Source organism: Oreochromis aureus, linkage group 8 (genome assembly GCF_013358895.1).
Source record: "Oreochromis aureus strain Israel breed Guangdong linkage group 8, ZZ_aureus, whole genome shotgun sequence".
Lineage (NCBI taxonomy): Eukaryota > Metazoa > Chordata > Actinopteri > Cichliformes > Cichlidae > Oreochromis > Oreochromis aureus.
Genome location: NC_052949.1, coordinates 14,752,416 through 15,038,890, shown reverse-complemented (window position 1 = coordinate 15,038,890; position 286,475 = coordinate 14,752,416). Strand labels below are relative to the sequence as shown.

General features: G+C 40.2%; 14 protein-coding genes, 1 long non-coding RNA gene and 4 other non-coding genes across 33 annotated transcripts in view; 10 read left to right on the top strand and 9 right to left on the bottom strand.

Annotated features, from left to right (window-relative positions):
* LOC116329837 (cystine/glutamate transporter-like) overlaps nt 1-9,368 on the top strand; it is a 13,548-nt gene extending 4,180 nt beyond the window's left edge. Inside the window, exons 3-13 of the mRNA XM_031751935.2 lie at nt 958-1,084; nt 1,163-1,278; nt 3,903-4,028; nt 6,160-6,259; nt 6,426-6,470; nt 6,562-6,685; nt 6,772-6,875; nt 6,953-7,049; nt 7,341-7,490; nt 7,604-7,781; nt 8,802-9,368. Coding sequence (XP_031607795.1) covers nt 958-1,084; nt 1,163-1,278; nt 3,903-4,028; nt 6,160-6,259; nt 6,426-6,470; nt 6,562-6,685; nt 6,772-6,875; nt 6,953-7,049; nt 7,341-7,490; nt 7,604-7,781; nt 8,802-8,866 — 1,232 coding nt within the window. The 3' untranslated portion in view covers nt 8,867-9,368. The remainder of the gene's footprint in view (nt 1-957; nt 1,085-1,162; nt 1,279-3,902; nt 4,029-6,159; nt 6,260-6,425; nt 6,471-6,561; nt 6,686-6,771; nt 6,876-6,952; nt 7,050-7,340; nt 7,491-7,603; nt 7,782-8,801) is intronic.
* A 668-nt stretch (nt 9,369-10,036) lies between these two features.
* Nucleotides 10,037-52,825, top strand: afap1l2 (actin filament associated protein 1-like 2). Of its 3 annotated transcripts, none has more exons than XM_039616331.1 (20): nt 10,037-10,210; nt 23,224-23,352; nt 27,565-27,621; nt 33,072-33,163; nt 41,804-41,915; nt 43,834-43,917; nt 44,369-44,580; nt 45,354-45,533; nt 45,627-45,713; nt 45,805-45,889; nt 46,004-46,108; nt 47,914-48,125; nt 49,393-49,538; nt 50,220-50,331; nt 50,446-50,700; nt 50,795-51,092; nt 51,432-51,605; nt 51,682-51,869; nt 51,997-52,200; nt 52,296-52,825. In XM_039616331.1, the coding sequence occupies exons 1-20, from the start codon at nt 10,195-10,197 to the stop codon at nt 52,320-52,322; spliced, it is 2,775 nt and encodes a 924-aa protein (XP_039472265.1). In that variant the 5' UTR covers nt 10,037-10,194; the 3' UTR covers nt 52,323-52,825. The 3 variants fall into 3 exon arrangements, with proteins under 3 accessions (XP_039472265.1, XP_039472264.1, XP_039472266.1); XM_039616330.1 differs by having other exon boundaries at nt 27,565-27,627; XM_039616332.1 differs by lacking the exon at nt 43,834-43,917 and having other exon boundaries at nt 27,565-27,627.
* On the bottom strand, nt 33,180-41,796 carry LOC116329823 (kelch repeat and BTB domain-containing protein 13). Its single transcript, XM_039616334.1, has one exon. The coding sequence runs from the start codon at nt 35,591-35,593 to the stop codon at nt 34,076-34,078; it is 1,518 nt and encodes a 505-aa protein (XP_039472268.1). The 5' UTR covers nt 35,594-41,796; the 3' UTR covers nt 33,180-34,075.
* A 380-nt stretch (nt 52,826-53,205) lies between the features above and the next one.
* Nucleotides 53,206-69,704, bottom strand: vwa2 (von Willebrand factor A domain containing 2). Of its 3 annotated transcripts, XM_031751943.2 has the most exons (15): nt 69,475-69,704; nt 64,581-64,642; nt 63,453-63,657; nt 61,580-61,654; nt 59,865-59,998; nt 59,675-59,784; nt 57,325-57,522; nt 57,094-57,227; nt 56,804-56,933; nt 55,722-55,777; nt 55,531-55,638; nt 54,855-55,436; nt 54,170-54,721; nt 53,850-53,972; nt 53,206-53,608 (listed from the first exon to the last, which is right to left on the bottom strand). In XM_031751943.2, coding segments are annotated over exons 4-15 (2,259 nt in total). In that variant the 5' UTR covers nt 61,581-61,654; nt 63,453-63,657; nt 64,581-64,642; nt 69,475-69,704; the 3' UTR covers nt 53,206-53,477. The 3 variants fall into 3 exon arrangements, with proteins under 3 accessions (XP_031607803.1, XP_039472267.1, XP_031607802.1); XM_039616333.1 differs by lacking the exon at nt 63,453-63,657 and having other exon boundaries at nt 69,425-69,704; XM_031751942.2 differs by lacking the exon at nt 63,453-63,657.
* A 157-nt stretch (nt 69,705-69,861) lies between these two features.
* Nucleotides 69,862-83,635, bottom strand: tdrd1 (tudor domain containing 1). 2 transcript variants are annotated; one of them, XM_039616329.1, is made up of 26 exons: nt 83,596-83,635; nt 80,698-80,865; nt 80,537-80,574; nt 79,387-79,447; nt 79,090-79,204; nt 78,872-78,938; nt 78,660-78,740; nt 78,380-78,559; nt 78,135-78,278; nt 77,884-78,049; nt 77,376-77,459; nt 77,109-77,285; nt 76,912-77,019; nt 76,321-76,491; nt 75,809-76,051; nt 75,377-75,496; nt 74,654-74,761; nt 74,231-74,398; nt 73,630-73,935; nt 73,433-73,549; nt 73,160-73,285; nt 71,483-71,650; nt 70,993-71,397; nt 70,726-70,791; nt 70,544-70,587; nt 69,862-70,393 (listed from the first exon to the last, which is right to left on the bottom strand). In XM_039616329.1, the coding sequence occupies exons 1-26, from the start codon at nt 83,618-83,620 to the stop codon at nt 70,322-70,324; spliced, it is 3,528 nt and encodes a 1,175-aa protein (XP_039472263.1). In that variant the 5' UTR covers nt 83,621-83,635; the 3' UTR covers nt 69,862-70,321. The 2 variants fall into 2 exon arrangements, with proteins under 2 accessions (XP_039472263.1, XP_031607800.1); XM_031751940.2 differs by lacking the exon at nt 83,596-83,635 and adding an exon at nt 81,125-81,246.
* A 69-nt stretch (nt 83,636-83,704) lies between these two features.
* Nucleotides 83,705-111,723, top strand: ccdc186 (coiled-coil domain-containing protein 186). 2 transcript variants are annotated; one of them, XM_031751919.2, is made up of 16 exons: nt 83,705-83,843; nt 85,313-86,303; nt 86,624-86,750; nt 88,274-88,402; nt 91,100-91,312; nt 91,688-91,807; nt 92,534-92,638; nt 93,299-93,397; nt 96,363-96,449; nt 96,534-96,676; nt 97,610-97,865; nt 98,283-98,472; nt 100,119-100,199; nt 100,467-100,695; nt 105,990-106,209; nt 108,829-111,723. In XM_031751919.2, the coding sequence occupies exons 2-16, from the start codon at nt 85,366-85,368 to the stop codon at nt 108,910-108,912; spliced, it is 3,021 nt and encodes a 1,006-aa protein (XP_031607779.1). In that variant the 5' UTR covers nt 83,705-83,843; nt 85,313-85,365; the 3' UTR covers nt 108,913-111,723. The 2 variants fall into 2 exon arrangements, with proteins under 2 accessions (XP_031607779.1, XP_031607778.1); XM_031751918.2 differs by having other exon boundaries at nt 100,119-100,217.
* Nucleotides 111,724-121,827: 10,104 nt separating this feature from the next.
* On the bottom strand, nt 121,828-124,967 carry adrb1 (adrenoceptor beta 1). Its single transcript, XM_031751959.2, has one exon. The coding sequence runs from the start codon at nt 123,917-123,919 to the stop codon at nt 122,726-122,728; it is 1,194 nt and encodes a 397-aa protein (XP_031607819.1). The 5' UTR covers nt 123,920-124,967; the 3' UTR covers nt 121,828-122,725.
* A 4,754-nt stretch (nt 124,968-129,721) lies between these two features.
* On the bottom strand, nt 129,722-151,006 carry nhlrc2 (NHL repeat containing 2). The gene is made up of 12 exons (XM_031751929.2): nt 150,756-151,006; nt 148,345-148,497; nt 144,738-144,787; nt 142,260-142,665; nt 141,501-141,622; nt 141,280-141,409; nt 138,834-138,927; nt 138,291-138,522; nt 135,555-135,677; nt 135,109-135,318; nt 134,672-134,885; nt 129,722-131,942 (listed from the first exon to the last, which is right to left on the bottom strand). Exons 1-12 carry the CDS (start codon nt 150,916-150,918, stop codon nt 131,680-131,682), a joined length of 2,160 nt encoding a protein of 719 aa, XP_031607789.1. The 5' UTR covers nt 150,919-151,006; the 3' UTR covers nt 129,722-131,679.
* Nucleotides 151,007-151,194: 188 nt separating this feature from the next.
* dclre1a (DNA cross-link repair 1A (PSO2 homolog, S. cerevisiae)) lies at nt 151,195-160,338 on the top strand. The gene is made up of 9 exons (XM_031751946.2): nt 151,195-151,876; nt 152,547-153,908; nt 154,001-154,134; nt 155,487-155,605; nt 156,316-156,459; nt 156,615-156,760; nt 157,634-157,788; nt 158,584-158,725; nt 159,787-160,338. Exons 1-9 carry the CDS (start codon nt 151,450-151,452, stop codon nt 159,951-159,953), a joined length of 2,796 nt encoding a protein of 931 aa, XP_031607806.1. The 5' UTR covers nt 151,195-151,449; the 3' UTR covers nt 159,954-160,338.
* A 1,268-nt stretch (nt 160,339-161,606) lies between these two features.
* Nucleotides 161,607-172,457, bottom strand: LOC116329852 (pleckstrin homology domain-containing family S member 1). Of its 3 annotated transcripts, none has more exons than XM_039616045.1 (19): nt 172,307-172,457; nt 171,237-171,419; nt 170,887-170,930; nt 170,480-170,595; nt 170,269-170,387; nt 169,931-170,065; nt 169,128-169,203; nt 168,997-169,026; nt 168,485-168,538; nt 168,172-168,243; nt 167,982-168,053; nt 167,674-167,720; nt 167,525-167,575; nt 167,296-167,424; nt 165,492-165,593; nt 164,502-164,579; nt 164,296-164,388; nt 162,952-163,087; nt 161,607-162,830 (listed from the first exon to the last, which is right to left on the bottom strand). In XM_039616045.1, exons 3-19 carry the CDS (start codon nt 170,903-170,905, stop codon nt 162,744-162,746), a joined length of 1,416 nt encoding a protein of 471 aa, XP_039471979.1. In that variant the 5' UTR covers nt 170,906-170,930; nt 171,237-171,419; nt 172,307-172,457; the 3' UTR covers nt 161,607-162,743. The 3 variants fall into 3 exon arrangements, with proteins under 3 accessions (XP_039471979.1, XP_031607817.1, XP_039471980.1); XM_031751957.2 differs by having other exon boundaries at nt 170,480-170,577; XM_039616046.1 differs by lacking the exon at nt 172,307-172,457 and having other exon boundaries at nt 171,237-171,532.
* Nucleotides 172,458-180,058: 7,601 nt separating this feature from the next.
* Nucleotides 180,059-190,261, bottom strand: casp7 (caspase 7, apoptosis-related cysteine peptidase). 3 transcript variants are annotated; one of them, XM_031751900.2, is made up of 7 exons: nt 190,133-190,261; nt 189,627-189,748; nt 186,027-186,178; nt 185,808-185,936; nt 183,650-183,825; nt 183,253-183,391; nt 180,059-183,101 (listed from the first exon to the last, which is right to left on the bottom strand). In XM_031751900.2, exons 1-7 carry the CDS (start codon nt 190,259-190,261, stop codon nt 182,875-182,877), a joined length of 1,074 nt encoding a protein of 357 aa, XP_031607760.2. In that variant the 3' UTR covers nt 180,059-182,874. The 3 variants fall into 3 exon arrangements, with proteins under 3 accessions (XP_031607760.2, XP_031607762.2, XP_031607761.2); XM_031751902.2 differs by having other exon boundaries at nt 186,027-186,175; XM_031751901.2 differs by having other exon boundaries at nt 189,627-189,745.
* A 2,045-nt stretch (nt 190,262-192,306) lies between these two features.
* On the top strand, nt 192,307-212,748 carry LOC116329850 (nebulin-related anchoring protein). Of its 2 annotated transcripts, XM_031751955.2 has the most exons (43): nt 192,307-192,644; nt 193,029-193,123; nt 193,357-193,444; nt 194,609-194,713; nt 195,036-195,134; nt 195,277-195,384; nt 195,526-195,630; nt 195,747-195,854; nt 195,954-196,061; nt 196,145-196,252; nt 196,955-197,071; nt 198,447-198,551; nt 198,696-198,803; nt 198,983-199,087; nt 199,240-199,338; nt 199,420-199,524; nt 199,661-199,768; nt 199,884-199,991; nt 200,091-200,288; nt 200,383-200,487; nt 200,578-200,676; nt 200,762-200,866; nt 201,891-201,998; nt 202,135-202,292; nt 202,941-203,094; nt 203,188-203,292; nt 205,828-205,926; nt 206,030-206,134; nt 206,244-206,351; nt 206,490-206,603; nt 206,694-206,891; nt 207,346-207,450; nt 207,708-207,806; nt 207,994-208,098; nt 208,189-208,296; nt 208,478-208,789; nt 208,879-208,983; nt 209,144-209,242; nt 209,379-209,483; nt 209,598-209,705; nt 209,861-210,172; nt 210,860-211,015; nt 211,143-212,748. In XM_031751955.2, the coding sequence occupies exons 1-43, from the start codon at nt 192,579-192,581 to the stop codon at nt 211,425-211,427; spliced, it is 5,400 nt and encodes a 1,799-aa protein (XP_031607815.1). In that variant the 5' UTR covers nt 192,307-192,578; the 3' UTR covers nt 211,428-212,748. The 2 variants fall into 2 exon arrangements, with proteins under 2 accessions (XP_031607815.1, XP_031607814.1); XM_031751954.2 differs by lacking the exon at nt 194,609-194,713.
* trnac-gca lies at nt 203,799-203,870 on the top strand. Its single transcript has one exon. It is a non-coding gene; the product is annotated as a tRNA-Cys (tRNA).
* trnac-gca lies at nt 204,044-204,115 on the top strand. Its single transcript has one exon. It is a non-coding gene; the product is annotated as a tRNA-Cys (tRNA).
* trnac-gca lies at nt 204,439-204,510 on the top strand. The gene has a single exon. It is a non-coding gene; the product is annotated as a tRNA-Cys (tRNA).
* Nucleotides 205,175-205,246, top strand: trnac-gca. Its single transcript has one exon. It is a non-coding gene; the product is annotated as a tRNA-Cys (tRNA).
* Nucleotides 212,749-215,101: 2,353 nt separating the features above from the next.
* LOC116329800 (dynamin binding protein) lies at nt 215,102-265,938 on the bottom strand. Of its 4 annotated transcripts, none has more exons than XM_031751889.2 (17): nt 265,617-265,938; nt 249,237-249,391; nt 247,897-248,019; nt 242,909-245,083; nt 222,602-222,813; nt 222,339-222,438; nt 221,867-222,014; nt 220,467-220,484; nt 219,244-219,443; nt 218,935-219,065; nt 218,729-218,833; nt 218,412-218,540; nt 217,986-218,321; nt 217,312-217,503; nt 217,017-217,215; nt 216,263-216,930; nt 215,102-216,087 (listed from the first exon to the last, which is right to left on the bottom strand). In XM_031751889.2, exons 2-17 carry the CDS (start codon nt 249,379-249,381, stop codon nt 215,902-215,904), a joined length of 5,067 nt encoding a protein of 1,688 aa, XP_031607749.1. In that variant the 5' UTR covers nt 249,382-249,391; nt 265,617-265,938; the 3' UTR covers nt 215,102-215,901. The 4 variants fall into 4 exon arrangements, with proteins under 4 accessions (XP_031607749.1, XP_031607750.1, XP_039472242.1 ...); XM_031751890.2 differs by having other exon boundaries at nt 217,989-218,321; XM_039616308.1 differs by lacking the exon at nt 220,467-220,484.
* On the top strand, nt 247,144-248,519 carry LOC120441417. Its single transcript, XR_005614060.1, has 3 exons — nt 247,144-247,240; nt 247,969-248,046; nt 248,141-248,519. It is a non-coding gene; the product is annotated as an uncharacterized LOC120441417 (long non-coding RNA).
* A 6,573-nt stretch (nt 265,939-272,511) lies between the features above and the next one.
* cpn1 (carboxypeptidase N, polypeptide 1) lies at nt 272,512-285,791 on the bottom strand. Its single transcript, XM_031751887.2, has 9 exons — nt 285,371-285,791; nt 283,561-283,757; nt 281,817-281,972; nt 277,562-277,738; nt 277,336-277,447; nt 275,189-275,328; nt 274,055-274,154; nt 273,068-273,186; nt 272,512-272,949 (listed from the first exon to the last, which is right to left on the bottom strand). The coding sequence occupies exons 1-9, from the start codon at nt 285,603-285,605 to the stop codon at nt 272,839-272,841; spliced, it is 1,347 nt and encodes a 448-aa protein (XP_031607747.1). The 5' UTR covers nt 285,606-285,791; the 3' UTR covers nt 272,512-272,838.
* Nucleotides 285,792-286,475: the final 684 nt, after the last annotated feature.

Sequence of the window (286,475 nt, the reverse complement as noted above, 5' to 3'; positions counted from 1 at the left end):
AATTAATAATTTAGAGGTCTGCGGAATACTTAGTCATTATAAAAGTTTATTTATTAATAAATATTATTAATTAATTATTATTTATTAATTATTTATATATCTATCCATCCATCGGACAGGTCGCCAGTCTGTCATAGCGCTAACACATAGAGACAGACAACTATCGGGGGCAACTGTGTTTCAGGGGGTTGGGAAGCTCATCTTGTAACCAGAAGGTTGCCGGTTCGATCCTCTGCTCTGTCTGTCTTGGTCCTGTCTTGTGTCCTTGGGCAAGACACTTCACCTACCTCCTACTGGTGTTGGCCAGAGGGGCCGATGGCGCAGCCTCGCTTCTGTCAGTCTGCCCCAGGGCAGCTGTGGCTACAACTGTAGCTTGCCTCCACCAGTGTGTAAATGTGAGAGTGAATGAATAGTGGAATTGTAAAGCGCTTTCAGGGTCTCAAAAAGTGCTATATAAAATGCAGTCCATTATTATTCACACCTATGGGCAATTTAGATTTACTAGTTAACCTAACCCCACTAGCTGCATGTCTTTGGAGTGTGGGAGGAAGCCGGAGTACCTATGGAGAACCCACACAAATACAGGGAGAACATGCAAACTCCACACAGAAAGACCCTGGCCTGATGGTGGAATTGAACTCAGGACCTTCTTGCTGTGAGACAACAGTACTAACCACCGTGCAGCCCCATTTTATATATCTGAATATATAAAAATCTTTATTTATTTAAATGTAAATATTTAATAACATATGTAAATATTAAATGTAATAGGGTTCCTCCATGTATACATTTGTCTAATAACCACAAAATCTGATTTGAGCCCAAGATGATGATCAAATTCTTTTGAGGTTTTGTCAGAAAGGCCTTTGATTGTCAAATCACAATCAAAACTCTTATGATCAAATGCTGTATTGGTGGTTTGGAAACATTTCATGTGCTTATTTTCTGTTCTTCCAGGGGCAATGTGCTATGCTGAACTAGGCACCACTTTTACAAAATCAGGGTGTCACTTCACGTATCTGTTGGAGACATTAGGACCCCTTCCTGCTTTCCTCCGACTCTGGGTTGAGTTCTTATTCATCAGGTAAGTTGTTTTTCGTGAGGTCCTAGAGTTATAAAATAGAGTCAGCGCTTAATCACTGAAAATATTTTTAATCTCCAGACCAGCTGCGACTTCCCTTGTGTCCTTGGCCTTCGGTCGTTATGCGGTGGAGCCATTCTTTGCACCATGTGCTGTTCCGCCAATGCTAATCAAACTTGTGAGCATCCTTGGCGTGAGTGAGTGGTTTTCAGTTCTCAGCATTGTGCGAAAGTCTTGAGTCTACCTTGATTTCTTTATGTTTTGCTTCCAAATAGCCAGACTGTCTTGTAATAATTTTTACCTAATTTCTTTAGTTGACTCTATGAAACACAGAAAAGATAACAGGGCAAGAAATTGTATTTTTGCACTAACAAAGTGATTCCTAAAGTGTTATTAGCCAAAAGCTTCTCAGCATGGTGTGCAGTGTTTCCTTAAAAATGTTGAGGAAATGGGAAAAGTGGTTAAAAAAATCAGGAGCAGATGAACAAAATCCAATGAACATGTCCTTAAGTTATAGGAAAAGTCCGGCAAAGACTGAGGTATGGATCTAGGCCTTCAGGTAATCCATCTAAAATTCACAGAAGCTTTATTAGAAATGGTCTAAGTGGAAGAGTGTCTGTTACGAAGCCACTGAAGTATACTATATTACAACTAGAGATGGCACGATACCACTTTTTTATGTCCGATACCGATACCGATATCATAAATTTGGATATCAGCCGATACCGATATGAATCCGATATTGTGTTTTTTAATCAATAAAACTGTTTTTTTTAATATCTTGCTGCATTTTGTATAAGTTCATACTCAAGTTTAAATAAACAACAACACTAAAGCTATTCTGTTATACCTGTGTGTAAAAAATACACTGCACCCAAAATATTTCATAGTTCAGCAACACTGATCAATCTAATAAACCTTACCTAACTTAAAACCTAACTTAAACCTACTCCATCCTCCCTATTCTGGTATTTTAAAGAGTACTTAGCAGAAATATTAAGCAACCTAACTAATAGGGTTGCAAACTCCCAGCAAAAAAAAAAAAAAAAAAATAGGGAACCACCCCCACCCTCCACCTCATGATGCTTAATCGATGTAATCAACTTTAATTTGATGCAGGGTGAAAAAAATGCACAGAAACAAATTATTTTTCAAGAATAATTAAATAGATTCAAAATCTTTCTTCTACAGAATTGCAGAATTCACAGACGGTACTTTCCCAAAGGAAAAAGTACTATAGCTTACTAGGGTATATAGACTTAACAGTTACTATATATAGTAATGGACTTCTATACATTTTACATCAGATTAAAACTTTGGGTGTAAGATTCAGATAATTATTTATTAAAAGCTACATATTTTAAATGAGAATAAGAAAGAAAAGTATGTCTTTGTGCCCCCTTTTCCCTGTTCATGCCCTATCGGCCCCCCTGGCTGCACTTTGCTAGATCCGCCCCTGCACAATTACCAGCCGTCAGCTGCGTAGAAAAGGATCCTGGTGTAGAAAGTAATATTAAATAAATTCTAACAACAGCTTATCAAGCTTAAACGTGCTGCTGTTGTTCAGCCGCTGGTTTCCTCTTTCTGGCGCGAAGTGGGCCAAAAACAAAGAAGAGAGACGGACTCGCAACAGAAAAGCCGATCAGCTGATCATTAAGCAGTTTCACGATTGAAGTAGCGGCAGGAGAGGGAGAGAGAGGCAGTCGCTCCATATATCGGTTGTTAAGCTTAACGTGGGAACGCTTTACAAACATTCAGAGATGAACTTACACACTTGCTTTACTTCTCTCTGGGATAACTTCCTCGGAGATGAAATGCTGGTTTGGTAGCGAGGCTACAAATACACACAGCCGCTCTATCACGTGAGGCATACTGCTGCAACGTGCTACGGTTATGAGCCGAGTTACGCCGTGTTGCAAGTTTTGTGAGATGCTTTTTTTGATATTTAATGGATCGGAGTACATTTTTTATTTTTCGCCGATATCCGATCCAGTAATTTAGGTCAGTATCGGACTGATACCGATACGTAATATCGGATCGGTCCATCTCTAATTACAACTAGCTGAAAGTCTGGTTTCATGGAATATTGTTTTGTTCAAATCATTGAGGTTCAACAGTGAGTGTCTAAACCAGCTGTAAAACACAGTGGAGGCGCTGTCATGGTTTGGGGCTTGATTTCATGCTGTGATTTTGGGGATCTTGTCAAAATTCCTGGAATTCTGAACACACAAAAGTAGCGCCTGACTTTTATAATCCTTTCAATATCAGCTGGAAAGTATCTGACTGGGAATATTTTCATTTTTCAGCTTGAAATGATCTCAAATACACTGCCAATGCAGTAAAAGTATATGTGAATAGAAAAGCACACAATGGAAAACTATCAGTCATGGACTCAGATCAGAGCTCAGATCTGAACTTGACAAAAATCAGCTTGACAGAGGAAAGAAAAGGAGACAGCCAACATGTAAAGAAGATCTTTGAATGTCCTTCAAGAAGCCTGGAGAAGTAGGGAGTTCAAGAATAAAGGTCAGAGTACTAAATCTTTAAAGCTCATTTGAATTATAAAAACAGGTTTCTGCAATTTTGTACAAAATTGTTTTGCCTGTATACTTCCAAACAGAAGACATATTTCCATGCGTGCTTACAGACATTTTATTCATTCATCTATTTCCCATTTTCCTAGCAAAATATAAAGAGATGAAGAATGACTCAACAACTTTGCACAGTCCTGTATTTGTCTGTATTTTTTTTTTTTCATGTTTGTATTATACAAAACCACAGTAGTTTATTTTGCCAGTTGTTTATCTTTGTGTCTCTGTAGCATTTCTTGTGGCAGTCAACTGCTGGAGTGTGCGCATGGCATCTCACATCCAGGTCTCTTTGACTTTCATTAAGATGTTTGCTCTGGTCCTCATCATCATCCCCGGTGTCATTGCTTTGGTCAAAGGTGGGAACACGTAACTGTAAAGATCCACCCAAAAAAGAAAATAAAAAAATACTTTATCATATTTGGAAAGTTAATATACAACACAACAAGGCAACTTCTAAAAAAAAGTAGGGAAGCTGTATAAAATATAAATAACAACAGAATGCAATAATTTGCAAATCAAATTAGACTGTGGTGAAATTTTTCAAAAATGTTGGGCAACAAAAAACTGAAAAAAGTAAGAAGTACTAAAAAGAACCAGCTTCAGGAACTAATTAGGTTAACTAGCAACAAATGAGTAACATGACTGGATATAAGAAGAGCATTTTAGAGAGCCAGAGTTTCTCAGAAGTAGAAATGTGCAGAGGTTCACTAATCTGCAAAAAACTTCAGAATAATGTAACATTCTTGCACAGTGGTAAAACATGGCCTTGGCCCAAATTTTTGTTCAATTCAAAACAAGCCAATACTTTTCTTAGATTGGGATTTTCTCAGTTTGATCATTCAATATATTTTCCATGTTCAGTTGTGCACAAAATATGAGTTAAAATATAAGATTTGTAAATTCTTGCATTGTTTTTTGTACATTTTTACACAGCAACCCAAATTTTGCAGAATTGATTTTGTACTACTACTACTACCACTAATAATGATAATAATAATGATAATAATAATAATAACAATAATATCCATCCATCCATCCATCCATCTTCATCCGCTTTATCCGAGGCCGGGTCGCGGGGGCAGCAGCCTAAGCAGAGAAGCCCAGACCTCCCTCTCCCCAGCCACCTCCTCCAGCTTATCCGGGGAACACCAATGCGTTCCCAGGCCAGCCGAGAAATATAATCTCTCCAGCGTGTCCTGGGTCTGCCCGGGGCCTCCTCCCGGTGGGACATGCCCGAACACCTCACCCAGGAGGCGCCCAGGAGGCATCCTTGTCAGATGCCCGAACCACCTCAACTGGCTCCTTTCGATGTGGAGGAGCAGCGGCTCTACTCTGAGCCCCTCCCGGATGGCCGAACTTCTCACCCTATCTCTAAGGGAGAGGCCAGCCACCCTTCGGAGGAAGCTCGTTTCTGCCGCTTGTATCCGCGATCTCGTTCTTTCGGTCACTACCCACAGCTCGTGGCCATAGGTGAGGGTAGGGACGAGATCGATCGGTAAATTGAGAGCTTGCGTTTACACTCAGCTCCCTCTTCACCACGACGGACCGGTGCAGCGTCCGCATCACTGCAGCCACAGCACCAATCCGTCTGTCGATCTCCGGCTCCCTTCTCCCATCACTCGCGAACAAGACCCCGAGATACTTGAACTCCTCCACTTGGGGCAGGAACTCATCCCCGACCCGGAGTGGGCACTCCACCTTTTCCGGCTGAGAACCATGGCCTCAGATTTGGAGGTGCTGATCCTCATTCCCGCTGCTTCACACTCGGCTGCGAACCGTTCCAGTGCGAGCTGGAGGCCTTCACCTGATGAAGCCAACAGAACCACATCATCCATAAAAAGCAGAGATGAGATTCTGAGGCCACCGAGCGAAAGCCCTCCGCCACTTGGCTGCACCTAGAAATCCTGTCCATAAAATTATGAACAGAACCGGTGACAAAGGGCAGCCCTGGCGGAGCCCATCACCCACCGGGAAGCGAGTCCGACTTATTGCGGCAATGCGAACCAAACTCTTGCAACGGTTGTATAGGGATCGAATGGCCCGTAGCAATGGGCCAGAAACCCCATACTCCCGCAACACCTCCCACAGGACACCCCGAGGGACACGGTCGAATGCCTTCTCCAAGTCCACAAAACACATGTAGACTGGTTGGGCAAACTCCCATGCACCCTCGAGTATCCTTGAGAGGATAAAGAGCTGGTCCAGTGTTCCGCGACCAGGACGAAAACCGCATTGTTCCTCCTGTATCCGAGGTTTGACTAGCGGACGAACTCTCCTTTCCAGCACCCTGGCATAGACTTTCCCAGGGAGGCTGAGGAGTGTGATCCCCCTGTAGTTGGAACACACCCTCCGGTCTCCCTTCTTAAAGATAACAATAATAATAACAATAATAATAATAATAATAATAATAATAATAATAATAATAATGATAATAATAATGCATTCAGTTTGTTGTCACTATCTCTTTCTGTATCATCCTTTTTGCAGGAAAGACTGAAAACTTCCAGAATGGTTTTGAGTTTGAATCATTAACATTAGACAGGCTGCCACTCGCCATCTATAATGCCCTATATGCCTACAGTGGATGGTAAGCAAACATATTATATCAGGAGAACTGCTACAAATACAAATGATTTTAGCATGTTTTTTTTTACCATAATTTATACAAAACTATTTTGCGTAGATTTGTACAGTCCATTAAATCATACTGTTACAAACATCAGATGCCTGTGTCTTTCCTTATTTTTCTTTAGGTTTTATTTGAACTTTGTCACAGAAGAGGTCAAAAATCCAAACAGGTAGATTGCATGTGACATCTCTTCATTTTTTTTTCTCAGACCAATTTGGCTGCAGCTCTTATATCACTCTGTCTGTATCCTGTTTTAACAGAAACATCCCACTGGCAATAATCTTGTCTATGGTGACCGCGACAGTCTTATATGTGCTTGTTAATGTGGCCTACTACGCTATGTTGGCTCCCACTGAGCTGCTGCTGTCTGATGCTGTGGCTGCGGTACATCACATTCTGTACTGTATTAAAAAAGAAAAATCAGAGCGATGCGTGTACAGAGTTTGTCTGATGAGCTTTCTGTCCCCCAGACATTCGCCACCTGTGCTCTTCGGGGATTGGATTCTGTAATTCCAATACTCGTGGCCTTATCTTGCCTCGCAACACTTAATGGTGGCATCTTTGTGTCACCAAGGTATTCTGACCTCGTAAAACATGATTACTGCCATCTTTTCTGTGGCTTTGAATTCATGTGAGTGCTCTGTTTTGCAGGATGCTTTTCGTTGGAGCCAGAGAGGGCTACTGGCCACAGATCTTTTCCACAATCCATATCCGCAGACACACACCTTTACCTGCTTTGCTGTTAATGGTAAAGGGCTGTCCACACATTATAAACCAGTCATCTGCATAAATAAATAGTAAAACGCTTTGAAAATAAAGTACAGAAGACAAAGTGTTGGTAAAAAACTCTCAAAGTAGAATCTTTCATTTCAACCAAGAATAAGTCCTAATATTTTATCGTGAATATTTTATTAAATATATTTAAACTGTATATTTAATTCACCTTAAAAAGATATGACATGATTCTTGATTCTGTGTATTTAATCACTGTGTGTGTAACAGTGACATAAGAGTTACACTGTTTTCTGTGTGTCTCCAGTACCCACTGATGGTGATCATGTTAATCAGTGGAGATATTTCCCAGCTCATTAGCCTTACCTCCTTTTCTGATTGGTTCTTCATTGCCTTGGCAACCTTGGGGATGCTCATCCATCGATATCGCTTCCCCCTCCACCCTAGACCTTTTAAGGTTAGCATATTGTACTGAATTGCAAAGTCTTTTTGTCTTACTACATGTTAAACTGAACAATTTATTGGTTTGTTTGTTTATTTATTTGCTGTATTGTGGTTATTAATATTAAGGTGCTGTTGGTCATCCCAGTCACCTTCACAGTGGTGTCTTTCTTCATTGTGAGTCTCTCTCTTTACTCGGACCCTTGGAACACAGGATGTAGTTGTCTCCTTACATTGTCTGGGGTTCCAGTTTACTACATGACAGTCTACCACTTTTGCTTGCCCCCCACATGGAGGCGCATCTTCAGTAAGTCCCATAACTGCAAAGCATTTTAAGTCCTAGTCCATCCATACTGTTACAGATTCAAAGCATCATGTCTGAGTCTCTCACAGAAACATGTGGTTGTTGTGAAAACACTGCGTCACTGCAGTCTTGCCTTAAAATGTATTATCCAGATTATTATGATGGGGAAGTCTAGCACAAATTTGCGTGTGAAATCTAGGTAGTTTTCCATCAGCTGGAAGTGAAATCATGCAATATGCATACTCATTTTGTTACAAAACATCCCTATGAATGAGGAAGTTAACGACTGAAATCAGCTCCTTGCAGATCATGGACACTTTTATTTATAGTAGTGCTGAAACTTCTATACTCCTATCACTATCTTACAAAGACCCTTAAGTTCAATATAAGAGGTGTAAGCAATAATAATAGAACAATAGTTTAATTATTTATTTATTTTATTTTGAAAATACGGTGACCACAATGTGGATAATATGGGAACCACAAAGTTTTCCAGTTTTTATTAAAGATTTGATTTATTAAGGGAAAAATGTTATTCAACAAAGACGAATGGGCCAAAATTCCTCCACAGCGATGTAAAACACTCATTGTCAGTTATCGCAAAGTCTTGATTGCAGTTCTTGCTCCTAAGGGTGGTACAACCAGTTATTAGGTTTAAAGGGCAACTACTTTTTCACACGAGGAAGGTTTGGATAACATTGTTGCCGTAATAAACAAAATGATCATTTAAAGACTGCATTTTGGATTGATTGGTGTTATCTTTGTCCAAGATTATACTTTTTTTTTTTTGAAGAAACATGTGAAACATGTAAGTGTGATAAAAAAAAATAAATAGAAGAAATCAGGAAGTGATACAAATACATCTTCACAGCACTGTATGTGAAACACGAACCTTGGGTTATTATTAAGTCATCAGACTCTGAGCTGGGTCAGACCATTCTTTAGGAAGACAGAAAGATATACATCTTAAGAAAGAGAGGACTTCTTGACTGGTGTGTAATACTGTTTCTCCGATATTCCCAGATTATTGCAGCAAGCAGCTGCAGATCCTTCTTGAAGTGGCTCAACAGCAAGTCAAGACATGCTGAAGACCATCCAGATATCCTGCTTTCTACTTATATACTTCCTGGATAGCATCTTAACAGGTTCTAAAAACTTTCAATGCAGTTAAATAGCATTATATTAAAGCATTTTTTGGTATAGCAAAGGGAGAAATTAAACAAAAAGCAAATCCTCTGGTTGAGGAATTTTAGTTAGAACACTGAAAGTGGTAGTTTTTCCTCAAGGTGACTCCTGATGGGCTCCTGAAGCTGGCAAGATCTGTAGGAGCCATAAAACATTGTTCTATCCGAAGGCTGTGTTTTATTCCTGTCATATTTCCTTTAGATCTTTTTTTTTTTAAAGAACTTTTGGTTATTTCATGTTTTTCTTTTGTTGTCACTGAATATTTTGTTTTACTGTTTTACATAATGTTTTACTTTTTAACCTCCCTTTTTTGTTTATTTTTTAAATAAATCTTGCTTTTTTCTCTCTTCTGTATTCACCTACATATTCATATTCTGTGTCTGCATTGAATAAACACTATATGTTCACGTCTTAAAATACCAGAGTGCGTGTCGTGCGTTTTAATCATCTTCTGGAGCATGATCTGCTACTCCGCTTGACATTCCTCCCATACTTCCACCCGGTCACGGTTCTCCCACGGGGATTCTCGATTGTTTAGGCAGAGAACTTCACTTTTCTGCTGCAGGAGAGAACGAGAGAGCTGGAAGGCGACAGGAACTTACTTTCATGTGAGTGCTTATTAGCAGTCAAGGATGCCAATCCAAGATTTGGTAAACAGCACTTTCTCCCTATCTGGATTGGGAGGATTTCTGGTGTTTACCTGGGGATCGGTTATGTTAGGGCAAAAACATAATCAACTGACATGACTGACAGGGTTCCTCTCTTTGGCAATAGCCTTTTATTCGACCCAAGATAGCCAACTGAAGCACAGCAGAGAAGCAGATAAAATGAGCTTCTGGATAAGCAGACTTCCCTTTCGTGTCCACTTTAGCGCACGCATTTAAATGCCCTTAAAGACAGCTTATTTCCCCAGTGTGTCACTGAAAATCTACGGGCGTGGATGTTTGAGTGACACCTGGATGAGGGTATTGAAGCAGCGACTTAGTCTCTGTCTGGATGCTGCAAACTTGGAGGTGGAGGAGGTGTGGCAAAAAAGAGAGATGAGGAACAAGAGGAGAGCGCTGTTGTTCCGTCACAACTCAGCGTGTCCGGCTCAGTCAGTGTATTGTTGAAAACGGGAGGGTCGGGCTACATTCCGCAGAAGTTGCAGAAGTAGTGCCATCATTGAGGAACTTGGCCGCAAAGTTTCGTTGGGATTGATTCGTTTTATGAGAGCTGAAGGGGCGAGCGAATGGAGAAGCACAAAGGTAAGATGAGAGGTTTTGTGTCAAGAACATGAGAAAGGGCTGCTGGCTTCTCGGGTGGGATTGCTGACAGTGCTTTCTTGTGAACTATCTCTTTATGAATATATTTTAAAACAGTTGTAATAAAAAGGGGTACTGTGCAACACGCAGGGTAGACAAAAACTGGCTTGCGGTGAATAATTACTCGTGAATTTTACTGCTGTGACTTTATATACTTTCGAAATGAAAGATTAAGAAAAGCATCTTCAGATAAAAGTTGTTTCGGTTGTGCTTGTTCTGTTCTGCTGTGCTGTGCTGGAATAACACACTGTTTTTAACATGTGGATCATTTAACTGTCGGTCACCTGCCACTCATTAAGGATGTAACCAAAATAACCCGGGACATGAAGATGGCTTTTCCACGACCATTCAAAGTTGAGTTCCATAAATTGTTTACACCGTGGCTTCTGATGAATTCCATTAGCTGCAACATCGTTCTCACAGCATTCCTCAAATTCCTGTGGTTATTTGCTCGCGAGGGGATGAGCAAGGTCGTTTTAATGCTTCCTGATTTACACAATCAGAGTTTAAAATAAAGTAAGGTGAATCTCACCTTGCTTGCCTAACTGCAAAAGAAAATAAACATCGCTCTTTGGACCTCTGCACTGCTGAGAGGAGTTACTGTCCGACTCCTGCTGGAGTAGAAACAATGGCAACTAGTCAAAAAAGTCTTGCTCCCACATTCCCGTTTCCCAGCTGACTGGTGAGCCCAGGCTGCTAACTCCCACAGCCCATCAGAGTACACAGTCAGTGTTTCAAGCAGCCACTTACAGAGGTGTTTTATGCTTATGTGCATTTTTCACCCACTGTGGAGAATACCAGCCAAGGTTTTTGATTGATCATTTTTTTCTTTTCTTTTTACATATCCCTTATGTTTGTTTTTGTCTTAGCTGAACACAGATATATCTGGAAATGTTTTCATTGGGCTCAAAGGAATTTTCCTCTCTTTTGTTACTCGCCCTTCCTCCCAAGATTATGAAAGATTAATTGACAATGACAAAAACATCAATAATATAATAACACGTAATAACATGTAATAACATCCGTCGCCCTCATGTAACAAACATTGATGTTGTCATGTTTTAGGACCGATGATATTACAGCGATCGTCCACCAGGGGAGCCACGTTGCTCACTTCACCGCCTGTTGTGTGTGTGTCAGTGGTTTTAAAAGTAGTAAGAAGTGAGAATTGCACCACTTTCATTTGATGCCTATCAGGTAGTCCTGATAGGGGATAAAGGTGTTTAAAATGCCAATGATTGGATGAATTATGAGTCAGCAATGAAGGGGAGGCAGAGGCAACAGACTTGCAGTGGGGATGTAATTGATTAGAGAAGGGCAGAATTGGGAGGGTAAGAAACAGGCTGCAGAGAATGAGTCGGTGTGTTCAGGCTGAAAAAAGGAAAAAAAGCTGGACTGTACTTCTTTTGGCAGCGCACTAGGACACTGAATTAGATACTAACAGCCACAGGCAACCATTGGAGGGGGTACAGTAAAGGGAAACCTGGGAAAATTCAGGGAGGCTGATGACAAGGAAAGGTATTATTTAGTATTCTGGAAATGTTTCGTGCTTCTGAAATCTGACTCGTGCCGGTTTTCTTCCAGAGAAGCAGCCCAGCAGCTCATGCCACTGATTCTCACACCTTGTGCCAGAGATGAGGATCGAATTAGTTCAGCCACCTGGAGCTTTGTTTGGTTTCCATGACCTCTGGGCTGTCGTGAGACATATTTGAGAATCGATTATTACAAAAGAGAACGCACACTTCTGCAGCTCAGCCAAGAGACGATTAGAGCCCTTTTTACTCAGCCATTGGCCCACAGCTCGCTTTGCCCTGCACCTAATTAAAGCCCACATGCTGGTGTTTTAGCCCACAAAATATTAAATAATCAGAGCGGTCGAAATAGTTATACAGTCTTTTTTTTTCACAGATTACTTACTGGTACCAGATGTCTTCTTAACTGTGTCTTGATCAGCTGATAAATGGATGAAGTCCTTATACACTCTCATATTTTCATAGCATTGGCTTGACATAGAAATTATACATTAATAATATACAAGTGGAACTATAGAAATAAATAAAGTGTAATTCCACTAAATGTTCCCATAATGGGAATAGAAGCATATGTTTATTTTCATCTAAGATCCTTTCCAGTATTTATTATCTTCATTTCCTTGTCAATCAACGGCTTCCACCTAATGCCCTTGTTTATTTAGCCTTCCATGCTAATATGGAGCCCAGCAATTTATGCATAAAGCTATATGCTACATATGCCCCTTTCAGTTCTTCACAGCTGCGTTTCACCCGTAAAGGCGACGGCTTCTTTTCTCGCCTCAGCCGTCAGTCTTCTTCTCCAGCAGTGATCTGCCTCTGTGACCAGTTCCAAAAGGATATGCAAGACAAATGGAGGCAGGCTGAAAGATGTGCTTGTGGACATTGTTGGTTTAGAAGATTATGCAGAAGACTCACAGTATGAGTCTGAGGAGTGGTGGAGCATAGTTTTCAAAAGTTTTAAAAGTTTGCAGTAAAACAAGAATATGCTGCTGTGAGAGTGAAGTAATGTTTAGGTGAAATTAGTGGAGCGCCCTCTACAAGCTGGAGCAAAGGCACCCCTGAAGTCACAGGTAGCTGTAGGATTTGAACCCACAGCACAGTCGCATTAGTGTTCAAACAGGTGCAATGTTTAGTCAAGAAAACCCCCATTTACCAAATCTCATGAGAACCCATTAATATCGTTTGTGGTCATTTTGCTCAATTCAACAACGAGTCCTTGTATAACACTGGAGTGACCAAATCTAATGTATTTTTAACCATTAAGTATTTGTGTGCTGTGTGTGGCTGCAGTGAAAGACGCCGTGCACAAACCACTAAATGCCAAAAAGCTATTTTCACTTTTCTTAATCTGTGTATGCCAGTAATGGCATCATAAATTACACACTTTTTATTACAGCGCCACAAATCCCAACATTTTCCACTTATTTAAAAAGCGCAAAATGCCAAACCTTGAAAACTTCAAGTTCAAAATCCCTTAATTTATCAAATGAAAGGAAGGGATGGAGTTGGAAATAAATCAAATTCATTCACCTTAATTCACATATTATTTTTTGAAGTGTTTGACAAATCCAAAAGGCGCTGATCCCCTCCTAAATGTCTTTTTAAGTAAGTATCTCCATATTAGCATGCTCTTCAGTCTGTCAGCACAGATCATGCCAATCAATTTAAGGTGCTTTTCAGCGCAGCTTAACAATATGAAACTGTCAGTGGGTCTAGTGGGTTTGACCTGCTATCAGCTCAGCAGTAGCTTGCTTAGATGTAGACCATTAGACCTGGCATGGGGTCTCCTGGTTCACTCGTATGTGTGTCATGGGATGAACTTGCCAACGGGGAGTGAGTGAAGTGTGGGTAATTCAGGAAGCTGGATGAGGCTATAAAAATGATGAAAAGAAAGGCGGTCTTCCTGTTCTGTGTGAGTTTGGCTCTTTTTGCCCTCCGGCTCACACTCTCGCTCATTTTCAACACATCAAACGTGTCTTTGTTTTATGGATCCAGCTCTGGATCAACCTGTACTTTGTTTGCTTCTCACCAGGTACACTTTTGTTGGAGAAGGTACACTTGTAATCACACACTCATATGCACAGTCTCTCCACGAAGGCCTTCTTGGCAGCCTTTCTGTGGTATATTTAACTAAGCGGAGAAACTTTAATGTGGCTGGACTGAGGCTGGGAATTGCAGCGCCTATTCTGTCACTTTTTTTTGCATCGTCAAGTCAAGAAGTCTGAAACATTCTTAAAGCTTTGTTTTTTTTGCTGAATGTATCAGTTTAGCACTCCTCAGTTAAAAGCCACACAAAGTGATATGCATGCACACATCACACATGAGAATGAGAGTGTGAAGAAAGCATTTGAGGGGAAGCAGTGAGGGGGTTTGAGTGAAGGATGAAGGCGGGGGGGTGGATTAAGAAGGGGACGTGGAACCTCACTGAGCCTCCTCTGCCTTATGGCCCAGGGGCTGACAGATATTTCATCTCTGTGTGTGTTTGTGAGAAAGGCCAAAGGCAAGGAGAAAGTTTGTTTTGGAGCAAGTCTTATGGTACAAAGTTAATGTAATTTCTGGCTGCCTGCAGAATGTAATTCTAGGCTGAATTTAGCCTATTTGCTAGGTATTTGTTAATTAGCTAGCTATGCTGTGGCCCGTCTACTGTTGCATGCTTAGCAAGGAGAGGGAGACAGCAGTGTCTGGGCGGATTTATCTTTAGGTTTGCACTTGAAGCAACCCCTTCAATGGATCCACTGTTGATTAAATCATGATTAGAGCAGCTTAGAAGATGGTGTTTTGAATCATTAGTCTCTGTTTATATTATAATTTCTGAGCATTATTAAAATTCCAGCACATTAAAAATGTCAAATTAAGCCAACAACTCAGACACTAAGCTTCAGCGATGAGCCAGATTTCTGCATCGTTTTTATTTTCACCCCGAATCTCATGCATACGCAGCCTCGCAGACACAAATCTGCAACATCACATCTTTAACCCAACGAGTCGACTCTTCAGCTTTGGCGTTTATCTGCACTGTCTACTGTAACCTGCATTGAATCCTAATCAAGACAAAGTTGTGTAAGTAGAGCAGGGCCCCCTTTCTAAAATCAACAAAGATTTACTTGGGCTTTTAGAGGCCATTAGCATGCTTCAGCAGTGAAAAACTGCCCGATTTCTCCAAGGGCTCAGATGTAAGCCTCAATATAACTGAGATGGCACAGATCTAAAGAAAGACCGCCAAAAAAAAAAGAAAAGAAAAGAGCGTAAAGAAAGTTGAAGCGTGATTCGAATAAAGGCAAGATTCAATAGTTGGGGCAGAGGGAAGATGAAAGAGGAGACACTTGAAAAAGAAAGTGGAATAACTCTTGATAAGTGGCTTCTTTATAACTTCTGTCTTCAGTACTTGCATCCTTATAGTTTAACACCTCAATGGGAGGGTCAGCATGGAGAGTTTGCACTTGTGAGGGTTGTGCTCATTCTTCTTCAGCTCGGACTCTTAGGTTGCCGTGCCGTACCCACTCTCTTTTACCTTCTTAATTTTATGGCACTGGACCTCCCGTTTCTTTGCAGGCTGTTCCTTGTTCCCTCTTCATGCTGTTATTTTTGTCCTCCAAAACGAAAGGAAAAAATACCAAAACAAATAGTTCTCCATTGTGAGCAGCCATGACTTCAGGTTTTCGTTTCTATCAAAGACATGGGAGCTGATTTCACTGATCAGTTCCTGTTTTTTTTAGAGAGAGGTGTGTGTGTAGGGTAACAATATGCTGCAGTGTTCAAACCAATCGACTATTTGGGCTCTTGGCTATAATAAGACCACTGAACGCTCTCAAGCCTCACTTGTATCAGCTCCTCTGCAAAACTCCTCTCAACCTCTATCACCTTATCAGACAGGGAGACTGCTGCAGATTATTTTTGGACCACTTTAAATTGAACGTTTGTTTGTTTGTATTTTGTATCGCTGAAGAAAACTGTCTCATAGAAATTGTGATGATGAACAGCCAAACAGAGAATTTTTGAACAAAATGCAGTCGAATCCAAATTATTTTAATACAGATATGTGTAGCAAAATGTGTTGAGCCTGACGACCAAAACATGTCGCTACAAGACTAGCTTGTAGTGACAAGGCTTGGTATGAATAGGCTTGTTTTTTTTGTATTTTGCTTTCATCTCATTCACTACTTTGACAAACAGGTCCTTGGACCTGAAAGTGCTCCTGTAATCAGTCCTTCTGGGTAGTTAGCTTTGCATTACACAGAATTAAAACCCACAACTACTGGTCTCCATGGCCTTGCCGTGGAATGAGCAGTGACGGAAGTGACTAGGATGTGAGAAAACAAAAAACCCCACATCTCAGTGGTGAACAGTGTTACATGCTAACGTAGGAACTTGTAATCACTGGTGATCTTCACTATTCCTTTGTGTGATCTTATTATATTGTGGCTATATGTAGGCGCAAATACTTTTTGTGTTCTTTCAGCATCCTGCTTTTAGCTATGTGGTCCAGATAAAACACTGATAACAATATTTGCTCTCAGAGGTGAGGTTTCTTCTTTGCACATTGTCTTTATGCTGAAATTCAAAGACATTTTGGCATGATGGTACGCTGCATAGACCTGCGATGGCTTGCTTTTAACCTGGGAATACTTAACGCATCTATTTTATGGGACAAGGTGATAGCTAAGAGTGAATAAAAGGTTGTAAGTTCCAAAAATCCATTTATTTATCATGTGCTAGTCCATTAGGCATCTCAGGGAGGACTACTAAGGCTGTAAGATATCACCAGTCATAATTTTGTGTCTCAGGTTGGCACTGATTTGATACAACTTTCCATTTCTCTCTTTGTCCTTCAGCGTTGCTATCAGACATTTACAGCCCCCTTTTTTTTTTCTGAAGTCATCAAGTCGACTCCTTTTTTCTCTTCTGTGGTTTCTATGGAAATAACACCAAAACACAGCTTGGATTAATCCAGCCATGTCGGTCGCAGGCTCTGTCCAACAGCTGAACCCAGCATGTTTCATATAGAAAAAAACCTGCACCTGCCAATTTGGATGAAACACCAATCAAATTGTTGTTTGATCCTTTATTCATCAGTGAATTATCTGCCGCTCTCACCAAAGAAAGAGCAGCCTGGAACAAATCAATCACACGCAGCTCTTTGGGGGGTTTTTTGTGGTTTTTTCCAGTCGTGCACATTTTTCGCCTGATACAAATCCGCTCTGCTTCAGTCGTTTTTTCGTGTCTACTGGAGCAGAAGCACTTTTAAGTGTGTGACAGGGCGAAAAGCACATTACAATCCAAACATTTTTACTGTGACTTTGGCCGCTGGTTCCAATTCTCCTTCTTGCCACCACTTCCCTTTTGGGAGTCGTAGCTCTGCAAGTGTCAGTCACAAGGCTAAACAGATCACAGAGCCGGCGCTTGGTGTCATTTCATGCAAATTCGTTTTTACTAGATTTTTCCAAAGAGTGAGCCCTCTAAAATGGATTTATGTAAGTTTATAAGCTCTTTTTCATATCTGTAATATTTAATCATATATTCATGTTTCTCAAGGCTTGACCTTCTTTGCTGTGTGTGTTTACCAACTCATAGAGATCAAGTCTTGATTGGTTGATTGATTTGTGATGAGATGTTGTGCATAGTTGGTTGTGTTTGCTGAAGTAGGCTTTAACTGTTTCCTCTAACATGGCGGATCAGCTGAAATTGCCACTTAACCTCAATTTTGATTGGTGATTATTGAGTCATAAATAAGTTTTATTATAGGAAAAATACCTGCTGAGGAAGAGAAAGAGAAAAAGAAAGACAAAGCCATTTAAGGCATTGTGTCTATTACTATTATTTAATTATGTAAGATGAATCATGCTGTAGGGATCGTTCATTCCAGTAACAAACAAGAAATCACTGTTTGGCTTACTGAACTTGTTGAACATGGATTTATTTATTTTGTCATCAGTTTTAGATTGGAAGCTATCTCTGGTGTTTTGTGTGACATGTCATTAGTAGAGTGCTTAGTGTGAGTGTGAATCATAAAATATGTCGGGAGAAACGGTCACACCTGCTGTGGTGAGAGTCTTTTTCCTGCTAAATACATTGTGATCTTAAAAACAAATCAGATAAACAAGATACACCTCTGGATTCCGAATCTAATGGTATGGTAAATGGATGAGTCAACGCTGAGTGAGATGGATATAGACTCATGTGGAAAAAAGAAAGTGCACCCTCTTTCACTTCTAAGGTTTTATGCATCAGAACATTCTGTAGTCTAGTAAATACAAACTCAAATGAAAAACAACACATGACATATTCCACTGTTGAACTTGAGCCCTTTTCTGTATGATGCTATCAGTTTCTCACATCTTGAGGAGGAATGTGGCCCACTCTTCTTTCCAGCATTGCTTCAGTTCATTAAAGTTTGCACGTATTTGCTGATGCACACCTCACTTATGATCCTGCCACATTTTAACTGGGCCAGGGTAGCCTTTAGCGGGCCATTGCACTTCCATGTTGCATTATGTCATTCGAGCCCAGTTGTAGCTGTTGGATAGATGGCCTCACATATACAGAGGAGTTCACTGTTAACTCAGTGACTGCAAGGTGGGTGCAAAGGTAGGTCCTGTGGGTGCAAAACAAGCTCATCGCACCTCCACCACAGTGTTCGTCAGCTGATATGAGGTGTTTGTGCTGAAATGCTTGGTCTGTTGCAACCGTGCAAATATAAACCGTACTTGTTCAGCTTAGACTGAAGAAGTCACCGGGATGAGCGATGAAACGTTTCTCCCACTGAACACGCTACATCCAGATAAACAGAATCAACATTCTGGTGCCTACTTGTTCAGTCTTCTTCTAATTGCACTGTTATGAACTTTATCCTGCTGACTGAGAGTGAGTTTGGGGTTTTTTCTAGTTCCTTTGAACATATCTTGGTCTGACCTTGGACTGAGTTTGCTGGGATGTCCAATCCTGCGGATGGTAGATGGACTGGTTTTTATGTAGTGCTTTTCTTCTCTACCTGAGCATTCAAAGCTACACAACACTTATATACAAAGTTATCCATTCACAGCAATTCATAAAACATCTTTTTTCCTATGCTTAGTGCATTCTGTCTAATGTTCAGACAGATTCACACTCCAAAGGAAGCATTGGAGAGCAACTTTGGATTAACATCTTGCCCAAGGATACTTTGGCATGCAGCAAGGAGCAAACAGCTCCAGCCACCAACCTTCCGATAACCTGCTCTGCCTCTGCTTATATAGCAATGCTCAAACTTCCATTAATCAAATGATCAATTAATCAAGTGCATTTAGCACTCTAGCAGGCTGCTACTGACCCTACTGCTGTGCCTTCCTGTGGATGCAGCAAAGGTGCAGTTATTTTTCACACATGGTGTAGTTTGTTTGTTTTTTCACAACTGTACTTGAGTTAAACAGGTGCATAAATGAACAGATATAAGGAAAGATCTTCACAGTCAGAATCTGTTATATAAAAGTCCAATAGCACATTTTAGACTCGAGAAAAGCAAAGCGAGCACATCTGCAACTATTTTCAACATCTGCACCACATCCCAAAAATATGACTGTGATTCAGAGACTAAAGGAAGTGTCCCAAACAGACCTTTACCAGCAGCTCCAAGCTGAACAAGCTTGCACTGAAACGGCCTCGGTTGCATCATCAATTTGAAGCAAAAATGATAATTTCGCATTTCGACTTGTTTATGTTTTCTTTAACTCTCCGCCACTGTTGATATTATTCACCGCTGATCAAAGTCATCATAAACATGCTTGAAAGCAGCACAAATATTGCATCAGTGGAGCCCAGGATATTTCCTGGAGCATAAATTGGTATGCTAAGAGTTGTTTTAAAAGTAGGGCAGATGGGAGGGAGATGATGTACAGATGAAAAGAAACTTTTAAACGGGGCCAGTTTGATTTGGATACGAGAAAAAGAGAGGAGAAAACACACATTTAAAAAAAAGAAAAGATGGCAAAAGAATGTTTGAACACATGTGACTGTTCAACATTCAAGCAAAATGCCGACCTCTCCTCTGGATTGGAGTCTTGTTTGAAGCACTCATTACTCTTCAGCATACTGTAGGTCCCTCTTGCTGTTTTGAGACCACACTTGAAGGCAAGGCCAATTAGATTCTTGTCAAATTACATTAGCGCAGCATATTTTCTAAGCCTAATCCTCTAAGCGTATGTGAAAAATGCATCAACAACTCGATTTAGCCTCAAAGCAGCTAAAATGAGATTCCACGTGTGCTTTGTTAATTTAAGAAAATTAAATGCGGTCTGTCAGAGTTGATGCAGGTCCTCAAGCTTCCTCAATCTGCCAGACTTCTGAAATAAAAAGTCCTTTTTCAGTGAAACTTAAGCTTGTGCTTTTTGTCTATGTCTAACAAGCTAAACTAATGTTTTAAGTAGTTTTTCCCGAGTAGAGACACCATACTGTCTCAGTGTTTTGTTTGTTTATCTTTAGTTAAACTTTGTGAAACCTGCCTAACCAGAAGACGAAAGGTTAAGACCAGTTCACAGTGGCTGTCTAAAAGAAAAAAAACATACGCATAACTGCACATACAACCAAATGATTCATATTTTTGGATGGCTCTTTAAAAAAGGAAGATATTTTCAGTTAATATTTGCTTTAAAATAAAAACCCTTCTTGCGATTGCAGGAAACCTTTTATGAAGCTTTACAGTCACCGCAAATAGATACTTATTTGCCTGACAATGCGCAAGCGTAGTGTGGGAGAAGTCAAACAAAAAAATGGTCATGTACTGTGTTCATAACTCAAATATGGAAGTCCAAAATCAGGCAGGGGGAAGAGAAAATCCAAGATCACATCGCGTAGGTGTTTGGAAAGTTTTAATTCAAGCCAAGCAAGTTCATTCTTATGTACCCTGTTTACTCTGTTTTAACTGCAGCAGTTACAAATCACTGTAGTAGTAGTATTCCTCTCTGATTCAGATTCCTTTTGGCCATTCTGCAGAAGTGAATTGTTTATACTGTGGAGGCTGCGGACCCTAACTGGAGGTTTAGTGGGCGTCTGGCCAACCCAAAACCCACAGAGACAGGCTGCTGCAGACCTCCCTGTCCTGTCAGCTGACTTTGTTTCCCAGGGTCCCCAATCCAAAAGGCCATCTGAGTCAATCTTTGCAAACACACAAGAAGAAGGAGCAGGAAAAATGTTTAGATTCATATTGAGCAGGCATACATCAGTAGCTAAACACTGAGAATTGTAATGACTGTGGTTTAAATCATTTTGCTAATGCTTTGAGACAAAGAGCAGTGTATGTGTGCGTCTATATGTGTCCAATACAGTGATGTTTTCCATGGTGCCTCTCAGCAGAAGTTGACTCAGCTTGAGTTAGAGTCATCAAAAAACAACCTAGCGTGCTGTAGCTTTTGGAAAGCTTGTTGCCGTTTCCGAAAGGCAAAACTTACCCGGGCCTGATACCTTATGCTGCAAAATGTTCCCCCCTTTTTCAAAAGTTTAGCGATGTGTGGGAGAGTAGCAAACAGAGCAGAGGGAATGATTGCACTCGCTAGATTGCTGACACATACCGCTCAGTAATCAGTTTGAGCCGGAAGGAGCCATTAAAAAATGAGAGCCGACAGTTTTAATAGACAATAAACAACAAAAAAGGCAGCTTACTGTCATTTTATGTGGGGCAGAGTTGAGGTTTTAAGTGGGGTCAGATGATTTTGACACAATATTGGTGGTTTTGTTTTCGTTTTTTCTTACCAGTTTTTCATTTACAGCAGTGTGTATCTGTTAATGTAGGGGCCAGTCTTAATGAAAACAAATGTATTTCAGTTGGAATGATGTTTCTCACCTGCAACACACACACTCACACACACATATATATATGTATATAGAGATAGAGATATAAATACTGTATTTTAACACATGACCCTGCTGAACGGTATTAGATGTGAGTGAAATTGTATATTAAATGATGAATGTAAGGTCATCTTCAAGTGTAAAATTAATACCAAGGAAAGTCACAGTGGTCCTGTGTGAGATTAGAACTGTTCTTCTGCCACTTCCTGCCTACTGAGGCACATTTTGTTTCTCTTTCAGTTTGGAGAAGTACTGTTTATGTCCACGAACAGGAAAGAATAGATTCAGTTTCATGACAATTTTACAGTCTGCCCTTGGGTATCAGGCAGGAGTGCCAACTTGAAAACTCAGTTTCCATTTTTAGTCACATTATGTCCACTTGAATGGATTCCTGAGGAAGAAGATTTGATTTTCCCTAACCAGTCACGATACCCATGTATCAACTTGAATCTTATCTCATTTTAAGAGTGGAGCAGTGCAAAGTAAAAACAGCTCAGTGTGTTTGTCCATTATTATTTAGGACCCATGCCTCAGGAGTGCTAAATATCTCTGCCATGTAGAGGTGGGCGGATTGATTCAAATATCGATGGTATCGATACCAATTGGTATCAGACTGATACTAGCAGAATAGGATCTATACTTTGGAAATTCAAACAGCGGATGATTTTGATGGTGTGCTACAATCATACATCAGAATATGCTCCTACTTAATAAAGCTATATGTGCTTGCAATTCATGTAAAATGGATTAATTAATCATTTTTTAGAAAATTAACAGAAAATATGCAGTTCTTCAAAAGAAATGTCAGGAATAATTACGCATCCCTATCCCCCAACCACCACTACCTGCTCCATCTTCTCCTTAAAAAAGGTCTTTCTTCTTTATTTCCTCCCCCGTCTCTTCTCTTGAAGTGCTCACACACTGAGGCCCACTGTAGCAAGGGGCTTATTCATGAGGCCAAGAGACAGTGAAGGAAAACACAAAGAGCTCCCCACACAGCAGAGAGGGCTCTGAGCTCAGCGCTGACCCCTGAAGGATGTGTGTGGGCTGCACCCAGACACACTGGCCCCGCCGACACCAGCCTACGCTCCTCCCTACTCTGAGCTTGACCTTTAGCTAAACTCCCAAAACAACCTCAAACGGACTTGCAACTGTCAATAACAGCTCGATGAGAGGAATGAGAATAAGAAATGAAGTCTGAGTGGTTATCAGCTGTTGCCAGTGAAAAACCTCAGAGGAGTCTCTCCCATGCAAAATGCTGGCAACCAGCAAACAAGTTGAGGAACAAAAGGAAGTCAGTGGGAAAGGAATAGCTGCTAAACTAAGAACTGAAATCAGTGTTAAAAGACAAATCCCTAAGTTGAACAAGTTCTCTGCCATAAATTAAAGCATAATATTCTGATAATGGCTGTCTGGAAAGATTACAGGCTTTGCTATCCCTCATGACTCTTGCTTTTCTTGATGATGGGAACTTTGACAGTCCTGGTCTTAAGCCATTGTCTTAATGCTTCTAAATATTTCTTTGCCAAGAAAAGTGTAATAAAATTTAAAGGAATTTTTATACCCCTGTAAATCTGAGCCCCTCTTGTCTGTCTGTGCTTCCAGTGCTGGACCAGCTCCTGATGGAGCTCCACCGCTTCTTGGTCATCTTGGACAAGGAGACGCTGAGTGGGAACGCCACCGTCCAGAAGGGTTTGCTGTCTGATCTCCTCCAGTCCTACAGGGCTTCGACTGGTAAGAGCACTGTTTCAGAAACAGTGGACCATTATTCACCCGTCTTTTCAAAGTACAGTTGATATACACTCACCAGCGACTTCATTAGGTACACAATTTCTACTTGTTAATGGCAATATCTAATCAGCCAATCACACGGCTGCAGCTCAGTGCATTCAGGCTTGTAGACATGGTCAAGGCAACCAGCTACAGTTTTTTTAAAAACTGTCCTACTTGCTTAGAGTTTAACTTATATGTGCCAGACAAACGGTAATAATAAAATAACATCTGTCTATATTCTAACATCTCGGCCCAAACAACTTCAAACTTAAAGCAGATGAAGACAGAAATACAAATCTGAAACCGCATGACCAAATTCTCACTTCATATTTATTCAGAAACTGATTTTCATGGATATTTTATGGGGAAATTTTAAATCAGTTTGATATGTTTGATTAAAAAAATAACAAATAAAGAAGTGAAAGCGTGCAAACAAGTCATAGACCTACAGTTACTGAACTACAATATAATAACTTCCTTAGGAAAATTTCATGAGAGGAAGAGAAAATTATTCTGCCCAGTATGTAATTGAGAGGTTAGATACACTGTGAAGTCTAAATAACCACAGAATTAGCTGAGTCACAGCAAACTGCAGAGTAGAATTACTGCAAACATGTTACTGTTAACATTTGAAGTGAGAAATGACCTAAACAAGTCTAACAGTGGTTACATTTAGTCATGTTTAACACTACCATGAGCAACTGTAGATGTGCAGTGTTGGTAAAAATAAAGTTCTAAAATTAGGTCAAACTCTAGATGAACTTAAATCATCATATATATTACACTGTGTCATTATCTTTAACAAAAACTAAGCCAAAATACATTAAAACAGCTAAGCACAGCCTAACTGCTTTGATAGGAATTAAGTAGCAGCAAGGTGTTGTTAACAAACGCACTTTAATTAACTGATTATCTGCAAGTGTGAGCACTTTTATCAAGTTTTGGCATTTTAGTGGTCGGACCCCAAGGTAATAAAATTCTACAAAAAACTCAAGAAACTTTACAGACCTCAGTTAGCATGGTTAATGTTAAAGTTTGTGACAGTACAATTAGAAAAAGACTGTACAAGTATGGCTTTTTTGGAAGAGTTGCCAAGAGAAAGCCTCTTCTCTCTAAAAAGATCATGACAGCATGGCTTTGGTTTGCAAAGCTGCATCTGAACAAACCACAAGACTTCTGAAACAATGTCCTTTAGACAGACAAGACCAAAGTGAATATGTTTGGCTATTGTGCACAGCGCCACGGGTGGAAAAATCAAAGCATATCAGCACAAACGCCTAGTGTCAAGGTCATCATTACCAAGTGTCAAGCACGGTGGTGGACGTTAATGATTCAGGTTGGTTTTCCAGCCATAGGACCCGTGAACCTTGTATCACTGGGTCAACCATGAGCTCCGTACACCAAAGTATTCTAGAGTCCAATGCGAGGCCATCTGTATGACCAGCTTGCCTGAAATTGGATCATGCAATAGAAAAATTATTCCAAGGACAAGAGTAAATCTACAACAGAATGACTGAAAAAGAAAAGAATCAAAGTGTTGCAATGATGCAGTCAAAGTAAGAGAGCTGTGCATAAATGAATGCCTGGAAACCTCAATGAAGTGAACCAGTGTTTTAAAGAAGAGTAGTTCAAAATTCCTCTTTAATGATGTGAAAGACTGATAAGCATGTCATTATTGGTGGTTCTACAACATATTAAATTATGGGATGTGCTTAGTTTTTCACACACTGCTTCAGCAATTTGGTTTAGTTTTTCTTATAATAAATAAATAATGACACACTGTGATGTGTCATGTTTTATTATTCATCTGAGATTATATTTTGCTAATTTTAAGACCTGATGTTAGGGTCTAGATTTTATGTGAAAACTTGATAGAGGGTGTACGTTCTTTGTACCATAAGTGTGTGAAAGGAAATTAATAAAAAGTATGAAAGGTTCACTTTAAAGTTGCTGTGGAAGTGCTTCTAGTTAGCCTATTAGTATGCATACATCCACTTACAACAATGTCGCAGTGTTTTGTTTTGTTTTTTGGTGCATTATTAGGTTTTTCATTTTTTTAAAAAGAAGTTAATTTCAGTAGAATAATTTGTCACAAACCTTTAAGCTGTTCTCTTGATGTTTGCATCTAAAGCTGTAACACTGGTTGATGGTTAACCACAAATGTTTAAATTCATTCAAAAGCTGCATAGACCAGCTGGCAGTTAATCTGCCATCCAACAAAGCATCTTATGTAACATGTGGTCATTCCCTGCATTTCCCACACTAAAGTGAAACTGGCCTAGGAGAAGTTATTAAACCACCTACTCTGGTTTTATTTTGTTATTTTAAGCTCTTACTAACCTTTCATAATTATATCCCTGCAAGCTTTGCAAAAACATCGCTTTATCACAATTTTGGTAGCTAAAGCCACATTGTGCCTGCGGGATTGCACTTTTTTTTTACTACATTCCTGCTTCTGTTACGAAATTATTTGCTTCATGCATTTTTTTTAATTTTCAGTTTATAAGCAAGCTAAAAAAACTGGAGTCTTGTACAGCTTGTTAACTTTTCAAACAGCTTCAGATGAGTTTATTTTTCTTGCAACTGCTGGTGGGTTGATGTGATTCATGGTGCTCTATGCCAGCTACTTAATCTTTGAAGCAACTAATTAATGACATGCTACCGCTACCTCAAAAATAGTTTAACGCAAAGATGATAATGACTTTTTGTTTGTTTGTTTGTTGAGATGACCCGATTCTTTGCAGTTTTTGTCATTTGCTGTCACCCTCTCACTTCTGGATTTTAAAAGTCAACTCTCTTTCGCCCTGTTTTTCTCAGAGAGCTCTCACACTGTTCACTAACACACACCAGCAGTCAAGCTTTTCCATGTTCAGGTCTTGGACTCGTCTCTCTGTACTTCCTCTTCTGGCTCCAAGCTGTATCATTTTTCCGAAGCTGCATTTATCCTCTGGGGATGCTCACTTCCTCTGAGCAGCAATTTATAAATAGCATTTCAACTTTGTTCCCCGAAAATCTGTTTTCACTGTACAGGCAAAACATCATTTTATGCTGCTGCTGTTTGGTTTCACCTCATGATATCTATTTCAAAGGAGAACCCCTTCTCCGCAGTATCACCCAAGGTCTGAGTTTTGTTTGATTTCCTCTCGGGGTAATCTAAGTCAGCTAAAATATTTAATTCCAGTGAAAAACTGTGCTGCAGCTCCGGAACAAATTCCCATAACAGGTTACAGTAACCAACTGGAGCCTTTGCAGCCACAACCTCTGTGTTTATTGTTCAAGAAAAGGCCTTCGTTCAGACTGTTTATGTGGCAATGTTATGTCCTCACCAGTTTGTAATTACTCCACCATGTTGAGAGTGACATGACTCCAGCTGTAGTCCTTTCCTCGCTGACTCTAACATTGATGTATGTCAGAAGGTTTCATCATCTCCACTTTTTGCCTGAAGAGTTGAGTGCAAGTGAAGTCAAGTTCATCCTTTAGTTCCTTAGTCTGGTTATGATCAGCTCCTCTAACCATGCAAAAGAAACAGAAACTGGATCACTTTTAGAGTCAAATGGAAAGTTTTTGTGAATGCATGATTGTTATGAACAGGTGGATTAAGTTCAAGAGTTGCCTTGTATATTAAAAAGCAATGTAAAACTTCCACTACAAACGTGACACAGTGCTGTATCTGTGCAGGCAGGGAGTTCTCTGACTAATGCCCGATGAATGCTTGCCACGGTAGGAGTGGGTGTGAATAGTGGTCCTATCTGTGTGCACAATGGACTACTTGTTTGGGTGAAGTTTCCCTTTATCCTGGACTTCTTTTTGACAAGCACGATGGAAGTTTGTTTTGCACCAAGGTGGAATCAGATTTTCCCATCAGCTGTCTCAAGGGAAAGCAAAATATGCATTCTTTCCGTGTTATTGTTTACAGTTAAGTCACACTGTGAATATATTCGACCAAATCAAAAAAAATCAACTTTGGGAATTCAAAGCAAGCGTTAAACAGTAAAAAAACCCAAAAATACCTGTGCATAAGCTCATATTTTCTTGACATTTAAGTTCGTTGTTTTGTAAGGTATGCTTAAATTCAAGAAAGGTGTTTGTGGTGGCTAACCACAGAGCAAAAACATCTATGCCAAAGTGCACTGCTCTCAGCAGTTAATCACCTTTTGCTGTCTCTGTTTACAGGTGCTGATGAGGAGTATATCTACATGAACAAAGTTGTTCCTGGAAAAGAAAAAAATGGTAAAGGTGTGAGTTTTAAATGTTGCTCTTTCAACTTTGAAAATTACTTTGTGGTTCTTGTATGTATGTAAGTATAGCTTTGAAATTGTATAATAAGAAATGCAAATGTAAATGTTTGATGGCAGATTGAATGAAAACGTGTAAACTGTTAAGCGCACTGAAGCACCGGCTTGTTCCACTTTCCAGCTTGTACATTGAAACTCAGTTGTTGAGGTGTACATTTTCTCGTTGGGCATAAATGAATCAACACTTTCCTAAAATATATTAAAGCAGATATTCAATCCCATTTTGCCTTGGCCACATCTGTCCATAATGTATTTTATACGAACAATAAAATAGGCAATGGTGTTTTTAGTCTCCAATTATGCTAGCCGTCATCAACTCTTTCACTAGAGGGCATTTCTGTCTTTACAGTGAAATAGTTTTCAAATAATGCCTTTAAATGAATTTGATATTCAGCAGCTATGAATTGTTGATGAAATTGCTCATATCACTGTTCAGACTGATCTGCTTATTAGCTCCATAATTTTTTAATGACTTCATAGTCTTACCAGGCTGTTTGGCTTACTTTACCATATTGTATTACAAAATTCTGTACGTAGTGAACCAGGAAAGTGAAAGAATAATATAACAATAATATGAGTTAATAGATAACAAATGAGTTAAATAAATTTTGGTTGATAAAAACTGTTATGTCCACTCAAATATCTTGATAAATTATGTACAATGTAAATCTCTTGTGCTCTCGATTTCTGGTTTGTTCAATTAAGCACTGTGCAAACTGGATTATGGAACAAGCTGATCCTTCACTTCACTGCACTGAATTGTAATCCACAATGCAAAATTTTTATGTCATTAAGGCATCGTCAGCTGTCAAAAAACAACTGCATACATTTGGATTAGCACAAGAAAACACCCACAAATTACTCATTTTACAACTTCAGCAACAGCAAACTAATTATATTTCATACACAGACTCTTTGTGCTGAATTGTCTCGTATACGCCTAAAAAATACAGGCTTCAAACAATAATGTTTAAAGATGTTATTCTGCTGAAAATTAGGGCTAATGAACAAAGTTTTATAACAATGTTTGAGTCAAGCCCAACTGATTAAGACAAATGTCCCATACAAAACTGAACTCTTTTATACATTTTGTGCTCAATAATCCCAATAATTATTAGTGACTGCTGACTTTTCCAGCAGGTTCTTTTTTTAAAATTAATATACTAACAGGTGTAAAAATCTATTTGACATAAAGCTCAGTACTTTGAAAAAAGAACGAATATCAATTCTCATAATTGGTGGCATCTATTTCAGTTTATCTTATTCTTTGTTTTCCGACCACATAACTGCCAAACTTGCCCACCATTCAGTGGCATTACATCAGCTGCACACGGTGTTGCATGCCAGTAAAAACCAAAGAACTGCTGACTAAGATGGTAAACTAGGTAGATTTTTTTGCATGCCAACAAATTTAGATCAAGGCAAATTTTGCAACCTCACAGAGTTGAATGTCTTGTAGTTAGCACGGTATTACTGCTATTTTGTTTAAGCATTGAAGAGTCACATTTCCTTATCATTCTTTAGGTTTCATCCATCTATTCATGGATTATTCCATGAATAGATGGATCTATCCATTCTCTTCCGCTTATTTTTTATCAGGATAAACAACAGAACAGGCTGCCAATCTAAACATAATAGTTTTCTGGCAAAAGCTCATCATGTCTGTATTATACATCATTAGTGTAGCTAATATTCATGTTGCTTACTAATTGCCAACTCTAGTTACATAATCCTGTTATGATGACTTAATTTCAGAGTTAATTTTTCTGAATGTCTGAATGTTTTATACATAAATATCGTGAAATTATATGAAACAAGGAAAACAGCTTTTTTTTCTTTCCTTTTTTTTAAAGGGCTTTTAGTGTAATTTTGCGTTTATCCATGAAGGTCAGATAGCCCATAGTTGTTACACTATTTCCATCTCATGCTCAATTTACTTTCAAGTGAACAGCAGACATGATAAGCCGCTGCAAGCTGTGGCCCCTTCAGCTCCCTAGCACTCGCCCACCATTTCCTGTCTGTTTCTTCGCAGAGCCTCAACATCTGAGACTGACCTGTTTTGTTTGGACAGTGATAAAGAATGTGGTTTGAATGAGCACTAGAGTTAACACATATTTTCAGCAGCGATGCTTGCAAAGCCACAAGCTGTCTACCACAGAAACTCATGTGAAGGGGGGGACTTAAATACACTCGGAGTGAACTTTCTTTGTTTGTTAAAATAGGATGGGCTACAATATTTATTTATTTACCTTTTCTTTTAATGTAAAGCATTGCTCATAAAACGACAGGCAGCCTGGTTCAATTATCTTACGTGTATGTAATAGTACATGTGCAGCCTGTGGTAATGCAGTGCTTTTACTGCAGTTCATATTAGCATGTTTCTATTCTTGTAATGATACAAAAAGGTATAGAGCAAAGGTACAGACAGGGAATTTTTATTAACACATTTATGAACTGTAGTTGGCGTAAGGATGTCCTTTTAAGGTCACGTTTGAGACCAAAAAAATATAAGACACTGAAGAAAATGTTAAAGACAAAATTGCTGTGCCACTCTGTCACGCTCATTAGGCCTCATATTAATATTCAAATATACCCCCCCCCCCCCAATTCACAAAAACAGTTGCCTTAAGATGGTTTATATGGTAAGGTAAAAAAATATTATAAAAAATATAATATTTATTTATTTATAATATTTATCTTTTTTTATAAAATATTATAAAAAAGATAAATGCATGAATCAAAATGAAGGCCTACTGCTATCATCCTAAATGGTTTAGGTTAGCATGACAAGACAAATTAAAAAAAGACAAAATCTGACTTAATGCTTGACACCACAAGTGGCCATACCATTGTTAGTATTTTAACATTTGGGAGAGTTTGGTTAAAGACAGTGTAGAGGTTTGTTATCATACTCTAAATGATGTTATCACTCCGTATCTGCATGCTAATTGCTAGCATAGCTAACATAGCCAACACTCTTTCTAGCATGCCACTTCAGAGGCAAAAAATTAACTCATGCCCCACATCCTACCATTTTTATCAATAATTAACTTTATTAAAGGATCTATTTTGAATCTTACACAAATAATGGGTAACATGATAGCATCAGCAAACTCTTGCATGTTTATTTTTCACTTGCATCAGCTCACAGTTTTGGAACCTCTGGATTAGCTTAACAGAACATGGCTTTCATCATGAACAGACAAGCATCCTAAATTTGCACTTTCAAAGCCCAGTTATGAACAGGTTGACTGCAAAGTTTGAAAAGCTGTTTCTGTCTTACAGTAAGAGTGTCTCTCATAAATGATGCCTATTCTCTCCTACCTAGCAGAGATTTCTGAAATAGTAAAAATGAAAAATGGTTCTCAGAAGAATTTTTTTAAGGACGTGTTCACTTTACAGTGGCTTGCAAAAGTATTCGGCCCCCTTGAACTTTTCCACATTTTGTCACATTACAGCCACAAACATGAATCAATTTTATTGGAATTCCACGTGGAAGACCAATACAAAGTGGTGTACACGTGAGAAGTGGAACGAAAATCATACATGATTCCAAACATTTGTTACAAATAAATAACTGCAAAGTGGGGTGTGCGTAATTATTCAGCCCCCTGAGTCAATACTTTGTAGAACCACCTTTTGCTGCAATTACAGCTGCCAGTCTTTTAGGGTATGTCTCTACCAGCTTTGCACATCTACAGACTGAAATCCTTGCCCATTCTTCTTTGCAAAACAGCTCCAGCTCAGTCAGATTAGATGGACAGCGTTTGTGAACAGCAGTCAGATCTTGCCACAGATTCTCGAATGGATTTAGATCTGGACTTTGACTGGGCCATTCTAACACATGGATATGTTTTGTTTAAACCATTGCATTGTTGCCCTGGCTTTATGTTTAGGGTCGTTGTCCTCCTGGAAGGTGAACTTCTGCCCCAGTCTCAAGTCTTTTGCAGAGTCCAAGAGGTTTTCTTCCAAGATTGCCCTGTATTTGGCTCCATCCATCTTCCCATCAACTCTGACCAGCTTCCCTGTCCCTGCTGAAGAGAAGCACCCCCAGAGCATGATGCTGCCACCACCATATTTGACAGTGGGGATGGTGTGTTCAGAGTGATGTGCGGTGTTAGTTTTCCGCCACACATAGCGTTTTGCATTTTGGTCTCATCTGAGCAGAGCACCTTCTTCCACATGTTTGCTGTGTCCCCCACATGGCTTGTGGCAAACTGCAAACGGGACTTCTTATGGTTTGCTGTTAACAATGGCTTTCTTCTTGCCACTCTTCCATAAAGGCCAACTTTGTGCAGTGCACGACTAATAGTTGTCCTATGGACAGATTCCCCCACCTGAGCTGTAGATCTCTGCAGCTCGTCCAGAGTCACCATGGGCCTCTTGGCTGCATTTCTGATCAGCGCTCTCCTTGTTCGGCCTGTGAGTTTAGGTGGACGGCCTTGTCTTGGTAGGTTTACAGTTGTGCCATACTCCTTCCATTTCTGAATGATCGCTTGAACAGTGCTCCGTGGGATGTTCAAGGCTTAGGAAATCTTTTTGTAGCCTAAGCCTGCTTTAAATTTCTCAATAACTTTATCCCTGACCTGTCTGGTGTCTAAATCCAATCGAGGATCTGTGGCAAGATCTGACAACTGCTGTTCACAAACGCTGTCCATCTAATCTGACTGAGCTGGAGCTGTTTTGCAAAGAAGAATGGGCAAGAATTTCAGTCTCTAGATGTGCAAAGCTGGTAGAGACATACCCTAAAAGACTGGCAGCTGTAATTGCAGCAAAAGGTGGTTCTACAAAGTATTGACTCAGGGGGCTGAATAATTACACACACCCCACTTTGCAGTTATTTATTTGTAACAAATGTTTGGAATCATGTATGATTTTCGTTCCACTTCTCACGTGTACACCACTTTGTATTGGTCTTTCATGTGGAATTCCAATAAAATTGATTCATGTTTGTGGCTGTAATGTGACAAAATGTGGAAAAGTTCAAGGGGGCCGAATACTTTTGCAAGCCACTGTATAAAAATATATATATATATAAAATTTAAGTCCAGTAAAACCTCCAATTCATTGATGCTGCTTCTTAGTTTTCTTGGATGTGTGGAAGTGTGGTCTTATTTACTTTGCAGATTGATTATTTATACCAAGGTTACACACCGAATTATATTATGTGGTTACTATGATTTAACAAAAAAGATTATATCATTGTGTTAGTTGGGGATACCATTGCATTAATATTTAACCGAGATAGCTGGATATATGGAATTTATACTTGCGAGATGACAGCTATTTATTTATCCTGAAATGTTCTGGTATGCTATGGAAATAAATTTAAGTGCAAAATGCCTGGTATATACTAACCTTCCACTCTCTGTTTGTGTTACCAAGATGACAGATTAGATGCCCTGCTCAATGGAAAAGCAGCAAAACGTGTCCCCGTCCCACAAAAGAACCTTCCCGACCTGCCACCCCCCAGAACAGTAAGTGTTGACCAGTTCCTTTCCATAACTGGAGTAACAGAAGAATGATGCAGAATGATTTGGCTTAAAAAAAACACAGATATTTGGGTCTCTGCCACTGTGGTTGTGGGAATGTTAATAGCATTGACCCGAGTCAGTGGCTGAAGTAATATAGTAGATGGAACAAATCGGTGGTGATCAAGATATCCTACTGTATACCAAAGAAGCCAGAAGACAAATTCCAAATTGATATGTAACCGATAGCAGTTTGGTCTTGTGTTACAGTATGTGCACTGCTATCACTAAGAAGCGTAGTGCTAAAAACAGTACTGTAACTTACAGTAAAAAGTACTGTAAGTTAATGGGTTGTTGTCAGATATTGAAACCCAGCTGCAGCAGTTTAGATATAATGACACAAATAACGTCTGTGGTCATGCAAGCCAAAATCATTTCCCTCCACCGAGGCTTGCAAGCCGAGGCTTCGTGAAATGTGTTCTCCCACAGAAGCAGGTATTTAACAACCCATGGGGCAACAAGACTGGAGAGGTGATTGTTCAGGAGTGTGTGAGAGGGAACTACACTGTGTTTTATGTTGACTAGGAGACCGGTGGCTTCTGAATTGGCCCAGTGTGACTTCAGGAAAAAGGTTTAGAACATCCCGTCAGTGCCTTTGAACTTTACACACACTCACACATGCACACACACATGCACAGTGGCCTCCCCTACTATAAACTGCAGTAGCAGCTGTTGTTAATCAGTGCAAGTGCTTGTTAGCATGTGTGTGAGAGTGCATGTGAATTGAATGCATTGAAATAAAGTCAATTTTTGTCCATTTGAAGCCTCCAGAATTATTTAGCAGCAGTATTTTCTAGGACTTATTTTGTCATTTAAAAACTCAAAAAAATCGCTTTACTTTTCAGTTGCACAATAATTTCACAAGTGCTGTATAGCTTCCAGATATGCCTCAGACAGGTCTGACAGAGGCATTTCTCCTTCCTTGCCTTCTGCATCCAGCTGTGGTATAACTGGCCCCGTCTTGGGAAGCCTGAGTAAACATGTCCACAGTGAACCACTCTTTGGAAATCCGTTCATCTGCTTACGGGGCTTCCATCCATTTTCAGTGATGGTATACACAAGAGTTAACATGTGTTTCACTGTGAACGCAGAATCCCCCCTGATCATTGCGGTAAACAGAGCTCCCTTGCTGTTGATGTAATGCCCATGCATAGCTGTCCACTGGCCTGTTGTGATATTATAACAGTCCATTAGACAGCGAAGAAAGTCGTCACAAGGCCCATTGCGCATCACATACAAATTGTCCTTGTGAGCTACCATACAGTGGCCATAGCTCTGAGGTCTGATCAGTGTGGTAGCAAGCTTCCACTCATCATTCACAGGTACGTATTCATAGATGTCTGTGGTGTCTGGTGGCTTCCAGAAGCAAATAAATATCCGTCGTCTAGCGACAGCACAAGCTGCAGATGCTACGGGTCGTGGTGCATGCTGTATAAATGTCCACTCTCCTTTTACAACATCATACGTCTCTGCTGTGGAAATTATCTTCTTTTGGGACTCTCCACCAATGGCGTAGAGCTGACCTTCATGCCCAAGAAGGGTAAAATTATATCTGGGTTGCTGGGGACCTGGGAGAGTAGTCCAAAGTCCTGAATCGGGGTTGTAGCAGAAGCTCCTGTCCACTGTGTCCTTACTGTAACCAAAAACCCCCCCAACGATATATAAGCGATTGTCAACCACTGCTATGCCAGCCATGGAGGTGCTGCAAGCAGTTGGTAGGTCTGTCAGATGCTTCCACTGGCCCTCTTTTTCGTCGAGGTAGCAAACAACCCTGAAGGAGTCTTGCAGCAGCTCCAGTGAAGGAGAATGGGTCCCCATAGCAATAAAAGAAGAAGGGGACAAAGTTTGAGAGTATTGCAGCAGCTCCTCAGGGATTGAACTTTCTGCTTCATCCTTGAGATCATCAAAGGCGTCACAAAGAAAGAGTGCAGCATTGTGAAACAGTGCATGCACCCCAAATACGGAGGCTGTATGGTAAAGCAGAAGGCAGTTGTCTGAATCTATAATGTCACAAAGATGCTGGACCAAATGGTCAACCTGTAGAAAAGCAGCACACTCGACCGCTTCGACAAGCTCATCTGGTTCACTGATGGTGGGATTCTCTCCCCTGCAGACTGCAAGGGCAATGAGGAAACCTCTTGCGTGCACTCCTCCTTTCAGGTAGAGCTCATCTTGCTGACTTTCTTTCATCCCAGAGTGAAAAAGAGCACAGAAATAGTCGCTGTACTTAAGGAGAAAAGCCCGCTCCACAGTGAACCAACTGTCCTCCACCCTCACTCTCAGCCAGCCTGCATGGCACTCTCTGTTCTCCAGATCAAGGGTCGCATTCTCGGCATGAGTATCCCGGTTGATTCCCAGGCCTTCGGGCATTTCCATGGTCTCTTAAACCAGGATTTCTGTTCTTCCTAAGACGGCTTCTTAAGTAATTATTTTGTGTGTGACTCGAGTGTGGAATAGCCATTTTTTCCCTCGAGCTGCATGGTAAATAAAGATTTGTGTGAGCTCCATTGCGTCCTGTCTGCATGGTCTTAAAATAGAGATGGACTATAGATAGCAGCTGTGCCACTTGCAAGCGTCAGGCAGGGAAAGGAAAACTGTTGACATGCACTGTAGCGGTAATGTGGCTGCCGGCAACTGGTCATTATCATAACCGCAATAAGACTGGCTAGCATAAAGTAAGTATTTACTGAATTATTCATGATTACGTTATCCCTTTAAATCCAGCTTGGTTTAAAATGGCTATTTAAATGTTACACATGAAGATCCATTTGCAGTTATACATTTTAAGTAGGTAACTTGAAAAGGTTTAAGTTTGCAAAAAAGGGGCTGGTATCAAAAATATAAAGGTTTTAGAAAAGGTCAAAGTTTTCCCAAGAAGGCAAAATAACAGGAAAACAAATAGTTTGTGTCATGTGAAATCTTTGTTCTTGCATTTTACCTTCTGCCATGTAGATAACTTATAGTCTCTTTTCTTTCTTTTTTCACTCATGAAATTTTTAATGTCATAATTTCTAAATGAAAAAAGTTACTATGTAACAAGTAACAGAGGCAAAGGATCAGGGATTTTTCCTGAACTCTGTTCTGTGAAAACCAAACTGATCATTTTTATCACCACCTTTTACATTGAGCTCCCAGCAGGCTTTCAGATACACTGTGTGTGTGTGTGTGTGTGTGTGTGTGTGTGTGTGTGTGTGTGTGTGTGTGTGTGTGTGTGTGTGTGTGTGTGTGTGTGTGTGTGTGTGTGTGTGTGTGTGTGTGTGTGTGTGTGTTTTCACTGCACCGAATTCTTGGCATGGGAACCAGGGATTTTCCATGTTCCTCTGACTGTTCGTTTTTTGGGCTCTCTTTTCCCACTCTTTACTCAAAGCCCCTCCACCACACTCCGCCACCCTCTCTCCTTGCTTTGTTATTTATCCTCAGACTCCTCATTTCTTCCCTTCTAGTCGATGTTTCTGTGGTGAAGAAGTGTGTTTGTGCGTGAAAGAAGTGAAAGGAAGGGGCTAAAGTGACTATTAAAGAGACAGAAGAATAGCAAAGTCTTCTGGGAGAATGGATACACACACCTGGCATGTCCCTGATGCTTTTTCATCAGTGCAACACCTCCCTGGAATGGCCTACTATGCTTCTCTTCAGGCTTGGCTCAGACAACAAGCCAATTTAGTATTTTTGGAGTTGAGGAAATGTAAAAAGAAAAAGAAAAAAGATAGAGATAAGAGTGGGTGGGCAGTCTGGGGTGGCTTACTGCGGTTCCTCTGGAATGCCTGACTTTTTGTTTTAATTAATAGCAGATGCTTAACTCTTGACTACTTTTTTTTAAACTCTGGAGAAGTTTACACTCTTGCAGTGAGAGAGTGAGAGAAAAGTGAGAGACAGAATAATAACTTTCTCAGGAAATTCCTGTTAACTGCTTTTGTATATAACTATTATTAAGGCTTAGACCAGGCTTGTCTCTAACTCTCTTGACTTGTTATTTGCAGTATATATGGGGTAATGTGAGGTTATGAAACCATGAGCTCTATGTAAAAACGGACATAGCCACAATGTTGTCACCCATTGGATTGAGTTTGTCATTTTGGCCGTGGTCATCTTGAATACTTTAAATCAGGGCATCACAAGCGAGGGGTGGGTCTAAGTGTTGAGGACACTGAAAGCACATCGATTATTGTCTGTTGACTCTAAACATAACATCCATCCACCATCAATTTTCTTATCTGGGTTCAAGTCTCAGGGCACACACTCTGTGCCAAGACCTTCCCCTCCCCACACCAGCCAAGAGATGTAATCTCTCCAGTGTATCTTGGATCTGCTACAGGGCCTCCTCCCAGCAGGACATGCTCAGACGACCTCACCTACAAGGTATCTGGGGGGCATCGTAGTCATATGTCCAAGCCTCTTCATCTGGTTCCTTTTGATGTGGAGGAGTAGTGGCCAGGCTCTGAATCCCTCTCAATTTACAAAGTTCCCCACTGTATCTCTAAGGGAGAATACAGCCACCCTTTGGAGGAAGCTCATATCTGATGCTACTATCCATGATTCAGTTCTTTCAGGCACTACCCAGAGCTCACAGCCATAGGTGAAGGTCGGAAGATCAATGCTTCCCTTAGCACTCTCTTAATCACAAAAAAATGGTACAGCGTTCACATCGCTGCCAAAACTTAAAATCAGTTTGTGCGCCATCCTTTTTCTGACCATGGCCTCAGATTTGGAGGTGCTAATTCTCATTCCTATAGTTTCATACTCAGCAGCAAGTTTTTCTTGAGGTCACCACTTGATCATCTGCAAAAAAAGCAGAGACATGATCCTGAGACCACCAAATCAGACACTCTCTGCCACTTGGGTAATTGGCTGGGGGTAAATGTAACATTAATGTACAATTGATTTCTTTACAGTTAACTAATTTTTGAAGCCCCCTGTTGGCAATTAGGATAAATGGTGGTTTACATGACTTAATTTTAGTTTTACCTCCATCATTTTCTACAACCTAAATTATAAAGTTATAATAATTTTACACAAAAATGTGTAGACCAAAAATAAACGAGTAAGAAGGAGGGCCTTTTTAACGCCAAACATGCCATTGATGTAACTCCTGTTATTAAAAATAACAATGGTCAACAGACACCCTAGTAATGCCAATACCTTATCTCAGTGGTTATCACTGTTGCCTCATAGTAGAGTGTTTAAACCAAGAGTACAACTTCTGCCGTTGCTGATTTGCTTCAGTACTTCCTGCTATCAAAAAAACATGGTAGGTTTTTTCTGCTTATCACCTAACTGGAAACAAACACACACACACACACACACACACACACACACACACACACACACACACACACACACACACACTGACAGTTTCACTTATGAATTAAAGAAAGTTCAGAAGAATATGTGGGCACAAGTGAGCCAATATACCTGTAACAGCATCAGTTATTATCGGCATCAGCTACCTGTGTGTTCAAATAGACTTTATATATTTTGGTCATTTTCGATAGCAAGTCTTATGACATACTGACAGTCGCATTTGCTGATGCTTGTATAATGACACATCTTAAATAGCTCCATGATGTATAAGGGATGTTACCCTCCCTAAACTTCCATGATAACATTTCTGCCAACACTTTGCTTAGTGGCTGCTTTCCTCCATGTTCAGGCATGCAGGCTAATCACACAAGTGAGTCTTCATCACTGTGACTGCTCGTGGACCGTGACATGACGCCAGTTATTATAACATCTGCTATGGATTACTGAAAATGTCTTAGCTCACTGAAGTGATATGGTGGGAAAAGCTCACTAACATGGAATTCCCTGTTTACTGGGAGTTGCTGCGCCTGTCACTGACAGCCCACATCAGAAATAATGATTTTGTGATTTTTACACAAACAGACAAATATGGCTGTGTTTTTAATTTTTGTTGTTCTGTTTCTAAGCTGAACCAGTAAATCACTCTGGTATCTGAAGACCCACCACAGGTTTGTGACCGCTAAACACAATTTATCACTGCTTTCTCTCTAATTTGTTTCTATATATTTTAAGCGTTGCTGATTTGGGGCAACTAAAAGTACCATTCAAACTCTCATCTTATGGTATATTGAGTTTTTCTGTATACTATACAGAGCAGCTGAAAGACTGCAAACTTTCAGATAATGTTAAAGCTGTACAATAAGTAAATATAATCAGAATAAGCAGAATACTTTAAAGTATACTAATTTCAATAAGTAGAAGTGAAAGTGAAAGAATTCAAACAGTGGTGGGGAGGGGAAACAGTTTGCATTAAGAAAACACTTTTTATGATTCAGCTCAAACCGTACTAAGAATGTACCGTGTGGGCTGGATAATATTCAGGTGAATAATCCTAATTGCAATGCGTGGGATATATGTCATTATTTAACTTCCTTTAACTTCACTGCCTCAGAAAAATAACCCTTATGTGGAAGTCTGACTCCAGTATCTCTCAGTTTATCTGAGATAAGAAAAAGAATACATAGATTGCATCTTCACTGGCAGCTACTGAAGTTTTTAAGCGGGCAAGTCATTTTATTTCCAGATTGCACCAAGACCAAACTTGCATATCTGCCATCTTCTGATTGCCACCATAGATACTTCATAGGATTATGTCGCAAGTTCAGGGTATTGAGGCTGTTTTCCAGTGATGAAATTCTTCCTTCATGGAAGGTCATTCCCCCACACATGCATGAGTCCAAAGATTTAAGGTTGTTCAAAGTGTGAAAAATAAACACCTGATTAATTAATATGGTCTTCAAATTACCTGCATTCTTGAATGTTGACAGCTTTTTCCACAAGACTGAGTTTTAAAAAGAGGTACAACACACTGTTTCAGAGCATCTCCTAAAAGATCCTGATTAGTAATGCTTGTTTTATACTACCATGGTTATGTCTGGTTACATAGCTGTTTGCCTACATAGCCTGGGGAGAAGTTTTGAACACAAATGCAAAAGCAATGCAAATGTGTTCCCATGTTCTCCTCCAAAAAAACCAAACGACACATCGTTCGACCGTGCGGAGGTTGAATGCTGAATGGTTGACAAGTGGGCCAGAATGGGTCGAGGGTGCAGAAGTTGGAAAAACATTAAAGTTCAAAAATAAAATATTGAAAACATAGACATGCGCTGCAGTGGACGCTGTTCCTTATTTTCAAAGCTCGGTTTCACAAAACCACAGATTGGTTGAACCACATACTTTGGACACGTGTGACAGCAGATGCTCTGTGCAGGTAGATGGACTGTATATAGTCTACCAATGCACTGCCAAAAGAGAAGCAAGTTCAGCCCATAAGACAAACTTTCTGCCTTTCTGCACCACTCTACATTTAACCAGTTGTTATAACTTTGGCTCCACACTGTGTCTATCATCCTGTCTCCCTCACCTCACCCCCAACATGGGGCAGCACATTGCTGCCCCTCTGAGCCTCCCAGGTTCTTCTGGAGATTTCTTCCTGTTAAAAGGGAGTTTTTCCTTTCCACTCTTGCCAGAGTGCTTGCTCACAGAGAGTTTTCTCTTTATTATTCTAGGGTCTTTACTTGATAGTATAAAGCACCTGGAGGCCATAAAAATGGAGTAGAATAGAATAGAATCTTCTGCTAGATTAGTGTACTATTTAACTTCTAACTACTATATGTCTACTAATGTGTCTAACCACACAATGTCATTGATTGGTTTGTGGATTTAGATTTAATAAGCCTTTAAAATCTTTTTTTGTGTGTGATTTTTTGTGTCAATCACAAAGTAGAAATAGCCTAAATTGTTATCAAGAGTCAAGATGTTTATTGTCACTTTGCTTTTCCATCTTCCTGGAGAGCGTTACCAGTAGCTACCAGTAGAGTGCTATGATTGTCCTGCTTTGATTCAAGCTTTATTTACCCAAAGAAAAGTGATACAGAGAGAGTGAGGCTCAGTTGTAACAGTGTAAATATTCAGGAGCCATTACGCTGCACAAGCAACATCTGTCTAATCTATCGAGCAAAATCCTGAGCTTCATTAAAAAAAAAAAAAGCTAAATATAAAAAACAAAAAAACAAAAACACAACTGAAGACAGATGTGTCTGTTTTGGTTTTGATTTTAGTCAAGCATTAAGTGTTGGGGAGACAGTCTTTACCACACAGGAGACAGAAGTGAAGCCAGACTGCTGACTGATTTCAGGAAAGCCACACACACACACATATATACCCACACACACATTCCCACACACACAAATGTACGATACCCTTCTCTACTTCCTTGCTCACACAAACACACCCTCTTCCCTAAAGGCAAACGTGCTAGTAGTTACAAGGTCTAGCCTCCCAGGTCAGAGGAGGTTTGGTTACACGAGGAATTCCCTAGTTATTCCTGAAGTGACAGCTGGAATTAACCACATGCTCAGCCTGTGGGAATAACACACGTCGATGTGTGTGTGTGTGCATGTGTATGCGCGTGTGTTCAGGGCACTTAATTACCACTGGTCTAGAAACTATAATGACAGTAGGTTTGGGGGTGACGTTAAATGAACAAAAAAGCACAGACATTTACAATCCCACACTTCTCTTTTTTTGGTACTTTTCTCGTTTTTGACTCCCTCATCTTTCTGTCAGGGTGTGGTGTGTCGGGAGCCGTTCCCTTTGCCTCCAGTACCAGCTCCAGCCTGTGCAGACGCTTCAGAGAGTTACTATGAAGAGGCTCAACCCTATGAGGAAACTGTCAATGGTAAGAACTGTGTTCAAAGTTAGATGTATCATCTATTGCACAGCCCCAGGTGATGAATTCATACCTTATTCATCATCAAAGTTACCCAGTGCTCTTGCTGTATACTACTGCAAAGAACATCAGTATTATCTTTAAAGCAGCCTTCCTATTTGAAGCAATTCTTCGTGTTTGTGTGAGTGTGTGCCACAAAATATTTGAGACTGCTTCTTGTGTATTTTCATAATTCTGACGCTGTTAAATTGAATTTTACAATCACTTCTTTTAAATTAGGACCATTTCCATTTAGATATATTTTTGTTGTTTCAGTTCAATCCAGCTAAACTATGTAAGTTACAGACATTTCAGACCTGCTGTGCCTTTTTCTTAGCTTAACATTTTAGCTTGAGCTGTAAAATAAAGCTACGAGAGTTACCTAGGTACTGGAACAAATAACTGAGTAAGTGGTTTCATTCAAGGCCAGCACCACAATTATAAGAAACCAGTCTGTATTACCAGTTTTGCGCAACAGCAGCATTTCACAGCTCTGTGGGAAAGAATTAAGTAACAATTGTTTGAATGTAACACAAGTCAGCTTTTTATTCAGTACTGGAAGCTTTTTCTTCAGAATTGTTACTAAACACATTTTTACCACAGCTGCAAAGAATATTCTGTCCTGTTTGGCCTGTGGTTGTTTGTTATTAGTCATACTGTATAATCATCACCGAGGTAAGCAACAAGCAATCATTTGAATTATTTGCAAGTGATTTGATACATCATGATATAAGCTCAGTGGCCATTTCATTAGGTACACCTGTTCAATTTCTTGTTAATAAAAATATCTAACCAGCCAATACCACACAATATTTCTGCAGATAGTGTCAACCACTTAGACATGGTCAGAATGGGGGTGAAAGGCGGTTTAAGTGAATATCAGTGATAGCATGGTTGTTCCAGAAACTGCTGATCTACTGCTGATTTCCCCACACAGTTTTCTCTAGGGTTTACAGAGAATCATCTAAAAAAGAGAAAATATCCAGTAAGCAGGAGTTCTCTGTCCAAAAATGCTTAACTAAGGTCAGAGTAGACTGGCGAGACTGTTTTTAGATGATAGGAAGGCAACAGTAAACATCCACTTGTTATGGCCAAGGCATGCAGAAGAGCATCTCTTGGGTTACAGCAGCAGAAGACCACACCAGGTCTCACTCCTGTCATATATTAATGAAAACTGCTACACTTCGGACTTGATTGTTGCCAAAATTGGACAAAAGAAGATTGGAAATGGTGATGGTGGGTTCAGAATTTGGCACAAACAACATGAAAGTAGACCCATCCTTCCAGCTGGTGGTGGTGGCATAATGGTGTGGGGCCTGTTTTCTTGCCACACTTTGGACCCCTTAGTACCAACTGACCATAATTTAACCACAGCCTTCTGAGTATTGTTGCTCACCGTGTCCATCCCTTCATGACAACAGTGTAGCCATCTTCTGATTACTGCTTCCAGCTGGATAACACACCATCTCACAAGGCTCAGATAATCTGATTTCTGGAACACGACAATGAGTTCTTTGTACTCAAGTAGAGTCCTCAGTCACCAGAGCTCAAGAGATTTAAATCACGGATATACAGCCGACAAATCAGCAGCAACTGTGTGATGTTATCATGTCAATATGGACAAAAACCTCAGAGGAATGTTTCCAGCACCTTGTTGAATCTATGCCACAAAGACTTAAGGCAGCTTTGAAGAAAAATTGAAGTGGCCCGTGAATGTATTTGAAAAAGTAAACATATGTGAATAGGCCAAAGAGAATGCAATAATGAATATGTACAAGATTTATTTATTTTTTTAATCTTTTTTATGATTATTATTCAAAGGCATTATGTTCTGTCCAACCTCCCCTATGTTGCTTTTCTTCCTCCTGTTTCCTTTGATATTATATAGATCTGGACTGTTTTGGCCATCGCTCAGGGCCCTGGATACGAGAGTACAGCTCTGACAGTGTGGTCTATGCTGTTATCACCAGGGGTAGCTAGGACTTGTTTGTCTGTCTGTGTGGCATGAATGCAGCCGACTGCATAAATCCAAAATTCAAATTGGGAAGCCAGCATGTCCCCAAAGTGCTCGTTGTCCAGTTTTATCAGCGCAGTGCATGTAAGGAAAGAGTTTCATCATCAATCAGCCTCATGCTATTAATTTCCCGAGTTTATTATTTTCCCTTTCATCATAACTTTGTTTCATCATTTTCCTGTCTGCTTACCATCAGTACTGAAAATGTGTGTTTGTGCAATGCTTTAGGAAATCCTCCTCCATTCAAGAAAGTCACAAAGGTCCAAAAAACAGAGATTAACTTTATTTTTCATTCACTCTCATCGCACAGATTTTGCTTCTCCTAATCCTTGCTTTCGACACCTTGTCATTTTTCATCCCTTGTAGCCCATGCAGTGTCGTAATCTTTAGCTTTGCTTGCCCTTCCTAGATGATGGAGAGGCGGTAAGCAGCTCATACGAGTCCTACGATGAGGAGGAAGTGACCAGAGAGAAGTCGTCATCAGCTCAGCACCAGTGGCCATCAGCAGAGGCGTCTATTGAGCTGATGAAAGATGCTCACATCTGTGCTTTCCTGTGGAGGAAGAAATGGCTTGGCCAGTGGGCCAAACAGCTTTGCGTTATCAAAGACCATCGTCTGCTGGTGGGTAAACGACTGTATTAACGCTGCAGTGAGGTTTTGTGTTATGATATTACGTGTTATGATTGTGTTGTGATACATACAAGAAAAAAAATCTAAACCAAATTAGCCCATATATTAAAAATAATAGGGCGGTGTATAATCCCTGTAATATTTTGTATGCTAGAAAACCGGTGTGGAGGCTTTACTTTTGAACTGTTCAACTGACAGCTGCCAGAGATTCTTAATAGCAAGCGCTGAACAAACAGCTGTCAAGAAATAGATCAGTGACAACGCATATGCAACTTCCTCTGAAACTGACTTGCTATATTTTTATATTTTTCTTGGTATTAAAAGACAAATGCATGAAAACTTGCCTGCTATGTTTGCCTAAGTGTTCCCCCAGTTGCTCGTCTAGCAATCTAGAGGGTAATTACCTGTGAACACTTTTTTTAACAGGCTATCTAAAGCATGGAGCTTGCACGAGTGGCTGTTTTCACTTTCTTAAAATGTCTGCTGTAAACAATTTATTCTAATATGATTCAAATCAATAAACACATTCAGAAATTTACCCAATTTCTACTTTGCTGTTAGATAGGTAGGTAATGGTTTATGGTTGAGAACACTGCCTAGTAACTACACAAATCTGCTGATTATTTTAAACACTAATTGGTTGATAACATTTACTATTTAACTTTTAGCTTGTTTTGGTCAGTGTGCAGCTAAAATTAAAGGACGGTAATTCATTTTTAACGACGCCCTTCACTAAGCTTGCATGTTGATTCTGCCTCTCTCAGTGCTATAAAAGCTCCAAGGAGCAGACACCTCTGCTGGATGTGAGTCTGCTGGGCTGCAGTGTTGTTTACAAAGAGAAGCAGTTAAAGAGGAAAGAGCACAGGCTGAAGATTATTCCAGTGGGTGGGGAGACCATTGTCCTGGGCTTGCAGAGCAAAGAACAGACTGAGCAGTGGCTGAAGGTAACACATTCACAGTAGCTTGCTTTCGAGATCATTGGATGGTTATTTATTGGTTCGCAATATCAAAATGAGGACATCTTGTTTTTGCTCCAGGTTATTCAAGAGATCAGTCCCAAGCCAGCTGATAGCTGTGACCCCCAACACACTGTGTCTGACTCCCCGAGGCTTATTTGTACTAAGGTACACTGATCTGTTGTGATCAGACATCATGTTTTTGATGAGACTTTTGATAAGATTTCAAAATGACTAAACTATAGCCGTGAACCCACAGGGAGAGCTGAGTGAGAGATACTCTGTGGCTTCAGAGAGCGGCAGCAGCACAGACAGCCATGCTGAAACGCCAGAAAGCAAAGATGGTAAGCTACTCTGTGGGGTTTTAGCTTTTATCTGCTGTGCTCCACATGTTCAAGGAGAGGGTGTAAAAAGAAAAAATAGTCAATTTGTCGTCCTTCTCCTCCTCGTTTCCACAGTGAAGAAAAAATATGGCGCAGGTTTAATGTTCAGCAACCTGATGAACATCGGCAAGAAAAAACCCTCCGCACTCGAGAGCCCAGAGAAATGTGTCGACACCTCAGGTTCGCAAAAATCTACTTTACTTCAAAGGTCAAAGTTTGTTGCTTTTAATTGCAGGATGGCATTTGTACTGGCATGAGAGGTCTAATGAAGGTCTAAGGCAAGGGAGTCAAACATAAGGCCCAGGGGCCAGAATCGGCCCAGTAAAGTCTGGCCAACTGGATGCCTTTTTGAAAATGTGAAGGAGGGCATAAATTATTGGGCTTTTAAATGTATTTTTATCAGGTTTTGCAGCTTTACCTGCTAAAAAAGACCTTCCTCATAGCCATTCATGCTACATCAAAGTAATTAAGTAAGAAATTACAATTACAATTAAATAACAGAAAAGTTCCTGTTTTGTCAAAGTTGACTATAAAAATGTAAAAAAAAAAATAAAAAGGGCATTTTCTGTGAATTAACAGAAACTCTCTAGTCCATTTATTTTTAAAATTTACACTCAAAGAGTCATGCTGAACAGTTTCTTTCGTTTACTCCAGCAGCAGTTCTTTATTATGTGAAAAAAACTACGACCTATTGTTGAAATTACACTTCTTTTTTCTTTTATTTGGATATCTCAGTGATTAAAAGTGTAGTTAAATTTCTGCACACTGACAGAAAGGGGAGTTTCAGTGGTCCAGCCCACTCAGGATCAAAGTGAGTCATAAATGACTTGTAACATAAAATGAGCTTGACATCCCTGGTCAAAGGTAAATATGTCGTAGTGGTAACATTTGTTACCCTTTCAATAATTCCATTTATATCTCATGATAAATGTCAGATGAATACAACCACAACGACAAAGACATTACAGTTGGAGACATTCCAGACACTTGTGATTGAATTGCATGACAGATTTTGCCCCTTGTAGTAATTTACACATTCGCCTAACAAGCAGAAGATCACCAGTTTTCCAGGAGGAGACACAAATCCCTTTGTGTTTGTGTCAGGAAGGACAGCTGATGTAAAAACTCAAAGTATCAAACATGTGGCGCTGCCCGCTGTGAATAAGGAAGCAGAGAAAAGTAGTTTTTTAGTGTCTCTAAGTAATTTTATTATAGTCCTCACTAAAAGCTACCTGTTGATGCGCCCACCTTCATTTTCTTGGTGTTTAACTAAAGAAAACTAGCATGACACCAAGTCATACACATATCCACAATATCCATAATATTTTCAAATGAACACTCACTGCATCATCAGATAAGTAAGTCCTACATTTGCTAGTACACCAAGTAAATAAAACTGGAGATATGACACTCCCCTGTGGGCTCCTGGTGGTAATAATAGCACCATGCACTTTAACACCGTGGACTCAACCCACCTCATGATTGGGCTGGCATAAACATAGCACCTGCATATCATTTTGGTTGGTCCAGATAACAGTAGATTGTATGCAAGACATACAAAAGAGCATCGTCTCTGTTTCTCCTCTGTGTTATATGCAAATTAAAGCAGATCCAGTTTGTTTTGAACCTCACTGTGAACATGGTCTAATGATGTTCTGTCAAAACTCCTCATTGTAATATACTGGATGATAATCATTTAGTCCATAATGATATGCATCCTCTATGGCAGACTGTTGGTTTTCAGCAACAAACAAGATTATATGACAGCAATTTGTAAGCACTGGTTTAAGTAACAACCAGTATGAATTGTGAGGTTTATCACATCAAGCAAACATAGATTTCTTTCACTCAAGTGGAATTACCTTAAAGCCACGCAGTGTAAACTTCTGAGACTTCAGTACTTGTTTTCTTTGCACAGCATTACTTTCTAAGAGAAGTAAAAAAAGAAACTTCTTATTTATGTTTTCTCCTCCATCTTCTTTCAGGCTACCTCAATGTACTGGTGAACAGTCAGTGGCGGACCTGCTGGTGTCTTATAAAGAATGGACAGCTGTGGTTTTACCAAGACAAGGGCAAGAACAAAGTAACCCAACCTGCTGTGACTCTAGAGGGCTGCAATGTTTTGCCTGACCCCAGCCCAGAGCACCTATACTCCTTTCGGATTGACATGGATGGCACACAGATGGCAACTCTAGAGGTAGAGTACCAGTTTATGTTCTCTACATTTAAATGTTTGTAGGGGGGTTAGATTGCTGAGAAAATGCTGGAGGCTTTGTTACCACGCAGAATGACAATTGTTTGCACTGGGTGGAAACCCAACCACGCGGGTTTCAGTTAGTCAGGAGTGGAACAGTGGTGTGCTGCAAGCTCAAAGCGTTACTTAACCAAAGCTTATTGAAAATAGACCATGATATCGCATGTATACGCATCATGTTTCCTGTCTGCAGCTCATGCTTGCCTCAGATGAGAGCTTACTTTGGGCTTACTGCGTAGCTCTAAGCGGTGGGCTCAAATGTCTGGCGGGATTTAAATGTGTGGAAAAAAGCAAATACTGAGTCAGCAAAATGAGAAAAGATGCACAGCTGCTTCTTGGAACCCTCAACACAAACATGTCCTCATCTGAAACTCACTTTCTGCTGACATCAGACAGCGTATGTAATATATGTGCGCACACAAGGGTGGTCTGGGAGCTTGAGTGGGTGTGGGTGCATGTGTACATATGTGAGTGTGCGTCTTTGTGTGAAGGGTGTGGACGTACTGGGCTTTTGGGGGACTAATGCTACACCCTTTTTCATTAAGCTTCCAGTACCACCCAGCTGCAGTGCGTGTTTGGTCATAGGCAATGGAATTCAGTGTTTAGTCTTGAGGGATGTGTTCTATTTTTTTCCTTCTTGTCATAAGGTTTTGTTTGCTTGTTTGTCCTTTTATTTTGCCGTCTTCACGTATTCACCCAGCTTCAACATTAGAACTATTTTAATTCAAATAAATATGTGACATCAAACCACTATGCAGTAGTGTAACAGTTAAGCTTCTAATTAGACGAGCTGTTTGAATCTCCCAAAATAATAAAAGGCAGGAAACACATCGTGTCATATCAGGTTGTTTTACGTGCTTCAATCTCACTGCGTACTCAATGCACTGACTTAGTTGTATGTGTTGTGTGGTGCAGCAGTTACTTATTTAATAGACAATTCTTAAGAAGCAGTTTTAACTGATCCAAAATACTACATCCGAGAAACAGCTCTTTCCTCTTATGTTTTTCTAGTTAAGTCTAACAGCTCAGCTTGTACGGGTCATTTCTTAAAGTTTAGTTCAGAGAACCGCTGCTTGGAAATGGTGCTGTAGCAATCGTTTCATTAATTAAAAATGGCATCCAAATTAAACTCTGAGGATTTAAAAACATGATGTTGCAAGTGCATGGTTTGCAGTGAATGCTTGTCCTTTTCTTTTCCATCCCCTCCCAGGCTAAGACATCAGCAGATATGGGTCACTGGCTGGGACTCTTGCTGTCACAGACGGGAAGTAAAACAGATCCAGAGGAGTTGACATACGACTACGTCAATGCTGAGAGGATCTCCACTATTGTCAATGCTGCAAGGACTTCTTTATAGTAAGTTAATCGCTTTTGTTCGCCTCAATATGCAGATTTCCAGCTCCATATCTTATTCTTGGACTTTAGTAGAGCGGTTCTGCGTCATTCACAGTTTGAAATAATCCTCATTTATCATGCATTGATCTTTAGTCCAACTTCGCTTTAAATGGACCGGTGCTTAAATGCCGCATTTCTAGTCTATTTGAGCACTCAAAGCACTTTCTTACTACAAGAGTCATTCACCCATTCACACACATGTGCTTTATTCTATGCCAAATCACCTTTAATCTAACATTTCACACACTCACACGTCCATGGATGCATCAAGGGAAACTTATATTCCCCGAGGACGACATGCAGAATAGAGGAGCCAGAGGTCAAACCACCAACCTTCTGATTGGTAGACGGCTTGCTCTATCTTTCAAGCCACAGCCACCCCTTTAAAACTGCCTTTCTTCTGATTGGTCAGTCCTCACAAACAATACGTTTGAGCTACAGCTGCTGTGTTCACAGCCAGAACAGTGTCTCAGATGACCAAAATAATAACATCCCCTCTCTTTGACATCATCCAGATCCAAGAGTATATAAAGCTGTCTAAATGTCGGTGTTTTAAGCAGTCTGAAGTCTGAGCTTTTGGAGAGGACTACCGCTGCACAAGGTTAAACTGGGACTTCTATTTGTTATTGTGTGTCTCTCTAGCTTGATGCAGAGGAGGTATTCAGAGCCAAACACCTACATAGACACCCTACCTTCTATTTCTCACAACTCTGATGATCTGTACGATGATGTGGCCTCTATACCTGACCCAGAGGTACGCTGTCACGAAACCTGATGCAATGTTTGGAGATTTTAACTTTCAGTTTAATATTGACTCAGTCATCTGGCCACAAGCCATCTCCTAATTTCCTCCGCTCGTGTCATACAGGATGCTGAGGAGAATAGCCAGACAAACTGCGAGGGCAACAATCTCCAGAAAGATAATGAAACATGCTCACAAGACAATGCCAAGAGCCCACAGGGTACAGAACAAGACTCTGAAAACAGGATTTACCTAGACCTTGTCCCTGTGCGCTCTTTCCTTCATACATCCTCTGGAGGAAAACTTTCCCCTAAAGAAGCTTCGAGACATTCCCTAATACCAGCAGATGACCAGAAGGACTCCTCTTCTCAAGTTAAAGAGGTAGGAAATTAGAGTTTGTTGACAACCTCAAACCTTTCTCTAGAAAATATTTTTTACTTTCTACATTAATAATTTGCACATCATTTGGTTGCAGGGGACGTCGACTAACAATACTGAGCCAGATTCAATGCCCGCATTAAATGGGACAAACTTAGCCTCTGCTACCAGCAAACCAGAACAAGAACGAGCCCAGACTCCCACTCCATCACAGCCACAAACTCAACCAGTCAAGACCTCAACCCAGAGCCAAGAGACCACTAAGAAGACTAGCCTGGGAATCACACAGGCCTTCAATTCCTTTGGTGGACAAATCCACAAGAGTCCAACATCTCACACTGCTGCTGCGCGTCCTCACAGCCCACAACCTGCAAGGCCCAAGGCACATACCATAGGTCAGGGCAAATGGGGCAATGGGTTTGCTGAGTTCTGTATATAAAAAAAAAAGATATAGCAAGCATGCTCTTCATTTTAATATCACCACACTCACCTTTTTACAGATATATTCAACAACTTTTCATCATGAAACAGATATGTTAGAGTACAAGTGAAGCTCTTATTACTTTCCTTGACACCTGCTTCCTATTCTGTACTATTACATAACCATGGCTCCCTCTAGTGACAGCCTGCATCTTCTACAGTTGAAAGCACAGCTTAAGATCTGAGCAAGTTTGGGGTTTTTTACGGTTATTAAATCTCTATGTCCTCTAAAATTATAAATGCTTAATTACCAGGATGCCCCGGTGCAGTTGAGATAAAGCTGGGCAAGAACCGCACAGAGGCAGACATGCGGCGTTACATTGACGAGCGCGATCGTCTGGAGAAAGAGAGGGAGGAGGTGAAAATCAGTCTGGCAAACCTCAAGAAAGAGAAGAGGGAAATCAAAGAGGAGCTCAGCACCTGCCAAGGTATACATGCAGTGTCTGTGTTACTCAAAGATTTGCACTGATCACATGGGGACTGACAGCAGTTTGTTGTCCTCAGATCCCAAGCAGCAGGCCTCATTGGAAGCCCGTCTGAAGCAGAAGGAGGAGGCGTGCCGAGAGGCAGAGCAGCACAGGGTGGAGGTGGAGCTACAGTTGGTAGAAGTGAAGGAAAGTCTGAAGAAAGTGGAGTCAGGGCCCTTCACACTGGGAACCACACTGGACAGCAGCCTCCAGGACACGCCGATGGTTAGTGTGCTGGCTGTCTTTCTATACACCTCAGAATCCATCTGCTAAATGTTTTCTGTGTTTTTCAAATCAGTGCATGATGCTTGAAATGTGAACCTTAACCATCTCGCTGCTATTTTACCCTCAGCCTAAGGCATCAACGATAGGCTCTCCCCAGGTATCATCATCATCGTCGTTGTCATCATCATTATTGTCACCGTCATCTTCTTCCCAACCCTCCAGCAGCAACGTTAACACAGATTCAGTTTCCCCGGTCAATTCTGCGTCTGCTCTTAAAGGCAGACCCACCTCCATGATGACCACAAAAGGCAACGTCCTACAGAAAGCTAAGGTGTGATTCTTATTTACACAGAGAGCATCAATGTCAATATCTTATCTTGAAAGACATATTATAATTGGTAGGTCTATTTCTTTTTATATTCATAGGAATGGGAAAAGAAATCAACAACCTAAGAGGAAATCTTCATTGACCTCTGAAATTCAGAAGTTTATGTTGGTCTAGTCGCCCGTCGCCACATTCTGACCCACCGAATGAGCAGACATTTTAATCAAGAACCTCCCTTCCCTTGGCCCTTCAACCAAACCATCACTTTGTCAAGACTATGATGAGCCACAGAGGCACACGCCGTGTTCTTGGATACCACTGGATTTAATCTTAAATTCAATGACTTTTAAAGTTTGTTTCTATTTGCAAAGGGAGGAAAGTGATGAAGTAGCATTTTGGCCAGTGTAAGAAATGCATTAATGCTACGTTGAAACGTTGAAATTAAAAACCACTGAAGTACGAGACAGAGGCCCCCTAACTAAATCAGCCACTCTGTACACAGATTGTAGCTTGGTTCATATATGCTGGTAGCCAAGATGTAAATATATTTACACCATTATTCAGCCTTTGGGCTTGTATTGCTAGCTAAAAATGCACTTTTTATTCAAATAAAAATATACTGACAAAAATATGGGTTGATTTGGGTTTTTTTAAATAAAAGTGTCTCATTTCGCTATAACATGAATGGGGAAATATTTTTGTTTCCTTCCTTTAGTTTCAGATACCTTCCCATCAATTCATTCAAAATTTACCGGCCATCTTCTCTTGAAATCCTCAATTATTTCACCCCTCATTGGAATATAACTACCTTTTGTATGTTTAAATTTAACAATATGAATGTACTTTTTTCTTCCAAATGAACCTCGACCAGCTTAGTGGATTTGCGTGTAAAAATAAGGAGCGTAATATTAAAAATGGAAACGGAGGGAGTGGGAGGACCTTCTTTTTGGTTATGTAAAGAAATAAAGTTGTGACTATTATGCATTAAAAATATTAGAATCCTGACACTGATTAATAATATAAAAGTTTATATCCTTTAAATACAAGAGAACTGTGTTGAGACATTTGCACAACAGTGACAACAGTAATAACATACAAATGGATACAGCAGTACAGATGCATACAAAGCACTTGCTGACACTGTGTGCAACTGTAAACACTGAAGCAAAAAAAACAAAGCAACATTAGATTTCCCTTTGCTCCATTGTGTGCCCCCAAACATCCTCGGTTCTTAAGTGTTCATATGTTCAGTGTATACTTTGTGTTTATAAGTGCAGGGCATGTCAGGGAGTATGTCTCCGACGGTGTAGTTTGTAGCGATGCAGAAGCTCCTGGTGGTCCTTCCTCTCCCTGCTCTTCCTCCTCAGGCCAGCAGGTCTTGGAAGATCCCCTCTGGATGAAGACCTGCTGCTTCCTACAAACAAACCACACAACAAGTCATGACTTGTAACCAATTCTGTCCATTTATATTTACTGCTTAATTTCTGAGTTTTTAATATGGGATCAAATGCTATATCAGGATATCAATATCTAAATCAGCTTGTCTTTGGAAAATTTGTTTTTGCACTTGAGTTTTGTAGAAGGGACACTGACGAAGCTATGAAAAGTATAAATTAAAGATATAAGGAAAGAAAACTTTCTTGAATGTCACTGACTTCTTTCACAGTGCGGCCCCTCATAGCCTTGGCACTGGCAGCGAAAGCTCCCTTCTGACAAGATGCAGACCCCATTATTCATACATGGGTTAGGCTTGCACAGGTTTACAGGTTTCTTCACCTCTGAAAGGAAGGAATCAGCACAAAGCAGCCAATTATTTTTCATGTTAAGTTTAAAATCTTGCATCTCTGAAAAGGCTAAGTGAAGGAAAAAGAAGAAAAACTGTGTTTGCAGATCAGTTTCACAACAGTTCCTTATCAACAGAAAAAGAAAACAGTTTAGGAGGTTTGGTAAAAGACAAGTTCCCCTGCATCGTTACCTGAACACAGCATCTGCACCAGTACATCCTCAAAGTACTTGAGATCCTCATAAGACGGCACTGAGATCATGTGCTCCTCTGCACCGGCAATCTGCATCAGCCTCTCCCTCTGGACATCTCCGATACCAACCACAAGCACTGAGACTCCATTGTCTCTTATCTTTTGAGCCGGTACGACAGCATCATCCCCACCGGTGCCGTCCGTCACCACTACTACAGCCTTGTTCACTCCGGGTCGTGCGCCATTAGCTATGGTGAGAACATTAGAGTGGATGTGCAGCAACGCCCCACCCGTCGAAGCCACTCCACCCACGTACTTGGCGTCACCTACAGCCTGAATGATGGAAGAACCAGTTTCATACGTGTCCAGCTTGAAGACAGTGGTGGCTCTCCTACTGTACGCCACAAGGGCCACTTGAGCCACGTCACGGTTGATGTCGAACTGGACGGTGACACTGCGCACAAAGTCCTGCAAGGTGGCAAAGTTATCACGGCCCACACCACTTGAAGCATCCAGGGCAAACACCAGATCTACAGCTTGACCCAGACAACCTGGAAAAGAAAAGAAAAAAAAAGAATATGGATAGCTAATTTGATTTTTTTGTGTGCAATCCTTTCAGTAGTATCTGACCTAATGGTGGTATTAATGTTCCAACATATTAAGCACATCTATCAGATCAAGTACCTTGCGTATCCACGCTGCAGATCTTGGCCCTCAGCTCAGGGATCTTGGAAGCGAGCCTATCAGGTGATGAGTAGGTGAGGGTCCTCTGCGGATTTCCTGTGATGTTATTCAGCTGCTCCTTTAAGCTGTCGGGTCCCACTGCTATCAGGAAGATCTCTCTGTCTCGTGCATATTTAGACGGCTCAACCACCTCGTCTGCGGCAGGCGTGGCAGTGAGCAGCACCACCACACGGGGAAGGTCATCCGCGACATCGGCAAAGACCGGCGCGCTCATAAAGCCGTGGCGGATAACATAGCGGAGGGCCTGCCCTGTGTTTGTTTCACCACCAATTAGCTGAAGTGAGTACACAGCCTTAAGAAGACTCCTCAGGTCTCCTTTGAACTTGCCGACCTGGGCCTCGACTCGTGGTTCCCTGCCAAACACCGCCAAGCCGACCTTGCTGGGGCTGTTAGAGCCAATCACAGTCTGCAGGAAGCGCTTTAAGAAGGACTTGAGGCGGAGAAAGCCTTCCAAGGTGAGTGTGGCAGAGCCCTCCAGCAGGAAGAGCAGGTCTACAGAGCAGTCCAGCAATAATGCAGGAGCTAAGAAGGAATGGATGGTTTGGTTAGTTTGCTCTCTACAGTGTAAGATCAGACATAGCCTTAGCATGTAGTCAGCAGCTTTGAGTGTACTGACCACAGTGTGGGTCTCCTCCGTAGCCAGGAGGACACACGCAGTGGTAGCCCTCTGAACCTTCTGATACACATGTTCCACCATTCAGGCATGGCTGAGAATCACAGGGATCTACAGCGGAGAGAGAGATGAAGAACGTGAGCTGCAGATACCGCATCTCAGAGAAGTCAAAAGCGGCAGGAAGAGGTTGTTACCCGGACAAATTGTTCTATGGCAGACTGTCTGGTATCTCTTATAAACCTTGTTGTACCTGTAAAACACAAAATTCAAAATATTTTGTTAGCATTTAAAACAGTTGCTTCTAGATAGTGTGATGTAGGTAAGTTCCTGACCCCCATAAGCCATTCTGTGATTTTCCCTATTAGGTAACAGAAACACATTCCCTGAGCCCCACCTATCAATTAATAAACTAATTAATATAATAAGTGGCCAGAGGCATTTTAGATCTCAGTTGGATCTGCCATTCATGCGAATTGCTAGCACTCATCTCGACAGTTTCAGGTACTAGAAACAGCACACACCTTACATCTTTTCTGTGCTTTTTGAAAAAAAATTGTTTTACCTTGAGTGTAATGGTCTAGTTCCACTTGCCTCGGGCCATTTTGCTGTGGTAAAGTTGCAATGTTGTGTGAAATTAATTTTGTCAAAGGCCATTTTAATTTTGCCTGGGAGGGTCTGAAAGAATTACACTGCTGTAGCTTGTTTTTTATTAACAGCCTCACACTGACACAGCACATTAACAGATGGGAGTTACCCTGTTCCACTGCTGTCTTGTGGCTCATTGAGCAATGAGGGGGGGAAAAACACTGTTACACACTTAGATCCAATGCATCGTCCAAAACAGATCATATTAGGAAACTACAGTGCTGTGCAAAGGTCCTGAGCCACCCCATGATCGTGTTGTCTCTACACAGACAACTTAGCATGCTGTACAGTTTCAGGTTAAAGAATTGTTAAAGAATTTGAGAAATCTGGATAAATAGGACCAAAAGAAGTAGCAACACATCTAAAAAAAATAAAGCAGATGAGCCGTGTCTCAAAGTCACATCGTTAAGAAATAGGAAAAGAAAACTGAGCAAAGACATGACACAAACCTTTCTTGTCTATAAGAGTTCAGGCCGTGTTTTTGTGTTTTTCCATTTATGCACATGTTAAAATAAACCACTGCACCAACATTCCTAGCAAAGTATAAAGAAATGAGAAGAAGCTCAAGACTTTTGCACAGTACTGTATACTGCAGCTGCAACATTTGAAAGTAAAACCTTTAAACACTTGCCTGTAGTAGGGACAGAGAGATGTGTATGGGGAATAGCCTTTGGAACCTTTCCAACACATGTAGTTCCCCTGCAGCTCTTTAACTGTCTCCAATGTCTTCCTCTCACAGGGAAATGTCTCCATCCGACAGCCTGGAGAACAGGGTTGAGACAGGGGTTAGGAGGAGACTGGACACTGAGCAATGAGGGACAAGAAAAAAGGGGGTAGTGCAGCACAAAACAAGGATGTTAGACAAAGGGATTCCCATTTACTAAATAAAAAGCATGAATTGTTGTCAGTGTAAAGTCCAACCTGCAGGTGTGGCGTTGCAGAAAGAGAGCGTGCTCAGTGTTGTGTACAGGCCATTGACACCATCATGGAAATGCTCGGCGAGGAAAACGTGGCTCTCTGTTGGCTCACTGGCTAAAGCGTGAAGCTCCTCCCATCTGAAAACATATAGAGATGGCTTAGTATATAAAGAAATGTGCACATACCTTAATGAATTATTATAGGGAAAGTTTATTGTGGAGCTGTCAAACATACTTGGGGTAGCGCAAGCCCACAGCAAACAAAACCACGCCTGTGTCTTTGAGCTGAGCAGCCGCCAGCACCGAGTTGCCCTGAGATCTCCCATCTGACATCAGGATGACGATGCGAGGCACACTGGAAGAGTTACGGCCGCCTGGGAAACCCTTCCTGAGGATGTACTTCAGAGCCAGGCCTGTCTGGGTGCTGCCTCCTCTGTGGGTAGAGAATCGAAAAGCGAAATAGCAGGATTTCTGTGTTTTTGTTTGAAAAATACTGAGGAGTTAGAGCACATGTACTATACTGCAGCAGATGTCAGGAAGGTCAATAAACTGCTGCATATCACAGCCAAAGTAAACAAAAGCTTACATTTGGATGGATTTCTCTTTAAGTTCTTGGACTCTAAATGTATGTTGGCTACGTTTCATCACCCCAGGCCTCGTGACACAAGTTTAAATCATTTTCGGTTTTGTTTTTGTTTAACATAAATGTCCATCCTTTCATTTTCAAAGTGTAAACACTGAGAAAAAGATCCTTTCCAGGTGATAGAGGACAGATCTGGTGAAACAAACGCTACAAGTGGCTTACTCGCCAATCTAACCTCCTTAGCACAGATCTGTGTGAGCATATACTCCACAAAAATCTTCAAAATATTGAAACTTAGGAAACTTGTGCTTCTTTGAACTGCAATAATCTCAAACAACAATGTGAACAAAAACACATCTGCATTTAAAGCTGCTTTCTGCACATTTGATTTGGCAGCATTTTATGCCAGATGCCCTTTCTGGTGAAACACCGACACAGATTTGTGCCACCAGCTGGACTTGAACCAGCAACCTTTTGCTTGCCAAGTAAATGTGTTAAGCACTTAACTACATGACTTTTACTGGTAATAATCAGAGGTTAAAGTGGGCTGGAGCAATTAGTTTCAAAGCAAAGCACTGCTCAGCCACTGAAACGTTTGACTGAAATTTTCATTTTAATTTTAGATGTAATGTCCTAATTCAGAGTTTCTGAGAGATTGGATCTATTATGATGATTAGCTGAACTGGCCGAATGGAATATAACAATTTCGTGTCATTAAAGGTTGCATGAAAATACGGGCAATTTATTGCAGTTTTCAGAACCAGAATAAAGTTTACAGTGATGCGCTATATTGGAGTGATCAGTTTACTGTAATTAGGTTACATCAAAGGTAACAGATAATACTTTTTTTTGCTACTTTAATCACTGTTAATGATGATAATAACACAATAAATCCAATAAAAATGCATAAGCACTAAAATATCTAATGTTACCTTAAGTTAAACTTCCCTTATATCTGGAGTTCTCTAACATTTCCAAAGTTGCTATAACATTTCTACTGATGTTGAGTCTGTCGCTACATTAATTCAATTTGTGGTAATGTGACTGGTTATAGGTTTCAATTCTATGTACCCACTTCAAACCAGCTGGTGGGTCAAAATGTTACTTCCACATTGTGAACAACACACACACAAACACACACACACCTGGTCAAATTACCATCCTCTTCCTCGGTTTATGCACTTATCCAATATCCAGTGACCACCTGTGGAGGGCCTCTAATCTGAAATTAATTTGTTTTCCTTTTCAGGGAGCATTTGGTGCTACTTAGCCACATGTGTGGATGTGTACGTGTTTTGCTGTCAGCATAGTTTAAGGGATTTGTAAAATATAAGATGAGGACAAGAAAATGTTGCCAGTCTGGATATGTTCGACCTAATTCTATCACCTTTTTTGTTCATTTACTCCTGGATTTTTTTTTCTTAAACATGACAGTCTGGTTTTAAAAACGTAGAAAAAGGCATGCCTCCAACAGGGACATACCTTTTTGTTAGCACAGGGTCTTTTTTTCAGCCGTCAAAATAGATGAACTACTGAATCTTCTGTGGCAAATATAACAAACACATACAGTTTTGTAATCTCAGTCTGCACTAACAGCATCTTGCACTTCCAGGCCGGTTGATAACAATGGAAAAGCTAGAGGAAAAAATAAAGAGGACGCCTGCCAATGTAGGCTCTCTGTTTTCCAAATCAAAGAAAGCTGTGAGCCACAAATGTTTTGACTCCATCCTTAGAAGTGCTGCTTGCTAATTAAAATCTTAAAATAATGTTGGCCTGCTTCTCCAGTGAGCGCAGATGATTTAAAACAGTTAATTTCATAATGGATGTCAAAGAGAACCTGTTTAGACCACAGGAACTCTCATTTTCCACATTTCTTTCAAGCTTTCATTTATGTCCCGGATCCTTCGTAGTTATAACTCATTAATATACAAAACCAACCTTAAGTTAATATCTTGAGTTCACATATTGAACTACTCGTGCTCAGATGGCAGGAGAGACACACCTGAAAGAAATGCTCTTTATCTGCTTCTTCAGCTCCTGCTTGGTGGAGTATGAGTCCAGGGAAAACTCAAGCCGAGGAGTCGAGCCAAACTGAATTAAACCAACTCGCACCTGCACAGGGAGAAATTACAAGAGCACTGACTGACAGGATGCGAAGACGGCGAGAGACAGAGACAGAGATCAACGCAAACCTTATCTGGTCCAATGTCTAGTGCTTGACAGAGTTTGATCGCATAGTGTTTGGACCTCTCGAAGCTGCCTTTCCCGACGCTGTAGGAACCATCCATGAGGAAGAGAATATCCATGGCTGCTGAGCACTGCATCACTTCCCATTAAAGCAAACACACACAGAATAATTCACACAGGGGGTACAGACAAAGATGGGTCAATAGGTCCAAACCCATTCACTAGCTTCACCACATTCCTGTATTATATTGGTTTTCCTCGCTGGGTATCAAATGGACCGTTGCAGACAAAAATAGTATCTAGACATAATAAGAGAAAACAAACTCTGCATGCCAAAGCTCATTTTATTTTCTTATATTTTCCCTTTCGCACATTAAACTACTACCAAGTAAAAAGCTTTCTCTCTCTTTCATACACGTTTGTACTTGCTGGGTGCATAAGCTGTCATGTGAGTATTCAGCTGATTATGAAAAGAGCCATTAGGGGCACATTATACGTGCAGCGTGTGCCATCTGTCTGTCATTTGAGTCATCTGCTTATAGAAAAGTCACATCCACCACTGACACAGACCACCAACTTCTAAGTATTTCTGTCTCACAATTTGTTATCCATTTCTGATTTAGGATCTCTGGCTCATTTACTGTGTGCCGCTCAGCTGACTTACATCCAATTACAGGCATGCAGGTTGACAGCATGGCCTAGCATGTCACAACACTTCCCACCACCTACACTCATGTGAAAAAGAACGTTTTTAAGCACACCCCGTGATTCAGTAGATTGTAAAACTACTTTTAGCAGCAGTAACTAGAAGTGATTGTTTTCTAAGACTTTATCCATCTTTGATGTCACTGTGGAAGTATTTTGGCTCATTGTTGTTCACAGTGTTGCTCCGGTTCATTAAAATTTGCTTATCTGCTTATTCACAGCTTGAGGGTTTGTCTGGGCCACTTAAGTGTCTTGATTCTCTTGTTTTTAGCCATTCTGTTGTAGATTCTGCTGTTCTATTGATCTTTATCCTGCTGCATGACCCAATTTGGACCAAGCATTACCTGTTGGACAGATGGCCTCACATCTGACTGAATACTTCAAGCCATTGACTCATGGTTGAGTCAATGACTACAAGGTACCCTGGTCTTGTAGCTGCAAAACAATCCTAAATCATCACATCTCCACCTCTGAGTTTGACATGTGGCAAGAGATGTTTGTGGATTGTGCATTATGACCAAACATCTCCACTTTGGTCTCATCTGTCTAAACGACATTGTTCCACAGTTTTTCTGGTTTGTTAAGATGCAAACCTAAGCTGTGCTGTCATGTTCTTATTAGTGACAGGCACCTTTTATCTAGCAACCCTTCCAAAAAAAACATACTTGTTGTGTCTTTTTGTAATTGTGATATCATGAACTTTAACATTTAACATGCTAACTGAGGCCTGTAGAACGTGAGATCGAGTTCTCTGGTTTTATACCGTTTCTAAGAGGATTGCACAGTCAGATCTTGGGTTGAATTTGCTGGGCATCAACTTTGTGGCATTGTGTTAACACACACCTGAATGCTCCAAACCTCAGAACTGTCAAAACTGCTGCTTTTACAGAGTTGATCGCTGATGATCAAAAAGTGAAGTGCCTGGCTGCTACTTACCTATGGAAGCAGTGAGGGCGTGCTTCGTTTTCCACATGACTGTACATTTTATGCGTTAACCATTTTGTAAGGTACTCACTTTCTCCTGCAGAGTTGATTTTCACAATGTTCTCAAGGCTGGTTTGAATCTCCTGCACAGAGGTGCCCTGCTGAACTAGCAGGCACCAACAACACAGAGAGCAGTCAGATATTTATTCAGTCTTTATTTATACACCTACAGTCACAGTAAATTTACATATGAAGCACTAACCTACGACAGAGAGGCCAAAATAACTTGGAATAAATTAGAAATAGCTGAAACGTGGCTTATTACACATTTAACTGATTATCTAAATGTCTCTAGACTACTGTAATCTAAAAAAACACATTCAAGCTTTAAACATTTAGGGTCCAGATCTCCACAAGGTTTCAAATACTTATAAATCCGAGGGTTCGCAAATTATCATTGCAATTTTAATTTGTTTATATCTTAGTTTTAGTTGGATCCCCACCAGCTCACATTAATAGTTACAATTTTTCATCAGTTTCAGACTCACAAAATACTTCATATAAAAAACCATGCTCTGACCTGTGGACCATTACTCTTCACGTTAACTTTATTTATTATCATTGTTCAGACACATCCTATAGAGCCGTGAGAAAAGTAAAATAACCAATAAATTGGATGCCTTCCCTAAAGCCAATATAGACTCCCACATGACCCCGACTCTAACGGATAATTGAGTATTTCAAGCTAATGTGAGCAGACAAGTGAAGAAAACCATTCTTTCGCTCCATTCAGTCAAAGGACGCTCCTCTATTCAGGCACACGTACGGCTCAGAGGAGAGCAAGGACATGTTTTCGTGTGAACATGGCTTTTTGTCCGACAGAGGCATTTGTTCGGCACAGAGAAGGGAGCACTTGAGTGATTTTACAAACGTGCGTTGCCACACTGAACAGATTCCACACTCTGAAGACCAGAGTGCTTCTTTTCAGTCAGAAAGAAAGTGTCAGTTTGTCCTCCGTCAGCGTCGCCGTAATGCTTCAGGCTGTCCGTGTCATGCTGATTTAGTGCCTGCACATCAGCTAAAACAGGTGATAAAAAGTCAAAAGAGCCAAACGATAAAGCGCAACCGAAAACATCAAAGAAAGGTTGCATGTACAAAAGTTTGATGGGATTATTTAGTGCCGACATTGGCTTTGTCCTCATATTTTGCACTCATATTTCTGTCACTGGTGTTGTCCGGTGAGAGGCGAGGAGAAAAATACTGGCTGACATTGATTTTTTTTTTCTCTTAAACATGATTTTTTGGGCCTCTTTGACTTTGTTAGATTGACAAAGGAAAGAATAGACAGGAGGATAGTAATCCACTACTGCTCCAGTCTGCATTACAAAAGTATCCTTGGGCAAGACACTGAACTCCAAGTTACTTTCCGATATATAAATGTGTGTAAATGTTAGATAGAAAGAACTTGTATGAATCCGGCATGTTGTATAAAGCACTTTGAATGCTCAAGAAGGGCATGAACTAGTTTGCAGAGAATACTGTTCTTCCAGAGGAAAGAAGGGAACCAGCTTAAGTCAGGGTGTCAAGACTTTCGCAAACTCACCGCTAACCTTGACTGCTTTTTATTATTTTTGACAACCTTTGTTTAAATTTGATTTCTTTGCAGGCTACCACAGATGATTAATGGTGAAATGCAACATGCATTTAGCAAAAGACATGTCAGTGGTTGTAAAAAAATAAAGGGAAAGTATGCAACATATAAATAATAAAACCAATTCAATTTTTTATTGTTACATTTTGAGCACAACTAAAACTCCGAAGTGGTAATAATATCTTTTTTAAAGCTCATGACTTTATTTCTTCTGAGAGAATTTTTTTTTTCTTCAACCATTCATTCATAGGAGCAAAGGCCTTCATCGGGTCATGAAACATTAAGCACAACACTAATAATTAAAGAAACCTACCACCTGCAGCCCAGACCTCTGCTCTCCGACCTCTTCACAATCCTGACCCTTTCAGCTGCCTCGAATTCCAACAACGCTGCAGCCCCAAAGCACTCCTGACAGTGGACGTTTAGGTTCTTGGCAAGCAGCATTTTCACGGTCAGTGTGGGGCCCACAGTGCTCTGAACAAAACATCTATCTGTTCAGCCAAGCGACTCTAGGATATCTTTAATGTGTGTGAAAGAAGATTTAGCAGAAAAATCAGGAACAAGATAATAAATGTAAACCCTGCAGCTGAAGGGTTGATGTCAATTGGCATCAATCCCACTACAGTCTGGGAGATAAACACAATATCTCCCTGAAATCAGAAAAATAACTAGGATTAGCCTGCCCATATCTGTGGAATTCAATTTGACAGGCTGGATTACATGGATATCTTGCACTGAAACATGTTATCTGTGTTGTCAGCGTGTCGCCTCTTGACAGGGTAAGACAGTCTAGTGTGCTCAAGTTCAAAGTCTTAAAATGACTTATAATAAATAGTTAGGATGGGGCTAAAGCTGTCATTTTTGAAAACAATTCAAGGGTTATATTGCCCCACAACTCCTACCTCTTCCCTCAGGCACATACCGATAGACTCTGGTCCACGGGAACAATGCTACGGAAGAGATGCAAAGCTTGCCTCGCAAAACAAGCAGCATGTCAAGCACACACAGGCAGGAAAGCACTTTGATGCGAAGAATTCTTCAGTGGTCGAGACTTGACAGGTTAAAGCTGTAAAATGTCTCGTAAAGAATCTCAGGTGGTCTAGAGGCGCTTCAGTGATTCACCACACATTTTCCATCAAGCAGGGCATAAACTTGGGCCTTAAATGTTCTCACAAGCACCAACACAATGAACATTTTCAACACTATATTTACAAGGACATTAAACTTTTCCCGAGCAAAAACAACCATAACCATCAGTACATACCTAATATTAGCATTTATTTCCAGTACTAACCCTGACACAGCGATGTATCCACTGACTTTTATTTACAAAGCATCCATAATGCGCAAGCAGATATTCCAAAATAGTACTTAAAACACTCCTCCCACTAATGGCTCTGAGGCACAGAAGGCAAAACAGTAATAAAATCAATAAACCGACCTTGAAGAAGCAGCACAGTTAAGAGGGAGGAGAGGCAGATATGACGGTTCATCCTGGGACGCCTGGAACAACAACAAAAGGGACACTTAAACAGAATGCAAAGTAAAAACACTAAAATGCACATATATCTGTTTTTTGTTTTTTGAAAGCCTTCTGTTATTCTCAAGGTGAAATAAACTTTAGCAATATAATCCATCAGACAGGCAAAACGTCAGGGATAAACATTGGCAGAGGAGCCAGAAATTGTGAGAAAGTTTTTTTGTGAGCCGTTTTTGTGTTAACAGGAAACCACTTAAGCCATGACACAATTCAGGAAATGTGTTATAGTGTCAGCCAAGGGACATGAGGACAAGTCTGTGTAACCCTACCAAGTAAAAATGAAAAAGACATTAGCAACAGGGCACAACTACATTCGATCAGGGGTGCCAGGGGGTAAGTAACCCAGGACTGACTGCACTGTTAGCATATTTTCATAGCTAAGTGTAGCTAAGTGGTTGAACTTTGGCCTTTCAAAGAGAACTGAATAAAGGGAGAGTAGATTAGAGCCAGTGTCCATAGAGAAAAACCAGGGTGGTTGTACAAACTCTTAAAATATCTTCATACTATGCCTTAATAATTTTTCCTCAAACCTGATTCTGGGATCTACCTTTACTCTCATCAAGTTCACCATTCTCAGTGTGGGAATGACCTTAAACGTCCAGTCGTAATTTAGGAGAATTTAGAAGCTCTGTTTTAGTATTATTACCCTGGGAAAAGTGGCCTAACAGCATAATGTTGCCCTCAGGCAACAAACCACTAAATTCTATTTTGGTTATTAAATTAAAACAAAATCTAATACACTTCTTCAGATATTCATGTACATGCCCAGATTATTTTATTTAGTTATTTCAACTAGATTTTTTTTTAACAGCAATATTAGTCCTGGCAGTAGCCTGCACTTTCAAGTCAAGGTCAAACCCTCTTCTACTCCTCATTTTGATGAACACTGGTGCATCTTGTGTCATCAAATTTAAAAAAAAAACAAACAAAAAAATACTAGTTTTAATTATTTTATTACTAAGACTAATTTTACAGTGTAATAATCCAAAAAGTATGTGCCATTTTGAGAGACAGGACAGGACAACTGAGCATCGTTTAAAAGCCACAGGCTACCGCATTATTGTTGCTGACCATGTCAATCCCCTTAAGACCACAGTGTCCCCATGTCACAAAGCTCAGATCAAACTGGATCCTTGAATATAGCAATACTCAATACACATAACTGTACTCAACTGGCCTCCAGAGTCACCAGCTCTTAATTCAGAAAAGAAACTGTGGGATGTGGTGGAACGAGAGATTCACATCTTGGATATACAGCTAACAAATGTGAAGCAACTGCATCATGCAATTGCTGCACTGGTCTAAGCCAGTACCAGCCAGGTGTACCTAATAAACTGGCCAGTGAACGGAATTTACTTAACAAAGGTGTCTTGATACCAGCATGTATACATATAAGTGTTTTGTCTGGGTTAAAAAGAAACCAATACGTTCCAAATGAAGCTCTTCAAGCAGGATGTAAACTACTTTGGATGTGTGTGTGGTGAGGAATTCCAACAGGAATGTGTGTAAGACACGAGCTATGTAAATATGTGTGTGTTTGAGAGTGTAATCCATGTTTACCACAGTGTTCACTCAGGAGCTGGGATACTAGAATATGGCTTACCCTTACAAAAGCAAGTCAGATGCTTCAGCACTGCTGACATAGCCCCACGGCTATTATGATTTGATTACACATGCCAACTGTTAAGCGAGCACACAACCTGACCTCAGGTTAGCCGCACCATTACAATGACGGTCACATGTTGTCACTGTTTGATACACATACAATGTTAAGGGGGATGCATATAAAGTCTAATTAACTCTGGGTGCTGATAAGCAGGGCTAAAATATCCTTCCTGTGTCTGAAAAGACTGTGTGTGGTCCAATAGGTATGCATATTATAGAGACTAATATCTCCCTAGAAAGTAACCTTATACAGGCATTCCTTTCTTATGGGGACAAAACACAACACTCCTTTAAGGTGGCCTTTAAGGTAAAGACTGCTTTAAGATTAGCAAAAGGTTAGGGGTTATGCACATGGCAGTTCTAATTAATGTTAGAGCACATTTCCACAAGTCAGTGTAAGTTAATGTTATATCCAATGAAATCATGGTTACATTATTGTGTCTGGACTTGCTCCAACAAATGTTCACTATGCTTGTGGGATCTGACATTTTTGTGGGGACCAAAATGCTGGACCCCAAAAGTTTACATAGCTGGCCGAAGGTTAATACTTGACTTTAGGTATTCAGTAATGACATCTATGGTTAGGGTAAGGGGGCGTGGTATGTACTGTGTAAGTGACAGGTCCCCACAAAGATAGCCGTACTAAAATATGTGTATCTGTGTATAGGTAGACCAGAGAAACCCTTTGCACAGGTAAAGCTGTATTTCTGAGACAGGGATGTGATTGTGTGCAGGATGGAGCCCCTCTTTAAGAGGAGTCTGTGTGTCTGTGATACAGATCTGCAGAGCTGACATGATGTGGCTGTCTGAGAAGGCCCGTGCTGATAAACATCAAGAAAAGGCTATTGATGCTCATTTTGTGCACTTGCTGGTACGTCTTGCTGACAACAGATTTCATTACTTCCACGGGGGTGCAGCTTAGAGCGCCCATGCTTGCACAGGGAAGCAGCCGACCATGCCGGCATATAAAAGACACTTTTACAGTAAACATGTGTGTAGTGCGCACACCTGTCTCAAAATTGGCTTCTTCTTCACAAGCATTCCTGCGGGTCCCTCCACCCTCCCCGAGTCTGTCTGCCAGTGAACAGCTTCTCAGCTGTCTGCACTGGAATAGTGGTTCCAGCTAAATGGGCAAAACCGCACAGATCAGCCTGTCAGGGGAGGGAAATGCTAATTAAAGTGCTACACTCTCCTAACCTAATGTTTTTCATATTTCTTATGTGAATGGGATGATTAACCCATAAAATATTAGCTCTCAATTTTAATGGTAAAATAATGGAGGAAGAGGAAGGGCCAAGTCAAGCTTTCCCACCAAACTGTATGCTTGGTGGGAAAGTGCCTTCATGCTGTATAATTAGAAAGGAGCACTAGTTTTTGAACAAGCTTCATACAAACGGCAGAGATCTTGTAACCTGTACTTGGGAGTGAGCGTGTTACTTTAAGAAACATCCTGACAGTGCAAATCATTTTAGGGTGACTCACCTGAAACAGCTGCTTTAAAAACAGCAGAGAGCAAATGTGAAAAACTGTGCAGCACGGCAGCTGATTAAAAGCCACAAAATGCTTTGGTATGTACCCACTGCAGTGATGTGTTGCTCTAACAAGTCGGAAACCACACACAGACAGACAGAGGATGCAGTCTCTCAGTTAATCAAGCTAAATAAGATTATTGCTTAGAATATTTTGCAGCAAATCCAGTTTGTGCAAATAAGAACTCATTTTATCTTTTTATGTTGTGTGTCATTGAGTTTATTGATACACACACTGACCAGCCAGATCATTAGGTACACCTTGCCAGTTTCTGCCCCTAGCTTACTTTGTGGCATAGATTCCAAGGTGCCATAAGCATTCCCTAAGAGATTTTGGCCCATACTGGCATTTTAGCATCACACAGTTGCTGCAGATTTGTTGGATACATATCTCTCATTCCTCCACATCCCAAAGGTGTTCTACAGGATAGCGATCTGGTCACTGTGAGAAACCAGTTTGAGTGATTTGAGCTTTGTCATCCTGCTAGAAGAAGCCATCAGAAGATGGGTACACTGGGGCCATAAAGCGATACACATGGTCAACAACAGGTAGGTTGCTGCATTTAAATGATGCTCAGTTTGTACTTAGGGACCCAAAGTGTATCAAGAAAATATCCCCAACAGCAGTTTGAACCTATAACACAAGGCAGGAAGGACCCATGCTTTCATATTGTTTAAATGCTGACCTTTCCACAGCAAAAATTGAGACTTATCAATCGAGACAACATTTTTCCAATCTTCTTTCGTCCAATTGTTATGACCATGTGCAAATATTGGCCTTAGATTCCTTTTTTAAAGAAGCAATACCCAGTGTGATCTTCTGCTGCTGTTGCCCAAGAGATGCTCTTCTGCATAGCTAGGTTTTTACAACTAGTTATTTACTGTAGTCTTCCTATCATTTCAAAGCATTTTATTGCCTCCATCTCCTTCAAGATTTATTATAGTGCATACCTTTGCTATAACAAGTGGTTATCTGAGTTACTGTTGCCTTCGGGTAAGCTTGAAACAGTCGAGCACCATTGTGCAGGTTAAATGTCAGGTGATCAACAGGTTCTGGTGCTGGGTTTGGACCTTCAGCAGGCTGCTTTGACCACTTCTACGTGTCGAAATACACCGAGCTGCTTCTGTGTGATTGGCTCATTAGATATTCGTGTTGGGGGGAATTAAGGTGCACCTTACAAATTTACCGGTGAATATATTCTAATGCCTGGGATAAAACGTCGCTAAATTATTAGCATTATTTAACGGTAGCAGAGTTTTACAGCGGTGGGTTTAATGTGTTTAATTTTTCCCTTTGGCCTGAAACTCTAGTCAAGTCTGTCCACACCTGGTCACTGTTCCGCGTATGGCAGGTTTAAAGTCAGGTACAAGGTCCTAGCATAACATTACAGTCAAAAATAGAAAGGCAGGTTTCGTCAGTACACATACCCAAAGTGGTATTCCTTAAACTTTTTAAGCAATCTCGTAAATTTCTTTAGATTAAAAAAACAACAAAAAAAAAAACAACCCATTGCACAATAACTTGTTAACTCAGTCAAACAGCAAACTTACTAAACTGCTACAGAAAGTCACCCGTCACCAGCACATCCAAACCCACGCACCGGTAAATCGTCTCCTCGCCGACCGCAGTTTGTCTCCTTTAAGCTGAAGCTCGTCTTCCGCAGATCGCTCCTCTCCGTCCTCCTAACACCACCTTGTTTCCGCACTGATCTGATTTAATGAGGTGCTTTGCCTCCGACCAGAGAGGGAGCTGCGACCCCACCTACCCGACATGCTTATCCCTGAGGTACCTGCACAGATGAGGACTTCACATGACCTCCTCCCATCTCCAACAGGTACGAAAACTGGGAGTGGCTTAGATAGTTTTACATCCTGGTACCACTAAAGACACATGAAACTACAGAGGCATTCAAGTTCAACGTTTTCCCTTTGGCTTACTGTATAGAAAGCTTTAGTAATCCACCAGCTTAAAAGAACACAATCATGGCTGTATTGTCTTTTTTCCACAAAGTTTTATGTAAAACTCAAACATGTCACAACAGAAATGAGTCAGTGTGAACATCTCACCTGAACAGGTTATTAGGACTGTATAAAGGAACAGATGGCAGCACAGCATGGGCCACAACACTTACAGGAGACACACAAAGATAACGAGAGCTGAACATGTCGTTGCTGAATTTCTGCATTTTCTTCCAGAGGAAAAACAAACACAAAAAAATAACTTCAGCTTAGCCAAACATTAAAAACATAAGAAAAAGAGGCACATAAGAGTAGAAAGTCACAGATAAGGGAACAAAATTAAAAGGTACAAAGAGACTTCTGAAACAGGGAGAAAGCAAACACAAGCTGGTTGGCAGCTTCTGGAGACGAGATTCAGTTTGGGAGAAACAATCTGAGAAAAAACAACAACCTTGATTTCAAAAACGTGGTGAACAACACTGTTGAATCCTATTTCTTCTGTCCAACAAACATTTGGATCAGCGAAAGCTGCAGCTTCATCAGCTCTTCCAGCTTATCGATCTGTGGAAGAGCAGATAAAGCAGTCGCTCGTTTGCATTTAATTTTAGAGAAAAATACAAAGACATTTTGTAGTATTAACAAAAGAATTTATAAAATAGTGCCATTTAAGATTTTTTTAATGTTAATCAAAACTGTGAGATCAACTCTGACCTTGGCCTTCAGGCTCAGACAGCAGCAGCCCGAGGTCTGAAGGGCTAGGATTTGAATGAGAGCGGTAAGAGAATCAGGTTAAGTCAAATTAATCAGCGCACAACAAAACATCATGTCCAAAGAAATTCAAACATGTCAGTTCAGGTGAAAACAATTCAGTTTCTAATCTAAAACATACACACCATTACTGTTGGAAGTATTTTGGATTGGTGGCTTTATTTGCTCAGTTATCTCCTTCACTGGTTCTCCTGAAGAACAAAAAACAATGACCCATTCCTGTTATCAATTACATACTTGACACACATCTTTTTACCAACCTAAATATACTTAAGCAAAGTAAAATACTGCACTTTAAAAATATCACATTATTTTGGATACATTTTGTCAGTTCTCTTTACACTAAAAAGAAACCAGTAACTTAATCCTACAATCACAATCTTATTACGAACCACAGGCCGCTGCTGCAGAAATATTCATCTTCTCTTCAGGATGCTGGGATGTTGCATACAGAGTATTTGCCAGCTCTGTGGTGCTCATCGGCTCTTTTTGGTTTTTGGGTACCGATTTGGGCTTAGAGCCGTCTGGTGGGGCTGCAGTGTTGACAGATGTGCTGCTGCCAGTTTTGTCAGTCTTCTGGGTCGAGGTTGTGCAAGGGTTACTTTTCCTCTGGGCATGTAAAGCTTCTGAGATCATGTCAGTGACGTTTCCCCCGCCCTTCTCAGCGGGCAGAGTGAGTGAGAGCACGTTAGCAGAGCCATTAAAGTGCTGGACTGTGGCGAGGACCCCATCCAAGACCACGTTTTGAAATATCAGCTGCACTTCCTGAGGCCACTCTGCTGGAAAGTTCTCCTTACCTATCAACAAACATGAGGCAGTGTGACACGAGTCAGCAAACTAGCAAAGCCCAGAAAATTACAAAGAATACTTGTGCTGCCTTACCAGCGAGGGTGCAGCGAGTGATCTGAAAGGGAAGCTCCAGCAGGTTGATGGGGATGGGCAAGATCCGGGAGAATGGCACCTTCTCACTGTTGCCATAGTCTGCATAGAGGACACTCACCTCTTTCTCACCAACTTCTAGGATTACTGCACGGTACCAGTTATTGTCAGCTGGAGAAAAAAAAAAGAAGTCTAATTCTACATTTTGTTTTGTAGTCACAGGAATTCCAACACAATTTAGAAAAAAAAAATGGTCAAACTACTCAGCATTGAATGAAAAATTACATTTATCCTCATGAGACAAACATATACAACTCCTCTGACCTTACAAGCACTAAAAGCTCAATCAAAACAGACCCGTAAGCTGGACTGTGGAATGTAACCCCAGCTAAAGCCTACTCTGTGTATACTGTGTTTAAAGCCACACACACACACACAGTGTAATTATACCTACTAGAAGACATGAAATTACCAGCTTAGCTCTGTAAGAGCAAGAACTTCAGGTGGGGTTTCCAGACCGCCAGCAACGAAAACTGGATATACACTAACAGGATTAGTGGAACAGCAATTCTGTCCTCACTTGATTTTTTTGTTACCATGTTTACATTATTTATTAAATGAAAATTAGAAAACAACATTTCCTCAAAGCAATATGAGATGTGAAAATTAGTCTCCCTCAGTCAAGCAAGGCGAAATATATAAAATTAGATTATCTGTGAATATCTTATTCAGGACTAGCCTTCAAGTACCATGCATCAACTTTTGTGAGAACCCATTTGCCCCCTTGTGGCTAGAAACAGTTACTGCATTGCCTGCGAATGGTGAACTAGTGCTGGTCACTTTGTGTGTATAGCAGGGTTACAGTTACCTAAAAATCAAAAGTAGGTGAGAAAAAAAAACTTAACTGAAATTTAAAAAAAACACAACAACAACAACAACAACAACAAAAAACACTGCACATTTGAAAGAACCCCAAAACCACCCTCAAAATTGAAACTGAATCGAAATTAAACTGGAAAACAATGAAATACAAAGTAGGTAAAAAAACAAAAAAACAACTTGAGTCAATAATTTTGGTTGATAGACCAGTTTCAGGGAATCTTCAGGACGAAGAGGATACTGTTTAAGATCAGACGCTGCCTCACTTGAGCAGATGTGTAAACAGGGGCACACAGATGTTTAGTCAAAAGGTAAAAGGTAAAAGCAGCAGAAGGCTATAAGAGGTCAGCAGTGTTTTCAAATTAAGAAGTAACAGCAGAGGTCAAATTGCCCAAGAGCACTTTCACAGAAAACCACTCGTCTGCAGATTGCAGAAGACCTTCAGAAATATTTATGAGGGCTTAAGAGGGTATGAGGATCTCGCAAAAATAACTGAAAAACTCTCACCTATCCATAAAAACCATTTAAGAACTATGATTCTTGGAAAAAGAGGCATTAAGTAATTACCATGCATAGCCGTGCATAACTGTTTACTCTTTCTCATTTACTTAGAAATAAATAAACATTAAGCAAAATGTGATCTTAAAATGCACTGTGTGTAAAATGCACTCTAATGTGTAACTGTGACCAACCCCTTCAAAGTCACTGTAACAGCCAGTAGGACGCACAACAGTCAAGTTTAAGTTAATCTCTGGACCTCCGTGCTAACAGAGTATCTAATAAGACAGCGTTTTCACTCACCTGAGAACTGAGCACAACAAGCAGCCCCAGGAGCTGGTTTGCCCTTTACGGCTGTGGACAAGGTGGCCTGGCTGTTGCAGTAGACAGCCAGCTCCACCATCACCTCCTGAAGCTTTTGTTGATCCACTACACAAATAAATAAATAAATAAATAAATAAATAAACAAACAAACAAACAAACAAACACGAGCATAGAGAGCAATTACATAGGACACAGCAACTTCTATGTTATGTACATATGTTTTATAAGACAGTAGGAGACAACTGGTTCAACCTTGAGTAGGACCCAGCAGGTAAAAGATGGAAGGATTAATGATGGCCGCAAAACAAGGTTGAAAGGTATCACTGAGCGGCAGCTCCACAGTCTTCCACTCCACTGGAAAAGATGGCACTGAAACCAGAATGCAACATTATAAATAAGCCTCCTAAATCACCACCAGCATCTTGAGGACTTCCAACACTTTGGCTGACCTTCTGTGGACACTTCTGTCTGACTTGAGACTTGAGTTTGTAAGGGATCTTGCTCATTTTTCTTCACGCTTTGTTTGGTTGCAGTGCCTGTTGTTCCATGCGTTTCTCTGGCGGTCTCTCCAGGAACTTTAGCTAGTTGCTCAGAAATTAAGGCAGCTGCCACACTTACTCCTCTGCTCTCCAGCTCCACACCGTAGCCCTGTTCAGTGACAGAGAGGACACGTGCAGAGAGCTGCTCACCATACACCTGAGTCTGGAACCATAGCACAGCTTCACTGCTCCACCCTGATCCAAGAGGCTCCACGCCTAAAAATCAAACACACCACTCAGTATAATCTACCCTTTTAAATGTTTGTTTGATTGTTTTTTTATTCAAACGTGAACAAACTTGCAGCCTGGCTTTCACACAGTACCAAAGCTACAATGCAGTCTCTCCATGAATGTGGCAAAATATATGACAATTTCTCACATGGCCCCAATAAAATACAAGACAAAATGTATCAAATATGCTTCATATTGTGAAACAGAGCTCTCAACCTCACACACACACACACACACACACACACACACACACACAAACAAACAAACAAACAAACACTACCTGTTAGCCAGCAGCGAACTGCCTGGAAGGGTAGAGTCAGTAGCTGGGCTGTAATGGATCGAAGGTGGCCCTTTTCAACTGTCAAGCTGTACCCATAGTCCACAAAGTTCACAGCTACCTTGTCATCAGACAGCCCCGTCACCATAGCCCGACACCATGCTCCATCCTCTGGGGAACAAATAGCACATCATGTCCCATAAATGCCCCAAACACAAAGAAAGACAAGATTCATTATGAGTGGATTTAGACCACAGTGCAGGGAAAAACTTTGTCATATTTGGACTTTCTATAAGACAAACAGCAGCTATAATAAAAATCCCTGAACCTTCAAGCGACAATAAACTGTGGTTTGTGTCATGTTTTAGCAATCTGCTGCTGAGCTGATGACATTTAAAAAGTCAGTGGTACAGCAGATGGTCTCACCAGGTAACAGGGCACAACAGGGCTCTCCCACCTTGGGCTCGAAAGGTGACGCCTCAGCCTCACAATGCTGCTTTAACTGAGCCCCCAGCTCTTTCAGGCGCTGGTGGTCTGACAAACACACACACAGATAACACATGCATGCACCAATAAATGAATCCTCTGACTCATGCTGTTACTCTCTTCATACTGGATATTTATAGCTTAATTACTGGCATTTTATTAGAGGTATTGTTCTGCATTTTTTGCTTGATTGTAAACACCATGTTGGGGTTGCCCACCTCATCATATTGTTTGTTCTGCTTACAAAGACAAAGACCCATACTACCATCCATCCTCTTCTGCTTATTTATTACTGTGGTCTCATTAAAAGTATCTGTACTTTTCTTTTCAACATCATCTGAATGTTTTTTCACTAAATAAAACAAGCCTTTGCTAACATTTATCTTTAAATTGGTGGTGCTAATGCAACTGTACATTTTTACAATATATGGAAAATATTGTAATATTATTCTGCAATATTTTCCAGATATTGTAAAAATGTACAGTTGCATTAGCACCACATGATTGATAATCAGTTAGAATACAAGGCCAATTAAGATGATATAGATTTACTGCCTTTAAAATCTAAAAATAAGTAGTTATTAACGAAAAGACTCTGTATATTTGCCGAAACAATGCTGGTATGGGTAAAAATGGCGGCTATTTAGGCTAAAGAAACAATACCTGTAGGACTGTCAATGCGGCAGTAAAACGCTGCTGGGTTCTCCACGACAGTGACTAACAGTGCCACCACCTGGCTGTTGCAAGGAAGCTCAGTACAAGACCAAACTAGAGGCTCACATGCTGGGAGAAACAAGGAAGCCACATTACATATACATTTAACCAAGTTATAAAGTGCTTTGCTTATTCATGTTTAACTTATCCACAAACAAGTGGTGACTATGGCAGGTAAATTTACGACCACAAGAAGAAAGTCCATGTCAATGTCACAGGTCTCTGCCAAAAAGGAATATTTGCTTCAGGTTTCCAGTTCTACGTCATCATCATTTCCCCCAAGATGCATCAAATAATCCAAATGAATCTCCCCCTTAAAAAAGAAAAAACCCAAACAAACTAAAAAACCCAATAAAACCATTACTTTCAGATCCATCATACCTTGGGCCTCTGCAGTAACCGCCGTCTCATTATCAGTAGTAACAGCACAAGGTGCAGCGTAACATGCGGATATCAGCAATTCAGCTATATTGGCCTGTGGATCACTGGACTCATCAATCATGGTCACCAATGCTTTGCCCTCATGTGCACCCTGGATTTCAATGTGCAGTATTCGGTTTGACACTCTTCGCTGCAGAGCCAAAAGGCAGTCCTCTGACCAGCTCTCCCCAACAGGCTGAACCCCTGGATTGGAGACGCCGGCCCCAAAAACAACAGAGGGACACACTAATTATTTGTGCTTCTGTATGGTTTTCTCATTAACAAAAAAAAGGGCAACACCAAAGAAATGTAGTGTTTTTAAGTCAAAGTATACAAGCAACTTTAAGTAAAATTAGGACAAGTGTGAAAAATTAAATGACATTTGGCATAAAACTGAGCTCTCTCACATTCACAGCTTAACACGCTTAAGAATTTCTAAGCACTCAAAATCTACTGCATAGTGGAAATAATACCTGCTAGACCACATGGAATAGCCTGCATGGGAAGGGCTAAGAGTGAGGAAGCGATGGGTCTAAGGTGACCTAACCCAACCTCCTCAGAGTTGCCAAAATCAAGGTACCCCACACAGACACGTTCCTCTGATGAATAAGCCAGAATCTTAGCCCTGTACCACTGCTTGTCCTCTGGAGAGAAAACACGAAGAGCCAGAAAGTACATTTATTACATTATTTTAAAAACACGCCATATCTGAATTAGCTTGTTAAACATATTTCAGGCACAGGACACTGTGAAATTAAATAATGTTAAAAGTATTTAATTTTTCAAATACGATTATTTAACTCAACAGCATTCAGTAGCTCCAAATCATTTTGTGTAAAAACGTGTCAAACACTAGGACTGCCAGAAATTGAAACCTGGAACCACTGAGGGGATCAATTTGACCCCATCCCACAACAGCACCAAAGGTGAAGATTAATCGATGAAAAAAAACCACGAAACAACAACAACAACAACAACAGAATACTCAATTACTAGAATAATCAACAGTTGTAGCCCTAATGATTACGTTTTAGTTTAAAATAATTCCTTGATTTTTACAATACCTGAGAACTGGGCACAGCATACTGTGCCGGGAGCTGGTCTAAAGTTCTGTGGGGTTGCAACCTGAGAGCAGTGTTCCCTCAGCTTTAACTGCAAATCCTGAATCAGTCCTGCAAACCAAAGTCTCAGCACAGGTTAAAGGTATATAAAAAGGTTGAGTGATTTAAGTTGCATTAATAGTTCAGCAACAGCTTCTCACCAGCGTTCTCCACCTTTTGCACGATAAGTTCGGTGGGTGACTGGAGGTGGGTGACCACAACCGAGAGCTGATCACCCACCGCTTGTGTTATTGGCTCCGGTGGTTGAGCCCAGGTATTGTTATCTTTTCCATCAGAGAGGCACCGGAAGTTTTCCAAAGATGCGCTCATCATGGCATCTGGGGAAGAAAAAGAAAAAACAGGTTACAAAAACACATTTTAAATGTTACAAATTGCACTGACTGAAGAATGTTGTATATGAATCTTACTGATATCTTGCTCAGTTGGTGCGATGTTGACTGGCTCTTTATCTGCATAGCCGTGTTCAAGGAGGAACGTGCTCAACTGTTTTCCTAAAAGAAAGAGACCAGGAGAGAGCTGGGCTTAAAGATTTTAACTTCAGTAGATCCTTTAAATGTAAATGGCCTGTATTTGTATAGCGCTTTACTTAGTCCCTAAGGACCCCAAAGCACTTTTCACTACATTCAGTCATCCAGACATACATTGACACACTGATGATGGCAAGCTACGTTGTAGCCACAGCTGCCCTGGGGCGCACTGACAGAGGCGAGGCTGCCGGACACTGGCGCCACCGGGCCCTCTGACCATCACCAGTAGGCAATGGGTGAAGTGTCTTGCCCAAGGACACAACGACCGAGACTGTTGGAGCCAGGGCTCGAACCGGCAACCTTCCAATTACAAGACGAACTGCCAACTCTTGAGCCACGATCGCCCCGTAGATCCTTTAAATGTGCATCTCTGTTTTATATAACTCACCCATGGAAAGCAGAATATCCACAGCATGAATGCGACCATCTTCTACAGTTTCCACCAGCCTAACTGTGACAATCTTGGCAGCCAGCAGCTGTCTCACAGCAATGCAGCACTCGCCTGACCAGTTCCCCGCCACCGGCACAACCCCTGTGATACGACACTCCATTGCCTGCAAATAAAAGAGCCAAAGACCAAATTTAAAATGCCAGGATGTCACAGGGAATGTATTAAAAACTGTGCAAATATGCACTCACACATGGGCAAAAGGGCTTGATTTCAGCCGTCAGGGCTCTGATCCTATCCACAGGGACATTTTCTTCATTGCCAAAGTCAATGTAAAGGATGTTAGCCATCTTATGGTCAGGAGCCAAAGTCTGTACAAGGCCTCGGTACCAGTTCTAGACACACACACAACAAAAGGGGGCCCAAGTCAAAACACAGCCAATGTAAATATTACAAATAGCAACCTGCAGACTTGCTTAAGAAGGCCTCGGCTCACCATATCACAGGAAAACTGAACCGCGCAAATCTCTCCAACACAGGGTTCATATGTTGTCACTGAGGAGCTGCAGTATGTTTTCTGAAGCTCTGTACTGATGCTCTGCAAAGATTCCAGCAACTCAGGGCTTTGAGGGACGAGGAAAAACCTGCTGGGGCTGTAGAACTCTACAACACACGCCTAAAAACAGCAACAACCCAAATCACTCCTTCTGGTATTTAATAACACAAAAAAATCTGCTTTTACTTTTGAAGCTTGAGGCAAACTGGATACATTTTACCTGGATGTCTGTTCCCTTGATGATCTTAGTTACATGCAAGTCCTTAAAATAAACCCTCTGGAGGCTAGATGATTCACCATGCTTCAATATACAAATTTAAAAAAATAATAACACAGATTACTTTCTTTAACTTAGTTTTGATTTCAAATTGTGAAAACGTGAAGCTTTCAACTTTTACTTGCATTAGCATATCAGTGAACTATTGCAATTACCTTCGGCTCCCCCAGGCTGGCTCTGTCTTCTTTAGCTGGCACAGCTGCTGCTTCCACTGGTTTCCCTCTTTAGATTAAGATAAACAAACAACTTCACATTACACATTGGGCATTCTATCCAATTTCATTCTATGCTGGTAAAACAAAAAATGGATATTTAAGCATTCATTAATATTAACAACTGTCAGCCAGTAGCACATTGTGTTGCCCAAGCTTACTTTACAGGCTCTGGATCAACGGCCTTGCACACATGTCTGTGGGTCTTCCAGTCTTCTGTCTGACAAGCCACTGAGCAGTAAGGCACCTTCTTGCAACGCTTGCATCGAAAATTGCCTGTGAATGAACACTGTTATTTTAGACTTTACTAAAATGCTTACACAAGAACAACAGCGCTGAAATGAGAGTGCTAATCACTAAAGATAATCAAAAAAACAACAACAAATTAAGAGCCTCTGGCTTAAAAAAAAAACATGCTGCCACATAAACACAACATCTCATTTAAACTGTCATATTACCTTGCTGACCACAGTAGTAGCAGAAATGTACAGTCAGAGATGGTGGACCAGATCCCAACAACTGTAAGGGGAAACAAAAATAGTACTGACTTTTATTTCGATTCAGTCTTCTACTTCTTTTGCCAACTCCTTTTAGAGCAGATCATTTGTCTCACTCTAACCCTATCAATAGCGTCCTCCTTTGTCACACCAACCCTCTGCATGTTCTCCTTCAGTGCATCCATTAACCTCTTCTGAGGTCTTCCTCTTTCTCCTGCCTTATAACTCACATCATCCTGAGTTCAATATATCCACTATCCCTCCTCTGCCCATGCCCAAACCATCTCAACCATGGCTCTCTAACTTTGGCTACGTTCACACTGCAGGCGAAAGCGCATCAAATCCGATTTTTTTGACCCTATGCGACCCATATCCGATCATGGTATGACAGTGTGAACAGCACAAATCCGATATTTTCAAATCCGATCTGGGTCACTTTCGTATGTGGTACTGAATCTGATACATATCCGATGTTTTAGAAAGCGACTGCTGTTTGAACGGTCATGTCGCATTAAATCCGTCTTTTACGTCACTGACACAAGACAGACGCCAATTATCAGCGCCAGAGAGGCGCCCGAGAGGACATCGCGAACGCTTCCTGGCCATCCAGTGTAGATGTCAGTGAAACTGTTGGGAAGACAACGTGAACATTTTATTTGTACTGTATAATCTGCAGATTCTGACAGAAATCTGCAACTATCCTTTGAAGCACCGCTCCTCTCTAAAACAGCATTAAGGATAATTATTAGGTTATTTACATTATTATGTAAATAACAAAATAACTTAAAGCAAAAATTGGGAAACGTAAAGTCCGAAGTCTTTATATTAAGGGCCATCAGTCAAACAATATTGTTTGCTCTGGGTCTAAACAGAGCGCGTTGTGTGTGACGTCTTCTTTTGCGCATGCGGGCCGCTTTGAGCGTTCACACTAGAGCACATTTGCTGTCGCATTTTATTTGTAGTGTGAACACGCAGACAAAAGAATCGGATTTGATCAAAAAAATCGGGATTGAGCATTAAGACCTGCAGTGTGAAGGTAGCCTTTGATATACGTATTTCTAATCAATCCCACACAGATCTAGCAAACGACAAAACCATCAATCATACATACTCCAGATTTATTCCTGTTCACTGATGAATTTATGGGACCTGCAAAATGAAAGGAAGAACAAAACGAGCAAATTATTTTTACAGAATTATCAGATTCCTTCATTTTCAGTTTTATCTCTGACTATCGGCATAGCTGGACATTTTTGGGTTTGTTTTTTTTACCGTCCACAATGGCGCCTGATGGGGGGCGGACGGCTGGAGCACTGGGCATGGTGAGGTGTCTTGGAGGAGGTAATGTAGCGCAAAGACCCGCTGGGATCGACGAAGGTTTCCTCAAAGGCAGGTTTGGTCGAACCAAGTTTGAAGAAAATGAGCGGTTCATTTCAGTACCTTTCAGTGTTACATAACAAATGACTGTATCAAGACATTATACTTATGTCTACACTTTAGCATCCTTAGCTAGCTAAAGGTTACTAAAGCTACGACTCAAGGTCACTTAATGAGGCATTAGCAAACTATTTTTTTAAAAAAAAATCACGTTAAACGAGTAAAAACCTCCACCAACACATCTGAAGAGCATTATTCTGTCAAATAATCCAGTAAACCTAAGGTTTTAGTGTACTTGTACACCGCAGACTCAATGTCATACCTCGCACGTGTTGTTTGACCAGAAAAAGAGAGGAAAAAAAGTGGTGCTCATGCGCAGTAGCATCAGTGTCGCACAGGTCACAATGCTCACAAGCTAAAATCAACTCTCTGTTATGTGGACCTGCCACAATATCTTTCACCCGTCTATCAGTTTAGTTAACAATTACTGAAGGAATACCCGATATGTTGGCTTTTTATTGAGAGGTTAGGAGGAAACGTAGGAAAAGTAACTGGAAAATCTCTCAAGAAAATTTGAGAAAGTACCCAAACCGGTTGCAGCCTGAGCCTGGTTCTGGTGGAGGTTTATTCCTGTTAAAATTAAAACTGTTCTCACTGTCCACAAAGTGCTTGCTTATAGGCCATCATTTCATTGTTGGGGTTTTCTCTGTTTTCTTTGTATTATTGTTTTCTTTGTATTATTCCTCAAGGGCACTGAGGAAGCTGTTGTTGTGATTTAGTGCTATATAAACAAAATTGAATTGAATGGAAATGAACTGAAAGAGTTGAAGTTTGCTTGTGTGGCTTAATGCTGAGAAAAGCACTAGAGATGAGATGTTTTATTTGAGGATGTTGGTAGAGCCATATAAAGAAGGTCTTTGTGGATCTAAACAAAGCAGATGATATGATGCCAAGAGAGGAAGTGTTGTTGTTTCCAGTAACTTCTTGTTTCCAGTGGTGATTGACAGGCTGACAGATGAGGTCAGAATTCAACTTGCCAACCATTACAAACAATTACAATACAAATAATTACAATACAAACAATTACATTATCAAATGTTGTCTAAGCCATACTTACTGAGTACCAGGAGTAGCACATTGTTTAGTACTTCATTACATCAGTGCAAGTTATTTGTTTAAAAGCAGCGTGCCCAGTGTTTGTTTTTATTTTCAATTTATTTATTTTTTTACATTTTGTCTTTTACTTTTTTAAAACTATCTACATTAAAGACTAATCTAAAGCCATTGTCTGTGTATCCCATCCCATTTCCTTAGGATGTTTTGCCAGTAAAAAGTGTCATTCTTGTGTCATAAAGCCTGCTTTACTTTAAGCATTAGCAAACCTTCTATATGCCTTCAAAACTAATTTAAAATGGACTGAGGCAAAATAAAAAACTGTCCTGCAATCAGACAAATCAAAATTTGAAATTTGCTCTTGGCTAAAGATGAGAGGGACTATCCTGCTTGTTATCAGTACTCAGTTCAAAAGCATGCATCTCTGATGGTATGGGGGTGCTTAAGTATCTATGGAGTTGGTAGTTTTTACATCTGGAAAGGCACCATCAATTTTGAAATATATATATATGTAGCTTTTAGAACAAAATATGCTCATCCAGACAGCATTTTTTTCACAGCTTTATATATTTTAGCACAACAACACTAAACTTTATATTCCAAGCATTATAACAGTATGGCTTCATAGTAGAAGATGCTCGTACTGAAGTTGCCTGCCTCCAGTCCAGGGCTACGTCCACACGTACACGGGTATTTTTGAAAACGGAGATTTTCCGTTTTCGTTTTAAAAAATAATCCCGTCCACACGTAAACGCAGAAATGAAGGAAAACGCTGCTAGGAACATGCCAAAGCAACAGGTGGCGATATATTCCTAACCGTGTAGAAATGTTGGCCAATCAGAAGTCTAGAAGCCTCGGTGGGAAATAGTAAACAAAGATGGGGCATAGAAGCAGAACCGAGTTGTATGTGTGGAGGGACAGTAACTGTGTGTGTATACGTAGGCATTTAAACACTGCAGAGAGTACAATTAACAGTAACAGTATTATAGAAATTCATTTCACCGAAACAATAACGTGGCGCACAGTGTGACGTCAAAAGAGGCGCACACCTTTGACGCTGCGTTTTCTCCGTTGTCCTCGTCCACACGTAAATGCAAAAACGGAGTTTTCGAAAATATCCACCCTGGCAGGCGTTTTTAAAAATCTCCGTTTTCAGTGACCGAAAACGCCGTTTACGTGTGGACGAAAGGTGCAAACGCATAGAAAAATCTGCGTTTTCAAAAGTACCCGGGTACGTGTGGACGTAGCCCAGGTCTTTCACCAGCTGAAAACAGTATCATGAAAGGAGCATCATGAAATGAAAATGTACATGAAAATGTACAACAAAGATGATTCAGGACAGACACAAATCGTACAGCATTCATCTCCCATAAGTCTAACAACTGATCCCCTCAGTTAACAAATGTTTATGGGCTCTTGTTAAAATAAGTTTTGATGCCATCAAAATAAGTTTTGATGCCATCAAATTCAAAATTACCCTTTTATTTTATAAAGGTACATTTATAAAAGTTTGAACATTTAATATATGTTGATTGTTCTACTGTGAATAAAATATGGGTTTATGAGATCTGCAAATCACTGCACTCAGTGTTTATTTACATTTTACACACCATCCCAATATCTGCAGAACTTTATTTTTCCAGAATTCTTCTAGAAAATAAACGTGGGTGTTGTAGATACCTGTAGCCAGGGCTGGGCTGTCCATGGGCTGGAGCCTATCCTGTATTTACGTCAGACAAACGTCATTTCTCACTGGGCTGTCATTGGTTTATATCGTCTCATCGGTTCTCTTGCAGTGGCCATATTTGTTGATGTGTCATATCAAAGTGACTTGTTTTGCGATCAGCTGGTAAGGCAGGGTGGGTTCAAAGTTCATTTTTATCCCGATTGTTTCTACATCGAAGCACACCATGGATTTTTCCTTCTCGGTGGGTAACTTATAACAGCCTTTATTAAGCTTTCTTTGATATTTATGTTTGATGCTAGCGCTAGCTGCGCTAACTCAAGCGTGAGATGATTGGATTGTACGAGCTAACACAAGGCTTATCAGTGTAGCTTAGCTTTCTAGGCTAACTGCACGCTTACAGTTTATCAGTCTGTAGTTTAGCGTTAAACATATTGTTAGTAGCTATATTTTACTCGCAGGGTATTTTATGTCGTACGCCAGTCTTTCTTTTCCTTTCGTTTTCATAGCACCGTCAAGGCAAAATCAATAGCTAGCGAGCTAAAGCCATCAAAGGTGTTGCTAACGTTAAATGAAGCGAAATGTAGATTAATCGGCAGTAAACACAAGCGGGACGTCGGCCTGCTGCTTACAGGAAGCTCGGACACTTAACGGCATGTTTTAATAATACTGACTGCCTACATTACATTACAATAACCCTTGTGTTATTGCATGGCACCTGTCACCAGAGCATCTTCTGCATTGCATCTGTTAAAGCTGTTGCGCTTTCACTGCGTCAACAGAAGACGCCGTTGTGTAAATGCAGCCTTACATTTATGACTGTAGGGTAATGGTGAGCTTAATGATTTGTATGTATTAATGTAAATAACATAAAGAAACCGCTCTAAGTTGGTATAAGAGCAGTACTAGAAGATGGTATTGAAAGAGGTGGGGCAAATGAGGATTTTGGGACATGAAACAAAGAAGGGGCGTCACGATAACACATTGTTAAAGGGGGAATAACTTAAAGGATCCAAGTTATTAATAATCATAGTAATGAATAACACAGTAAATGCCGAGAAGACGCTATTTAAATCAAGAAAATGTAATTTAAGGCTTCAGACTCCGATAGGACGGCTTTGTTTACTAACCTTAAACCATTTAGAGCAGATCTGCTAGCAGACACATTTTCTTAAATTATAAATTGTCTTTAATTTCTTTTTCTCAACCATTGCTGTTTTATTTCTTATTCTTTACCTTGACTGGAGAGTATGCACGAGTCCCTAGGAAGTGTAATAAAAAGTGAAAGTGAATGAATTCATTAAACCGGATGTTTCTAATTGTGGGACTTCTGAATGCATGCATTTTGAAAGCAAGTTCAGGCTTTACAGTAATCGTAAATGCCTATCTTATGTGTGTACCATGCTCTTCAAGCTGTATCTCACCACAGGTTTTTCCAGGTCCACGCCCCTTTGTGTGTGTTGCAGCAAATGAGGCTGTATGTTGGGAAATTCTTTGAGTTTAGGCTTCCTTTTGGTTGCATAATGAACTAAAATGAGGAAATTTTAAGCTTAACAAGGAAGGCAAAACATGATAGTAATCCAGGACCGCTGTATCTGTGACTTAAAGGAATTTCAGGTTGTTCACGGAAGAACTGCTGTGTTGGTGTGAATGAAACAAATAAACAGTTTCGGTCTGCTTCCATTCAGTCTTTTTTTTCTCTCTGTCACACAGATTTGAGTCAGAGGAGGACCTGGGTATAGCTCAGTCCTGCTTCAGATACACAAATGATGGAAGGATCAGAGGTTCAGTCCTTGGCGACGGCATCACACCAAATGAATTTCCTTAATGTCAACACGTCTAATGCAGAAGAGGAGGAAGAAATCTCTCTCAACAGTGCGCAGGAGGCGGAAACTTGCAGTCAGGCAAAAGATGAATTGCAGCTTGACGGTGAATCAGTCAAGACTACAGCACTTGCTGAGATGGACACAAAGACGGAACATGAAGCTCAAACATGCAGTCATGAACATCCAGATGTGAAAGAGGAGCCTGTTGATACCAGAACTGTTTTAGTGGAAAGTGGGAAGCCTCCACACAGTCCCTCAAATGAGAGTGGTAGCACTTTGGTAGCCCCAGTACCTACTGTGGATGTAGTAGAAAACTCTTCTTCTGTTCTTGAAGGGACAGAAGATACCGTATTGACTTTTGATGCTACCATTCCAAATGGCAATGAACAGCCATCACTCTTGGTTGCAAATTGCCCTACTGAGCCATCACCTGCTGAGGATAGTAGTTCAGCTGAGAGTCCATCATCCTCTTCTGTCCATAGCGCTTCCAAAAACTCACCCACAGACTCAACAACAACCTCCGGTATTTCTAATGGACCTTCTACCCCGAACTCTGACACCTTTAGCTCCTCGCTTGCTTCCAGCCCTCAAACCAGTGCCAAAAACCTGTTTCCCTCAAATTCTTCTGCAAGTCCTTATGACACCGATTGCAGCCGAAAGCTTATTTCTCAGATCCAGCGGTCACTGTCACAAGAGTCACTCCTAGATGAGCTTGAGTCTGAGCTCTTGGCTTGTCAGCTGCCGCATGGTGACGATAGAAGTGAGCAGAAAGGGAGCTCACCTGTCAATGGACTCCCCACAGACCAGGAGGAATGCATGGTAGTCTTCGAGAAGTGTGTGCAGTACAAGTATGCACAACAGGAGAAGGCTATTCAGAAGTAAGTTGGTATTTTATACATATCCATATCGCAGGTCATTAGAAAGTGCCATATTTACAGTACTTGGCTTTCAAATGGGATCAGTCTACTCATTTAATGTTTTTTTTCTTACTTTCAAAAAGCAGACATAGGAGAATATTTATGTCAAAACCTAAGCATTATTTTTTGTGATGAATACAGAGTATAATCCACAGATTTTTCCTGTCCATCTATGCCTCTTGGCCTTAATAGCAGCAGTCTAAATTCTTTTAGAGATTCAAAAACTACTTTATATGGGCTTGACCTGAATTGAGATTGTGTGTGCTCTCTTGTGTGTACAGGTTGCTTGAGGAAAACAAGAGACATCAGGAGCTGATCCTGGGTATCTGTTCAGAGAAGGACAAAATGAGAGATGAGCTCAAAAGGAGGACAGAAACAGAAAAGCAGCACTTTGCCACCATTACAAAGGTCAGTGTGCCCCTATGCTCTCTTATGTTGTTCAGGGTTAGATGGCATTCACTGTTTATGACATAAACTCAAGTAATGAGGGGGAAAACCTGGTCAAAGTCAAGCATATTCCAAACTAATAGGCCATATTTATTTGGATGTGTCATCAAGTTTTTTGTTGTTCTTTTTCCAAGAGACTTATAAGAAATGGTAATGGAAGCACATTAACCAAATGATTTTTCCATCACCGAGAAAATTTTCCACTTCAGTGTCTTTATCTGATTTCTTGTCAGACATATCAGTATTCAGACATTCATACAAGTACCTTTTGAACCAGATGGCATTTTTTTTTCCTGTTGGATTTGTTGGGTCAAGCTGTGTTCAAAGCACCACAATGGAGTGCTGGCGTATATGATAACGTCGAAGAGTTTTGTAAGGACATGTTTTTGTGGTTTTTACCAAACTTGGCAAAAATGATATTCAGATCAAACCTCACCAAAGTTATCTTGTGGAGTTTTGCTTTTCAGTGGTATGAGCCTGTTAAAAGCCCATTGAAATTGGCAAAGTTGTGAGGTCAGCAATGCTTTGATCTGTCAAATTCAACCTTGGTTTTGGCACTTGTGATGGAATGTGACCTGGTGCATTAAGCAAAATACAAAAACCGTGGACACACCTGATGCTTTTAAGTTGCTGGGATGGATATCTGAGCGCTTTTCTAGTTAGAGAATGAGGGTACATTCAAGAAAATAATTAGTCTGTTTTGTATTGTTTAAAATGGGAGAAGCAAGCTTGTGAAGTTGTACCCTTCACTGTCACATATCAGTTTGATTAAAAATTGGAGTGCAGCTGTGTATAACTGGTAAACAGGCGAGTCAAAGAAAACAGCCGGGTGATGTGTACTGATCGCTAGCATTCAATGGGCATGAACATCATCATTTGTGTGAATTCTATGCAGTTTTTAATATCCCGCCTTTTTTGTGGTTTCTCCCACCACAAAAGCTTCTTACAAAGCTTACCCACCTAGCTACAGCTACAAACATAAAGTGCGTTTCTATTCATCGGGCTCAGTTAAGCATTGCTGTTGTCATGGAAGCAACAATAATTGGTTAATATGTTCTTGGTAACATTGTTTGTTTAAGCACTGCCCTAGCAGACAGACAGGAGTAATTTTATTATTACACACATCCAGTATATGCCTGGATCATTTTTGTCCAGCAAAAATCCAAAATAATTTCATAATTTTGTTTACTTTTCAGAAATGTAATAAAAAAATAAAGACTGTGCCATAAAACTTTCAGATTAACAGATTATATTTCAGGTAGAAGAGGCTCTCGTCTGTCATTCGTCATTATTTTTTAACGGAGTATTTCCATGTTTACAGTACAAGTATCTAGAGGGGTTGAAACCCCTGAAACCGCTGTCTAAATTTAGTTATTCCACATTCTGTCTTAGTTGTCATCCTGCGTAGCAGGTTATCCCAGGTGTGGCCCACACTTCAAAATTACCCAACTAGTTGATCACACTGTCTATTCCTGTTTTTGCAGTTGGAGGCGAAGGTAAACGAGCTGCTGAAAGAACTGAAGGAGTCGCGGGATAAACTGGTTCACCAGGACCAGTCAGCTAAAGCTGCTCTCCAGCAGATGCAGAAGGAGACAGGTTACCGGATTGAACAGGTACAACTGGAACCTATTATTCACCTGCATCCTTGATAATCTGGTAGCACAAATTAGCTTTGCCTCAGTCTTAAAGTTATGTGCATCTCTGTTCTTGTTTCTGTCTTGTCAGTAGGCCAGGTTTATCACAGCTTTTACATTTTTTACAAATGTCAAAGGGGGAAAAAAGTAAATTATAGTTGCACTGAGTGGTTGGATGGAGGTGGGGTGGGTGTCACTGTTTTTGAAGTGTAGGTAAAATGTTTTTCTGAGCTTGATAAGATATAACAGTGCACATTCCTACCACTAACTTTATGAATGCCTGCTGATGGTGTTGACGTTATTAATGTACTGACAAGAGCTAATGTTACAGCATCTGGGGGAGAGATCGCATAGTGAAAAAACAGCATCTCAGACAGCTAATTAGGACATTTCAAACCACAACAAAGCACCCTGGACTAGTCATTCACATCATTCACAGCAGTTAGGGTTTTTTTTTTTTTGTATGTACTTTGTATACAAGAAAGGTTCGCATTGTGTAATAATGCCCCTATTTGCTGAATAGAGTATAGGGGTATCATGGCATCACATAAAACAGTTTTCCCCTTGCTATAAGTTCTAGTTTGCGATATGGCTTTCTAAAATATAAATGTCAATGTCACATTCTCTTCTAAATATTTTTGTGTTAGTCTTTAGAATAAAGTACTTGCTGAGATGGTTAAAATGAAGTCTAATTACAAAACTACTCAGGCTTTTGTATTCCCATTGTCGTTCAAGATGTTTGCGCAAAACTAGCAGCTGAAAGTTCAAGGTCTTAGCACGGCAAACTCTTGTTATTGCAGATTTAATCACTTGTTAAACGAATAGTGCAGGGAAGCACATTTTCATCCAACCATTTGCACACCTGGTTGAAACCATGGAAGGGACTTTTCTCTTGACAGTTTTGTCACACTTTACAATTTTTAATTTCACTGTTCATTGAGCAGTAGGGGTTTGATTTTGCACTTGGTTGTCTCTCTTTAAGCCCTTCTCTTGAATCATTCCTCTCTTGTACTAATAGTGTGTCCCGCTCCTAATCAGCTGGAGCCCCTGAGGATCAAAACATTTGGTATTGTTAATCTGAAGACGCTTTGTGCCAAATAAAAGATAATTTCTTTCCTTTGAGTTTCCCCACAGTGGTTGGTGGACCCGTGTGCTTTTGTACAAGAAAGAAGGCATACACAGCCTTTCTTAAATTTGTAATGCAATTTATAAGTTTCTCCTGTGCAAATACACTCCATCCCAAGTACTGTGCAACAAATAAATAAAAGAGCAGTGTAATCAGCTGCCTTTCAGAGGAATCGCCCATTGACAGATTTCAGCTCCATCATAGACCACAGCTGGTGGCAGAAGCCTTGTTCTCCTCTGCAGGATATATAGCAGCACACAAACTAGTTTATCCACTTGCTGCTTATTCTTTTCAGAGCAGACCTCCAGCTTGCAACAAATTAAAAACAGAAGAGAAGAAGAACTGCCATCACCTGTAATAGACGGTGATGTGGGAAATGTAGTCCCTCGACTTTTGTTCTTTTTTTTCAAGAAGCAGCTGATTTCAAGAATATTGATATCAAACTGACCAGTGACACAGCTGTGAGGGAAAATATGTGTAGGAAAAGACTGGAGCTAACTGTTTAGCAAAATCTGAACCTTCAAAATAAGATTGAGGGGATCAGTTAAAATGTCTAGTCAGTTGCCAAATATCATCTCTTATACAGCTTATACATTGTCTCTCTCTCTCTCTCTCTCTCGCTCTCTCTCTCTCTCTCTCTCGCTTTCATAAATCATCAGCGTGTTAGAGCAAAGAGTACAGATCAGGCATAGGGACGTAACTGTTGTCCATGAAAGTGAAAGCTTCTGCACAGCAGGTGCACCTTGGTGATGCTCGGTCTTCAAAAGTGCTCGGCTTATGAAGGGCTTCAGGTTGGGACTTGCAGAGTGAATGTATAATATTTCTAAAAGGAAAATGTCATTATGGAAGAACGCATTCATTATTTTATTTTTCCTCCACACATTATATTAGATGTTTAACTGTGTTAGCAGCAGAGCCTGTCCTACTATCGTTTTAGTCATACACACATCAGCTGCGTAAATGGCACATATTTATTTATCAAGCTTTCACTGACTGAATGTGTCTCCTTTGGTTCCTTGATACCATTTCCTACCATTTTTAAAAAAAAACCATTTTGTTTAATTACGTTGATGAATTACTGAATCATTTTAAAAATACAGTTAAGCCTTTGTTAGTGTAAGAAAAGAAAAATATGGGATTTATAAAAGCCTGGGAGCGTTACTGTCCTTTACTAAATAATAAGCTAATAAATTGCCTTCAATAAGGAGCAGATTTTTATTTTTTTTAATATAGCTGCCAAATGGAAAGCTTGTTGGCTCCATTTGTAAAATGCTGACAAGCTGACAGATGAACAGTGACAGTCCTGAAGTCTACCCCCACTGCATCTGGGGAGGGTGCATGTGTTTCTCCAGCTGTCTGTCACTTGTCCAGGTTATGGGAGGCAAAGTAAGGTAGCTGATAAATCACTGCCTCAGCCATCTGCTGTTAGACAGTTCCAAGAGAAACGTCAGTTGTTTTTGTGATATGTTTAAGGACCTAACAATATGAGTATCTCAGTGATCGAAGTGTCAACTGACATCTCCTAATATTAAAAAAATAAAACTCCCCAGGTGAATAAGAAATGTGATGAGGCGAGGCAAGAGAAGGAGGCCATGGTGATGAAATACGTGCGGGGTGAGAAAGAGGCCCTCGACCTGAGGCGGGATAAAGAGAGTCTGGAGAAGAAACTGAGAGAAGCCACCAAAGAGGTGGATCGCCAGGCCCTGCGAGGAAACCAGCTGGCTCAGGAGAAAGGGCGGCTGCAGCAGCTGTATGAAGCAAAGGTGACGGTTTTATAGTGCCTCTGTTTTATATAGAGAGAGTTTTGTATTTATCTATTTGAACTCATTTAAATGCAGCCTAATTTGCCACTAGACATAATAAAAAAAATAGACATAGCTCTCCCTTTGAATACATTGTACTTCACAGTGAAAATTAGATCACATAAGCGACCTCATATTAGTTTTTCAGTGAAGCTGCGAGTATGTGTGGGCGATAGAGATTTATTCTTCCTACAGTGGTTTGCAGATGTAGGACTCTGTTAGAACTATCAGGGAGAAACAAAAAGCAGGTTGTTTAATAAAAAGAAATGTTGACTCCCAACCAAGTATTTGTTTGCTGATGTGTCCTTATTTCCATCTGTACCACTGCGTTCTTAGGAAGGGGAGGTTGGCAGGTTGACTAGAGAAGTGGACAAACTAAAGGAGGAGATCAACTCTCATCTCATCAAGGTTAAATGGGCCCAGAACAAGTTAAAGAGTGAGGCAGATACACACAAGGTAATGTAACTTTTGTGTTTATATTTTGTTATTTTATTTAAATTTAATAGTCGAGGTGTACAAGGTTAATTTGACCTCTGTTGCATATATTATCCTCAGGATTTAGATGATATTATAGAGTGAGCATGTGCACCTCAGCATGCTAGAGCCAAATTTTATTCAAAAATTAAAATGACACATTTACATGACTAATAAATTGGACTACATGCAGCTCCAATTTTCAGAGTATGCCTTACCCATATTATTAAAACAGCATTCCTCTTCTGGTTAATGTTAATTTCCTTCAGTTTAAAGACCGGTTGTTTGTCAAAGACTTACGCCAGCATACAAATTACATCCCCTTCAGTCATTTTTGTCTGCAGACACGCCATAAAAAAACATGATTAGAGGCGTCTTGTGATTCACAGGCAAAATGAAATGGGGTGAAAATGGTACAGTAATGGACCTGCAAGAAAATCATCATTAACATCATAGCTATTTTTGAGAGTGTCTTATTACAAACTAATGGTTTTATTTTTGAAGTGCCTCCAAGCAAATATGAGGCTATAAACAGAGGGGAAATGGTAAAAAAAAAAAAAGAAAAAAAGTTGGTGGTTCCTGAAGGTCACAGCTGTTGAGCCACTTGGATTTTTCTATGTGGTAACCTGTGTGGCTGACAGGTATCTGTGCATCTTAAAATTGTGCTTTAGTGCGATAGTACAAAAGCATATTTGTGTTTATTTGCAGGAAACTAAAGACAAACTGAGAGAGACCACATCCAAGTTGGCCCAGGCGAAGGAAGAGACTGAGCAGATCCGCAAGAACTGCCAGGACATGATTCGAACATACCAGGTTTGTGATATTTAACACGGGAAAATAACAGATTGCTCAAGACCATGGAAGAAGTAGATTTTCCCAGAATCAGTCTGAATAAGTGTTTATTTGTGCATGATTTGTATCTGTCACTGCAATCAGTTGGCTTACTTTTGAATAAACGGCCTAACCCAACACAAAAGTTCATTTTCAACTATAACGTGCTATTACTCGTGCATACAAAGACTGCATGACGCTATTGCCGCGGCATTGTTCTTTTCATAGAATTTAAAAATATGCTATTCAATAACAACTGAACTAGAGCACGACTGATTCTGCTTCAAGAGAAAAGCATTTTTCACTTGTACCTTGTGATGGTAGCAAAGAGCTGTGCTAGTCTCTGTCTCTGTGGTAGAAAAATTATTACTTTTTTTTTTTTTTTTTTTAATCGCAGACAACAGTGTCAGCATATCAGAAAGTAAGACTTAAAAATAAAACAATATGACATAAACCACAAATGGAAAATCATTACTGGCAGTTATTCCCTCTTACTTGTGCCTATAAAAATCTTTTCTTTCAACTGAGACCCCTCTTTTTTTCTTTTTTTTTTAAGCCTGTCTTTTTACACTGTACTTGCCTTTTCTCTTGCACCCTTGCCCTGTTTGTTTTTTAAAATCTTCACTGTCTACTCTCTTTCAGGAATCAGAGGAACTCAGGTCCAATGAGCTTGATGCTAAACTTAGGGAGACGAAAGGAGAGCTGGAGAAACACAAGCAGGAACAAACAGACCAGTTAGAGGTGAAACTAAATATGCATACACAACACATTCTCAGAGATGTGTACCCATCCTATCATCCACTTTGTCCTACTAAGACAAAACGTAGCATTTGCGTGTCTGGTTCAGTTTACTGCATTGGATTATAGCATTAGAATATTTACTGAATAAGCAGCAGATTTGTTAGACTGTGTTAACAAGAGTTAATAAACCCACTTTTTATTATATTTGAAAACTGAAAAATAGGGAAAAAATTGTAATAATAACACAAAAAGATTTATAATGTAGAGAATAAAAAAACCAGCCCATTTCATTGAAGATTAACTTGTTAAACTAGGTTGCTAGTAGGAGCCTTTGACACTGAAAAAAACAACAGCAACTTTAAATATATTGGTTACGTTTGTGCACTTAGTTGATATTAAGGTTAAACTGCATAAAACTAAAGATTTGTAACTTGAGTCGCTTTCTTTAAAGTTAAAAGTCAGATGTCTGACTTGGGAGATATGTCATCCTGAGTTTATGTTTTGCAGTTATATTGCTTTTTCACCATGCTGCCATCTTGGATTGTGAAGTTGGGGCTTCTTTGACTTTCCAAGTGAGAAATCTAGCTCTGCCTTTTGTGAGGATGGGCTGTGATTTATGCAAAATGGCAAAAACAATAGTTAGTGGGTGACATAACTGTTTGATGAATGAAGGTTTACTTTTACTTGTGAACTCAATTTTGATTTTTATCTGTGTGATAAGCCACGAGAAGACAAAACAAACAGTAAGCCAGATTTGCCAATAATTCAAAATTACACGCTACGTTATACGCTGTGATTCGCCAAGCCATTATTCAGCCTTTTATTGATTGTCGATGTCAGCTCTTCTAGTAAAAATGTTTTTGGCCTGTTTTTCCCAGTTTGAGAAGTGTAATTGCCTTAACTTGGACGAGATAACAAACTGGCATTCGTGCTCCCCGAGCAGACATGCCTTACACGCAGGCACAAACGTGGACTCAATCCAAACACAATGGCCTGTTTTTCGCTGCTTCCCACTCTAAAGGGAAATGCACTTTAAAGATAAATGGCCTAGAAATAATCAATATGAAGCTGTGCATTTCAACAACAACCCAGGATACATCACGCATCTCCTGTTTTCATTCTACAGCCTGTTTTATTTTTCTAGAAAGTCCTTAAAATGTCTGTGTTTAAATGAGATGGTCTTAGATTTACATTTTGATGGATTTAAGGTGGCAGAAGTGTTTTACATTGTTTTGTTTTCTTCAGGGTTCAAAATTCAATCATAAAGAGATTCATCCAGTTAGGTATTATGTCAGAGATTTTATTCTTCCCAGTAACTGGAGAGCACATTGCAGACCCATCGCTGATACTGTGTGGAAACAGTTTTTAGGACAGGGTTTATCATGGATGTTGATTTTTGGCAGATGTCACTACTCTGCTGATGAATAAACTGGTCCAAGCCTATGTTTATTTTAGTATGTGTGTTATGCTCAAGTGATGATGCATCTAAGTCATAAATAATGCAAGTAAAAAGTTTCCATTGGTTTTTGGCTATAAAATTAGATTGGAAGGGATAAATGTAAGAATCAACAGTAGAAAATTTACCAGCATCTCTATTACTGCCATGTTGTCGTGGTTACCACAGACTACTAATAGCTTCTGGGAAAAGTTGACTTTTAGTAGCACTGGTAATGGCTTTGTTAAAAAGATGGTCATTGCTTTCGCTTAATTAATGCATAAATAAAGCGACTTTAATGAACAGATTACTATAACACACACAGGTTGCCCAGGAATGCTTCTGCATTAAAAATTCTGCAACTGTATGATTTTCTTTTTTGACCGATAGTTACATTGCTTTGTAAAACCACTGAACTTAAGTTGTAATAATCAGTCAGAATTAGCAGAGTTCTGTCCAATGTTATTTATAGACAAATATACTGGCTAGTATTTCAACATCACTGTGAATCACAGAGTTTCTTTCGTATTTTGACTATAGTGTGGAAGTGAAAGAAGGTGTGGCCCCAACTGCATGTTTCATTTGCAAGTCAAACAACCAGTCCTGGTGAAAAATGACTCCATGGTCCTCACAGTAGTACTGGAGGGCAGGGTATTGTTATACACTGATTAGATTTCAGAGGTTTTTGGGGCCAAATAATAGGTTTCTAAATATAAAGCATGAGAAACAAGGGTCCGGTGACATGAGGGAAAACAGTGATTGGAGACTGGCAGGGCCAGAATTATTGCAACTTGTGATCTTGTTGACTTTGACAGGTCTATGACCACTCGCATTCAGTTGCCATCTTCAGAGTGACAAAACGGCAATAAGATGGAGTCTGTTTGGTATCAGCCTGAGGTTGAATGCAGTCCGTAATTAATCAGCAAATATTGCAAATCTTTCTTCTGTAAATCTGTTGCAGTCTATATTCACAGAAATTCACATTAAATCCAGCTCTGAAAAGAGCTAAAAAGGATAAATTCTGAAATTTCTCCACAAATAATGACATTGTTGCTGCAGGATGTCACTTTAATTGCAACACGATATGGCACTAAGCAACCTTACTTTTCTGTAGGAAGATGACCAGAATACAAGCAAATGTAACTAGCCAGCTATTTGCAGTCGGGGTATACCAAATAGATGCTGCACAGATGATTTGTACTCATTATCGTATGCGTTTTTAAATTAGACTGCAATTATTTGCAACTGGATGGCTAAATACATAAACTATTTATCACGGTTATCATCTGCATAGCGGAATAATATTGCCTTAGAGAAGTTTTTATAATTGTTTCTTTTAAAAAGTATTGGTCCCAGGACAGAACCCTGTGGAATTCCATAGTCAACTTTTGTGTGTGTGATTTACCTGACCACACTGAACAAAAAGAGAGGGAAATTTGTTGGGTATTCTTTTGATAGCTTATTTTAAGAGCTTATTTTTACAGAAGCAATGCAAAACATATCTAATGGACAATCTACTGCATCTGGCAGCTACACCGGGTGAAAGCCAAAGAGCTGGAAGACCTGAAGAGGAGCTATAAAGAGGCCATGGATGAGCTTGATACGCTACGCACAAAGGTTTGTCCGACATACAGGTGTTTGAACATTGGCACACAGGATATCTCCAGGTCTTCAGTGCAAGAAAGTTGTGTTATTCTTTAGTTAAAGTGTCTGGAGGATGAGCGTCCACGGTGGGAGGATGAGCTGACCAAGTACAGGGAGATCATCAACCGGCAAAAAGCAGAGATTGGCCGCCAGAGAGAAAAGCTCGAAGAGGTGACTGCACTTCAGGAGCAGCATCAACGGTATAGCCACACACTCTCTCTCATATAGGAAGTGTGATGGGACACCACCGCACACTGAACAGAGCAGTTTTGCATATGTGGCATCTGACAGAAATAAATAAAAGATAGCACATTTACATAGTAACAAATATTGAAGCACACCATCAAGTAAAGGGCCCAACTGTACTTAATGCACAAAAAGTGACATTTGTTATTTCACTATGAGCAAGCATGTTTAATATAAGTTTAAAAAATGAGCAGCCTTTGGTGGTCAAGACTTTACAAGTCAGGTTAGGAGGAAATGCTTATATATTTAAAAGTGACTGACTGTAGTTAAAAATAGGCTGTGCATCGTAGAGTTAATTAAACAAACTCTAATGGGTAAAATCATTACTGTCACTTCAGTACTAAAGAGGAGTATCATTAGTTGATGTTTAGTCTTCGTTGGATCCATTTAGCTCTCGTCATAGAGTTATCCAGCCGTTGTTTGTCCAGCACTTGACAGACCAGGTTTTTGTTTTTGTTTTGCTTTGCACCTGTATTACCATGCTGACATGAGAGTTTTTTATAGAAATGTACAGTTTGTAATACCTGTTCTTCTTTTTTTCTCACTCAACTGCTTCATCAGAGCATTTAAAGATAGAGCAGAGACAGATATAGCCATAGAGGGCAGGAAAGGGACTCTGGTCCCTCTGTGGGTGTGTGACTGTGATGGCCATGTGAAGATGATTTAATAGAGAGAAGGGATAGTCACAGTAGTGAAAACTGAAACATTTTTATATTTATGCAAAAGAAAAGGGTTACCTAAATAAGCAATGCATTCCATGTACATTTAATTATATTGAACAGTTAAATCAAATATTTAGCTTGCCATTATTTATTTATTTATTTATTTTAGTCATTGAGCCCATTTAAAGCCCATTTAATTATTTATTTATTGTTTTCTGGATGTAGCGATGAACAGGAAATCAAGTCGCTTCGTGATGAAGTGGATGGCCTGACCAATCAAATGGCTGACCTGCACCGTGATGTACAAGGCAGCAGAGAGCGTGAAGCGGAGTTACTGGGCTTCACTGAGAAGTTGAGCAGCAAGAACGCTCAGCTTCAGTCAGAGAGCAACGCACTACAATCTCAGCTGGACCAGCTAACTAACAACTTCACCGAGCTTCAAGGAAAGCTGGAGGAGACCAACAGGCTGCTGGAAGACAAGGTTGGCGTACTCTGAATGCACTATCTGATACAATGCGTTTGTTGATGACATGAAAGATAAAATGATACTAAACTCATTTTTGTCTTTGTTTTTCTTCTTTTTGGAAGATGTTATCAAAGTTTTTTGGTTTCAGTGTCTGCTCACGTTTCCTGGTTTGATTAAACAAAGATTGAAAAACATTTTCTAATCAAATGTTTGAATCATTTGTAGAAGCAGAGCTGAGAAAACACACAGCGGATCACTGTGTTGTTATAAGTAATGACATTTTCCTGCTCGAAATTCAGGAGAAAGTCTTAAAATATCTTTTTAATTTTGTTTTTAAAGCAAGCAGCAATTTCCATAATATATTACTACTATATAATTGGTGTTATTACATCATTACTCTTTTTGTTTTTTCTTACACCATTAATCCTGCAGTCACAGCAACTGAAACGGGAAGAGGCGCTGAGACAGCAAGAGGTGCAGAGTCTGCAGGAGGAGCGGGCAGGACTGCAGACGGAGGTGGCCCAACTGAAAACCAGAGTAGAAGAGCTGAGGGATGAGCTGGTGACTCAGAAAAGGAAGCAAGCTGCTAATATCAAAGACCTCACAAAACAACTAACACAAGGTCAGATACCCTAATGTATTTATGCCTCTATTGTTTTTGTATAGAAATTCTATAATAATAATAAAGGTTGGTTTGAAAAGGCAGATGATTTCTCAAACATCTGTCATGGAAAATGGCAGTGTCTCGGTTGTTTAGTGGTTTACACATTTGCCTAACAAATTAAAAATCCCCAGTTCCATTTAAGGAGAAGACCGGTCTCAAAGAGATATGTGCTATAACAATCTGCCAAATCAAATATGTGCAGACACCCACTGTGACAAACCCTTTGCTAACTGTCATGAAACAACAGAATAACTGTAAATTAGAGAATTGTATCATTTCATTGAATTATCAACCCTTCAATCGTTGTGTCATTCATATATAAAGTACTGCAGAAAAGTCTTGATTCACCTCATTTTTCTTTATATTTAGCTTCCAGGGAGCCAGCTTCTTGTCATTTTTTTTAAGTGGTCTTAAGCAATAGTTCTCCAGGCCTACCGAAGGTCTTTCATAGTTCTTTTTGGACATTTGCTTCTTTTTTTGCTCGTGTTTTTATTTTTTGGTTCCAAAGATAACACCAGCAAGGAGATTCCCAAAGAGCTATTAGGTGAAATATTGGCATATCTTAGCATGGTGTGCAGTGTGTGCTTAAAAAAATTTGAGGATTAAAGAAGCAGTGCCAGGCCTGAAAAACTATCCCCATCAGATTAACATTATTTGAAAGTCATATCCTTAAGAATTGGGGAAAAAAAGCCAGCAAAAACCTGACACATGTATCTGGCCCGTCTTCTGATCCATCTACTGTTTGTTGCTCAGAAATGGTCTCAGTGGAAGGGTGGCTGTCAAGAAGTAATTTTTAAGAAAGGAAACTGGAAGAAAAGGTCGAATTACACAAAAACTGACTTAAAATCCATGGCAATGGGTCAATGATTGGTTGAAATCGTCATCTATGTATGAAGGACTTCAGGAGACAATGAGTGTCTACAGCCTACAGTGAAGGCTCTGTCATGATTTGGGAATACTGGTGTTGGAGATCTTGTCAAAACTGATGGAATAATGAACACAGAAAACCTTCAAGAGATTCTCAATGCAAAACCATCTGGAAATCAACATGCCAATGATCCCAAAAATAGTGTAATAGGAAAACAATGAGGAACACTATCACAGAGTCACATAACGAGGAGAATCTGCAAAGTGATTGATGAGTGTACAGGTGGATCCCTGCTGTGGTTATACTTAACAGGGTGAACCAGCTTCCCTCGCCTTTTCTCTGGGACCAAAGAAAAACCTTAGAGCTGAAAGTTCAGCACTTTTATGTTCTATGATCAATCCTTTCACTTTCAGCTGTCTTGTAGGCTAGAGAGGACATTTTTCTTGGTAGAAACAGTAATTTTTCATCAGTGTAGCAGTTACACTTAATCAGCATAGTCATTTCAAGCCTTTGTTCAAGCTTGGAAGGTTTGCTGAGCGTGCAGGGTTCTTCAAGAGCAACCTGTGTCATGTTTATTCAGGTTGACTCCTTCAGAGAGGAATATTCAGAGTTCGCTCTGATGCTTATTTTCATAATATTTAATTGTCAGTGATGTTGATTTCCACAAAGTGTCTGTCACAATCTTGGTATTAGAGTCACTTTTTTAAAGTTAACAAATCTTTCTTTTTCTCTGAAGCCCGAAAGAGGCTGGAACAAGTTGAGAATGGAGGGTGCGAACGGGATGCCAGCAGTATGGGCAGTCGCTCAAGTTCCTCAGGTACTACTCCAAGATTTGGTTAGTATTTAACAGCTAAAGTTGTAATTTTTTATTTTTTGCTATTGGGCCTTTCAATGGGATAGATACTACTACTACTACTACTTCTTCTTTTTCTTCTTCTTCTTCTTAAAAAAAACCCAAACATTGTATCTAGTCAATGCTGCATACAGAAAAGCAATATTTCACAGCTTATTCTTACATGAGCAAAGCCACATCAGCGATAATTGTTAATTTGTGATCTGTGTCTTTATCCCCTTGATACTCCAGGTTCTTTGAATGCACGTCATGGCGGCAGCAGTGGTGTTGAAGAGCGGTCACCAGAGAGCCAGTCGGGCCCTTCGGTGGTGGTTGTGGACAGTTTCCCAGAGGTCGACAAGGCTGTGCTCGTTGAGCGTATTGTCCGTCTGCAAAAGGCTCTAGCTCGGAAGCAGGAGAAAATCGAATTCATGGAGGACCATATCAAGCAACTGGTGGAAGAGATCCGCAAAAAGACCAAGTGAGTGGGATGGACCAACATAGAGGAAGCAGAAAGCGGGAAATGACAAAACTTTTTGCATCTGTACTGCAATTAAAGCAAATGTTTTGGAATCTGTTTGATTGTGGCGTGCTCAAGCAGTACTTACAGATAAAGGTTTGAAATTGAGAGCAGTCCCAGTGCAAATGCATAAAAGTCTTAGATACAGTGTTTCAGGCTTTATGGCTTTTATTTAAAAGATAGAAGTAATATAGTAATATTACAGGTTTGAGAAACAACCTCTGCCTTTTAAGAAAACTAACAACTTAAAGTAGGATGTGTAATTGATGCTACGGATACATTCAGTTCTTTTTATTCACTTTTTAAACATCGAAACAACCCTGACCAATATGACAGCTGAACGTTTCATATCTCGTTTCATAACTTGGTTCGACACAGATTTTCCAAATGATGAAAGGATGCTTCAGCTGACCTTGACCCCATACAGACAGTTTACGGCGCTCTGCATCCTTCTTTGTCTCACCCTCTAATCTTTTGATCCTAACCCATGAAGGCACTGACTCATTCATGACAAACTTCGCTCAAACCTATTTATAGTCTGAGCCATACATGGAGCCGCATGTGTATGACCGCTTAACGATGTTCCATCCATATTCATCTCCATCACCTGCAATGAAAAAGCCAGTGTAAAGGACATTTGGACGATATTAATCTCATCACATCGTTACGTACTCTATATTTTAGGCCTCGCAGTCCATCGTGTGCTATAGTGGTATACTAGGATAAAATGATCAATGAATATATGTTTACTAAATCTATATATTTGTTTTTGATATGATATAAAGCTAAAAAAAATAGGATATTTAAAAAGTCAGAAGGTCTCAAAGCTGAAAGGTAAATAACTGAAGTCTTACAGTTCAGTTATACAGTTTGCTAAAGTTCTGCTTCAGTTTTTTTCTTTTCAGCCATCCTACTTGATTCTACTTGGATCATCTCTGCTTTCCCACTCCTCATTTGTTTCCCAGCTATAAACTCGGATTGAATCCATTAGCCTCAACCTACATTTAAGAGTTAAAATTGAGGACGAATCCCACGGTTGCAAAGCTAAATTTAGCTGTGTAAAATCTCTGCTAAGCACGGGGCCGGGTGTAGGGGGGGGGTTACACTACTCAGAGCATGTAAATTTGTCCTTTTTGCCTTTCTGTCCCTATCCCTCCAGGACAGCCCGGTGAACACTGACAAGCTAGCTGTAAGGCCGAAGCAGGTGATGAATAAAGAGACGGATACATGGCGGCTAAAGCTTAAAGGGTTTTAGATAAGGGAGAGTTGGTGGAAGAAAGTCAGTAGGCTAATCTTCTATACCACATCCATGACACTTGTCATAATCATAGCAGTGTTTTTCATCTTTAAGCTCACTTTACTGACATTTTCTAAAGTATGTAGACTTTGAAATTGGGAGGAGCCTTTTTGGGTGCCACTGGTCAGGGCTGGACAATATGTTTAGATTTAAAATCTATTCAAAGTAGATATTTGATAGTGATACAGTTTATTGTTGCAATCTAAAACCTTTTTTTCTTTAAAGCTGCATCAGTGCAGTCCTTGTGTCTAAAGCAAATATGGCCCCACTAGCTCACAAATACACCTACAACACAGAGAGAGACACAGTGCCCCATTTGAACAGTTTGAGCCCTAAACTTTTCTTAAAATTATCCCATGAAGGAATATGTAGTGGGGGTCCGACTTGAGTGAGTTTTCACAAAGTCCAGTAAAGTGTTAAGCTTATCTAACCAGGAAGCTCATCGCCTAAAAGAAATGGAGTGTTTCCAGCCTTGAGAACTCACGTGATGCAGTCGATCTTCTGTTTTGTTCTGCTCAGAAAAATCAGGTCCGAGCATCGTCTTAAGCTGCCCATTCTCTCGATATTGGCTAAAGTTCAGATGTGAAATCTTCTTATGGCTTTAAGGCAGGATCATATTTGGTCCATATTGCTTAGTCTTACAGTACCATTGGTCTATTTTCTTTAGCGACGGTAGCTGTAGACCAATGGTATTGTAGTATTTTGTTTTTCTCAAGACAGACAGAACATGATTCTGCAGAAACCATATTGTAATGACTGAAACCTGCAGCTACAGTTAAAAAGCTGTAGCATTGCTACAATATTCCTCTGAGTCTTGCAGGAGCAAAGAAAAAATAATTGCGAAACCAGAAATGGTCCCTCCCACTTAGCAATTTTATTGCTACCTGGTGATTTGCAGATGTATTTTCACTCATCACGCAGCTTTACATTATGTTCCCGGAGTGGCTTGTTGATGTAATGTGTGTAGGAAGTCAAAGACGGGTCAGTGTATAGAGTACAGTATACGTGATTGGAAGTAAATGAGCTAAAACGAGCAGAATTAGCAGCAACATCCTTCAAGGGCAGTGATGTCTTTCCCTCAACTGCCACACCTGGTTATTATGGCCATTAGGTCTAAATGGCTGTTCATGTGACTTGAATTCAAATGATACTGTTGAAGACCAGATGGGAACAAAGCAGGCGGAGGCCTTCTGCTCAGGAGGTGTTGATACCTATTTATCTGGAGAGCACTCTTTTCACTCCACTAAGGCTGCGATCAATGGTAACTGTAAATCAGAGGAATATAGGCTCTGTTGCAGGCTATTGGGGGCCCACACTGGTGAATGGGTTAAGTATGCATAATGGGATGCATCACTTCAGGGAATTCTGTCTCATTGCCAGTCAGGGTCGGCATTTCTTAAAGTATTTTTGCTGTTGTCGTGATGAAAGCCAGTGTCCCTTCATATTTTTTGGATGAAGGATTATGTTATGGTTTATTGAGATCTCATCACATGCATTTGCATTTACTGAGCGTGTACAGGTGTACTTGTTGTTGTACAAAATGAAGCTGATTACTTCCTGCTTATAGCCTCCATGTTCTGAATGCAGACCACAATCTTTTTTTTTTGTCCTCTATCTTTCTTCCGACCTTTGAAGTCCAAAGTTTGTAATCTTAAGAACTGTGGTTTCTTAATTGAGCTGTTCTGCCACCCTCACTCTATGCATGCATGACTCGCTGCCCCTCCTTTTTAGAAGGAAAAAAAATCCCCTTTGAGTCTTAGATTCAAAATAATTAGTCATTGTCATTCTAAATTTCTGATCTCTTCCCCCTGCCGACCTGTGCATGCCATTGAGCACATCATGTAGCCACATCTTTAATTTCTGTCACTTTTTTTGTTTTTACTAAACACTGTCGTGATGGAACTGGGGTCCTAATATGGACCCTTGCAAGGCTAGTCTAGAGGTAAGTTTCATTTTATGTCTGTGGTAGCCCATGTGTTTTCCTGTGAGTGTGGATGGGAATATTTTCTGGTGGTGGCTCTTTTATGATACTTGCAGAGCTATTGTTCATATAATTTTGCACCCATGTACTTATTTGCTTTGCTAGATTAGAATCAATACACCATAGCATAGTTTTAGGTAGATATTAGCTTTCCTTATGTGTTAGACTTATATTAGCATAAAAAACACATGCATTGTAAAAGAACAGGAGCAAGACCCATCTCTGAGTTTGGATGCTTAAAATGCATGTTAAAAACAATCCCTCTTTTCTGTTTATGCAAACATTGAATCTTTTCAGTTCGGGTTGAATTGCTGGTGCTTTTGCATTTTTACAAATGTAGGCTGCTGCATGCTGATTGGTACCTGCAACTCGATTCACCTATTTTAACGTGGGCCGTTAATGCATGTTATATTAATGAAAATATCACAGGCATGTTTCCGACCCTTTTCACCTCTTTCCCAACACATTCACTTAAATGCCTCAGCGAACAGGAATAATTAAACAGTGGGCTTTTCTTGAATCACTTAGTCCCCCATGCATATCTACCCCGAGAAAAATCTAGGTGTTTAACACTGAAGGACACCACTGGAGGTCAGTGTAATTGACTCTAATGGATCCATAGCTTGTTGCAGACTGAAATATTGTGCATTTGCACACAACTGATCTATAAAGCTCCTCATAGCACAGGATGATGTTTTGTACTCATTTCCATTTATGGTTCTGTGTTAATTCCTACTTTGCATTTATCATAAATACTTAATGAGTCTTGGTGTGGCAGTAGTGGTAGTTGTTTGATATAGAAATAGAAGCGTTTTAAACACTGTATTCCCATCTAATGAATCTTTTTTAAAAATCTTTATCTTGAGTCTTTCAGCTTTTATTATTTTAAGTGCCCCCTACTCTGAGCTCATCTTATAGCTAGCCACCCTGAATTTGAACTACACATTGCTAGTCGATAGTTGAGTACTTTAGGTTTATGGTCGGATCGACAGCGAGTTACAAATATCGATTAGAGTACTGCGTTGTTGACCTTTTCTCTAGGACAGTGCGCAGCCCTCTTCAGCTATCTGCACTCCTTTATTAAGTGTTTGGAAAATGAAAGGATACGGATGCAATTGGAAAAGGCCTGCGCATGTTTCAGCTTTGATGTCTAAAGTCTAACTGAAATGTCTTCCCTCATATGACAACAGACTTTAAAAAAATGCTAACATTTTAATCTCACTACCCTACTTAACCAACATCTTTCACTTGAGCTTGCACTTTGCATTATTTTCTCTCTCACTCTCTGTCTTTGGTCACATATTGACGGGGGGGGGGGAGTAAGAATGTAGGCGGCAGTAATGAATTGAAATTCAGTGGCGGCTCTCTATGGGTCTGGTCTCCTCTAAATGGAAACACTTGCTCCTCAGTGTTCACTCGGCTGCGATGGGAAAATTGAACAACAGGAAGTTTAGAGCCGTTAAGTTGATTAATTCTCTTCTTTCCCTCTCTGTGACACAAACATAGCTTAACCTCGACACCATATTGTTACTGTGATGAAAATGTATAATGAACATGAAGATTTATCTCACTTTCTCATACGCGCACGCAGGCATGCCAGCTGATTAATTGAATCCTGGTCGGCCGTTCTTACGCCGCGTTTTCATTACCTTTCCTTCTCTGACAGGCACAATAATATTCTCTCTAACTATGACTGAATGTATCCCGCGTACATGAGTGCAACAGCCCATCCCAGTGGGATTAGTATTCTTGTAATGTCGGCTGTTTTTTGGGGGTTTTTTTTCTTTTTCTTTTTTGCTGCTGGAAATGGTTTATTGCTCTGTGGGAGCATGGAGAGCTCCTAACTATGAAATCCCACTTTCTCAATTTTCTTCACTCAACAGTCTCCAGCCGATGCATTCACTTTATTCCCTTTACTTTTTTTTTTTTTTTTGAAGCATGTGGTTTGACTCATCTCCTCCCTCTTCATCCCTGCAGAATTATCCAGAGCTATGTGCTGAGAGAGGAGACAGGGGCCCTCTCATCAGAGGCATCTGATATTAACAAGGCCCACCTCAGCCGGCGGGGAGGCATCATGGCTTCGCTTTACACCTCCCACCCGGCAGACAGCGGGCTGACCCTGGACCTGTCGCTGGAGATTAACAGGAAGCTGCAGGCCGTGTTGGAGGACACGCTGCTGAAGAACATTACGCTGAAGGTAAGGCGTACCCCAGCAGGCTTCATCGCACCACAGTGTTCCTCTTGAAATGCAGAACAACTCATTTAAATGCAATGATGATATTGATGACCGGAGCAGTTTCTTTTTACGGCCTCTTATTTTGAGAGTGGAGTTTAAGTTGCTTTTTTTTAAAAAGTATTATTATTTTGTGATTCGAGCGGATAATTAATCAGCCGTGCGAACGTCACGCTTCACCTTTGGAGCAACGCAGCCTGATGTGACTTCATTATCAAAGCGTGAGGGCGCTGCAATCACCATTTTAATCCAACAAATCTAAATATAAAAATGTGAGTTGATGTCAAACTGGTGGATTCACAGTTTGACGCATCACAAAACACAGAAAAATTATTCACATCAGCATTTCTAATTCATACAGCTGCCAGCGTAGCATTTCCCCTTCTTCTTCATTTGCACAGATCAAGCTCGTGTTTGTAAAGATGTATTGTGCTGCTGCGTTCGTGTTTTTGTTTGTTTATTTTAACGGTTGGAAGATGTTTTTGTTTTTCTAGCGTTTGTGTTCTTGTCGTACATTAATCTCACACCTCTGTAAGCCCTGGAGACTGCAGCATCCCTGGCTCGCTCTGCTTTAGCGCCTCTAGCACAGAAAGTTTCACACTGAGATATTTGCTATTAAACTTCTATCGTCTCGACATCCTACAAATTACTTTGTGATAAAATTGCGTTAAATTCAGTCAACTTTCTTGTGTATCTCTTATGGCATCTTTTAATTGCGTCATTGCCTTTGTATTCCGTTTAATGGCAGGAAGCAAACCGCGCCACACAGCCAGTTATTGTCAATAACCGCATGTTGTGAAACCACCATTAAAAATAATGTGATAAAGGGCGCGGGTGAATGTCAGACCACCTTTTCCCTTTCGTTAAGTGGCGTTGTCTGATATTTGGATCGCTCTTCGAAGCTTCAAAGTCAGCCACAGCATGCATCGTATTGTCTCTGTGAGATATTTGACAGGCTGACAGTCCTGCGACGAGCAATTTGTCAGCTTGACATAACTTGAGACGACATGTTGAAAGTCATAGTCCAATTCAGATCAGAGCCTGCATTATTGACGCTATCGCTGCGGCCTACTGTAACTGAGACATGTATTCTTTATTCATAGTTGATTTTAGCCTCAATTAATGGTGTCCATCCTCATTTAGTGTGCTGAACGTTTTGGTCTTTTAATGCAATTAGTAGTTTCTGACTTAATGTCGTATCGATCAATATTCCTTCTCAGTCTTGAAACTTGAGAGGGGATATGACATCATGTAGAGGCTGGATGTGGAAAGTATTTATTTATGTCCCCTTAGTGGACATGATCAGACGTTTTTTTGGGGGCATTTTTTTTTCAGATTAACCTTGTTAAGACTGGCATTAACCACCCAGCTGGAGTGTGGATGCATTTATCAGAGTGCTGCGTGTTGACCTTGTTGTGTATCTATGTTGATTTGCTCATATTTATTCACATTTCGTCGCTGTACATCAGCTGAACATAAAGCTTACAGCCTCAATTTGATTTTGTGGATGTAACCAGCAGTCACAACCCAAAACAACATTAGCCTGTGATCGTGTGGCGTTTCTCCATTTCGCTCTGTTTTGCTCTCCACCGGCTCCTGAGGGAAATCTCTCTCTGTAGCTTCTGAATCCTCCAGAGCCGTTCAGTAGGTAGCTGCCGTCAGTTAGTGTAGCGCCGGGCTTGCAGTGAGTTTTAACAGAGGTCATTTATTTAAATGCTCCTCGCTGTGGATAAAAACAAGACAATTACAGGCAATTTACCGCTGTGTCTGTTTCTGCAGTCGGTGTGCAATGCATACTTTATGTAGTGCAATGCAAGCAAATGTCTACATAGAAAATGTCAAATGTGTCTAGAATCAGTGTCAAACATGGTGGGCCAGAAAAAATAAATAAATTGATAAATAAAATTACAAAAAAATAAATCTGGTGGATTGCACAACAAAAACAGCAAAACAAAATATTTCTTAGTTTCCAACACGCCCACATAAATCCAAGCAAAGTGTCACCACTCTTTCATCATGTATTGTTGCAGCCACTTTGATGTTTATGTGGGAACAAGCTTTCATAAATATTTCCAAATGATGCAGCCAATCAGCTTCTTATTGTTTTTTTTGTTTGTTTGTTTTTTTTACATATTAGAGACTCCCTTCATTAAAAAAGAAAAAACTTGAACAAGACAATAAATTGCAATAAAATGTGGGAGTAATTTCTGGCTTTCAGACTTCTCTCTGCAGATGGAAGATGATTGGCAGTGTGCAGGAAGGAATGATGTAAAAACACTCAACGTTAAAATGACAGTAAAATATTCAGACAAAGCCGTATCAAGGCTTCACTTTTACCGTGATGGATGATCCAGGCTTTTCTGATTTTTAAGCCGCTGATGATTGTCCTTCATATTGATGAGATTTGATGGCGGCAATTGGTTTCTGCAGACGGTGTGACTAAGTGCCCTGCTATTTTCAGAAAACATCAGCAAAATGGACAAGACAGGGGTCGGTCTTTAACAATAGAGTTATAACTAGCGCACCGGTCCCTCCTGTGCCGCCGCTTTAATGTTTCATCTTCCCTTTTGTTCCGTTTCTCAGGAGAACCTGCAGACTCTCGGGGCTGAGATCGAAAAGCTCATAAAGCAGCAGAGGGATCCCGAGGACGGCGTGAGGAGGAAGTGACACGTCCGCCTCACAGGCCCGAGAACTACTCTGTTTGTTTTTTTACACGCATGAAGAATGAGTTGAATGTCTAAGTGCCAGCAGCCTGTTTCGTGAAGGAGCCCTAAAAACTCTTTCTGTCCATTTGGGGAAAAACAAGTTATCTAAACCTACTTGAATTATCTCTACTCCATCCATATTGTAAAACTTACTCTTTTTTTTGCCTCTGACACAACGAATCTTCCTCTGGCTCACCTCTGGACCCCTCCCCCCGAGCCACACTAAGAAGACTCTAACGCCAGTCGCTTCTAGCTTGAAACTTTTAGTTGCCTTGTAAAATAATTGACTTCATTCTGAATGTATAGAAAATTCTACCTGAAGTGTAGCTAAAAAAAAAAACCCAAGAAGGAAAGATCCTGACATTCTGACGCATTAGGCTCCACAGATCTCCATCCATCATACAGTAAATACACTGAGATGATCTCATGGCCAGCATGTTCTCTCTGTCTCCAAGCCAAATGTATTATCGTTATTATTATTATTTTTTGAAAGACTGCTTCCTCAGCTTGACAGCACGCCACTCCATATTTAAAGGCAAACCTGAAAAAAACAGATCAGCCGTGGCTGGTGAGGGACCTCGCGTGCAAGCTTGTGAACCAAGGTTCTTCACATCAGCAAGACCCGCCCATCTGTGCAACACCGGTGCTAGACTTAAAAGGAAGCAGACTGCTTCAGTTTCCTCCTGGCAGCCATCAGCAACTCCTAGAAGCAGTCCACAACGTATAACACCATGTGGAGTTTGATTTCTTCTTCTTTTTTTTCACCTATTTTCTTTTAGGCTGGGTTAAAATTGAGTTTTATTTTAGTACACATGATTTCATATCTGTTATTTTTATCACTCACTTTCCTATGGAGTTCGTGTTTTTTGCTCTCAGTTTAAATGAATGAATACCTCAAACATTTTAGTCCTTAGCCTTAGTGTTTAAACTCAGAATGTAGGCAGTTCATTAGCATCAGTTGGCAGTAGCCCGTCTAATTCCGACTCGATGTGTATGTCTCAGCTTTCCGGCGTCATTAGCATTCTTCATTTTTTTGGCAGATGCTCACAGTGTTTGGAAACTTTTTTAGCACAGTGTGTATAATATGATTTGGTAGGAGGTTGGGGGGAGAAACAAAGACTGAAATGTTTAGGTATTCTTGTCACACTCCTCTTTTTTTTTTATTCTTTTTTTTTTTTTTTTTTTTTTGTGGCGTCACTGAGTCCATTGAAGTAAATCAAGTGTAGATGAGTCAAAGGGAGAACAGGAGATCAGTAGCTATAGCTCAGGAAAGCCAAAAGAAATATATCCAGGGACAAAGTGCAATGCTGATCCTTTTTGTTTTTCTTTTCTTCTCTTTTTTTTTTTGTGTTTCTGAACGTGACTGTCTGTCTCCATGTGGTCTGTTTATCGCTCATGTCTGTGCAACAAGCACCTGTCCCGGTGTGTGTGTGGATATTTAAAATGGTGTGTGCATGGCTGCATGTGTGCCTTTTTGTTAACCTCTCGAGCCTTGTTGTGTTTACACCTTGTGTACATGCTTCAGCTGTCGGGGCTTATAGGCTTTAACCGGAATGACCATGGAGTTTGTTCCACCGAGAGGGAACGTGCGATTTGCATTTAGAGCAGAGTCTGTCAGCCAAACGAAGACCCGCACACACATACACACACAGACCTGCAGCTCAGCATCCCCGAGCTACACACAATAATGCTTTTGTCTCTCGCTGACAGCTATTTAAGTAAGAGAGATACACATTCGCAAACACTTTGGGATGAAGGGAAGAGAGCAACTCAATTCAACAATGCCAGTCTCTTTTCAGTTGGTTTGATCTGTTTGTAGAAGCTGTCACAAAAGATAAGCTTCCATTTCTTTTTTTAATTTTTTTTTTTCCACAGTCTGAAACGGGCTTTTATGGGTCACGCCAATCCCCCCCCAATTCACCCTGAGGCGATGTTAAAATGGACCACTACGTGAATAAAGATGAAAGTTTCCAGGATTGAGGGTGCGGAGTCTTTAAAGCCCCTCTGTTTCTGCGCAGAGGTTTCGGTGTGTTGACTATTTTATTTCATCCGAACTGACTTCATTGCAACGTGAGCTCAGTATGCAAGCGTGCAGGTAGCAAACCTGGAGTTTGTGTCTTCATTCTGGGAGTTATTAGCCTTTTTTTTTAGCTGATTTTCAGTGAAGTTGCATTTTTGCAAATTATGCCAGAGTTTCATTTTCATGCATCTTTAATCAAAAAGTAGGTGCTTGCTATTGAATAGGTGATTAACGTTCTTGTATTTTGGCAGTTTGCTTTTGGCACGGAAGTATAATACAGCCTATGCAGTACAGTCGCATGGGATTGTCCAAGTAAATCCTCCGAGGCATGCTAATACGCGTCGTCTGATTTTTGGTCATAGCGCGTCAACCCGAGAGAGGCGGCGTTCCCGCTGATCCAACACAATTCCACAGCCTTGAAATGAAGCCATGCTGCAGCATTGTGTGGATTACTAAAACAAACCTCACGTTTCCCTTCATGAATATGAAAACATGGTGTTCAGTATGTGCGAGTGCCGATCTGTAAAAGAAAATGAGAGAAGTTGCCATTATTTGTTTTCCTGCTGTGCAATGATTCCCTTTGATCTGTTTTGTGGAATATTCAAACTGTGATTATATTATACATTTGTAGATATGCCATTGTGTAAAATTCTGATGAGATGTTTTAAAAAAAAAAATGATGATTGTGGATGATGTACATACTATGTTTTCAGGGAATAAAAGGAGATGAGTCTTAAGTTCATCTTGAATGTCCTGCAGCAGTCTTGCTTTGTGCTTTTCCTCCTTCCTGTTGAGACTAACATCTGTTGTCCTGGTTTATCGGGCGTGGTGGAATTGAGCCTAATTCAGGTGACAAAGCGATTTTTGCACCGAGATGACCTCCCTCTCAGTGACTTTTGTCAGCTTTAGGTCCCACTTCAAAAGCAGCGGTGTCAGCGGTACTTGAGGTCATGCACGTCGCTGTGCCGCTGTCCATCAAAGCAATCTTCCATTCAGAGGATTTAAAGTCCAAAGTGCTGCTTCACAGACATTCTCCTCACTGGACCTGAGAGGAGCACCAAGCTGAAGCATGTCCATTTAAATATAAATATAAGTCCATACATTTTGGCTAATTTCCAGAAAGCAAATAGTTTTTTTTCCCCCTTTCACTCCTTTTTAAATATGTGGACTAAATGTCAACAGAACTTTGTTAGGTACACCTGTTCTACCACTTGTTAATGTAAATATCTAATCAGCCAATCACATGGCAATGTATTTACACAATTAGACATGGTCAAGATGACCCACTGCAGTTCTAACTGGGCATCAGAAAGGTGATTTAAGTGATTTTGAATGTGGCTTTTCTGTGTATTTCAGGAACTGCTTCTCTGCTGGGATTTTCCCACACAATCATCTCTACAGTTTACAGAGAATGATCAGAAAAAGAGAAAATATCCAGTGAGCGGCAGTTCTCTGGGTGAAAATGCCTTGTTGATGCCAGAGGTCAGAGGCTGCTCTGAACTGATAGGAAGGCAATGACCACTCATTACAACCAAGTGCCACTCCTGTCAGCTACGAACAGGAAACTGAGGCTACAGTTTCCAGGGCCACTAAAATTGGATAACAGAAAACAGAAAAAACGTTTCCTGGTCTGACAAGTCTCCATTTCTACTTTTACATTTGGATGGTCGGGTCAGAATTTGGTGCAAACAACGTGCTAGCATGGATCATTGATTGGTGGTGGTGTTACAGTGTGGGGGATATATTTGGGACACTTGGGCAATTGCGCATTGCTTAAATGCCACAGCCTCAGGAATGTTGTTAGCCACGTCCATCCTTTGATTACTAAAGCGTTCTGATCTTCGATGGCTGCTCCCAGTTCAGATCATCTCATACTGTTTTCTTGAACATGGCGGTGAGTTCAAATGAACTCCACAGCCACCAGATCTCAATCCAACAGAGCCAGTTTGGGATGTTGTGGAACGGGAGCTTTGCATCACGGATAGACAGCAACTGTTTGATGCTATCATATCAGTAAGGATCAAAATCTCAGGAATGTTTCCAGCCCCATCTTGAATCTATGTCACGAAGAATTCAATCATTTCTGAAGCTAAAAGGGGGCCCGACACATTAGTAGCGAGGTATACCTAATGAAGTGTCTATTGAGTATATGCAGACACAATCAGAGTAAAGCAGTGGATCCTACACAGGTTAAAGAGTGCCAGGTTTTGTATCTTCAGAGGGAGCTGCCCAAAAACTGCCTCGAGTTTATTAGTAGAGTTTTGGAGAAGGCGCAGCCTACCAGGCCACCTTCTAGCAGCTGAGGTACCATGGCCGTTGTTTTATGTCAAAATCTCGGTTATAAAAGCGTTTTTTGTTGAACAATACCCTTAGTCATGCTGCTCAGTCTGCTCACATCAAAATTTTACATTACGCACATGCTGTCTCATGGTTATGCACATGTGCGGACGCTGAAAAACGCCTACAGAACAACTGAAAGCACCCTGTCATCAGAAATATCATAATTTAGCAGCATAAACAAGACATTTCTTTCTTTATTCTCGTCACGTAGGGGTGAAAGTTCCTATTTTCTCTGCGGGCACAGTAGCAGGTTCAAATATCCAATTCAGGCGAATGGTTACTGAGAGGCTATTTTTAGCTCACAGATAGCGGATTCTCCTATCAGCTTAGATGACCACCCTTGAATTCATAAAGCATTGCCCATGTCCTTTAGCCGAAGCACCAACCTTGACAGGAGCTCTTAAGGTATAAAGATAACAAGTATATCCTGTCAGTCTGTTTTTTCACTGTTTCCCAGCCCAGATTTAGGGAGACTCCTGCAGTAGCTGTAGCATTAAGATAAAAAATATCTGAATATAAGCAAGTCCTCATAACGACCATCATTACATTCCACTTATTCTCTTTTAACTTAAGTGTTATGCAATTCTGTGCACAAAAATAACCCTTTAATTGGGAATATTCATGTATCCGTCTGGTCTGTCCTATCTGTAATGCTTTGATTATATGCCACTCTACGCTCTGCCTCTTCAGATGCTTTGTCTCAGCCTCTAACATGGAAATTTAGACAATGTTCTCCAACAGAGCGGCCGTGCATTAACAGCCTAAATTTTTGTCTTGTTCGTTGAGATTTGTGTTTGATGAAAAGGTGCAGAGCTGCAGGTTTTGGCTGTTTGGACAACTATTCATGGTTTCACATTAAACCAGAGCTACATATGGACGTGTCTGGACTTTGTCTTGTGTATGTGGGGCCAGACGAGATACAGTCAAAGCCTTGGGGTGAGTGATAACTGCAGGGAGTCAGCAAGAAAGGTAGCGATAAACCTTGAGTGTGATGAAGGCTTTTTAAACGGCCCGGCGTGTAGTTTCAGTGCTCGGGAGCAGTGCAGGGAAACCAAGCAGAAACTCTAGCTTTATTAAAGAAACTCTAGCATTAAAGGAAAAGATGCCCTGAGAAGCCTGCACCCGTGATTCCCACTTGATTTGTGACCCTGCTGGAAAACGTTGGAACTCATCTGTTACTGTAACAGTGGTACCAAAACAATACTCAACCATGCACACTTTTCAATGTGGTTAAATAATCATAATTTATTAACAATCTTAACGATTTTTTCACACTTTTGCTCTGCATGTTTGATCGCTCATCTAAATGAGAAGTTCAGATAAACAAGTGACGAGCTGAGGAGGACTGGGAGGAATTGCTGGTGGGACACAGTGACCTTCACTGCGAGGGGTTAAAAACCCCAAAGTCAGCTGGAGGGCTTACAAAAAGGCACTTTTCCCCTTTTAGACTCAGCTTGGTCTCTCGGGGGGCTTTGAATGCTTTGTGAAGCCACTCATCATGGGAGTGCAAGTCCATCTCTCGAACTACAATGCTGTTGTGAAGGACCAATCCATCTGACCATGACTGATTCATTATAAGAAAGGGACTTGGAAGGATTAGAAGGTGCCAAAAAATAAACATCTCCATATAAAATGCCTTGCGGCGCTGACATTTTATATGGGCGGGAAGATGTGGACTCGGTAATACCACTTGCTTCCATCATTGTAGTTGCTGGAAAGAGGAGTTTAAGGTTGGTAACCTAAATATTTTGACACTTTCAGATGACATCACTCAGTTTTATTATGAAACTGGAGCCAGCCGTTCATCACAAGCCTAGAAACAAGGAAAACAGCTAGATTATTTTTATCCACTACATGCAGTACTGCAAAACTGTTTTGAGTCACACTTGATTTCTTTACATTTTTTTGAAATAAGAAAAAGGTACAGCAAGTAATTGAAACATATGCAAACATACATGAGGATACTATCTACGTATAAGGCAATATCAAGCCTGAAAGTCAATATTTGGTATCACCACCTTCGTTCTTTAAGTAGTCTTCAGGAATAGTTCTAGTACATTTTAAAACTCCCCTTTGGATGTTGTCTGCCTTTTTTTCCTGTTCTCTGTCACGATGATCCCACGGGGCTTCACTGATGTGCAGGTCCGGGCTCTGGGAAAACCAATCCATGACTGATGGTGTTCCACTGTGTGCTTTTCTATCCAGTTATGCATTTACCTTAATGGCAGTGTGTTTGAGATCACTTTATAGATATTATTGCATAGTAGAGCAAAATATGATGGTACTTTTCTTTGTTCAGTTCCCCACCAACAGCACTTCAGCCCTATTCAGCCCTAAGCTATGACAGAGCTTCCTCCCTGTCTAGAGCCATTACAGATGACTACAGATGTTCTTCTGCTGATTTTTTTTTTTTAGTACTCTTTTCATCCTCCAGTTGTCCAGTTTCCTCAGTTTTTTTAAGGACACACTGCACACTTGCTGAGATTTGCAAAATTTCCAACTAATAGTGCTTTTGAAATCTCATTGTTCATGCAAAAAATACTATTTTATATCTACCAAACTGTGTGAACGTTCACATTTTTCATAGATTCAACTAAAGAAATGCGTTTTTGTGAATTCTGCCTAAAGGTATAATTTAAACGTTGTTCTTTGATTAGTCATCTGTTGTTATGTGTAGACACGACGCTGCCTCCTATCTTGAATTAAGAGCCTTTTTTTATACTTGAATGATTCATAGGTAAGTGTTAATTGGCTCAACAAACGAAAACAAAAAGAAAAATTTAAAAGGCTTTCGGGAAGAACTATTGGTGAAGATTCCTTTCAAAATTACAAGAAAATCTTGCTTTTGGAAGCAAAATGTAAAGCAAAATGTTATTGCCTAATAGAGTAAGCCTGCATGGGTGGAGATGGTTTCTGCTACCTTTGAAGAGAGGCACCTGCTTCCCAGTTGCATCTTATCATAATAACATCTTGTGATCTAACCTTAGTGTCCAAATATTCTTTTAATCATGATCTTTGTTGGTACAGAGTCTCATCCTGGACACTAAATCTCAAGCAGTCAGACAATGAATCATCAGCTTCTCGGGATTCGAGTGTAGGATTTAGTAAAAGGTCAAGACTGAGGCTGGCACGGCAAGGAGCGACTTGGGGAGAAAGTCGGAGAAGGCTTTAAAGAGCCACAGTGCATCGATGCTTGATATGTTACTCATTTCATGAGAGAAAGAATGAGGAGTGGAGGAAATGAAGATGAGTACTGCACTGATCAACGTGTTCATCTATGACTGTCAGATGGACCCTTAAAAGAAACATTTACGCTGATGTACCTTATCTACCCCAAGGCTGTTTGGATAGTTTATCAGTGCCAAGTTCTTTGATTTAAAAGCTGCACTGTTCCCGGACTTGTTTGTTTGGTATGTGACCAGTGTTTTCTAGCTGACCTTTGTCAATCTGCCCTGAGCTTTGTTCTAAAAGGAAGAAATTTACCTCACTGATTTTAACGTTTGATATGAAGACGAAATGTACCTCAGTCGTTCTTGTTCCTGTTGCAAATGTTCCAAAAAGCAGTTATGCTTTCATGAATGTACTACGCTTGGCTTATCATTTCCATAAGTAAGTCAGTTTGCATCATTAAAGTTGAGCATAAACGCTGACCATCGCTGACCACCTTCACCCAGTCTTCATGCAAGCCACAATCGCAGCAAGCTGAAGCCCAGCAGATGGAGACCGCAACTTGCCAAGTTCACACGGGGAATCCAAACAGATGGACACATGAAGTGTAGCACCTGCTTTTGGCAATGCACCTCAACACGTACAGCTTGAGTTAGAGTGGAAAAAAATCACAGGGGATTTCAATCTTACAGGGTTGAGAGGTTTTGATTAGCCAACAGAAGTTGAATTTCGATCAATGTTTTGCATCAGAGAGACGTGTGCCAGCTACAGCGTCTGTATGAGTTCACTTTGAAATGGTTTACATTCATAAAAAAAGATAAGATGCATTTTTTAATCTTTGTGGTGCACTTTTTATGATCCTGTTGCATAAATTTAGTATATCTGTTGTTTGGGTTTGATAAGACTGTAATAATCAGCAATCAGCAATAATTATCTCCAGGTGCTGACATTTGTAGCTTTCAGAAATTTGTGCTTTTGTTTTTCTCACTCAAAGATTGTAACAGCCTCCCCTGGAACACCACCCGCTGAAGAAAATGATTATTTGCATTAGCATTTTACAGAAACTGTGTTTCTAATCATGTTTCTGTTGGATCTATTATTGAGAGGATGCTTAGTGAAAAACATCATGAAGCAAATGTATGTCAGCAGAGATTCATCAGGATTTACTTGATGATTTTGATATTTCTCTTGGTCTTTAATCAAGAGCAGAAGGCTGTAGGAGGTGGTTGGCATTGACAATATTCATAATCTGGACAAGAATCCATGCAATAACTGGATGAAGCTTTGCACCTGTTGCCCGAGAGGATCTGAAAGAACTCCAGACACTCCCTTGAAGTTTCAGCGTAGCGTTGATGAAGTGCTTTTGAAGGTCATGAAAAATGTTCTTACAAAATATCACCATATTTCAGAGACTATAAATAAACAAAAGGCTTAAGAACAGTCAAAGGAAATCAAGTTAAGTAAATATTTTCTGCACCTATGAAATAGTAGAAATCCAGCAAAGACCTGACGCAGCACCTGAGATGAGCGTTTGGCCTTTTTAGTTGATCCGTCTACTGGTCACTGAAGATTTATCAGAAATGGTCTCACTGGTAGCTGGGTGTGAAGAAGCCATTCTTAAGGAAGGGAAACATAGAAAAAAGGCTGAGGTATGCCAAACTGCTCCAGAACTGGGTTGAAAAATCGGTGGAAAATTTGACATTTTGGGGTTAAACTGTTGTCCCTATGTACAGAGGAGATTCAAATATTGTACCAAACATTGACTTTCAATCTTCTTACTGCTTTTTTCTCATATACTGTAATTCCATTCCTGTTTACATATCTGTTAATAGATTGTTGCAGCTATTTTGCATTTTTCCTACTAAAATATTAAAACATTTTGAGTGGCTCAAGGCTTCTGTATAGTTCTAAAGGTCTATAACCTGCCCAGTGCACTCATTCTTTTTAATAATGTACCAGACTGTTGATTGTTGATCTCTAACTTGCTTGGAGATTACTATAAACCTCCTCGAATAAGAGCAATTTCAGTAATTGGAAGCAACTTTAGATGTTTTATCAAGCTATCATGAAACAATGAGAGAACAGATCTCGTCTGACCATTAAACTGATTGGGAATCAGGTGTCCAATGACTTTAGAGCATCTGAAAATGTGGGACTGTGTATAAAAATGGCTGTAATTGCTAAACAGTTGATGCAATACTTTTGTTAAACACCTTGAATTGAAGCTGAAAATCTGTATTTCAGTTGCATATTGATTTTTTGATTTAAAATTCACTGTTTTGATGTACAGAAGCAAAGATGCAAAAAATGTGTGATTGCCCAGAAACGTATGGACCAAACTGTAGTCGCTTTCTAGTCAAAACATGATAGGAGTTATTATTCTTGCTTGGGCTGTGCTAGGTCTGGATCCCGGATGAGCCCCCAAATGTGTAACATCCCCTAAATTAAAAGCTCACGGAAACCAAGTTTAACAACACATAATATGACTCAAAAAGCAACAAACACAATATAAAATAAAGCAAAAAAAACCACCATCAACCAAGCATCCAGTGGGCTGCTGGATCAAAGCCCCAAAACTAATAAACAAGTAACAAACTTGAAAACTGAGGCCTATGAGCTAATAGTAGATCATAAAAAAGTGAAAACAAATTCTAGAATTAAGTATGCTGATAAATGGTGGAGGAGAAACAGCTTGTTCCAACATGTACGTGAGCCTCAGCACCTAATCAGGACAATCAGGACAACCAAAACAAATAATTAATTACCAGAGGGAGAATTTGCTGAAATATGGGGGTGTACGTAACAGTAAAAGATCTAAACATCTGTTTTTGAAGCTTATCATAAAACCTGGAAACAATGACTATGTCCAAAGGTCAGAAATTGTGGCTGCTGAAGTCTCTGCCATTCCAACAGCCAACAAATGTAACTCCTCCATCTTTCTTTTTTTTTTTTAAAGGTTTTTACCCTTATTTTATATGAGGTTTAACTGTTGCAATGTATTTGCTGCAAAGATGAGTCTTTATTTAACACTATTTAACCTACAGCAAGAAAGAAAGTTATTTACTAAAATATTGAGTATTGCCTTCCTTACACCCATCTTCAGCACCCAGTGATCTTGCAGTGGTAACAAAGGAGTGTTTAGGTGTTGCACAGAGGTGTGGATTGTAGGGATATAGGAATTTTATGAGGAACATTATTCAGTTCCTTGTAAATGGTCTCAGATTCCACAAATTATGTACAAGATGTAATGAAACACAATTCAATTAGGAGTGTTTACTAATACAACTCCGTGTTTAACCCTGATCTTGTTACATATATTACACTCCAGCCTGGTCTGTAAAATACCACAGAGACATGTGGCTGAAACACCAAGGGTAAATCACTGGCGAACATATTTCTGAATGTAAACGCCATATGGAGTTATAACCTCTGCTGGCACAGAGGTCATGTTGGTATCGCTTTATCTACTTTGACTTGGAGCAGCCAAAATGTCTGCTGATACACATGCAATTTGAAACAATTACTCTTAAAACCACTGATTAGCTCCTCCATCTGTGAGCCCACAGCTAATCTGCCCAAACGCAAACTTCCTGCCAAACAAACAAATGCTTAATAATGAAGCAGGTCTTTGCCAGGAGGCCATCACTGATGCTGGCTGCACTGATGTTGTTATTCGTTTTTCTAAAAGCTGGGTCTCATTCACACTCATTAGTTCACCCAATCATATCTAAACATTGTTCATTAGCCAGAACAGCTGAGCTCAGTTCCATTCAGTTTTTCCGGCCTAATTGAAATGTACAGCTCTGGCCCTTTTGGGAGAGCATCATTAGCACAACACGTCATGCTAATGCATTTTAAAGACGTCCAGCTTAAGGGCTGATTAATATTCCCCAGAAAGAACTGCAAATCTCTCCTGTAAGAGCCACTTCATAACACCAGCTGCCGTGGTGTTTACTCAAATATTTTCTATAGGCTTTCAGAGTATCGCTCGAGGAAAATGGAACCATCAAACAGCATGCTGGAGAGGTGGTTAACCTGAGTGAGCGTGGATGCGGGTGAGAGCTTAAAACATTTGGGGACATCAAAGCAAGACATAAAATACCACCTACTGTAATTTTTTTTGTAGTAGTAGTAGATCCAACCTTTACTTATGTTTTAAAGTGTCACCACATTAATTTTACGACTAAAGCTCAGGCCTCCCATCCTGGGGAGAGCTTCTCTGCCTGTGTAAATAGCTGTGTAATGCCTCTTTTTCTGTATCTTTTCAAGGTCTGAAAAAGGGGAACCTGGCTGTCACAGTGACATCATCACTGTTTTCTTGGCTTGGCTTTGAAACTCTGCATTTTTACCAATTAAGCTGCACATGTTGGATCACTTTCATTTTTGACCATCCTTTTTAAAAATCTGTCTCTGATGAACCTCCAGGCCCCCACCCACCCACACATTGTTGTTGTTGTTGTTGTTTTTTTTTTAACAGGCTTGTATGCAAACCACAAATGCAGGAAATAAATATGTGAAGACACACACTGGCAGGGGAAGAAGCACATAAAACTCCCAACATCAAATTGGCATGTGTAGTAGCGCAATTGGATTAGAATATGATGTGGATTAGGAGAAACAGTGTTTTTTTCACAGACTGGAGCCATCTTTGTATCCCACAGCAGAGAAAGCCCTGGTTAAAAGGTTACACTTGTAAATGTATAAATAATAAAATGAATACAGGTGAAATCCATTTAGATGCTTTGGTTTCAGGATCCTGTTATTGTGCATACACCCCAGGGTCACGGATTAGTTGGAAACTTGAATAGAGCAGAGCCACCTTTAAGCACACTAACACCTGTGCTTTTCCAGTTAGAGCGTGTGCCGTGAAGAGGGCTCACCTCACCCCCGTGCGCAATTGTTTCCTCTGACAGCTGTGAACTGAGCCTACAATATCGATACACCCACGAGTGGACTTTAATGAAGCATGTAAACAAACCCCTATTTATCCCTGCAACATTAAAGTGCACAAGAAGCATTGTTCAAGAGTCGGATTTCGTGGCTCCTTCTCCACGGTGGCCAATCAGATTCCTCTTCCTCCCAGCAGCACAACAGCATCTGACATCACGCCAATTCACAAATCCTGCAAAGCACCGTTTACCTCTCGGTGCCACGCTGTTTAATCACAAAATGCTGCTCTTATTAGTCTCTTTGTACATTGTGAACGAACCGAGGTTGCAGAATGTGATTACATTTCAATCACTTCTCCTCTAGCATTTCAGAATTTCTGCAGCTCCCTGTGGAGTCAAACCTTCCCACAGTAATAATAGTAATAACAAGAAGAAAATGGGTTAAACAGCAATAAACAGTAAAACTTTCTTTTATTTTCACAGACATTATAACACACCACCTCACAACAGCATGTAAAGCCAAAGACAAAGGGAGAGGCTCAAATACCTCTTGGGCACTAAACAGCACATTATGTACAACGGGCATTAGAATCAGCCTCACAATTACTCGTTTAGTTGTAAAAGACAGCGCGGAATAAATAGGCTATTTTACACGAATGTTTAATATAAACAAATACCTGTCGTACAAATTGCACTTGCCGATGGCTGTGAGGTAAAATACTTCGTGAGCTCTACATGACTGCGATACAGTCACTCCGACAAATGCCTTGCTCTTATCCAGTGCCTTTAAATAACAGTTTATTGTAGTGCGCCTGAGCGGTGATGAGCGAATTTTTACGCACGAACCTGGAGCGAGGATCGGACTCTTACTTCCCCATTATAAATCATAAATGCAGAAATCAACTGTTTATCGAACAAAATCAAAACTGAAAAGTTTATATTTATATCAGGCATAAATCACAGGAGTGCGACTGCACTCTTTGGCTGATGCACAGATTCACCGGATTTCAAATTCGGCACCTGACAGGTTTTTAATCACAGAAGCTTTACAGCCACCTCATTTTAGGGTTGATGAGCTATAATTTCAGCAAATTTGATTTTCTCTTTCACACTAAAGTCTCTCTCTGAGCCAAAGGGAGATCTCGGGAAAATAATTTATCCTGATGCTTTAAAAATGGCTTTCAAACACGTTTCTAGCATTTTCGCCTGGTGTTTGAACTCAAATGATTGTTGTTGAAAAGGTCCCCATTGAAATGATATGGCTCTTACGCACTCCGTCTCCAAAAGGAAACTCGCCTATTTTGTCATTATCTTTTGCTAAATCTGCCTGAACAGAAGTTGAACTTTGTCCCCCCCTCTCACAGCTGTGATTCGGAGTGAGACAACTTTCCGGTCCCCAGGCTACTATCACTGTTGTCCAAGCCGGCGCAGTCTGACCACATCCCCAACGTTCCGGGCTCCAGAGAGGAGACGAACCCGCCGGAGCATCGGGACAGGTCGCAGGAGCTAATGTGTAGCCTGCGGTCGGCTTGCCTCGGGCAGCACAGCAGCCTCTTAAAAGCCTTCCTGAAATCTGGGCTTCGGCAGTAAATGATGGGGTTAAACGCAGAGTTCACGTACCCCAGCCAGTTCAGAAACACGAAAAGGTCCTTGTCCACCACCTCTGCGCAAAAAACCCTCACGACGTTCACTATGAAAAAGGGCAGCCAGCACAGAGTGAACGTCCCCATGATGATGCCAAGCGTTTTGAGCGCTTTCTGCTCCCTGAGTGCCAGGATCTTAGACGGCCTCTTCTTGCACTTGGAGGTCAGTCCGGTTAAGGTGTTGTGAAACCTGCCCTCGCACTTGTCGATCTTCCTCAGCTGCTTTTTCGCCTCTCTGTACACGCGGGCGTAAACAAATATCATGACCAGGAGAGGAATGTAAAAAGATATGATGGATGAGGAGATGGCGTATGCTCTGTTTGTGACAAAGTCGCAACATTCGGGGTCCTCGTAGCAGTCTGTGTCCACGCTGTCCCGAGACCAGTGCATCAGGATGGGCAAGAAGGAGACCAGCGCAGAGATCGCCCACACCACACACACCACCGCTTTGGCCCGGGCTTTGGTTAACAAGCTTTGGTAGCGGAAAGGTGATGTGATGGCCACATACCTGTCTATGGCGATAACGCACAGGGTCTCGATGCTGGCGGTGACGCAGAGAACGTCCACGGAGATCCAGAACTCACAGAAAAAGGTGCCATACAGCCACGAACCGCGCACCGCGAGCGCCGCGCCAAATGGCACAACCAGCAGCCCCATGATGAGGTCCGCGCTCGCCAGCGAGACGATGAACACGTTGGTGAGAGTCTGCAGCCTCTGCGTCCTGGCGATGGCCACGATGACCAGGATATTTCCGAACACGATGGACAGGACGATCAAACCCATAACCAGGCTCATGCCGGCCATCCACTGCTCGGACGCGGCTGCAGCGGAGCCCGGTGAGTCGGACGCCTCGCTCCCCGTGCCATTCTGGAAGTTCACTGGCGAGGACGCGCCACCACCGTCCCCCATGACGGGCTGCTGGGCTGTGAGTGGAACCAGGTCGAGATCATCAAGGCAGCACTAACAACGCCTTCACAGTCTATAGCTCTACTCCCACTGCGCGCCAACTCCATCTGGAGCGCCTCTCGAGTCCTCAGCCTGCGTTGGCTGCTGAAGCGGCCGGGACAGCAAAGCGCGCGGTGACATCATTGCTCCTCACGACCAATCAGGCAGCTCAGCGGGCAAACGGTCCCAGCGGTGAAGTTGTGGAAGCAAACAAACACCTGAACCTTAAATTTTCAGTCAGTCTCTTTTTGGTGTCTTCACCAGTTGGAACAAACGCATGGGCGAATAAACCAAGCGTTTATTAAGCAGGAGAAGGAGATGGTCACTCCCCAAACTGTCCATAACTATCATCGGTCCAAAAAATCTTCTCGGTTATGGAAACACGATGAACCAAATATGGAAGTCCAGCAGGACATGAACTACAGGGATTTCTCTGTTTTCATCACTGGCGAACCACAAACAAAATTTGTTTTTCCACTTGTCAGTTTTATATTTTTATCGCTAAGAATACATTCCGTGGGCATGAGGTCAGGCCCAACCACGGATCTGTGGTCCTTCCTTCACAGCAGCTGTATTATGGTAAACTTCTTATCTCCAATCGCAAGTACAGAAGGCTATAAAGCAGGGGTTGACTCACAGCTATTCATTCCGCATCATTGCAGAGATAAACATTCCAGGTCAGTTCCAGGTCATTAAAAATGATTTTTCTGACCTACACCTGAACCAGGTTTTAAAATATGGCCGAGATGGAAGAAAGACAAGCCTAGCAGCCAGCCTAGTTAAAAAAAAAAGAAGGAAAAGAAAGAAAAAGAAAAGAAAAGAAGGCGTTTAAGATAAAGAAACAACAACAAAACAATGAAAGGAAGGTAGATTAAAGGATTTTCTTATGTAACGATGCCATTTTTTTTTCAACAGACTTGGAAAGAAACAATTCATACTTTGGATGAACATTGTTTCATCTTTTAACTGTATTCATAAATTAATCAAAAATCATTTCAGGAACACTGTCAACCTACTGTCAACAGGCAAGACTTTATAAAAAACACTGGACTGATGGGGCTCTCCATTGCCTCTTGTCTTATGGCCTGCTCTCCGAGGCCATAAACAGTTTATTTATGCAAGTGAGTTTCCAGTATGGAGACATTACACCCTAAATAATTTAGGATTTCAGCAAACTGGCAGGAGTTACACTGTTCATTTTAAAGAACTAACCCATTGTTGGTGCCCACCTTCAAATCTGACCACTACTGTAGGCCAACAAAGGTACACCTGCCTATCAGAGGGGCATTAAACAGAATATAAAGTGAAGGTTTTGGGCCTAAAAAACACATTTTATTCACTGTATTGTGGGAAATAAAATATATAGTTTCTTTATGGTTTTTGGTTAAAATGAATAAATAAATAAACTCCATTCATCTTCTTTCCTCCTCTGTGGTGGCAGAAATTTCCAAGAGCTTGAAATCAAACCGCATAAAACAAAAACTATGTGCATTAACAGGAGTGAGAAGACTTTTTTTTCCTATTAGTGCCTTTTTAAAAATCTATGGTCCATTTTTAAATAGAAGAAATTCCTTTTCTGAAGCTTTCATTACAGGACAATGACTGTTAAAGGCTTAAACGATTCCCTGACTTTGCTGATGCATCGGCTCCTCTTCTCGGCCACATTTAAAGCATTTACACCTCTTCAGCGTAATTCAGATGTTCAGAGTTTCACACAGCAGCTCGTTTACTTTCATAAAAACGTGCTCATGGAAATGCTCTTGACCACTCAACAGCAGCTACCTCCCACATAATCTTTGTGCAAGCTTTGAATGCAGGACTGAAGAGAAGTCCTGCTGGTTCATCTTTGGTTGATCTCATATGTTGACACCAGCGCAGAGTCAAAGGTCAAAGTTGATTTCATTATTTGAAGTGATGGTTTTCCCCGTTTATGGATTGAGTTCGAGAGTCTCTGCAGAGGCAGACAAACCGATGTGTTCGAGTGAAGCTCCAGAGCGTTTTGTTAGCGGCTCTGCTCATCAGAAAACCTGCTTTTCAAGCGAACGTTCCTCACACACCGCAGCCTGGAAATACGGCAATGATATTTTATCTCTTACAGTGATATGATCTTAATGGAGCCCACTCAGCCACAGTGAATGGTGAATAAATGTTTCTGCGGTAAAAAAAAAAGAAACTGTGGAGAAACTGAAATTTTCTCCTTCGCCTGGCCCCAAAACACCCTGCCAATATTAAATGAGCCATTTTATTTTGAAATCACCTTTTACGAGCAATTAATTCAATAACAATAAACCAGTGTCAGTTTCACACATCCTGTGAGTGTCATAAGAGGCACATGGCTCTCAAGCCCCTGAGAAAGCTTTTTAAAAGCCCTTTTTGTGCTGGTGAAAGGAGCTGTGTGCTGGTGGAAGCTCTTATCTGATCACTCACATTTGAACTCCTTACTTGGGGGGTGTTCTCGCAGTTAAATTAATATTCATTTTAATATGTTATACCACCACAAGTGAGAGAAGAGGTGGCAGCTTCGATGACCCGAGCGCCTTACCCGACTGGGTATTTTATCCATGTACTGTGTTGATGTTTTCAGTTTGCCAAATATTAACTGAGGCTGTGAGTGTGTGTGTGGCACAGGGTTAATGATGCCGCCAGAATGACAGCGAGGAAAGCAGCTGAGGGGACAGAGGGATAAAACAGCAGGAAAAGACTCAGACAGAGTGAGTCAGGAGGCCAATAATAGCTCCCCGTCTTAAGCAACCATGTCGTTGACATGTTTATCTTTGCATATTAAAGTATCTGGTTAAAGACAGATTCATTTGCTTGTGTTTCTGATTTATCCTCAGGTCTGAGACGCAAGAGCTCTTTTTTTGTGACGGTTCTAACTTGTGGAGTTTATCTTCGTGTTAAAAAAATACACATAAAAGAATCACAAGATGACCGTCCACATCGCTGCTACCCACAACACATTCCACCTCAAGTCTGGGATTTTGTAAAACACTAATATTGCTCCCCTGGGACAGTTCTGAAAAGACCTTTGAAGCTTTCCAGAGAAAGGACCGTTTTTAAATAGCATTTTGCAGCTCATCCCATGCCCAGAGTGCATAAAACAAGAAAGTGCTTTCACAAAGCCCTGAGTGCACCCCGGGGACAAAAGAATTTTCAAGTTGTAGATGTGGAGCTAGGCTGCTGGCATGATAGGATAAAAGGATGGAGATAAAAGCGGGCAGCTTACCTATCAATGTCTTTTTCAATAAACTGTAATTTTTGCTCCTCTGGCAGAGCGAGGAGCAGCCTAAAGATTCCTATAAAATGCAACAGAGCTCCCAATAATGTCACAGATTCCAGTAAATGCAATAAAGTTTTCACTTGGTTTGATAAAAACATGTAATAATCTGACAAAAAGGGGAAGAAAAATCAAATGGCTCTTTGTTTTCAAACTAATTGGAAAAAAAAAAGTAATTTCAAAACTAATTCTGACAGATGATGTAGTTAAGAACAAACCTGTTAAAATAAATGTGCTCATTTTGAATTTGTTGCCAGAAACACCTGAAAATAGTTGAGTTTGGAGCTTCTTTGCAACTGTGTTGCATCACGTCTTATTTTCTTGCCAACACTCTGTACTCTGGACTTCAGACAGGCCAGTTTGGTACAAAGAATTTTTTTTTTACTACCATTTATTGGAATATGTGCAGAATGTGGTGTGACATTGTCCTGCTGAAATTGGCATCCAAGCATCCAATTGCTGGATTCATATGTTGCTCCAACACCTAGATTTTGATTCAGCATTAATGGTGCCTTCATAGATGTGGATTTCAGTCACTAGTGCAGGAACTGAAAACTATTTTAAATTCTGATGCGTTTCACCCCAGTTCACCTTATATGAGGCCTGGAAAAGAAGAAGTGTTTCTGGATCTTACACAGTATTGTGCAAAAGAAAAGAACCAACAGAAGAACAGAATCAACTTTCTGGGATTTCCTTTCCTGGATGATTACATGTTGCTAGGAAAATGGGAAAAAAAAGGGAAACGTGCAAACATAAATGGACAAAACAGTAAAATTGTAATTAGAGTTACATATCATAGATAACAAAATGTAGAATCTGTCCTTTACATTAAATAGGCCCACTTACTAACAGGCAAAGTACATTAGGTCAATTGCTGTCAATAGGAAATGAACACACCCATGTATCCATGATGAGTGGTTATTGTGGGCGTATCAACCATTATACCAGAATGGATTTTAGATTAGACACCAGCAGAAGTTGATAAACACTGCAGAAGATGGCCAATGTTAGACGCAAAAAGTGAACACAGTTCATTCAATTGCTATCAAATTTTCTTTCTCAGGAAATTAGAAAGTAGAAACCTCGCTCAGATATAATCTGATCTGATCATAGCCAGTCTTAAAGTGCGGGGTTGTCATTTTTACACTTTTACTGAAAAGTCAGCATAATATTGCATCAAGAGCGGTGTGCCGTCAAACGTCCCAGGAAATTTTGCTATATTTGTATTTGTAAGTGAAGATATTTGTATTTATTAGAGGTATTTTGTTACATGTTGAGTCTGTAACTGGCAATGAGTGTTGCATTTAAATCTAGACTTTGACCAGTCAGCAGTGGTTTTTACCTTGGAACTGTCCCATGGATGCCATTTTTGCCTCTTTCTTATTGTTGAATCATGAACTCTGACCTTAACTGAGGCAAGTGAGGCCTGTAGCTCTTTAGATGTTGTTCTGGTTTCTCTTGTGACCTCCTGGATGAGTCGCCGATGCGCTCTATGAGTAGGTTCACCTCTGTTCCAGGTTTTCTCCATGTGTGGATAACGGCTCTCCCTGTGGTTCACTGTAGTCCCAAAGTGTTAGAAATGGCTTCATAAACCTTTCCAGACTGATAGATGTCACTGACTTTGTTTCTCCGCTGTTGCTTTTTGAGATCTTTCAGCCTACTTCACTTAGTTTCTATTTAATTCATGCTTTCACAACAGAAGACAATTAGTTTTCACATACAGCCAGTTAGGTTTGGATAGCTTTTATTTCTTAAATAAATAAAATTATCATGTAAAAGCTGTATTTTGTATTTACTCTGGTTATCTTTGTCTAATATTAAAATTCTAAAACATGTGACAAACATGCAAAAAAAAAAAAGAGAAAGAAAGTAGGAAGAGGCAAATACTTTTTCTCACAGCACTCAGGGTTCAAAGGTATCAAAATAGACTCCAAGCCCATATATTTTACTGCATTCAGTTACTGCAGCTGCATTTTTGTTGCATGTGAAAGCATTTACACAAAATTAAACTGAGCTTGAACCACTCCAATAATTCTTGTTCCAGGACTCTGAACATAGTTGCTGGGCTAGTTGGCAACCAGTTTCAGGCCTTACTGTTAATTGACTAGGAAATACACACGAAACTGTTTTTCTGTAACTTCACCGTAAACACGAGAGACTGCTTCTGCAAGCTGTCTGTTTATAACTATGTTAATGACCAAAACTGAGCTAAAGTAAAAAAATGAGGGCTCTCTCTTTGTAACAGGAATGAGAAAAATGAAAGATATTAACTAAGCGTCAAACAGGAGGTCTGCAGTATGAGGCCAGCTCAGAAATAAACTGGCATTTTTACATTTTTATGTAACGAGTGAGCTCATTAGTGATGCTTTTGATAGCATCTCACATAACAGAGCTCCAGGACTTCAGCTTATTAACGTATTGGTTGGAATTACGCAAAACAAACCGATTCTCAAATGCTGGGAAATGAAAAGAACGGCACACAAACCAGACTAGATAAAATAAGTTTTATTAGTTTTTCCTCACTGTGCTGCATATTAAAGTCCAACACGGAGAAGCCAAAGTATTAACAAGGTGCCCCTGAAGACAAAAACATGCCAAAATGTGTCTGAAAATTCAGAAATGAGGAAAAAAAATCAAGTGAGAGTTACAAAACAATATCAGGAGCTTAATGCCCACCGACAGCCACCCAAAGGTTATTAGTGCTCATTAAAAAGTGCCAGAGGGATAAGAGAGCTGAGAAAGTACGACAACTGCAGTTCACTGGAAATAAATAACTTGTGGGAGTTGAAAAAAAGAGAAAGGGAAAACAAAACAATATTGCTTGTAATACGATTAAAGTGCCATGAATGTACACCATCCATACAATCCTTTCCAAGGCACTAGGGCTGAGTGAGCCAAACCAAATAACAGCAGGCTGACGAGCGCAATTAGGTTATGAGACATGATGACAGCAACGATAATCAAAACGCTCTCACAACAACTCATAACTTAGTAAACCAATAAAGGGAAAATGACAAAACAACTTCCACATTATCATATCGCATTACACAACGTGATAGAGCGGATCATTATTAGCATTCCTTTCGTATAATGTTCCCTTTGTGGAGCCGAGATGAAGTGTATAAATGCTCGATGGAGAGGATTTAATGAGACTTTGGTTTCAGCGTGCGGGAGCAGGCGGCAGTCATGTCGGTGTCCTCGGCTCACGAGAGGCCGCTTCCCCCTCCTCGAAAACAGGCACTTTACTCATTACTCAAAATAACAGGTGGTTCGGAATCAAAACAGCTTCTGGTGCGTTGCGAATAATCGCAATCGGAAAGCTTTCGGGCTACGAGCGAACAGTGTAAACGGCTTAAGAAGACTCAGTCTGCTGCGACACGTGTAAATAAATGCACACGGGATGGGAGCTCGATCGGCGGGCACCTTTCCAAGCTGATGTGACTAAACCAACCCCGCGCTGATCTGCGGTAATACGACATTTAAAGGAGGAAAGTGAAAACGTTTATACTGCGGCGCTGCACAACTTTAACATCACAATGATAACGAGAAATGAGAGTCTCTGCATAGACATGTTCAATAAACCCCCAACTGCATAAAGACTTAAGCATCACACATCTGTCCTCTCCCGCTAACTACCTCCTCTGCTGGGCTGAGATTAAATGAAAGATTGGAGATTTTTATCCTAACCTAATAATCCCTACGAAAGCCTTACATAATTCAAATATCCTTTTTTATGAAGACACTGGCTGGAACTCGATATTAGCATTGAAAAGCTGATTCATATAACGTCTCCATTTAAAAAAACTCTACCTATTTTATTACTTACGGGCTAATAATAATAATATTCATAATAATAATCACTTCAAATCCTCCTTCCTCAATTAAAGTGAAAATATAAAGCTGAAGTTTTAGTTTTTACTTTGTTTTTAACACCTGAAAGAACTTTAGATTTCCCAGAAGATAAGAGAACGGATGAAAATCTCTTTATTTATCTGCCCATCAATCACACCAGCAGTGCTACGATAAATTAGATATTCATAGTTTCTCATTAAATAACTTTAATAAGTTTCCTTATTCTTTTAGTTTTGATAAACAACTTGGCAAAAACCCCACACATTAGCAATGCAACCTGTCCTCATGAGAGCTCACTACATAAATATAATATATAGTATATCTGGGTGTCTATCTGCACGCCTTTAATAGCCGTCACACACAGTCGAGAACATTACTGAGCTAATGTGTTATATGTGAAGAGACATCCGAGTATCTAAAAAAATCAAGTTCACTCGAATCGCCTTTTTTCATCACAGTGACAGCTCTGTCAGAAACAATCATTCCTTCCTGCTTTCAGAAGTATGAGCAGGCCGCAAGAGCGATTAAGCTGAGGTCTCAACGCAACACAAAGTGTGGACTCGAAGGCTATTTTAACTAAGACATGTAGGCGGCTTCAGAAGGCATGAGTCAACTCCACGATGACCTCTCCCTCTCCAGAACTGGCGTTTATTTGAAGAGGCTGGGAGAATGAAGCCGCTTTCATCATGCAGGCTTTACCTGCTTCCATACAGTAGTATGCCCATACGGCCAACGTGAGGCTTGGACTGCCGTTTAATTCCTTCATAACGGCTGGAAGTTTGGCTGAGATGCAGAGGGGCTGTGAGAGATCCTTAATGGAACCAGTAAGCACCTGATGGTCTAGCAGCCACCCGTTACCTTTAAAAAAACAAAATAAAACAGGAAGTGATGTCAAAGGATGTCCATCTTTTATGTACAGTGTACATGCCTTGCTGGTAAACTGGTAAACTCAAGCCAGGCATTAACCTCAATGTTACTTTGAGATGAAGCACCCAGTTAAGCATCGTTCCAGCACTCTGCACAGTCTCTCCCAGCAGCTTAGCGCACCCTAGTACTGCTCAGGAAACTTCCCAGATACCAGTCTGATTGGTAGTTCTATCTCAGCTCTGTAAGGATATGCTTCCAAAGTCTAGGACACTCTCAGAATTCCAGTATTGTGTCCAGAATTGGCCTGGCAAGGACTAATCTGGACTTTGCTTTGGGAATATGAAGGAGGCCATAAATTTTGGATTTTTCATCTATCAGAGTTTCTCTATCATGTCAAAAAGAAAAACTGTTTTTTATACTGTCATACAATCTTTTTCCGATATAAAGACATATTCAGGATTAAAAGTGTGGTTAAACTTCTGTATAGTGGCAGACAGTGAAGTTTACTTGTCAGGCACACTGAACCCACAGACAGATGCACTTCAAGAATGACTTAAAACTAAGCTCAATCCCCGGTTTGGTCACGTGTCCGCCTTAGTTCATCCATGTTTTGAAAGAACAGATGGCTTTGAATGAGAATGTCTGGCTGACGTCTCGATTTATTGCTGAACGTAGCGCGGTGCAGCCAGAGTACTAGGGCTGACTCAAGCCTGCACAGTAAAACACAGTCCCTCTGAAATATTAGGCCAAACTCACATACCCTTACTAAATCAAATAAAGAGTGGTTGAAGACATTCATTTTCTTAGACACAAGTACACATCTGAAGCAACACGAACACTGAAAGATAAATGAAAGTCGAAAAGAAAGGACCGGAGCGTCAGCGGTGAGAAAATATCACGCCACAGAGACAACAGAACCCAAGCCAGCTGAGATTAATGAAGCTGATGCCTAACGCTGGGTCCCAGGGAAGCCATTTCTAAAAAGCCACTAAAAAACAATTTAGATCTGGCGTGCACTTCTAACTTGATCCATTAAAATCCCTGCCTCTGCTCTGATCTGATCAGCATAAGTCTAGACTGGGTATAATGGGACAGCGGGGGATCACGTAACATAGCCTGGTAGCTAATTATGTGAACCAAGGCATGTCGTCTTATCGAAATGCTCTAAAAATAGCCTGCTGTTATCGAGGATTGCATGCTGCAGCGCTCAGGATGATGGAAACACTTTTGGTGCAAAGGTAATGAACAGACCGTAACTGTCACTAACATCACATCACATCAAAAAAAATAATAATAAAAAAAAATCACTTATCAATCGATCCTATGGTCAACACTACATTCTGAGAGAATTAGACAAAACCTCTTTAGAATATAAAATCATAAATTAAGCCATCCACGCCTCGCACCTCCTCGCTGGTGGTTTAAAAGAGCTCCTGAGTGATTTAAGTATTTGTCTTTGTTTTAGCTGCGAACTATAAATTCCAGGTGTGGGCTGGCAGAGTGAGAATCTGCTTGTTGAACGGTGAAAACGACGTGCAGGCAGGTTAAGCATCCTTCACTTTTTGACAGATCGGAGACCAAAATAAAGTTTTGTAGGAGAGAATTAGAGGCTTCACTCCACAACGCGCTCATTCTAAGCACAGAGAGGACGTTTATGCTGCAGCCCTGACTCTGGTTGTTACCCTGACGAACAGAGAAATAACTTGAGGAAAAGCATGCATTTTTTTTCAAACAAGCTGTTATACAAAGCAGCTGCTGTAAGCTGCCTCCTCCCTGTTCTGCCACCTAAATCCTTCCACTTCTGTTGCCCAGCAGATATTTGTGAAGTCTTTGCCAAACACTGCTGGGGTTTTAGAATTCAATTAACCTCTCACCTGAACGGGAAAAGAAGTCCAATCAAAGCTTAGACGCAGCGGATCTGTCAGTCCTCGGGTTTACACACATTACAGTGACGTCTGTAGGCTGCTGCTTTAGTGCTTTTCTTCAGCCAACACGCAACAAAATAATTAACTTGCATTAGTCTGGCCCAGCAACACAATGGAAATACAGCATGTCTGACTAACTAGCCTAGAAATTACAGTAATAATAACAAAAAAAAGCCTAATTTCTGTCACAGCATCGTGTAATTATACAAAATAACTAATAAATTCAATCAGCTTTGAGGGGTTTTTGCTTTAAAGTGAGCTGAAGGTTCTCAATCAAGTCACAGAAGAATTGCTTATTTTTTATATGCAGTGGTTAGCACTTTTCCCACACAGCAAGAAGCTTCCTGGTTCAAATCTCCAGTGATGCTGGGGCCTTCGGTGCTCGGAGTTTGCATGTTTTCCCGGCACCTGCCTGGGTTTTTCCAGCTTTTTCCCAAAAACATGCACAACAGGTTAACTGGTGATTCTAAACTGACTATGGATGTACAGTACTTACTAAAGAAGCATTATATAAATGTGAGTGTTTATAAGTGCTCTTTAGTTGAAACTGAGAAGTCGAATTTTGTCAACATTATCTCAAAATCAAAAACTTTTCGTGCAAAACTTTACTTAAAATTCCAAGTGTGTCCCTGTGAACATGTGCAGCTGTGTGGCAAAAGCTGATGGATGTAACAACAGTGACAGGATGAGGTGTCAATGATGGTCAAGACACCTTTCATGGGCATGAAGGTTAAACGTACTCAGAACATTTAGATGCATGACACTTCATGTAACAGTGACTGAACTTTGTCTCACCCTCTGCTGAGAGTGCCCAGCAGCTGGGTGCCTCTTCAGTGAGTTTGGTCCCTTCTGGAAGTGACAGTGTGACAGACATGATGACAGTCTGGCCCGCAGTCACCGCTACTGGCGGCATTTCTTTCCTGGCAGCTGATTTAGGCAGCGTGGGGGCTTTGGTCGGACCCGAGGGCTTTGTAGGTACCGAGTCTGTGTACTCGCGGGAGATGGGGAGCTGGATAAAAGAGAGATTTGGGTGTTTGGATTAAACAAAAGCAAGGGGAAAGCTACCCTAACTTACAATGTCCTGTCTTTGTCACCTTTAATACAATCTCTTCTAGCGCAGAAGCTTTTAGGACAGATTAATTACACAAACGTGTACAAAATGTAAAGCACTTTCTCAAGGTTGGAACCACACTTTTCTCAAATAGAAACACACACACAGGCAAAGCACTCACCAGCGAGACAGTCTTGGAGGCCAGGTCCAGCACTTTGACTTGGTGGTTGTTGGTATCGGCCACGTAAAGCAGTTTTCCGCTGTCACCAACACAGATTCCTCCGGGTTCATTGAAGCAGGATTTGTTAAACTCTGGGCCTAGAGTACCTCCAGCATCTCCTGTTCCTGCTAATGTGCTACACTGCTTTGTTTTTGGATCCACCACCTTGATCTGAGGAGAATCACAGGCACACACACACAAAAAAACCCCCAAACAAACAAGCAAGATGTTGGTTATCAAAAAAAAATAGGTCAAGTTCTCAATTTTTCCTTCATGGAATTAGGTCAAAAGGAGATTTAACCACTTTGGCACAAACTCAGTGACTTCAAGGAACTCATTACAGAACATAAGCGTTTAATTTGAACAGTACAGCTTTAAAATGCAGCCTTGTGAGAATCATCTGTTACCTTGTGGTTGTAGGAGTCGGCCACATAGAGCAAGTTTTGTTCGGAAGCCCAGACAACACCGAGAGGATGCTGGAGTTTGGCATCCACCCCTTTCCCGTCCACATCCCCAAAAGCAAAAAGGTTCTGTTTTGAAGAATACAAAACACTGGTTAGTGAACAAAAACAACACATATATAACTGTGCTGGTAACCCCCATTTCTCAGAGAACATATTATCCACTAAAATTACAAAACACCCTTAACTGCACTGAAAACAAGAGAAGAAACTGAAGAAAGCCGAAGCCTTTTCTATCTTATGAATGACGAATTTTATACATAAAAAGATTAAGACTGTGCGATAAATCATTTTAGTTTTTTGTGTGTGCCATGATTCATTTGAAACTAACATGACCAAACAGATAATCCCATTAACAACCAATTTGTAAGAGGCTGTGATAACATTTCGATAAATTGGTTATAATTTTGTATCAGCTCTGTAAAAAACAACAGCAGCAGAAAAGGACCACGATAACGATCTTCAAAGTCTCATGATTCTCCTGGCTCGCTGACTAAACAGCTACAGTGTGTTTACAACAATAAATAACTGGAAATGTAAAATCCAGTGAGTGAAAGCCAGTGGGTTTAAATCCACTCCAGTACTCATCTAACTGCACGAGTGTGAGCTTGAAACATCTCAGCAACCAGACTTCAGCTGAAGAACGAGGTAAACAGAATTTAGTCGAGTGCAACCTGGAGCATGCTCGTAGATGTTCTCAACATTAAAGGGGTTTTTCACCATGAATTCATCTCCCAGACTTGAGAATTTGCAATGCAGACAACCTAGACTGAAATGCGACAAACGCAATCTTCAGTCACTGGCAACTAAACTAGCTAGATCCAACTACATGCAACTTCATCCTCTACCCCCTGAAAATGGAAATTGGCATTTTGTTGCATGAGGCAAGACGGCAGTAATCAGAAGGATGGTTGCCAAGGATGCAGAATTATCCACGAGTGTGAATAAAGTGCTTTAAATGCTCAACTATAGTAGAAAAGTGTTACATAAGAAACAGTCGATTTACCATCAAAGACATGAAATTAGCAGCCACATCAGAAGCAGTGCAAAAAAGACGCTGAATCTAAAATCAGATACGTTTTTTGATTTTCACAGATGGAAAATAAAAGTCGAGCTTTATTTTTAGTTTAGTTAATTAAAATGCTTTTTCATCTCTACTTTCAGTTTAGTTTTAGTTAACTGTAATAACCTTACACTGGACTGCTTTGGGAAATGTCAAGGTGGGCGTATATTTTGGACTTTTAACTGTTTTTTCACACGTTTTACAGCTTCTGCTACTGATAAACACCCCTCCCATGGCCATTCATACTACACCAAAGTAATAAAAATAAATAGAAAAACAGTTACAAATAACAGAATTGTCCCCGTTTTTCCACCATCTGCTGTAGAAATGTATTTTTTCCCAACAGATCCACAGTAAAAAAACCAAACCAAAAAGAAAACAGGGCATTAATTAACGAAAACGTGTAGTTTTATAATTACAGGACAGTTTGAGCAATGAGCTACCAGAACTTTTCTGTAATTCTACACATTTAATCCTCACAATTTAAGAATTGCACTGACAGATTTCTTTCACATACAACATCAGTATTTCTCTCATGTAAAAAACAACAACAGTTTTTTGTCATACTGTCTGTTATTATATTAAGATATTTCCAGGATTAAAGGTGCAGTTAAATCTCTGCATGGTGACTCACTCTTTATGTTTCCCGCAGTGTAAAATGAGTCTGACATCTCTGCTTTAGCTCAATTTGACAACTGATATTACTGTAAAAGTGCAAACATGAGAGGACACCACCTCAGCTTCAATACTGTTTGGCTGTTCTAGATCAACTCCTTAAACATCTGTGGGCAGCTAATAGTTTCTCCTGGCTCTTCACCATGTTAAATAAACTGTATATGACTCTCTAGTTAATTACCTCCTGCTCTCATGGGGACTTACAAGCTTTAGATCTCTTGTGACTTTCCAAAAATACACCAGTGCAGCAAGACAAAGAAACTACAGCAGAGCTGCTGTAAGGGCATGAAGGTATGCACAAACATTGTTTTTCAGGCTTTCCTTTAGCAACAAACAAGAGGGTCTGTGTTTACTCGTTTCTCTTTAAAGGGAAAAAAATACATATTTTTATGCATACAAAAATAGCCCTAAACTCTGCGTGAGTGCCTAAGAATGATTCATATTTGTGCAGCATTTTTCTTCATAATTCTCAAAATGTTTTGTGTGGCTGGAAATGTGGCAGACTAATGTGCAGGTTTTACAATGTGTGTTTTCCGTTGATGTATGGTGACAGAGCCAAGTACAGGACATATCATCATTGAAAGTGCCGCACAAGGTTATTCCGCTCCTACAGTCTGCTTCGGAAATGGACTTTTAATTTCTCCCCACTAGTTCATCTGTGCGGGCTTTTTCTTTCTATAAGAAGTTCACCTTTTAGAGTAGCAATAAAAATGGACAATATGGCAAACAACAAGTTGATAAATTATGTGCACTATATCATGCTGGTCTGTGAAACTTCATTAAGAGATGCTGTAACTGTTTGTTTCAAACCACATGAGCATTATAACTGGAAATAAGGATACTTGAAAGGTATCAAGCAGAGGGAAGATGATGATGATGATGAATGGTAAATAAAGCTTTTTTAAACTATTAATTCACTCTTCCCCTGTTTACTGTACACCCACCAGTGGGTCTCTCTCTCCTCCGACCAGCAACTTGACAGCTCCATCCTTCAGCGCCAGTGTTCGGATGGTGCTGCTTTCGCTATCAGCCACATACATGCAGCTCCAGGGCTCCTCTGGGGCTAAAGCCAGGCCTGAAGGCTGGGCAAAGCCTGCCTTGTGAGGGTAGGCGTTGTTCCGGTTCTCTTCGTTGCCGCTGCCCGCCCATCGCACGCAAATCCCTGCCTTTGACTCACTGTTCAAATGACAAGACAACGATTAAATACTAGAATACTTCTTGATGCACAGAGTTCAAAAAAGGAGAAAATCTGTTTGTTTTTTTGTTTTTTTTAATAAAAACAAGACTGAGATTTTATCCCCTGTTTATTTGCGGTAATTAAAAAAAGCTTATTACATAACGTGACCTCCTGTGAATCTGCCGACCACAGAAGACACACAAGAAGAGGAATCCATTTTCACAGCTTTAAAAGCAGAATTACAACCGTGTCATTATATTATCAGAATATGTTTCGAAGCAGCCATGGCGGTCATGTACCGGTCTCTCACCTTCCTTTGGGCAGTTTTCCATCAGCTAGGAACAAAGCCCAGATCTGGTGAGTCCCTGCCATGGCTATCCACAGCACGTTGTCTTCATCGCCGCCTACACATGAAAATAAAACGCAAAAAACCCCACAGGATAAATATGGGAGCAGGAACTGGTGTCATTGCTCTTGGCCATCTACCAGTCAGCCTCAGTATCATTCACAAACTGTTGTGATATTTGTCCTTCGTTGTTGAGCTATGTTCTTGAGGTGTGTTTGGGAATAAAGTCTGCTTAAGCACAAGGACAAAATGTGTTTTTTTCAAAGTAAAAGTAAGAAATAGATTTTTTTTTTAAGGCAGCAAAATTATTTTTGCAAACCCCTCTCCCAATCTGCTGATTGCTCAGCGTCAGAACTGAGTCAAAATATGGAGCAGCGCAGGTTTAAGACAGACCGCAGCCTCTCTGACAAAGGCCATATGCACTCAGCAGATACAATACTGTCACTGTGATGAACGCACAAGCCTTACAGATGTGCACCATCTCTGTTGTATTTTTAATGCGGGGCAAAGTTCAGCCTTTCTTGATCAAAACGGGTGGACTGTCAGGGATATATACTTGACTCAAAGCCAGTGTAGCACTTTATAGTTCAAAAGGTGTGGGATCCTCTTGATTTGGTTGAATAATTTATTCATCCACATCTTGAATAAATCATGAATATGTGGATGTGTGTTTGGACGTTCTCTCAGAAGACAATGTCAGGGTACATCCATACTGATAGAGTTTTGTTTTAAAACACTCACTGTCTAAACCATACGGGCGATGTTTAAGGAGAGATTTAGTCAGAGCAGGCAGAACCTGAAAACGTCTTTGCTTTCTGACTGGGTCAGGCCAATGAAGCCAAAATATTAAACTCACACATTCACTATGATTTCATCCTTTATGTCTGAATATGCCTTTCCCGTGTAATTGATAACGCTCTTGGTATCACTCTGTGTTGATGCATTTGCTTTTCCCGAGTCCCAATCTGTTTTGTGCTGCCATGAACACCTTCTGTGTGCTGCTTTGAGTAACAGTTCCCCATCTTTCTTGGTCCAAGCAAAGAAATCTTTGTTTTACTTTTGCTTCCTTCATAGTATTTTCTTCGAGCACCCAGCCCTCCACTTCCTGTTTACCATGGTAAATGCATACCCTTCCCAGGGATGTTAGCACAGACAGAGAGTATTTCCAAAATTGAGCCATTTGGTACTTACAGAAGTGCCGAATGCCTCATTTGTATGGAAATTATTTTAATATTAAAAGACTGCTTTAAATTTTAAATGTATTAGTCAGGGTGTACTGAAGTTAAAGGTCCTGAGAGCAGCTTAAAACTAGCTGGCTGTGGCATAAATCAACCTGAGGCAAAAAATTAACTGCGGTAGCCCCGAAATCTTCTATGCCTAACACTTTAAATGAAGAAGATTAGTATAAATCACGCAAACACATACCTCTACATTATGAATCGTTGAGAACTGCGCTTGCCAGAGGCAAAATAAACACCTCTGTCCAGACATACAGTTTCATCCTTTGTTTCCTTTACTTAAGGACACAATTTGTGGGGACAGTTTCCTTCAAAATGCAACCGCTAGGTCTTACAAGAGGTGTTTAATGTTCAAGAAAAAAATAATTAATTAAATCAGTCAGCTGGTAACAAAGCATTTAATTTGTCACATTTTTTAATCACAAGGAGAGCAAATACATAAACTAACAATGACTTGTATTTTGCTCCTAGGGTGAAGAAAAATAGACAATCAATGTGGGATAAAAAGTGTATATGAGAGTCTGAGCTGACTGATTATAAATCTAAATTCTAATTTAATGACGCTTCATGACAACTAGATATTCACCAAGTTCACCAAAAAGAGTTTAAAACAAAAAAGATTCCCACTTTGATTTAAAATTAAAAGTATTGTATGAAATATAACAGGCCATTAATGATAAAGTTACTCTGAATGCTCAAGAGAAAATAATTCAAAGGAGGAATTGAGTTTTAAGGAGAAATAGACAGTTTATATTACATTGTTAAAAGTATAAAAGAATGTGTTAGCTAGTGTATTTGTGCCCTGAATACTTGATAATAATTGATTTTGCCCTCAAATGACTCAATGATACTTAAATGAGGGCTTGGCAATCATCTTACCTTGTGCTGCAACGTCTCCTTAAATAACTTAATTAGCACGCTTCATTTCTGAGAATCCCCGAACAATTTATGTGATTCATGCTTGAACACCCATTCTGCTCAGGAATCCAACATTTTAAAGGACCGCGGTTAAACTGTTACCAAATTGATTTGACTTTTTTTTAAATCCCTTTTTCTAAAAAAACAAGAAAAAAAACTGATCAGGTCTTTTTCCCCTTTAATTAGAAAACTTGTTTTGAAGTGAATCTTCTAAGGCTCATACAAGGCAGAGAAAGGCAATTAAAGTTACTCACTGGCAGTGCCAAGCATCACATCCCAAGGAGAGCTGATTGGCTGCTGTGGTCCCATGGCCCCGCCCTCTTTGTCTGTCCCTTGAGTGCCCACTCCAGCCAGAGTGCTGACTTTTCCTTCTAACAGGTCGATCTACGAACAGATGCAGATACAGATGGTCGAGCATAAATATCAACAAAGACTTGAAGAAAACACTTTTTAAAAATAAAATTATTAAGACAACCTTTCGAATCAAGTGGTTTTCCGTGTCAGCCACGTATACAGTGTCCCCTTTAATGGCCACACCCTGAGGGGAGTTAAAGGAAGCTTCAGACACGTCGCCATCTTTTCTCCCGCTTTCAGGCCCTGTGACAGAAGGAAAAACCCAGCACTGATTAAAGCTTTCGATCACTTAAAGCTAATTGTAAGCCCCAAATATTTCTTTTTCATATTAAAATTCAGACATGTCAATATTAAATTTTTAAAAAATGAATCAGAGTGGAATAATTATTTTTATTCATGACTATTTGTATGACAATTATTGCTATTTAGTCTCACCAAAGAAGTAAGTTTCTTCTTTGGTGAGACTAAATAGGAGAAAACTTCAGAATCACGTCACGCTCTGCAGCTCGGCAAACCTTTCTTATGCGTGCACAGAGCTGATGTCAACAACACAAAAATAAAACCAATCCTCAATTTTCTCTCCTCATTTGTCCACTCTAGGTCAGTGCCAGTTCCCAGCATGTACAAGTCCCTGCTGCTGCCAACCTCTCTGCTGGTCTGGGGACATCAGGCTAACTGCCATGTGGCTCCTCTGAGGGTTGTTGAGGCAGTTGCGTAATGTTAAAATGTCATCATTGGCTAAATATTGCTGTTGAACTTTTACAGATCTCACTTATTACAACACAATAGTTTTTGTATTTAATGGCCATTTAAATTAAAGCATGTTACATCATGCCCATTTGTTTTTTTTTTAAAAATGCATTGGTGTGAAGTCTCTTACCTCCTATGACATGTAGCAGGTCTCCAGTAGAAGACACCACCAGTATTCTGTGATGTCCTGTGTCTGCTATGACAAGCCTTTTAGTACTGTTGTCTATAGCCACCTTTCCAGGAAAGGAAAGGATGCTGGGTGGCAGGGCGTCTTTGTACAGCTTGATTCCCACTGTGTGAGCCTTAAGTAGACCACGCTCCCCATAATAACGCAGAGCGCAGTCAGTGAAAAGCATCAGCCTGTCACGGTGGCCCTCACCCACCAGGGAGAAGAGCAAGTTGCCACGTGGTCCGAGTAGGACCAGCGTGGGCCAGCAGGAGATCTCCAGTTCATGCCAGAGACTCGCCTCGCTGTCGTTTACCACAGGGTGGCAGATGTCGTAGCGTAGCACAGCGCTTCGGATGTTGTCCAGAACCTTAGAAAATATGTGCAAAAATGGTGATCAGTTCAAGTGTTGTCCTTCAATAAGGCTCCACCTGAGTTTATCAAAAAGTTAGGAAACTTTTCCAAGTCTTTTAGAAAAGTCTGCATCTAGCAAAAACTTTACAAAGCTCTTACTTAGTGATTTAACTATCCCCCCAAATTACAGGAGCACAAATACTGGTATTCGGGACTTTTATAAGTAAAGCTTTTGCTTTTGTTGTTAAGTTGAAAGTCATCTTTTAAAAGACTAACTGCCCTTTACAATGATTTTAAACAACGCACAAGTTGACACATTTTGTATCAAAACACACAGATTTTTAAATGAGTGAAAATGCTGAAACATGACGTGCATCATTTTTTGAAGATTAAAGGTTTTATTGTAAAGAAGCTCTGGATTTCTACTTTTAGTTTAAGCTTTGGATTTGATCTGCATTTGTAGTTAAGCAGGGTAGACCAACATAAAGATCTATTCAAGAAAAGCACATCATTTCGCAGATTAGAAAAGTGGGAAAATCTGCAAGAGACGTTTTAAAAAACATCGGGCACATCCAGTGCAGCAATTTGGAATGTCCTGAAAGAGAAGGAAACCACCGAAGTACTGACCAACAGGCATTTAAACAGGCATCCAAGGAAAACAGGGGCAACTGATGACAGAGACAAATGGTGAGAACAGTAAAGAAAAAACAAAACAAATAAAAGTCCATAAGATTATGAACAACCGCCAAAGAAAAGTGTCGGAGACCAACAATATAGAGGTCTTACTGCAAAACACAAACTGCTTATTAGCTGTAAAAAAAAAAAAAAAAAAAAAAAAAACATAGGAAAGCCATAATGAAACTGGCAAAAAAGTGCAGAGAAGAGTCAGTTTGAGACAGTTTGGGACCAAAGGTTTATGGACTTACGAAACAGCGATTTCAACTGTGAACGTGCTCGAAAGTATGAAGAAAGAAGGCATCTGTTCATGATCCTAAACATAAAAGCTCATCTGTGAAGCATGGTTGAGGTTGTTTCATGCCTTGGGTTTACATGGCCGCTAATGGAACAAGCTAACACAATTTTATTGACAATCTCCTGATGATCACGATGGTAGTAACAGAGTAAATGCAGACATCTACAGAAACACTTTGTCTTCTGACTTACGAAGAAATGTGGCCACATCATCGATGGGAGATTATTTAGGGTTTTGGAGTCAAAAATCCAGAATTTAATCTAAATGAAAATACATTTTACCTCCTGAAGAGAAGAGAAAAACCCCTCAGACCAATAAAGAAACAAGAAATATGATGCAGTTGCATACTGATGCATATTGATGCAGTTATTGCAAACATGGGATGTAGTAATCAAATATGAAATATTTTGGCTTTAAGTTACTTGCAAAAATTGCAATACTTTAACTTGCTTGAAAAACTCAGAGGTTTAATACAATACCATTATACCATTACCAACTTATTACCGTGATATTACCCACTTATTACAAACTATAACAGGCTACAGAGCCCATCTGTGTAGAGCAAATTACATTTATACAGTTTTTCTGCATCAGAACGCTACAAATGACTCTCCACGAGCTTAGATATCATTGTAAACCATACAATATCCAGATATTTTGTTGTTTAAATTTATAAAACTTTGCCTGCCTGTTTTTTTTTTTGATAAAAAAGTAGGGTAAGTACTATGCATATCAAGCATAATTTATTTCCTCACAGTTGGAGAGTACAGATTATTCTCCTGCCAAGCTGGCACAAGGTTTCATAAAAAAACCCAAAAGGGAGCCACTAGCAGAATATTAAGAAGAATATTTGAAGAACAGAGTTTCTGGTCCTGGACTGATAAAGAAAGTAAGTTCTTGCAATTTTTGTATGCTGCCAAAATCCTATTCTCCTGTTTGTATACAGGTATAAAACTTCAAATTTACACCCTGGCTCCTACAGCCCTCTTTTTACTTGGAGAAAGGTTGGTAATTTGAACAAAGTAAAAATTCATCGGTATAGACGTAGATACTTTAGAAGCGTTAACGAAAAAAAGCAAAGGTTCCCTAAAAGTTTCCAAAAAAACAAAACATACCTTTTCATTGGGGAATTTGGCAGAGTGCACACCAACAATAACCAATCCATCTGAAAAAGAGATTAAACAGCAAACAGTGAGGGTTTAGGCAGAAAGGTGTTGCATAAGACACACATGTCACAAACATACATGCAAAGATGCACTAAGCACAAAGATTTTTCCACTGTAAAATTTAAGAGACCTTCTTTGTAAACCAACCAGACCTCAAGCATAACACATTGCAGGTTTAAGTGAGGTTTCTGGAAAAGCAGTTTCTCAGTAATCATCAAAGATAAGTAAACACTATGCTTATTATACAGCTAAAGACAGAAAGTGGTTATAATTTGTGACTTTGTACAAGGGCTGCAGACTTTCAAATGTTATGCAACTGAATTGCCTAGAACTATGAATCTAACAGGCTGGTGATGTTATTTTTAACACATGCTTTTGTGGCACTAAAACTCGCCAAAGAGTCCACAGATAGCAGATATCGTGATTAGTTTCCTTCCTTCCTTACAATCATTGTAAAACTCTCTATCGAAACAGTCACTTTTGTACTTCTGTCATTCCTTAAATCAAAAACTCGACAATAAGCTGGGTAAACAGAGCCCGAGCGGACCGGCAGAAATGTCAAAGCTACCTTGTCGCTCTGAGAATGCTTTATTCACAGGGAATCGAGCGTGATCACAGATTTTAAAAAATAAAAAAAGATTTCTACGTAATAACAAGTTTGATTTTGTGCAGTTTTAAACATTCCCATCTACTATTTACAATTTGATTGCATGCAACTGTACATAGAGCAAAACAACTTTCTAAATGGAATAAAAAGACTTGTTTTCATTGATAGAGTTACACAAGAAACACAGCAACAGAGCAACTTTCAGTGACAAGGCACTTTCAAAACACTGACGCGTTAATACACACTATTTATTTAAAAAGGCATGAATCCCATATTTAATTTCATTATAAGGCACTGATTTGAGGGAACTAAGAGGTACAGCAAGTTTTCTGATATCTTGTTCCAGATATATGGAGCATAAAACCCTATGTGGTTTTTTCAGTTTAGATTTTAACTCCAGGGACAGCCCTGAGCTGTTCAGCGCTTTAATAACCAACAAATTACAAAGCAGCTAAAAAGTATACAGTTGCATTAGTTCAAATTTTTTGACACACACACACACAAAAAAAATGCATTTCATAAATGAACCCCACCAGAAGTTAAAACCGCTCAGTTCCAAACGCTCAAACTCGACACGGTCTGCAGCGGATTTCGTCACCCGCGGCCTCTGCCAAGCAGCGTAGCACCGGCACAGATTGCAGTGACGATGGGTGGGTCGGGGTGGACTGTGGAGTGACTGGACAGGGTGGCTCCCACACCTCAGTGACCACAGCAGCAAACAGAATGTACCCATAGCAGTGCCAGAGATAAGGCAAGTACGATAATGTGTGGTGGCACTGCAGCCTGTGTGTGCGTGTCTTTTATGTAATGTTCAACTCACAAATGAATTTCAAGTGGCACATCTTCCTCAGATGATAAAACATTTGAATGTAAATAAATGTAATGCCTGTTTATCATCATACAAGTTTGATTATATTTTCAGTGATATCTTTCATGCACTTTCTGACAAGATCCATGAATCTATTATTTATTGTATGTTGCACTTTGTCTGCACTCCCCTGCAGTTTGTACCTATAACAAGAAAAAAAGAGCTAATTTAATCCTTTTTAAGACCTCTCAAGACCTATAGATAGCCTGTTTGAAAGGCCATTAGAATGCCAGAGATTATCCTTTACATGGAGTTGCTATATATAACTGTTCTCATACATTACTGCAGCCCTGAACATTTCTAGATATTACTTCAGAGCTGCATGTGAGAATGTAAAAATCAAAAGCAGGCCATCAGTCATGGTTTTAATGCATTTGGGAATTGTGAACATATAAGTACAAAACAATGATCTACAGAGGGGCAGATGTATGCTATACCTATGCTTACTTACACTGAGTCTTGAAAGTATTTTTAGCTACTCTCGCTTCACAGCTGAGATAACGGTCTACATGCCTAAGGAAAAGAAGCAGCTTCCCTGCTCCAACGAATATGGCCCCGGGATGCTGCTCCACAACACATGACCACAGGACCAATTTAAATCGTGGATCTCCAGAGTGGCCCCGTGCAGCTGAAGTGTGACTTTAAGAAGACACTATAAAGTCCTGCAGTGCTTTACTTTATCGTCCACCCATTCAACAGTAACCAAATAATGACCAAAGTCTATACTTTAAACTGTTCTATAGCAAGTCAAAGCTATTTGTATAAGCATTTTTTTTTTTACCATACTGTTTAAACACACTAAAGACAATGAAACTGCATTATCCTGTATGATGTTGAGCACCATGTGATCTGCCAGTACCCAATGAGAAACTCACTGCAATGAGAAAAATTCAGTTTCTCCAGCATCTATGAGATAATGCCAAGAAATTATACTGTAAGTGACAGCATCCATCAATGAAGTCTGTTATAAAAACACACCCAGGTCATCACCTGCTTACACCTTTGCCTTTGGGGGAAGAGATACCGCACCATCAAACCTGCACAAACAGACTAAAAAGCAGCTTCTTCCCCGAGGCTGTGGCATCCATTAGATGTCACAGCCATTAGACAATATTCTTATTGTTGATAAATCACAACCCTAAACCAGTGTAAGTTTTCTAATCTGAGCTTAATAATAAGCTACTGCAAACTCTGAATACACATAACTGAGTCAGTGGACTTCATACAGTAGGGCAGTGGTTAGCACTGTTGCCTGACAGGGTGTTTCCTGGCTTTAGCCCAATACCAAGTGGGATAGCCTCTAGCCTCAATGACCCTAAGCTGGATAAGCAGTTAAGAAAATAAATGAATGGGTGGATGAGTGAATTATTGACCCACACAGGGCACATCATTAATAGACATTCCCATAATTATTTACAAAAAAAAGATGTTTAATAATGTTTGGCAACAGGCCCTGACAAAAGCACAATCTTTTCTTGTTTGAGAACAGTGCTAAAAACCAGCCCCAAATATTTTTGATTTAAATCTTCACTGGGTATGACAGGGCTTGTGGTTGAGTGCCACTGGAGGGAACCACACATTGTTGCTTTCATTCTTGTAGTGACATTTATCATTTAGTTTTAATCTGCCATCGCCTGTCACAGATACAAGCCATTTCACTCACAGACATGATGTTCTTGATAAGGCAGGTTAGGGCTGAAATTCACACGAACTATCTGAGTTTAGCCTGTTGACTTTTTTTTTAGCAATGTGGTGAAATAGTTTACTTGGGAACATCATGCACAAGAACGCACGTCAGACATATTTTCTATCAAACAGGCAAAAGACAAACATGTGAATGGGGAAAGATTGATAAAACATGCTTTTCCAGGATGGCAGATGGATGGAAGGAAAAAATTAATAAATATCAAGCAAAGCATTACGGAGCATTACGTTATATTTAATGTGGACAGCAGGGAAAGCGATGAGCAGGGTTTTCAAACAATACACAGTTTCACAGTTTTTCTACTTTAGGATTTTCCTTGAGCTGATTAAATTAGCTGTATGGAAACTACCTCGTAGTTAGTAGAGTATGTACAAACCTTTTACAGAGTGTCTCTTCTCTAGTTGATGCAGGTCAGGAAGGATGTGGATGCAGTTGATGCAGCAGTAAGTGAAGAAATCCAGCAGGACCACTTTACCAGCCAGCTCCTTGTTTAAAGAGAGAGGCCCCTCCGTGTTCAGCCACTCTAAGCCTGGAGCAAATCACAGAGTGGAAAATGATGTTGTCATCTTTTTAATTATGTTTAGTCACGGTGTAGGCAAATGCTTTACATTACCATCCTAGAAGGGCTATGGATATAGTAACAAAACACCTAAAAGGCATATCTGTCTTGGGCCTGACACAGCGTTTGTGTCACATGGGAGAAAAAGTTGGATAGTTTGATGGATCAAAGCAGTGACTTGAAAGTTCTCGTGGCCCAAGTGTTATGTTAAATACCATAAAAAGGTTTTTTGTTGTAGATTTAGATCAGCTTGTTTCACACTTCTTTCATGTGCACTCTAAATTGTGTCTGATAGCATTTGTCACGCTTAACTCGTGCACATTTGATAAGTTTAATGTCACACTTTACAGCATGGTATCAAAATCCAGTACAGAGTGAAAGAATAATACCTCCACCTAAGTTTTCCATTGATAATCTGCTCAAGACTAAACCCTTCTTAACCTTTCAAAGAAATGTACAAAAGAGGAAGAACAAAACAAATCACATAGATTCATAATCATATCAGCCAATGGGGTACCTATGTAAAGATGTGTGCTTTTTTAGTGATGAATCTAGTTGCTCTTTCAGTGTTTAGCCCCAAAGGGGTTTTTTTGGCGAAACAAATCTCCACTTCATCCCCATTTTTAGATCTCTTAAGTGCACTTGCACACAGTGTTTTGCAAACAGCCGCATGACACCTTGTTCTTGTTGATGAGATAACTCTTTAGAACTCCAACAGTATGTTTGAATCGTTGCTGCAGAATGAATTTGGGACCGATCATATGCCTCGCTGTTGGTATGCGGCAGCAGATAAGAATCTAAAAAAAACCCCCAAAAAACCAAAAACTCACATGCATAAAAGATTAGCACAGTACGGAGCAGCTTAAAGGCTCCTTTTCTTCTTTATCTCTGACTGTGCAGAAGAGAGTCCAATTAGATAAATTTAGAACGAATTCTGAATTAAGAAAAAAAAAGGAGCACGGGTTGTGGGGACCTTGTTATGTTCACATTGAGCCTTGTGTGACTCTAGTATTTGATGTTCTAACAGTAGATCACCACCTACTGGTGTGGTGAAATATTGTCAATATGCTGCATCCTTCAGCAGCAGACCCAAGTTTCCCACAACTAAACTTTAATTACATTACCAATTAATTGGGGGGCAATAAATACAATATTTAATTAAATGTATTTGTTTTATTTTTTGTTTAGAATAGAATAGAATAGGATTTGATTGTTTTTATATTCTTTTGCATATAAAAGACAAGTGGATGCTGATCCGACTATTAAAACCAAGGAACCCTGCATGTTCAGTGGCTAACAACTTATGCCCAACAACTTATCCACTTATGTAAACTAGGGCTAATCAGATTGCAGAACATTGACTCAATATGTGAGATGGTGGTAACACTCAAATAGATTTTTAGCTTTCTGACCATTCAAGTACAGAAAAGATCAGATGCACTCCTTCTTGTGGATCTAGAGAAAGCATACGACAGGGTGCCAAGACAGGAACTATGGTGCCACATGAGAAAGTCAAGAGTGACAGAGAAGTATGTGAGGGTGGCGCAGGGTATGTCTAAGGACTTTGTGCAGCAGTTGAGAGAGATTAAAGTTTCATCAGGGATTAGTTTAGAGCCCCTTCTTATTTACAGTGGTGATGGATAGGTTAACAGGTGAGGTCAGGTATGGACTATGATGCTTGCAGACTACACTGTAATCTGTAAGGTGTCGAAATGGTGAAGGTGGATGAGTTAAAATACTTTGGGACAACCATCCAAAGCAGCGGACAGTGCACAAGAGTGGTAAAGAAGATAGGGTGGAGTGGGTGGAGACGAGTGACTCGGGTGATTTGTGACAGAAGGAAAATAGCAAGAATGAAAAGGAAGGTTTACAAGATATTAGTGAGACCTACTGCGATGTACTGCATTGACAAATAGACATATTTTACATATTATTAAATTACATGAATGCCTGTAATTTTTCTTCCTCTTCCGGAGTAGATAAGGTAGCTAGCTAATTAATTGACAGACTATGAAGAACTTGTGTTTATGGGTTACAAGGCGTGTGGTACTGTAACGTTAGCTTTTAAAAGGAAAGAGAGCTCTTCCTAAATAGACTGTGATTGTCCAGCATTCTTAATGTATATATGAATGAACATGCCGAGTCCTGTAGTGACGAGCAGAGTTGGCAAACTCAAGTCAAACTGCTACGAAAGAGAGGCGAAGTGTTTAAGCTAAAGCTGGTCTAACCTGTCTGGAAATCGGGTATCTTCAGGTCCTCTCTCTCGTCTAACTTTTTAAGATATTGTTGAACGAGATCTTCTTTTTCTTGCTGTGTTGTAGCGTCATCTAGGGCGTTATCCAGCTGACTTTGGACAGGAAACAGTGTAGAGACGCTGCACCGGGACGCCATGTTTCCAGCAACAACAACCAGCTAGCTCGGTAAAGCAGCGAGGAGATTCATACCGCGGATTTCGACAGAATAGCAAAAAATCTTATCGACTATAAGGGCTCTAAAAGAGTTTCAGTTTCAATTATCCGAATTAAATACCCTCTAAAATAGGCTTTTTATTTTTTTCAGCCTTCAAATCAAACAATTGGCTAATTTAATCGTTTAAAACGTGTAGAAAGTGTTGTTGTCCCTTTCTAGTTGTTTTTACTCCATTCATTGTAGCATAGTGGCGGTAAGTCCTGCTGCTGACATGTTAGTAAACGGTGTGTCAAGAAGGAAAATTTCTCCATGTAGTTGTTAAATAATGAGCTTCAACGGTTTATCAGTAACAAATATCCGCAGTGTATTATATAATATATAAGGAAGTTGTCAGTAGCCGTTAACTTGCTGTGATTAAAATAGTTATCGCGGAATGTTACCAAACACCAGTCCTTGTGTAATAACAATGGTTTCGAGGTAACGTCGGGCACGTTACGCTTTATTTTGCTCCAAATGTCACAGAAAGAAAATGAAAATGACATCTGGGACTATAAACCTCTTGGCAAGAAAAAGAAGAGGCATGAATCGCCGCCTAAAAACACTAAAAGAAAATGCACTTTAAGGAAATCCTCCAAGAAAGACGCATCTTCTCTCTCAATCAAGCCACAAGACAGGAACGCAAAAGCCAAAGCGGCAGAAAGTGGAGTCAGTGCTACAGCTGGAATAACAGACGACTGTAACTTAAGCTTAAATGCACGGGAGCTCAACTCAAAGAGATCTCCCACAAAAGAAACAAATCAAAGTGACAGTGCTGCAGCCGAGGGCCCATCCCCTGAAGACTTCTGCCCCATCTGTCAGATGCCATTCTTCATTTTGGTTGTGCAGTCCCAAAGATGGCACGTGGCTGAATGTATTGACACCCCCAGGGATACGTGCACAGGTACAGACATCCATACTCATCATACATCTTAAAGTTAGAGAGGCAGAAAGAAAATGGAAGCAGGTTGGAGACAAAGATAGAGAAGCAAGGCTGAGATGTTTGGTGCATAGTGGGATGGGGATAATTGATATAATGGACAAAGGATTCTGTCCAATGTATCCATTGCCAGGGAGAATGAAAAGTGCAAGACCACAGAGAAGATTAATGGATGTAGTCAAGGAGGACATGCAGAGTAGTGTGACAGAAGGGGAAGCTCGGGATAGGGATGGAGGTTGATCTCCTGTGGTGTCTCCCAAAAAGGAACAGCTGGAAGAAGATATGGCATACAGACATATCTATGATAATTCCCTTCATTTCCCATAATGCATTGTGATAGTATCCTTCATGCTTGTTGGATGGTAGAAGGGATTCCCATTCCTTATATGACATGAAAGCTTCTACATAGCCTAACAGCTCAAAGGATTAAAAGAAATGTGCACTGACAGTGTAGCACTGATTCTATGCACTTAGCTCAGTTGTGTTTATCCTGAACAGCAGGATGATAAGATACGTTTATAGTATCATCCGTTCAGTTTAGTTTAGAATAGCGTAGTTGGTAAAGTGATAAATATCATCCTCTTGTAACCCTGCTCTAATGAGTTCAGGCACTCTTTTTTATCTGTTCATACAGAATGTCCAGATGGTCTTCGGTGCTCCTCCACCATTCCAAACCATTACAAGAAATTCAACCACACACTTCTGGCCCACAGTCGAGCCAGCAGCGACACAGCCCTCCTCAGTCTGTCCCAACAGGCTGAGACCAGCCTGGATTGTTTTCCAGGACTGATCAAAAATCAGGGGTCTGTTTTAGATTCTTCACAGCAAACCGCTCTAACTCCTTCTGCGTTATCCAGTCCTAGCTCCTCACCTCACCAAAGTCACACCGGAACACCTCAGTCAAAACTTACAAATGGCCTTCTGCTCCTGCGTTCTCCTGGACCAGAGGATTTTAAGAAAAAGAAAGGCTGGTCGTCATCTACTAAAAGCCAAAACTCTGTCACTGCTTCTCAAGAAAGTAATAAAGAGGACTTATCCATCCCTGTCAAGGAAAACAGTGGACAGCAGGCTAGTGAAGATTTACACAAAAGTGAGGATTCTTTGGAAAATGATGACATGATATCCTACTCTCCTCTTTCTGAGTTCCCTGCAGAGACTGAAATCAATACTACAGAGTGTAGAAAATCTCTTTTTAATGACAGTGCAATTCAAAATGAGCATGAAGACTCGATGACGCTGTTCAGTGACAGCTTCTCCAGTGAAGATGAGCTCCTCACTGACTTTATAAACAGCAATTCAGGAGCCAGCAATGTGCAAGGAAAGAATCTGCCTTCTACAAACACGCAGCTGGGTGCAGTTTCCTCATTAGCACCCACTAATCAGTTAGCTGTTGAGACCAGAGCTGCTTCCTCAGGTGGGAAAGAAGCTTCTGAAATCAGTAAGACTAGTATTCAGTCTCCACAGAGTATTGTCTTAGAGCGCCTGAGAGACACTCTTCTGAGCTCAGATAACTCACACTCCCAAAACTCAAACAGCATTATTCAAACAGAGCAACCAGCTTCTCTTCAAGTGCCTTCATCTCAAACCTCCATTGTCCAAAGATCTCAAGCCATGCCCCCTCAGAAGGGCCACAGCAAAGCCGGTCAAGTCTCGGGTCTCAAACAAACTGACATCGGGGTGTTTTTTGGCCTCAAACCGCTGAGGGAAAAGGAGAAAGAAGCAGAGAGTGGACCAAATGACCTCAACGCTTCGTCTACTCCAACGGCTGGGAAGAGCTCGGGACAGAGACGGCAAAGAAGAGAGCGGCAGAGAAAAAATAAAGCTGACACACCTGCAGATACGCCACAGGCCACAGAAACCATTAACCCATCAGTAGATGGACAGGGAGAAGTCTGGGGGAGGGGTGGGGCCACAGGGAGGAGGAGGTGGAGGAACAGAGTCAGTGCTGATGGAGAAGTACAGCTGCCCCGTTGCCCTTTCTATAAGAAAATCCCAGGTTAGTAAGCAAATGTACATTTCTTCTTGCTGTGTAAATTTAAAGATTAATTATTATTTAATTTGTAATCTTTTGCAAAAAACTTTCCCCAGGCACAAAGTTTGCCATTGATGCCTTTAGATATGGACAGATCGAGGGCATCACAGCCTACTTCCTTACTCACTTCCACTCAGACCACTACGGAGGCTTGACCAAGACTTCCACTGTTCCCATCTACTGCAACAGAGTAAGTCAATCTGTAGTTTTGATGAAATAATTTACTTAGTTTTGTTTTTATTTGGTACCAGATCACCTAGTGCCAGGGACAGTTCACCCTTAAATCACATTTGTCTGTGAGGTACCCAGCTATGAAGATATTGGATGAAGAGATGTCTGCCTTCTCATGAATACATTCTTGCTTATGTTGTGCAGGATTTAGATGATTGGGGTTGCACAATCTGCGTTTTGAAATCAGAATCAAGTACTCCACTATGATTTATTATATGCATTGATTTGCATAAGACAGTTGCTGTTTTTCTATGATACAAAACAGTCAGGGTGATGGATTTTATCCCTGCTTTGAGTCCACGGTTGAAACTATATCCAACACAATCTCAGCAAAAGGCTGACATTTTGTCAGTTTCTGTATTTCTTCTTCAGTGGTATGGAAGCGATTCACTTATTTGAAAATGATATAACCCCCCCCCACACACACACACACACACACCCCTCTCTGCCGCCAGAAATCCTATTTACTTTCAACTCATTAAAAAGCTTCCTCACTTCCACAGAACTCATAGAGGAAGCACTTGATCCATTTGTTATCTCTCTGCACTGCTTTGACTCACATTAATGGAAAAAGCGGCTTGGGTTTGGCAGCTATGAATACCAATATTCAAATGGCTCTGATCACAGTTGAGTCAATTAAAATTCGAAGACCTTTGTGGGATCTTTTTTTCTTCTTTTGGACACAGTAATACAACATTTGATGTGCAGTAAAATAAGTTTATCTGGGGCCCAGTTGTTTGCCATCCCCTTTGTTGTTACTGTGAAAAAGCTACATCAGTGAAGGTGTGTTAAATGTAAAGAATTATCTAAATAAACTGACTTTTGCAGTTAAATAAGTGTAAAATCTTTAGCTCAGACTTTATTGCTTATTTTTGGTTCAAATAGCTATGACTTAACAATATATAATGTCAGGTATGATATGAGGTATGAACTTGAAATAATATAAAAGTCAAGAGACTAGAGATGTTGGGAGTTCTGCTATCAAGTGGGTCAGGTTTATCACAGTGGTGTGTGTGTTTTCTGGGGATTAGGCTAAAAACAGACTTATAAGTACTTATTGGGACTCCGTTTGCTAGGCCACAGACTTTGAGCGTGGGCGCCAGGTGGATCACAGCCCAGAAAAGTTTGATCATAATCACAGAGGGTAATTAGAAAGTAGATTGTGTAAATAAGATTTCAAGGCCAGGGTTTGGGAGGCGGGGGGGTGAATTACTCTGCAGACAGTTACATGAATATCTGAGATTGTTTGAAACCTGATCATCACTGTAAACTGCAAAGATTTGTTCACTCTCAGTTGTGTCTCCCGATTAGATTACAGGGAACCTGGTGAAGAGCAAACTGAGGGTGGCCGAGCAGTACGTCCACATCCTCCCAATGAATACTGAAGTCACTGTGGAGGGGGTCCGGGTCATCCTCCTAGACGCTAACCAGTGAGTCATCTGTGACATCAGCAGGGATCAGTACTGGTGACGCTGTTTTGTGACACATGAGAGCTGCTTTGTCACGCTGCTGATTTCATGCTGATCAGATTCAGCTGGTTTATTACCAGAAGGTTGATTTTCTGTCTTTGAGATTTAAATAGTGTTTTAGATTTGCAGCAGAGGTTAATGGACTTTTCTTTCGCTGACGTGCTGCCTCTCCACTAGCATGCATTAAAACTTGACCTGGTATTTTTTCAGAATGATCTTTCTAAAAGCGAGAGAAATAGCCCTGAAAACACTGTGTGCAGAGGAGAAGGATGCAATGAGTCACTTATAACATATGCACCGCTATTAGCAGACTACAAAAACATGCATTTATGCATTCCGGAGCAGATACAAAAGTTTCTACCGTAGCCACTTTCTTTATATTAAAATTGTCATAAAAGGATAAATTGAGGCACTTTGAATTATATTCAGACACCACCAAGCTAATAGCCTATTCATTATGTCACTGGGGATACTGGCAGATGTTTTTAAAAGTTTGTAATAATTCGTTTGAATGTAGAACACATCTTTTACAGTTGTGCTACATAGTTTCTACTTAATGACTCTATTTACTCCTCGTAATATTTCCCTGGAGAGTTAAATGAATTTCTCACAATGAAAACATGCTAAATTTGATTAAAACCTCTCTTTTGTATCCTTGTGTGTTCTTTCAGTTGTCCAGGTGCTGCAATGCTGCTGTTCTTCTTGCCCGATGGACAGACGGTTCTTCACACCGGAGACTTCAGAGCTGACCCCTCAATGGAGACCTGCCCTGAGCTTCTCAGCTGCAGGGTACAGACACTCTATTTGGATACCACGTAAGTACCCCTCAGTTTCATCATTTTCAGTTGTTGCTATAAGTAGCAACTCCCAGTAAAGACGACTGCTTTCTTTCTCTCTGATTTTGGTAAACTGAGCACAACTCCAGCAGCGAAACTCAGATTTTTCAGTGTGACCCCTTATATCTCTCTAGCTACTGCAGCCCTGAGTACACCTTCCCCAGGCAGCAAGAGGTCATCAACTTTGCAGCCAGCACTGCATTTGAATTGGTGACACTCAGTCCACGTACGCTTCTGGTGTGCGGGTCGTACTCGGTGGGGAAAGAGAAGGTCTTTTTGGGTACGTGTTTTGGAGGAGAGTTTACACTCACACTTTCTTTTGATGTTTTTTTTCTTTTCTTTTTTCGAGCTGTATGGTGCATTTTTTACTACTTCAAAAATCAGAAAGTCAGTTAAGATATAATCTGATATCTTGGCATGAGAGACAGGGCTGACCCAAATGTATAAATACAGAAAGAAATATGTTTTCTATTCACCGCTTAATAACAGTAGTTATACTTAAAATAAATATAAAGATGGGTTTTCTAAATATTGCATGATTTCATTCTGAGAATACAGAAAGCAAAATAGTTTCTAAACCTAATAGTAGGATAGTTTTCCCCCTGCAGTTTTCTGTCTGTGGCTGAACTGTCCTATTAGAAGTTCATCTGATATTTCTTCTATATTGAAATAGTAGCATCATTGTTTAAAAAATGGAGCCCCTCACAGTGCATTGTTTTCAAGTGGAGGCAAACTGTTCTCTTGTGATACATGGACGATAGTTTGAAGCACTTTAGTACAATGGAAAACTGAAAAACAAGTGTTTAACTGACAGAAGGGGAAACTGCATGCATTCATTCTTTAATCACAGCTGCTTCAACAAGCGCTGCATGAAGTGGGGACAAAAACAGATGGCTAATTTAATTGACTGTAGCACTTTACTCATCCTTTTTGTCCTTCTGTTATTCCACAAAAGCATTTGTACACTTACAGCAAACACTTTACAGGGCAGGGAGTGCCATATTTAGTCAGTCAGTTGTTTTCTGTTTTGTTTTTTTCAATAAAGGCCTGTTGAGTTTGAAGAGTTTGTTTCAGTAATGTTGGCAAAAACTAAAATCCACTGTTTTCCTGCAGTTTTCATTCTCACACGGACCTCGTTCTGCTTCATTTGCAGCGCTGGCAGAGGTTCTGGGGTCTAAAGTTTGCCTCTCTAGAGACAAGTACAACACCATGTGCTGTCTGGAGTCGGAGCAAATCAAAGGGCGTCTAACTACCGACTGGAAGGCAGCCCAGGTCCACGTGCTGCCTATGATGCAGTTGTCCTTCAGAGTGGGTGCATTTTTCATGACTTATTTTCCCAAAGTCCCACCATTCTTAATATTTCAAGTTCATATTTATAAAACAAAGAGCAGATTTACAATGCACGTTTTAATTATGGCATGTGAGCCACGTTAGCAACACACATTAAGTCCAAATGTGAACACCAGCAGCAACAAAATGGTCAGAAAATCGTCATGTTTATGTAAAAAACACATCTTTCTTGGAGAAGTGGTGTTTAAATATTACCACAGGTAGGTCACAGAGGTGAGAATAGATGTAGCTTTTCATATCTGGTTTATTCTCCTTAATGAGCGATGTTCTGAGGAGCTCATATCACAAGCTAAAGAGACACTAAAATACATGTGTGAGATTAAACTACAGCATTGTGAGTTTATACAAAGACTGGTGGGAAACAACTTCCTTTTGGTGACTTTTGGAGAATAAAACAAGGAAGCAAAGTGGTTGCAATAGATAAAGCATTGAGAGAACTTGATAGCATCTTCAGAGTATGACCGGTTTTGCAGAAATTAGCAACACTGTAATCAAATTATTATATGTATAAATGTTGCTTATTTGAGTTAAAAGTACTCGAGCGCAATACACAGTTTATTTGTGACATGATCGGGAATGACGAGAAAATGCACAGATTTCTTCTAGATAAGCTAACACAGCCTTTAAGAGATGTGGACCAGTCACGCATATGGTTCTTACTCCACCAGGCCCATGCTGAGGCAGGAAAACCCCCGACAATGCAGCTCTTTTAAGATGTCCTTTTTCTCCTCCCTTTTTACCTTCTCTTTCCAGAAACTGCAGGATCACCTGGCACGCTTTTCTCGTCAGTATGATCAGCTGGTGGCCTTCAAGCCTACCGGCTGGACCTTCAGTCAGCAGATAGAATCAGTGGAAAACATTCAGCCTCAGAAAAGCGGCAACATCACCATATATGGTACGCACAAAACCTTTTTTTTTTTTTTTTTTTTTCTAGTTTTTGGAAAGGAAAAAGAAGTGTAATAAATAAGAGTATTATCCCACAACAAAATTTGAGTGTTGTTAATATTGTTGTATTTAGCCTGCAGCTCCCTCTTTTGGTAAAGCTTAAAAGAGTCTTAAAGAATCACAATAGACCATTGCTTGGCTTCAGACTGCTCTGGCTCGGTGGCAACAGGATACACAAGTTCAGTGTCCTGGGGTCGTGGATCTCCTCTGTAGACAACACTTCCTAGTCTTGCATTAAATCCCAGTTCTAAATTTGGGCCATGACTTGATTTTTCAATTGCAGATTTAGCCAGTTTTTCTTCCCAACCCCCGTTTCATGTTCTGAATAGATCCATCAGAAGCATCAGCCATCTGGCTCGTAACCTCCAATCACCAGCTAGAGGCTTCTGGGGTGCACACTCACATATATTTTCTTCCTTCTCAGCAGTTTGTGTGTCACTCAGGCGGAAGCCAATTTGCACTCTCCCTCTCTCTCTCTCTGCCTTGTTTATCTCCTCCTTCTTGCTCTTCCCTGCCATATGCCGCCATTTGCTGCAAATGTTCTCTGCATGTGGAAACGGACTGACTTTATCCATGAATAGGCTTTTTTTTTCCCTTTTTCTAGCTAGACCTGTTTAAAGCAGAGGAGCACATAAAATTTTTGAAGGGCTAAAATGTGGATAAACACAAGGCATCTGCTTTCTGCATTGGTTCCAAGCTAGGTTTTTATTTTCTGCGTGAACTGAAAACTGAATAATTCTGCCTTGTCCCTTAGAGGGGAACAGTCTGAGCCTGTGGACGTCTTCATTGAGCATCTGGTCCGGCTTTCAAAGCTTTGCCCTTTTGCTTGCCTGATGGACTTCCCTGTGTGTTTAACATCTGTCTCCAGCGTTGTTTACTGCAAACCAGTTTCCCTCTGAATTGACTAAACTCTAAGTTTCCCAAAGGAGAAGTAAAACTTTCAAATGAGTTAATTGCTTTTTAAAGAGCTGTGGGTTTATGATAATATCAACCCATCTGTATCTCTGACAGGTATCCCCTATAGTGAACACAGCAGCTTTCTTGAGTTGAAGCGGTTTGTCCAGTGGCTCCAGCCCCTCAAGATCATCCCTACAGTCAACAATGGCAGCTGGGCCAACAGGAAGGCTATGGAGAAGTGTTTCAGTGAGTGGCTCATGGAAGTTAAGAATAAACGGTGACTTATTTTCCAGTTTACAACAGGTCTCAGTGACCAATTTGCTGCCTGTTGGTGCTAAAGGAACACCTTAATAGTATGCGATGCTTGAAGCGTTGTATGGACTCTTTATTTTAACGCTATTTGTTTGATTAACTTTACATTTAAATTTAGAGGAGCGGTTGTGATTTTTAGACCTGAAAAACTCTGGAAGTTGTGTTATATGACATCATTTATGTATTAAACTTACAATTGGACCAGGGTCATCCAGACTCTTTTACCATTTCATTCATTTGATATGCTGCAGGTGCTGCTCTGAAACTGTGCAATTTTTTTATTGTGATTTTTTTTTTTGTTGTTGTTGTACATGATCAAAGTTTTATGCTGAAGAAATAAATATTTTAAAATAACATTTCTACCTTGTTTTTATTTCTTTGGAACAATACCACTTTATAAACTTTTCTCTCTAATCGCTCTATATTTAATAATATTTGATATTTCTATTGCCTTTTTTAAACAATACATTTTATTCCTTAATCTACATAAAAGCACCTAGAAGAGCCCACCAAAGCTTATAGGTTTATAAGATATATAATGACTCTAAGTATTATATTGATAATAGTTGTTTTGTTAGGCTAATTTGCTAATTTTACATGGTCAGTTTGCAAGGTTGCAGTCAACATGTGGATATTCACTGCTGAATGTTATGTTGTGATTCATACTGATGAACCTCAGCCCCATGCAGTGTGTTGGGAGGGAATGCCAAGTGAGTGTGAGGCTTTGGAAACTTAAAACTTGTTTTGAAGTCTTCTGTCAAGTTTTTCAGGAGTTTATCTCTGGGTCAGCAGACATACAGAGATGGTTTCTGATTATTTTTTTGTTTGTCCTTAAGTTAAACCATCTGTCTTATCATGTGTTAAGGTGTTTCAGGGTGCGTGCGTGTGTATTTTGAGGATCAGATGCCAGAGTAAGAGGAGGGGAAAGGGAAAAAAACAATAAAAGCTGAATTCTGCACTTCAGAAATGTTTGTCCTGTAGATTCCACCATGTGGAACACACCGTGTAGTACACTGCAGGGAACAATTTATTTATGCAATTTTAATCTAGGAATAGAGGTTTCCACATCACCTCTTTGCATAAAACCACTCAGAAGAGCTGCTTGGAATATTAATTCACAGCTTTTAAATTTAACTTGTTATGTTAGTTTTTGGCAAAAAAAAATATAGATAGATGGATGTCTATATATATATATATATATATATATATTAGACATTTCATTCCCTGTTCCTCTTCCCTCTCATTTTATTTCACGTGTTATGCTATGGAAATATCAAATCATACAGTTACATGGCATTAACTCCATTCATTTAGACCGTGTAGACATGGTGGAGATGACCTGCTGAAGTTCAAACTGAGAAGAAAGGTGATTCAAGTAACATTCAAACCTCGAGGCAGATGGGCTACAGCAGCAGAAGACCGCACCAGGGACATCTCCTGTTAGATAACAGGAAACTGAAGAAACAGTTTAACCATGCTCACCAAAACTGGACAACCAAAGATTAGAAAAATATTACCTGGTCTGATGAGTCTCAATTTCTGCTGCCACATTCAAACAGTAGAGTCAGTATTTTGCGTAAAAAAATGAAAGAATGAATCGATTCTGAACAAAGTGGTTTGCAGCAGTTCAAGGGAACAGGCCTTGCAGATAGAGTCCATTTAATGCTGGACCTTCACCTGGAACGGCGCTGGTTATTTGGCACAATACAAAAAAGATGACAACCGAGTACAAAGTACAGTTCCTACAAAGTAAAGTGTGCAAGTGTCCTCAGTTATTTGAGTCACTAATACATGTCTCAAAACAGCACAAATAGGTGAAACATAGCTTGCGGTGCAACACGGTTCTGTCTACATATCAATGTTCCCCAAGGTGCTGAGGACATCACCTAATGGTCTCTTCATTGTTCATTTCCTCCTTGCTTACTTCCTACTTGACTTACTGTCAAGGAATCCTTGAGTTAAAAAAAAGAAGCTAAATAGAAAAAATTAAATGTATACCAGCATTTTATTTGAGTTATTTTATTTGTGCAATCATGTAATCACTGCATATATACAAAGATTCTCTGCTCTCGATCACCAGGCTTCAGTGGTCTACAAGGCAAACGAGATTGATCAGCATTTCTCGGTGATAGCATTCACATTAGATATTTGGCTTTCCTAAGCTACAGAAATATAATAAAATGGGATTTTAATACTTTAAATGCACACGTGTATATTTTCAAAATACATAAAATATATAACTTTATCAAAAAGAACTCAACCGTAACTTTTTAGGTTAAATCTGTTAGCTGGTGCTTCCAAAACTGTAACTGTCATCTACATACAGTATATACACCATTTCTTCACAACATGTTATGTACAATTTAATATCTTGCAGACACTGACGTCAGCCTGGGAACATGACAAAAGGCACCGTTAATGTGGCATGAGGAAACAGTTTTCTGCCTAATGTCTGCCTTTGTTTGTTTCTTTGGTAACTTTTGACAATAGGCCTCTTATCTGCAGTTAACTGAACAAGCACTGAAACATACACTGAGCACTTGTCCAAAAGAAGATCACATCTATCTGGTCACAAATGTGGTTTATGCAAGGTGCAAAATCATTTTCATCCTTCATTTGTTGAGTAAACTGGTGACAGATTTAAAAACAAAACCAAAAAAAAAAAAAAAAAAAAAGCAAGGGAAGGGAAAATACTGTCAGCTATCAGCAGAGGTCATTTAAACACATGCTGGCTTGTAGAAGAAGGAAACTTCTTATTTTTAATTAGCGTTTTGCCAATCAGTGCAGGTGAAGTTTGGCAGGTGCAGCTGCTGGTTTCCAGGTTGACGCAGGAGGGTCACTTTCACCTGAAAGCAGATTGGCCTTTCAGATAGACTGAATGCATGCATGAATTAACACATCTATATCATGGACTCTGATAATCTGTTTGTGCGTTATCATTTGGTTGGTTGCGGATTATGATCATACCTCATTCTTGAGTGACTTGCTGATAAACATGGTGAACTCCTCCACAGTGCTGACATGCAGGTCATTAACTGCCAGAATCTGGTCGCCTTTGTGGAACAGGCACACGGTCTGTGGCTGTCCCGTCCACCCAGACACACTGACACACATACACAAAGACAGGTTTGAGTATTCCTTGCACTCTGTAGCTTCTGGATCTTCTATTTGGTATACCGAAGAAAAATAAAGTTTTCACAGGACTGCATTTAAGTGCACGCTTACTGCTTCCATGGGCATTTCATTTCATTTCATTAGAGGCCAGGTGCTTATAATCATATGCACTTGATCATCAGCAAGTCTGAGCATGTCTATGAAAGCAGAAAATGTGGCAGTTTTGTCAGTTTTCATGATCATTTGTGTGTGTGTGTTAACACAATGCCTCAGTCTTCTCAGGAGTGAATGGCTTAGCAAATTTACTCCAAGGTCAGAACATGTAATCTTCTGAGACTCTACAGGTGTCAGTTAGCATGTTTAATGTTGGATGGATGCTATGCACAGTGGCACCTAAAATATCAGCACAAAAATTAGCACAAAGGGAGAGCATGGTGGTAGAGGGGTGATGATTTGGGCTTGTTTTACAGCTGACCATTAGCTCCTCTGTATACCAATGTATTCTAAAGACAAATGTGAGGCCACCTATTTGACTGCTAAAGCTTGTCCAAACTCTGGTCATGCAGCATGACAGTGATCCAAAGTGAAACAGCAAAACTGTAGGAGAATGGCTGGAAACAAAAAGAGTCAATGACCCAGTAAGTCCAGATGTCAACTTGATTGAAATGCTGTGGCAGGACCTTAAGAGAGCTGTGCAAAAAGCTCAATGAACTGAAGATATGGTCTAAAGAAGAGTGGTCCAAAATTAAACAGCTACTGCTGCTAAAAGTGTCTGTATAAGCTACCATCATGGGCCATGCTGAGTTTTTCACAGGAAGTCAAAGAGAAAAGCAATTTAACTGACATAAGAAATAGCCTAATAAATTCAAACATGCCACAAATAAACAATATTAAGCCTCGTCAGCTGCAAAAGCGCAAGTAAGGACAAACAGTTTGGCAAAGCTGTGGCCAGCTTTGCCAGTGATATGCAGGATTAAACGAAACCTGATCAACAGACCTGAGTAAATATGACACAAATGTCTGAGATTTTTGTGTTTCCATAAATATTAATAAGCTGGAAAGCATTTAGTCAAACATTTGACACTACAGCTTCCATTTAGACAAGGCTTCTTAGTTATCCAGCTCGAAGCAGTCCTACATGAATAAATTTTCAGTTTGACGATTGTTGGATTTCATCCTGATTTTTGATAAACCCACCTGGGCTTCCTATCCACCTCTGTTAGGGTCAGGTGTTTTTTAAGTTCTGCCTGGTTCACCACAATATCCCGCTCTTCTGTGCTGTGATCAGGGCTTGAAAGAAAGAGAAAAGACAGCAACATCCACTGTTCTATCAAATCTTTAAAGGTATGACTCAAATCAGTCCAAACTGGGTGATCTTTCATACTTTAATATCACATTTATACCTTGATTGTCCATTTACTTCAGTTAGTGTGCACTCTCTTCTGAAATATGTGTCTTTCACATCAATCTCTCTGTCAATACTTGAAAGAAAATTAAAAGACAAAAGCTTTATTAGGGAGTGTTATATCTTGTATCCGTAACAGAAATACATCTAAATCTACAGCTAAAGCTAATCATCCAGCTTTTCCTCACAACTTGAATAGTATTTGTAATATTTTACTCATTAATTGTACTAATTTACCCAAAAAGCCTTATGAAAAATACAGAGTTTGAATCAAATTAGTTAACAATAAGTGAAATGAGGGGAAGATCGCAACCTGTGAACAGCAAAAGCAAAGGGGAAGCACACAGACTAAATACAGGCCATAAAGTGTAGGGTAAAAAGTAAGACAAAGGTATTAAAAGGTCAAAGAGTGTGGGAAAACACCCAGCAACCCGTATTAGAAAAAAAGCATTCAGCATAAACCATGATGTCACTGAAATAGAGACATGGGACATGCGCATACATAGACATGAAGACACAAAAGAAAACAGTAGCAGGTAAGACTCTTACGTAAAAGAAAAGACAAAGCAAAAAGTGAAATTACATTTTCTTTATGTAACTATTTAAACTCTTGGCTCAAACTTCAATGACTCGTTGTTGTTTTGTTTCGAAACACTGCTTATTACCAGCTGTCATCGTCTTCTTGTGGAAATCTCCAGAAACCACTCCAGCCAGTCTAACATGTCAGCATTCAATTCTGCTTAAGTCAGTTTACTGAGTCATCCTGATTGTGGTGACAACTTTTTTGTGGGGGTTTTGTAAAAATTACATAGCTGCCTCTGACTTTTATATGACAGACATCGCTACAGTTGGGTTTTAAAATGGCACCATGTGCATGTTTCAAGTAAAGCAACTTATCCCTTAAACAGGTTAACATCTATTGGCACATTTTGTTTGCTTATTATGAAACTGAATTTAAAAATAAAAAAACCTTCCCGTCTAATCTCACCTCTCATTGGAGTCATTTTTTCCAGATGGATCCAATAGTTCTACAGGGGACATGGCACTGCAGTCACTAGAGCTGCTGCTAAGATCTGTAGACCAGCGTTGACTGTATAGCATAGGGAAATAAAACATCAGATATTAGTACATGTGTAGTCTGGCTGCATACACTTTGCATGCATACAACATCAGACAAGGGCACTGTATTGCAAGTCTGGAATGGACAGACATCCACATTTACCCCTGTGATAGTGTCTTTTGCAGATACACAAAAAAGAGGGCCAAATGTATCATAAAAGCAGCATGGACGAGGCAAAACATTCAAAAAGGCAAAATGTAGAAGCAGTGGAGGAGTTTTTATGCCACACTGTAGAGAGAGGGAGTAGAGAAGCAATTTTTCAGTGTGGCAGCACACCAGTTAGCCACATCGGTGTGAAATGGAAGAATTACTACACAGGTAAGTATCACAGAAATTTTAGTAAGGCAAACAGCGGCAGGAGATAATGGCTAAAAACTGGAATAGGCAAGAAACACCGATCTGTTGCTCTGGTGATCAGTATGGGAAGGTCAAACTGATTGGTTAAAACTTGCTCTGCAGAGGAAAAAGAAAATCTAGGACTCCACCTCAGATTGACGCACTTAACATTTTTAGTTCCTTCTTGCCTCGCTGCACAAAGAACATCATTGTTAAACAGAAAAGCATGAATGCAAGAAAGAAACAGTTTGTCGTCAGTGCTTTAAATATAAGATGATGAAACCTTGTATTGTTTGATGGGATTTCTTTTTATTTATTAAGAAAGACATCATGAAGGGTGAGTGGTTTGCAGTATAGGAATTAAAGGGAACCCAATGTGCAAAAAGCATGAAACATTTGTACAGGATAAAATTCAGTTTAATTGAATTCTATCTGTAGAGTACAAAATAACAATAGGAGACACCTCAAGATGCTTTATACTGTAAGGTAAAGACCCTAAAATAATACAAAGAAAACCCCTACGGTCAAATGACTCGCCTATAATCAAGCACTGGGCGACAGTGGGAAGAAAAAACTCCTTTTTAACAGAAAAAATCTCCTGCGATCGGTTGTGGGTGAGGGTGGGAAGACAGAACAAAAGAGACGCTTTACTAGGCAAGCTACCTGAGTTGACCTTTTCACAATGTTTTTATTGTACGCAAGCCAAGAGGCATTTTACATAAGCAAAACGACTTTAAAAAATTAATTTGTGTAAATAATCTGTAACAGACATCAACAGTAGACAATGCACACAAGTAAGTTTAGTTTAAAAGCGCGTTTGGATTCGCGTACAGATGACAGAGATTATGTTAAACTGTTTCACCCAATCTGAGAGATATATGATTGATATGTTTAGCTTATATAAAGGTCTTTTTCAGTTGTGTCATAACACACATTCATAGCCTAACTGTAAGTGAATCAGTAAAGATGTTCAGTCCAAGTGTAGAGGCAGTGTGAGAGTTGAGACATAACTTTTTTCTCAAGATAAGAAGATACGTTTCATGTCGTCAAGCACATTTGTTGCTAAACTGGCTCTGAAACGCTGCCTTTCATAAATTGTTGCCTCTTCCTGGAGTGTAAACAGTTCCGTGCGCTAAAAATAAATCTGGCTGTTGTCAAGGTGTTTGTGCCCGTGGCACCACAGTTACCTGTGATTATTATTTTTGGTATGTAGGGTGCTCACAAAACATGTCACGAAAGGCTCCTGGGCACTGATACAGAAGACTGAATTAAACAAGCCAAACAGAGATAGGACCCTAAGCGTTAAGAGAAACTGCATTAACCGCGTGAGAGCTACCTGTTGTCGTCAGCATTTGTCTCCTCAGCAAACGGGGGCAGCGGGGACACCTGTGTCTTCAGTTTGTCAAAGGTCTGAGTGACCGTCCTCATCAGCGTGCTTTTGTTAACGTCCTCAACTTCATGGTCCCTAGAGGCATTTGGGATGGTTATATTTTCAGCAACTATAAGCAGTTAGCTGTCATTATCTTAAAAAATTGTCATTATCTTAAAAAGTTCAGTACGCTTACTCTGGCTGAGCTGATTCTTCAATATATCTAAAGCCACTCATTGTTTCATATCTAAGTGAAAACAAACAATATGAAATGTAGTGCTCACCAACGCTGATGAAAGTTTTAAAGAAGTCTGTATGACAATGGAAACATTAATTAATACTTACAATGCTTCCACACGTTTCCCACTTCTTCGTCCTTCTTTATTCACATTCTGTGCATAATTAAAAAAAGAAAAAAGAAATTGGTTTTACTAAAAGTCTTAGCCACTGTACTTTTGATCAAAGATGTGATTCATCATTTCTCACATATGCTACGAATCTGTTTATCTTTAGGTTTTGTGCTGCGTTTTTACAAACCGGGACCTTGGAAAACTCTAGCATGAACATATTCTTTTTGTCATTTTATAGAGAAAACACATGATTGATCAGGCCAAAGAATTAGCAATGAAAAGAATTTTTAATCCCAGTTGTACTTTTTGTGGTCTTGGAACTTCATAGATTGGTTCCACAGGCTCAGATGCACGTCTTTTAGGCTCCTCTTGCTCCTGTTGAGTAAGATGCAAAGCAATAATGCATGCAAGTCTAATTCTTCTAATTCCATATTCAGATATGGCGAGGTAATTTTGTTTACTATCTACGAAAAGTCAAGTGAAGATGTTGCACCTCGGGTTTTTCAGTGACATTCTCCAAAGTGTTTGAGGACGGATCAGACATTGACCGGATTTTTGGGAATCCCTGACAAGTAAAAACACACACGCACACATTCAAACATTTGCATTGTCCTGACAAGACAAACCCCATAAAAATATTTTATGCAATTGAGAAGCGTGAATTGCAAGAACAAAGAAAATTGCAGAAAGAAAAAAACAGTAAGGATATAATTTAGTGTTTGGATTTCTGAATTAGTATCACAATAACAGCATACACTGGTTTTGAAAGCATGAGCCAAATTAACACAGGGCTTTTGGTGACTAACCTTTTCAGCCTCTGCAAAAGAATTCTTTTTTCTGATGAGTGGTTTAGAAATTACCTGTAAAAAAGAGAGTTTTAGTTGTTATTTTTGTCATAAAAGAAGGCACTGTATATTGGAATCAAGGTTATCTGCTTCCTTTTCTAGAGATCAAACATAACCTAGAAGTAGTATAGCTTGTTTATCTCAACACAAAGACTGGAAAGAAAGAAGTTTGCAGGGGATTAACCTGTTGAACGTACTGCTTATTGTCTTTCTGTAAACCATGAAATACTTTGGCAGATAATAAACACATGACTTTTTAACTTGTATACAGATTTCGAGCAAAATATATGTTAGACTGCTGCTGGTAGGTGGATTTTGTTAGCTGGCAAGCTGTTTCCAGTCTTAACTAAGCTGAGGTAACCAGCTACTGACTCCATGTGAAGTGAATGTATTTTTTAAAAAAATGTAAAAGCTTTCCTCAGTTGCTGTGCATGTGTTGAGTAGATATCGCCAAGTACATTTTGAATATTTACCTCAATCGTTGCCTGCTTATAAGGGAACTCCTGTAGGAGCAGGATGGTCCACGTCAGTGACACAAGAAGCAAACACTGCATATAATGACATTTTATTTATTATTTTTGTGATAAAGAAAGGTTAAATATACCTCTGAAGAGGAGATTTTATGTGGTCGTCTTTTCATTGCATCAAACAGGTCAGAGAACCAGCCATCCACATCGTCGCTGGAAGAATAAAGGACACCAGTGAAGGTCTTTTTTAGGCTCCACAAATGACGACTACCGGGTTTAATTTTAAATTCAATACCAAAACTAAACGCAGAGTGGAAATAATAACAATTTAGTAAAAAGGGGCAATTTAGTTTGAGCAAAGCCGTCACCAGATGATAAATGCTACTAAACCAGAAAGCAGCATTATGGTGTCTTTTTGATTGTTCAAACCTCCTAAAATAGTAATAGGGTGTGAAGAGCAGGGGGGAGGTGAGAAAGTGTAATTGAAAGCCTGTTTTCTTGGTTTCACCATTGCTGACTTTCAAATTAATGCAGTTTACATTTACAGGAACATATTATGAAAGTTGCAGGACAAAAAACAAAACAAAAAAACAATATAAACCAATCTCTTTTGAAAAAGTTACACCCATTAAAGTTGGCTGCTTTTATCCACACTTCAGATGAGTCAGACATTGTTATAACAAAATGACAGCAGTTTATTTTGAAAAGCATTTATGATTCCTTTTTTTTTTTTAATCTGTATTCTAGGGGTCCATACACACAACAGCAGGCAGTACTTGGGCACAACAGACAAAAGAAACAGAAGAACGCCACATGACAATCTGCACTGGGGTTTGCCCAGACCTTTTACAGGACAGTGTAATAAAATGCACGAATGATGAAATGGGATATAGAAAATGCATGCCAGCTTTATGTGGCCTATAAAGCCCAGCTGACTGACCTGTTCTCCCCGACAAGGAAGTAGTCCCGTTCTGTAGCCCTGATGTAGAGCACACAGGAAGGGGAGCATTTAAAGCTTTTCTGGATCCAGTTCCATTTTGGATGATGCTGCGGACTTACATGCAACAGTGAGACCCTGATGGAGGATTGAAAAAAGTTAAACCCTCTAAAGCAGAGCTGCCCTGCTGGCATCGTGCAACTTGAAATTCTAGGAACACATATAAACATGAAATTGTATTTTTAGATTTGGTATTTTAAAAGTTCAACACACATTAAGGCTGGTGAAAGAATATGCTGGAAAATAAAGGATAGCTTTTAAACTGTTGTGCAAGAACTTACTGTGACAAGTCTATTTCTCCAGCCTGCTTGTCCTTTTCCTCACTGCTTTTGAAGTACCTGAGCTGATATTCTGTGTCACTGAGCTTGAACAGGATAAAGAAACGTCTCTTCCATGCTTTCTGTAAAAAAGATGTTAAACAATGTTTTGCACTTTACATAAAGAACTGCAAATATAAGTACAATTATTGGATCACTGAATGGGTTATATTACCTCTGTTGTGATCAATTTTAGAGGAGGAGACTTATGCAGGTATCCAGCTCTTACTTCTGTCACTGTTTTGTGATGGGTATAGAACAAACTGCCTCCAACTGAGGGCAACAAAAAGCCTGTTGAGTAGTCTTTTGCTTAAAGGTTAGCCTTATTAATAAAAATCTGTATTCCCAGTTCTATGTTTGCTGGTATTTGGGAATACCAGCAAAATAAGTAAGAACTGAAAAGCTTTAATTCTGGCTAATTGACTTTTAATGAACATGACTGCGTCTATGTAGATTAAACTTTTGTGCTCACCTGAAAAAACTGGTTTTTCTAATACACCGTAAGCCTCTGCCAAAGCACCAGCAAATACCAGCGCCACAAACAAAAACCACCCATCAAGTTTCCCAGATCTCATACACTACCTGGCTTGTGGTTCTTCATTTTCTTCTTCTTCTTCAAACTCCACCTTTCAAAACAAAAACCAAATTAGCCTCATTATGCACATTCCTCTGTAAATGCACAGCATAAAGTCAAATCTATTCAAACACAGAGGTTATGTCAAGAAAAACATTGCTGAATGTAAACACTGAGAAATAATGCACATGTGCAAGCACACGAGGGAAGAAAGTGAGCCATTCAAAATCAACAAATTCAAGTATGAACTCATAAAGGGCATTAAAGTATCTCACTAACTTGCCTTTGAATGGACTTTAAACTATACAAAGACAGAAAAGTAATAATTACAATGTAAGTACAGCATAAGCATTCTTACCTGTGGAACAGCTGTTCACCTCGCGCTCTCTGGCAAGCTTTGCGACTGCTTAAGAAGGCAGGTCGTTTTTTTCCTCTTACAGGTGGAATTTCTGGTTCCTTTCAGGTCTTCCTGTTGTCTTGTTAAGGTGCCATAAACTGTGCAGGCTTCCTTAAAGAACTCTGTTTTTCTTTGTCCCCCTATCTTTAACATTTTAAGAAAAACGAACTCCAAAGAACTGACCTTTTTGAATTAAGCAGCAAGACATATAAATCACTGTCATTCTTTAAAGATAATTTAAAACATATTAAAACATGAATGCATACAAGTAAAAATTGAGTGGATTGTCTTCAATGCTGGGTAGTTGGGGTCCTGTGACTTTGAACCCTGCCCCCTCATAAGTGCAAAGTGTGACAACAAAATTAATGTCTGATGGCAGCTTTTCTTGACATCAAATAATTTATGCAGAGATTTTTGTTTCCGAAGTGAGGAGATCGAGAGATTAATTCATGGGATTCAAAAAAGATATTGAAGAGACTAAAGAGACAACTTCAAGTGCACCTTCTCGGAAAAGGCCCTTCCAAGAAAATGTGCTCGAAACATTACAGCTACCTAAACAATGAGAGCTGTTGATTTTTCATAGATGTACAGCTCAGCACCTGCCCCATTATTTTTTTTTTTCTAATTTGCCAATACCCACAATTTTTTTTCCTACTACATCCAGTTATCTTAAACATGATGCAAAATGCATAGTAGCCCTAACAGGGCACATGCAGTGCAACTTAAGAAACTAGAAAAATGCTGCAAAAGCTCGTAAAACTAAACGGAAGTTGCCTAAAACGCAACGGAAATAGAAGAAAGATCAATGAAATTTAAATAAAACACTACAGAAATTTAAAAAAAAAAAGCACTGTAAAAGCTTAAAAAAAAACCAAACCTCGAAGCAAAACACAACAAAACTCACTAAACAAAACAGAAGTGTTTTAGGTTGACAATTACAATAGTTATGAACCTAACAAGCTAACAGTACACGGCTAATAGCAAACGTAGCTACAGTGTTATATGATTCATGAGATTAAAACACACATTACCTTGCATCTTTTCCCGCCTGGACAGCACTACAAAATCCTCTGTTTCTTTAAGCTTGTCTCTTCTGGTTTCTGTCACTTCCACAGCAATTAATGTATCCCAAAACCAGAAAAATGAGACACAATGGCCACAATAAAAATGTCCATAATACTTCAGCATTCCTGTAAAGAGACATAGTGTTTTACAGTGTTTTAATATATTGCCATTACTTTTTTTTGCACTCTAATATTCATATATTACTTTTACATCTATTTAAATCATTATATATTTATCTGACTGCAACTATGTGAAGTTAAGGTCTCAGCACTAGGGATAGGAGAGGTAAAATCAGATGTTATGAAATGAAGTGCTAATAGTGGCTTTGGGAAATCTATTTCAGAAATTATCTTGCAATGTATGTGAATCAGTGATCACAGCTGATGTAGTCCCCAGGGGGGAAGCTGTGCCCCGCAGTGCTGTGCCACTTCTTCCATGTCGTCTGATTAGTAATATGCCAAGAAGAGACGGGACAGACTGATTCAGAAATGGCAGGATTCAGATGGACATGCTATGACGTTAGAATGACCAAATCCAGATGTCGTTTTAAGTACTAGAGAGCTGCTTTTGGTGCACTGAGTGTCACTGCTGAGCCATTCATACCTGGCATGTTGAAGGTTCTGGGTCATGGCAAGAATTTTTAAACATGCATCAACAAGATGAATTTAATTTTCTCTGGCAGCAGGCATTCACATGTGCACTTGATATATAAATAATTAGGCACTTTCTATAGAAATGTCCATGAGCGTCAAAGCGCCATCCATGTTTCAAAAACTTCACAAACTACTTCAAATGTGCATGTGGGTCACAAGCACTCTCACACATGCATCAAGGCCAGTGTCAGGCTGGTATTAATAGACCTCCTAGGGGCTTTATGTTTAGTAGGACATGGAATAACTCTTCAGAAATTCTGACAGTTTAGCTGTCTGTTTGACCATCTTTGCCAGAAAACTTCATGTGTTCAAAGTTTGTAAGGCACATGCGGCAAGATCACTCGTACAGTAGAGGCAGTAGGTGACATATATTAACCCAAGCCTCCCCTTCTTTGACAACAAAGCATTTACATCAGTGGGAGGGTGAATAAAAGCCCTCGTGGTTGTGCGGCCACTGGTTAGTGAGGTTGACGTAGCACTTCTAAGTACTGTACTTCTGTATTAGCAAAGTTGGTGGGAAGGGCACAACTGACGCGTTCACTTTTAAAGGAGACTTTTCAATTACTTTGATTCATTTCATGATGTTTGGACTTCTTTTATCTGGAGTTCTTGAACTCTTTCTTTTGATTTTCTTCATGTTTTCTGCCTGTATGTATTTCAGAAAATTCTTTTGAAACAATAGCAGCACCTGCACTGGCAAAGAGAGGCATAGCTGCCCAGTAACTGGCAGCCATGCAGGTGGAAATAACAGTATGTCTATTGTTCTCTTTAACTTTTAAGTGTTTGGGTCTCAGTAAAATGAATACAATACAAATACTGATTTACATCTGGGATTAGTTTGCATAGTTGCTATTAGATGCATTTGTTGCTATTCATCTGCACTAGTGGACTGCTTTCATATGCATGTATGCATGTATCATCATGCAGGACCACCAAATACCAAACACCAACCTAACAACTTATGAACAGAATTCTTGACAAAGGACGGCTCTGGAGGAGTTTGACAGCCACCATGGATTATTACTTGCAATGCTTTCACAAAGGCTGTACAGTGATCTCATAGCCTCTAATACTCATAACCCACATACAGACTGGCTGGGCAAACTTCCAAGTTCCCTCCCACAGACCTTTTCATGGAGGCTGGGAAGGTTCATCTACTTGAAGTTGGAAAGCACTATCAAATCTTCCTTCTTTAGGAAAAATAAACAAAGAAAATATATACAACAGCCAGACCCTCAACCCCCTAACTATTAAAAGCTAGCTTTAATAGTCAGGAATCAGCCTACCCAGGCCTCTGACTTTGAGTGTCATCTCATCTAAAAAGCACTCAACAACTCAACAGTTCACTCTGCAAGCAATGGGCTTACAAGAGAGTCAGCCCAGGCAGGCACCAGAGACTCACCAAAGGCCACTTCTTCCAGGTATTGTTCCAGGGCAGGGACCTGGCGTCCCTATTATGGGCAAGGTTTCTGGGTTGTTTATGTCTTTATAGAGGTGTTATGAATCATTCTTGCTTTTGGCTCCTCAGATTGCCTTGGGAGACCCTTCCAAAGGCGAGGTGCCCCTGCTAGCTAACCTCCTGCTGTCAACTGGGAAAGCAAATGGTGCAATTCATGGAGAGTTGCACTTAGATTAGAAACTTAGAATTAAAAATAATTTTAAAAATATTAGATTAGGTATTTGATTAATACAAAAATATTTGCAAGCGAAACATTTTACCAATTGTTTTCTTTAATAGTCTTTTTCTTCCTCACACCAAAAATAAATAAACAACTAAATAAACCCTTATTCTAGTGTCTTTTCTTTGCTGTTTGTGTAACAAATGTGTTACACTATATTATGAACTTTTGAACTGGCCTCCTTTTCTTGCACAAACATTTATCACTGTGACAGATTTGGTGCCTGGCATGCCTGAAAACAAAGCTCTGCCTACAGTTTGACTTCTATCCAAGACATTTCACTACACTTCGCAAGCCTTTGTTCTTTACAGTGTAGTCTGCTCAGGTGTTAAATCCTTGGCCACTTTAACTTCAGATAAAGACTAGACCAGGAAACAATCAAATAAAAAAGAAACAGGACGATGCAAAGTGAACTGTAGATGGCCCAAGGCCACAGAGGATCTAGAAACTGGTCAACATCACTGCTGAGGAAAGTAATATTCACTCATTGAATTTCAATGCATATTTCTCCCTGGCATTAAATATCATTAACATACATTCTTTGATGAGCTAACAACTCATCAAAAACTCTTTGTGTGAGGTATATATTATCCACGTTTGATACAATAGGTACTTACAGTACAATGTTTTAACAGAGTGCCGAAACATACCAAACATATTTTTGGTGAAATGCCGAAAGGGGACAATAACTTGAAAATCAAGTTCTAGAGTTTACCGGTATCTTGGCCCACTTTATTTACTGCACATCCTGTATTCCCTTACTGAAAACAAATGGAGCATTTCCTGGTGCAGTGGAATGACAAACTGATTCTTAGTTGACTCACAAGATCCAGTGTTTAGATTAAACTTCTGGTTAAAATTTTGATCGACAGATATTAAAAGCACCTCATTAGCTTTTCATTACTTCTTTAATCTCTTTCTTTTGTGTGAAAATGGAATTTCTAAGACACTGAAACTAGCTGATCCAGACCTGATTGAGATGGATGACTTCAACAATAAACAGCTTCTAAGTCTTACATCAGTCTATTGTTGTTCATCAGATCCCACGATCCTGTCACTGAAAAGATGTTGCAAGCTATGAGTTTACCCAGAAATAAGATAAGATAAACTTTATTAGTCTCACACGTGGGAAATTTTTGGTCACGGCAGAAAGTACAAGAGCAGTAAAAAATTAAGAGAAAAAAGAGAAAAACAGCGAAACAATATAATAGAATAAGATAAACAGAATAACATGGAATAGAAAGAATACTACATACAATAGATTAAGTACTATACAAACAGAATAAAATACTTTACAAATAGAATAAAATACTTTGTTACATAGGGACAATTGCACTTGGTGCCATTGCACATCAAGGAGACAGGGAAACAGTTACAATTGTGTATGGGACATGTGTGTGTGTCTGTCTGCACATGTATGGTCCTCTGCAGAGACCATGTTAGAATAGAATAGAATAGAATAGAATAGAATAATCCTTAATTGTGCCACAAGGGGAAATTTGGTTGTAACAGCAGCAAAAAACACATATACAAACAGAACAGGACACAGGACACAGAAGAGAAACACGCACAATTTTGACATATTTACATCATGGACAATAATTACCAAAACAGAGTACTTTATAGTTATTAAATTAGAGTACAGATAAGATGCAAACCACAAGTTGTCCAACAGGGATGACAGCTTAGTCACCATTCTCCTGTCACTCACCACCTCCACTGGGTCCAGAGGGCATCCTAGAACAGAGCTGGCCCTCCAGATCAGCTTGTTCAGTCTCTTCCTGTCCCCTGCAGAGATGCTGCCGCCCCAGAAAACCACACTGTAAAAAATGTCTGAGGCCACCACAGAGCTAAAGAAGGCCTTTAGGAGTGGGCCGTTCACTCCAAAAGACCTGAGCCTCCGTAGCAGGTACAGTTTATTGTTCAGATGAACACTAAGATACCTGTAGCTATCCACAGCCTCAATGTCCATACCTTGGATGTTTGTGCCTGAGGAAGTCTACCACCAGCTCCTTGGTCTTTCTAGTGTTGATCTGCTGGCACCAGTCCACAAAGTCATGGGTCAGTTCTCAGTACTCCCTGTGGTCCCCATCAGTGATGAGGCCGACTATTGCAGAGTCGTCAGAGAACTTCTGCAGGAAGCACTGGGTGGAGTTGTTGGAGAAGTCTGCAATGTAGATGGTGAAGAGGAATGGAGCCAGAACCTTTCCCTGTGGGCCCCCATACTGCAGATGACCCTGTCCGACATACAGCCCTGAGTTCTCACATACTGTGGTCAGTCGGTCTTACCACACTGTGTGGTAAGAGCCTTGTCAAAGGAACAACTGCTGTACGGTAGATAACATGATAAGTGTTCTATACCAATGTATTGATTACTTTTGTCTTTCACGAGTGCAGCATGTAGTTCAGGATGCTGAAATTGCCCACCCCAAGCCGATCATCTCCTCCAAGGGTGACAGAGTCATGTAAAAAACACATAACAAGGATTGTCCACAGACTCCTCCCCTATCCCTAGTGCTGAGACCTTTACTGGCAACTTATATCAAACATTTTGAGCTCATCATAACAATGACGACACAAACTGGAAGTTCCTGAAAAATTGCAATCCTTTCAGCTCCTGTTCTCTGAAGTAATGCTGCAGGGACTAAGCAGAAATTGACACATATGTCTTGCACATCAGCAGCCTAATCTTACTTTGTTGATACAGCATCACAAACCTGGTTACAAGCAAGTCTAAGTTTGTTTAAAGTTGTTTTTAAAGCATTTCTATTTTAGATTTACAGAGCAGTGTTGTTTATAGTCATTCACTTGTAATCATAGAAGAGCTTACATATCTTTAGACTTAAATAAACTTTGGTATATATATCCAGTATGTGGTGTAATACGATTATTGAAACAATAATTAAACAATTAGTGCAACAAATTATTGAAACATGCAAACATACAGGGAGTGCAGAATTATTAGGCAAATGAGTATTTTGTCCACATCATCCTCTTCATGCATGTTGTCTTACTCCAAGCTGTATAGGCTCGAAAGCCTACTACCAATTAAGCATATTAGGTGATGTGCATCTCTGTAATGAGAAGGGGTGTGGTCTAATGACATTAACACCCTATATCAGGTGTGCATAATTATTAGGCAACTTCCTTTCCTTTGGCAAAATGGGTCAAAAGAAGGACTTGACAGGCTCAGAAAAGTCAAAAATAGTGAGATATCTTGCAGAGGGATGCAGCAGTCTTAAAATTGCAAAGCTTCTGAAGCGTGATCATCGAACAATCAAGCGTTTCATTCAAAATAGTCAACAGGGTCGCAAGAAGCGTGTGGAAAAACCAAGGCGCAAAATAACTGCCCATGAACTGAGAAAAGTCAAGCGTGCAGCTGCCAAGATGCCACTTGCCACCAGTTTGGCCATATTTCAGAGCTGCAACATCACTGGAGTGCCCAAAAGCACAAGGTGTGCAATACTCAGAGACATGGCCAAGGTAAGAAAGGCTGAAAGACGACCACCACTGAACAAGACACACAAGCTGAAACGTCAAGACTGGGCCAAGAAATATCTCAAGACTGATTTTTCTAAGGTTTTATGGACTGATGAAATGAGAGTGAGTCTTGATGGGCCAGATGGATGGGCCCGTGGCTGGATTGGTAAAGGGCAGAGAGCTCCAGTCCGACTCAGACGCCAGCAAGGTGGAGGTGGAGTACTGGTTTGGGCTGGTATCATCAAAGATGAGCTTGTGGGGCCTTTTCGGGTTGAGGATGGAGTCAAGCTCAACTCCCAGTCCTACTGCCAGTTTCTGGAAGACACCTTCTTCAAGCAGTGGTACAGGAAGAAGTCTGCATCCTTCAAGTAAAACATGATTTTCATGCAGGACAATGCTCCATCACACGCGTCCAAGTACTCCACAGCGTGGCTGGCAAGAAAGGGTATAAAAGAAGAAAAACTAATGACATGGCCTCCTTGTTCACCTGATCTGAACCCCATTGAGAACCTGTGGTCCATCATCAAATGTGAGATTTACAAGGAGGGAAAACAGTACACCTCTCTGAACAGTGTCTGGGAGGCTGTGGTTGCTGCTGCACGCAATGTTGATGGTGAACAGATCAAAACACTGACAGAATCCATGGATGGCAGGCTTTTGAGTGTCCTTGCAAAGAAAGGTGGCTATATTGGTCGCTGATTTGTTTTGTTTTGTTTTTGAATGTCAGAAATGTATATTTGTGAATGTGGAGATGTTATATTGGTTTCACTGGTAAAATAAATAATTGAAATGGGTATATATTTGTTTTTTGTTAAGTTGCCTAATAATTATGCACAGTAATAGTCACCTGCACACACAGATATCCCCCTAAAATAGCTAAAACTAAACACAAACTAAAAACTACTTCCAAAAACATTCAGCTTTGATATTAATGAGTTTTTTGGGTTCATTGAGAACATGGTTGTTGTTCAATAATAAAATTATTCCTCAAAAATACAACTTGCCTAATAATTCTGCACTCCCTGTACATGGTAAAATTAAGTATAGGCAAAGGAAAAGTGAAAGTTTGTGTAATTCTAATAAGCTTGAGAGAAAATATTTGAAACACCTTTATTCTTCAATAAAGCCTCATCTTTCTCAAAGCAAGCTTTCTTATGCTCTCATGATTTCTTTAGGTACTCTTCAGGAATAATTATCCAGATTTCCTGAAGGACATTCAAACACTTCTTAGGGTCTTGGCTGTCTTTTGTTCCATTCTGTCAAGATGATCCCACGCTGCTTCAATAACTTTCACATCCAGGCTCTGGGGAGGCCAATCCATGACTGATACTGTTCCATTCTGTGTTTTTCTATCCAGGTATGGTTTTACGGCATTTACAGTCCAAATAATTTTTATTTTATTTTTATGTTTGAATGATTAATCCATCAGTATTTTCATGTTTATTCCAGATTTTAGTTTGTGGACTAAACACACACACCAATCTGAAAATAGCAGAAACAAATAGGCTGAGTTTTCTTATAGAAAATACGATATCCGCTTTCAATTATTACAAAGAACTGTTTTCATAATTCAAAGAAACATGTCAGCGTAGATTGATTTACGGTAAAAATCTAATCATAGGCCGCCATGGGCATGATGTTATTAGTAAGATGATTCAGATCTTTGGCTTGGTTGAAATGAGCAAAGTGAACAACTTTTCTCACAACATAAATCACTGCTTCCTAGCAGCAAATACAGAAAATTGTCCAAAAATGAGCCCCTCCTCTATACTTTTCAGAGCTTGTAAAGCCATTCAGCGAGCCAGATTAGACACTTTGCTAGGCCACTGCTTGTCTGCAGGTCTTATGGTTTGACAAACACGATTTAGAGAAAAAAATGTAATGTTTTTAAGATGACAATGAGAGAAATGTTTTAAAAACCTTTAATATCCATTCTGATCCTGGAAGTTTTTACCGATACAAGCACAACTCCCAAATTTTAACTGAGCACTGAGTGAAACACATGGAAACATTTAAAAATACCCAGTGATTTCATAATGTGTTTGTGTGTATGTAAGCACCGTCCTACCATAAAACAATGTTTTCAGTGGGGTCTGTTTACAGATGTGCAAGACAAATGATACAGACTTCACTACATTATAAACTGTGTAAGTTTAATACAATAAACTGTTTACATGAGCATTTCTTTATTTTGAAGTTATTTAAATATTGTATTGCCCCAAAAAATTTTTTAAAAATTCATTAATTCAGTCAATCATTTTCCCAAATCTTTTCAAATATATTCCTGAGGACAACAGCATTTAAAACGTGAAAGCATATAAAGTTTTACCCCAAACACATTTTTCCCCCTTTTTCAACTCCATTTCAAAACAAGTGGAGCAAAAACCCCTTTTGGCAGAGGTCAGGCACTACATCGCTCATCACAGATCCATGTGTTGAGAAGATTTAACACTTGAGGATACAATGAACATGGATGGGGAATGCCATCCTGATAAAAAATAATAATATTAATTATTAAAAAATAAAATAGCATAAAAAGCTAAAGAAATGAAAGCAACTGAACTTCCCCCCTAAGGTACTGAGACATGCAGTTATATGAATTATGGAAAAACCTCGGAGAAAAAGCAAGATTGTGAATTGTGGACATGTGGAGTGTGTATGTTCAGATGTGTAATAGCTGCCTTTGTAATTAAGACACTTTGGGACACCATATTTGCAGACAACAAACTTTGTGTAAGTTGTAACAAATATTATTTAATTAATTAAGGAAATTATTTAGAAAGTTGTCTGTCCCATCCAGCCATTCTCTGCTGCCTATCCGAGTTCAGATTGCAGGAGTAGCAGTCTAAGCAGAGAAACCCAGGCTTCCCTCATCCCACCACCTCTTCCAGCTCATCTGGGAGACACAGAGTTGTTCCCAAACCAGCCAAGAGATGTAATCTCCTCAGCGTCCTGGGTTTGCCTGGGCAACTGGTTCCTTGCGATATGAAGAAGTAGTGGCTCTACTTCCTCAACTCCACCTATCTCTAAGGGCAGGAACGCAGAGCGACCCGTGGAGCGACCCATCACTTCACACTCGACCTGTCAAGTGTGAAGTGATGGGAATGAGAATCAGCACCTCCAAGTCAGAGGCCATGTTTTTTAAGGATACAGTGCCCACTTTAGGTCTGGGACGAGTTAATACTCCAAGTGGAGAAGTTTAAGGATCTTTGGTGTCTTGGTCATGAGCTCTTGTGGTGATTATATGTCTTAATTGCATAAAGAAAGCAAAGCAACAGTTTAAAAAAAAAAAAAAAAGATAAATAAAAGAGATTTGGTATGAGACTGATAGTTAGCCATTTACTACTGTGTAGTGTATATTTAGAGAACATAAATGTATGCAGTAAAATGATTTGGCATTTGTGCTTAAGGCCCCAGTCCAAGTTAAGACTATGATATTTCACAAATTTACAACACAGCTTTAGACAGTCTTTTGTCTATCTAGTGTTATAATCATACAGCATTTTTTTCACTATTTAGTAAAAATATTAAAAAAGAATGTCTAACTCTGGTGGAACCTACTACACTGTTTTTTGGACTGCATAATGGTGCATAAATGAACTTATTTGAGTTTAAAGAAGTGAGGCCTTCAACATTACATTGAGAATAGTGGTAAAATGGTCCTTGTTTTTAATAGGGCGGACTCTATCCTATGCACTTGACCCAAACCTCATTGAACTAATCACTACACAGCAAACAATCACATCTTCCTAACCACTACGGATATGAAATTAACATGACATTTACCCACTTCATGGACATTAAAGAACCTGAGGATACCAGCTTTCTGCTACCAACTTAAACTTGCTAGGAAGGCTAAGACACAAAGCCTTTGGCAAGAGGGTTGACGTGTTTCTGATCAGAGGATGTTTGTCGTTTCTTTTGTCATTTTTTCTGACAATTGACAGGAGAAAGTTTAAAATACAGGTAGCTGAAAATTATCTAATTCATTTTCCAAGGCTTTTTCCTCTTTAGCAATTCATTGCACAGGGTCTGTAATGAAGGCAGGTCCCTCAACACTCCTACAGCAATCAAAGTTCTAGTAATCACTCATTTCAGTTTTCTAATGAAGATTTCTATAAAGTGCCTAATGAATCTAAAAGGGGCTTAATTGAGTTTTTCAAATCATACTAGATCAATCAAAATGACAAGATGTTTTTCCGCTCAGAGTCTCAGAATACCAAAAGCCAACTTTTGCCCATCCCTGCTTGCCCGCGTTCATAGGGTACAGTCCTTATCTACTGCAAATGCTGGAAAATGGATTGACGTATAGACGATTCTATAAACCCACAAAACCTGGCAGCAAATTTTCTGGGCTGGTAGAATAACATGGATATTTCACAAAGCCTGTCGACAAAGATCAGATCAAATGTGACACCATTATTCTGAAGAAGTGGAAGAACCTGAAGAAGAGGAAGAAGTTTCACTATCAACACATGAACGCCGTGTGCCACTGTAATGTTTTTTGTTTTTGTTTTTGTTTCCTCATGTAGTGCTTTTCGGCCCCAAGTCCACATGCAAAATGTCATATGTGCATGAAATGTGAAGCGTCCTGCCAGGCCTGAATCATCCCTGAATGCTTTGACCGCTTAATCAGTACCTGAAACAGTCTAGTCTAGTCAGTCTAGTTAGTCAGTCGGTCAGACTGTGGCATCATTACAGTACAGTCAGGTGGATGGGCAGTCAGTTGAAATACAGTTCTTTCGTCAGCATAGAGACCACACAGGGAATCTGCTTCTTCTCACTGAAGCGGGGGTCTTCAGACCAGGACTCAAAGCTGGTGGCCACCATGTAATTGACCCGTGTCAGGATCTGCATTATCTCCAGCTGTTTTCCAAACTCGTTCAGGACGTTGCAGAGCGCCTGTACAAACCAGGAGCCACGCCCAGGGTTCCTCCATGAGTAATATCCTGGAAAAAAATCATCATAAGTTAGGAATGAAACTAGAAACTAGAAAGCAGTCAAACTAGACTCTTCAGGAAATGCTTCTCCACTTATATATACCAATAGTATTTTACTGTAAGGAAAAACATGTTGTTTAAACTGGGATTTCAGATTTACCCGGCACAGTCGAGTAGGCAAAGAGGAAATCAGCCTCCACCGGGATCTTATGTCTTGGATTTGCATCTGTCTCCAGGGCATCATTTGGTGGACCTGAATCTGTCTGTATACCATCATCAAATTCAGAACCCCTACAAGCCTGGTGAAGTAAATGAAATGACATTTCATTGTGATCCTGAGTAGCTTTCTCATCGATGACCTGGTGAAGCAATTCAAAATTAACTGTTTTTAAAAGCTGAGATAAGCCAAATTCACCTATTTCCACAGCAAAGAACTGTTCAAACTGCCCATTTGGGTGAAAAGTAACAAATAAAAGATCACACAAATCTATAACCCAACACTGCTATTGTTACAATAAAAGACTTCAGTCACACAATCAAGTATGAATCATGCACACCTGGATGAAGAAGAGTTTTGGCTTTCCCACTAAGCTTTTGCACTTGTCCCCCCTGAACAGCGAGGTCATCGTTTTGATGGGCATGGCTCCGTCTGTGCCGTAGATCATGCCTTCCTCGCCGTGGCTCAGCAGGATGCAGGCGAAACACGAGCTGTCACTGTGGTCTTCTTCCGAGGCTGAACCACACACAAACAAACAAACACTGAACTCCTAGCTCGACTCAGGCCTTGTTAAACCTCTCTAGATTAATGATTAAAGTCAGTCCCTAATAGTTACGTCTGAAGTTTATTTAGCGTGAATTTGAGATTTCAGCTAAGTTATATATTTAACTGATAAAGAATGATTTATAATGCAGCCCATCAAAATATGAAATATGCCAGTGAGCACTTTATTATAAGAAGAAATTTATCAGCATCACTGACCTGAGAGGTTCATATAGTCTTATGATCATAAAACCTGGTTACCGGACTTCCAGTTACTTTGATTAGAAACACATTTGGCTAAATTTAGTAGTAGGATGTGTTACTTTTATACCAGTGGTGGTTTTTAAGAAACAAGAATTATTAATTGAAACTTGCACATGTTGTTATTTTACAGGGATATCTAAAATAAGGCAGAATCGGACCAAGGAAGACTTTAACCCAGGCCACTGGATGGTAGGGCTGTGTGATATGACTAAAATCTCACACCCCGATATAAGACATTTATCATCTCAACAACGATATATATCACAAAAATATTTACATTTTCTGTAAATTCTGTGAATCTCGGGCAACTCAACTTGTGTGAAGTGTTTTCAGCTGGGTCACGTGTTCCTGGAGTTGAGTGCTTTGACTAATGCATGAAACTATACATTTTTAGACATTAGTTGTAATGGCTGCCATTGTCTTTGTGAGTATTTATTACACGGCGTGCTGCTGGGAAAAGCCTGTTCTAACCTTTAAGTCTAAGGTTTATTTTGAGAACCTGATGGCTCTTTTTTGCTTTTCATTCTTAAACTCTCTCCACACTCTTTAATGTGATTCTTGCATAGGTGGTTGAAGAGGTTTGCTGCGTTTGAGTCTGAGGTGGGGACTGGTTTCATGTATAATTTGCATAGCACAGATTTCTGGTCTGTGTCAGACTTTTCATAACCAAACCATGTCCATGTTACAGAGGTAGCCCCTCAATTAGAAATAAAGTCCTTGATTTGTTTTGAATGGTCCTTCTGTTTGTCATCATTTCAGATTATTTTGAAAAAACTCAACAGGATCTTCAGCTTTATTGTGAAAGGTTTATGTGGAAAATAAACAAAGGGCGGTGGAGCCACACGCTGGGTTTACCAGCATTGTTGCTAATGACAACGTGTAAAAACAGTCGCTTGTCTGTCCGTAGTGTGGTTATTTTAAATATAAGAGAAAGAGACTTTAAGAAATTAATAAAGCCACTACAGTGACCATCGAAACGATGAAAAAATATTGCCGTAAACAGTTTATTTTGCGACACCACAAAACGAACGATACCGTAATATGAAACGATACCTTCAATATCATTATATTGAACAACCCTACTGGATGGCTTTGAAAAATGTGAAGGAGAGCTTAAGTTTTGTACTTTTTACTGTATTTTCACAATTTTACAGGTCTCTATCACCATTCATATTACACCTAAGTAATTAAATGATAGATTTCTGTCATTTTACACATTTGCTTCTTACAATTTAAGTGCAAAGACTCATACTGAAACATTTCCTTCATGCACCAAAGCAGCATTTCTTTATCATGTTGAAAAACTTAGACGTAATGTTGAACTTGTGCTTATTTTTCTAATATTAAAATATCTAATTGACTAAATGTGTAGTTAAATATCTGTACAATGACAGAGAAGGAAGTTTCACTGGTCGGGCCCACAAAAGATCAAAGAGGGTGTATATGACCAAAGGCCTCCCTGTTTTACACATTATAAGGCACCGGATTACTAGTATGTAACTATATGCATATCAGAAATAATACACTTTGTGCTGCTAACCGTTCCGTCAACTACAGTGGCTTACAAAAGACAATCTGTGCTTACATTTGATCTAAATATTAAATATGAAACACCATCACAACAAAAAGAAAAATGTAAAAAAACAAACAAACAAAAAAAAAAGTCTCGGTATCAGCATGACATGACTTACCCTCTCGGAGAAGACACTCCATCTTCTCACATGTCTGATCGTTGTAAAGAATGACATCAAAGCCCAGGTTCTTGAAGCACTTGTAAAGCTCGCCTGCGTCTCGATCCGTGCCATTGCGTACATTCATCCCTGTCAAGAAAGAACGCTTACATTACAAACTCAATATGCAATAACCCTGAGCCAAACTAAATTCATACGTTTGAGTAAGGTTTGCTATACCTGTCTTTTCATCAAAGTTTTTGTTATTGATGATGATGCACTTCCCCACTCGCCGGTGGCTCATCTTATACTTGAATGTTGGTGAAACAATTCTGTAATGGCTTTCAGAAGAGTATTCCTGCTCCCGCGTCTGGCCATCCTTATTCTTCCTGCTTTTATACAAAGACAATTAAAAAAGGCAGTTAAATTATATTGCATGGTTACAACAGTTTTTAAGTTTACTGACCTATGAAAAGCCTTCAAATTAATTTACTGCCATGAAATTAGAAAAGAAACATAATATCAAATTTTATCTCAGCTAAAAATTCCTGCAGGTGAGATGTCTATTTAAATACAAAAAAATACTACAAATGAATGATCTTTAAGTAAATTTTTCAAAACAAATAACACACATTAAACTGAAAACACACTGAACCACTTACTTAGAAACCAAAAGGTACATACATTTCCAAATAAGGCATTAAAGTCACGGCCAAAGTTGGTTGCAGAAATCCAAAGGAAGATTTAAGGAGAAACTAGAACATTTTGGCTTAGCGCAGATAATTGGGGAAAAAAAAAAAAAAATCATAAAAACAGCAATCTATACTGAGCAAGAAGCAATCCTCCACGAGTGGTAATTCTCACACACCTGTCATATTTCCATTCTTTACAAGATCCATCCAGATAGCTTAGCCAATAGTGACCCATTAGGGACTCACAAAATCCAGGCTTTTTCCAGAAGAGCCTAGTCAACAGCTTACTCAAGCACGGGAACAATGCACAGCAATGTGTACCAACAGTCTTGCGTGCTCACTCACAGGCTGCCCAGCCATATTAGAAAAAAAACAAAAAAAACATGTGATCCAGAACTTTTTCCAGCCCCCTCCCACTTCCAAATTGTGCCAACAAACTGTACCAAACAACTGCACGAGGCTGCGCAAAGAGCTGCGACCCTGGGCATTGCAGGTGCAGCAGGAGGACAGTCGAGAGGAATAGGAGGCCGTTGCATCTGTCTTACCTGGGTTCGTCATTAAGCGCTACGCCACTCTGCATCTGAAATGCGTTGGTTTTGTCTTGTGTCTTTTGTTCCCCCACAAAAAAAAAACTAGTTTCTCCAGACCTGGAAGCTTAATTTTTGGCTGTGTGCTAGGATACTGACATGCTCTCTGTTCTGGATGGAGACCTGACTGGGCTAGCAGGTGCTGAGGACAGGGGCGGCGCACTGTGAGGCCCCTGAGTCAGCAACCTCGCCATCACACCAGTGCTTTCTAAAGGCCTATTCACACATGGCCCCTGTGCCTCGCTCTCCCTGGTGAGGTCAGACAGGGCAACAAGTAGCTCCTCTGCTGACAGGTACAGAATCCACCTGTATGGATTTTCATACTTGTTATCTATACTTGTGACAAAAAGGCAACTAAATAAATAAGTAAATAAATAAAAACTGGTACGAATAAAAAAAAAAAAAAACCCTAAAAAACTGATTTCCAAGAAAATATTCCTTTGATGAACACCAAATCACACCACAAATAATTAATAAATGAATGTGAATTTCCTTAATAATTCCTTAATATAGTATTTTTTACATCTTCTATTGCTTGCTATCTTGGTATTTTTGGGTAAGAATCTAAATTCAAGACGGAGCGCAGAGCCTTTTTGCTTGATTACCAGTGTCTGAGGGAAAACACAGCTGCCGTACTTTATACTTCTCCATTAAAAAGGTCCAGAGTGCCACCTTGTGAGTGAGACTGGAATAAACAGTTCTTTGTGTCAGTGATCAGTTTACAAAACAAACTGCATACTGTTAAAAGGCCCGCACTCTATAATATAATGAATGGACATTTTGAATGATTTTGGCCTCAGCTATGGTCTAATTTTGAGAAGCCACTTGAGGACTGACCCCTGTCCCTGAATTAGACTTAAGATTGATTTCATGTTCTGTGACCCACTGCCTTAATTGGGCTATTCAAAACCAGGTCGCTGTGTAAAATCAAGGGTATTTTTACAGTCTACTTTTTTAGGTTTTGATTAGCTGTGAAACCACAGTCACCTTCAGATACTGAATCCAGGATCTTACTGAGAGTGCTCGGCTGTGTGTGGTCTCTTCTCAGTGTGAGAAGTCCAAAAATAACTGTGTGGTTGTGGACATAAAACCTATGTGGAAGTGGTTTATCACCACAATAGTTTTACTTGAGAAAATGAGCAAATACATGTCTGAGTAATTTAAATCAATAGTCTCTGGGTTTTATTTCTTTTCTAAATTAGAGAATAATAAAGCAAATTTCAACAGAAGACTACCAATGAAATGAAAAGACAAGCCACAAATTACTTGCAAACCAATTATAATAGTATCTACAGGAATACTGAAGCAGTCAGAAATAGAGTTTTGTTTTCTGTAAAAACCTTCATTTGAATTTTATGCAAAGTGCTAGCTTGCTTGCTATGTTTATGTGTTATGATGTGTGTGTACTGTAAGATCTGTGGGACATAAACAGATGTGGAAGAACCAAGAAATAAAAAAGAAAGTTTGCACATCCAACACAAACAAATCGTAACAGGTGACAAATATCACCAGAAAAATATAAGCAAATTAAAACAGACATAGATTATGCTACAGATGATAGGATGATTTAAAAACTACACACTCACTTCACCGCTCAATTGCTTGTTATTGCAAACATCTAATTAACCAATCACATGGCAGCAACTCAGTGCAACTCAGACATGGTCAAGATGATCTGCTAAAGTTCAAACTGAGCATCAGAACGGGGAAGAAAGGTGACTTAAGCGACTAAATGTGGCATGGTTACTGGTAGCAGATGGGATAGTCCGAGTATTTCAACTACTATTCTACTGAGATCTTGCCACACAACCGTCTCTGGGGTTTAGAGAGGAAGGTCCAAAAAAAGAGAAACTATCCAGTGAGGTTAGATGAGGTCAGCCAGACTCCGTCAAGCTGATAACATTCGTAACAATCAATTTAAGTAGAAGAGCATCTGTCACCTTCACACAGACTCACGAGCTTTAACATTGCTTCAACACTACAGCCTATCTGAGGGATGTTAACCATCCCTTTATGCTTGCAGTATAATAACCTCCTGACGGCTTCTTGCAGCACAATTACGTGCTGTGTCACAAATCCAGATAATTTCAAACTGGTTTCTTGAACTTGAGATGATCCCCAAGATCTCAGTCCACCTTTGGGATGCGGCAGAGAGTGAGAGTCCCACCATGGATGTGCAGCCAACAAATCTCCTACACAGCTGTGTGATGCTGTCATGTCAATATGGACCAAAATCTCTGAGGGATGTTTCAAGCACCTTTCCATAACTTAAGCACTTCTGAAGGGAAAGAAAAGGTCCAATCCAGTACTAGTATGGTGTACCTAACAAAGTCCAGTACATGTACCTTATCTTGATACAACCACAGTAAATGAACACAGACCTTGTAAATGAGTGAGGGAATAATAATAAAAGCGAAACCCACCGCTTAAAACCTATATTATTACAGTACGTAAATTATTTGAGTTATATTGAGTTTATTTTTAGGGCCCAAACTTATGACCTTTTTTTCGCTCGAATGTTTACTGGTTTTCATGTTTAGAAACAATAAAAAGGAAGTCACCTCCCAAATAGCAGAAATCTCCCTTTGCGGTCAGGCTTGGCGTCTGTTTCGTCTGTCACCGGCCCATCTCCCCCACCCTCTCCAAGTTCAGAGGGTTCACCGGCGTATCCAGCCATCTTCTTCTAGTACACAAATCGAACATAACGTTATGGTTTACTTAACCTACTGCTTTCCGTACATTAGGTGTAAACTAACCAGACGTTGGCGTTATTTTGAGACAAGTTTGCCTCACTTCCTTAACCGTGTTCAGTCCCACCTCAACTGTTTGAAAACGGACAGCGAGCTAAATTTAGACTGCTTTTATTAACACTTTGACACTTTGAGGCATTCAACTTGACTTGTTAGCTTCATGTCTGGTTAGCATGTAGCAAAAAAGCGACTTAGCTAAAAATACATAAATAAACTTTTCATTTTCTTTAAGTATGATTAAAGAGATTGATATATAGGAGTGAACTTAAGCTGAATCGTAGTGTGTTACGTGAACTTCGCTGTAGCACTAAAGTTACCTGACTTATTTTCGTTCTCCAAAGTGTCTCCTTCTGAGTTTCTGCCCCTTCTTCCTTGTGAAAGAAAGAGAAAGTACGGTTTGACTTTTCGCGACTGCGTAACTGCGTCACAGCACTGCGTCCCTCCATCCTGCACACTTGGCACACATGTTTTCTGCAAGGAGTAAAACGACTAGTTATGTGCAAATAATAATAATAATAATAATAATAATATTAACAATAATAATAAAGGATGCAGTAAGAGCAAGATTAATTTATGAAAGTTTATCTTTTTCTCTCCCAAATGGGAAAGGCTTTAGTTGCTCTGGAGCAGAAATGTTCGTGACAGCATTTACCTGAAGTATATTGATCAAATTTATATTCACAAACGTAAATTAAAACTTTTTTCTGTGCTGGCCGGTGAATTAAGACATAAAAATACAGCATAAATCGAATAATCTATGCCAGGTATGTATATTCATTTGTTTAATGTTGCCCTAAATTACAAATGCAGTTTGTTTCTTATATATTTTTTCTGTCTCTTAGTCCCTACGGAAGCGTAGAGCTGCCACCCAGGCAAAAGAAAATAAAGTTTAAAGAAAATCTTATTCAATACCTCGCCGGGTATTGAAAAGCACCTATCAAATATAGCGAATTAAAACTGTATGCTAATCCTCTGTCATCTGCATCTGGTGGAGCTGAACCCATTGCAGTTTTCGTAATGGTATTAAAAGCACTGGAGTACAGGTAGATAAAGGCATCCTCCGCATCTGAACAAGTCGGTAAGAAAACTACCAGGCAGCACAGGGAACTGTTTTATGATCCTTCTTCTTCACCTTCTACACTTTAGACTTAAGACAAGCTTTTGTTGGCTCTATCACTGAGCCAGGTTCCTCCTCTCTCCCCTGTCATTGTGAGGGGAACTGATGCTGAGGTGGTTGAAAAATACAGATAACTAAGAGCACACATAGACAAGAAACTGGACTGGTCCAAGAGAACAGAGGTTGTCTTTAATAAGGACCAGAGTCTCTATTAAAGAAGCTCAGAACCTTCAATATCAGTCTATGTTTATCACTCTGGTGGCAAGTGTGGTTTTCTATGTGAGCTGGGGCAGCAGGGTGCAAGCAGCTGATGCCAGCAGAATGAACAAACTGAAAGGCTGGTTTAGTTCAGGGAGTGGAGCATCAGACTACAGTAGAGGTGTGAGAGCAGGATGCTGAAGAAACTTCTCAGCATCATGGGCAATCCATCCCATCTGACACATGCCTCTCTGATTGGTCACTGCAGCACATGCAGCAACAGCCTCATTGGCCAAAAGGATCTCTGAGCACTACAAGAGATCCTTTCTATTTGTGGCTATTACACTAAGACATTTAATTGTTATTTTCTGTATCTTGGTTGCTAGTAATTCAAGCTTATTTAGTTATTTTTAAAATTATATTTGCAGTTTTTTCTCTAACAGAGTATTTCTGTTTCTGCTCCTGTTAATATTCTTATTGTAATGAAACTGTAAAAGTTACAAGAAGTCTTACTTTATCTTAGACTAAAATAGTTGATCCATCAGAAAATCAAAGAAGCATTTTAAGACATCACAGATAAAATGTCACATTATAGACTGAAGTTAATAACCTCAAACATCGAACGTCTCTGATCATGCAGAGAAAAGTAATATGTTCTCCTATTTAATTTTGGGGGTTAAAACTGACTAATTCCCTAATATGAAACTATTTCCTTCAAGTATAAGCAATTAATTTCAAAGCATCAAATATTTACTCCTATTGCATGTTTAATCTATCAAAAATCACAAAACAAATAAATTTCAATGAGGTCAAGGTATGTGACCTATTATCACAGATAGATTAAAAACCTCAACCTCATGACAGTCTTCCTACAGTTACAGCTCTGACCCTTTTGAGCTTCAGAGGGGTCTTGTGCTTCAACTATTAATCCTGTGTCACTGTTCTTTACGTCTTTTCTAAGTGTACAGAAACCTGCCTAAAACAAGCAGCCTACACTTTGTGTTTACATGCATGGCTGATGAAGTGACTAAGTAAAAGTATTACACAGGGAATCACAGTTTTATGTTGTTAGTCATGTGGAGATACTCAAAGTTGAGGTAGCTGTCCAACTGAGGATCATTACACATATAGATTGACATGTGAACTCTCTGTCACTCTGTTTCCCCCTCTCTGCAGACAGACAGCTGGACTCGGCCAGTCTTTGAGCACGGGGCACAGAAGGGGGGTGGTCCATCATGGGACACGGTGTGAAGTAAGAGACGGTTTCACAGTCCCACAGTCACAGAGCTAAGTTTTCAGCCACCAGAGACGCACTACCGCTACTGTCTGGGATTCCCAGTTCCTCAGCTTAACGGCCGTCTGAGTGACCTGACTTCATTTTGGCCAATACTTCATGCTAGTTTACTGGTTTTCTTGAGAGATTTTGGGAAGAAGGAAAAGCATTCATCATGCAGTCTTGTGCCAGGTGTGGGTTTGTGGTCTACCCAGCGGAGAAGATCAACTGCATTGACCAGGTAATACATTAAAGCATTTATAAATAAATGCCTTCTTGGGTTAAAATGAACTCGCTAATGTGTCTGTGTTAGTCATAAAACTAATAACAGCTGTCCAATGGGTATTGATATGAGATTGTTTTTAATTAAAAGACTGGACAAGAAAAAAAAAGACTTACAGTTTAACAGTGACATTAAAGCTTTAGAGAATCAGTCATTAAGTCCATGTGGAAAAATGTGATGTGATTACTGATGTTATTCTGGGCCTCTTATTAATCAAATATACCAGAAATTACTTGTCCAGTGTTTTTTCTCTGCTTGATGAACTAGATTCCAGTCATATTTCGTCTCAACACGGATTTAAAGATTCATGCTCTTTCTTTTTCTTTCTTTCATTTTCGGCAGAATTGGCACAAAGCATGTTTTCATTGTGACGTCTGCAAGATGGTACTCACTCCAAATAACTTTGTCAGCCACAAGAAGAGGCCATACTGCTCTGTGTAAGTAGCAGTCAATACTACTGCAATGCCTATTGATCATTTGTAGTTAATCACCAGACATGATAAAAATAAATAAAAACATAATCTTTTTTAATGAGTAAAGCACAGAGGAGGCAAATTAACTGCGTCTTCGTAAACCACGATTGCACAATAGCCGGGGTCCCATTTTTAACGTTGTGAATTACACCTGGTGTGACCATGTTGGCAACTATATGTGTGTCTCATCCTTTCAGGCACAATCCAAGGAACAACACATTCACAAGCGTCTATGAGACCCCCATTAACATTAATGCAAAGAAGCAAAGTAAGGCCAGCAGTGAGGTAAGAGGACATCATGAGCAAAACCACGGCAGCATCATGCATGCCATACAACATGTTTCAGTCCTCTGACTCACTGCGATTGTTGTTACTGTCTATGGCACTAGAGGAAAGACAGTTTATGGCTGTGTCTACTGTAAATATTGTTATTTATTTTGAACACTGAGGTCTAAAAAGGCAGTAAAAAACTTGAGATTTGACCCTAAGCATTTATATCCATTACTGTTGGATCACAAAGGTCTAATTCCTTCTTTACGAGAGGTGGTCGGTGGTTCTGAGGCCGTGGTGACGGCAGTGGTTTGGAATGGAGACTGGCTCAGGTTATTTCTGTTTCCCTGACAGGGGCTAGACACCCCCCTCCACTTAGCCCACTTTATGCTTCAACGGGCTAAAATTAAATGTCAGGAAAAACAGCTTCACATCCCTTCCTCTCCTCTGCTTAGCCACCTGTTTCTGTCTGTCTGAGTCTGTCTGTGTCTCTAAGTTCACGCAAGGCTCTCATGCTTATATTAGCAGTAGGCTAGCAAGCGCCTCGGCTACTGCTTTAAGCCACTGGAGGCATATGGGAATTAACATGTTGACATTTGATCTGAGGGCTGACCTCGGATCATGAGTGGCCCTCAACCCTGTCTAGATTTATCCCACTGAACATTTAAAAAGGTATATATCTTGCTCTGGTTAACATGCAGCTTTTACTTTCTTATTCCTATTGATTGTACTTTATACCCTTTAGGCGATGATGCTCTGGAGACGTCACTCTGTCCTGTCTCTTCCTCTGACATAGAGCTATTCTAAGATTAGTTTGGGATGGTTTTTACAGCTCTAGGATGATATACAAAGTACTCTATTCTGGTTCGTTCTGGGCAGGTCTTGTTCCATCTTGAGTGAAACATCTTAGTTATTAATAACAGCTCTCTAACATTATCCCTTCATCATTTAGCTTTTCAGCTCAGGTTCTCCTGCAGCACAAGAATAGAGTGATGTTTGGCACTGTTGAAGTAAAGCAATACCAGTTAGGACTAGCAGTAAAAAAACTATAATTATTTTTGGGTGATTAGCAGCATCCAGCTACCAAAATGGATGCTGCAGTCACATGTACAGTGTCTGCACGTGCAAATGCTTGCTGGCCTTGGCTTAATGCTTGTCATCCATGTGCCATCCTTGTAGCTGAAGTATCGCGAAGATGGCGAACGCTTTATGTCCACCTTCCACTGTGACACGAGATCCATGGAGCTGGAGAAGGCTTGCCTAGCCAATCAGATGTCCAGCCAGGTGAGCTCCCGGGAGAGCAACTGGCCATTGAACCCTGTTAAAGGGAATTTTCAACCCAAATTCTTATCTTTATCAAATAAAAGAAAGAAGAGTTAAAAATTATTCTTTAAACTTCCTACTTATTCTACTTTAGTATTTTAATTCAGCCAAATCTTTCGTCTGTCATGAGTAAGCACTTGTCTATTTTTTGTATCATTTCACATAAAAGAGTTGCATGGCTTATTTAACAAGTTCATAAAAGCCTTGCAAGATACAGAATTACCTGGTTTAGGAACATTTGTAATCGATCATGTTTGTCTGTTATATATAAACAACATTTCAGTCTCAGTCTGAGTTCTCACAGCAGCAGACCTGGTATTCAGGGATGGTGAGCAACCAGGAGATAGTGACAATGTCCCAGGCACAGAATCCCATCAGTGATGTGAGTACACATATGATTTTTTTCTCACTGGTTGTGTTGTTATATCATGAGTATGTTCTATTTAAATAGTTGATATAAAAAACCTTCAAATTTGTAGCAGTGTTGGTCACATGGCTGATTTTGTGGCTTCTTTTTTGTGCAGGTCAAATACACAGAAGAATATGAGCAGTCAAAAGCAAAGGGCAGCTTCCCTGCAATGATCACACCGGGCTACCAAACTGCCAAGACGGCAAATACCTTAGCAAGTAATGTAAGTAGATTTTATTTAGCTTTCTATACCTCACAGAAAAGATTAAACTTCACTGATTTTCCCTTTCTGTTAAACAATTCATGCAAGTTTATCAAAAATTCAAGAGGCCAAACACAATCGCTTTGTTGTCTTTCTCTTCAGTTGGAATATAAAAAAGGACACGAGGAAAGAGTTTCCAAATACACAGCATTCGTGGACCCCCCTGAGGTGATTCTGGCCAAGAAACAAGGACAAATTGTTAGCGATGTAAGCCCTTCAGACATTGTTGACATTTTTTTTTTTTTTTAGCTCCGCTCAACTATAAAAATATATTGTTACAATAATATATTTATGGATATGCGGCGTCACCTCTTTTTCATCAGTATGCCTACACAGAAGAATATGAGCAGCAGAGAGGTAAAGGTAGTTTCCCTGCACACCTTACGCCTGGATACAAAATGTCAAAGAAGGCCACTGAGCAGGCCAGTGATGTAAGTAGTACAAAAAAACCAGCACACACATATGCAAGTAAATACTAATCCATGTTTGTTACTGATTGTTTAAATGCTGTTTTTTTCATGCTGAACCAGATCAAGTATCGTCAGATGTACGAACAGGAGATAAAGGGGAAGGCCAGCGCTGAAGCGGCCGTTACTGAGATTGTCCATGCCAAAGAAAATGCAGAGAACTTCAGCCACGTATGAAAATCACTGTCACTGTCTCATCAGTTTGTTTTAATTCAAAGTGAACTAAATAAAGCAAAGTGCTCTCCTGTTTCCAGATTGCCTATACTGAAGAATACGAGCAACAGCGAGGCAAAGGAAGTTTCCCCGCCATGATTACGCCTGGTTATCACCTTGCAAAGAAGGCACAGGAAATTGCTAGCGATGTAAGTATCAATCTGACTCCGGACCCAGTGAAATATTTCTAAAGCTTTAAGTATCTTTGACAAACATGTAATTGGTCCATCTTGGTAACTGAACTGATTCTTATTTAGCGCTTTTCTACTCTCCCAGCGCACTCAAAACGCTTTACAGCATGCCACATTCACTTTCTTCAATGCTTTTACGTGCTTTCTAACTAGCATTCACACTGATGGATGAATCGGAGACTAACTTGGGGTTAGTATATTGCCCAAGGATATTTGGCATGCAGACCTGAGGAGCCGGGGATCAAATCACAAACCTTCCGATCAGCAGATGATCTGCTTTACCTCCTGAGTTACGGCCACCCCAAATATGTTGAGTCTAACATTTAGATGCTTTGTTGTGTAGGTGTTGGAAGGATTGGGTGTAGTTAAAAAGGGAGCTTGTATCTGTCATCTAGTCATGTGGACTAGTTGTAAATGTTGTCAAAACATTGCAGAGTGTAGTGTGTAAGAGTTTCAGCTTCATCAATCAAGTGTCCTTGTCAACACCGGGCAGAATAGCAGACGAGGGACAACAATGAGGAGACCTCCTGATGTCATCATTCTCTAAACTATCCGCAGTGACTGAATTTGACTCTGTGTGTGTTCCTCAACCTTGCAGGAGCAAAACTGTTTGTCCTCCTCCTCCTACAACACGCTTAGTAATTTTTCATCTCTTTCCAGTTAAAATACAAGAAAGACTTAAACAAGATGAAGGGCACGTCACACTTTCACAGTCTGACCTCTGAGGATAATCTGGCACTGAAGAACGCACGAAAAATCAACAAGATTGTCAGTGAGGTGAGGCCCGTGAGAAGCATACAACCTTCACTAAATACCTTTGTGTGTCTAGATTTATTCAGGGAAAGAACAACGTGAATATTCAAATAGCTTTTTGTCTAAGCAACAGTCAGTCTCAGGTACATGCATGTATGTGTGTTTAAGAGTGGGAGATATTGGGTGTACTGTGTCAGCGTCCAGCAGACATGAAGCCTCCCGAATTGCATTTTCAGCATCTCTGAAATGCTTGTGTGGTGAGGTGACAGCTTACCTCCAAGGTCATGGCACATCCTGCCAAACCAAGGTTACCTCACACTGCGCTTTATTTTTAAGCATCTATTCTTAGCCTTTAAAATATGTGTGTTAGAAATGAGCTCTTATTCTGAATCTAATTTCCCACCAAAACCACGCAGACACATAATGTGAGGGTTTTTTTTTCCCAATTTTTTGCTTCTAATAATGTTTATGATATAATGACAGACTGTAAATAGAGAACCATGGTTGGTGAGTTGCATTTTAAACCCTGGAGCGTAGTCGTTTTGGCTTTTGGATCCAAAAGTACCAATATTTAGATGAGAAGGTAGGGTGTTAAGTTATCAGATATAATTTTGCGGCTCTATATTGCAAAATTTTTGGTAACAATCTGATACCAAGTAAATACAGGGCCAGTATTGCAGATACCAATACTGATACTGGTGCTTATAACCTATAAAGGTAGCTTATTTAGCGAAGAGCAGCATGTCATGATTTATAAAACGAATCATCATCAGTTTGCAGAATCTAAACACATTTAATAAACACTTAATCACTGTCAGTTTTACTTTGCACAATAATTAGTTTATACAGTAAAACAAACCTTTCTGGCTGCGTTGGTATCGATGCTATCGGTGTTTGAGTCGATCTACCCACCCCTAGCTAACACTAGCAAACTTGATTAGCGTGGTGCATCCATAGACTTTATATTAGTACTAAATGTGATACTGGTATTTCACTCACCCCACTGGAGCACAAATATTTCTCACATAATTTTAAGAAAACATTTTAAACAGCTCCAACAATACAAACAGCATCAAGAGGTTGAGATCAGTGACCTTTTTTAGTGCACTTGAGCTTAAAAGCTAGCAAAAAAGATGGCCCCAATAACAACCATGACCACATAATTTCAAGCGCCAGTGTTTAAAGGTGAGGTTTCCCCCGTGTGGTATTTTAATGATAAAGAGACTGACATGTTAAATAGGGAAATGGTTTTACTGTTAAGCTCAGCAAAGCATGTTTAAGATTAAAGGTTGGTCTCAGAGACTCTCGAGTGATGATGGAGTGTCAGTGATGGTGACTGATTAGTGGGAGGAACTTTACTGTAAATTTGGCTGCTTTATTTTTACATGTTTGCTAACAGGTGGAGTATAAAAAAGACTTGGAGAACAGCAAAGGACACAGCATCAATTTCTGTGAGACCCCACAGTTTCAAAATGCCGCCAAGGTTGCCAAGTTCACCAGTGATGTAAGTTTAATCACAAACAGTGTCAAATATATGCATTTTGATCATTTTGTAGATTTTTTGACACCCCACACACAACTTATTTATATATTAATACTTGATATCAGCACATGAAAATGTTTCTTTTTTAAAAAATATTTTCTATAGAACAAATATAAAGAGAAATACACTACTGGTATGAAAGGCCACTATGAAGATTCGGGTATTGATAGGAAGACCATGCATGCCATGAAAGCGAGGAAGCTGGCAAGTGATGTAAGTCTTATTTTTAATCAAATCAGTGTATTAGATCTGCTTGGTTGGATTTGATTTCATATAACATGGCTAAAAAGACACCATTTTACATGTTTAATTTGTAAATAGAAAATGATAAACTGTCAACTGTCTGTGCGAGTGATTTTATTGATGTGGTGGTTTTGTCCTGCATATGTCAGATTACTTATAAACAAGGCTGTGAGCAGGAGCAAGCTGAATACAACTACCCGGCCAATCTTACACCAGGTTACCAAAGCCAAAGAAAACTGGATCCACTGAAAGAGGTACAGTCTCCAGCAATCTAATTAAGACAAAGGGACGTTTTAACGTTAGATTTTTTTTTAAAGAGCATTTAAAATCAGAAAAATTATTAAAATGTAAAGTCAGTTCTCAGATAGCAAACTTCATCCCAGCACTGTTGTCATTGTGCTTGCAGAAGAACTACAGGCAGCACATTGACCAGGTGAAGTACAAGTCGGTGACAGACACACCTGACATTGTTTTGGCCAAGAAAAATGCTCAGCTTGTCAGCAATGTAAGTAAACAGTATAACACCAGGCACAACACTTAATAACTTTATCAGTTTTTCTAAACATGTAATTCATGTGTTCTCTAGTTAAATTACAAAGCCGGGTATGAGAAGACAAAGCATCAGTACACACTATCCCAAGACCTGCCCCAAATCCAAAAAGCCAAAGCCAATGCTGCTTTGTGTAGCGATGTAAGTTCACTTTTCTCACACTTGCATCAATAGCTTACCTTCATGCTTCGTGCAAGCACCCAGAATTCAATACCAATCCACATGATCTATCTTATTAATGACATTATGATGCCATAACCCATTGCTGTTGCTTCAGATTAAATATAAAGAGGAGTGGGAGAAGACAAAGTCTAAAGCGTGCGAAATTGGTGTGGACGATCTGAGCGTCAAAGCAGCCAAGGCCTCCCGAGACCTTGCAAGTGACGTAAGTAAACTCACGTTTCTCTTTGCTGCAAAGACATCTAAGCAAAAATCTAAGTGGCTTTAATCAGAAGTAAAAGCTGGCAAATGAAATTAAGTCAGACGGGCATGTGTTTCAGATTAAATACAAAGAGAGTTACATGAAGAACAAGGAGAAGGCTGTGGGGGTCAACGTGAGCGACTCCAAGACTCTGCACTCTCTGCAAGTGGCTAAGATGAGCAGTGATGTAAGTAGAAATTGCTTGATATGCAAAGTAATGGCATAGACTTGCCAAGCCCAGAGTATAACCTCAGAAGTTGTGTATTGTTTTTTGTTACAACTTCAGATTGAATACAAGAAGGGCTCCAAAGAGAGCCAGGCTCAGTACAGCCTTCCTCTGGACATGATCAACCTAAGCCACGCCAAGAAGGCCCAGGCACTCGCCAGTGACCTGGAATATCGCACAAAGCTCCACGACTACACAGTCATGGCAGATGACATCAAGGTCCAGCAGGCCAAAAAGGCTTATGCCCTCCAAAGTGAGGTGAGAGAGCCTTTTAAATGCAGAGACATGAAGAAAAAGGCAAAGAGAAGTCTTTTGCAGAAGTCTTTCTTGACATTTTTGTTCCTCTCTGCAGAACCAGTATCGTTCAGACTTGAACTGGATGAAAGGAGTGGGCTGGGAGACCGAGGGATGTCTCAACATTACTCAGGCAAAGAAAGCTGGAGAGCTGCTTAGTGATGTGAGTGGAAATATGTGCTTGTGTTTATATTTTAGTTTGTTGCTGTTTTCTTTCAAGCACACCGTTTATTTGGCTGCTTTTTTCTCTCAGACCAAATACCGTCAGAAGGCAGACAGCATCAGGTTCACCCAGGTGGCCGATGATCTCTCCATCAAGCACGCAAAGAAAAGCCAGGAACTGCAGAGCGACGTAAGTCTCCACTTTAAAGCCGGAATGAGACGCCATTCATTCTAGTGCATTCTCGCAGTATATACTAATCTATGTGACTTTTCAGTTGGCCTACAAAGCAAACACAGAGCAGATGCTGCACCAGTATACCATCACAAAGGACGAACCTCTTTTCAGACAAGCAAAGGCTAACGCGGACCTTCTCAGTGCAGTAAGTTCTCTTATGAAAAATTGATGTAGAAAAAAATTAAGGCACATTTTTAAACTATATCTGTAATCTGCTACATTATACAAACTCCTCAGGAATGTGCACTTGACTGCCGTGTGTCTTACACGTGAACTGGTATAAGTTCATGCATACAATTTTTTGACAAATGATGTTTTAAAGGGACTTTTTGTGGAATACCAAGTACATCCTTTGTTCTTCCATAGAAATTAAAAAGGTAAAAAACTAGCAACCAGGATGTGCAGAAAACGATTACTTCAAGTTATTGCTGCTGAAGATGATTCTAGAAGTTATTGAATCATAGGGTATCATCACAAAACTGCATATATCAACCAAACATGTATATATATATCACAATGATGTGTGGTTTACCTCAGGGTACAGTGTTTGGGCCAGCACTGTATAAGAAAATAATAGACCGATTAAAGTGTAGTTGCTCTAGAGTATTATTATTAAATATTCTTAAAAAGAGGCTATTTTTTAATAATCTCCTAACTAATTTGCTTCATTTAAATGCAAACTAATTTCATTTTAAATTATTTCTATAAAATATAGAACAAACTGTATTTTACCTTCCTAAAAACACCAAGGAAGTTTGATTCTGTGACCTGATTCAACATAGAGTTGTTCTCAGAAAGCGGAATCTATTTAAGCCAATTTCTTATATTCAGCTGAACTTATTTAGTGTTTCCATACGGCACAAAATCAAGCTGGTTAGCCAGTTATTCAGTCCAATAATTTAAAATGATCAAAATTAGATTTGCTTTTAAAAATCCACATGACGTGATATAATGCACTTTAAGTCTTTTGAAGTAGCAGCTCACGCACCGTTCAACGTGAAATTGTCTTTCACGCTTAATTTGCCTCACAAATTGTCTCTAGTCTGTCTCACGCAGCACTCACAGTTTTCTGTGTTTCCACCTGAAGGTGAAAGCAATTTAACGGGTTTCTCAATACGTTCGTGTGAGGTGCCGATATGATTTTTTTCCTCATGCATTTGTCTTTGCAGAAAGTGTACAAGAGCAACTGGGAGAAGCAGAGGGAAAAGGGCTTTGAGCTCCGTTTGGACTCCCTATCTATACTCACAGCAAGAGCCAAGAGAGACCTGGCTAGTGATGTGAGTTTCTTTTCTCTTTTACTCTGAAATTTGCAATAACCTTAGGTTAGGTTGAGTTGCAACATTTTTAAATCATTGGATTCTTTAAGAAGTAGCATTTAGCATCTCGAACTATTTATTTCTTGTCTTTTTGCAGGTGAAATACAAAGAGACGTATGAGAAAAACAAAGGCAAGATGATCGGCATTAAAGCGGTCAGTGAGGATTCTCAGATGGCTCACTCCACTCTGGCCACCAAACTACAGAGTGATCGCCACTACAAAAAGAACTACGAGGACACTAAGACCAAATACAGGTGAGGCCCAGCTTAGTTCTTCAGACCCAGATGCATCTGGTACTACAGATAAAGTAAAGAGAGTTATTTATAGTTAGGTATAGTTTCTTAAATCTGTATCGCATGGTCTTCTTCAATTAATTGGTAACAAGTGAAGCAATTCATTTTTCATTCATTTTGCATTTTCTGAGTTAGCACGATCATTTAGCCCTAATATTCTTATCCTTTGGTGTCATAAGTGCAGCTTTTATACCTCAGAGGGTAATCATGCATGTGTTATAACCTTTCAGTAGCTCTAAAAATGAGATAAAGAGTTTATATCAGTTATCAGATATCAGTTAAAGAGGAAAACGACTGACAGAAGCTTTTAAATTATTACAAACATTATTAGCAGATTCCTTAGCAATATCCTGCTTTCTTTTCACGCCAGCAGTAATTTAGAAAATTTTACAGAACATCTCATTTCAAAAGGTCAAACAAGCTCTGATAAAGACTGCATGAGCCATCACCCCAAATAAAGTCAAAGTAAAATGAAGCGTACTGTCCTTCTTTTTAAGTAGACCCCAATCAGCAAAGAGCATCGACTCAGTATAACTCAACAATAACTGACCTTTAATTTTCTGCGGTTTTGGAACAAAGCGCCTCATTGAAACTAATCTTCATTTCCAGTGTTTCCCTGGATATGCTGAACATCAGCCATGCCAAGAAGGCTCAAGACCTGGCAACCGAGACCAATTATAGGACTATACTCCATGAATACACTACTCTGCCAACTGACATTAATGTTGCCTGGGCGAAGAAGGCTTATGGACTACAAAGCGATGTAAATCTTACTTTTAGGCACTGGAATAACCAATCATTTCATGCAAAAGTGCTGCAGAATTTGATACTGATATGTGCGCGCGTCTGTTTTCAGAAACAGTACAGGTCAGATTTGAACTGGATGAAGGGCGTTGGCTGGGAGGCCTCGAAATCTCTGGATGTCCTGCAAGCAAAGAAAGCTGGGGAGCTGGTCAGCGAGGTAATGTTTAGTACTGTGACTCACAAGGCATTGCTGCAGTAGCTATAAAACAATCACTGTTAAATTTTATTAACATTTCCCCCATTTTTAGTAAAAATGAGGCAAAAGTATCTGTTGAACCAGTTCTCACTTTGAGTACAGGAGACATATAATTTGGCCTTATGTAATTTAGCATCTCTTGTTGCCCTAACTGATAAGTTCATGTGGATTTCATCTTAATTTGATAGCTACAGGGGTGGATTTTTAATTCGATTCAGAAGGTATAGCTCCCTGCTTCTGCTTCCTATAATTTCCAGATGCATAATGGGAGTTCTGCTCTAAGGAACCAGGTCTCATGTTGAAGTCAGAAGAGCGATGATCTGGCATCATCTAATTTATCACCTTCTGTTCTCCTGACTATAATTTCATCTTTATTTGATAGCGACAAGGATAGGGATTCCAGTACAGTTGTGGGGTTAACATATATTTTAATACAAATTTTGTGCTGTCCGTTCACCAAGAGGAATGGGGGTATAGCTCAGTGGCAGAGCGTTTGAGTGCAGATCAAGAGGTCTCTGGTTCAAGTCCGGATGCCCCCTACTTAGCAAACACTCTCGTGCATCATAGCATTGCCAGACGCAATCCCAGTCTAAGCCTTAGCTACCAGGGTGCTTTCCATTCAGATAAAGGCAATTCTTTAATATTTCACCTTTGTTCATTTTTAACCTATAATTTCATACAAATTTTGTCATATTCCTGGACCAGTAGGAATGGGGGTATAGCTCAGTGGCAGAGCATTTGACTGCAGATCAAGAGGTCTCTGGTTCAAGTCCAGATGCCCCCTACTTAGCAAACGTTCTTGACTCTTACGCAGCTTAGCATTTCCACACAGATTGAGAGTCAAAGCTGTAGCTATCAGGGTTCTTCTGGAGAATTTGACTCCTGATCAAGAGGTCTCCGGTTCAAATCCGGATACCCCGTACTTAGCAAACGTTCTTGACTCTCGTGGATCTTAGCATTTCCAATCCAAGTCAAAGCCTTAGCTGTCAGCATTATTTCTAGGCCTGACTTTGCATTCATAGAAATGCAATTCTTTAATATTTCACCTTTGTTCATTTCTAACCTATAATTTCATACAAATTTTGTCATATTCTTTCACAAAAGGAATGGGGCATAGCTCAGTGGTAGAGCATTTGGCTGCAGATCAAGAGGTCTCCGGTTCAAGTCCGGATACCCCCTACTTAGCAAACGTTCTTGACTCCCGTGGATTTTAGCATTTCCAGACACAATCCTAGTCAAAGCCTTAGCTGTCAAGGTTCTTTGCAGGCCTGACTATAATTCAGATAAATGCAACTCTTTAATATTTCACCTTTGTTTATATCTTACCTATAATTTCATACAAATTTTGTCCTATCCTTTGACTCACCTTGTTCTTAGTATTTCCAGACATAATGGGAGTCAAAGCCTTAGCTCTCAGGGTTCTTCTAGAGCAGGGGTCCCCAATCCCAGTCCACGAGGGCCGGTGTCCCTGCAGGTTTTAGATGTGTGCTTGATCCATCACAGCTGATGTAAATGGCTAAATGACCTCCTCAACATGTCTTGAAGTTCTCCAGAGGCCTGGCAATGAACTAATCATGTGATTCAGGTGTGTTGACCCAGGGTGAGATCTAAAACCTGCAGGGACACCGGCCCTCGTGGACTGGGATTGGGGACCCCTGTTCTAGAGCATTTGACTCCTGATCAAGAGGTCTCTGGTTCAAGTCCGGATTCCCCCTACTTAACAAAAACTCTTTGGAGTCCTGACTTTGCATTCAGATTAATACAGTTCTTTAATATTTCACCTTTGTTCATTTCTAACTTATAATTTCATACAAATTTTGTCATATTCTTTTACAAAAGGAATGGGGGTATAGCTCAGTGGCAGAGCATTTGACTGCAGATTAAGAGGTCTCCGGTTCAAATCCGGATTCCCCCTGTTTAGCAAACGTTCTTGACTCTCGTGCGTCTTAGCATTTCTAGATACAATCCGAGTAAAAGCCTTCAGGGTTCTTTGCTGGCCTGACTTTGCATTCAGATAAATGCTTTTGGCCATTTTATGGTACCTAAATTTTCCAGAAGCCCATATTGTAAAAGTCTCTGATTTCTCAGAACTTACTTCTTTTTATCTGGTGGAGTCTTTTATGTAACGTTCTGCAAATGATACACGAAGATCCTCCTAGTCCAGGCTGGAATCTACATGCACTATTCATAACCTCATTATGAGCAGCCACTTATTTAAAGTGTCATTCCACTCACATTACCATCATTAGTTTATGAAACACAAATAGAACAGATCTTGGAGCCCGTCCTGAGCAAGCATTTTTCTGTATGCTGTATGTGTGTCTCCTTTTGTTTGTCGATCTTTTTGATTTTTATAGGTAGTTTATTTGTTAGGATCCATATGTATGAAATAGTGTGTGCCCTCTAGTGGTCCCAACACGTATATGCATTGTCTTTTATGGTTGCCTCCCATTGTTACTGCCTAGTGTTCATCACTGGGGTATTTTTCTTCTCCAGAAAAAGTATCGTCAGGACGTGAGCGCTCTGAAGTTTACCAGTGTTGAAGACACTCCAGAGATGATCCAGGCCAAACTAAGCAACAAACTTGCGATTGATGTAAGTTCAGCTGACGTTTGTAGCACCTAGAAGTTCACCGGATTGAGTTATTTTAAGGCTTGTTTCATTGAAGATCTTTAATGCTGTTCGTTCTTCTTTACAGAGGTTGTACAGGGAGAAGGGTGAAAACATGAAGCACAACTACACTCTGAGCGGAGAGTTACCCGAGTTGGTGCAAGCCAAGCTCAATGCCATGAATATCAGTGAGGTAAAACCGTACATAGGCACATTTAGTCAGTCAAAAAGTTCTTCTCCGTGGCAGGTTTTATATGACGTTTTCGCTGTGAAACTGAGTTTGTCCATCCAACACATTTCAGACGCAATACAAGGAATCTTGGAAGAAGATACGTGATGGCGGTTATAAGCTGCGTCTGGATGCCATTCCTTTCCAGTCTGCCAAAGCGTCTGCAGAGATCCTCAGTGATGTGAGAGTCCATTTCATCATATGAAGCCACATTATTACTATTTTTTAGCAGAAAAAGTTGAACTGAAACTACTCATTCGACACAGATTTTCAAATATCTCTCCTCACTATGCTTTGTGTGTTTTGTGCGTCATTTCAGCAAAAGTACAGAGAAGAATTTCAGAAGACCAAAGGGAAGATGATCGGGCTGAAGGGACTGCAGGATGACTTGAACATTGCTCACTCAGTCTATGCCAGCAAGCTACAGAGTGATGTGAGTGCTTAGTTTCTGCAGTTTAGCTGATAGAAACGATCACATTTAAATGATTATACAATATTCTCGTATCCACATTTCCCCGTCTAGATTAAGTATAAGAAGGACTCTGCAAAAGAGCTCTCAAAGTTCCACCTACCCATGGACATGCTGGAGGTTGCACATGCTAAAAAGGCACAGTCATTAGTCAGTGACCAGGACTACCGGCTGTCCCTGCATCAATACACCGCGCTGCCGGATGATTTAAAGCTGCAAGCTGCCAAGAAAGCATACACCCTGCAGAGTGAGGTGAGAGTGACGGCAGACAGCTGCAGGCAGCATCGTTTATTTATAGATTTAACAACGCTCTTCCATCACGACTGAGCTTGCTGTGAAAAAGAGCACAAAGACAACATTATTTGTACTTTACAATTTTAAACCATTAAATCAGTGAGGACATGAAATGCTGTATTTGTAGGTTAAAAAACCCCTTTGCAATACTTGTTTCTATGTAATGAGACTTTAGTGACAGTTGTTGAGGCCAAGCTATTTAGAGAAACAGCTATTTTTAAATACTTAAAGTGTGTTTGAGGCTGGTTACAATGCTGGTTTATTTATCTCCATAACAGACAGTACAAGTCTACCAGGCAAACTGATTATTAAAGGCTGAAACTTGTACCAGATATTAACTGACAGTAACAAAATGATATCATGTTTGCTTCTGTAATATTCCTATTTTATTTATTTTTTGTCCACCCTGCAGAAATTGTATCGCTCTGACCTGAACTACCTGCGTGGCGCAGCCTGGATCGCCACTGGTGCTCTGCAGATTGAAGGGTCCAAGAAGGCCACAGACCTCATCAGTGAAGTGAGCTATCCCCTATGCTTTTTTATTTACTTTCTGTCCTTTTTACTGTGTTTAGTGCATGTTAGGCTGCTGATATTCACCGTATCTTGATGCATGATCAAGGGAAATCTTATAGTTGATTCTGGATCTGACGTTTTCAGTGGTAGAAATGTTTCACTATAATTTTTCTGGGTTTAAATGTTGATTTTGTTGGTGGGAGTTCAAAACATTGACTTGATTTACACCAAAAACTAACTTTTTTATTGTCTCTGCAACAGAAAAAATACCGTCAGCAGCCGTACAACTTCAAGCACACCTCTGTTGCTGACTCTCCAGATATTATCCATGCCAAACACAGTTCACAGATTGCAAATGAAGTAAGACAATGACCTTACTGTTTTAGTTTCTCTCTTTCTTGTAAATGTACTCTACAGGTCTTTTTTTTGCTTGCTTAAGCTGCAGCGTTCCTCTGTAAGGATACTAAAAATAACCTGGCACGTTACTTTGCTGGAAAAATTTGATGATTTGAATGATAATAAACTGGGTTTTATCTCTCTGTCACAGCGTTTGTATAAGGAGAAAGGGGTGAATGACAGACACAACTACACTATTACATCTGAGAGGCCAGAGATTACACAAGCAAAGATCAATGCAGCCAACTTTAGTGAGGTACTAAACAGCATACAGTGATCATAAGCATGTTCTTTTCAAATGTTATATGCGTTATTCCAATATAGATAACTTTTTTTTTCTTTGCAGATAAAGTACAGAGAGTCCTGGCACACTCTGAGGGCTCAGGGATACAAACTCACCATGCAGGACATCCCCTTCCAGGCTGCCAAGAGCTCCACAGGCATCGCCAGTGATGTAAGCTCACGCTGAACAGCACAGCAAAACCCAAGCATTTAAAGAGTTAAATCAACCATGATTAAGTTTTTAAAAATGCTCAATCTAAGCTCTGGCAAAGTAGGAATCGTATGCAGGGTCTTGTATCCATTAAAATTTGCAGATCAGTTCCAGTTGATTAATCTAACTCGTGTCTCCGCAGTACAAGTACAAACACAACCACCTGCTGGAAAAGGGGAAGCGCATTGGGGTCAAATGCATCATGGACGACCCACATATGCTGCACTGCCTGCAGGCCGGCCGGTTGGCCAGCGACCAGGAGTACCGCAAGGACGCACTAACAACCAGCGGGCAGTACCACCTCACCCCAGACATGATTAATCTGGTGGCAGCTAAGAATGCACAGGCCCTGGCCAGCGACCAGGACTACAGGACGAGGCTGCACGAGTACACGGTGCTCCCTGACGACATGAAGGTCAAATGGGCCAAAAAGGCTTATGAACTGCAGAGTGAGGTGAGAGCTGGGAGTGAAGAAGAGATAAAATTATTAATAGGAAGTGCAAATGTCCTGACTCATCTATTGCTCTGTTACTTTATGTTTAGAAACTCTACAAGTCAGACCTCAATTTCATGAAAGGGGTAGCCTGGGATGGAGTGGGTGCGCCTCAGCTGGAGTCTGCCAAAAAGGCTGGAGAACTTATAAGTGATGTGAGTAATGCACTGAAACCTGTTAATTTATAATATTGCTGCCGTTTATGAGCTCCAGCTCTGACTGCATATGAAGCTGAATTTAGCATTTATGCAGTATTGCTTTAAAAGCTTTCGCCATCTGTGTCTAAATGTGTGTGTGTGGTCTTCCTTCTTGCAGAAGAGGTATCGCCAGCTGCCAGACAGCCTGAAGTTTACCTCAGTGCCTGACTCTCCTGATATAGTCCACGCTAAGACTAGCTATCAGCAGTGCAGTGAGGTAGGAAGAAGATGGAAATGCTTATAAGAGAGAACTGATTCACAAGCCTGATTCCACTTTAAGAGGCTTTTGTTGTCTTAGCTGCTGGTGGTGATATTGCTACCTTGTTCATGCCTGTGCCTCTCATCCACTACAGAGGCTGTACAAATCTGGAAAGAATGACGACATGCATAAATACACCTTACATCCAGATGATCCAGACTTCATCAGAGCAAAGATGAATGCCCAGCAGATTAGTGATGTAAGGCGCATTTATCAGCTAAATACTTGCAAATAATATTTTTAAAAATCCTCGAAAAAAGATGATAATATCTCTACATAACATTTTAATCTTGAGCATTATTTTTCTGTGAAGAAAGTTTACAAGGCGTCTGGGGAGCAAGTGAAGACATCGGGCTATGACCTGAGGCTGGATGCTATTCCCTTCCAAACTGCCAAGGCTTCCAGAGAAATCGCTAGTGATGTGAGTTATGGGCCTTGTTGCATTGAAATACATTTTTGATGCTATTATTCCAGGACAAACATTTTTATAATATACAGTAACAGTATTAAACAAAGGCATTTAAAGGCAGCCTGAAAGTTACCTGAAAGCTGACCCTGTATTTCTCCCTGCAACAGTTGCGCTACAAGGAGGCTCACCTGAAGGAGAAGGGCCACCAGGTAGGCCTGCGCTGTGTGGAGGATGACCCTAAGATGCTGCACTCTCTGGCAGCAAGCAAACTCCAAAGCAACTTAGAGTACAAACGTCAGTCCAAGGAGGAACGTGCCCACTACAACATCCGCCCAGATCAGCCCGAGTTCCTGCACGCCAAAAAGAGCCAGGCTCAGGCTAGTGACCTCACCTATCGACACAAGCTCCACGACTACACCTGTGACCCCGAACAGCTCAATGTCAAGCATGCAAAGCAGGCCTACAAACTGCAGAGTGATGTAAGTCGTGATGCTCGTGCAACATGGATCTGAAAATATAATTATTGTCATTTATTGATGTGTCATCTATTTATTTATTGATATGTATTTAGGGAAGAAGCACTGTTAGGTGCTCAAAAAGCAAATATCTTGTGCATCAGTGTGACTTATGGCATGAGCCAAATTCAGTGTTTAGTTTTAGTCACATGATGATCCTGAAAAAACAAGCATGTTTACTTTAACACGGACAATTGCCCCATGGAATAACATTGGGGTCGTTTTGTGGTTGCTGGTTAGAGCGTTCTCATTATTTAACTGGTCTGTTTATTGGTTTAATAATGAGCCACCGACTCTGTGAATTCTTTTAGCCTCTTTGAGTTTATTGTTTTGGTTTTCCAGTATATAGATCCCGTGTTTTTGGACCTTTTGAATCATTAGTGCAGTTTTAAGCCACAAAGTATAACTGCTCAGTCAGAGCAACTTATTTTTGGCTTGTTTTGTTGCCTTAATCAGAATCATAATTCATGTTTTTTAATTAAAAAACTGACTATAAGCCCAGGCTTAACCAAAATCTTCCAAAGATTGTATGAAATGTATTAATAACATTAATCCCCAAGTTATTTAAAAATGCTATGTATTAAAATTGTGCCACTTGCTTATTTGTATTAGAAATATACCACTGTCATTTCTTTTCTTTTTTTATTCAAGGTGAACTACAAGTCGGACCTGAACTGGATCAGAGGAGTGGGCTGGACCCCTCCTGGTTCTCATAAAGCAGAGCTTGCCCGCCGGGCTGCAGAGTTGGGGCTGGCTGATGGAGTTAACGCTGACGAGGCTATTGCGAAGTATCAGCAACACATGATGGTAAGTTCATCATGGAGTGGTGACACTAGTGATCAGTACAGTGTCTTTTAAAAAAATAAATATATAAAATAAGGACATCCTTAGACAGCAAAGGGTCTTGAAAACTTCCTCTCTGTCTTCCTTTCAGCTGCATTACCAGCAGATGATGGAGGAGCAGCAACAACAGCAACAGCAAGCGTCTGAGCAGGTGGAGACCAGCGAGGAGATCCAGCAAGGTGTCAACATGGATGCGATGGAAGTTCTTCATGTCAAGAGGAAGAAGACCATCCAGACTGTGCAGAAAAAGTCCAGCACCACCACAACTTCATTCAGATCCACGGAGAAGAAGTCCAGCACCACCTCGTCTTCGTCTTCAGCCACCCTCCAGAACACAACCAAGTCCAGTAAAGTTGCTGCCATAGAAGAAGCGTAGAGCAAATGAGACATTTGGAGACAGAGATGGTCACTTTTAGAAAGTGTGCTTATATTTTACTGAGTTATTTTACTACTTTGATGAAATGATAATTGTGACTTTGCAGTTACGTGAGAAGCCACAATATTATCAGAGCTGCTATAGATGTAATAACAAACAGCAGGAGAGTTCATATCATTAAGAGAGGGATTAAGCATGTTGAACCAGGACAGGACTAGTGATGTTTGTTGGAAGGATTGTTGGTGTTTGTGATAAATTGTAAAATTGCCATTCTTTCAAAACTTCTTAAAGGTGTAAATTTCAACTGAAGAACCATTTTTAGCAAGTTCGAGCAAAACACCAGGATTACCAAAGCTGAATTAAGGTTATTGCAGGTTGAAGGTCAAACTGAATGGAATGCTGAAGGAAAGTTTTTGCTTTCATATACTGAGTGTATTTGGAAGAAATATGGGCTGGACCAGATTGTCATATGGCCACTGATGCAGAGTGCAAAGGATTTCAACACTCATTTTTTTACACTTTGCTTGGTCCTTTTTTAAAAAATCTGATAAATACTGTATGCTGAAAGTTCAAATGATGAAAGCACAAAAACTTGTTGCAGTCTTGCAAAACAGGTTTGATCATTTTATGCACTTTCAACCAATGAGTAAGAAGTATAAGCCTACTAAAGTGATGGGATCTACTTTTGTCTGGCAGGTTCAGCTTTGTGAGTTTGTAAGTGTCTCTTTTAACTCAAAGCTGGGCTCGGAGTAAATTCTTGGTTTTATCAATGATTAATAAACTGTTTTTGTTGTTTTTTTTCCCAGGCAAACTAAGCTATTGTCCCTTTTTTATTCCCAAAATACAAATGACTGCTAAGTACAGAAAAACACACAGCAAAGGTGAATCAGATGACTGATGTTGAGTTGATCTTGCTCCTGATCTAGCTGAGGCATGTATGGACGCTGGTGTAGACACCAGGCTTGTTCTTCTGTCCACAGCTCACCACTAGAGTGACATAGTGCATGCCGTTTGTGATTTGTGATTACTTTCACACAAACACAAAAAAAATATATGCTGACACACACCAACGGGCCTCCAAAATCCGCCTGCAGTGTCAGACAGACCAAGGTGTTTTATGTAAAGGATCACTGACATTTTGTGATGCATCTTATGATGTAAAAGCAATCTGCAACAATTTTGGATTCCTTTGATCCAGAACAAACAAAATAAAATACAAGTTGCCTTTAAATTAAGTCTCTGACTTTCTTAACAGCTTGTGCTTGAGAACGCTTCCAAATTCAACAGATATACGGTGCATCCGGAAAGTACTCACAGTGCTTGTTTCACATTTTGTCATGTTACAGTCTTACAACGCAGTATTAGAGCCACATTAAGAGAGATTACAGATGTTTCAGTGTAAACTACAATGGCTGCTATAGCCTCTGTAAAATGATTTGTGGAGATAAGTTAGTGAAATCCATCCATCCGTCTTTACTTTCAATGATCATGATCTTCAATGATCTTACCCTGCGTGTTTTGTTTTTAGGCAATTTTATTTCCTGCCTTTTAGATCGCTCTTGCTGCCATAATTTTGGACCTCATTCTTATAAAGCCTTCCATACTTTAAGTTGTTTTTTGAGTTATTTAGCTTCAAATTCTCCTCCGTGCTTGTCTTTGCCTATGTCATGCATTTGTATCCTTTACTGGACCTTCACAGGTTCTGTTATATTAATTATAGTGTCCAGGGTCTAATTTTCTTTTTAAAAAGAAGAATTAAAAGCACTACATTTCATAAATATGGCAAACCAGTGTCGTTGTAAAGTCTGCCTGTAGTGCTCGTGAACAATGGTTTCTATTACAGGGATGGTCTGGTCCATGTGTTCTTGTTTGTCTATGTTCACACCTCCCAAAACCACTTGGATGACATTGGTTGATCGACTCAAAAAATAAATAAATGCATAAATAGATTAGTTTGTGGCAGACAAATTAAAAAAGGGAAAAATGCACATGATAAGAGCTACACACAGTAGGCAGCAGTGAGGACGCAGCAGGATGTGAGGAGGATGTGGCAAAACTCAAAGAACGAATCCTTGGGTCTGGTCTGCAAGGACACCTGCCAGGAGTGGGCACTTGGGAAAGTCCCCCCATGAATTCTGCTGGAGTGAAATGTTTGTGATTTTCCACACTGGGAGAACTGGGTGGGCTCCGGTTCGGGTGGAGCAAGTGGAACTGGAACTAAGGAACATTGGGAGAAAAAAAAAAAGTATATATTTTTTGTGTTTATGTGTTTGAGTGAAAGTACAGTGGAAAGTAATTACTGTGTGAAAGTAATCACTTTCAAAGCAGTTGTTAATTTTGTAGTAGTTCCAATAGTTTTTTCATAAAACACCAGGGTTTGTGATCTCCATCAGGGTTCCTAAAATAAAGAGTATATGATGAATGAGAACAAGGCAGTGGTGGCATTTGAATTCATAAGGGACGCATACCTGCAGTGTTTGTTATGTCACAGACCCAGAAAGTCTGAGTATGTGGTGAAAGGATCTTCCCCACTTTGAATGATGAAATAAGAATTCCAGTCCAGATACTCGTCCCCTTGTTCTGTCACACTGACTGTCTCTCCATTTTCAATATAACAGTCACAAGGCACGAGTGGACAAAAAGTATATAAACTACAGCAGAGTTATTAAACTTTAAAGTGAGCTCAGATAAGCAAAATAAATGCAAGGCACGAAAAAGGTGAATATTCTTAAAACAAAAAACAAAAAATAAACATATATATCCTTTTTTTCCTGCAAATTGATACTTAACATACAGAATTTGGAGGAACATATGTTGCCCTCTAGCCGATCCAGATGTGTTATTTCGATAATGTCTCAAACAAACCACATTCTGCACCTGTTAGAGCGGCATGGTTTATAACTCTACAGATGAGAGCCAATTTACCACATGTGATACTATTTTATGTGAATTTAAAAAAAACAGACAGGAGTAGCAAACCATGTTGCTTTCAGGAATCCAGCAATTGGTGTCCTACATTCATAAACAGAGCACCGTTGAAAGACGACATGATGCAACACAGTGACAAGTTCAAATTTCATATTTCCTGTTCAAAACCCGACTGATGGGGATCCATCCTGGCCCCAGAGTTGTATTTTATGTCATATGTCACTGTTGCTTTATATAAATCTCTGTTGATTGCAGTGATCAGAAGAAGGAAACCAGTCCTTTAAGTTTTACAGAGTTCAGAATAGCTGGTTCGGATGCTATGGATGCCTCCTTCTGCAACTACAAAGTCTACATTAGTTTTTTCAATGTTGAGATTTCTATTAAACTTTATTAAACTTCAACCTTAAACTTTATTAATTTAGCAGATGAGCCAAATCAGACATATTGATTTCCCTCTCGGGATCAATAAAGTTATTGTTATTATTAGTTAATTTAGTTTAGTCAAAAATTTTGAGATGATCTGAATTTCTGACTTATTGATGGGAAAAAAAAAACTTTGCTTTCAGAGGCAGAAACAAGCGTCCACTCATCCATAGCTTTATGAGGATAATAATGCATTTTGGAACTGTGCTGTTTTGTTTGCGTGCCTGTGGGAACGTAACACAGATTACAACACTGTAACTCCACTGTTTACTAACCCCACTGTGCCTAAGCTGACCAGAAAAAAACACCAACAAACATTGTCATCATTTTTTTCAGCTGAGCTGTTTGTTTTTTATTCAGTGATCACTTTACAGTGGGTACAATACCATCTCAATATACAGCATCATATATCCTATAAAATACATGGGAAGCATGTGAAGAAGGGTCCAATCAGACTGCAAGTCTCCCTCTCCTGTTCTCTTAAAGAACCAGTTTACAGGGAGTCAGTTCACCCAAAAGTTAAAAGGAGTGCTTGTAAACTATATGACGAATGTTGATTTCAGTCCAACACCCCAAACTCCTGCTGATGGCTCTGCAGACACTTCAAACTTTGCCTCAAACACTGATTATTCAACTGAATGTTATAAATTCATCTCATAGTTACCACTACAGTGGTGGAACAAACCACATGCAGGAAAAAAAGAAAAAAAGGGGTTAACACAGTGTCAGGTCAGTCTGTGCACATACCACTCAATGCTTTAAGAGTCAGTCTGAACTAAAAACATTCACATCTTCATTGCAATCTCCCAATGAGCTGATCCTAAAGACTGTTCTCGTAACTGAAACCCCAAAAAAGAAATATGGCAAGTTTGTTCCAATTCACAGGTTTTTTTTCCCCCCACAGGAAACTGAGTAGGGCTTGGGGAGCGTGCAGTTTTTCAGCAAGTAAAAAAATAATAATTAAAAAAGAAAAAGTCTATAAATATAGACTTTCAGGGGCGGTTTGCAGCACTGGTCAGACAACACTTCACTTTCTTGTCTCTTTGTTCTGTCTTTGTTCACAGAGTAAAACCTTCTTAATGCCTCTTAAAGTTCAGTCTCATTTCTTCCCCGCAACATTTGTTCATGTATATTCGGATTTGCGTATATAGTTGGAAGGCACATATCCTCGCCGCCCGCCCGCCTCCCCCAGCCACCATTCGCTGTTGCCGTTCATGTCCTTGAATTCGATAATTCGCAGTCGCTCATTGGCTGAGATGCTCAGTTCATTGGCGCAACGGGCAGTGAAGGAGTAGAGGGCATAGTAGATCTGAAATGAACAAGTCAGAGATGCCATTAGTGTTTTTGGTCACTAGGGGGCAGCAGATCTTTCCAATACAACTGGAATATTTGCCTATTTACACATCCAGTAACGCCTGAATGACGTCGGCTCTTTTGGCATCATAAATCAATTTATAGAGACATTTGAGCAAATAAAATCTTACCTGATGTCCGTCCACTTCACTCTCCTGTTCTGGTTCTGGTTCTGGTTCTGGCTCGATGTACTCCTCTCTGGAATAAACAGGTTTCTTCTGATTGCTGCTGTCTCCATTTCTCCACTGATATGAACTGTAGCTTTTGTCCGTGTCTCCATACCGCTGTGAGCGATTGTCACGTTGTGAAGAATAAGAGTCTGTCTCAGAGAGGTCCGACATCTCCTTGTGTCCACTTGAACTTCCGTAACTCGTGTCGTACGAGTCTCTGTGACTGCCCGAGTGCCGGTAAGAAGGCTCTACTTCTCTGTGACTGGAGGTATTTCGGTGCGTTTGATCTGAAAACTCCTTGCGGTTTGAGGGGTTTCGGGGTGAAGAGTTCATGGAGTTGCTCTGACTGGCAGAGTCGGGCTGGGCTATGTCTTTCTGGTGACTCTTACGAGATGAGGCGGAGTCCAGCGACGGCTGTGGGGATGAATGGCTCTGGGATTGCGTAAAGCTGACAGTGGCCGTTTCCTGGTTAAAGGTCAGCGTGCTGTTGCTGTTCTGGCGGGAGAAAACAGGGGAGGAGCCGCCGTAGCCCGACTCATTGGACGACTGGCTCTCGATGGAGACGTCTGAATGGCTCCTTCGTGGGTTGTAGGGTTTGAGGAAGGAGCTGTATACGAAACCCGTGCCGACTGGAAAACAAGAATATCAAGATTATATTGCTGCAACATTTGGCTGAAGAGTATATCAATTAACGTAGACAAAAAATAAATACTACCTCCATTATCAATTAGCCAGCGGTTCTGGCTTCCCATGGGGTCCTGCTGCTTGATTACACCCACAAGGTCTCCCTCTTGTATAGAGACATCCAGATCCTGCGCAGCGTTAAAATTCCTATCTGCCTGGTAAAGTTTCTCAGGGCCAAAGCGCACCAGAAGTTCTGCACGGTGCTCGTCTGTCTGCGGGACATGGCTGGGCTAAAGGATGCCAAAGACATTCGTTTAGATCATTGGTAAAACTCCTTTGTTGTTTTGTTTGAATAAGAAATGAAATGATGTCACAATTCTACTCACAGGTCCCTGGACTTGCTTTTTAGAAGTCTGCTTCTCCAGAGTTTTCTTCTCAAAGGGCTTTTTTGTGGCGGCGGTGGCCGGAGGCAGGTTCTCTGGGCAGAAGCTAAAGCTCTGAAGAAGCTGGAGGACTTGACTGTGCTCTTCTTGAAACTGTGAAATCAGGTTGCTCCCTGTGCCAACTTTGTTAGAAAACTGGAGATAAAGGTAAAGAAAAAAAATCAGAGTTAAAAAAAAAAAATAATAATGTAGCTAGGTGTGTGTCCAAAGGATGCGCAACTTCCTAAAACATGACTGGCCCAGAGTACAGCCTTTCTGCAATGCACTTTTAACCCTATGATGATTAATTAATCAGGATATATGATGTTAATTTGTATCACATTTGCTACGTCAGGTATTTTTTTCAATTTATTGCAAACTCTATTCTACTCTGAGCACTCAAAGTGCATATTTCTCACATCACGCACATTCATACAGTTCTTTACTCTGTGCATTCAAATCTAACATCCACGCACACTCACACTGCATTTAGACGGCCCGATCACAGTCCTGAGCCACAGCCACCTACATCTAAATCTTTTAAACTGTATTTTTTACAATAAAGATACCCAAATGTATTTTTATTAAGAAAAAGTCAGATTTATGCTCCTCCCACACTGTCATAAACAAACACTCACAACCTGTAGGAGTGGCTTCAGCTCTCCCAGCGTCGTCTTCATGAAGTCCTTCTGGGCTTGAGCGAAAGCCCTCACGCAGCCTGTAAAAAGCTCTTCTGCCACGCCGTGGAACTTCGGTAGCTCGTCCAGAAGTTGGGCGTTGAGCGCTTCGTAAGTATTGCGCGTCACCTGCAGCTCTTCCTGGGTGCGTCTGTCTTTAAAGCGATCGGCGCGCTCCTTGCAGTTGTCGTAGTCCAGCAGCTTATCGAAGCGCTTCTGGATGAGTTTGTGGGGCCCGGCAAACATGAGGAGGAGCTGGGTGAGCGGGTTGATGACTAAGGCCTCTGTGCGCTCCTTCTGCTCGGCAGATGATGGGGACAGATAAGGTATCATCAGAGGTTGTGCTTTCACAGCGTAAGTAACGGTAAGGAGAAGAAGAGCACTTACAAATTCTGTAAACTTTTTGTCGCTGATGTAGCGGTGAGCTCTCTGAAATCGGTCGGGATCCAGCACACTGCGCTCAGTGTAGATGTCACAGAAACTGATGGCTGCCAGGACCTTCACAGATGCCGATTCCTGATGACAGGTGCATTTTCACAGTTATTATACAGAACATGAAAAGAAAAGATATGCAGACGTTGTATTTTACTATCAAAATGTCTTAGGTAATACGTCAAACACTATGCAAATATGGCCTACCATCATTTTAAAGACTGCCTAATTAAATAAATGCTTCAGTTACTATTAAGATAATGAACTCCTACCCTGATATGCTGCAGGTACAGGGAAATGTCTCTGATGAAGGACTTGATGAGTCTCTCTTGCAGCCTGAACCTTTTTTCAGCTTCATCAAACGCTTCATCTTTAATCTGGGGAAAACACAGAACATTAGATCAAGCATTTTTCAGACAAGCGTGCTCTCATCTGCAACGTTCTCTCCAAACACTTCCGCTCACAGCGGGGAATATACCTGTGGTGAAATTCCTGTGAGTTGCTTCAGGTGGCTGCTGACGCGGTTCGACTTCTTGATAATCGAGTGCATGCTCAGCTTGGAGATCTTGTCGATGAATGTGTCTTCGTCCCCTTTCCTGTACTTCACCACTGTGGACAGCAGAGGGAAAACTTGAGCCGTCAAACCAGCGCTGACCACATATTTACGAACCCGATAAGCACAACTCAAGCACAGACAAAACAAACTGACACCTGTGACTACATTTTGAGCTTGCCAGAAATACGCGAGGCCAAAATGTGGATTTTAATTAACACCCGGGTGCTTTACCGAGATCTTTTCGGCGCTTGTACTCGTTGATGTTTACGTTGATGTCCTTGATGGCCTGCACAGCCTTAGTGAGCTGGGCCCGGTCGTGGTGGCTCTCCGGGGTGGCCCCAAGCAACTCCGTCAGCAGCAGCGGGTAACGCATCACCCGCTGCACCGGCTTAATCAAGAACGAGCCCAGGTTGATGTAATTCGTTTTACCCCTGAAAGGGAGGGCAGAGACAACAAGCAGCGTTTGGGTAAGAGGAAAAATAGAACATGTTACACTTCAGCACATAAGCCACAGCTTCCTCCCATGTACATGTCTCAGTATGATGGCGATCATGTGGATAGGACTATCCAATGACGTGTAACCATCACCACATATACATGGACTCTGATGATGGCAGGTATCATAGCAGGGGAGGCAGAGGAAAAAAATTACTTAGCTTTAATGCAATCTACAGGACTAATATTTCACACAAGTAAACCTGAATGGATGAATTAAGACAGTGAAAACAATTTAATCATTTAATTTGGTTGTTTTCGGCTGGAACTAAATTTTTCTGGGTATCAGCTTTAATTTATAGGTGAGGTTCACCAAATTTCACAAGCTTATGACATTGATTACAGCCTGATTCTGTCCAGACCAGCAGGCCATAAATATACTTCAAGTGTTTTGTCAAAAAATATAAAACTCTGCTGCAATTTTAGTCCAGGAGATGGCATCAGATGAGCATAGAAGCTTATTTCCACCACTGATAATACCTGATAATAAGTTATTTTCTTGAAATTTTGATATAATAACCCAAAGTTTGGACTTTTGAATGACAAAAAAAAAGAAGAAAAAAAAAGGTTTTCTTCAGTAATGGAGGCAAGCTTCCATAATTAGATCATTTTTTAATCAAACTCTTTCATCCAACCACCGGGAAAGAAGAGGATTAAAAAAAAAGACACTGAAATAAACATTTGTCTGCATAGCAACAGTAAACAAAACACATGCGCATGCAAAACACAAACAACGCAATATTTTCCATTTTCCAGCTCAATCCAGAAAAGGAAAATGGAAATAATTAAAAGGACAGATGGTTTTAAAGTCCTCCACACTCATTTTTTAGCCATCGCACGTTGTAAAACACACACATACACAAACACGGATCACTTTTAACAGGTTAGTTAGCGACAGTCATGCTGTCAGAATGATTCTCATGCTGGAAATCAGGACAATACTCGTTATGGAGACTTACCACTCGAGATAAATGGCCCTGTTGAAAGATAAATGGAAAGAAATAGAGAAATGACAAGAACAAGGTTTACACCGTGAGCTTTAGCCTGAACCTTCAGGAATGTTAAAATCTTAAACCATAGAGTTCATTTTTGTATTTTGCATACTGGTCTATACATATTATACATATATTTGGTATATTGTAGCTTATATTTGTAAATACTGGCATTTAAGTGTAATGTATTGTTAATCCCACTATGGGCCCTGGACCCGGAGCGTCCCTAGTTTCGTCTCTGTTCACTTCCATAGGGCTGAGACGACAATAAAGATCTTTGACTTTGTCTTACGATCTGATTAAAAACTAAAGGGCGAATCGAAACGAATGAGACTTTGAAGCCAGCTCCACCCGCCGTTGTTATGGTTTTGTTTGGTGGATTCTCTTTGAAACCTGGACGGATGCCCAGGCTGGCAGTAAAACTTCAGCGCAATCAACAACCACTGGCAGTTTCTGGAACAGGCCAGCACACGTGACCTTTTCAAAGCCTTGTATGTTGCAACATATTTAAAAAGAGTGCTAACACCAAGAGAAGGCTACCAAGTTTTTAAAAAAAGGACACTAACAACCTGTTGTCAACAAGGAATTAGCAGAGAGCATAGTTCGGGCTGTACAATGTCCTCTTTCCTTTTGTTTTCCAAACACAGCCTCCTTTATTTCCCTTTAACATCCTTCGGCCTAACACAACCCGTGTTTATCTTTAACTTTAGAGCGATAACCACACATAACAGAAACGCGCCAGTGTAAACTCAAGTATCTGAGTCACTTATGCTGAAACTGGACAGGTGAGACCAGGTAGAGCACATTTCTGAACTGCTTCACATAACTCAGGTCTACAGACACACAGAGCACACTCCCTTCAGCAGTGACTAAAAATGAGACGCCTCTCTCGTCTTCGCTGATTAATCAGCTGTTTAGTTTACAGATGTACTGGAAAATTAACTTCACTTCCATAACTCGCCTACGCACTACAGTTCAAAGTTCAGAAATCGCTTCCACAAGCTGTGAAGTAACAGGAAAGCCCCAACGTATACTATACAAAAATTCATTACATAGTATATTTAGTATTCTTTTTCAGCTTTTCAGTTATAAAACTCATTTAAATCCAAGTATGATGACCCGGTGACATTATGAAAATGTTTTTTTTTAATAAACACATAACGTAATAACAGAGTTTCAATCATTTTTCCACTTCTTGAACTCACTCGGCAAACACTCGGTTAATGTTCCACTGAACCCACTCTTGCCTTTGTGTTTTCATGCTCACACAGCATGTGTTTTCAGTCACTCCCATGCAACATGGCTGAAACTCAACCTACAGAGTGAACCTTTAAAGGGTGCTTTTTGTGCGTGTGTGTGAGACTCACCTCAGTCTCTTTAGACACTCCAACACGTGGTGTTGGATGCTTTCGTCTTTCTCGTAGGCCTCCAGCAAAGAGATGGCATCATCGTGATTTTGGCAGTAGAGCTTGTAAACCTCCTCCAATTCTACCTTGAAGTCCAGGAATACCTTACCTGAGAGGGAATGGTACAGAAATGCATTATAAAAAGCAAACTGTGCAGGAAGATGTCCATTCATTAAAAGAAAAAAAAAAAATTAAATACACAAAGATTTTCTGTAGAAACATAATTCTTCTTAAAAATCGCACTCGCACATTTGCAGATTACCTCCTTGATGGCAGATTGATTTTTAAGTATATTCAGAGGCTCATTCGGTAAAATTCAACTAGGTGACAGATTTGGATTAACTAAAGCAGCAGAAAAGTAAAAAGCATAACACGGAAAAGAAGGATCCTCTTTGTCGAGCCTTTTTTTTGTTTTTCTTAAATAACAGTTTACCTATGGAGTCTGTCTCGTGCAGTGAATTCAACAGCCGCTGTGACAGGTCAATCACTGAGCTGATGTTGCCAAAGAGCCCCTCGTAATCCACGTTCTTCACCTTCGGGAAGACAGAACGTGTTAAAAAAAGCAAAAATTATTGTTTTTTTTAAATTGAATATTGCGCCACCAACTGTCCCACACACACCTGCTTTATCTTGTATTTGCTAAACTCCCTTTACGTCCCTTCATTACTGGACACACAATGTTTACCATCCTTTTACCTGCTTCTGCTGCAGAGGCTCAATGATCTCCTCGACACACATTTGAAGGTCTTTGATGTAGTCCCTCTCTGTCTGCAGCAGCTCCTCGATGACCTTTGACCTCTTCTCTAGCATCCTCGTCTCTGGATCCTCAGAGCCCGTGCTGGGGGTGGGCGTCGTGGAGACGGGGGCGGACTCCAGAGTTTTAGGTTCAGACGGCAAAAGTGTCATCTCTGCAAAAACAGGAGAGCGTTCAAACATTTTACATCAGTGTTTTATGTTTTTGTCAAAATAATATTTTAAAATCTAGTTCTTGGAATTTTTTTGTTAAGAGGTGAATTTCCTCTCCAGTTTATCACTTTCTGCTCTCGTGAAGGTGACAGAAGAGTCAAGAGAAGAAGTTTCCCATCCCACGTCTCCTTTCATTTGTAACCAAACACACTCTTGCCCACCCACCCGGTCTGCCCGCTGCTCTTCGTCGCCTAGCTTTTGATCAATGTCTCTGCTATCACTCACGGAGGCCTGATCTCTTCGGGAGCTCAGGACTGGAGGGAAAGCCTTATTTACGCACCGCTGCTTTTTATGAATGGGCATAAAACTGGAGTGGACTCGAGCCTTTTGTGTGCAGGACAATAGCTTGCAACAGCAACTACAGACATACAGGCTCTAGGGGACTTTAAAGATGAGACAGTTAGCGAGGGGAAGGGAGGATGAAAAGATAACAGAACTGGTGGGTGATGTGAACGGGATCCATCTGTGTCACACACGTACGCTGAAACCCATTGCAGGTGGAAGACGCATGCAAATCCTTCAATCCCACAAAGCAAAAAATAAACGTCGCTGCAAGTCCAAGGTCCATTTAGAGAAAGAAAAAGTGTTAGTGTATGAGCACCGAAATTATTCATCATGCATTTAAACAATTTAGCCATTAATCTATCATCTGATATTAGAACAGTAAGAAATGCAAATATTCCTTTTTGCAGTGTGGCAGATAAAACAATTAAACGGCATCAAATTAAGGCATATATTACATATTAGATGTTTACATTAGTGCAAATGTACATCTTTTTTGGTTTTAATTGAACCATAACCGATAAAATTTCACTGTTTCTCTCTCTCCTGTACTATCCGTTGACCCTGCTGGGGCATTAAAGTTTTACTCTCCCCTCTAGGTTTTGGCTCAAGAAGAGGAAACACTGAGTAGATCCAGAGTGTGGCGTATTGGACCGACCGACAGGGTGACGTCACCCTGCCTCCACTGACAGATGCTTAATGAAGTTAACTCTCCTTACCCTCATGTTCCTCAGTGCAGCAGTATGCCACACAAACACACATTCAGACCACAACAAAGTCATAGTCTTGCGTCACATCCCTAACGGGACTACAGATTATCTAAACTACCTTCATGTTTAAGGAGTGTTGAAGATGAATTTAAAGACTCTGGAAAACCTTTTAAAAAGACAAAAAAAACTGGATAAATCCACACTTTGTAACTGCAGCGTGTGTTTGTGTGCGCATTCCTCGCCCTCCTCCTCACTCTCCTCACGTGACGGGGCTAAAGCTCGACTCAAAGGAGCTTTTCTCATCGCCCACACCCATGCGTCTTCCCACCCGCGAGAAACTAGTTCACCAATTAGTTTTTGAAAGTCACACGGTGACACAGTCGGGAGAGGAAAAACAAAAGGCTCCCGCTTTAATTGGAAGCAATCGGCTCATTCCCACATTTTGATCCTGCTCACACAAACGCGGCGATGACACATGCTCCACTTCACATGTTTTTCCATACGCTTCTGTTTCCATCGCAGCCGACTCGTGAGGCCGCCAGACCGGATTTTGACCCACTTGTGTGGAATTTTATTTTTCTTTGTTGTGTAAAATAATGCAAAGAGGGTTTATTGTAGACCTGCTTTAATGGCTGCGAATACGAGCCCAGAAACAGGTCAAGAACAAGTCACTTAGCAGTAAACTCAGCCAACAGGAAACACCCTTACAACAATAATTCCATATCTCTGTATGGAATGAGACAACTGTGATTACTGCCAATCATCAGGCCGATCCCTCAGTACAAACAGTACATGTTATAAGTAATGAGCTTTCTCAATGATTTTAAGCCAGATGAGTTCTGTAAAAGAGTTCTTTTTAATATAAAAAGGTCTAATTTTATTCATTTTAAACACCATTGATTGCTAACCAGTAAACATTTAAAATCCACAGTGCCTGCTAAAGTAACGGCGCTCTTGTAGTTTCACTGAAGCACAAAAACACCTGGGTTTTTTTTGCTTTTTGAGCGTCACATGGAGAAAAACAGCATCTGAATAGGTCGGGGTGTGTATGTTTTGCTTCAGCCATGTGGGAGATTATGTGCCACAGTATATAGAGAGCTTTCAAGTTTATATAGTATACAGTAAGCAAACACATACACGCACAGAAGGGCTGGCACGTAAAAAAAAGTGGTTATTGTTTGATCAGCTTTTTACGAGGTACAAACCAGGAGACTGGGAGGGGGGTTTCTGTGAGTTACATTCAAACACTGACCCGGTTGCATTAAAAACAAACAAAGACTTCCTATTAAAGCCCTATCCAGGATAACTAATATGGGACATAATTAAAAAGAAATCTTTTTTTCTAAATGTCCTATAGAAATACTTCAGAATCTGCTGATTTTGGAGCAAAAACTGCCATTTTTCTGCACCTTTAATAAAAAAAAGAAGTCCTATATACAGAAAGACGACTGTAAAAACATGACAAGAAGCGGTTAGGGCTTCTTTTGAGGACATTAAATGGTAAATAATCCATGACTTCCTGATACTAAATGTCTATTTCCACAGTCAGGGCTCACAAAGGCATGGTGTCACTATTTGTGATCAACAGGCTTCAACAGGTGAAATTGGAACAGGTGGAGAGAAGAGTTGAGGCCTGTCCCATAAAACTGGTTTACTCAGTCCTGTATCTTTATATCTTTGCAGAATAAAAAGTTTTCCTTCAGTTTCATGCTGGGATGGTTCTGGGATTTACTGAGTAAGCTTTCATGGAAATTCAGTGACAAACCTCCGCCTTATGAATCACATTCAGCGCTGAGCTTATAGATAAAAGCACAAATCCTCAGCAGGGAGTGTACGTCAATCAGCAGCACTATCAAGTGATGTAAGACAGACACAGCTCTTGCTAAACTGCGCTGTCAACCTTCTGTCATCCGGGGTGACTCACACATACTTGTTATGTGAGTGACACAGTCACAGCTGATACATTAGAACAGGCCACCATGAGTTCAGATATCAGATGGAACAAACAAAAGGCAACTCTGTCACAATTCCTGGGTTAAAAATGCACAAAAAAGAGATTCAACTGGAGAAAATTCCCAAGTAGGCTAAATATAAAATACATAAAAGACACAGATTTAATTTCACAGCCCTTTATCAAAGCTTTAGATATTCCCTATGTCTCTGCAAAGCAAGGTGTTTTTACCAAGGGAAAAAAAGGGGAGAGAAGACAAGACGCTGAGGCTTGACCCACCTGCTGCGTGCAACTTCCTCCAAAACTGCTCCAAAAACAAGCACACGCCCCTTCACGCATAGCGCTTCAAACAATGCTACCCATTCTAAGACAGACCATTGTCAATCTGAAGTCCAGCTCCCGAGGCTTGTGGAGGACGTGCAGGTCCATTCCAGAGCTCCAATTACCATGAGAATGGATGGGAGCCCACCATCGTTACACACAAGCATGCACACACCAGGGAGGACGGTAAAACCTGGAGCTGGACTGTGCCTGCTCAGGTGTTCTGCTTTAACCAAATTATGACCTAAATCCATGCTGCATACAGTGTGCATCAGTGTTATCCTCAAAAACTAAATGTTTGCTGCAGAATGGCTGTAAGTATACTTTTATTTTGACTCTATTAATATATAATCTCCTGCTTGGGATCATTATGTTGTGCAGATTTGGGATAGTTTGCTATGAGCTGCTGTGTGAGCACAGATCTATCTTGGCTAAAATCATCTGTCGCTGTGTGCAAATGCTGATTTCTCTATTGAAAGTACTGATGCTATTTAAGTCTATATGTGGGAATAATTTATGTCAAATACGCTGCTTTGATAGAGAAAAATTAAATTCCTTCTCATATATTGCTTCCTCTTGATCCCAAATACAGTGCAGACAGAAGCATCTCAGCTAAATACATGATTCTAAATGTATTTCACCTCATGTAAAGCACATGCGGCGTCCTTAATGTAATAAAATGTGCTGTATAAATAATAAAAAATCCATGCCACTTCTTGGATTCTTCACACAGCTTTCTTGATGGAAAAACACTTTTGATTTACTGCACCTCATGAGCTCACATGTGGCTACAGCACCAGTTGTGAAAGAGATTGGGAGAAGTCCAGTGTCTGGGAGTGTAGTCCACTCCCGAGATTAATCTAGTTCACGTTTCCCAATGTGCTGACACCTTTCTGGGGTCCTCCTGTGCCAGCCTGAATTTTATCAAAATTAGGAAGCTGGGATTAAGTATCTACTCTCTAAATCATCTTTCTATTAAACTTGCACTTAAGTATCTGTTTGTTTGGTTTTTACCCTTTTATATAATCTATAAAATCCTCAAAGTAAAGTCAACGAAATTCTTTCCTTTTAAGAACTTCTGTGAGTTCATGATGTGTGACTTTGTTTCACAAACACAGCCAAGAACACTTGTCTCTCTCTCTGCTGCGCTAATAGCTGTGCAAAGTCGAAAGTTTGCCCTGCACAGGCCGCTCTAAGGTCAGACACAATCAGTGCTGTGTGCTGTGCTTCAAAGTTCACCACGCAGTGCACGGTTGCCATAGCAACAAGAATAGCAGCCCCCCCCCCCCCTCCTTATATCAAACAAAGTTTTAAAAAGGCGGCAGTGCTTTTTTACTCGAATGCTCACACAGGCAAGTCTACGAGTGTGTGATGGGACATGCAGCTGCTTGAGCACAAGCTCACTATAAAATGCCAACACTTGCAACGGCTTTTAAACTTCACAAGCCTTGACTTGTGATTACTGGATGCAAAAAAAGAGGCGACACCGGTTTGTGTCAACTTCTTCAGTTTTTCTTAGACCTTCATTGAGTAAGCACACAGCTTACTGAAAAAGATTAGGGTTTTCTTTATTAGTCCGAATAGTGCAACTATTCAAAACAACTACCTGCTCATGCATGTAAATACACAAGAAAAGCCAATATGCTAGATTTGCACACGTTGTGTATGACCAGCTGTTGTCCCAGGCAGAAGGTCAGTTAAAAATGGAGAGGAAAAAAAGGAGTTTACTCAGCGACATACCATCCTGTTTATCTTTTTTAGGTTCAAATGTCAGAAGGGTCACATTCCTGCTCCTGGCAAACTCTCACAGCAACCTCTGTCTACCACGGCTGGCTTCAAATCTCATATAAGAAAAGCAGACCGTGTGCTGATACGGGATTTGATTCTGTGCTTAGTGCTCGTTCTTGGACGCCTAGTGACACAACCCAACTTGTTAACAAAAAGGACCAAGTGTACGAACAGCTAGAGCTCTTCTCTAGCTCATGGGGTAATTAAACAACATGAGGCTACAGTTTAATTAACATACTGAATTTTAAAAAAAGCTGGTACAATGCATACCAAATGGGGCCAAGAGTCTGATCCCTCGTTTCTTTTAAGTTTCTCAGCTCCCTTGATTTTTGTAAGGAACAATATGCAATTACTTCAAGAGATCTTGAGGTTTGCAAATGTGCAGGAAGTAAAAGCATTAAGTGGGGATCTATTCAACCACAAATGCAGTACAGTCTTCAGCCTGACTGAAAGGAAGAAGACAATGAGTCTTTTGGGCTTCACAGGTGCTTCGACAGTGCAACTATTTTAAATAGTCACCTGCTCATGCATGCAAATGCATTTAAAAAAAGCCATTATACTACATTTTCACACTCATGTATAGTTTGAGAGGTACGGCCCAAGAACAACTGCTCTTCATGGGAAAATAAGTGCAGGGTGAACAGAGCGTGAGAACGGTTTTCAGAGTTTGGGATGACGAAACTTGTGGGCTTATCCCCTTTGCTAATTTTTAGACATGTAATAACAAAGACCTTGCTTGGGGCATCGTCGGTTTTCCCACAGCTAAAGAGAAATATGTTGTACACTTGCAATGAATGTCTCAATGCTGCAGATAGTAAACTTCATGCTTCCTAAAGAGCATCTAAAGATAAGCTAAGCTTGTACGCTGTATACTAACTTTGCTCTAAATGGCTTCAGATAGTCATAATAGTGTTTGAGCTCAAATAAGAAAATTAAATCTCCACCCCAGAGAACAGTAAAAGCATCTAAACAGATTAATTCCCCAAGCTAGTGTCATTATAGGCAAGATCACCTCTGTGAGCCACTGTGGTGGTTCGTATACTTCAAATATCGGCTTTAGCACCCTTTACCACAAAGATCCAGATGATACTCCGTCACTGACAACAAGCACAGTTTGAGAATTTGAAGGGATTTGTTTAAATTAATACAATCTTTAGTATGACTGGCAGCACAACAAACAGGTTAACATCCAGGTTAATGCCCAAGTCTGGCCAAACTCATGATATATATCATGAAGATGGCCAGATTTAAAAAGCTTCATTTTTGAGTCCAAAAAGATTCCTGATAGATTGCACTCAATGACATTTTTCATTATGTTGCATCACAATAAACTTAACCTCGGACTACCATCCTTGAGTCCAAATGGCTGTTTGTTCAAAATTAAAAGAAGTGCCCTCCACAACTCCAACAGATATGCACACATTCAACCAAAAACATTAAGACATAATGCCACAGACGAAGTCTTGAAAATACAGCTATTGTTGCAACATAAAATATTTAAGTAATGTCTTTGGTGAATGAATTAAATATCTGGAATTTGCTCCTACGTGAAGACTGACAACTATATAAGCCTGATGAATAAACTTGTACTTAAAGTGGGAAGTCCACGAGGTCAAAAACAAATATGCTGCATCTTTTCCCACAGTGTGACGTCAAATAAACAGATAACATCCGTCTTGACTCATGCAGGTACCAGCAGTGTCATCTAACACAAAAATAAAGCACGTAGAGATCTGAATGCTGTAGTTGCTGTGGCACCATCAATCTTTAAACTCTTTGGAAAAGTTGGTATATTTAAAATTCGAAATAAAACACCTTAAATAATACATCGCATAGTAGTGGATAAAAAGCTGTGTAAACGAAAAGCGCCTTCAGATGAGATGGAAAAGCTAAACTATCACAAAATCTAGATGAAACTAGCATGATTATCAAACGGTTTAAGAAAGCCTGATGACACAATTCAAAAACAAAATCTTTAAGACGCCAGGATGGACCAAGTATAATAATGGACACACCATACAAGCGTGGTTACTGGTGACTCATGCAGACTTGAGTAAGCTCACTTAATTTTTTGCCGACTGACTTTTTTTTGCTCGCCAGCAGTGAGATAAGACGTCTTTACAGCATAGCTGTCAGACGATGTGAGATTTCCTGTCTTAACTCCTCGCTCCCCTACCCGAGCTCCTTTCCCGCTGCCCACCAATAGCAGCGACTGCTCAAGGATTACAGTGGACAACACAGCATATGTTGCCAGATCATAGATGGATGACGACACATTACTCACACACAGGCAATGAAAAACTGCATATACAGCAGATTATATTTGTTAGAAGTTCAAAAATGGGATCATAAAGCCACCACTACAATTTAATAGCTTTATTAGGCTCGTTTGTGCATTAAATTGGCTCAACTGTTAAGATATGACTTCCTTCAAGAAAATAATTTTGCCAATTGTTTTACCCTCCTATTTAAAGTAAGGAAGCCTGTAACAGAAACAATGATGGACAAAAAAAACAAGCTAATTTTTCATTTTGTAATTTTTATAGTTCAACTCAATAGGGTTTTTTTTTTTTAGGACCAGGGAGCTGTTTAATAATTCTGGACTACAAAGAATAGAAGCTCTTGTCTATGTGTAAGGTTCATCTCAAAAAGCCTTAACCAACACCTCAATGTCACAGCGTAAGCCCAGTAAAGGAGGGGCTAATGTTTTTAGCCCAGCAATCAAATGCTTTACTCGGGACAAACCCCTGACGGGGATGAAACAGTGTAACAAGATTAACGGATGACAAAACACTGCTGAGGCAAGTGGTGCGCGTGTGTGTTTTGAAAAATGCAATTATTTCTTTAATAAGCCTCCAGGGCCTTTCTAGCACACATGCACGCACACACGCACACACATGCACACATGAACTCAGAGTATCAGTCTAGTCCTGCAGAGAAGGAGTCAGGGTAGTGCTGGCCACTGCCTGGCACCAGACAGACCCCCACCATCCACTCACCATGCTGACGCTAGGGATTAATACTTGGACTGCCGAAATGTGCGGTGGGGGCTGATGTGGACTCTGTGTGTCTGAGTGTGAGTGTTTCTAGGTGACTGGGGGAGGGGTCATGGGGCGCCACCTGCTTCATCTCAGACAAAACAAAGTGAGTCAAAGTAGTGCTCTCCCTTACATTTACCATGAAAAAACCCACAATAGAATCCCACATATCCAAGTTTTTATGTAGTTTTTGGAACTTAATATTAATAACTTAGTAACAAAGTAGCCAAAGAAATTTGTGTGTTGAATTCTTGTCTTTTAGTCATTAAAAATGTACGTGACCATTCCCATTAACTAATGTATACTATGAGTTTTTAGAGTCAATACTTTTAATGCACAGTTTCATCTTTCATTCATTCAGGTACTGAATTTTATATATGTAAGAGAATTAATTTTAAGGGGGTTAAACCTTCTTTATAACCCCCAAATTCCTCTGAGGTTCTTGAAATGCCAATATTTTTTTTTAATGATTGATATTGTTTTCCTTCTTTTACTAAAACTCAGGTATCGTGGCCATTTACAAATACTATCCAGTTATAAAAGCTGCTCTTTTGTTCACTTGAAAACAATTTTTGAGTGATTTTGATTTTGTTGCATTTGGCTCAAATGTAAAATTATGGTAGGAAGTTTACATAGAGTCATGAGAATGTCATGGTAAGTTTAGGCTTTTCAATATTAATTACTGTTAATTTAATTAACTGTTTTTCAAAGGTATACATACAGGCTGAAATATATATACACACACTTCTACTAATTTTGGGTTAAATATTCCTTTGCAAGTTGCACCTTGACCAGGTGCTTTTAATAGCCATCAACAAGCTTCTGGTATAATTCTAGTACAATATTTGATCACTCTTCTTAGCAGAAATGGGAGAGTTCATTTAAATTGGTTGACTTCCTGGCTTTCAAGTATAATTTTGACCCTGATTAGAGAAAATACAAAATAAACAAAGAAATTAAATTTCTTGACTTTTAGTCATTAAAAATGTATGCTGTAAACTTTGGAAACAGAACAGTTCTAAAGAATTTTAAAAGACAACGATAAGTGTAGGTGAACTGCCCACAACTGTATATGTGTAAATTTACACAAAGTTTGTGTACAAAACATAACAAATTGTGTCAGAATCAGAGCCACTTTAGGCAACAACCTTTTTAAGTGGGCATTAACTGTAAGCCAGGCTCATTAAAACAATTAAGTCGACAAAATCTTGACCTTTCAGTAAAGCAAGAACTGAGCAGACTAGTTACATGTGCACACACCATCAGTGAGTGGAGAGCATGAACACAAACAGGAAACACAAATGAGGAGAGCCAACAAAAGCCAAGTAAAGAACCTACAAAACCTGTTCTGCAGTTTCTTATGACTACAAAAACATGACAGCTCACTTTCATCTGAGATAGGTGATACTGAGACACACACACCACTTTCAGCACTCACTCTTAAAGGAGGTAGGAGGTGAGTCTGACTAGTCAGCACTCTGAGGCCCCCCAGCATTGATTAGAAAAGCACCTCTAGAGGTCACAAATGACAAGTGAGGACTGTCAACCTCTTAAGCCTGTTTTACCCACAATAACTGTGACTGAGGCCTTCATGGCCTATAGAGTGATGTTCACCAGAATTACAACTGATCAAGTGACCCAACTTGTGCAAATATGGGAAGCACCTTCTTTCATGTGACAGTATCTTTTTGTTTACCTTGCTTTTTTTTCCTGGTGGTGGCATACTGGGAGTGTTGCAGGGAGCTTGGAGCAGTCTTCCTGTAGATGCTGTTACGATCCAGTGAGCCCACATAAACAGGCTTCCGGCCCATTTTTGAACTTGCGCTCCCCCCGCTCGACTCGTATCCCTTCTCCTGCTCATCACTGTGCTGATACACAACAGGATCCTCAAATGGTTGTATTTCACCGAGGGCCAGTTTTTGGTTCTGCTGCTCAACCCACTCCTCCGTCTTACGATCTTTTGTAGGGTATTCCTCATATTGTGAATCTATAGACAGTGAACGCAAATCTCGGTATCGGTCTCGATACTTGTCTCGATACTCTTCCCTAGATTCATAGCGGCCGTCATCCTCACGGTCGTAGTGATCGTAGTGGCCCGCAGCTCTCCGGTCATGGTGCTCCCTTGTTTTGTAGTTCTGTCTGTGGTCATACTGATCATCTCTCCAGTCATCTCCTGCATCCTTGTATCTGTAATACGGGTCCCTCTCTTTATAATTCCAGCGTCCATCAACTTCAGATTCATACTGGTCTCTTCCTCTACTGGCGTACCGTTCGTCAGCTCTTCGGTGAGCGTCCCTGTTATCTTCTCTGCGGTCATAGTGATGGTCGGCACGCCGATCGTAGTGATAGTCCTTCTGTTTTCGCTCATCATAGTAGCGGTCCTCATCTCGACGATGGTGATAGTCCTTGTCTCTGGAGCGATGCCTGTCTTTTGAGTCATAATAATCCCTGTCAGGGTCACTGTAGTATTCACGGTCCCTGTAATTGTGTCTGTGTGAATAAGTGTTTTTATGATCATTGTAGTCTTCAAGTTCACTGTTGTAACTTTCATTCTCTCTGAGATCATGTCTACGGTGTTTCCGGCTCTCATAGTATTTCTTTTCCTTGTCTTCGGAACGCTCATTGTATTTCCTTTCATAATAATCCCTGTGCCTGTATTTGTCATTGTACTCATACTCTTCCATGTCACTGTGACTACGATGGTCATAACGTTCAGAGTCATTTTCTCTTACCCTGCCATCCCTCCTTCTGTCCTTGTCCAGTGTACTATAACCTTCTTGAGTTCTGAAATCATGAGTTCCTTGTTCTTGTGGCACTCTGTTGTAGTCCTGGTGGCTGTAATCTTCAGGACCCTGATAAAAACAATGTTTGCCTTTCCATTCCGATATCCTCAAGTCTAGGTGACCATCTTCTGAACGAGGGTGAAAGTAAACGTCCTGGCCTTGAGGCCTTGTATCCATGAAAGCTGCCCTATGACGGTCTTCATACTCCCAGCTCTGTTGGTGGATGACGTTGCCCTGTGTAACTTGGGCTTGGTACTGCACTTGCCACGGAGGTGGTACATGCATAGGAGGCTGTACCGGGCCAACGGGCACCATTGGGCCAACGGGCACCATTGGGCCAGCTGGCACCATTGGGCCACCATGTACTGGCATAGGTGGAGCTGGAAGTGGGTCACCGGGATGCACTAATAAGACAGGTCCCTGAGGAGTGCCAGGGGGAACGACTCCATACCCTGGATATCCAACCTGTTGCTGCAGTTGATGTAGTTGTTGCAAATGTTGCAGATGGGCAATCCTTTCCCTCTCTTTTGCCAAGCCAGCGTCCCCCAGCTCCTCCACGCTCTTTCCTCTCCTCATTGGAGCACCATCTGGATGATTCCAATCCACTGGACCAAACATGACTGGGTTGCCATAAACTGCGGGGCTCTTCATGCCTCCTGCTGTTTAAGTCAGCCTGCCTGGAGCTGATACAGTTTCTTGCTCAACGTGGCTTAAAAACTATTTCCAAAGTCCTGCATTCCATAACAAAGCGCTGTGGGAGACTCCACCTGCCTGACATATTGTCTGTAACTCTCCACTTGTTCTTTCTGCCTCCTCTCCACTGCCTCCGCAGGACTGCCTGGCCAAAGCACCTCCCCAACCCTCAGCGCAACTGAAACAGTCCTCCCCGTAGCCACCTCAGCGAATCATGGAAGGAGAGGGGGCGTAGGGTTATTGAAGGGAAGGAGTGGCCTCCTTGGGTTAATGATTCAGTAGAGTCACATGAGTGGAAGCTTAGCCCAACAGCTCCTCCCATTGTTTAAACTGGTTAGTAGCTGTGTTTGCAGGAAAGCAGCCTGTCTGGAGATTTTCTTTGAAGGGAGATGAGGATAAACTTCACAGTCTGCCTTTGCATGGCTCTCCCCCCCCCCCGCATGAACAATCCTCTGTCTTTTCTTGTATCCTGTTTTCTTTGTTTTTGTTCTTTCCTGTGGGCTTCAGTGCAATTCCCACCACATCCCCATGCTAACTCACTTTCTGCTGCATGTACAACCAGCTTTAGTATTGCTATTGTAACTTTCTGGTGTTATCTTTAACCTTGAACTAACTTCATCCTAGCAGTTTGACTTTGCCCCTGCATATCATGAAAGTGCAACCACTAAGGCACAAAGACTGCCACGTGATGTCGTTGGAAAGAATTTCGCTTTCGAATGTATAAATGATTAAAAAATGAGTATGAAGCAGCAAACAAGTAAAGTATCTGTATTTATTCACCGAGTGTGGCGAGGGAAAGTCTTTGAAAGCATGCAGCCTGATTAAGCCAGAGCAGCTAGTGAAAAAGTAGCTGCTGGTGTGTACAATGAACTATTGTTGGAGACTGTCCCCACTCTCAGAAGAGACACGATCCTTTGAGTGTGAGAAAAAAAAAAACTGGGCTATTCATAAAGCGGGAGTATAAGATCGCCTCCCTTAATCGGCATCAGAGAGGCATGTTCCAAAGGGACAGGTTTAAAGGGACCTGCTTAAACTAAAACGTTTTAATGTTTATGTGATACACACAGAAACATAGACATGAACTAGTTTTAATCTAAAACATAACTGGTTGGTTCACTGAATACCTAGTTTAGGAATTACAGGGCAAATAAAACCAGGCTAGTTTATAAAACCAGAGCTTATGTCTCAATAAAAGGCTTTACGAATATTAAATTCAGAGAAGAAAAGTCAAAATGAAACACAAGATGCAACTAAAACAGACTTCAGAGTCTGTGAATACATTACAAAATACTGCTGTTTTTAAAGCCTTGATTACTGTAAGTATTTAATATCCATGATTTAGCAACTCATCCTCAGTTTCACAAGGTAGGACTGAGCATAGAAATCCTACTTAGACATTGTTCTTTTCTTACATCAGACTTGTTTAATTATCAGTTTTCAACATCTCAGCTTTCAATAGCAGAACACGACCGAAACTGTGTTTGTGTGCTTCGGCTGCAGGAATGTCAAATACAGCATTCCTCTCTGTGGCTGTGTCAGCTTATGTACGTGTGCGGGACTTGATTAATAATTAGATTTCTAGCAAAAGTTAGGTCCAGAAATAAGGTCATATATTAAAATGTCTGCAGCCTTTTTACTTTCTCATAGTGGGCCAACTGAGGGAAACCTGAATCTGAAACGGATACTGCAAACCGTAACAAACAGATCAGAATCGGGCTGTGGTGTCCTGAAAGTTGAGGGGAGGCGTTTTAATTAAAGGGTACTCAAGGTCAAAGAGCTTAAAGAGAAAAGAAAACCCTGCACTTGTCTGTAAGAAAAGGAGTACTGTTTACTGCCACCAAGCACTTTTTAAAGGCTTTTTTAAAAGGCTTTGTCACATAATTACTATAGCATATAGAACATAGGGCATTACTTGGACAAAAAGATCAAAACATTAGCTTTTGGCACAGTTGTATCACATAAAACATTTTTGTCCTACAGTATCCACAAACATATCGAAATTATATGATTAACCTCAATTAGCCATATTGTGACATACATCATCAGCTATAGGTTTCAACCATACAAACAATACTTAAATGCATTTTCCTCCTCTTTTTATAACACGCTGCTCCCAAAAAGTTGATGCTGTTCATCTGGACGTAGCGTTTTCAGTGGGAGAAATCTCGTTTAACATTTCACCCCAAAAAGGCAAATGTTGAACACTTAAAACTTATTAATAAACCCTGAATTAATGTAGCATGTGTTCAAAAATATTATCCCTGTTTATGGGCTTTGAAGTGGCCTAAGGAAAGTAAATAAAAGGCAGAGCAGTGTTGAAGTTACTCCCTGCCTTGTCACAATAAGCTTCTATTGTCTTTTTGACGTCACACTTATAAACACACCCTGTAAAAGCATTCATTCCTAAGTGTGTCTATACAGACACATAGCATCAGGATGACAAACAAGTTTTTTTGCTACAAATATCCTGAAAGAATTCCTGATATGTGCACACCTTTATCTCAGCTAAGCATTAAATAGGAATAACAAAGAAAACTCTAATGTTGTACTTACACTGTAGACTAAAAGCTTTTCTTTGCAATGCTTTGATTACCATGTCAAACACTGTTTTCCCCTTCAGCAAGTCTCAGCTCCTATGAATCATGACAATTTCCACATCTAACAGTGTGGCAAATACCAAAGGAAAAGGGAGACTATATCTGATTTATTGCTGTGAATAGTGGGTGAAACAATTCCTGCAGTGTTATAAGGAAACAGAAACTATGTGGCTGTATGACCCTTAATGGGACCTGTAGCCACCAGTTCCTGTTCCTGCCCTGAGGCTGATTGTTTCCAGTAGCAAACACCAAGACCAAGAATTCAAAAGCACAGGAGAGTGATTGATAAAATATAATCATTATGAGTGATTGAATTTAAGGCTTCTTAATGAACAAAGACTAAAAAACAATTTTAAAGTGTATTAATTAATTAAACTAGTACATGCCCATACTACAGTGTTATCTGGTCTGCTTGTGCTGTTGACAAAGTGCTATACTTACTCACTATGAAAAAAGTAATAAAGAGTGCTGTTTATATAAACAGAAGATAAATATGGATCTGATTTTTTTAAGTGTCCATTTTTTGAGCTTCACTACTATAAAAATATCATTTTAGTCTATTCTTAGATGGTTGTCAGGCAATTTGATGGCATCAAAATGCACTACTGTGAAAAGGTCCTGGGGAAAAAAGTCATCCCTTATTTCTTTTTATGTTTCTGGGAGCATGGAAAAAATACGTGCTTCAATTTACAGAAACATGAAAACATTCATGTAAACAGCATATAAGGCAAAAAAACTGAGTTTGTACAATTCTATCAGTAAAAGTCAACCTTTGATGTAACCATCTTTATAATTCTTAAGGACGTGGCTTTCAGATACTATTCATCTGTGTAGATAGTTTGTCTCCCTCTAACAGGCTGTTCGCCATGCCAACATGTGGTCTAAAGATGGAGGAGACGGTGGAGAGTAAAGCAGCTGAGGATTGGTTCCTCCCATAGATTTACAGTTGTTTTGCTTTTACCAAGTTTATAATGGTTTTCCACTTCTAAGTATTATTATATTTCTATCATAATTGTTTGGGCATCACATGCTTGACAAGCATGCATTTATATGGTTTAGATGTTATAAATGTCTCTTTATATTCCTCTTCCTATCCCTGTGTAAAGCACTTGGATGTGTAGTGACACAATAAATTTGACTCGACTTGACCTAATTGGTCCAAAAATATTTTATTATTGCCAAACGGTGTGTTATCTTTAAGATTTTTCACAAATTCCACTAAAGAAAATTCTGTGTTTTTGCGACAGGCTGCTAGTATGAAGTGCGTAATGTTCGAATTTATGTCTAGAAACACTGGTTCCTTAGGTGTCTTGTTTATGTTTGAATGATCTTTAGATCATTATGAAGTTATTTATCTGCAATAAAATCCTCTGAAAATTGTCAGGTACAAGGACTAGATTGAAAATGAGGGAAAAGGCAGCCAATGTCCACAGAAAAACTTGAAAGACCTCCAAAAATCCTAGAGAAATGTTGCTCCAAATCATTTTAGCAAAAATGATACATATATATACTAGAGATGGACCGATCCGATATTACGTATCGGTATCGGTCCGATACTGACCTAAATTACTGGATCGGATATCGGCGAAAAATAAAAAATGTACTCCGATCCATTAAATATCAAAAAAAGCATCTCACAAAACTTGCAACACCGCGTAACTCGGCTCATAACCGTAGCACGTTGCAGCAGTATGCCTCATGTGATAGAGCGGCTGTGTGTATTTGTAGCCGCTACCAAACCAGCATTTCATCTCCGAGGAAGTTATCCCAGAGAGAAGTAAAGCAAGTGTGTAAGTTCATCTCTGAATGTTTGTAAAGCGTTCCCATGTTAAGCTTAACAACCGATATATGGAGCGAGTGCCTCTCTCTCTCCCTCACCTTCCTGCCGCTACTTCAATCATGAAACTGCTTAATGATCAGCTGATCGGCTTTTCTGTCGAGTCCGTCTCTCTTCTTTGTTTTTGGCCCACTTCGTGCCAGAAAGAGGAAACCAGCGGCTGAACAACAGCAGCACGTTTAAGCTTGATAAGCTGTTGTTAGAATTTATTTAATATTACTTTCTACACCAGGATCCTTTTCTACATAGCTGACGGCTGGTAACTGTGCAGGGGCGGATCTAGCAAAGTTTAGCCAGGGGGGCCGATAGGGCATGAACAGGGAAAAGGGGGCACAAAGACATACTTTTCTTTCTTATGCTCATTTAAAATGTCTAGCTTTTAATAAATAATTATCTGAATCTTACACCCAAAGTTTTAATCTGATGTAAAATGTATAGAAGTCCATTACTATATACAGTTAAGCCCATAATTATTCATACCCCTGCCGAATTTTGACTTAAAGTTACTTTTGTTCAACAAGCAAGTTCTTTTTTTGACCGGAAATGACACAGGCATCTCCCAAAAGATAATAAGACGATGTACAAGAGGCATCATTGTTGAAAAAAATATTTCTCAGGTTTTATTTATATTTATATTTTTTTCCACAATGATGCGTCTTGTACATCATCTTATTATCTTTTGTGAGACGCCTGTGTCATTTCCAGTCAAAAAATAACTTGCTAGTTGAATAAAAGTAACTTTAAGTCAAAATTGGCCAGGGGTATGAATAATTATGGGCTTAACTGTATATTAACTCTTAAGTCTATATACCCTAGTAAGCTATAGTACTTTTTCCTTTGGGAAGGTACCATCTGTGAATTCTGCAATTCTGTTGAAGAAAGATGTTGAATCTATTTAATTATTCTTGAAAAATAATTTGTTTCTGTGCATTTTTTTTCACCCTGCATCAAATTAAAGTTGATTACATCGATTAAGCATCATGGAGGGTGGGGGGTTCCCTATTTTTTTTTTTTTTTTTTTTTTGCTGGGAGTTTGCAACCCTATTAGTTAGGTTGCTTAATATTTCTGCTAAGTACTCTTTAAAATACCAGAATAGGGAGGATGGAGTAGGTTTAAGTTAGGTTTTAAGTTAGGTAAGGTTTATTAGATTGATCAGTGTTGCTGAACTATGAAATATTTTGGGTGCAGTGTATTTTTACACACAGGTATAACAGAATAGCTTTAGTGTTGTTGTTTATTTAAACTTGAGTATGAACTTATACAAAATGCAGCAAGATATTAAAAAAACAGTTTTATTGATTAAAAACACAATATCGGATTCATATCGGTATCGGCAGATATCCAAATTTATGATATCGGTATCGGTATCGGACATAAAAAGTGGTATCGTGCCATCTCTAATATATATCTATATATATAGATATATATATATATATATAGATCTATATATATAGATCTATATATATATATATATATATATATATATATATATATATATATATATATATATATATATATATATATATAAATATATATAATAAAATCAAGCTTTGTGGATATAAATTACTCTGCTGTCATGAAATTAAAATCATACAATGCTTTCATAAGGAGCTGAAAAGGTACAAATGCTAAAAATGGGACATTTTAGCCGATTGCTAGATGGTTTCAGGGCATAAATAATATCAGACATAACTATCTGATGTAGATAAATAGCTGCGTAATATAACTCCTTATCATATAGAAGTTTAAAGACATTATCCACTGGGAAAATACCTCAAAATCATTTATTACATTAATGCTAAATAATGCAGGATTTACCTTAATAGCCATATAAAACTTGAGAAGTGGTAGCTATCATAGGAAACATATTTTATAACATAATATTCTGTTATAAGTGAATATTTTTAATATTTTCAGAGTAGCACTAAACCTTCAACTCCTATACTATAACCCGCAGGGATCAAAACTTTGGTTGTGCAGCTTACATCCAAAGCTAAATAAATTACTCAGTCAATACAACACAGACTGGTAAATATCTAATAACCACATCTCCTACATCCCCATAGAATTCAGTCTCACCTGCCATTCTGTTTGCCGTTGCTTTCTGTGTGAGTCCAAACAGTGAGGAGAGCTGTGCCACGGGCCATGTCACAGCTCGCCACAACCACACTTTGGTTCCCACTCTAGAGTGGGCCATGCTCCGTCTCCACTTTACGCTACTACAAAATTCCCCAAATCCCATCCAGTTCCCCCGGGATCTTTACTCCTCTTGGAAAGGAAGCGATGATGGAGGGGGGAAACAGGGGAAAAGGTCCAGAGGGAGGAACTTGGAGTGAGTACGAAAGCCACTTATGTGGCACTGCTAACCCTCTCACTATGTGCAGGAATGCAATTCATATCTATGTGAAAAAATGTTGGGCTACCAAAGACAGCACTGTGCGCCCGGACGGCAGCAAGCTGTACAAACAATGAAAGCCCAATAGCTCTGAATGACAGTGATCTATCAGCTGCTGTTTTCAAATCCACGGTTCTCACATCAGGCACAAACATTCATAAAGCTTGGATTGATCTAATTTATAAAGAACAATGATTTCTGACATTCAGTGGCTGGTTTATTTTATCTACAACTCTGGACAAAGATCATTTAATTTCATGTTATCTACCAATCAAATAATTACATTTTTAAGATACTCTAACACTTAGTTATGGAAATAATTTACTGCTGAAGCAGGAAATCACTGACAGTAAACGAGATACAAAAACTGTGAACAGCTATAAAAACCTCCACAGTGATTCTGCCACATTTGCTGTAGTTTTATCATTAGCACTGTACACAGGGAAAGCAACCCCCACACACACACACACACACACACACACACACACACACACACACACACACACACACACACACACACACACACAGTTATGATAATCCTTAATTTAAATATACAGTTCCCCTTCCGTTGATGACTGCAGACAGTAAATAGGGATGTTTGGCTTAAACTGTTTATATTTGTGTTATGTCTCTGTGTGTGTGTGTGTGTGTGTGTGTGTGTGTGTGTGTGTGTGTGTGTGTTATGTCTCTGTGTGCGTGTGTGTTTAGATATGTTTGTGAGGACCATGATTGGAATGCTACTACACTTGTGGGGAGCAACGGTCCCTTGTGGGGACAAAATGCTCGTCCCCACGAGTTTGAAGGCATTTTTGAGACTCAAAATGTGGTTTTAGTCTCAGGGTTATAGTTAGGTTGTGGTTAGGTTTAGGTTAAGGGTTACAGTTAGGCTTAAGGGTTATATCAATTAGATGTCCCCACTAAGATATGAAAACAAGTGTGTGTCTCAGAGATTTGGACAACAGGTCAAAGAGGAAATCTAGTGAATACCGGTGTCTCATTTTAAAATTCTTTTTATATTACATTTTGTCTTTGGTGAATGAGGATTATCCTGTGAAGTAACCCACGGGCAACAGAGAGCAGCTATGACATCAACTAAAAACAAGATTTTCCTCAGATTTGTTTTGTTCTGCATTGTTTCTCTGTGTATGCAACTAATTCTGTAAGTAAACCGTTAAATATAATGAAAACTTGTGGAAAACATCTACATGGAGATGCCGATGTGAACTCTGAAGAAGCAAATCTAACTTTCTGTTAAAATATCACATTCAGACTAAATAAATATACCTTTGATGGGGATAGCAGTTGAACAATTGTAACATGCACTGTTATATAGTTAAAAATATCCAAACTTCTGTCTCCAGACGATGAATATTTAATTGATAAATCAATAATCAGAATATTTGCATATTAGATTCTTGTTGACTGTCACCTAATTAATCACTCGACTTACTGTTGAAACTCTTCTCATAGCTCTATTTCAATCTGTCCTTGAGATATTTACAAGTTTAAAATCTAGCCCTCATCTCCAACTCCAATGACTTCTATCATGTCGTCATAACTGAGAATACCTAGTTTACGGTCTCGCCCAATAAAACTTGCAATCCCATGTAACCTGATCCTCCGACAGTTTTACCATCTTACCTTGTAGCTGCTGCTGCTCCAGGGCCAGTGTCTCCAGCGTGTAATTGCAGAACTCTAGATTCTCCAAGGCCTGGACGCGGGCCGTCTCATCCTGCTCCTCCTCCTCCAGCATCGCCCTGAGTTCCTCCGCCGTGTGTGCGTAAGCCTCCATGTCGCGCTCCACTTCTTGTAGCCGTAGCAACAGCTGTTGCCTTTCCTCCTCCTCTTCCTCCCTCTGTGTCTGAGTCTCTAGCTCCATCTCTCCATCTCTCTCCAGCTCTTGCTCTGCCTCAAGCTGACACTGGATCTCATGTTCCTGGGCAGCTTCAGGGTCGCCCGGCTCAACCTGGCCTCCTGTTGTTTGGTCGAGGAGGTCTGTAGCTGGCTCATCAGGGGTGTAAAAGATGGGCGTGTTGATGAGGGAGTTGCCGGTTGGAGGAGTAGTGCGATTCTGTCTCAGGCACTGGGGAGGAGGGCGTGGAGCCGGGCGAGTCGGTTTGTACGCAGCTGGGGCTGGTGGGCGCGTGGCTCTGGGACGAGGAGGCGGAGGGCGGAGGGTTCTGCGTCTTTCCAAAGAATGAGAGTCAGACTGCAGGAGGTGGGACACAGGAGAGTGCGAGGAGCCTCGAATGATATCCCTTTCATCTTTGTAGTCCAGGATAGAAAAGTGCCGTGAGATATGGGGCTGATTGCTCAAGCTTTTCTCAAATTCAAAGAGCTGCTGTGACAGCTTCGTCTCCAGGTCACTGGTCGAGCTTGCCAAGGTTTCTAAGGTTACGGATGTAGGCAGCACCCCATTAGAGCGACGTGTCATCTGTTGGTTCCTCAGGCGGATCTCAGAGCTCATCATATCAGCATCGCTGGCACTTGCATGGCGAGTTAGCCTCTTATACTTTTGGCCCTCCACACTGTTTAATGCCTGACCTCTGTTATTGATGGAGGCGTTATTTCTTTGCTGCCTCTGGTAATATTTGCTGTCTTTAGACCACCCAGGTTGGGTGTTATGAAGTGTTAGGCTATGAGTTAGCTTGGGTTGTAAAGGCCGATGGTTACCATTGGTAGAGGTAGGCAGATTTCTGCTAGAAGCTGGGCCAGCGTGCTGCCTATGGCTATGGAGGGGAAAGTTAGGCCTTGGTGGCAGCCTGGGCCTTGCTGGAGGAGTGGATTTGGGTCTCTGAGACCCCCTTTGTGCTGGGGGGGCAGGTCTACGTGGCTGAGAGTCAGCCCTTTGACTACAGTCTGTCTGCCCTGCGTTAACAGTCTGAGCAACAGTACTTTTGTTTTCACATGCCCACTGGTGCTCCTCAGCCCTCTCGAAGTAGTCCAGGTCCCACACTGTGTGATCCTCATACATGCTCCACTCTTTCTCTGGATCATTGGGACATAAATGATCAGAGGTGTGTTCAGTATTGCTGATCTCCTTCTCTTCTTCCGGCTCAACAACACCTGTTTCTTCAGCAATTTTTTGCACATGCCCCTCTATTTTGACAAAGCGATGAGGAAAGATACCCCGCTGCCCTCGCACCTGTCCCTCTAGCCAACCATCTTCCAATGTACCGACAATACGGATTCGATCCCCCACATCAAAGTCCAACTCGCCTGGTTCCATGGCCCGAAACTCATACAGTGCTACTCCATAGACTCCGCCCTCCTCTTCCTCCTGCTCTTCCTCGACTACTTTTTGTTCTTCTTCCTCTCTCAACGTTTCCTCCTCTTCTTCCATTCCTGCCTCCTCATTCCCCTCTTCAGCCTCAAAGGTTTCCTCGTAGATGCACGGCTGAGGGTCTTTATTCAAATACTGGGAGTCTACAGGTTCCTGAGGAGACCGAAGGGGACCTGATAGCTCCACAAACCCCTCTGGGAAGATTCCCCTGCGGCCATCAAGTTCGCCCTGGAACCAGCCCGGCTCAGGCAGGCCTGTGATGATGATCACGTCCCCCTCACGGAAGTCCAGCTCCTCACTGAGCTGCGCATGGAGGCTCATAAGGGCCCGGGCTTGACCTAGAGCATAAGGTGGGAGCTCTGACGCCTGGGCCTGGGCTGAGCGCTCAGACAGCTGCCGGGAACGGCACGAAAGGGTCAGCTCCTTCACACATGATGTCGGGAAGAGACCACGGGCACCCCAGGCATTACAGCCACGTTGCCAGATTTCCCCAAGGTCCACGGACCCTCCCGCCTCCCCAACTACCACATCACCTGAAGAGACAGAGAATAAAGAGGATTTAATTTCATCTGGATATTAATGAAAAGAAGATTATTACAGGACAACAGACATGACTGTTGATAAGATACACATTAAGCACACAAGAACTCATGCTAGTTCCCTAAATAAATCTACAGTAAAGATGTTGTCTATATTCTTACGATTCAACCAATTAAACAAGAGCACGCCTGCTTGTGTGGGGCCAAAAACTAAGAGCAATTTTAGTGATATGTATTTACTTGTTTTTCTTCACTTTTTGCAGAACATTGATTCTTTTTCATGTTTTTGTGTGAAATTGGGTTGCTTGGCTCAAGTAAATTGCTTAATTGTAGTATTTTAATAACCTTTCTTGGGTCTACACTGTCCCTAACATAGAACTGTAGAATCCGGGATTATGGGAATGTTGGTTGGATGGTGAAGAGTCATAGAGGTCACATTCCAAAGACCTGCAGCTCCACCTCCCATTGTGTCTGGGACCAAAACTGGCACACAGCCATCCTGACCGTGGAAATCATACTGGAAATGAACGCTTCAACTCTCGGCTGGCCAGTGATGACTGTTTTCTATGTGTCCTCTACTATTTATGACAATACAAACATACACTGCGCTGCACAAGTGTTATTGACTACGGCTGATAATGGGCTATGATAAGAATCGAAGGCAAACACAATGATAAGTATGTACGGATAATAAAAGAAAGCTGGGTGAATTATTAACTAATTATCTGCTACAGTTGGATTCAAATGCTTCAGCATGACCAGCAGTGAATTTAAAATAATTCTGTTGTTTAAAATCTAAATTACAGTTGAATTCTGAAAAGCGTGAAGATCTTTGTTGTCATTAAATGAATACTCACACACAACAAAACTGCTATGTCTCAATAGTACACAGTAATTAAGTAAATAAGGAATTTCAATAGGAACTGATCATAAAAAAAAACAATAAAAAGAACAAGGAAAATAAATACTGATCAAATAAGTCAGAGTATGAAGAACAGTGTGGTAAGATGTTAAGTCAATCACACAACAGAACATGGGAAAAAGGGTATTTTTTGGTGTAGTCACATGGGTTTTTACTGTTCTATAGCAACTCCCAGGGTGAAAGGTCACTTAATTCAACTACTTCTAAGGCTACTGCTACTACTAGCAGTAATAACATTAAAAGTATGAAAAGTGTTACCAATATAAAAGATCTGTGCAAACATCTGTGCTGTCTGCCTGAGAGTGTTGCAAGTGACAAATCATAAAAAAAGAAGAAAAAAAAACACCACAATGAGAAACAGAAACATGCAGAGAAAACAAAAAAAAAATCATCATCTAGAGACATTGGTTTAAATTTTGCCAATGGGGACATCTAGTGGCCAGTTCTGGAAATCAGCTTTGTGTTTTTATCATTAACCTCCTAAGACCCGAACTCTTCCGTGCCATGCATTTTTAATTTCTCTTTGATATTTGGGCTGAGTGGGACCCGATGAATGTAAAAACAAAGAATTACCAGATTTTTTTGATTTTTTTTTACCTGATTATTGTTCCTGAGAAAAAGCTACCATCAAAAGATACCTGCTGGTTTTATGTTGTATGAATAAAATTGGACATATTTACTGAGATTTGATTGAGCCTTGATCTTTGAGCCTCTTACTCTGAGGATTGTGAATAAGAATGATCTGATCATGCTTTCATGCAGAAAAGCACAATGAGCTGAATAGAGGTAAAATCTCTAAAGGCTGTATTGAGTTTCATATCTTTATTCTTTGTGCAAAAATATGTCAATGTATTAAAAGCAGAAAACACTATAATGTTCACCGTCAATCATCTTACTGTGTAGAGCACCGCATGCTTTTGTGACTAGTTTGAGTTAAATGTATGGAGCTAAATCAGGGTCGAAAGTTTTATTCATTTGAAAAAGTAAACTGAAACTGAAATTCAAAGTTTTGATAAAAATAAATACAATTTTTTTTTTATTTTGAATAAATTATGTTTTCATGCAAATCCCGGTTTTCTTTTTTTTTACACTTTCAATTTTTTTTTGTTTCAAACCCTTTTTCCAGTTTTCAGACTTTTGACCCTTATTTTGTGTTTGTGGGCGTGTCAGCATTTTGGATAAAGATGGCCACCGCTCCTTCATGGGATACCACCAGCACCAGCCAACAGGTAAGAAACATGGTTTCTGATTATCCTATGATGGACTACATTGACGGATGAATGCTTGTAACATACTGATATACATTAAGGTGGGAAAAAATGTACCCCAGCAACAAGGAATACTGTTATCTGATTGGCTGGTAGGTCGCTAACCCGCAAGAGCTATGACCTCCGTAGAGAAATCTAAGAGTCCCCCATTCATTTCTGTGTAATATACTGAAATTAGAATCCACCACCTTAATATGCCTTTACACCTTAGTACATCTTTAATCTTAATGTATACATGGAGTTCATACCTACCAGCCAATCAGATAACAGATTTTGAATTTCAAAATTCAAAATCTCATACTTTTAAAGTAGGAATCTCAAAATTTTGATTTAATAACTTGAAATTTTGAGATAACATGAACATTCTGACACAAAATCAGTTTACCTGAGTATTGCGACATCAACAAGTAGTGTTAAGCTAAGTGAGAAAACATGATTTGTTAGTGTTATATGTAGCGCTGTTTGCAACAAGTGTGTTAATTCACAACACGTGCAAAATCGCCATTTTAAAGTATCAGACGACAAACGAAAAGCAGTCATGTAGTCATTCACGCTTTTGCTATTATGTTACAAGTCAGCACCGGCTGTGTGTGAGAGGGCATGCAGTATGTTCGTACCTCTCTTCAGGGACAGATTTCCTGGCTCTGCTGAGCTGAAATCATTAATGCACACATACAGTCTGTCTCCAGGCTTGGTGCTGGGAATGGTGACCTCTTCCACAAAGGTGCTGGGGAACTGACCTGAAGGAACAGATGTGAACAACATCGGTAAATTCATTAAAGACATCTCCTACAAATGCCTGAAACTTCAGGCAGTGACAACACTAAATGTTGCAGCTTCCTGAATAATTCTTCTCTTTAGGAGTCGCCACAGCAGATCATGTGCCCCCAAATGTCCAAACCACCTCAGCCTTGTCTCTCCAACTTTGTCTCCAAACCAATCAACCTGAGCTGTCCCTACCTGTCCATCCCGCTCGCCCCAATGAAAAATCTCCACATCATCAGCTCAGCCTCCGGTCTTTTTGTCAGTGCCATCGTCTCCAAACCATCACACCAGGTCTCACTACCAAACCTTCCCTTCCACTCTTGCTGCTATCCTTCTGGCACCCCATGAACGCCACATCTCCACCCACTCCAACCTCCTTCACCTCATGTGTACATTTCATTGCTCTGGATGGCTGACCCCACATATTTAAACTCATCTGTCTTCACTACCTCTATTCCCTGCAGCTTCGCTGTTACACCCATCTCACTTTTTTTTTGACATTTTGCACACGTGTACAAAATATCAACAAATACTATTTTCAGGATCAGCTGAACAAGCTATTGTTGACTTCCCCTGCGTGAATATGGGTGTTTGACTGTTAGGTTTCTCTCACACATGAACACAGATCACTTCAGGTTTACTTCTGGAACTCGACTTGATTAAGATGAGGAGGTTTCCTGGTCAGAAGCTGCAGGATAAAGGGAACTCGCTAGCTGTGCATTCACCTGCAATATTCTCACACTGATGTATTGTGCTGCAAATCAGTCACAGAATTTGTGTTGTGCTCTTGTAGGTTAAACACTGTCTAATACCCAGTTTGGCTGGACACACAGGAAAGTTCAGGCATGTGTGAAAACAGCTTAAGTGGATTTCTCTGGGTTGGACCCCCACCCCACCCCCAAGGGCAAAAACAGATGATCACAAATAATCATAGCTACTTGACTATTTCCAGACTAGTTAATAATTTAAACCTCTCTGTCTCACCCTCACCGGTCATGAAAGTGTTAAGTTACAAACAGAAGAAAGGATCATGTGCATGAGTGTGTGAATGTCAAAATAGCAATAAGTCACTAAAATTCCATGTAGCTTGTTTCCATGTTTAGTAACTCTTAGTAGGTTTCTCCATTTATCTTTATGGAAACCTTCATTCATGCAGGTCCCTCAAGAGTAATAACGAGAAAGGTCAATTTACCTGTAACGCCATCTTTGTTGCCGAGCAACCAGAACTCATCCACGACACTGAGCACCTCGATGACATCACCAGTAAATAGTGGTAGCTCCTCGGAGACGCTGGGGAGAAACTCAAACACAGCGCGCACCACAGATCCTGCTTCCATTACTCATAACCTGCAGAGGCAGACAGAGAGATTTGAAAGGTCACTCTCAAACTAGTCCATGTACAACTTCAATTAAAAGGGCGATTTGTTAAAAAAAAAAAAAAAAAAAAAAGCGAGAGAGTTTCTGTTTTCTTAAAGAGGCTGGGTGCTACTTAAAATCCTCTGCGCTACACAGATCTACAGCCTCTGGGAGAGAGAGCTAGCCTTGGTGAAATAACAGCAAATGAAAGGGGAAGCGAGAGCGTGAGAAACCATCAATAGAAAGGAGACAGACAAGAAAGAGAAAAAGAAAAAGAGAGCGCTCCATTTAGAAAGGCTGAAGGACATTTCTCCTCTATTCTCCTCTTTCTTTGACTTCTCCTGAGGAAATAAACATTAGAAAGGAAAGCAACATCAGCTCAAGCTGCACACTCCTTCCTTCCAGTGGACGCTTTATATCACAGAAATATGCAAACAGCAGATTTTCTAGTGAAGTCATCTCTGAGCAGTGAGCAAAACTGGCCGTCAGATAAACTATTCCTAGATGAAAACCTGGATACGAGTCACAAGTTTGAGCTTCTGCTTTTGGTTTTTGTATGATGCAAAGAACCTAGCATTTTACATGTTCTCCATCACATCTATAAATCCTCACTCATCAGGCCTCAACTGATTAAAGATTTTGATATTATTATTATTATAATATTCTAATAAATAACCAAGCAGAAACCTCAATGGGAAAGAAATAAAATCACTGCGAAGGTGCCAAAACATCCCTCTGAGATTTTTTCCATATTGACATGATAGCGGCAGATTTTTTATCTGCACATCCATGATCGAAATCTCTCGTTTCACCAAATTCTAAAGGTGCTCCGTTGGACTGAGATCTGGTGGCACTGTCATGTTTAAGAAACCAGTCTGAGGTTATTTAGTCTCTGTGACATGGTTCACTGAAGCTTTAAAGGGATGGACACCAAAATACTCAGACAGGCATTTAATTGATGTTCAGCTGATACTAAGGGGATACTACACCAGTATAATAACTGGGTCAAATCTAACCAATTCACCAATTATGTCTAATCATCTAAACCTATGGTTGAAAAAGCACAACACACAGTGTTTGGATAATTAAATGCATGGATGAAAAAGCAAATACCCCAAACATCCTAAGCCTTGTGTATCATTATCTGGAGACAGACTAACCACAGGTGGGGATAGACACGCTGAAGGAGACTGGAAACGAGAGAAGAGGGCTGCAGTTTGTCACAGTGAAAGGGGTCTCTGTCTCTGAAAGGGGGGAGAGGAACAAGACCCTATCCCAGTTCTGTGCCACCGTCTCTAGAGAGAGACGCGGTCCAGATTATCCTGGATGTGGCTGACGAGGGGAATAAAGGAGCAGATGACCAGCTGTAAAAAAAGAGGTTTCCTAAGCAACCGAGTCTATGGGCGTGTTCGGGTTATTGTGTCTTACACTGTTAAGGTTAACCAACACTGTTTTGCGTAACAAACATAACTGGTGCTCTCTGTGTGGCAGGTTGTGAACTCAACACCGCTCAGTCATAAAGACCTCAATGAAACCTAAGCAGAGGCTGTAACTAATGCAAGCCAAAGGGAGAGGCCCAACCAGAGGCTTAAAACAGAGCAGGCAATGAAAAACAAATGGGCCATTTAATCATTTATGAAGAACACTATGTTGTTCAGTGCTTATTATTATTTTGTGCAGTAAACGGGCCACAGTGGTTCTAAAGAGAATGAGGAAGTAACCCAGATGACTCAAAAATCAGGCATACCTCAAACAACAACACACATATTCATTCAAAGGCCATTTCTGGTGAACCAAACAACCTCTGGCTGAGTTACTCCATCAGTCCAGGACTCAGTAGTCTGTTCACACCTACAGGCCAGTGGCCACTCTTCAGTGTTGATGATGTGCACATCCTGGACAGGGAGTAACGCTGGTTTGAGCAGGGAGTCAACGAGGCCATGCACGTGAAAAGGAAAAGGCCATCTTACAATGCTGTGATTGCAGCCATTCCCCAACTCTCTGGTCATGACAATTTGCATATTAACAATCATGAAACTGACCACACAGCCCATTGTTAGCCAGCGGTGTTAGCGTCAGCCATTATGCAAATGTGCTGTTTATGGGGTTTGGGAAATTTGCAGTCACATCTGGGTCACATCTGTATAAAAAGCTACCCATACACACAAACAGAGGCCACAGATGACAGCTGCATTCACGCAACATTCAGCATCACGTTACAGCAGTGCTGCAAATGACTGGACTTGAGAGTCTTTTTGTGTTTCTGAATTTAATTGTGGTCAAACAATTAGAGCAAATTTATTTCTCTGAGCCACTGTAACCGCCAGCATCACTCCCTCTCATTAATCACTCTCTAGTTTGCTTGGTCACTGCTGCTGGCTCAGCTGGGACGAAGAGTCCTGTCTTGAAAGATGTCTTTACAAAGCGCAATGAACAGTTTAAATATCAAATTACTCATACAGTCTATACAAATATTCATATTTTTTTTTTTACTTTTTGAGTAAAAGTAAATATTAATGTCAGTAAGGATTTAAATATTTCTTTCATCCAGACCCGATGCATCATTTAAGCGTTTCCTTAATTTCTTAAGCAGCATATATCGGCTCATAGCCCCTGAAAAGACAGTAAAACAGCAGCTGCATCTTCAACATCACAGTGATTAGACATGCCCTGACACGCACCTCTGAGGAATGGTTTCCATGAAACAATGAATGATACTGATCTATCTCACTCACAGCAGGCTGGGAGTAAATAAGACCAGTTCCTGTAAACAAATACAGACTGGAAGATTTAACACAAGTGCCTGAATTTTGTGTCTGGTGATTTAGAAATGAATAAATAGGAATGTATTTCCCTCCTAGAGTAAATGACAATAAATCATTAAAGGTAAGAGAGGATTAAAAAAGTTCACAATGACACAGAACAAGAGTAGACAAGCTAGTCACAAATTAAAACAATGCAAACTCAACTCAAACTTCGAACTTTAGTCGCTGAACCGCTTTACAAAACACAAGTGAAACTATGAACCCACACCTAGCACACAGCTGGGTTTTACAAAGCTCAGCCACTTCAGGCTGGTTTGTTATGTACAGCTGTGGCGTACAAAGTGTCCTATCCATTCTGATTGTGCTGAAACCTCCAAACCAGAAGTTGAAACAAAGCAGTCTGCTATTAAAACTCAAGATAAAATGGGTCAATGGTTTGGGATGCGTTTCACTGTGTGAGAGTGTAAGTGTTTGCGCTCATGAGCAGTTTGCTCCTGGTTTGCTTAACGATAAATCGGTCATGAATCATGAAATATAAACAAGTGTTTTGTAAACATTGAGCAAATTTCCCTTAAAAAAAAAAAAAAAAATCGCCCAATGTGAAACACATGGGCGATCTTCCCAGCAAAAGTCGTATTTGTTTATGTTAATGATATTCAAAGTCGCATTATACTTCTCAAATTGCATCTCCAGTTGGGGGAAAAAAAGGTGATATTTACTCCTCGGTCTCTTAATCTTCAACCAGCCTCGTCTTGTCCATCATCACAGTAAAGCTAACAACCAACACCCAGAAAGCCAAACCTCTTTCCTGCCACGGGTAAGTGGGATCCTGGATCTTTTTTGAAGTTAATCCTCAGATCCACGTCCAGCCAGACAAGCTTCTTAGTTTTATTTATGGGTACGTCAGTGTGTCAGCGGCCCCTGCCGCTTTTTCCACCGTGCCCTGGCAGATGAGAAAAGCTGCCTTCAGGTAGAAGTTTTCCAGCAGTACAGCAGAAGCATATAGTAACTGACCACAGTCTGAATGAAATTGGAACCAGTTCACATAAAAATAAGCTTTTATGTATATCACACAGAAAATCCACTCCTAAAATGCTGTTGATAAGTAATATAAATGGTTGTGCCGTCACTAAACGCAGTACTAAATAGCAAATATTTCACAGAAGTAGCACTGTGAATATTTACTACATTAATGAATATTATAATGAGGCTTGAGCATGACTACAAACTTGTTTACTGGCTCTGTTACAGATAAAAAGGTTGCATGAAGCACACAAGAAACTTTTTCCCACACAAATTATGTACAATTCTGGGAGGTCGACACATTTTTTCACAGCCGTACTTTTTCTATAACTTCACAAGTCTTCACACTCCAAAAACAGCCTGTGTTGCTTTAGGCGAGGGAGCTGGACAGTGCATGCATGATGCAACACACTGATCAGTATTTTCATACTGATGCAAAGCAGCATCGCACAGAGTTTACAAGCAAGTTGGCAGTTTAACACTGACACTGGCTAATGTGTGATCCAAGTGTTCACATATATACATCTATCTACATACATATATATATATATCAACACAACAGTCCCCAGAAAGAGTGGAAAGAGTGAAATACCATGACAACTACATGATGATTTTATATATTTAATCTTTATTTATACAGATAGTCCCACTGAGATTCAATGTCTTATTTACAAGAAAGATCTGTTTCAGACACGCATAATAAAATAATAATAAATAAACTGATAAAATGAAACTTTTCCAGAAGTGGAAAAACTGACTTTGTTGATTGCATAACATGCCTCTAACACCTTAATCAGAGCCAACTTTCAATTTGTCCAATTCCTTTAAACGCCTATAAAAAGGAACAGATTTACTAAGGAAACAAAATTACTGTGTGGCAGAAGGCAGTGGAAAATTCTGTAGGAATTCTGACAATGCACACATTTTTTAATCGAATGCAGCCAGTTCATTTCAGCCATCATCATCAGCACAATTCACAAAGATCAGTGCAAAAGCAGGTCCCAAATTACTACATCTGACGAGGTTACAAGTAAACAACTCACAATAACAGTAGTCAGCTGAATAACTTCAACTCAGTTGTAGTTATTACACACAGGTCCACTGTATAAACCTGAATACATCTGCCTATTACACCCAACCTGTTGGATGTGCAGAATAAAACCTCCAAACATAATCTGCCATCAGATCCTGAGCGAGCTTTGGTTAATGAACTTAATGCTGATGTGTCACGTGAATAAATGCGCGAGTTGCTGTCTTTTGTTTGTTTTTTTAATGCAAATCTTAAAGCATTTGTTAAAGTCAAAGAAAGAATCTTACTCACAGTCAGCTATGGGCAACTAACAGTTCTGCAAGATACCCCCCAAAAAGGGTGGGAAATGAAAGTGATGTTGCAGAGCTCTGTGTGTACGCACTCGTAAATAAAGATGCTGCTAAATAAAGACAGAGCAAACGCAGAGGCTTTGGTGCTTTCTGAAGTTTTCAATATAGACCGCTCTCTGTAGAAAAGTGAACTGAAACCTGAAACATTGCGAACTACTCTGCTCGCTGTAAAAAAGTAACTTTGCTGCTTGTAATATAACCTGGGACTAAATCCTTCTTGCATGTGGGAACTATTCTCCATCCCTCCGCTTTACTTTCTGCTCTGTTAAAATACCAGAACATTGGGGCGTCCACACAGGTAGTGACCATGAACAGGATAAAAGGTGGACTTGGCTACTGTTACATCATCCGCTGGTTTCTGAAATTTCATTCTAAAGCAAGATTAGGATTTTAAAACTCATAAGAGCTGTACAAAGTTAAAAACATTGAGGTGGCTTCTAGGTTAAAAAGAAATGACCAGCAGAAGGCGATTGCTGTGGTTGCCATCTCTGCGGTCCTACAGACGTCTATGAGAAAACAGGTTTCCGTCTCAACCTCTGTAACCACCTCATTCATACATTTTGAGTTATACTGAACAAAATATTGAAAATGACAAAATATTTCTAGTTTTAAAATCTTGGTCACACCATGTTTTTAACTCGGGATTTATCTGAGTTACAAAACCAGATACTCACTGGGTAAAAACTTGTCCGTCACAAGAAAGGAGCCAATCAGGATACAGTTTCAGTCAGACCTGCCTTTCTCGCCACATCCGTTTTTTTGTAGCCAACATGGTGATGACAGAAACGCTCATCTCGAGGGTTCAAAACAGGATTTCAGACACCAATAAGCGACGTGGCAGCATCTACAACCAAAGCTTTGATAATGCACTAACATCACTGAGCAATCAACCTGTGCTAATCATCATTATAACACATATAAAATCAATTATATTAATATCAGTATTAGCGTTTTTTATGCATACAATTAGTTAAGAAATATGGAAAACATAACATATATTCCCATATATAATATAAGGCAAAACCTCTTGAAGCTCTCAATCACAATAAGCCCCAGCTGTACTTTAAAAACACGCCCCAGCCGGTCTGTTTGGTGTCATCTCAGCTAATTATTGCTCATTTTACTCATCAGGCCAGTGTCATATTTTCACCAAAAACAGCAGACCACTCATCCCAACAATGAAAAACACATAAAGAATGCCAGGATACTCCTTAATTATGTTCCCTCAGTTTCAAATACCAAAACAACAACACATTTCACATGTCTAATAATCAACATGCTGGTCGTTTCTTCCCCCCGATTTTGTAAAAGAAAAACACACTTCAAGATGTCAGTGACTCATCCTGACTCACAACACCAAGAGCTGAGCATTATTTTTCCTGGATCTGAATGAAAGAAAAATAAAACAAGAGGGGAAAAACAAAGTCGCGTCAGGGGGGGAAAGGCACGTCCGGAGAAAATACATTTCAACCAAAAAGACAGGAGGCCTGTGCTGTATGGTAACAGATTACTGTCCTTCTATGAATGACACACCTTTTAACTTTAGAAAATGCCCACAACAAAACTCACAGAAAGCTAGAAGCCATCGACACATGTTCGTTTTATTATGCGTTCATCAATGAAATTGACTGTAAAGTGTTAGGTGCTAATCCAAAGCAATAAAATGCCTCTTTGTAAAGTACAAGGGCCATTTCACAGAGCGGAAGATCCTCTTTAGAAGACTCACTGAAGATCTCGTCCTTCCACTATGATTAATGAGGTCTTGGTAAAGCTCAATATCAGGTTTATATACATTGTTACAGTATACACAACAGTACATAATGATTATTTCAGGCAGAAAGGGAGAATGAAACAGCTTCATTGGGTCTAGCGTGTGTCACTTGGCACCGTCCTGGAGAAAGTAACAGGATTACGACAGACAGCTAAGTCAACAGCTGACACACACACACACACAGTGTAAACATACACACACTTCACAGCTGACACGTCGCACAATGAACCAACTGTCTGACCTGGGACATGGCCCTGAAACATCTTCACCTTTTAGTAAACTCTGTCTGTCTGCATATGTTTAAGAAAAATAGATTAACACACTTTAATTCTTTCATTTCAGTTAATGCAAAAACACTCAATAAAAAATACATAAAAATAACCCAATTAATATTGTGTACAGGGTTACTGGGAGAAAAAAATGAGCGTTGGTCGATTTACAACCATCAAGCTAACAACAAGCTCTTAATGAGCTAAACCTCAAAACTCAAGACAAGATTAATGCTGTCTTTTGGATTACGGCTGTGGCGTTCACTCCAACATAGCAAGAAGCACACAGTGTGTGCGTGATCTAATAAAAACCAGCATTTGGTGTTGTCTAGAGTTCGGAAAAGCCATAACTGAAAATGATTGCATGTTTTTTCATTCTGGAGATCAAACACTGAGTTGATTGTTCAGGAACCAATCAGCAAAGGAATCACTAATGAGAACAAAACTGTGTAGCTGCAGCTGTTATGCTCCATAACTGCTTTTTAATGACGCGACAGGAGTTCAGCGCATTCTTACAACTACATTAGCTCGTCTTTGCCACTGCTGCGTGGCATCTCGAGTTTTTCCCTGCACACAGGTAGCCTCCAGCTCAAGCACTGACTCGGTGTGAGACCACAGTGGAGGAAGTGGGATCTGCTGACTGCCTGTATCTTTTATTTGAACGCACTCTGATGCCAACAATAAAGCCGCTGCCTCATTATCTACGTGCCTGCCAGGACAGGGCTCGCACCGACGCGTGACCTCTGTGCCATTCATCCTATTCAGACATATTAAAGTGGCAGGCTGGCACGTGCCTGTGCAACCCACAAACACACACTAATGCACTGTTAGAATCCTCTGGAGTTGGCTGGGTGTCTTTTCATTGAGTTTGTTTACCGGGGACTCTGGCTGTGCAGCAGTGCAGCGTGCTTCCATCCAGAATGCTGAGTCCAGCGAAACACATTCACCCCGAAACAGCATAATCAAAGCAGGTGGACTGTTCTAGATATTAAAAAAAAAGAAATACTGGGACATCTGCTGTCTCCCTTTTGGCCATCTGGTCTTTCAGCACATGGGATGGAGGGAGAGAAAGAGATGGCCTGACAGTTGTCAACACAAGTCATGTGGTTTTATGGCCATGTGTTTATAGAGTGAATGGCTTGAGATATCAGTGGAGTTTTATTTTAAACAAACAAAGACCGGAACCAGAGCGTAAACATGGGATTATTTAGTTTACGATATTAGAATGATTGATGGTCTAATCTATGTTATATTCCATGTCTGCTTTATAAAATATCAGTCATAAAAATGTCTGGAAAATTTAAAAAAAAATGTGAAAGTACAAAAATATTCTGTTTACTTCCATATAATGTTTGCTGATTGTTTTTCTAGCAGTCGCTGCCATATAGAATACTGGATTAATCAACTTATGCACACGCATGCATAAAAAGCAGCTTGCATTGCTCTAAATAACAAATAAAAAGGGCACAGGAAAAACAGGAGTGCAGCCTTGCTTTACAATGCATTTCATCCAGATGAGGCAGCACTTCCATGGCCTCAGCCAGCTGCATGTAGAGAACACATCTGGCGAGCTGATTCAAATGACCACAGATGCCAAATTCTTGTTTAAATATTTGGCGGACCCGTGTTGCTCCACTCAGACATGTGAGCAGGCCCCAGTGACTACACAGAGAAAAACTGCAAAAGCATCCAAAAATACTAGACAGCATGTTAACACGCCAACTTTGCATTTCAGTACAAACAATTTCTATAGTAGAAAAAAACAGTTCCTTTTACTTCTAATCATACTCAAGTGTAAAGGGTGAAGTAATATACAAGACATCATGTAACATAAGTATTTTGGACACATAAATACAAGAACAGAATGATAATGGTAACTAGAGCAGGGCGCAATGACCAAAAATATTTATCACGATATACATTTGAAAATTTGCGATAACGATATAACTGACGATATAATTGACACTAGACAAAATACTTTACAACTCCACAACTTTATTAGTGCAAAAAAACCCATTAATGTATCTTCACTTAAACAAGCAGCTGTTTTTTATATGCATTAAAGTTATATAAAAATTTAACAGTGCAAATGCAAATTCCTTGCTGACAGTTTAACCAAAAGGCATTTCCAGTGGAAATTGGCCGACATATCCTCAGCATAACCATGTATAATATCCACAAAGAGGTTATACACACACAGTACGGTAATATTATGTTGAAGCACAGTACGTATCACTCCGCGAGGCTCCTGCCTACGATAGCCGTAATGCTCCGACAATCCATCAAGCGGTGCGGGTTCGTAGCTTAGCAAAGTCGTACTAAAACATCTGACAGATTTTCGAGCGCCGTGTACCACATAAAATCGTTTCGAGGTCAGTAAACACAACCAGAATTCATACATAAGGCACGCGGGATTATAAGGGGCACTGTCGATTTTGAGAAAAATCAAAGAATTGATTTTAAGTGTGCCGTATTTTCCAAAAAACACGGTAATAACGACGGCCCGCTAGCATGCTCTACCAAAAATAGTGCTTTGTTATGTATCTGACGGACGAAAGCTAAACCAGTTCCACACCACTGAAGTTGCAGCATTTTTACAAACCAATTCTGGTTCATCCGTTTCATTCAACGATCCGCTTTCACCCTTCTTATTCTCAGTCGCCGCCATGCTTTTTCCACCATGTGCATATGAAAACAAAGGCACTGCGCATGCGGGTTTTACCCATATTCTGTCGCGATATTTCATTTTCTTATCGTTGCCGAACATTATACCGGTATTACCGTGAACGGTATGATATGGCCCAGCTCTAATGGTAACAATAGCTTATTTTTGTTGACAAAATGACAGAGCCAACTACATTTTCATATTAGACACTAGTCTAATACACAGGCCTAGATACTGGTTGGCAACCATGTGAAAACCACCGTCAAAAAAATGCAAGGAGGTATATGCTGTGCACAGAAACATCTTGCAATCCTGCCTTGATCGTTAGATCGCAGCGGTCACCATTAGCTTGCACGGAAAGCACCAAAAAAAGCAAACATTGTGCTTCACTGTTACCACCAACACATTTCTAAAGGTGCAACTTTTACTTTGAAGGCAAATATTTAAAGATTCCAGTTTGAGTCGCACTTTCTCAAGTTTAAATACTGCTCGGCTACTAGTTCACGAGTCTTTATTGACAGGTCAGTGCTTGCCATGCAAACTACAGGCAGCTGTGGCAACGACTGCTAACGACTGTCAGTAACCTACACCAGCCACTCATGGTTGGTGATTAATCGTTAACAGATGTTTGCAGGGTATCTCCGACTGGTCTCTACGCCTGTGTGACTCAGACATATGAAGATGCCGACGTAATGTTCAGGAAGGAAAGAAGGCAAGGAGAAGAAAGTCAGTAAGATATTTCTGAAAATGTAATAAACAGATTTAAACTGAAAATGCCTTTAAACTATAATTATTGGAATTAACCATCATGGTGTCACCAACTTGTTTTTAGAAAACAAATGTGATTAGATTTAAACTAGTCCTTGAAACCTTGAAATCATTAGGGAAGTCAAAAAGCTACTAACTTTAATGAAATTTTAAAGTTAGACTTTAAAACAAATGAAGACACTTCTCCACCTCCTGAAGCCATGTCATTATTTTATAGAATTTCCCTTGAGACCTGTGTGTTATACTGTTTATCTTACACAGTGTCATATCTGTCTGAGGACTGTAAAATTAGAGTATTATGCAAAAATATCCTCTGGTTAGCCAAACATACTGCAATACAAAGCAGCTCTTACTTGCTTTCTTTCCTAACAGTTAACTGGGTCATGGTAAGACAAGCCCATCTATGGTGCCTTTCATATCAGTCATCTTCCACACCTATGTTTTCCAGCAGTGCAGCCAACCCAGTCTTGTTTATAAATCCTCTAGATACCAAAATCTTCTGCAGTCAATTATTTATGACACAATGACATTTAGTATTTCACTTATTTATTTGACTTTAAATGCCCATTATGGAGCTGGTAAGGTTAAAGCTATGAGGAAAGTTGAAGTAACATTGCAAGTGTTGCTGCTGAATGTAGGGGAAAACCCTGGGTGGAAACACTCTTTTTTGGCTCATCCATAGAGCCAGATCCACCTCCGCCTTCACATTTTCATTGAGTTTGCTTTCCTGCATCTCTGCAGCTTGGCCGGCGCACAAACATTCCACAAGGGAATGCAGTTATTTTTCAGACTCCACTTCATCCTGACTACTTTTTTTTTCCTCCCATGACTCGCTCCACTCACATAGTTGTCCTTCCATTCCTTTCTCAAGCCTGCACGTGTTGAATATCAATGGCTTGCATGACACACACACACGCGCGCACGCAGTATACACACACTGGGTGGAACTGCTCGTTTGCATAAACATTTCCACACTGAGCAGCACAGCTCAGACGACTGCACTCAGAGAGCCGAGGCCTCGTTGTCATAGATACAAGAGATGTGTTTGGATGGCAGAGGGTTTTTCCTGAGAGGACCCAAGAGGTACCCGAGGATATGCCGCACCCTTAAAACATGGATGACTCCTAATAGCTTGCATATGAGCTGTTACATAACATGTCTTTCCTCTGGGATCAAATCATGACATGCCTGCAGAAATATTATAAATTCATGGAGGGTGAAACCTCTCGCATGTTCTCTCCAAACTTTTACACAATTCGGGGTGAACTGAGGACACTGAAAGAGACTTCCAAGATGGCAATTCGTATGCTTCTTTAACGCGTTTTCCTTACGGGGCTTGATGTTTGTTAATTATATCTTGGGATAACTTTTACTGGGACTGGCCTGGAATCATCTGGGCACAAAACTGAAATACCAGCCTAGTAGGAATTTGGCACAAATTCTGCCAAAAACACTAAAGAGAGAACCACACCTATTTTTAAATCATTGTGCAATGACAAGAAGATATCTGAGAAAAATGAACATGGTTGCATGAAACAGGGTGTAAAAGCTCAACAAAGTTAACAATGAGTCATAGAAAGAAAAAGTACAAGATGTAGCTTTACTCAGAAGTAAAGCTACATCTATTATAATCATAGCAGCACCAGCTGTCCTCTTTGTTCAGGGTTGCCGAGCTTGAGGTCTATAATTTTAATGTCTACCAGCTATCAAACTGAGTAAATTACTCAGCCTTGGTGAAGTGTTTTGAGTTCCTTTTGTTTAGTCTATCATATTACAAGTAAGAAAAACTACTGTCAGTCTCTCCGCCTCGTTGACTGTCCCAACTTGTCTGTTAGATTTAAGCTTTTTTGTCAACAATGTGTCTTACTGTGCCAACTTAACTGGCTCGTATCATCTCCATGAACACTAACAGGCCTTAATTTACTTAGTTCCCTCTTTCAAAACAGCTTTAGTTCTTCCTTTGGACACTTCACTTTTTTTTACATCAAGTCCAAAATAACTAACCCTTCTCATCATTAAGCCAACCAAACCAAAACTGTGCTGCCAACAAAGACTGCGCGCGATGCTGTCATTGTTAAGGTGTGGGAAATACCTTGTCTCGGAAGTGATGGAATACTTTGTAATCGGATGAAATAATGGAATTCCCCATGCTTTCTTAAGTTACTTTTACTTTTGCTACTTGCCCTTCTGGATACTGTGCAGCAGCTGTTGAGTGCATTTTATTGTTTGTAATAGTCATAATACTGTATAACATTTGTGCAGCATGTAATACAAGCAAACTGAGTCAAACATCTCAGGTGTCTTTGCTGATATAGGACCCTGTTGCCAGTATTAATAATTTAGTGTGCAGGAAGTTTCTGTGCATCCAAAATTGTGACTGGACGGTAAACAAAAAAAGAGGGCGAGATAATAGAAACAGATACCTAAAATTTCATTAAAGCTAGTAGCTTTTTGACTTCAGTTGGATTACAATGTTTGACAGATGTGTGTCACTGCCAAAGCAGTGCAATTGCTAACCATGAAGGTGTAATATAGAAACTGAAGCAAAGACTACAGACACTCTGACTGATTGCCAGTCGATGGTGTGATTCTACATGTGCACATGACTTTACTACTGCGTTAAAAATGTCAAAGGTGCAAAACCGAAATAACATAACAATTTTTGTTGCTTATGCTCATGCAAATATGGAGCAGAATAAAACAACAAACACCAAAGATGGTGATAAATTAAGATTCAAACATCACCAACCCAGCAGAGTGAATCCATGTTGATAAGTTAGTCTGCACGGTCAAAGTAAATACATACATTGTCCTGCAAGAGACATGAAGCAATAAATGGTGCGCAAGAGGGAACTAGTTAATCTATCACTCTACCCATTAACTCACTGTAAAAGCATGCACATCAGGAAATGGACACATTAAAACTGAAAGTACAGTTACTCTCTTGTAAACACTCTTTGCTTATTCATAAAAGTAAATATTCTGTTTGTTAAGCAGTTAGTGGGATGTATATGTACAGGACTGATCTTCAATGACAAACCCACCATGGGGCCCAAAGAATGTATAAAAGTTGATACAACCTCCGATGCTAAAACGTGAAGTCAATGTGAAAGTGCCAGGAGTGGCCAGGAGAGGGCGACTCTTCTGGTTGCAAAATGAAGTCAGTTTGTATACAAGTCTGTCACGAAACTCCTTATGATCTCAGTAAACACTCTCCTACTGAGTTCATGATCTCAATTACCATTTTAACTCAACGTGAGGCTCTATTTGTACATTATGTTGTAGGTCGTAGCTACCCTGTAAAGTACGGGTCATGTCAGCACGCAGTGTCTTCAGTTTCTCATACAGATCCAACTCTTTACTTGTTCCCTATTTAGTTGTACACAAAATGCTAAGGAGCCGCTTGCTTAGTTTTTCTGTAAAGTGTGTTTTCAGCTGCTATTGGCCATAGATAGCCAGGTATCTGCATATTTCAGGAAAAAAAGAGGTACTTTCAACTTTCTTCTTCACAAGGGGTCGCCATAGCAAGAAGCGCCATAGCAAGAAGCGCCATGTGTTTTTACACCGGCTTCCCCACCTGATGCAATCCCCAGGAATTAGGTGAATGTGTTAACCATCACACTATTGGGCTTTCTTTATTTTGGTAAGGGTTGTAAAAAAATGAACAGATTAGCTACGCATTTGCAACAATATTGATACAAACAGTGCCATCCTCATCTCAAGTATCACGGCTGCAGATAGGCAGGCACACAGCCCCTCCCCTCACTAGCAGCTGAACACATGAACAATTCACAGCACTAAACAGCTCTTTCTGGGGTACTTCGCAAGGTCAGTAAAGCTCTGTTTCAAAAACACTTGGGTATTTTACTGTAACTTGGCTGTTGCACAGGTTAACACCAGCTGTTTAACCATTAGCAATTACCCAATAGCCACATTAGCCATCTGTTAGTACTATACATAGCTGACTAGTAGCTATGCATAATAATAAAACAATAATGTAAATGTTGGAGACAGGCAGCAATCAAACCTCAACAGTCCTACCTATCAGTAACGTCTACAGACAGCATTAACTTACCAAAAATAAAAAATGTTTGTGTTGAAAAATGTTATGTTTCTTTTGAAGTCCAGAAAAATCTACCAGCTAGAATTTAGCAGCTAGACAGAAACAGCAGCAGCCTACTTTACCAACTCTATTTGAGTAACGTCAAAACAAGACATGGTGCCAAGTCACCAGAAACACAGCACTACCTCAAACCAGATAAAAATATTCTCACACTTTACACTTAACGTTACTATATTTGTTTTTCATTACGTCAGGCAACTTTAAAAAGTGTGCTATCATGTTACTGGTTTTTTTGTTTATGATCTTAATTTTTTGTTCTCAGTTTACCCTGTTATCATCTTGAAAACAGTACTGAGAATCAAGTGTTTTCCTGTTTTCCTTGTTACAGAAAAAAACAAATTAAAGCTTGGCTCTGATGCTGTTGTTTAGTGGACTATTGTTATTCTGTCTGCAGAGAAGGTAGCAGAGAAACCTACATGTTCATGGTAAGTTACTAGGATGGTAATAAACAATGACCAGATCCGTTTCCTTTTTAAATATAACCCTAAAACACCTCATTTATGTGAAATAACAATATCATATTTTTTGTTAACTTGAAAACTGGTATCATCACTGGTCCACCATATACAGCACTGTTTGTCTCTACATCTGTATACAGCCTGTTTTACTAAACCGGGAGAGCTTCAAGTAGTTCAAGCAGCAAACTACTTGGAAAGCAGCTCAGAGGTACAAATAAATAAATAAAAACAGAAACAAAAACTCGTGATCTTTCAGTCTTCACGCTCAGATCTTATTTCTAAGTTATCAAACTTTTATCTACAAAGATATCTGCAAAGTTACATTATTGCTATTATATACATATCGATAAAAGACCAATATCGCTAATCTCGGAAGTATGTGATGTAACATTGAACATCCCGTGCACTTACGTCAGACCACAATGTCGCCTGTGGTACTCGTTTTGAGGACATCTGTTTACAAAATCACAATGTGGGTGATTGACTTTCTTAAAAGATCAAGAAGAAATCCCCCCTTCACGTTAACGCTAGTCAAGAGTTGGGGGGTAAATCACTAATGCTATATCCTCTGAGGTGATGGAAACACCGTTGTGTGTGTGTGTGCTGATCTCGCTCACATGGCATAACAACTGACAGCGACGACCACAGGTGACAGACAGACAGCGGGGGGATTATTTAGTCTGCAGCACTTGTGTTTACTGCCATCACTCATTCAGCTCACGTCAGTAGTCCGCTGGAGTAATAGCTGCGTATTAACACACCGTAGGACGTGTCTGCAGACTGCCATGTATGGGGTACACCCCAAAAGTGCCGCTATTAGAGCGCACAGTTCAATGAACAAATCGTAAAAGTCTCAGGTCTAGTAGAGAAAAAACTGATGTCGTGGCTATAGACGAAAACCCGCGTATTTCTATGTAACTGAACCCTTATGCATATAAACTTGGACTGGCACCGTGTAGCAGTCAAAGTTTGACTTTCAGTGCGCTTTGCTTACCTTTTGGGACCAGGCCGTTAGATCCAGTCAGACTAGATACCCAACTTCTCGAGCCTGGTGATGTGGTGCGGTGTTGGCGGAGTTGCCCTTCTCCACGACACCGCAACTTTTTAACAGCTACGCGTCCCACAGCCTCGGAGGTGTTCGCCGAGTCATTATTTCCTAGAAGAGCTGCGTGGTTTTGTTTGCGGGCATTAGAACATGTTGACACGCAGAAAGCGGCACGGCTGTGGTCCTCTGCGGGTGTCGATGTAATCAGCTGTCATCACATTAGCCACGAGAAGAGCCGAGCTGCTCTGCGACTCTCCTCTCCATGCCTACATACTGTACGTTCAACGCCACCCACTTTTCCCGAACAGACCCGCGGGTGGCTCGGCTGATGCCTGACTGAAAAGATTAGAGCAACCGGGCTACTTTTACTCTAGCTTTATATGAAGTTTTTCAAAAGCAGTGTTATTTATTTAAAATAAATAGATCACGTTATAGATAAATAGATACGTGATAACCATTGGGGCCTGTTTCAGTACAGAAGCCCATTAGTTTACGTTTTGCTAAACACATTTTGATATTTTTACTCCTGAAGTCAGCTAGAGTAGCTTGGCATGAGTCATGTTTCAAATATTCATAATTTAGCAGCCCCTAGGTTACTCCACTGTATAAAGCAACCTTATCTCTTGTTAAGGCCACCCTTTTAAGCCAAGTTTTTTGATTGGTTGCTCTTTCAAAATAGAAGGTTTAAACAGTACATGGGTGCGGCTGGTCATTCCCTGTCTTTGACATCATACAGAGCCGATTACAGGAAAAAATTGCGGGAAATTCAATGTCTGAGGAGTCTAAAGCCTGAATATTCTTGGCGTATGCATATTCTATCTTCATGATCTGAAACTTTGGGTCTTCTTATAATTTGTATCCAGTATTGTATTTTATTACGGTTACTCTCTATATCTATAGATCACTGAAAATTACCTCCACCTGGGCCATTTTTACATATGACACATTATTATTAGACAAGAACAGACAGCATCCAGTACTTTTTTTTTCAATTATCAGTCAATTGGCTGATTACAGTTTTTCAAATTTAATCCACTACAGTGGCTCTCTAAATTTCAAGATCTTTAATTCTGTTTAATTTCAGGGTCTTCTTGGACTAGCATAGGCAATATTTTTGTAAACCATGTATCCAAACGTTAGAATTTGCTGCTTAACCTTGTCATTTTAATCAGTTTTAATAATACAGTCACATGTTGCCTGTAGAAGCCCTTTGAGACACAGAACAAACTCCTTTACAGGCACGGAATATATATACCAATGCTTTCTCAGTTCTTCAATCTCATTCCACCACAGGTCAGCACTCGTTTGTACTGTGACGTTGACCCAAACCAACCAACAAAAAAAAAAAAAAAAGTGTTCACAGCAGTTTTAGGAAGTAACATCATCCCCAAGTTTGGAACTTGTGAGTTTCCGTCTTTCTTTATCCGGTGACCGCACAAGTCATTTGACTGAAATTAATCCTGACTGTTGAGATTGTTTTCTTTAATGTGGTAAGTGTTTTGGGACTAGAAGTAAATGTAAAGAAGAAGAATTTAGTTTAATACAGCTTTCTGACACCCAGTAGGAAGGTGTTACTAGTATCCTCTTATGTGGCTGTCTCCTCAAACTGCAGCTCTTTCATTTGGAGTCATTAGGATGCTGAAATCTTTTTTTAGAGACAGAAAATCATAGTGCCTGCATGAGCAATTATATGTTGGGTAGATTTTTTCTCAGCCATGGTGTTGTGGTGCGAAATCGGTTTTTGCTGCGTCTGCAGTAATGACAGCTTCCTCATATGTGATCTTGTATATGCAGAACAATGGGAGGAAACAGTCAGTTGGATGCTTTAGCTTTGAGCAGAGGACACGGAAAAGGAAAAGATACAGGAGAGGACACACTGTCGCCTACATAGAAATGGACTTAAACCAGCATAAACAGAAATGCTTACCATTTCTGTTTATGCTGGTTTATTAGAAGCACTGACACTGTGTTGAAACACCTTTTGTAATCAGCATTGCTTTAATTTTTCATGGCAAAGATTCAACAAAATGTTTTGGAAAATTCTTCAGAGATTTTGGTTCATATTGATGTGATAGCATCACACAGTTACTGTATGTGTGTCAGCTACACATCCATGATGTGAATCTCCCATACGCCACATCCCAAAGGTGCTCTTTTGGCCTGAGATCTGGTGAGTACGCTGAACTCACTTTCTTCTTGCCATATTTTGTTTCTTGTCTTATTCAGGAAACCAGTTTGATAATATAGGAATGGACATCATCATCAACAATACTCCCCAACACCATTACACCCCTACCAGCAGCCTAAACTGTTGATACAAGACAGGATGGATCCATGCTTCCATGATGTTTACCTCAAGAATCAAGAATCATCACCTCAGGCGAATTGTGGTGAGGACATTTGCATCTTATCCTCATTTTCCTGTTCTTAGCCGACAGGAGTGGATGCCTAGTTTTCTGCTGCTGTAGGCCATCTGGTCTTCTGCAAACCTTCTTTTGTAATGACTTGTTATTTGAGTTACTGTTGCCTTTCTTTCAGGTCAAAGCAATCTGGCCATAGTCCTCTGACACGACCAAGGATTTTCTTTTAAATTAAATTCAACTTTTTTAAATTCAGTTTTATTTATATAATGCCAAATCACAACAACAGTTGCCTCAAGGCGCTTTATATTGTAAGGTAAAGAAAACGGAGAAAAACAGAGAAAACCCCAACAATCATTTGACCCCCTATGAACAAGTGCTTTGGCAACAGTGGGAAGAAAAATCTCCCTTTTAACAGGAAGAAACCTCCAGCAGAACCAGACTCAGGGAGGGGCAGCCATCTGCTGCAACCAGTTGGAGGTGAGCAGATGAAAATAGGACAAAGGCATGCTGTGGAAGAGAGCCAGAGATTAATAATAACTAATAATTTAATGCAGAGAAGTGTATAAAGACATAGTGAGTAAAAAAGGGGACTGAAGAAGAAACACTCAATGCATCATGGGAATGCAGCAGCCTACAGTGAATCCAAACTGGAAGCTGATTCCACAAAAGATGGCCTGAAAGCTGAAGGCTCTGCCTCCCATTGTACTTTTAAACACTCTCGGAACCACAAGTAAGCCTGCAGTCTGAAAGTGAAGAGCTCTAATGGGGTGATACCGTACTATCATGTCATTTAGATAAGAGAGCATCTGACTATTCAAGACCTTGTATGTGAGGAACAGGATTTTAAATTTAACAGGAAGCCAGTATGGAAGAAAAGCTCTCTGTCTTTTAATCTCTGTCAGTACTCTTGCTGCAGCATTTTGGATCAACTAAATCACCTTTCAGCTGGTTGTGTTATCTACATGCATAAATGTACAGAGTTGCTGCCGTGTGATTAGCTGATGGATTAAACGTCTCCATCATCCTGACTCACTGAATGTGGGTAAATCAGTGTGGGAGATGCCTGGCACTGGTGGACCGTTGATGGGCTTCATTGACGCCACATTTAACCAATCTACACAAGTGCAACCCCACGTGCACACACACATGCATACTACAGCTGGGAACACTCCAGATCATTAACCACTTATGAATCGCCAGCTTTGTTTCTTTTCACAGTAGCCACTTTCATCCAAGGGCAAAATGTGGGTCTATTGTTGTCTTTCAATATTTTCCTGCCAGTTAAGCGTCACTACAATGGTTTGTGTGAAGAGAATACACTGGCTGTCACACAATCATCCGATTGTGTTGCCTCTGAGAAACATGAGCTATGATGGTTGACTGGCCAAAAGAAAAGTTATTGTAGTTACCAGACTGATCCGTGAACTGATGTCAGTAAGGATGAATTAATGACTATTATGATTCATTTTTACCATAACAAAAGCTTTAATGTCACATGATAACGTCACATGATAATCTCAAGCAGACAGTAGTCATTTTTTGATTTTAGGATTACTGTGCAGTCGTGTGATCCAAGCACCATTTCATTTTTCTCTCTTCAGAAAATAAAAAAGGGGAAATATCTGGTTTTTATTAAAACATATGCCACTCTTATTGAAGTTGGGTGATGAAATTTAACACATCAACTAAATCTACAAAGAACAGAAGAGATCAGAAACTAAACACAAAGAAACATATGAACGTGTGCGATTCTCAGTGCATTATCACTTATAAAATGTGTTGCTGAATTACAGTAATCTACTGTTTTTACTTTGTATTTAACTATTTATGGATTTCCTCATGTTTCTGTGGAAGGTCGGGGTCATAAATTCACAGAATGCCTGGTGAAGTACGCTTTTCCTCTTTCCTGTTTGTCAGAGAGAGGGTGTTGTGCTGTGTTGTGTTGTGCCTGTTACGGGAATGACACAGAAAGGCAGTAGTGTTTAAAGTATCTATCTGGAGCAGAATACTCCCCCACCCCACACACACGTCAACTCTTAACAGCAAAAAAGAATTGAAGGTGAATTTTAGGTCAGCATAATAGAACCAGAAAATCTGTTGTGTCATAAATCATACATAGTTTCACTTTAGTTTCAACCTGCCTGAGAGAAACCTGTTGAAAGAGCAGGTTTGAGACTCCAGTTTGAAAAACATGTTTAGAGGTTTGTTCTCTGGTCAACAAAACATATCATAAAAGTACACAACAATTTTTTGCCTACAAAATGTTATCATGAAACATGATGATGTCAGTGACGTTTATGTTTCCACCTAACGGCATCCTTTGCTGCCATCTGCAGGAAGTGCAGGCTCAGTCTTGTGACTTTAGCTTGTTGTGTATCATTTGTTTGAAGCACTACACTGATCAGCAGTTTGTTCATTTGTCTCAAATAGACAAACTTCAGTGAGTTCTTATAGGACCAAATAAATAACAACAAGTCAGCACTATGATATGGCTCTACAAGTATCAAAAACTAGTGTCTGAGTGCATCCTGCTGCCATACAAAAGGAAATAGTAACGACATTACATCACAGACATCTCAAATGTACTTATAACAGTGTTGTAATCTGTATGAAGATAAAACCATCAGGTGAGAAATTAAACATCTAAGCCACTAACTCTAAAGTGAGGGGATTTAACTCTTTGCCACGGTCCACATGTATAAAGGCAGGAATAATTTTAGGTTATTCTTATTATTCGGTTATTCTGAGGGACCATCATTACCCTGTAAGGAAACATTACTGTGCTGAGGGGATCGGTGTCTTTTAATGATAACAAATGATGGGAACAAACGATGGGAACAAATGATGGGAACAAGGGCTCCCTGAAGTTTGAACATGTTCTATGTGCTCTGACATCTGTGGGACAGTTTGGACCCATCTAAATCCGGTGTGAGGGAATATCTTTTGGAGTAAAAAAACAAAGGTGTCCTTTTGTTGAGAAATTCAATTCAAATTAAAGAATATGTAACTATTTTACTAAGTCCTGCTTTGTTTCTTATGCATCAGTGACATCTACTGTATGCACCCTGAAATGCACATTTTCCTATGAGTCCATATATTATTTCCATCACACACAGAAATAGTCCTAAAGAACCCAAATGAATAAATAAAATAAATATAAATAAATATTCATTTAAATAGATTAATCAGCTCTGTTTTTTAGCATTCTCCTGACTAGAGGAAGACTCGCTTGCATAATAAAACAGAACTATGTGAGAAAGGAAAACAAATAGATATTTTAGTTTGAGGAAAAATTTACAGTCTGTTGAGAAGAAATACAAAAATAAATAAATGAAGAAATGTGTAAATGTAAAAATATAATAAAAAATGGGAATATAAATTAAAACAGGAGTTAAAAGGGTAAATAAAGAATAAATAGAAATTTATTATCATTTTGTAAGATGATATTTAATATATTTAACTTCTAAAATAAATATTTTACTGAAATTCCTTATAAAGCTCCTTATAGGCACTTTCATACAAAAATAAATGATTAAAACAGATTTATGTATTTTTTATTTATTTATTTTGCTGCAAGATGTAAAGTCAGATGACTGTAACTGCAGCAACAATTCCCTTTGATTGTTAGGGTACCTGGGTCGTTGAGTGTTTTTTAGTTTTGCACCTTTATTTGTGTTCTCATCTTGGCTTATTACTGTGAAGGTTTTGGTTTCTGTTTTTCTGTTTTGGTATCTGTTTTGGATTTTCCCCGGTCCTTCTTGGTTTATGATTTTGTAGTTCTTAAGTTTGGGCTTCCATACTCCCTCTGTTCTGTGTCCAGTCGGTGTCTGTGTCTGCCCTGGTCCCACGTCTCTGTTCCCTCTGTTGCAGTGTCTGCTTGTGAGTCTGTAAGTTCAGTCTGTGTTTCCTGTTTTATTTTGAAAGTCCATATCTCATGTTAATGTGTCTGGTTTTGCTTCCTTTGTCTTGTCAGCCCTGATTTGCCCCAGCTGTGTTTCCCTCCTCTCTCCCATTCCCTGATTGCTCCCTCTGTGTATTTAAGCCCTGTGTTTTCCTTTGTCTGTGTTGTGATCTTCCCTCATCTTACTGTGTTCTTGCTGCTTGTGTGCGTTTGTATTGTCATTTTCAGTTTTGTTACTTTTGAGTTCACATTTTATCTCTGTCTGCACTTTTGAAATTTTTTGAAAAGTAATTGTTATTATCAAAAAAAGGTAAATAATATTAACCTTTAAGATCAAGTCTAAAGGCCAATTAAAATGAGTATTTTATTTATATTGTTATAAGTATTTTATAATGTGAAAAAGACAATTCTGTGAAATATTTTGAAATCAATAAATGCAAAATGTTTAAAAATGAATGTCCATTTCAGCGAATCAGTGTATTAATATCTATTATATGCTTTAAATGTGTACCTGAGTGCATTTTTTTTTATTGCCCTGTTTTTCAGAGCAATAAGCCAGCAATAATAAAGAGGTATTAAATACAGATGGTAAAAACATTTCTTTAATTTCATTTTCACTTACCATCAAATTATTGTAATCAAAACCAAAAAAATATCCTTTACAAATACAGGCTAGCTGTGTTCATACAAATTAAAACTGTTGCATAAATACACCAGCCTTTCAACAGTTTCTTGATACAGAAAAACAAAACCCAAAAAGGTAATAGACGACGCTAGGACTACAAAGGTATGTTATGGTCGTGTATCATTTACATAATTCATACGTGTATGCATGTGTATGTTTTTTGTACGAGCTCTTCTGTGTATTTGTTTATGACTGTGTGCCATCTAAATGATTGTCCATGCCTCATCTTGGTCCGAGCTTCAAGGGGGCTTTAGGAGACGAGAGGTTCCTCCTGCCGTGGTGCGGCTTCACTTTCAGGTTTTGTTTTGGTGCTGGTTTCAAGTAAAAATGAAGCTGTCAGGGACCAGATGGAACAAAAGGTGTGAGTTAGTTTATTTAGAAGACATAAAAACACACACATCACACAATAACCACAAGTTTGTTCAGACCAACCATACGAGCAGAAACCAACCTGTATGGCCTCAGCTGGTCCCACTGTGACAGTGCTGGTGAAAGGGAGGTAACCGGGCGCAGAGGCTGTTACAGTGTAAGTGCCTGGCAACAGAAGTCTGAAGTAGTCACCATCAACTCCTGGAGGAGCACATATAGGGAAAATTATGAGACTCGTACAGTCACTGTATCTTAATTAATTAAACATATGCCTGGAGTGCCACCAATATGTCAACAATGACGGTAGTTTTTAACATAAAAAAAAAATTCCCACTAAATAAAGAAAGTTGTTGGTGCTAAATTGGAAACTGATGATGAACCACGCGATGCCATGATGCCAATATGGATCCTCTGAGTAATGTTTGCAGTACTTTGTTAAATATGTGGCATGAAGAATTAAAGTAGTTCTAAAGGCAAAAAGGGGCTTATCCCTGTACTAGCAAGGTGCACCTGTTGAACTGGCTGGTGAGTGTACAGGCTGCACGTCTTGGTATGTGACTTTAATTTCTCCCAAGTTGCATTTCCACCACTGACCAGTAGAGGGTGACTTGCTCCGTTATATCTGTGCTTGACTTCCACACCACACCATTAGATGCACTCGACTGTCCTTTTGCGTGTGAGGATTGAATGCACTTTTAAAATTTGGATATCATACTAAAATTTAGCTACATCGCTAAAAGTCTTGTAGAGGTTGCGTCTTGTTTCATTCTGTTTCATTTCCAAAGGATCATATTTTTATGGAACTGAGACTCAAAGTCGACTTCTGGCTGCTCAAGGCATTCGATTCATGCAGAAGTTATTGTTAGTGTCTGCCATTAGTCATGCAGTACGTGTCCTTGTCTCATTTTGAAATGACACACTGATCCGGATGTTATCAAACACTGGTTTTCTATTTCACTGGCTGGAACACTAGACAATCAGTCACTATAAATCCAGCTTCCACACCTATCAAGTTTTGGAGTGAAAGAAAAAAAATAACAACCACATATACACCAAAAGTCCCTGTTACCTGCGGTCACGTCATGGTTGATGCCAGCTACTGAGATCTCTGCTTTGCTGATGGGGTTGTTGTTTTCATCATACACCATGCCTTTTATCCCATGATGCACCTGAGAAAAGACGAAACGTGTACATACTTTAAATATTGAAGTATATTTAATAAAATCTATGGTTTGGAAATTGGATTCCTATCATCTGTTTGATGTGTAAAGCTGTCTGTAGTCTTAAGAGCTTAAAAAAGGAAGGTGACTGAACGTCTTTACGTTTTTTTGAAGATGTTTGACCTCATCCAGAAAGTTTCTTCAAAGCTTTCTGCACTTACTCATATTTATTAGCACATACGCTCAAAACCCTGAAACCTAAAGTCTGAAATACTGACTTAAAGTGATTTGATTGCATGTACATTTTGTTACAAAACTTTAGATTTAATGGAATCTGTTCAAATGAAATTTACTTTCTTGGTATACATTCAGTTTATACCAAACATATTTTCCCAAATGATTGATTATTTATATATATTTCAGTTGCATTTTGGTAAAAACTATTGCCTAATGTTTACAAGAGAATAGATTATACTTGAATATACTTTAAATGTGACGTTTTTTTTAAAGAAAATACTGTATGTGCTAATAAATACGTGTGAATATGAGAGAATCCTAAGCTACATTTCTACACCTCAGACTTAATTAACACTCCTTAGGCTCAGCAGTGTTCAGCAGCTAAAGAAAGACCAGAACAGCATCTGCAGGCCCAGTTTAGTTTGTTTAATCAGTGCTTTGCAACAAATGTATGCAACTTGGAGCCCACCCTTACAGAAACATTATTAGTGGCAAAGCATCGCTTTTTGAATCTCAGTGGAATAAAGGACATGTTGTTGGCCTCAGACCACGGCCTCGTTTCATCCTCGAAGCAAGGTAAAAGTCAGATTACTCATATTACTCAGAATTTCACGCATCTAATTTTTTGGTCACTTTATCCCGGAGGCGACTGCCAATATTCACAAGACACCAGGGCAGCAGACTCGCGACTCTTGGCAGTCGGGTTTTAATGTGTAACAGTGTAGCTGTGTATGTGTGGTGCATTGAGCTCCAATAAATTAAATAGTCTTTCAGTATAACTCTGCCAAATTCTGTCATGTGCAAACCTGTTCTAGGTATGAAACCAGCGCTTCCCGGTTGCCAAGCCATTCTCTCGGCAGTGCTGATGCCGGAGGAAACTTATCGCAGCTCAGCTCCAGAGTGATCTCGAAGCAGTTGGTGTACAAGTAGTTGAAGTCCTGCATGCCTGAAACAGATAAATATTTTAGGAGGACAATAAATGTATTAATGTGGCTCTTCACTTTAGATTTCCAGGTCTTTGCAACAGGACACATTAGCTATATTTATAGATTCAAAGTGTTTTTTTCCACCACTCTTTGCCTCTTAAGGGAGCTGTTCAAAATTTTAGGAGTATAAGTTGCTTTAAAAAAATCTTCTGTTTTTGGCTTTACAATATGGCTCCACTTTTCATCAAAAACAAATGTACAAGGAGCCAGGAGGGAGGGAAGGTTCATATGTAACCCCACAGACCTCGACTTAACACTTGGAGCATAAGGACCTGGTAAAATAAACATAGCATGCTGCTTCTAAGTGAGACTCTGGGCGTTTTCAGTCAGTTCAAAAGCTCGCATGACTCAAATGAAAAGCTCATCAGACTCACACTGCTGAGGAGAAACCAGAGCAGCCCAGATCAGGACTTACGCATCAAAGAAATGGGGGTTGTTATTGTTGCAGTTACAGATTAACTGAGCTGAAACTGAATATATGCCCAGAGAGTTGGATAAACTTGGTATTTTTTAACTTCCAAGAATTCATTACTGTAACAGTGTATTACTGTAAGCTTTCATTAAAAAGCAGCACACAAGTTTTCCAGCCTTTAAGCGAACCATGAGAGGGTGAGGAGTTGAAGTTTCGTGCGAGCGCCTAAGGCTGTGTGACTCCTGAGAGGGTCTCGGCCAGGATGAGGAGGAGGTTTAATGAATGCATGTTTTCAGCTATAACAAGAAATTTCACAAAATTCAAAACTCTCTTCAAGCTTCAGTTCCATTTATAGAGAGTTTATGGGATTTTAAACAAAAAAAAAGAGCGGTGGGAAGGCCAGCTGAGCCGTATGATTCGTTTCAACCTCACTAAAAGGCGAGGTCCTCTCCAGCTTAATTAAAATTTAAAGGATCCTTCACTTAAAGAAAAACAGGAATTGTCACCACTATCGCTAAGGTTGCCTTGTAGACTTTAACCCTTGGAAGCCTGGACCATGAAATAAATAATTGCCAGAAAAATCAAATTTAAAAAAATGGAGTCAACTAAAAAGAAGAAAAGCATTCCTCTGAAAATGTTCAGGTACAAAGACTCCACTAAAAATAAAAAGTCTAAAGAAGAACTTTGAAAGACCTTCAGAAAGCTTGGAAAACTACTGCTCAAGGTCTGGCTTCTTGGAAGCAAAATACAAAGAAATTAGAGGTGACTCAAGACTTTTTCAGAGTGCTGCATGCTGCCTGCTGATGGTGCGGATCGCATTGAATGGGTGGCTTTTACACCCCCTGTCCGCTGCTCTACTGCTAGAGCAGCTGGCAGTGTGCAGGAGGTAAGGGGGTTTAAGGCAAGCGCAGTGCATGATGACACTGGGGAAGCGTGCCTTACGAGCCAGTCAGTGCATTTCATTCATGCTGAAGGTAATGACAGCAGGAAGCCATCACTCAGATGGGCTTGTCTTTCTTTAGAAGGAGGATTACAGCGATTGTTCCACAGCACATGGAAATTGTGCATGTAGGCAAGGAACAATGTGTTTTGTATGTAGGATAGTGGACTGTGGGCATTTTTTCAGCTTATTTTTATTTAAGCTGATAATTTAGCTATTATCTCCTTTGGCCTTCAAATTCCAAAATGTCTGGGGGGTGTAATACTTTACTTTCTAAGTAGCTGTTTATATTATGAGTTTGTACATACTGGAATGTTGGCAACCAGTACTTCTCTGGAAACCTAAGAGGTCAGAACAACAGTTAGTGTTGTTGGTGTTGAGCTACAGCACTAACTTTTGTGGCGCCAAAGCAGCATAATACAAATCCAGATGCAGACTCACTGGCCAAAAATAGATGTAAACAGCGTGTAAATAATTTAGTTTGAATTACCATTAATTCAATTACGAAAGCCAGCCTCAGTAATAATTTAGAGACTGCTCCAAGTGAGTCTCTTGTGCTTTTACTATGCATTTCTGTTGTCTTCCCTTCTGCTCAGGAGAAGACGTTTTGCTCACCTTTGGACAACGAGTACCAGCTGGCCCCATTGGTGATCCCCTCATCAAAGTAGTCACCACAGTTCCAGCCCTTGTGCATCCAGCCGTGAGCGTATGAGTAGGTCCTCGCCAACTGTCATCACACACAAAAGCACACGGGCCCATTTGTCCACGTTTTTCATATACACACAACAGACAGTGACGGTATGACATGTGTGTCACATCTGGAAATTTTAATCTGACACACCTTTCTGAAGATCTTGTCATCAGGCGTGGCCGAATAGGTGGTCCGTCCTCGAACGCGGCCATCTCTCGACTTGTCGAAGGGGTAATTAGCCACCACGGCTCCCCCATGAAGATTCGCTGACAGGATGAAGTTGTAGTTTTGCATCCATTTTATCACAGCCAAAGTCTCTGGTTGAACCTGGGGAGGATGGGAAACAGGACATTTAGGATTTACTGTACTTGCAGGACCACGTGCATGCATCTTTATTCCAGTTCCCCAAATGAAACAATCTAATCCCACTTGAGAACCTGTCAAAATGTCTCTAAATCATCAAATAAGTTATGATTCAGGATCCCGTACAGTCTTTACGTCACCTGAGATATTTCCCAAATAACATCACTGGGTTGACATCTGGTTTTCTTTTCACCCGAAGCTGCTGGCTTCTCTGGTTGGCTGCTTATCTGGACAAACCCCGGTTTCTTCTGCTTTGCCTTATGCACATATTTTCTCTCTGCCTTTCTTTTTCATTTAATCATTTTGCAAAAATGGTTAGAGTTTAAAGAATCTTCTACTTTGCTCAAGCACATTTAATGATTCACCGAGCTCCTCCTAACTGCATCAGGCATGGTTAGCTTCATGGTTAAAGAATACCAACCATTTCAGTTTATGATAAATTCAATCAGAACATACAAAGTTCACAAACTGAAGCTGGACTTAGCAACAAAGGAGTGGAAAGGTACAGTTACGTGTACATATAATTCATAATATGCAAACTGATTTAAAGGTCTTTTTGCTAATTAATTCATCAAATTCTGCATGAACGGGATCAGCCTCAGCCAGATGGCATCTCCATTGCATTGCTGCAGACCTTGAAATTCCACTTGGGGCTGCCATTTATTTTCTCTGTCAGCGTTAACTCTCCTCACACTCTCAGAGCCATTTATCACGTTTGGAGACGAGGCGTAATACCTCTCCTTGAATATGGTATGTGGGACAATAAACACAGTCTGACTCTGTTCAAGAATAATCAGGCTGATCAGAGCCCAGTGACCTTGAACAGAGCAGCTGTAACCAAGAAGTCTGGCTCCCGTTTTGAACACCGGCAGGAATTTATTATCTGTAGATCTTTATATATACTTGTGCATCCTTTGAAGTAAGAGCTGTCACCGCGGTGTAGGGTTACACACGAAGGACAGACACGGCCATATCGCAGTGTTAAAGAGCTCTACTAACAACAGAGGATACTACCCCATATTAAATGCAAAGAGAAGCAAATCAAACATTCTGGATCACTTAGAGGATCGCTGACAGTCTGAAGTTAGTTTTCACACTGGGTGAGGGATGTCCTCTGGAGGCCAGTCAAATGTCAGTGGATACTTTTGCAAAAGGAGCCTTGTTTTATGTCGGGCTCTTCTGGGGCTCTGTAAATAAGGCATTTCTAAGAGAAATGAAAGTGAAACTTAGAAAATGTGCTGCTGCCCAGTTCTCAGTCTTATTTTACCACATCTTACGGAGCACACTCAGTTTAGTCTTGCACTTGTTCCAGTGAAGAAAGTTTCATCACTTAGCTAAATTAGTAAAAGCTGCATTCTCGAGCCTGCAGGGCTTGAGGCTTTATGTGAGAATGTAATCCTGACCAGCATAAATGAAGCAGCTGTAAGACAAGCACAGTTACCCTTTTGTGTTTCTGCATCAGGAGACAGTCATATGTACAGACTCCCTGGCTCTCTGGATTTGCAGTTAGAGGTTAAAAAACACAATTTTCCCCCTTTGCTTGGGAACAAAAGCGGTGAAAGAAGGGAAAGAAAAAGAAAACTACACTGAAACCACCTCTGTGTAATGATATGCCCTGTCAAAACTGCTTAAAACACTGAAAAGAGTTATTTTGAGGGAAGAGAAATCAATCACGCATTCATTTTAAAGCTCTGATATGACTTTCTTTGTTTCCTAAAAGATAATATTTACTCCTCATAAACTGAAATCAAGCACATCGCATGCTTGCAATCCACTTGGCAACTGGATTAAAGCAGAGATGTCAAACTCATTCTATTTTTCATTTTGCGGGCCATATACAGCTCCAGTTTAACTGGACCAGTGAAACTTCCATTTCTGTCAGTATAAAGAAGTAAACTACACCTTTAATCCATGAGATGTCTTAATATAAGACAAAGAAGTGCAATTTCAAGAGTTCACCTCAGTGTTTCTGATATGGTAACAAACATGCTGCTGTATTAAATTAAAGAAATCCATCAGCACGACTCTGGTTTTAAATTATAAGAATTAAACGTGTAAAATTACAGAAAAGGTTTTGGCAGCTCATTGCGCAGACTGTCCTGTAAATATAGAACAGACTATCACTGCTAATCCAGAGAAAATGTTTTCATTTTTTTTACTGTAGACCAACAGAAATGTCTATAGTTGATTGTGACTGTATTATTTAATTACTTTAGTGTAGCTAGTATGAATGTCCATGGGAAGGGCTTTATTAATAGGAAAAGCTGCAATGTAAAACTTATAAAAATGCAGTTAAAAGTCTCAAATTTACACCCTTGTCTTTGTCTGGGCATTTCTAGCCCCTGGGCCTTATGTTTGACACCCTGTCCTAAAGCATAGCCTGTTTCATTTTTCCCCCCTAATAAATAATTTACAAAGTGAACATGTTATATTTAATAAGACTTGACACGAGCAAGTGAGACCATAAATGCATAAGGAAAACACAGAGGTCATAAACCAAATGAGGGTCATTTTCTCGTAGGCTTCTACCCACCTCTTGCCCTGTGACAGCTGAAATACCCCCGCCCCTCCTCCACACCTGCGCCTAAGTCGATGAAGTTGATGGGACTGCCCACAAGAAGAAGGGTTTATATGTATGTTTAAGACACTTCCACGCTGATTATATCCATCTTTTCTTTACAGTCTATCACTAAATCTAGCCAAAGTATTTTAATTTAGACGGTTCGAGATATAATCAACTTTGGGTTCATATTTCAGTTCTCAAAACATGAAGCTATCTAGCAGTTATAATAAAAACTGGCTGTCCTTAAGAGGGAGGAATTTTATTTTTCAAGGAAACTATGAACAACAGCCCCACTGAAACGGAGGCTGCAGTCGAGACACCCCCAAGGATCTGACCTTAATAGTTAAAATGTACTTTTTGGCAGGCTAGTGGACTGTTTGACAGCACGCACTCTCATGTTACTCTCCACTGTTCATTTTACACTTCAGTGATCTGAAATAAGTACACATTGCGCTACAAAGGCCATTCAATCACCCAGAATGAAGCCAGGTCTCTCCCACAGCCAATCTGAACTCTGCTGCTTACTCCGAAACTCTGAGGCACATTTTTCTTCCTTAGTCTCAGTCACCGTGTAAGTGTGGCAGGTTTATATAGTTTCTATTCTATGTAGAGAGCATCTGTGCTTTCATAGTGCAGACATGGCAATGTGCAGAGGGTTTTGGGTAAAATCGCAGCAAAGTGAGGAGTCAGCCAGTGCCTCGGGGTAACAGTTACACTCTGACGCCGCAGAGTGGGTCACTGTAACTTCTCATGATGGTGACGAAAACCAAAAAATGTTTAGCTGAGGCTCAAAGTCCTCATAAACAGTGCATATAGTTAATCACATGTTATGATGCAGAGAAGAAGGCTGTTGTGCGGGGGGGGGGGTCTTCTTCTTGGGGCATTTTCTCAGCTCCAGCATCTAAAGAAATATACAAACTTATATGACTTACCAACGCTTTCAGTTTGTCCCAGTTTTCTGAGCTAGGTTGCCAGTTCCCCCACCTGTTTCATGTTTCAAAGACTCCAAATCCAAATGAGGGCAACCACAGTGTCTATGCTAAGAGCTATAGCCTGCGATATGCAAGATAAGCAAACAGGTCTAGGCTATACAGGCACATGGAAAAAAGTCACAAAATGAAACAGAGAACCTACCAAGGAGTCTACTGAGTCCACTCACAGTTTAAATATATAGTCTTTTTTTATTATTTAGCTAAGACACAGCTGGCACTGGAATCTCATCCAGCGCAGATCTCATGAATTTGTTTATGTCAACAAAGTTAAAGCCAAGATAACCCAACTATGTTACAGCTGCTCATTATTCAGCTTCGCTCACACGCTCACACGAGCATGATAAATGCACTCATCCATCCTCCTCCTCGCTCCCTCGTTCTCTCTCACCCACATATGCTCCGAGCCACACATACTTGCGTACACACACGGACACTTTAACACACACATACACCCTCAAACGGTTTCCGTGTATTCAGCAGAACTGACCTGATGCTCCCAGTTGTCCGGGAGGGGCAGGTGGTGGTTTCGTCCTTTGGTTTTCTCGTAGTAGTACATGAGCGCGTTCAGGTCCGGAAAGTCACGGTTTAGATCGATTTCTCTGGCGTTCCCTCGACCCACTAGATAACCGTTGAACTCCGGACCCTGTTGATGCACAGATCACAAAAAAAACATTTTTTTAAACTGGTGAGTAATCTTGCTCTTTCCCACCAGAATGATTAAATGATCATATTTTGGCTTGTGACGTTAAGGTTTCCTGAGGTCAAGTTATGAGCTCAAATTTCTCGGAAGCAGTAAAACAAAGCTGAATTTATTATTCCCCAGTCCTTCGAGGCTATCTATAGAGCAACAACAGTCAAGTGTTTTTCCTAAAACGGATTTTTTAGACCGTGCAACAAATCCATGGTACTGAGTGTGCTAATAGCCGGACAGATCCACTGTCACAATCGATTAAAAGTAGCAAAAGTCAAAGTACTTTAAGCAAAAAGCTCAAGTTTTTTTCTACTGCTGGATCTTAATGATGTCGTAGACAGCAGGTTCACCTGCTGTGGGCACAGAAGCCCCTCCTACCTGCTGTTATGCCTTCTGTTTGCAAGGGACAGGCAATCAGAAGAAAGCTGTCTTAAAGGGAACAGCTTTTTTCCCCCTCACTACAGTGAGCATGGTAAACAATACTCCATCTAAACATCAAATTAGTTAGCACTGTCATTGCAAGCATGTTAGGATGCTAACATTTCAGTTTAGTTAAAAGGTCTGTTTTGCTTAAATGCAGCATCACAGGGGCATCACTAACTGTAGACTTGTTTTATTTTATGAGTGCCTTGAAATTTTCTTATTTGTTTGCATCTTTAGCTCGGACCTTTAATCTTAAATGTCACTATATGTTTTTATATATCAAGTAAAGCAAAGGGGCAATTTAATAAGCTCTTTTTTGATTGGTTTGATTTTCCTCTGTATTTCAGTGCGAGACTTTCTAAGACTTTCCAAAAGAGCTGACTGACCTGTATGTTGGTGTCTATAGCTTACATTTTCTGATAAGATTTCTTCTTGTTGTTGTTTTTTCCCTAAAAGCTTGATCACAACACTGAGTCGCCAAGGATGCTTTAAAATGAAACTGCCTTGCCGTTTTTGAACAGATGCTGCTGCACCCAAACATCTGCTGACGCAACTAATTACAGTGCAGTATGTATGTGTCGTCTGAGTGGCAAAGAGAGGGACTGTCATGTGAAGCTGGTCGCTTCAGGACATATCATTAGCCAGCAAGAGACTGTGTGTGTATTTGTGTTGGAGCAGTCTGCGTGTGTATCAGTTGTTTCACGGCCCATAATTACCCCTGACACAAAGTTAGGGGCTTTCTTGGGAAGCTGATAGATGGGATTATTACAGACGCAAGCAAACGGTGGAGAAAAATCATCAACTACTGTTTGACTCGTAGTCGCTCGTCTTACACAAACACACACAAACATGTATTTATTTAAAAATCCAAAAAGAATTTTTTAACAAAAACGTTATCAGATGGATTGAGCCGTGTGGCTCGCAGGTGTTTAGTTTCACTCAGGGACCTCAACATTTCTAATATTTCCACTGCCAAGAACAAAACCAAGGGAAAAGAAAATATGGATTTTTTTTTTCTCCTTCTTTGCGCGGGAGACGGTTTCTTTGAAAAAACACAGCCAGAGACGTCCCAGAGGGAGTTTTGTTTTGGCACGTCTAAGCCTGAAACTCAAATTACCTGTCTGGCAGCCACTTCGTAGCCATCGGGGTTCATGGAAGGCAGGATGTGGATGCGCGTGTCGTGGATCAGCCTCATGATTCGCTGGTTTCTGGCTCGGTACTCCTCGCACAAGAACTGTGACAACTTGATGAGAAGCTCACGCCCAACCACCTCGTTGCCATGCATGTTGCCCACATACTTGAACTCGGGCTCCACTGGGGAGGGAGTGGAGAAGCAGAGGGGGCACGAAGTTAAGAAAAAAGCCACACAGAGCTGTCAAGTACCATATTTAAAACAGATGACCTGAGGAAACACATGCAGAACGCCACAATTGCAGAAATTTCTTGATAAGGATGTTCTTACAGACGCAAGCTCGGGAAATTGTGCTGACTGAATTATCTGGATGAGTTTATCTGCCATTGTTATGTGTATTTGCCACCAATCTATCAGCCTTGCTCTCTGTGCAGGGTTTCTTCCCCCTGAGGATCCCTTTATTAATCACTGCTGAGGGAAGCAAAAACCCCCAAGCACGGCTGCCAAAGGGCAGACTTATGACTTAACACTAGATACAAATTTGCACTAAATTTGACACTAAAACCAACACATCAAAGAATAAGCACTTGTGTTTTTTTTTTCATCAGTGAGATATTGATACTTTCAAATCTGTCAGTGCCCTTTACTAATTGTTTCAGGCATCCAAATGGCATGCTGGGCATTGCAACTCCCCTCTTTTTCTTTAGCACAGTTCCAACTGGCCATGAGTTCACAAAACAGCGCTGGCTCCAGCATGTAGTTTAAAAAGAAAGAAAGAAAACCCACACACACTCATTCAGCAGTATGTGAAACACATGAACTTCGTACAGAGTGCAGGAGGCTTGACCCAGACTACACCTCAGGTCACTCCCCCTTCATGAAGTGTTCAGTTCCTGTTTTTCACCCTCGGTCACCTTGCGACAGAACAGGCCTACATCCTTCAATTCTACTGAAGGAAGCTTCTGAGTATGCAAACACACAGAAAAAAAGCAGGCTTGGCTGGAGCCAAAAAAGCATTCCCTTCAGTTGTCAAGCTTTTTTGTTAAATGCAAGAATGGAAAAATCTTCCACAGCATTTCCTTGATATGACATTTTGGCCAATTTCCAATGCAAACATTGGATATAATCAGGCAGTAGCTTCAAACTGATTTACAAACTAAATACCTGAAGAGCTGATTCAGTGGTTTTTGTGGGAGTGTATTCAGGGTTAAATCCTTGTTGGCTCAAAGCGAATCTCTTTGTCATCTGCTACATTTTGTCAGTGGTCGGATGGCAAAGAAAAATCAAAATGAATCACAGATGTTGACTCGATTCTTTCACTTTTTTCTTTTTTTCCGTTTTTTTTTTTTTTGTTTTCACTTTTGAGTTTTCCTCAGTTTACAGCCAGTGATGTTCAAAGCAGCCAGTTCGGGATCATTTCACCTTTTCCTCCTCACTGTTAAGTAACACAGTGGTTCGGCTTCATAAAGGCAAAATCGAAAGCTTGAGACAAAACCGAAGCCCCTTGCAGACTGCTCTGTCTCCTGCCAGCTATATTCTCATTGTGTGTGGCAAAAAGTACAAGACAGATGAGGAGCCAGTAGCACAGGTTGTGCATTTAAAATCTATCATAGATTAATATCATTTGCAGATGTTTATCAGCTTTGCTGAGGAGTTGGGATTAAATTATTAAGCTGTTAAATTAATTCCATCCATCACGTTTTCTGCCAATTATCCACTTCGGGATAAAATACAACATGAAATCATTGTACAGCATGTCACTGGGCTGTCAAACAACGGATCAGGTGTTACTTACATGCTTCGTGGATGCCCGGGTTATCGCTGAACTCCAGGACATAGAGGTGGCGACCCTCCACGCTGTGCCCGATGCTGTAAATGCGCGTGATGTAGGGGCATTCGCTCTGCACTGCAAACAGAGCTCGTACCATGTCCTCGTATTTGTGATGCTGGAAGTCTGAGCCCGACACCAGGAACCCCATCAGCCCCAGCAGGAGAGCACAGAGCCAGGGAAGAGTCCAGGGTTGCTGCATGGTCCCTTAGCCCAGGTTGTGCAGCGCAGGAGAGGCTGGCGAAGAGGCTGCCTGCAACTATGCAAACTACTCACAGGATTTCAGATGTATTCTCCTTCACACACCACACATACTGCTTGCTCCCTGCTTGCTCTTTTTCTTTCTTGTGCCCCTTCTTTTCTCCAGCTCTCTCTCTGCCTCCTCCCACATACAGTCCTCTCAGTGAAGAGCAAGTAAGGACAGCCCCCTGCTCCTTCTTTGTCTCACTCTCCTCCTCCAACAGCTGCTTCTCTCCCTCTCTCTTTCCCTTTGGGTGCTTGTCAAGTACATGCTACTTGCTTTATTAGGGGCTTCAAATGCTTCTGCTTCAAGTAGTTTGCCCCACAGCCCCCTGGGCTTTCGGCACACACACTCTGAATTTCATTCTGCCTCTGAGACACTCATTTTCCATCCCTTTCTTTGTCTCTAACTCTTGTTCTGTGCTCCCTTCCTGGGAAAGAGGGGTTGTTTCCACGGCACTGCTTTCCCCAACCCCTGCAGCCCTCAATCATCCATTCATTAACTCTTAAGTCAACACACAACCCCTGCGTCTGCGTGCACGCACGTGTGAGTGTGTGTGTGTACGTGCGTGCACATGCGCTTGCAGTCCACAGATGAATGAGTGTGAAAGCTCTTTTGCAACCTTTGAACTGGCTTTTGTAGCTCTGTTTCCCCAAAGCACTAATACATAGAAAAACATACCTACACAGGCTCTTGCAAAAAGACTAAATGCTGCAGTTAAACTTCTAAAAGGCACAGGACGATGCTGAGATGCATGGATCCCATACAAACACACACACACACACTACGACTACTGCAGAGCGTGCAAGGGGTGCTGTCAATCAAGCCTGC

Excerpts from the sequence above, each read along its gene's own strand:
- ccdc186 (XM_031751918.2), top strand. The coding sequence starts at position 85,366 with ATGATGGAAGGATCAGAGGTTCAGTCCTTGGCGACGGCATCACACCAA. Across the intron at positions 96,450-96,533 it reads TTGATACGCTACGCACAAAG|TTAAAGTGTCTGGAGGATGA; the intron begins GTTTGTCCGACA and ends GTTATTCTTTAG. Across the intron at positions 96,677-97,609 it reads CTTCAGGAGCAGCATCAACG|CGATGAACAGGAAATCAAGT; the intron begins GTATAGCCACAC and ends TTCTGGATGTAG.
- LOC116329850 (XM_031751955.2), top strand. The coding sequence starts at position 192,579 with ATGCAGTCTTGTGCCAGGTGTGGGTTTGTGGTCTACCCAGCGGAGAAG. Across the intron at positions 192,645-193,028 it reads AGATCAACTGCATTGACCAG|AATTGGCACAAAGCATGTTT; the intron begins GTAATACATTAA and ends CATTTTCGGCAG. Across the intron at positions 206,352-206,489 it reads CTGCAGAGATCCTCAGTGAT|CAAAAGTACAGAGAAGAATT; the intron begins GTGAGAGTCCAT and ends GCGTCATTTCAG.
- vwa2 (XM_039616333.1), bottom strand. The coding sequence starts at position 64,632 with ATGAACCGTCATATCTGCCTCTCCTCCCTCTTAACTGTGCTGCTTCTT. Across the intron at positions 55,437-55,530 it reads CGGAGGAGACCCACACTGTG|CTCCTGCATTATTGCTGGAC; the intron begins GTCAGTACACTC and ends ATTCCTTCTTAG. Across the intron at positions 53,973-54,169 it reads GGTGCAGATGCTGTGTTCAG|AGGTGAAGAAACCTGTAAAC; the intron begins GTAACGATGCAG and ends CCTTCCTTTCAG.
- casp7 (XM_031751900.2), bottom strand. The coding sequence starts at position 190,261 with ATGGAGGGACGCAGTGCTGTGACGCAGTTACGCAGTCGCGAAAAGTCA. Across the intron at positions 185,937-186,026 it reads AAACTTTGATGAAAAGACAG|GGATGAATGTACGCAATGGC; the intron begins GTATAGCAAACC and ends CTTTCTTGACAG. Across the intron at positions 183,826-185,807 it reads GGAGTGTCTTCTCCGAGAGG|CCTCGGAAGAAGACCACAGT; the intron begins GTAAGTCATGTC and ends TGTGTGGTTCAG.
- afap1l2 (XM_039616330.1), top strand. Across the intron at positions 27,628-33,071 it reads AAAAGAAAAAAATGGTAAAG|ATGACAGATTAGATGCCCTG; the intron begins GTGTGAGTTTTA and ends TGTGTTACCAAG. Across the intron at positions 46,109-47,913 it reads GAAATGTGTCGACACCTCAG|GCTACCTCAATGTACTGGTG; the intron begins GTTCGCAAAAAT and ends ATCTTCTTTCAG.
- LOC116329852 (XM_039616045.1), bottom strand. Across the intron at positions 167,721-167,981 it reads AAGTTCCAAGACCACAAAAA|AATGTGAATAAAGAAGGACG; the intron begins GTACAACTGGGA and ends AATTATGCACAG. Across the intron at positions 164,389-164,501 it reads GAAGTAAATGGACAATCAAG|CCCTGATCACAGCACAGAAG; the intron begins GTATAAATGTGA and ends CTTTCTTTCAAG.
- LOC116329823 (XM_039616334.1), bottom strand. The coding sequence starts at position 35,593 with ATGGAAATGCCCGAAGGCCTGGGAATCAACCGGGATACTCATGCCGAG.
- cpn1 (XM_031751887.2), bottom strand. The coding sequence starts at position 285,605 with ATGCAGCAACCCTGGACTCTTCCCTGGCTCTGTGCTCTCCTGCTGGGG. Across the intron at positions 277,448-277,561 it reads ATGACAAGATCTTCAGAAAG|TTGGCGAGGACCTACTCATA; the intron begins GTGTGTCAGATT and ends GTGTGATGACAG. Across the intron at positions 273,187-274,054 it reads CAACCATGACGTGACCGCAG|GAGTTGATGGTGACTACTTC; the intron begins GTAACAGGGACT and ends GTGCTCCTCCAG.
- nhlrc2 (XM_031751929.2), bottom strand. The coding sequence starts at position 150,918 with ATGGCGTCCCGGTGCAGCGTCTCTACACTGTTTCCTGTCCAAAGTCAG. Across the intron at positions 138,928-141,279 it reads TGTGATGCTTGGCACTGCCA|GCGGCGATGAAGACAACGTG; the intron begins GTGAGTAACTTT and ends TTTCATGTGTAG. Across the intron at positions 131,943-134,671 it reads CTGGGCACTCTCAGCAGAGG|GTAACGGGTGGCTGCTAGAC; the intron begins GTGAGACAAAGT and ends GTTTTTTTAAAG.
- LOC116329800 (XM_031751889.2), bottom strand. The coding sequence starts at position 249,381 with ATGGAAGCAGGATCTGTGGTGCGCGCTGTGTTTGAGTTTCTCCCCAGC. Across the intron at positions 217,216-217,311 it reads AAAAGCAAGTCCAGGGACCT|CCCAGCCATGTCCCGCAGAC; the intron begins GTGAGTAGAATT and ends GGCATCCTTTAG. Across the intron at positions 216,931-217,016 it reads CTGGCTAATTGATAATGGAG|TCGGCACGGGTTTCGTATAC; the intron begins GTAGTATTTATT and ends CTTGTTTTCCAG.
- dclre1a (XM_031751946.2), top strand. The coding sequence starts at position 151,450 with ATGTCACAGAAAGAAAATGAAAATGACATCTGGGACTATAAACCTCTT. Across the intron at positions 151,877-152,546 it reads CCCCAGGGATACGTGCACAG|AATGTCCAGATGGTCTTCGG; the intron begins GTACAGACATCC and ends CTGTTCATACAG. Across the intron at positions 158,726-159,786 it reads CGGCAACATCACCATATATG|GTATCCCCTATAGTGAACAC; the intron begins GTACGCACAAAA and ends TATCTCTGACAG.
- adrb1 (XM_031751959.2), bottom strand. The coding sequence starts at position 123,919 with ATGGGGGACGGTGGTGGCGCGTCCTCGCCAGTGAACTTCCAGAATGGC.
- tdrd1 (XM_039616329.1), bottom strand. The coding sequence starts at position 83,620 with ATGGACAGCCCAGCCCTGGCTACAG. Across the intron at positions 79,205-79,386 it reads CTACTACTGTGGTCAGCAAG|GCAATTTTCGATGCAAGCGT; the intron begins GTAATATGACAG and ends GTTCATTCACAG. Across the intron at positions 78,939-79,089 it reads GTTGATCCAGAGCCTGTAAA|AGGGAAACCAGTGGAAGCAG; the intron begins GTAAGCTTGGGC and ends CTTAATCTAAAG.